Source organism: Lingula anatina, chromosome 8 (genome assembly GCF_051362555.1).
Source record: "Lingula anatina isolate TDL-2025a chromosome 8, LinAna3.0, whole genome shotgun sequence".
Classification (NCBI taxonomy): domain Eukaryota; kingdom Metazoa; phylum Brachiopoda; class Lingulata; order Lingulida; family Lingulidae; genus Lingula; species Lingula anatina.
In genome coordinates this window covers 20,223,846-20,512,203 of record NC_141774.1, presented here as the reverse complement: position 1 = coordinate 20,512,203, position 288,358 = coordinate 20,223,846, and the positions used below count along the sequence as shown (strand labels likewise).

Below are 288,358 nucleotides of genomic sequence, written 5' to 3'. Positions count from 1 at the left end.
AATTTAAGTAAACACAGTTTTATGGTTGTGAATGTTCATCGGCATGAGGTGTCGGCAGTTTTTACCAGAACGTGATTATACAACTATTCCTCGATGTTAAATGTATCTCAGATACTTTAATAAATACACAGTGAATACGCCAGCAACTACCATAAAAGAGAAACCGGGCGTTGGGGCGTCGTCTTTTGCTCCATGACTCGGCTTTGGATATTCACCATTGATCCGAGTTTCATTCGGACTAGTCTCTGGGTAAAAAAACGCGACTCTCGCCGTGAGCGGAACCCCACTAAATACAGAAATATGCGAGCTGCCAAAGAAGGTATTCAGATTGTTCTTCAGGGAAAAAAGCATTTGGACGCCCTCGTCGTAGATGGACAATTCTTTATGCAGGGAGAAATTGACCTCCATGTCAGTGCTTAATGTGGCGGGATCGGTCGCACAAGGGGCACCGGCTGCCGCATCTGAAAGAAAATACGCGAAGGCTTATTAATGCAATCAGTTTTACGTCATTGCCGTGAAAGCCTGTGGTACAGATTTTGAATGCTAGTTTAATTGATATGGCAATTGCTTGGGGGTCCTGAATCATTATGTATAAAACCAACAAAAATACTGTTCGAGATAATAAAAACAAAAACGAAAGAACGGATCACTTTTGCAACTAACCTTTCTGTTTCTGAAATGCATTAAATAAACCATAATACTAAAGGGACGCATACCTTTGGGTACATTTGTGAACGCTGCCATAGCCCCACAACCTCCGGAGCTCTCCCACTTACATTGATCTTCATACAGAACGAACGACCAACCCTGAACGCGGAGTCCCTCCAAGAAAGAGTGCTGCCTTCGAAACCAGATGGAAAACTGTCCACAAGTGGCATTGGCTGAAGCAATGTCTCCGTCGTTGGTGGCGCCTCCCCGCGGAATGGTAAGCCGAATTTGGATGAGGTACGTGGTACTGTAGAAAGCTTCGAAAGGTGCCCATCCCTCGCCAGTGGACCTCGTCTCGGCGTCCTGAAAAATATAGACTAGACAGCAAAACTGGCAAATATGCAGACACCATAAAACAATGCAAAAAAATATTGAAAATATATATGGCAATGCAAAATAAAACGGCCCGAATTCTGACGACACAAGATCTTTTACGCGAATAAATAAAAGTTGAAATTGTTAAAACGTATTAAAGGCGTCGATATTTTCCTTTACACTTTTTAAAATCTTTTATTTAGAATGCGCATTTGTGTTTAATTCTGTTATCTATTGTTCCATTTTATGAAGACTAAAATTATTGATATCAATATTGCATTTTTATGGGGTCAGTTCTTCAAAAGTAAAAAAAAAAAAGTTCACGATATTTGTTCTCTTTGCGTTTATAGGGTTTCCTTTTGTACTCGTTAAACGTTTGGAGATCGATAAAGGAAAATTCCAAGATGTCTTCTAGGAAAAACGGGTGGTAAAACTACAAAGACGAAAATGACGATTTATTTTAAAATGAATGAAAGTTCATGATACCTTTAAACCTTAGAGAACACATAAACTGTAGGCCTATGTTGAAATAAGTTCACCAGTTTGGTAATAATCACAAAATAGATGACGAAAGAAAATTTGCGATTTCACCCACAAAGAAGAAGAGCATAGGCCTAATCTAGTAACGACAACGACTGAAAATATTGTTGTACTTACACTTAACATCCGGGGACTTAAAAGGGCAGAAAACCCAGTTGGATTAAACGTTCGTCGATCTGGAAATGAATGACGTGTCCTAAATTTGCTAAATATTTTTAAGATTTATCTACACCAATGAGATGAGAGAGATTTCTTATGGTCTCCAGGTAAGATGATAAAACGGCGTTATTCTTTACTAAATAGCAGAAATAGGCCCTGTTAATTCTAGCAGCCCCACGGTTGCAATAGGACATGCAGCCGCTCTCAGTAGGCCTACAACATGGGCTAACTGTTTTACCAACTCAACAGCCTTCACAAAAGTGTAGACCTTTAATATCATTACCAGGATCATAATCCGAATCGCTATAGTGACTAGATCTTAGATTAGAAAAATGATATATCATTGGTCAATGTCTCTTAGCGTCATACATGCTGCGGTATAGGCCTATAGGCTACATCAGTTTAACACACGCTGGTAAGCCACACACACATACACACGCACGCACGCACACACACGCACACACACACACACACACACACACACAGCATATTGCTATTAGGCCTACCTTACGGAATACCTACTTAAGAAACTTATCGGTTGATAAAAGTCTGAAATAATGTATAACATGACATAAAATATGCGCACCTACGGCAATAGGAATTCCACTGTCACACCTGTCAATTATCAGGGGACCATTGCAGACGGCGCAAAAGATATTCTGCGCGTGCAGCGTTATGTCGCTATGTTTGTTGATGAAGCTCGCAATCGTGGAAGGAGTCGACAAACAAAGTTCATAAAGTTTCGGGAGTTTTTTATACCGGCAGTTTAACGTCCCATACCAGTCTCTTCCTCTGACTTGGTGGCCTCTGTTGCCAAGGTGACAGGGTCGGCCTCTAGTCTGCGGAGGCTGGAAAATGAAATAGCAGTCGCCATGAGTCTCCATACGTTGGAGGATTTCACGTGTACTGGACGCGTTCAAGAAGCCATCTTGGGCCGACTTTGAGCACACAATAACTACTTCCCAATTCAGAATGTCTGAGACATTGAAGCACGTAGCGCAGAAGCGGTTTTTGAACGTGACATTTGCAGAACGGAGCTCAACTGGTGGAAGAACGTTGTCTTCGAGAGTCACCACACCGGACTCGCACAAGGCACGAATCGCATCGTTTTTCCAGTTTGCTGGGCACTTTGTGACCATCCAGTAATACCGCGAATCTGTAACATACGAAGAGCTTTGTATGTGGCATTGATATATTTCTGAATCTGTTAACTTGGAGTCTTTCCCTGTTCTGTTTGCAGTCTCCGCATAGTTCAGACAGTAATAACAACAGTCGTTTAACAGTTCACAATATTCATCGCAATAGCAATGGATCCGAAGCCAATAGGCGTCCCCTAGAGTAGTTGACACACAAAGCCATTGGTTTGTTCTGAAATTGCTATTAATTTGATCTGCAATTTCAGTGACAGTAAGATTGTCATACCCAATGTCATTTGTATTAAAAGATTCAACAGAACTGTTTTCTGTGGCAAAAACTCGTGGGACGGGGCCATTTCTTCTATTGAATATACTTCTTTTAAGTCTTTGGCAATTTGCAAGTGACGGCTTTTCTCTTTTAGCTTCACTTTCGCGTAAATTCATACATTTCTGGTCACTGATATTGTGAACTGAGAAAGTGTTTTTGAACAAATACTGGTTCTTAGACGGACCGAATTTTGGTCTTCGTATTTTTTGACCGGTGCGATGCGCAGTGACATGTTTTTCACTTAAATGTTCATCTAGGGTCCTTTTCTGCTCTCCTGCGACTCTTCTTCGCCTGTAGGGCCAACAACCTTTGTCACCCAAATAAATATCACCATAACCCCTGGAGACAAAGTCAACACAATCTGCTCCACCATTGTGAAGATTTGACTCGAAGGCCTTTACACTCTCCGCCCTGCCTCTATATCGGTTCTTTTTCTTTGTTCCGATATGATTCCTGTTATCATATCTACCATCATGGGCCGCTTGAACATCGCCAAAAGCCACGGACGTGGATTGTTCAGCCGTGTCTTTACTGGCGCGTATTGTTTGCAAAACGAAGATTACAAAACAGCCAAAACGAAAAAAGAGCTTCAGTAACGACTGTTTGCTCGAGCACCTGGTGTTCTTACTTCTTTCATGCCTGAGTTTCATGTCAGCGTTTTCCTTGTTTATCACACCGCCGTAGCCAAAGGGTATTGTCCAAGGAGCGTACTTTGTGTACACTTTATATGTAAATGAAGCTTCCGCAGAAAGTGGGTGAGGAAAGGAACATGTGTGGCCTTATATATATATATATATATATATATATATATATATATACAGCCCAGTGAATTGCCACCTGACACCTGTCCATTAGTACTGCTCAGATGTATAAAGTTACAATTTGGTTCTTTCATGCATCGTGGCAGAACGATTTTAATGATATGTTAAAGATATGTGGCCGTTTCTTTCAATTAATACATTTAAATTTGCACATAGGCAGATTCATATACTACTTTATATAAATTCATTGAACACATTTATACATGGCATTCTTTCGTCCATATTTATAAAACAGTGCTCGTGCAAGTAAAGAAACGTACGTTCAAGGGTTAAAAAATATGTACATTGAAAAAGGGATGATTGACAGGTGCCAATAGATCGACACAAGCACTGATTGGCCAACTGTGTGGCTACAGCATTGACTTGTTTTAGACTGCCTCTCGGGTCTGCTTCTGAATCTTATAAATGGCCTATAATCTGTCTATATGTAAATATTTGGGGAAATACGAACACATTTCCAAGTGCTTCAAAGAGATTATTCTAAAACAGTGTATTTTCTATCCTTGAGGGATTGCCCGGGGTCGAATTGTCTTATAACCATGGGGTTAAAATAGAGGCAGTATACTTCAATTTGCAATTTTACACTATTTTACGATTGAATGTTGGGAATGGAGGATGGGTGATTGGTCAAATCTCACTAATAAGTGGCATTTAGAAGGAAGGGTGTCAAACCGTGTAAGGGAGAGGTTAAAACAAACGAGGGATTATTGTAATACAAGTGTTTTTTATTACATTCAGATGATAAATATTAACAATTATTTTGTAAATATAATGTAATATAAAAAGTGCATATGAGAATCAATAAATATTAAAATGCATCAAAATGGTGTACGCATTTAAAATAATTGAAGTTTTAAAAAATCACCGATATTTCTAAAAAGCGAGGCAATATAGATAAAAAACGTTCCATTTTCGTTGCGCTCAGAAAAAAATCTTACTGTTGTTGTTGTCTCAAACAGCTCCGTGTATTTGTATTAGAGTTGACGATCAATTTCGTCAGAGACTACTTATGCCGTCGGGTAAATTGAAATGGTAGAAGGTTGAAAAATACGTAGCCGGATTCGGTGCGGGTTGTGGTATGCCTGTTATGTAGAAAAAGTATTCGGACATGAAAGTAAATTTGTTCGTTTGCAGATAATTAACCTTACTAATTTTACAATCACGATTCTTTGGGTTTTTTGTCTAAATTAGTCGCCTTAATGGTTTTTCTGATCAGTTTACAGAATAAACTAAATCGCTTCAATAACTTACTGCATCATCTGAAACGACAATCACGAGAGAAAGCCAATCCGTTTGATCGTCGACCTCACGCCAAAGATCGTGACATCGAAACTTAGTCATGACTTTACAGCAAAACTTTGTTATTCCCTTTGAGTCAAAAGAGTTTTAGGGCAGTCCACACAAAAGGAATGTTGCACTTGAATCTTTATAGAAAAATAGCTTAAAGACTTAAAGTTGTTTTATAACAGAAAATCGTCTACAGGTTTTCTTTTAATGTTACGTAAACAATGAAACATTACGTAAAAGAGAGGAGAAAAAAACAAGGTTGGGTTAGATAAAGATTCTCATTAAATGACAGACTTAAAGGGTAAATTCAATAGCACGTAATAATGCCGACATGGCCTTTACTTTGGTTTACAAAGAAATATCATGCTAAAACATGATAAAAACGTGCGATTAAGTCACGGCGACTGTGTGCAAGTCAACATAAAACCCTGCAAAGCGGTTCCAAGCCGCAGATTAAGACTTGGAGAGATTTTGAAACTGCAATGTCTCTCCCGTACAATAAACCTGGCGCAAAGGTACGGAAGCACGTTTGCGTCGTGTTTCTTACTCTTTATGCTTTGAACATTTTCCCCATTCACATTATTAAGGCTACTCAGTCTGATTTTATTGTGAAGAGACGTCAACCAAATGACAGCATCAAGATAGCAAAATATGGTGAAAAGACGTTCAGCATTTCGGAATGTCCGCAAAAAGCTCGTGGTGGTATGGAAAATGCAACCTTAAAACAGGAAGGATGCAAGCAGGCCAGTCACTACGGCAGTCATTTGTCTGCACCGGAAGAGCGTCGCGATGCTAAATCTGACCACCATGTTAAATTGAGGAGAAAGCTGTCTGGAAGGGGAGCGGTTTTGCTTGTGAACACAAAGACAGGAACACACGGTCAAACAGGATGGGCATCTAAGGAATCGGTGAGTCAAAGCAAACGTCAGTCACAGCCGGTCAGTTCAGTGGTTAAAAGTGCCAAGAGAAAAGACATGCCAAGTTCATTTTCAAGGGGTCAGGCGTTCATGGGTAGCATTTATGCTAATGAAAGTGCGAGGAGTACATTTTTATTGGTTGTGGGGCAGACACTCAAAAAGATTGACGAAAATCAGACTTTGGTGAAATGTCCAAACCAGAACTCTGTTAGTTCTCATTGTAAACCGAAAAAGACTAACCGACAGAAGAAGACTGGTTCAAGATTTATAAGATCCATTTCGACAGATAGCCAACATTTTCCGAATTCATCAGATTATGAAAGTGTCATTGTTACTGGTGACAGACACGTGACTGAAAGAACCGTTCGCACTAGCACATTGCTCACCCAACCTTACAATGACACAAACTCGAATTTTTTATACAATTTTAACAGCACAGTTTCAGACATTACAGATCAAATAAACACTAAATTTCAGTCAAACAGGTGGCTCTGTGTGTCTCGTCCGGATAAGACTGGCGAATTAATCATGATTCGATGCTTTTGTGACGAATTCTGCACACTGTTTAATGACTGCTGTTATGACTGTTTGAAAAGTGAACTTATCGCCAATGGTTCCAAACACACAAACGAAAACAACTTTACCACTTCGGACAGTGAAGCTCCGGTTGACTGTCAACTCCCAAAGAGCAGCTGCGCAAAAGACATGAACTCAAACACGACCTCCCAGGGTCACAGCTTGTCCATTATGGAGACTGATATCCAGTGTGTAATTCAAAGCACACGGCCCAACGTAGGAGATCGTCGTTTCTGGATGGTTACTAAGTGCCCTTCACATTGGCCTGACGACAATACGCGAGTGTCTTGCGAGTCTGGTAAGATGACTGATAGTAACGACATTCTACCCCCGGTCGAACTCCTCTCTGCAAATGTAACGCTTAAGAATCGGTTCTGCGCGCTTTGCCATGGCGTCAAAGATTATCAACCCTGGGACGTCATCCTTGCCTGCTTCTACACTAATCAAGATGGTTTTTTGGACGCTTTTACTTCGCGGGACGTCATCGCTCTCATGGCGCGTCGTCCTGACTGCTCTTTCATATTCCAGCCTCCTTTCAGTAGAGGTCGACCCTGTCACCTTGGCAACAGAGGCCACCAATTTAAGAGTGGGGTGTGGCATGGAACCTTGGCTTGCCGTAATAGAGAAACAAACCTTCTAGACCTGTGTTCCTCCTCACCTTCAACGATCGTAGAGTTAAGGCGCCAGGGTTCCACCGTCGGCTATGCGCAGAACATATATTGTGCGATTTGCCTTGCTGCCTATACAGTAGACGGCAACTGCCCAAAGAACCCCAGAACACGCATTTTCACATCGAGAGGTATGGTTAAGTGCTTCGTTCTGTACCATTACACTTTTCAGTAATTACACAGCTCCAACATGTGTTTAAATCTTTTTCATTCTTTTCCCCAAGTGCATTTCCTTACGTTAATTAATTGACAGGACCAAGCAAAGTTTAGCTGATGCTCTTAAAAAGTGACCAGGCTGTAAAGTTATAAATCTCTTAAGCCTTTCGTGTATTCATAAGTGATGACAATGCATGGAAAAATAACATGACAGAACACGAGTGAATGAACGGTTTTATTTGCCCACTTGTCTTTTCTAGAATATGCAAGAGTATACGTTCAAGTACGTTCTGGATTTGTAGCTCTCCTGAACCCTTCGATAGGAAATGTGAGTATTAAAATCTTTCATATATCTAAGAAAACATCACACGTCATATCGTCATCATAGATCAAGGATATTTGCACATCTTTATTACTATATTGAGGTTAGGCTTATTCGAATCAACAGTTACCTCCAATGTCTTTTTTTTTCTATTCCAAGAGTACCATAGTATCTTTTACCAACTCCACAGCAGACAACTATCAGTCGAAAATTAGAAAAAAATTAAGTACTGTTTGTGGTGAAATCAAACAACTGACACTATTGGATTTAATTCCAGACAAATACATTTCTTTTTCCGCAGTTTGTCTGTTGCTTGAAAGGAATTATAATCTCCTGTTTTGAAGAAAATATTATAAATATCTGGGTATAAAATACGGCTGACGAACTCTTTTATTGAAGGCTACGTTAATATATTTTAATGAATTATTCCAGACAAACGAAGACTCCACGAGCGGGAACGTTACACACACACCATTTCAGATGCTTTACAGCACTCGCCATGTCATAAATGTAAGCCTGGAGATCGGACGATCACTGATAACTATCGAAGAGAGCGCACCGATAGCCCCAATTGTATGCACAGCGTTCAAACGTTGGTTTTTAAAGCAACGTGAGTTATTGGCAAACGTAACAGCTGCAGGGTGGACGTATATGCCGAAGCCATTGCAACAGTGCACGCCAGCCTCTGAAGACAACTGCCAGCAAGGTGACAAGGTCAGCCAGGTCACCAATGACTTCTGTGGTAGGTGAAATAGTTTATTTTTACAGAAATTTATAACAAATTCCTCAAACCCCTCAATCAAGAGTGGCAAACCAAGGTTAATACCACTTTTGTGAGAAAAATGCTTTTATCGTATTTTGATCGCATAACAAGGTATGAAATTATATGCCGTACGTTCTATATATTTGACGAGAACTCATTCACGCATTTCTGCAATAGTGTTAACAGACGTTTTCCTTTCAGTTTATCTTTTTATTTTATTTTTTTATATCTGACAGGTACCAAGATTGTTAAAAAAATTTCACCTCTATAACTATTCTAAAACAAATATTCCACATTGTCTAAAACTGATTAGCGTAAGGACATTGAACAGGTTGTAATAAATTACGGTTAAACAATCAACCTGAAGTATGTTGTTGCACGAAACCAGGATAATTTTCAAGCTGCAGTTTTATCATTTTAAGATACCACACCGGCTGTTCACTGCGAGAAAAATTCATTAATGATGAGCATGGACTTCCGCTTGAGTAAAGAATCCACCACCTACGCCGATGCATTGAAACAGTTTATTTCCCTGCGGATGGATCTGTGCACGTACTTTGCCAGGTCTTATTTCATGATCCCAGGTCAGATCAGCATTAGACCAACAGTTTTAGCTAAGGGAGAGAGAGAAATTGTTCCGATGACAACTAGGGAAAATGAAGTCGAAGATGTCGATGGCTCGGTTTTTACTCCAAAGGGGATTCCAATGAATAATATGGCTGTAATGGAGTCTCTTTCGCTTCCTGATACCGTTTTCCTAATGGTGTCTTTAAAACTTGTAGGTTGCAGTATGTTGTGAAGACCTTGGGTGCAGACTAGATAAATTCAGAACTCCAAAGTTATTTTGTCAGAGATATCAAGATAGTTCATTGGACCCATTTGACCCTAAATCAAGAAACAATTTCATTGAAAAGGTTGTCTAAAGGTGTTTAAAAATTAAAAGGATACTTATATGTTAGGTAAAGTTAGAACAATTGTAATGGTGGCTTAATAAATAAAGATATCTAAATATTTAGTTGTGCTCTGAGAGGATAATAGATAGATATTTGCAGACATTGACTATTGTCATTTGACGAATAAAGGCGACGTATAAAGCAAATATTATTTTGTGGTACTTTTCTATAACTGAAAAAAGGGAGCGCCAGGCACATTAGCGCGCTTTTTTAAAATTATTCTGTCAGTTGAAGATTTGACAAAACAGTAATTCAGCGCAAATACGCAAGCTTCTTTAAACCCTTTCTCTGACTTTTTATATTTGCAAAACAAATTACAAGCGGTAATGCAATTGTGCGTATCATTGTCTTTCGACGCTTAACTCTGTGTCTCCGATAGGAACATACGTTGCTTTTAATCGAGTAAACACAATCAAATGACGCCATGTGAAAGACCCTGGTAGGTGTCAACAATGCACCTGCTAAATAGAACCAAGTCGCATGTTTTTGGAAATTTTATAAAATGTTAACAGTTATGGCATAAGCAAAGAGTGACAGGTTCTTAACGTAAGTGCCATAAATACTTCGAAACCATCTTTTTGCTTTCGACAATTCTTTATTGTGAAATATTATTTGGTTTATCCATACATGTAACTAGGGATTTTTAGGAAAAAGAAGGCGTGCTGCACTACTGTTGATCCTTTCAGGATGCTGCCTCGATACTAAATAAAATAACGGTATCCAAGAAATAATTTTTACTCCAAATACAAATTCATTTATACCCGAAGTCAAATAAAGATAACAAATTTAACAATATTCCTTGTATGTCTCGACCTTGAAGATAGATTTGGTGACGGTATCCCAAGGAATGAGACTCCCCTCGTCAGTATTGGCACATATTGCCAGGCCGGGGAGGTCGACTTTATTATGGTCCCAGACGTTGACGCCCCCGACGAATCCCACGAATGATGGATGCTTAGGAGAACAATCAGGTGTCGCCTCGTAATGGGTGTGTCCAACAACCCACTTACCACCTGGAATGATTTACAATTTTAACTAGATATGAAAAGAAACACATTTGATATGTTAAACGAATCAGACGATTGTTTAGGGGTTGGATTTACATAATATTAAGTTACACAAATTCACAGAGGATTAATAACTGCATTTGCCAGAGCTATGATCCTGTTTGACGGGTACAGTAGGTCAGGTTTAAGAATACATTAGATTAATGTGGTATATCTGTGCCCTATACACTATTATAACTTGTGAAGTAAAATCAACAACGCAATTTGATAATATCCCTTGTCGAAAGTATATTTGTTTGACCATAAATTTCGAACACCTTGGTGCATAATTAAATATGCTGCTTCAAAATGAAGTTGTGAACAACACTGTGTTCTGACAGCTTATATGGATACACCTGAAAACAAAATAATCGTATTTTATTTTCGTAACGTACAAACGTCGTGTCCTTACCTCCAGGTATACGTGGAATTATAACAGGGCGTTTCAGCGCGTGGAGACCATCCCTATAGATATTAATCTCTCTCTTGATACCACTCCACACCACACACCAGTGGTGCCAGTTTCCATCGGCCGGTAGGGGCGCTTCGACACGAGATGACTCATCCAGAACGCTGTCGCCCTTCAAGACAACGGATTAGCCGTGACCAACGGGGTTGTTTTCAAGTTCAATACACCTATGACATCTCTCTGAGCCGTAGGATAGAATGGGGCCGCTTGTGATGGTTTTGATCCATACGCAGGCTGTGAAGGCATTCAGATCGGGGTGGTCGCCTGTAGATGTGACCAAGAGATGGTGTTATCTGGTTCAGGGAAATGCAGAACCTAAAAGCCTTCTAAAAGTGAAAATGAGCATTGGCATAAGGTCAATAACAGAACAAAGTATATATATATATATATATATATATATATATATATATATATATATATATATATATATATATATATATATTTGCAAATTAACACCGTCATAGATATCAAGATCGCTGTGAACGGGACGAAGGTCCCCCGTAATGCATGTCCGCAGGAAAAACATGTCCCCCGTTACTTTCACACTGGCCTGAAAATTTGAATGATCGCTGTTGAATCGGTGACACCAGGCCAATCGTTTCTTAAATGCATGCTTTTCGTTACTGTGTCGCATGAACCACGTATAAAACTTTTTAGAGCTTCACTTTAAATAGTTATTTAGTTTCAGATATCAGTACTTTTATGCTCAGTCATGAGTTAATTATAGCTGTTCCTTCAAAGGCTTTGTCAATGTGGATATATGTACATTTATGATGCATATTGTCTTTGCGTGCACGTATAAATACAATACCAGTATAGTCTTAGACGCTACATCTAACAGAGCAAATAAATGCGGGTTACGACTTGGGGGACACAGTATCAGTGATTACCCTGAAAATGAAGATACACTACCAATACAGCCAGCCACAATAAACTCTGTAACCATTTTAAGCTTCAAAGCTGATAGGGTTTTTCAAGACGAAAAGGGAAATATTGCAGCCAGTGTCTCTTAATTTTTTTCGTGGCGAAACTTAATGTGCATTCTGTTTTATGATGATTATTATTCACTATGCACTATGAATATATGATACATCTGTCCGGAACCTTGAAAATAATAGTTCTATAAGTCATTCTAAATACCTGTCTCTGGGATTGCTGATCTGCTGCCAATACAATAAGACAAGGTCAACGCTGTCAACAGGAAATGTCCAAACATGGTGTCTCTCTCGATAAAGAGGGAGGGCCTACTAAAGGCTGACTCTAAACATATGCTTGTTCCTCCCATGATCTGAGGTCAAACTATGCGGGTCTCCCAGTTTGATGTTTCAAAACGAGACGTGGGTAAAAAGCACATATTGCCTTTGTTATGCACGCGTCTTTTTGTAATTTTAAAGATACCTATGAAGCGAGTGCAGCTTCCTATTGATGCATATAAACTACTTCTACTAGTCTTTATAAAGACTCCATGGCAGGGTATAAACCGATTAGCCATAAAAGATCTTAAAAAGTTAAAAACATCATAGTAGATCCCTTTAACAGTACAGTTACCAATGCACGTAAAAAGTTAAAATTATAACCAAAGGGAAAACTAAGAATGTGTTAGTTGTGAAAGTACATTCAGTTGAAAGTACATGACCCTGATTTCTTTGTGCTGATTGTAAAATTTCAAGGTCGTGGTTTGTTCTGGAGACCATGTATATTTGCCAAGGTTACCGTATAGATGAAATTCACAGAGCTCTTGCTTCATTTCTTCGAAAACAGTCTGAGGTCTACTGCGCTTTAACTGGATTGAATTTTCTGCTGTGTAAAGTGTTTAAGATTTGATATGAAGTGGCGTACCAAGGCAAAGCATGTAAGAATGTCAAAATGGTGATCAAGCACGCGCTGATATTGATGCTTAGCAAAAATCCCACATGGACAAAAAAAGCTTTGACATGTGTTAAAACACAGGAAAACATTTGTTTTGATGGGATTAAAAAAACGATTCTGTTTTGTCCTGAGAGGCCATAATAATGAACCAACATTTGCAGTAATTAACTGATGCAATCTGATGAATAAAAGACCATTGATGCGAATTATGAAGAAAGGTTCGCGGCAACTTTCATTAACTGATGACGGCAGAAAATTTTGTTACGTACACGTTCTCTTTGATTTTTAAATTTTTCAGTGGAAGCATCGAAAAACGGCAAAATCTATAGAATAGACAAGTCTTGTGTCCTTTAAAACTAATTGGTCCACAGTCCACAATATAGAAGTATGATGAATTACAACATGCCGCGAACGGCTCAGGACCTGGGTTGCATTTAAACCTATGGCACACTTTCATTATGTTTTTCTTCCTAATCCTGATTCTGTGATATTCTTGTTTGAAATCAATGGCAAGCGGAAATGATGATATGGGTATCATTACCTCAAGGCTTCAACGCGACTTTCCGATTTTTTTCTGTCTCATGGGGCGAACTTGCCGCCTGAACAGGTGGACTCAATCATAACGTCATGTGCAAAACAACTGTAGGTGTTAAAAGCTTCATATTAGTTTAGAAACAAACAAGACGTTTACGGAATTTTTATAAAATTCTGGTAGTTATGAGATTGCCATAAACACCTCTAATCTATATTGTCGCTTTCAACATTTCTTTATTGCTAACATGATAATTATAAGCCTTGATTGATTTCTAAATTCCATTTTCAAAACAATTTTAGTAAGACGTGTTAATGGTTAAATGGTGATCCATAAAGGATTCTGCCTCGATATTGTATAAATTACTGTATCCAAGACTCAATTTAAATCAAATATTAATTAATTTTAAATGGACATTGAAATACTCGATGTCACATTAGAGAAAACTCATTGAAAACAGTAACATTTTAGCAATGTTGCTCATATGTTGCGACCTTGAAGTTAGTCTTGGTGACAGTATCCCAGGAAATGAGACTCCCCTCGTTAGTATTGGCACATATTGCCAGGCCGGGGATGTCGATGTTATCATGGTCCCAGACGTTGACGCCTCCGACGAATCCCACAAATGATGGATGTTTAGGAAGAGTATCAGGACTTGCCTCACATTGAGTGTGTCCAACAACCCATTTACCACCTGGAATTGTGTAATAGAGTGAAACACAATTTAAATCAAGACTTTATTATTCACACCATTAAGTTTAAACAATTATGTTATGTAAAAATAACATATTCACAAAAGTGTAAAATGCTGCATTCGTCAGCTCTAAGAACTCCGTTAAATACGGAATATTATTATTTTCACACCAGATTAGGTCATGTCAAATGATTGATATAGAATTTTTGAAAAAATTCTGGTCGACATTTTACAAATAAGAACTAGAACTTGGACAGTTAAAGCAACTCCTTAAATTGCTTAGGCATTTCAATGAAGAAATGTATACGCCGTTAACAGTTTTAAAAGTTTTTAACATGCTGTACCCTGGTTGCTCATATTGATATGCTGGAAAGATAAGATACTACAGCAAATAGAAATATATATTTCCATACTATCCAAATTATCATGCCATTTTACCTCCAGGTATACGTGAAACCTTAACACGTTGACTCAGCGCATGGAGACCATCCCTGTAGATATTAACCTCTCTCTTGGCACCACTCCACACCACACACCAGTGGTGCCAGTTCCCATCGGCCGGTAGGGGCGCTTTAGCACGAGAGGACCCATTCAGTACGTCACTGCCTTTCAAAACAACCGAGTAGCCGTGACCAACGGGGTTGTATCCAAGTTCAATACACTGGCAACAATTCTCTGAGCCATAGGATAGAATGGGGCCACTTGTGGTGCGGATGGTTTTGATCCATACGCAGGCTGTGAAGGCATTTAAATCCGGGGTATTTGTGTGCAGTAGTGACCATGATAGGGTGTTATCTGGCTCAGGGAAATGCAGAACGCGATTACCACCTGAAATTTAAAAAGGAACACTGGTCTGTAGGGCAAGATCACTGCAACAACAGCAGAACGAAGATAGTAAAGCCTAGGTCACACTGCACTAGCAACACCATAATCTGGCGGTCGGTTGCCATTACATTTTGAGATGAATGAGAAGCTTCAAAATATTTTGATAGGCAAACAGTCACAAACCAGTTGCAACAAGGTTGCATTATAATACATGCAACATCTTTAATACCACATTCAAGTTACAGGTTACCAGTCGTACACCATTTGCCGAGTGCCAAACAACCTGTCAGCAACCACTTGATAATTGAAAACCGACTAAAATGTCGCAAAGATTATATATGTGTCAAACATGTAACGGTTGCAGCTTTCACATTAACTCCCCCTCAGAAGACAAGCAATACATTCTAGTAAAATACCAGTAGCACCTTCATGGGACGTTTTTAACCGATCTGTTAGGGACCATTACCAAACCCTATCGTACTAACTGTGAATCGATCTATCTCCAAAGGGATTCTTGCTAAATTGCAATCAACTTTACAGGATGGCTGCTTAAGGAAGACTAAAAGTTACTTCAGACCAACCTTACATTTTAAGGACTTCTCAGGCGAAAAGAAAGGGAATCTTTAAGCAAAGGCAGATTCTAGAAATGATCGATTCGTTTGCTAAGGATGATTGTTTTAACAACTTAAAAGTGATTCCTTTCAAGTGAGATAAAGAAAGGTCTTGGCATAAAAATTTCGCACAAGGTCGACTTTAAGTCTCCCTTAACGTTAAAGGGAGATTCTGGAATACGGGCCTAAAATGACAAAGTTCTGGTTTTAAGTGCATTTATGTTTTCATCTTTTTTATGACAGCCCTTCCGATATGGCCGACCACGCAATATCAGATGTTCCATCGTGTCTCCTCCCATATTCTCTCAATTCAAAATATATTTCACACACACAATTTACTCAACTTATTGCTCAGTACGTAGTCCTGTACATGGTGTACGTACTACTTGTACCTGTATATGGGGGACCTTAATTGTCATTTTTGGTATGGTCAGTAAGAAGCGTGGATATTCACTCACGTGCACACACAACTGCATACACAGACACGCAAACAACAAGAGGAACCAAAATAATGATAACAGTCTGCGACACTCCTCCTACCCTTTTGTGCATTTTGTAATATGATATCTAAGAACGATGTCTATAATACAAAATATATTTTTTCTCCCTCATATATTTCTACAATACCAGCAAGATGTTAAACAATATATCCAATAAAGCAAATGCATGCGGGTTTATGTCGTAATTTTGTTGGGGAAGTTACTTTCATTTATTTTTGCATTGTTTACAAAGAAGCATTTCAATGCACACGAAAATCGGCCTAATCGGGTAATAAATAAGCTCAGCACTGTGCTATATTTCATGGGCTTATTTGGGTCGAAGAAAGACAAGATATGTACACAGTCATTCGGTTCACATATTATTTTATAATAATAATAATAATAATAATAATAATAATAATAATAATAATAATAATAATAATATATTCTCAATGCTGTTTACAAATAAAAATAACAGAATTACATGTAATTATTCAAGAACCTTAACACTATCTATTGTCCGAATGCATGAGGGTAGTTCATTCCATAAAATGGGTGCTGCAATTGAAAATGCCCTGTGGCCGTAGGTTTTGTATTTCTTTGTCAATCCTGGTAAAACAAAGAGTAGAGGTGGATCTGGTGGACCTGGTAGGATTGGCTGAGCTTGGATGTAGCAGAATATTAAAATATGAAGGGCATTCTGGTGAATTTAAAAACAAACAGCAGTATTTTAAAAACAATTCTCTCGTACTGGAAGCCAATGTAGTTGAAATAAGATAGGTGAAATGTTTGATCTGAGAGGGGATTTGGTCAGTAGTCAGTAGTAATACATGAACGGGAGACTTACTAAAAAGAAGCGGCCCTGAGCTGCCCTCTAAATATATAGGGATTTTTCCCAGAAAATAAAGTAAATTTATGTTTTTCATTTATTTTATGTGTTTTAGCTTATTTTAAAGGGAGATGATTATACTGGTTAGAATAACAGGTGTATACATAATATTTGAATTCCAATGTAGCTGAATGTACAGTGGTCAGCATTAAATGAATGACACTATGAGCGGGTAGTATTATAGTAGTGCTTCCTCCTTCTCCACCTATTTCCTCCTCCCTCTCCTCCTCCTTTAATGTGTTTAATCCATTTTATGGTCATACCAGTAAGCACCAAACATTTTCTGTTCAGCCAAATTCTTTCTACATCAGTTGTTTCACGAGCTAACACTATAGCACTACTATAATACTACCCGCTCATAGTGTCATTCATTTAATGCTGGCCACTGTACATTCAGCTATATTGAAATTCAAATATTATGTATACACCTGTTATTCTAACCAATATGAACATCTCCCTTTAAAATCAGCTAAAACACATGAAATAATTGAAAAACATAAATTTACTTATTTTTTTTGGAAAAAAATACCTACATATTATGGGGCCGCTCAGGGCAGCTCCTTTTAATATCTTAGTATTTGGAACTTGGAACAGAGAAAGACCATAATGTAGACTGTTTCCGTAGTCAAGATATTGATGTTATGAAGGTATGGGCAAGCCTCTCTATTTGACAATTGTCTAGGGTATGGGATAGTTTGGAAATTTTTAAAGACCATAGGAAACGGCTCTGGATATTTTACTGATGTCGACGGCCATATCGCACCTGTTATAAAAATACTCTTAGGTTTTTAACCTTATCTTTTACCGTGACCATGCTGTTTCCGACTTTTAATAGTTCGGCATCTTGAGAAAAACGAGAGAAAAAGTGAACTGACTTCTGTTTTGCCATCATTAAAAAAATAGTGAATTGGCGTTAAGCCATAGACTCAACTGACTTATACATTTCTGGATAGATGTTATCACATCTGGTGGCCTGACGTAAATCTCAGAGCCTTGTGGTACGCCAAAGGCCAGTGTTGTTGATGGTGATATTAAAATATGTGCCTAGCGAGACTGATTGTTCATGCTCAGACACGTATCATTTGAACAATACCGATGTAATACCATCTATTTATATATCTATATATCTATATTGAGGAAACTTGTGTGAAAAAGACAAAAATTCAGGGTTATCAATGCACTCAACGTACAATGGAGTTCAACCCCCTTGTAATAACGTACCCTAATGGGAAAGCAGCAATTACACTTATACCATACATATTGCATTCACATATTTACCTTCAGTTAAGACTCCATTGTCAATACAAGAAATCCAGACTAACGCTGCAAGCAGTGGATATCCAAACATGATAGTGTCCCTAACAGAAACAGAGACAGTATACCAATATGCTGCAGTGTTAACAAATGCTTGTTTCTCTGATGATCTGAGGCGAATTTAATTTATTTCCATTTGGTTCATTTTGTGTCTTTCAAAACGAGGCTTGGGATAAAAAGCACACTGCGTTTTGTATGCGGGCGGCGCTTTACTTCTTTATGTAAAGCTATCTAACAAAATATATCTGAGTTACTACAACTGATTACAATGCTATGCAACGCAAAAAGCCGTGAGTTGTAAAGGGCTTAAATATAAATTCATTTTTATGATAGATAGATTTGTTAAAAAACCTAATTGCCAAAATAAATTGGCCATAAAGCTTTTTTCTCCTCTCTTTTATGTCAATTACTTAGTTACGTATTAGTGCTATGAAATCAAACACTTTTAGAGCAAAAGTGCGCTTATCGTTTTTTATTCACTACCCCTTGTTCTGCTATTTATATCCTACTAACTGTTTTCTAAAAACTCGAAATGTTTATTTTTTACTATATAAATATTATAAATCAACGACAAAAAATTGATATTTTTAATAGTGAGAAAGAGGGAAGTTAAACGAGAACATTCTGATTGGTCAGTGTACAGGGACGATATTCAAACAGACACTTGGATAGTTGATTAAAAACCGAGGGATGCCGCAATCTAGTGAGGCACCTGGGTGCCATAATATCAGAAATAGGGGAAGAAGAGGAAATACAATACAACAGGACAAAACCCTTAATTAACAGTGAACCCTTAATTAACAGTCAAGGTGATATGAATCAGATTTAAGGATGCATTCAGATATAATAGTATGTTAATTTAGAATTTATCTAGCATTAAACTTTAACATATTCAGACCTATGTATTTGTATTTACATGGCAATCTGTAATGAATGAAGATAATTATTATTTTTTATTTATTAAGATGTGATGTGGGAAGTTGCACATCAGCCATGGGAGTTAGATAAAAAAAAAGCAAATGAAAAAAGGCTCCGTTTACATGAAAAATCTATTTTCTCAAAATCTATTTTCTATTCGCGGTATCTTGTGATCACTCCAAGCGCAGCCGAGAATTAATTACAGCTTTGGAAGTAACTGGCTCCCGCTGCCAGTAATTACGCTGCGGGGTATTCAGGGCACAGACCGTGATCACAAGATACCGTGAATAGAAAATAGATTTTTAGAAAATAAACTTGTCATGTGAACGGAGCCAAAGTGTTTCCGACCGACCACCTAGCTTTTTTGTGCGTTTTGCATTATGATACCTAAGAACGATGCCTAAAGATACAAAATATCTTTTCTCGCTATATAATTCTACAATACCAGCAATATGTTAAACGCTACATCCAATAAACCAATAAAGCAAATACTTGCGGGTTCATATCATAATCTTGCTGGGAAAGTTACTTTTATTTAATTTCTTGTAAACAAAAATCGACTACCAATACAATAGGTCAGCATTAACGCTTCAAGAACAAATGTTCCATGTTGCAACACCAATATCAACCAAGATAAACATGTAGAGTAGAACAAAATACTGCCGTCTGTGGCTCTAAACAAATATCTTTTCTCCAATGATCCGAGACCTAATTCCTTGTGAATCGTTTTATAAGGTGTTATTTACAAAGGCCTAAATTGGCCAAAATGTTTTTACTCGTTGTGTGTATGTCAATTACTTATCTACCGGGTACATATAAGTGCAAGGAAGTTACCTACTCTAAAGGCAAAATTTTCCTTTTCGTTATATTATTCATCACCCCATGAGGTTCTGTTACTAAAACCTTACTGTTTTCTAAAAACACGAAATATTTCTTAAATTTTTTTTACAATATCAATAATTTAAATCAACAACAAAAATTAACAATTTTTAATAGTGAGAAAGGGAAAGATTTAATAAGAAAATTTTGATCAGTCAATTTTTGGTGACGATATTCAAATAGATCTACGGACGGTTGCTCGTTATGATAACAATTGGGCAGTTGAATAAAAACGCGCTGCTATTTTGTAAGGCACTTGGATGCCGTAATATCAGATATAGGGGAAGAAGGGTAAATACAATAAAACAGGACAAAACGATATTTGAATCAGACCGGCTCAGCTTCACAGGCACAGCAGAGTTAAACATTTGTGGTGAATCCTTAATTCATAATCATGGTGACTTGAATATGATTTAAGGGATATATAATTAAACTGGTGGAAAGAAGTATGTTAATTTAGACTTTATGTAGCATTTACCTTTGACATATTCAGATCTATGTATCTCTATATAATGCTGGTTGCATGTCAGCCATTAAAATTTCTTAACATTGCATTCTGTAATTGATGGCAGGAGCTAAGTTTTATGGATTAAGATGTGATGTGGCGAGTTGCATTTTGTTTCTTTCTCAGCTCTTATTCCGTGATTTTCATGTCGAAATGAGGTCATGTGGAAACCAACTGTAGGTGTGAATAGCTCACGTATTAGTTAGAAACATGCTGGATGGTTTTTTAAATAAAATTCCAGTAATTATAAAATTGACAAAGGATCACATATACATATGGTCGCTTTCAGCAAATTTTTATTAACTTGGTATGTCGATTCTTAAAAATGTAGTTCATTCCAATCTAGAAGTACAATCCCAAAGCAAAAGGAAGAAGAGTTAATGCTTTAATGGTGATCCATAAAGATCCATATACTGACCAATTTCATATTACAGAAGACTAATTGAAGTGGTAACATTTTAACAATGTTCCTCATATTTTGCGACCTTGAAGTTAGTCTTGGTGACAGTATCCCAGGATATGAGACTCCCCTCGTTAGTGTTGGCACATATTGCCAGGCCGGGGATGTCAACTTTATCATGGTCCCAGACGTTGACACCGCCGATGAATCCAACGAATGATGGATGCTTAGGAAGAGTATCAGGACTTGCCTCACATTGAGTGTGTCCAACAACCCATTTACCACCTGGAATTGTGTATTAGAATGAAACAAATTTAAAATCAAGACTTAAGTAATCATAACAAGTTTAAACAATAATGTTATGTAAAAATTACATATTCACAGAAGTTATATATACTGCATTCGTCAGATCGAAGGACTCGATCCGTTGATGGGTCCTAAATTAGAGTAAGGAATATCAAAGCATTTTGACACTATGCCAGATCATGGGTCATATCAACTGATATAAAAAATTTGAAAAGAATAATAGTCGTTATTATACTATGACATGATCACCAAAAGCAACCCCGTGAATTGTTTAGACATTTCAGTGTTTACAGTGAAGTTTTTTTAACATGCTGTCCTGGTTTCTCATATTGATGTGATGGAAAGATAAGAGACTACAGCAAGTAGAAATTATATTTCCATACTATCCAAATTATCATGCCATTTTACCTCCAGGTATACGTGAAACCTTAACACGTTGACTCAGCGCGTGGAGACCATCCCTGTAGATGTTAACCTCTCTCTTGGCACCACTCCACACCACACACCAGAGGTGCCAGTTCCCATCGGCCGGTAGGGGCGCCTTAGCACGAGAGGACCCATTCAGTACGTCACCGCCTTTCAAAACAACCGAGTAGCCGTGACCAACAGGGCTGTATCCAAGTTCAATACACTGGCGACAACTCTCTGAGCCGTAGGATAGAATGGGGCCGCTTGTGGTGCGGATGGTTTTGATCCATACGCAGGCTGTGAATGCCTTTAAATCCGGGGTATTTGTGTGCAGTAGTGACCATGATAGGGTGTTATCTGGCTCAGGGAAATGCAGAACCCGAACACCATCTGAAATTAAAAAAGGAATACTGACATGTAGGACAGATATTAAATCCTAGATTACACTGTGTACACACACACAAATAATAGTAATAATAAATGTTGCTAGCAATGATGTTTCCCGTAGCTAGCTATGGAGCAGAATGCTGGGTCTTCAGGAAAACTGATCAGAAATGAATCACCTCATTTGAACTATGGTGCTACCGCAGATTACTACGCGCGATTTGGGTGGACAGACGAATAACTGACTAGGTCCTTGAACACACTGGAGCATGCAACAGACTCTTAGACACCATCAACGAAAGGAAGTTTAGGTACCTCAGCCATGTAGCTAAAAGTGACGGTTTAGCGAAATATGTCTTGATTGGAACTGTTCCGGAAAAAAGAAGACATGGACAACACAAGACTAGAATCTCTTTCAATGACGAGTGACAATGTTAACGAAACAGCAAACCAGTTGGAACACGGTTGCACTATATATATAGCATCTGTAGCATCTTAAATACCACCTTCAAGTTACAGGTTACCAGTTGCATACCGTTTGCCGAGTGCCAAACAACCTGTCAGCAATCCTTGATAATTGAAAACCGACTGCAGGCCTGTAACCACACGGTTGCAAAGATCATTAGTCGTAAACCTATAAATATGAACACATACGAAAATGTGAACATGTTAACTCCGCATTAAACTGCGTCTCAGTTCATATTTTAAGGTATACTGGATTATCCTCTCTCTCTCTTAAGGTCCAGCCGATGTTTAAACGCCATTTGCATTTCCCTGTGCATTCGTGACCATGGTTATTAAATTTTATCCTAGTGACGTAATCAGAGAGAAAAAAGTCTTTACATTTTCTTTAGCATTTGGATGACTATACACCGTTTGTAATCCTGTGAAAGAAAGAAAGAAAGAGAAAGGCAGACTGAACCAAAATATTGTAGTATGTGCCCTTAAAGAAAGGCAGAGTTAACGTAAATATTCTAGTCTGTGCACTTAAAGAAAGGCAGAATTAACCTAAATATTCTAGTCTGTGCCCTTAAAAGAAAGGCAGAGTTAACGTAAATATTCTAGTCTGTGCCCTTAAAGAAAGGCATAATTAACCTAAATATTCTAGTCTGTGCCCTTAAAGAAAGGCATAATTAACCTAAATATTCTAGTCTGTACCCTTAAAGAAAGACAGTGTTAACCTAAATATTCTAGGCTGTGTCCTTAAAGAAAGACAGTGTTAACCTAAATATTCTAGTCTGTACCCTTAAAGAAAGGCATAATTAACCTAAATATTCTAGTCTATACCCTTAAAGAAAGACAGTGTTAACCTAAATATTCTAGGCTGTGTCCTTAAAGAAAGGCATAATTAACCTAAATATTCTAGTCTGTGCCCTTAAAGAAAGGCATAATTAACCTAAATATTCTAGGCTGTGTCCTTAACGAAAGACAGTGTTAACCAAAATATTCTAATCTGTGCCCTTAAAGATATTATCTGTCTGTGGTTGTCTAAGATCAAGGTTAATGCACATTCTATTTTTAATGCGCATTGCACAACGTTGTATGACTATAAAGCACATCTTCTTGGTCAAATGTTTCTACATTCTCCACTTTATTTGACAACCATAATTTCCAACAAAGATAACCAGCTTGCATTTATAATGAAAAGATAAAAAATAACAATTATAAAGTTCTGATTTCTCAACTTTTTATGACAACACTTCCGTTATAGCCGACCGCGCAATATCAGCTATTCCATCGTGGTTTCTCCCATATTCTCTCAATGTAAATATATTTCACAGACACAATTATCTCAACTTATTGCTCAGTATCTAGTCCTTAACATGGTGTACCACTTATATATATGAGGGACCTTAATTAGTATTTTTGGGTATGGTGGACATTCAGGAAGGGTGGACTTTCACTCACGTGCGCACACACCTGCATACAGAGGCACATACACACAAACAACAACAGGAACCAAAATAATGATAACAGTCTGCGACACTCCTTCTACCTTTTTGTGCATTTTTCATTATGATATCTATGAACGATGCCTAAAAATACAAAACATATTTTTCTCCCTCATATATATCTACAATACCAGCAAGATGTTAAACGCTACATCCAATAAAAGAATAAAGCAAATACATGCAAGTTCATATCATAATCTTGCTGGGAAAGTTACTTTCATTTAATAGCTTGCAAAAACAAATCAACTACCAATACAAGAAGTCAACATTAACACTCCAAGAACAGACGTTCCATGTTGCAACACCAATAAATACCTTTCAAGATAAACATGTCGAGTAGACCAAAATACTGCAGTCTGTGGCACTTAACAAATATACCTTTTAACTAATGGTCTGAGATATAATTCATCGTGAATCGTTTTATAAAGTGTTATTTACAAAGAAGCAATTTCATGCACATGGAAATTTGGTAATCGTATAATAAATAAGCTCAGTACCTGTTCTATATTTCATGGGCAAATTTGGGTCGAAATAAACCAATGTATGCACGCAGTTATTCGGTTCATTCGGTTATCAATGAACTGAACATACTTTCGTCTAGGGAGTTCAACCCCACTTGTAATGATGTATCCTGATGGGAAAGCAGCAATTACATTCATACATTTACCTGAAAATGAGATACCACTGTCAATACAAGAAATCCAAACTAACGCTGCAAGCAGTGGACGTCCATACATGATAGTGTCCCTAATGCCCCTATTTCACACAGACCACGAATCCCACGAATCGCCAGGAATAGACAAATTCCAGGATTCGTGAGATTTTGCAAATTTTCTGGCTAATCCGACACGCTCTACGGTTCAGTTACGATACAGGTGCGATAGTGTTACGAATATTCTAGGGATTAGGCTGGAACAGCTCAAAATTTTTGCCACGAATTCCCGATTGATCAAGAATTGCAAGAACTGACTACGATTATATACGAATCTGTTAAGAACTTCATGAACTGATTACGATTCAACCACGAATCCTGAAATTTGTCAATTCCTGGCGATTCGTGGGATTTGTGGTCTGTGTGAAATAGGGGCATTATGCGAATCCCACGAATGGCCAGGAATTGACAAATTGCACGATTCGTGGTTGACTCGTAATCAGCTCGTGAAGTTCTTAACAGATTCGTATATAATCGTAGTCAGTTCTTGCACTTCGTGACCAACAGGCATTGGTGGCAAAAACTTTGATGCCCCTATTTCATACAGACCACGAATCCCACGAATCGCCAGGAATTGAAAATTTCAGGATTCGTGGTTGAATCGTAATCAGTTCGTGAAGTTCTTAACAGATTCGTATATAATCGTAGTCAGTTCTTGCAATTCTTGATCAATCGGGAATTCGTGGCAAAAATTTTAAGCTGTTCAAAGTTTTGGCCGCGAACTCCCGATTCCAAAAAATCGTAGTGAATTTCTGGACAATATTCGTGCGATTCCAGCCGAATACCACGAATATTCGTAACACTATCGTACCTGTATCGTAACTGAACCGTGAGCGTGTCGAATTAGACCAGAAAATTGGCAAAATCTCACGAATCCTCTCGAATCCTGAAATTTCTCAATTCCTGGCGATTGGTGGGATTCGTGGTCTGTGTGAAATAGGGGCCTTACAGAAACAAAGAAAGTACACCAATGTACTGCAGCATTTCCATTCGGTTTATTTTATGTTTCAAAACGAGGCATCGGATATAAATCTCATTGCTTTTTGTATGCGGGCATCGCTTACTTCTGTATGTAAAGTTACTTAACAAAATAAATCTGAGTCACTGCAACTGATTACAATGCTAAGCAACGCTGAAGGATGTAGTCAGATATAATAGTATGTTAATTAATAATGTATCTCGCATTAAGCTTGAACAAATTCAGGTCTACAGTATGTATTTGTAGCAGGTGTCATGTGAGCTAAAAGTTAATTTACATTGCAATCTGTAATTGATGGAAATAGTTATATTCTTATTTATTAAGATGTGATGTGGCAACTTGCACGTCAGTCACGGGAGTTAATTTAAAAAGCAAATGAAGTGAATGAATAAAAGGTTTGACGGAGAGATCATACATTTAAACTTTACATACACTCTTATGCTTCTTTTTTAGCTTTTATTCTGTGATATTCATATTCGAAATCAGGTCAAGTGGAGACAATTGTAGGTGCGAATAGATTCAGTATTAGTTAGAAACAGGCTGGATGGTTTTAATAAAATTCCAATTATTACAAAATTAACAAGGGTACCACATTCACATCAAATCCATATGGTTGCTTTCGGTAAATTTTTATTAACTTGGTATTTTGATTCTGGAAAATATAGTTCATTCCAATGTAAAAGTTCAATTTCAAAGCAAAATGAAGAGGTACTGATGCTTTAATGGCGATCCATATAGGATACAGGCCATGTCATATTACAGAAAAGTAAATGTAGTGGTAACATTTTAACAATGTTCCTCATATGTCCCGACCTTGTAGTTGGTCTTGGTGACAGTATCCCAAGAAATGAGACTTCCCTCGTTAGTATTGGCACATATTGCCAGGCCGGGGATGTCGACGTTATCATGGTTCCAGACGTTGACGCCGCCGACGAACCCTACGAATGATGGATGCTTAGGAAGAGTATCAGGACTTGCCTCACACTGAGTGTGTCCAACAACCCATTTACCACCTGAAATTGTGTATTAGAATGAAATGAATTTAAAATCAAGACTTAATTATTCATAACAAGTTGAAACAATAATGTTATGTAAACAATACATATTTACAGAAGTTATAAGGACTCGTTCCGACTCGTTCTAAATTAGAGTAAGGGATATTAAAACATTTTGCCACTATGCCAGATCATGGGTCATATCAACTGATTGATCTGGTCGTTATTTTACAAGTGAATACTATGACATGATCACCAAAAGCAACCCCGTGGAAAGTTTAGACATTTCAATGAAAAAATGTATACGATGTTTACAGTAAAATTTTTTAACATGCTGTGCCTTGTTTGCTCATATTAATATGCTGGGAAGATAAGAGACTACAGCAAGTTTATAAAAATTATAAATTTCCATATTATTCAAATTATCATGACATATTACCTCCGGGTATACGTGAAACTTTAACATGTTGACTCAGCGCGTGGAGACCATCCCTGTAGATATTAATCTCTCTCCTGGCACCACTCCACACCACACACCAGTGGTGCCAGTTCCCATCGGCCGGTAGGGGCGGTTCGGCACGAGATGACCCATTCAGTACATTATCACCTTTCAAAACAACGGAGTAGCCGTGACCAAAGGGGCTGTATCCAAGTTCAATACACTGGCGACAACTCTCTGAGCCGTAGGATAGAATGGGGCCGCTTGTGGTGCGGATGGTTTTGATCCATACACAGGCTGTGAAGGCATTTAAATCAGGTGTACTTGTGTGCAGTAGTGACCATGATAGGGTGCTATCTGGCTCAGGGAAGTGGAGAACCCGAGTGCCAGCTAGAAGTAAAAATTGTTGAAATCGGTTGTACAACGTTTGTTTGAAATATATGCACTCGCATTCAAACTCTACAAAGCCGTACTATATCATTCATGATCTGGAATTGCTGATTAAGCGTACTGGTGTATATTCCATGTCTATAAGTTAAACTGGAAAACAGTCACTTTAATTTGTGACTTACAACTAAAAATACATATTTGCAAATTCATGAAAATGACAGTTGGCTGTTATTTTGTTGGCTTGTTAAAGAAATCAGAAAATATTTTTTTCTATTTTTTTCGTAATTAATTACACGTATTTTTGGCAATAAAGATATAGATGAAATTTATATTGAAGTGCCATGCTTTTTATTAAAAAAACAATTACCCTTGTAATTGATTTCTCATACACCTGGAGTGTGTGGGTTGCCTTTCATGCTATTTAGATTGGATTAAAAGTACAAGTAACTAATAAACAGTTGTTATCAAGCAAAGTTGATTTATAGTTGTTTATCCCAGATAATTTATATACATGTATAAACCGACAGCTGTAGTGCCTCTGAATAACAAAACTGCTATGTCTGATTATTGAACATCAGTTACACACCCCTTTGGAGAAAATGTATACTTCTCAAAAGAAGTTGATTAACGCTTGCCAATGAAGATACAAAAAAAAAAAAAAAAAAAAAAGAACCATGCCTACTGTCATAAAAATTAAGCAATTCCAAGACAAAGTCATCAACCCACATTAACTACAATCTTATTTAAAATGACTTTCAATTTAAAAAAAATTGCACTGGTTAAAAGTAATAATAATGATTTTATTGGGGTGAAATGGGTAAATATTTGGGTAAATGTATATGATGTCACAACTTCCTGGGGCTTATGCTTGGGAAAAGAGAGGCTCTGCTGGATTGATAGCGTACTTGCAATGCCCATGTGAATGGCTATCGTGAGATTCACACTGTAAGAGCATTGACTGACACATTTTTCCGTGCCCCAGCGACATAATTTGTCATTGTAGGCAACAGTCCCAGGTTAATCGATGTCGTGTCACATCCCCACTTAAGGACAATTTTCTTTATTTGACTGTCATACGGAACCTTACTGACCCTACCAGAAAGCTAAAAATATCCCCCAGAAGGACCACTCACACTTCCATTAATGGTCAAATTGTAATAAGTCGTTTAATTGAGCCAAACCTTTGTTGAAGACTTTAGGCAGTGCGACCAGGACCCACTGGCAAGATAAAGAACCTCTCTTGCGTTGGCAACCTTTCAGAAACGCTGGGCAAAGTAAGAATGATTACTGGTTGCATTGCCTTTACTGAGTTCAGATTTACAACCCAGATAAGCAATGACATAACTCACGTATACAGGCGAGTCCAGATAGATGTGACTCAAACAAATGTAGTGGTGACAGTGCAATGGTATGGCGTGGGTGTTCAAGTACAGTAACATACTTCCCTTTACATTACTGCTGGCAAACTCATCGGATTCTATTCAGAAATAAAATCCTGGTACAGTTGGTAATGCCATTTTTCAGTAGGACAGGCCATGGAACCATTCTACAGGTTGCCAACGCACGTCCTCACCGTGAGAGTTGCCAATCATTTCCTTCTGCAGAGAAACGTCCTACAAAAGGAGTGGTCTGTCTATTTGCCCGATATGCACCTTTATTTGACCACTTAACGGTACAATTTCAGTAACATCATCCCCACCAGTATACATTATTTTAATTAGCTCGCCATTGCATGCACGGGTTAATTACCAGCACAATGTTTTAACTAATACATCCAATAAAGCAAATAAACGCAGGTTGAGTGGTAATCTTGCTGGCAGGCAACATTCACTTATTTACCTGCAAGTGCAGATTAACTGCAAATGATTATTCACCTCAAACCTGTTGTTATTTCTCCAGTCATTTCAGGTGGAAAGTTATCTATATATATGTGTGTGTGGCATCCAGAGAGCTCAACTATGCGGAGCATTTATACACTATCCAAAAAAAAAAAAAAAAAAAACTGGGTTTCATGGGCATACCCATAGAGTACATGTATGTTAATTTTTTAATAAACACTTCCTGACGATCGGACATACCCTATGGGTATACCCATATATATATATATATATATATATATATATATATATATATAAAATGTGTACTCGATCCAATAATGCAGTCATGGAGAGAAATAAATACATGTGAACAAAGACATAATAAAGGTCTGATATTCATAGACTTACCGCCCATGGCTTCTCCACTGTCAATACATTGAATCAGAACCAACGCTGCAAGCAGTGAATGCCCAAACATAGTGTCTCTCGCAAAAACAAGAACAATATACCAATAACCTACAGTTTAACTCCAGACGAATGCCACTCCTCAGATGTTTTGAGACAAAAAATATCGTGACTTCTGATTTGTTGTGATTCAATACGAGGCTTGATATGAAACACACATTACCTTATTTGTTGCACGTATTTCTGCAATTTTTTAATGACTCCTTAAATTGGCAATGTAATAAAGAATGCGGGTCTCAAACGTTTGCTTAATATGCATTATTTTAATGAGAACCTTTCTCATGATTAGCTTCTACACATAGCATGAATGAATCAATACAACAAAAATATTTGTGAAATGCTGAAAGTTATGAATACATGTATAATACAGCGGAACATAAATAACCTATTCCCTATTAGATCATATTTAGAAAATTATGGACACATCAAGCACGTGTGCTAGCCGAATTTAAGATGGAATGGCTTTTGAAATACTTGTAATTACCGCAAAGTGTTATGGGGTACTTTATATTCTAAATCTCATTACAATTGCAAGCCTAGAAAAAAAAACTTTACTAACATTTCAATCATTTTGCCCAACACCGTCCTAGTTTCCCTAAAACACATGAATAATTCATATAAACACTTAAATACACTGTGAGTGAATAAAAAAGCAAAATCAACATAGCAAAGCTAGCTTAGAAAGCAATATACAGAGATGGATCGAGCAATGATTCGTGAGTGGAGGAAATTGCTTTTGCCTCAAGGAAAAACACTTATGTACAGTAGTTTACACCACGAGCACCAGTAAAGTCTAAGGTTTGGTTAATTGTGATGTAAGGTTTTATGACATTTGTTTAAGGTAAGAGATTTTAAACTTACGAAGTTTACAGTTGTGTTAGGTGTGATATATATATAGAGGTGTAGTGTAATAGTGTATACAGGGGTACCCTGTAGGTAATCAAAACGATACCTTCCCGCTAAAACGACTTTTCCTCGGGGCAAAAACAACTTCCCCCACTCATGAATTATTGCTCCTGTATTTTGCTTTGATGTTTTATTCCATTTTTAATTTTAATGATAGAGAACAAATCCTGAAATACTGACATTAACAATACAATTTCGGATTCGACCTCATTTTCACTTTAAAACTCAAGAAAAAGACAAATAACCGTCACTAAAATGTCAAACCTGTTATCAACACACCTAAAAGACACAACTCAGGCATTAAGCTTTTTTTTTTATTATTTATTTATTGCGGTTCAAGTACATTTTTTACAATGACTATGACCTAACAGTATACATTATATAATCATATAACTAAAATTACAATAGTAAATTACAATATTGTTTATACAATAACTGTGATCAGATTTTACAATTGCAGTATACGCTCAGTTACTTTGGTTGACTAGGTGGTGGTTGGTTGAGAATATTCTTTCTTTCCTTATTACACATTGTGATATAGTGGGCCACATTCTTTATAACTTGTAAATCATTTGACTGCATTATGCATTTGAATTGACCCTCTGGGGTTTGTGTAGGATCTGGTTTTAGGATCTCCCTGTGTTTGGTGAGTAAGGGGCATTTTAAAAGAAAGTGTATTTCGTTTTCCACTTCCTCTGAGCATAACTTGCAGATCCATTCTTCAGGGGGTATTGATTTTGGTTTTCGGTATCTGCCTCTTTGGATTTCTAAGTCATGTGCCCCTGTTCTAAATTTTGCCAAATTTTGCATTTCATGTTTTGGTATAGGTGCTGTTGTGTACGCTTCCCTTTCATAATTTGTTTTAAATAATCGATATGTACGTAGTATGCTGTTTTCTCGCTCTATTTCTTTGAGAAACAAAAGGGTATAATGACTTTCCAGTGCGTTCTTTACTTCTGCTTTCGAGGGGGTATTAGTCTGTGTTTTCATTAGATTTTGAGTAATGTATTTGATTTCCCTTGACCAATTTTTTACCTGTGTATCATGTTTTGTTTCATATTCATACATTGTTTTTGCCAAGCGCTGCTTTGGCATTTCAGAAAATCTTTGCCAGTAGGATGTAGCATGACAAATTATGTCATGTGTAATTGGGAATCTACCTAGTTCTGCTTTAGCTGCTATATTACTGGCATTGCGCCTCACACCTAAAATGTATTTGCAATAGTTATTTTGTACTACTTCAAATGGCAAAGTATTCATGTATTTAAGAGATTTTATGCTTTTAGATGTGATTGATGGTCCCCAGATTTCGCATCCGTACATCAGTATGGGTTTTATAAGGACATCGAAGAGTTTTAAATGTGTCTGGGTCATATTGTGGGTGGTGGACTGTAAAGCCTGCTTAACTGCAAAAACCGCCTTCATGGCTTTACCTTTCAGATCATCAAGTGCGCTTTTGAATGATCCATTCGGTTTGAATTTTATCCCTAAATAATTATATTCATGTGTTATTTCTATTGTTTGATGGTCTATTGTGAAATTCAAGTTTGGTTTTTTGCCTGACTTACTAAATACCATTACTTTCGTTTTGTTGGTAATGACTGTGAGTTTCCATTTTTTGCAGTAGTCCCCCAGATTGTCCAGACTTTTTTGTAGGCCCTTTGCAGATTTAGATAGAATAACGAGGTCATCAGCATATAAAAGGTGACTGATTGTAGTGTTGGCATTAACTTTTACGGGATCACATGTGCTGTTGAATATATTTTTCATATCATCTATGTAAATATTAAAAAGCATTGGACTCAAGCTGTCACCTTGCCTTATTCCTATATCTGTCTTAAAGTAGTTTGTGCGTCTTTGGCCAATTTTGACACACAGCTCTGTAGTTTGATACATGTGTTTTATTGTTCTGTAAAAGTTTCCTCCTATTTTTTGTTTTAATACTTTGAGGAATAGACCTTCAATCCACACGCTATCAAAAGCTTTTTTAAGATCTATAAAAGATTCCGTATATCTTATTATTCTTATTGATGAATTGGTTAATAAGGCTGTTAAGAATGAACATATTGTCTGAGGTTCTATATGTAGGGCGGAACCCTGCTTGTTCTTTAGAAAGAGATTCACATTCTTCGATGTAAGAGAGAAGCCTGGTATTTAGAATTGAAGTGAAAAGTTTTCCTAAACAGCTGCTTATACAAATTCCTCGGTAGTTTTGTGGGTTTAAGGGATCTCCAGACTTCAGCAGTGGCTTTATCATACCTTTATTCCAAAGAGAGGGGAATTTACCACTACCTAGGATTAGATTGAATAGTTTAGCCAGTGATTTAGCTATGAATGCGGCAGACGTTTTTAGCATTTCATTAGATATTGTATCTTCTCCGCATGATTTTCTGATTTTCAGACCTCTGATAGCTGATTTAATTTCGTTGATGGTTATGGGGTAGTCCAACTTTTTGTATTGTTCTTGGTCTAAGTGTTTTTCTAGGTTGGCTAGACTTTCGTGTAAGTTCTGATCATTTTGAGAGTTCTGACTCTCACCTAATTTTTTAAAGTAGTTGTACCAAGTATTGGGCTCAATGTATTCCGATGAGTCACTTTTCATTTGCCCCTTCAGTTGCCCTATGATTTCCCAAAATTCTTTAGGGTTTTTATTTTCCATGTGTAATAGGTTGTTCAAAATATTGTTTTTCATTTGCTTCTTTTTATATTTCACTAGTTTTTTGTATTCTTTTGTTGCTCGATGATAACTAGTTTTCAGTGCCATATTAAATGGGTCTCTTCTCAGCTTTTTTCCTAGTCCTATACTTTCTTTTCTTAGTATGTTACAGTCCTGGTCGAACCACGGTTGTTTCATTTTGTGTTTGGATTTTTTGTTAACATGTGAACGCCTTCTTTTGAGTGCCCGGTTTGCTGCTGATTCCATTATGTTTGTGAACTCATTCACTGCATCATTTACTCCTAATTCGTTATTAGCAAAGGAGGTGCATTCGTAATCTATAATTTTTTGTGTTATTCCTGCACTTATGAAAACCTCTTCAAAGGCTACTTTGGAATCTTTATCCCATATAAATTTGCTTTTAATATTTGTAGTTTCATGTTGTTGTGTTTTTTCACCTTGTTTTAATTTCATTTCAAGAATGCATTCCAGTAAACAATGGTCTGAGATATAGGCAATGGGGTTTACACAGAGATTTTTGATTGATTTCAATAGATCTGAACCAATCACCATGTAGTCTACCACACTATTCCCATTATTACTGTGACATGTATAGTATCCGAGAGTATCTCCCTGCTTTCTACCATTTAGAGTCTATTATTTAAATTTGATTGCTATATTGCAAACAAAGAATATTTTTAAAAGGTGGTAAAGCATCATAGCTACTTGTAAACATCAAGGTAATACATACACGTGCATTTAAGGTTAGGATCTTTACCGCCGGCAAAGTACAACATTGTATTATTTAAAATGGCTTCCTCAGGGAAGGGCTTCAATATGATCTCTCTTTTTAAGGAAGACAGATGCGTTTAAAAGGCTTAAATTTGCCAAGTTGCTTTTTTCCTCGTTTCACGTATGCCAATTACTTATATACATATACGTGCAATGAAATTAAATACCGTAAGAGCAACATTTTCCTTTTCATTGTATTATTCACCATGGCACCCCATGCGGTTCTGTTACTTAAACCCTACAGTTTTCTAAAAACAAAATATTTTTAAAAAAATTTTTACGATATCAATACTTTAAATCAATAAAAAATAACAATTTTTAATAGTGAGAAAGGAAAAACTTTAATGAGAAAATTGGTCAACTTTTGATGACGGTATTCAAATAGATGAAAGGACCGCTTTGTCATTTTGAAAACAATTGGACAGTTGACTAAAAACAGAAGTGAAAAAAGCATGCCGCAATTTTTAGGCACCTGGGTGACATAACATCAGAAATAGGGAAAGAAGGGGAAAAACAATACAAAAGGGAAAATGATATTTGAATCATACCGGCTCACCTTCAGAGACACGGCTGAGTTTTCACTGCAACATATGTAGTCAAACCCTTATTTATAAACATATATGAAGCTGGTTGCATATCAGCTTTTAACATTTCTTTACACTGCAATCAGTTATTGATGGAAAGATATATGTTTTAAATGATTAAAGGGATAACTTCTTCTTCTTCTTCATGTGCCAGGTCTGTTGCAGACATCGGCGATCATGGCCTTCCATTCCTCTCTGTTGTCAGTTCTCCTGATGAGTTCATTGTTGGGGGATTCTTTCCTCATTGCGTAGCTATTCAGACTGTCTGTGTATTTTGTGCGTTGTCTTCCTCTGCTTTTGGTACCACAAATCTTTCCACACAGTATTTGCTTTTCTATTCCATCAGCTCTGATTATGTGCCCAAAAAATTGTAGTTGTCTTTTTCTGATGGTTCTGAGTAGGGATCTTTTGTACCCGGCCATTTCCATTACTTCTTCGTTTGACTTCTTTTCAGTCCATGATATTCTCATAATTCTTCTGATATACCACATTTCTGCTGCTTCAAGTCTTCTTTCGAGGTTTTTTGTTAGCGTCCAGCATTCGCATCCGTACAGAAGGATGGACCATATGTAGGCTTTCAGAGTGTTGATTTTGGTGCTGAGTCTTATATTTCTGTTATAACAAAGGGATAACAACTGTTCGTTTTGGCCAAAAAATAAATTGTCTGAGTAAACGACAATTTTCCTATACTAACCAATGATTAACGAATCCATTTCTACATTCAAAGTTAGTCCCTGATTTTTTTCTAAAAATTTTGGTTTAAAGTTATAATCACTTAAGAGATTATAACAGAGTATAGCCATCTATTCAGATATCTGCATAATAGCTATAACTGCTGTTTTTGTAGTAAAACAGAATATATTATATTTCTATGAGTTGTTTACAGTGTTTTTATTGTGAAATATAGATCTCATACGAAGAGTTATTATCCCTTTAAGATGTGACTTGACGAGTTGCAAGTCAGTCATAGAACTTAATTCAAACGAATAAAAGAGGTGACTGAGAGACGTATATTTTAACTTCACATACACTCTCATTATGTTTCTTTATTAGCCCTTATTTTGTGATATTCATGTTCCAAATCATATCACGTAAGGACAACTGTAGGTGTGAATAGATCACGTATAAGTAAGAATCAGGCCGGATGTTTTCCATAAAATTCTAGTAGTAACAAAATAAACAAAGGATCCCATACACACGTCAAATACATATATTACCTTGAGCAATTCTTTATTAACTTGGTATGTCTATACTGAAAGATATAGTTCTCTCCAATCTAAAAGTAAAATTTCAAAGCAAAAGGAAGTTGTGTTTATGCTTTAATGGCGATCAATATAAGATGCTGACCAATTTCAAATTACAGAAAATAATTGAAGTGGTAACATTTTAACAGCTCTCTTTATATGTCGCAACCTTGAAGTTATTCTTGGTGACAGTATTCCAGGATATGAGACTTCCCTCGTTAGTATTTCCACAAATTGCTAGGCCGGGGATGTCGACTTTATCATTGTCCCAGACGTTGACGCCGCCGACGAATCCGGCAAATGAAGGATGCCTAGGATATGCATAAGGCGTTGCCTCGTAATGGGTGTGTCCAACCACCCAATTGCCACCTGGAATTTTGTCATTATAAATATAAAGCTTATTTGAATTATTTGACCAATTATTTATATTTTTATAATAAAAACAACAGTGCTTTGTTAAAGTTACATATTAACAAAGGATTATACTCTGAATTCTTTAGAGCTAAGAACTCCCGTCTAGATGCGTCCTTAATTAGAGAAAGGGAAATTACACATATTAACACCAGTTTATGGATTATATAAGATAACTTGATATAACAAACATTTTGAAACGGAATTAACCTGTTTAACATGAATATCAATAGCAACTCATTTAATCATTTGTACATTTTACTGTAGAAATCAGTAAATTGTCTGGATTGAAGCTGTTTACATACTTTGTTCTGGTTGTTCATATTGATATGCTCGGAAGCCAAATAACTATAGCAAATATTTATCTTTCCGTGTTGTCCATACACCATTTACTTATTACCTCCGGGTATGCGTGAAACTTTAACAAGTTGACTCAGCGTGTGGAGACCATCCCTGTAGATATTAACCTCTCTCTTGGCACCACTCCACACCACACACCAGTGGTGCCAGTTCCCATCGGCCGGTAGGGGTGCTTCAGCACGAGGGGACCCACCCAATACATTATCGCCTTTCAAAACAACCGAGTAGCCGTGACCAACGGGGCTGTATCCAAGTTCAATACACTGGCGACAACTCTCTGAGCCGTAGGATAGAATGGGGCCGCTTGTGGTGCGGGTGCTTTTGATCCATGCGCAGGCTGTAAAAGCATCCAGATCGGGGGTACTCGCCTGTAGATGTGACCAAGAGATGGTGTTATCTGGTTCAGGAAAGTGCAGAACCCGACCGCCTTGTAAAAGTAAATATGAATACAGGCATAAACAAAGGTCATCAACAGAACAAAGACGCTTATTCTGATCAAATGGTAATAATTTCTTAGTATATTTTTGAGACAATTTATGTCATATTGGAACAAAACTTGCATATTACTGTGAATTCTATGGACATCATTCAGATCGCAAAATCGTCTTAAACGTAGAATTTCTTTATCTCTTACACAGTTTACCATTTTCCAAAATGAAAAATATCAAATAAACACTGACATGGAAAACATAACAGACATGAAATTTGTATTCACGCTTTTGAATTGATGACACCAGACCATTCGCTTCTTAGTGCTTTTTCTTTAAGGTGTCTCATGTACCACGCATAGCACGCTTTACAACATTGGTCAAAAAGGTTGTCAAAAGCAATATTATTTACAAATTATCACATCAAGTGTAGATTATTATGAAGAGTGTTTTTGTTTCAGATATCATTACTAACAGAGGTGAAGATATCCCTATTTAATAGCCTTTATTCACATTTATAACACTGTACCCCTTAAATCAAATGTTTCACTGTGATTTCCAAAGAAGTAAATAAATGTTGATTAAATTGAAAATACACCACCAAATGTACACACAAAAAGCATTAGGAATTACTTGTTGAAGGTTTTTTTGTCTAATAGCGTGCGTGTCTTCCGTGTACTGCAATTATCTCCTGTAGGCGGCTTGCTTTTACCAAGGGTAACAGTTCTGTTTTTGTGGGGTATTGTCCCATTCTTCCGACAGAGCTTGGCAGAGTGGCAGAGTTGGTCCAGATTATTAGAAGGTTGGTTCAACGCTGCGTTGCACACTCCAATTCATGCCACAGTTGCTCTATCCTCAGAACATTGAGTTTCTGCAACAAATCACTCCCCAGACGAGAACTGTGAGCAAGTGTTCTGTTTTGATGAAACTTGGAGCTACCCCCGAATGTTGAATATGACACAGACCAGATTGAAATCCAGGCAGATTTTAAATCTGATTTCAAGTTCAACTGCTTTCGTGGGATAACAAAACAATTATTTTGTTTTGACTCACTTAAAAGTTTTGGCTGTATATCTGTCCTGTATGTACTTTGACAAATGATTTGATGAATCTATGCTTCTTGCATAAAACAGTTCAGAAAAAAAGGTATACAACATAATAGATCAGTTAGTTGTAGAAAACTCAGGAACTAGAGGTAGGGGGAAATACATTGTGAACTAAGGTTTTTAAAATGCTCGATCAGTTCGGTGTTGAAATTCCCAGGTAGGAATTTTGAGCTTAAAATAGGACCCTTCACGCGAAAAGGGAGATCTGACTAAACATACAGGGTAACTACTTAATAAGGAATATTATTTTTTGGCTAGTAAATTTCTACAAAATATTTATTTTCTCTCTAACTACTTTACATCCAAATCTGAGGTGTCACTCCATGTGTAGCCAGGGGTGTTACCTAATTACCACACAACTCTCGAAACAATTGATGCGTGCAGTTGCATGTTCTGTGGTCAGAAACGTGAGGGGTGGTCTTTTCGGCAATTTCTGCCCTTGTATAAAAACTCATGGGTTTGGCCAATCTTTGGAGTGTATTTAGAGAAGCAATAAAGGGATCTCTGAAACTTGACAGGTACCTTAGAGAAGATATGGTTCGAAAGCTAAGCAACGCAGCTTGCTATGGGATTCTTGCTCTCAGAGAAGAAGGCCAGAAACGGACAACCATTGCCAGGCAATGCAACATTTATCAGGAACCGTTAGTAAAGTCCTACAAAGAAATGCTACAACAGGGGCACCTACTCCAATACCTCGACCAGGGTGTCCGCGTATCACACCAAGAAGACAGGATCGCCTTCTACTTAGAGTGCGCTGTGCTGGTCGTACAACGACAACCAGTGTCCTTAGAAAAGAGTGGCAGAATGTCATTTAAACGCCCGTTACAAGGTCCCTCGTGAACAAGAGATTATTGCAAGCCGGTTATTTTGCACAAAGACCAGTACTGAAACCACTGTTAACAGCAGGCCATATACAGCGACGTCTGCAGTGGGCTGGGGACCACGTGCGTTTGCAGCCAAACCACTGGCATCACGTTTTTTTCGGAGATGAGGCCAGATAGGGAGTTTTTAGGGTTGACGGTCGAATCCGTGTCCGCCGACGTGTACGAGAGGCATAAAACGATGAGTGTGTACTGTCTAAGGTGCAAGCAGGGGGTGGTAACGTCTCTGTTTGGGGAGCATATCATGTCGGTGCCTAGAACCAGTTGGTTTTTCTAGGAGGCAACCTCAACTAGGGTTCCTACAGAGACATTCTACAGCAAACAATGCTTCGATTTGTAAGAGTCATCTTCAGGAACAACTTTGTGTTCCATGACGACTGCGCAACCCCACATCGAGCTCGCAGAATCACTGTTTTTCTTCGAAACCAATGGGTTCAGCAACTGCCCTGGCCTGCAAACTCCCCAGATATGAACCCAATTGAAAATCTGTGGGCGGAAGTAACTCACAGAATTAATAGCTATGGTCATCGGCTGGTAAATATTGATGAACTGCGACAGGCAAATATCACTGCGTGGAATGATATCCAAACTCTAAAAAACTTGTCACAGGGTATGCCATGTAGGATGAGGGCGCTGCGACTGCTGGAGCGGCTGCTGGAGGTCATACCTGCTATTGATGACTTTTCATGATTTACTTTAATGAGTTCTTTAACTGTGTAACATATCACTGTCCGGAGGCTATCATTTTCTTTAATAGCTTAAAATTAATACTGACATCAAACTGTTGATATGGTTTTCTAGGGGTGTTCTTTTCTTTTGAATGACATCTTATGTCACATTTTAAATTATTGACCAAAATATCTCACAATAGTGGATGTTTTTATAACTCAATGACATACTTTTTTGATGAATCAAGCCAAAAAAAAACTTTTATCAGCACTCAAAAAATAACAATGATGAAAAATATTCCATATTAAGTAGTAACCCTGTATTATATATAAAGATGTTATGTAGCTCAATCTAAATACTTGGCACTGGTTTTGCTGATTTGCTCCCAATACAATGAGACAAAGCCAAAGCCGGAAGCAGGAAATGCCCAAACATGGTGGCTCTCGCGAAAGAAATGATGGTATAGGGCCTACTGCAGACTGACTGTAAACATATGCTTGCTTCTAGGGGTATCCGAGGTTAATCTATGTGGGCGTGCACTTTCAAAACGAGACATGGGTCTAAAATACATTGTCCTTATTATGCTCACGTCTTTTTGTAGTTTGCCTGCTTGCATGTTACATGATATATTTAAACTTTAATACTAATGCAATGCGTTTTAAGAGCACATTTAACACATTATACACCTCTAATAGCAGCATTTAAGTCACTTGGGGACATTTTTGGCGTACTTACATATCGTTATTGGGATCTTCTTTTTTAAGTAGAATTAACTACGAAGCACGACCATAAGTGCCTTTAACAAGTCAACCTTTCATCAATACGAAAGTTATAAAATACCCACCCATGCACACAAACACACAAATCATTTTAATTAGCATCAGGAGTCGAGTATCTGAAATTGTCTTACCATATTTCTAGCAACAGATAGGTAAATATTAGAGAATGACATCATAGTGAGTTTCGTAAACAGTGCAATACACATAAGTAGTTAAAATAATAACCGCAGGCAAAGTCTAAGATTGTCTTAGTTATGAAAGCATATGGTGTTTAAATGTTATAAATGACATAAGTAAGCAAATTGACTATATATATATTCTGTATATTTATTCTGTATTTATGTAATAAATAAATATATTATGTAGCTCAAGCTAAATACCTGGCACTGGGAGTATTGCTTCGCTGCTAATACAATAAGACAAAGCCAACGCTACAAGCAGGAAATGTCCACACATGGCGGCTCTCATGAAAATGGGATGGTATGGGACCTACTGCAGAATGACTCTAAACATATGCTTGCTTCTCGGATGACAAGATACGTGGCTAATCTATGCAGGTTTGTCGTTTCAAAACGAGAAACGAGTCTAAATCACATTGTCTTTATTATACTCACGTCTTTTTGTAGTTTGTCTGCATGTTGAATAAAACATTTAAACTGAAAAGCTAATGCAACAAGTTTTTTTTTGCATATAAGAGACATTATACACTTCTAATAGCAGCATTTAAGTCATTTGAAGGGTGTTTTGGCGTACTAACATACGTTGCTGTGATCCTTTTCTACATACCATTACAAACCACGGTCAGGTCCATACACACAAACAACAGGAACCAAAATAATGGTAACAGTCTGCGACACTCCTCGTGCTTTTTTGAGCATTTTGTATTATGATATCTAAGAACAATGTCTAAAAATACAAAATATATCTCTCTCCCTCATATATTTCTACAATACCAGCAAGATGTTAAACGCTTTATCCAATAAAGCAAATGCATGCGGGTTTAAATCGTCATCTTGTTGGGGAAGTTTATATCATTTAATTGCTTGCAAACAAAATCAACTACCAATACACAATCGCTCCAAGAACAGACGTTCCATGTTGCAACACCAATAAATATCTTTCAAGATAAACATGTAGAGAAGACTTACATACTGCAGTCTATAGTTCTAAATAAATATCTTTTCTCTAATGATATGAGATTTAATTCCATGTAAAATGTTTTATAATGCATTATTTGCAAAGAAGCATCCTTTTATTTTATAATGCGTCGTTTACAAACAAGCATTTCGATGCACATGGAAAACGGGTGAATCGTGTAATAAGTAAGCTCACCACCTGTGTTATATTTCATGGGCATATTTGGGTTGAAGAAAACCAAGGTGTGAACGCAGTTAATCGGTTCACATAATATTTAAATGTACTCGTGTGAAAAAATGTCAGGCTTTTCAATGAACCTAAAGTGCCTCGTCTTGGGAGTTGAACCCCCGCCAAATGATGAACCCTAATGGGAAAGCAGCTTAAACATTCACGTATTTGCCTGGACATAAGACTCCACTGTCAATACAAGAATTCAACGCTGCAAGCAGTGGATGTCCAAACATGATAGTGGCCATCATTGGCGGATTAAGAGGTGGGGGAACATGGGGGTCCTGAACCCCCTCCCTTTCGATTTCTGAAAAAATACACCAATGGTCCCCTCTTTAACTTAGAATTTGACTAGCTGGGTAGCCTATAGTTCTAAACCATACCATATGGCACCGTTCGCCCTCTAAAATACCCAAATTTTCCAACGTAACGGCGGGCGGGCTGGGGGGGGGGGGGGGGGGGGGGGGGCTCCCTTCAAATAATCCTGGATCCGGCCCTGGCCATTACAGCTTATATGTTAACAAATGCTTGTTTCTCTGATGATCCGAGGCGAATTTAATTTATTTACATTAGGTTTAATTTGTCTGTTTTAAAACGAGGCATGGGATATAAAGCTCATTGTTTTTTCTGTGTGGGCGTCGCTCTACTTTTTTATGTTAAGATACTTAACAAAATATATCTGAGTCACTGCAACTGTTTACAATGGTATGCAACGCTGAAAGCCGTGAAGGGTATGTTGCGGGTGTCAATCGAATTTATTGAACTCTCAACGATATATAACATAAAGTAACATCAACTGGTAACAAATGGTACAGTGTATCGTCTTACATCAACTTACATCAACTTTCATCAGCTTACATCAACGTGAAACTCGTTGCGAGAATCTGACGACTTGTCTAAGAAAGTTTAACATGTCACGTGCAAATTCCTGTGCCTGGAAAAACAAAACACAATCAACACCGATAGTACATTACGCTCAAGACACTACTAAAAATAGCTAATCGTCAGTTACAGGGTATATGTTAAATATGATCACTCTTTTTAAGGAAGATAGATGAATTTAAAAGGCTGAAATTGGCCAAAATGGCTTTTTTTCGTTCCACGTATGTCAATTACTTATCTACATATACGTGCAGTGATAAAGGCAAAATTTTCCTTTTCGTTATATTATTCATCACCCCATGCTTTCAGTTACTTAAACCCTACCATTTTCTTAAAACACGGAACATTTTTTAATTTTTTACAATTTCAAAACTTTAAATCAACAACAAAAATAACAATTTTTTAATAATGAGAAAGGAAAAATACATTAGGAAAGATATTCAAATAGATCTAAAGGCTGCTTTTTCGTTATGATAACAATTGGACAGTTGACTAAAAACCGAGGTGAAAAAAACATGCCGCATTTTTAGGCACAACATCAGAAATTGGGAAATAAGGGGAAATATAATACAATACAATAGGGCAAATGATATTTGAAACAGACGGGCTCATCTTCAAAGACACAGCAGAGTTTTCACTGCAACATATGTAGTTAACCCTTATTTAATACTCATTGTGTCTTATGATCTAAGGATATATTCTGATATAATTAAACTGGCGGAAAATACTTAATAATTTAGAATTTATCTGGCATTAACCTTTAACATATTGAGATCTTTGTATATGTATTTGAAGCTGGTTGCATGTCAGCTTTTAAAATTTCTTTACATTGCAGTTGATGGAAATATTTAAGTTGTAATTGATTAAAGGATTTGTTTCATACTGTCAGAATGGCCTGAACGGAACATATTCTTCAGAAAACATGCCCAACTAACGATATCTTTATCCAAATACACAAATTAAAAGCTCATTTTGTAAATTTTTGGCTTTAAAAAACGTCCTATTTGCTCGGCCTGAGAGTTAATGAGCTACGTGGTCACGTGGTCTGATGACGACAATCGAGCCACTGGAGAACAGAGCGTGCTTAGCTGTTAAACTGAGCTGCATTGTCTACCTGTAAGATGACTTCTCTGGCTTCTGATAAAAGTTTATACTCATTCAAATCTCTTACCCGAGGGGTCTAAATCCTCGTGAAGCTGTGTAAAACCATTTCCCGTCTAGTCAATTCTTTAACAAGCATTTAATCATGGTTATCCCAAGTTGTATAAAACACTGCATTTGAATGAGTTAAGGGAAATGTTGATTATTGCATATGAGGTCCATGTTATTTGTGAAATTCAATTTATTTTATTAAACCGCTGACACTCCGTCTTGCATACTTTTATTAAACTGAGGTAAACAATGCCCGTTACTTTTACAAGTCCTATCTTAATCATCCATCTAACTGGAACTTCCTTTACCTCTTAATTAGAGGGTTAAATGGCATTCAATTTGTCTTGCTTGTATCGAACGCACTCTCTATCTAAGCTTTACTCCAGTTATCTCAGGTAAAAATCTACCTGTGCGTTAGTTACAAAGAGCAGCTCCCGTAGGCCTGGGGGTACTAGATAAAATCTGAACACCAGGTTTATCGAGGAGCTAGAGAAAGAAAGGAAGAAATTTTCCTGCACAACTTCATAGGAATTTTAACACGGACTTGATCCAGCTTAGACCTCCGAACTAACAGGGTGACATGGGCAATTTTCACACACAAATCATAAAACTATATTTCAGTTAACCGCCTTTAAAATAAATATACCGTTCTGGGTAAATTAGAATAGTTATTAAATCGCGAGAATATTTTTGACTTAAATGATGATTTTATTATTAATGTAAATTAAGCTACTATATGAGGTACATTTGCTGTGATTACGCTGTCCTTCATGTTTTGCGTAAGTCTACATTTTGCTGTATGTGCTTGTAATTTTTTAAAATATGTGCGTACAATTTTTGCAGGTCTAGTTACCCCCCTGTTATGTGATGAGAGTATAAATTTGGCAATTACTTCCTTAGCTTATTTAAATAGAATTGCAGTGTTAAATGTTCAACAAGATGTTGGCGAAATAGCCCATTACTCTTTGTAGGTATTTCCTCCGTCAAAGTTTGTCTAAAATTATCTTTCAATCTTTACTCTTTCAAAGACAGTATAAAGTTACCTGACATATTTTCGTGTAAACTTAATGACAAGCCAAGTGTCTCCAGTTCATTCCGTACTCAATTTTACCCAAGCAAATTTTTTTCTTGAGTAGATCTTTATAGCACGGTGTTATAAGCTTACAAATTTGCAAAAAAAAAAAAAAAAAAAAAAAAAAAAAAAAAAAAAAAAAATTGCGTACTGACGCAGAATTTGCGTTTCAAGTTATTAAATGATCAATCTTTTAAATTATTTAATATTTCAGATGAAATAATCTTCAGAAACAAATCCTCAATGCATAAACGAATTAGGATAACGTACCATTTTATTACAGCAGTTCCCATTTTTTCTTTAATATAACGCTCTTTTTCCTGTTTTTCCTCAACACGTTTTCTTCCACGGAAGCTTCAAGATACCCTGAGAGCAATTTCTTTTATTAATGTTCGCGACCGTGTTAGAACTTAATTATTTAATTCAAATTCTTGTTTTTCTTTTTATCAAGAGCTTGTAAAATATGTGGGTATTACCTCCAATATTTGAGGTAATACCCACATATTTTACAAGCTCTTGATAAAAAGAAAAACAAGAATTTGAATATATACATACAGAGCTAATGAAACTGTTCTCTCTTAATTGTTTAAGTATTGCTATTTAATGTCATTTACAAATACCAATAAAATAACCCCATGAAATAAATGAGATATATTGAAAAATATGAAAGCCCACCAAGACGAGTTTCATACCTGTTATTACCTGGCTTGGGAATTGCAGCGGTGCATAATTAACAGGTTTTATTGTTAACGAGCTCTTGGTCAACTACAATGAATTTAAAAATGCATCAGCAATTAGTAAGCTTGTATCTAAAAGACTATCAGCTTTTGATATGATCTAAAACACCTGAGGTGACCGAGATCGCGAGGATCGCAACTATTGTCACCAAAGTTAGCAAGTTAGTCACGGAAGACCGTCACAGATAAAGAAAGATAGTCAAGGAGTGCTGCAATTTTGGTGAATCCCACGGCAACACACTGAGGCATAAAGAAAATTGCTCAACTCCGTTCAACACAACTTTCCAAAACCATTCTGTCTGTTTGCACATGCAGCTCAGTTGAGTCTCATAGACCTTTATCCCAATTGTCGTCACAGTACCACGTGACCCAGATCTGTTGCTTCATTTATGCATATTGAGGTGAGGTTTACTAAAACGCTTTTTTACTATTAATAGATTGTTTTTATAATTTTTAAATGGCGGGGATCGATTAAAACATACCTCTAGTGTATAGATTGAGTGCTGAATCTTCAAAATTCGAGAAATGGATTTTTACATGAACATTGTCCTTTAATATGTGACTTGGCGAGTTGCAAGTCAGTCATAGAAGTTAATTCAAAGGAACAGAACAGGTGACTGAGAGATATACATTTTAACTTCACATACACTCTCATTATGTTTCTTTCTTAGCCCTTCCATGATATTCATGTTTGAAATCAGGTCATATGGAAATCAACTGCAGGTGTGAATAGCTCGCGTATAATTTAGAAACAGCCCAGATATTTTCTGTAAAAATATAGTAGTTAAAAATCAACAAAGGGTCCCATGCACAGTCGAAAACATATTGTCGTTTTCGGCAATTATTTATTAACTTGGTAGGTCGATTCTATAAAATGTAGTTCATTTCAATCTCAAAGGCCAATTTCAAAGGAAAAGGAAGAAGTGTTAATGCTTTAATGTCGATCCATATTGCCCAAACTCACATTACAGTAATCTAATAGTAGTGGTAACATTTTAACAATACTCCTTATATGTTGCGACCTTGAAGTTAGTCTTGGTGACAGTATCCCAGGATATGAGACTCCCCTCGTTAGTATTGGCACATATTGCCAGGCCGGGGATGTCGACGTTATCGCGGTCCCAGACGTTGACGCCGCCGACGAATCCGACAAATGATGGATACCTAGGATGTGCATAAGGCGTTGCCTCGTGATGGGTGTGTCCAACCACCCAATTGCCACCTGGAATCAAGTTGTTATGAAAAGGATATAGACAAATATGAAATTTAAGATGGCGGCCAATTTTTGAGTAATTTTAATTATTTTTTACTTCTTGAGATTTTCTTTAATTATTCTTAAATAATATTTTTTGGTGCACCAAAACATCACACAGTCTCTTCTTTATACCTACAGTGTTTGTTTAAGATGCAAACTTTTAATCTTGTAATTTGATGTAAAATCCTGAAATCCAAGATGAAGGCCAAAATACAAGTCTTTTAAATTCTGCTGTCCCAACTTGAAAGATGCCAGATTTATCATCAAAGTTTCTTTCTTTATTACTTTTAATAAACTGCATTTGAACTAAGGATTTTTAAAAATAATTTGCATTAATTCTGATTAAATTAGGACTTTTAAAATTGCCGCCAACATGCTAATATACATTTGCTGAAATTGATAAAATATATTCTTCCAACATACTATTCATTTTAATTATCTCCAACTTAGTCCCATAAGTGATTTTTGTTTACTATGATTTTCTGGTAGACAAGGCCCTTAGCTTTTATTGTCTGCTTGTTTGCCATTAAACTGGTGGTGGGTGTAAGTATCAGAGCTGTTGCCATGGTAATGACTGGGTTGAAAATCAATATGTGACAAAAAATTAAATATTTCAAATGCATTTAAATTCCTGGAACTTAAAATTATACCTAATGTGTAAATTAAGAAGAGTGGTTTACTTCACAATCATCAAAATGTTCCAAGATGGCAGCAAATTCAAGATGGCCACCAACTTGCATATTTGAATTATTTGGGAATTTTTTTGATATGAGATTTTTTTTATTTTATCATTAAGAAATTGCAATGCGGCATGTGTTTTGATGTTCCATAATGGCAAAATGGCCATGCCCTCTGCCTAAAGTGGTTGCTGAAGATGTAACTTTTATTTTTGACGTAAAATCCTGAAATCCAAAATGGCTGCCACAAAACATGTCTTTTACATACGGCTGTCCCAGCTGGAAAGATGCCACATTAATTATACCCGATTACATTTTTTATTACTTTTTGGTGTACTGAATATGAACCTTGGCCCTTAGCTTTTCAATAATTTGTGTCAATCCAGATGGTATTATGACTTTCAAAATACAAAATGTAAAATATAAATTTTGATAAACTCAAGCTAGCTCAGTTCCAAATGTAATGTACTATGATTTCTGATAGCTTAGTCCCTAAGTTCAAATACTCTGCTTGTTTGTGTGACAGATTTAGCGCTTTAAAATTATAATGTCTAAGACCTTTAAATTGCCATGTATTTCAAATATATGAACTCAATGTATTGTGGACTTAAAAAATAAGACTTGGACCTCAGTTAAATAAAATATTTGAAAAAATAATCATAGTTAATATCCATATTTTGAAAAAATCAATATATCCACTAACTTCAATTGAATATGTTATTTAATTTTTTGTAATACTTTACTTAAAATATTATTGTATAGAAATGCAAAATCACCATCAATATTTGCAAACTAGTTGTCTCTCACTCAAAATCAGACTATTTTCTGACATTCAACTTGTCCATGAATACATTGGTATATAAACTCAAAAGTATTATTTTCCATGTCAGATTTGAGTAATTAGCATGTACTTAATACTTTGTGTGATTTCTTAGCTCAAATGTGAGTGACTTGAATTTATTTTGGGGAATTATGTGACTTTTATCTAGTATTCAGTTATTGTTGACCATCTTTCTTTTTTAAAATAATTTTACATGGCCACACATCTAGTAGTGATGAGCACTATTAAAACATAAATATTCATCCAAACTTTAGATAAAATGAGGAATATTGCTGTCATATTTTAGTCTACTGATTGAAAAGATGTAAATTCATGGTTATTGGCGACCATTTTGAATTTTGAAAACCATTCCGCATTCCAAATTAACCCAAGTAATTTAAAATGGTTCTGTTTTCATATTCAATACACCATAAGAGATGAAGAATTTAATTTGGGATGATAAATCTGCCATATTTTTCAGACAGGACAGCTAGTAAAAGACATGTTCTGTGGCAGCCATGTTCGATTTCAGGATTTTTCACCACAATAAAAAGATTGCACCTTAAACAAACACTACAGGCAGAAAGTAGTGACTTTATACTACACTGGCACATCGAAACACTCCCATATTCCAATATACATTTGCTGAAATTGATATAATATATTCTTCCAACATACTATTCATTTTAATTATCTCCAACTTAGTCCCATAAGTGATTTTTGTTTACTATGATTTTCTTGTAGACAAGGCCCTTAGCTTTTATTGTCTGCTATGGAAACACTCCCATATTCCAATTCCTTGATAATTAAATAAAAATTGAAATAATAAAATTTATCAAAATTTCTTAAAAAAAAAAAAAAGAAAAAAAAAAAAAAAAAAAACAGCAAAAATTGCCCGCCATCCTGAATTTGCCCCCATCTTGCAAAATTTGGTAATCGTTCAGTGTAGTGCACTTCTTAGAATGCATGTCTGGAATGATTTTAAATTCTATTTGGTTACTGTATTTGAAATATTTAAGATTTTGTTGGTCTCAGAAATGTCAATTTTAACCCGTGTGTTACCATGGCAACGGCTGTAGCACACAAACCCACCACCAGTTTAATGACAAACAAGCAGAAAATAAATGCTAAGCACATAAGCTATCAGAAAAATAGAGTGAACGAAAATCACTAAGGGGGGGGGGGGGGGGGTCCGTATTTGGCCCACGGACTATGCTATACTATTTGGCCCACGGACTATACAGGGTATATTTGTTAACTGCAGTCCAATAACTATGGGTGCATTCAAAACAAGTTGGTCCGTAAACTAACTGATCTGCTTATCAATCATGGTTGACCGACTTGAAAACTTGCCGCATAACTCCCTGATATAAACTGAGTTTATTCCCTGCAAGGATGACATGGAAAGTATTTAAGTGGGTCGGCCATATTTGATCCTCAGATCTGTTAGTCTGCAGATCAACATTGTTTGTGAATGCGGCCTAAGAAATGGTTCCAGTATAGCTGTCCTCCTGCTGTGTTCTGGGACCTCATATTGATATAAGTCAATTTGGTACAGGAAAAGGATGAGCCGTGTACTTAAACACAGTTGAACAAAATTATTCTTAATATTTTTGGATAAATGGGCATGACTGAGAGTCCCAATATTATTGGATATAAACTTGAAATTTCAGACTGTTATCCTCAGTTAAAAAGTGTGTGTTAACTAACGTATGTGTTAGGTTAACCAACCGAATATTTCTATAATATGTAAAAGCTACATGTCAAAATATATTCTGTTGATAAAAATCTTTATGAAAAACCTCAAATGCATGTGGCAAGTTTAGAAATCATTGCATGTGGTGGTCACGACTTAACCAAAAGTAGTTTTATTTTCATTTTCGACGGCCAATTCAGGATCTGGTGCAACTGTTTTTAATAATTAATTCATACATGGGGATTTTCTAACCATTAAAGAATATATAAAGTAATCATGATGCATGTAGATAAGTTGACTTTGAAATAGTTCTTTTGGTGATCATACTGTATTTGACTACCACATTGGAATTTTCAGATATGTCTATATAACGTAAAATGCTAAAAAAAGTCATTCTATACAACTGTGCCAATAGTTAAAGTGAAGTATACCTTTTTTACTTTTGGAGGCCATTTGGCTTAAGAAACAGTTGTTGATACTACATGCACGCTGTTTTTTTTTCTGTAGTCATTATATAAAATCTTAAGCCATTAATAGGCTATAAACTAAAAGCTTCATTTTGAAAAGATACGTTTGGCGGCCAATTTGGCGTTTTCGTAAGTGCCCCTATATTTCAATTCTCCACAATTGTGCCAAATGTAGGTAAAATGCACGAATTTTCATCAATTGCTGAACTAATACAGGAATTCTTTATATAGCATTCAAACAACCATGCTCTTACCTCCAGGTATACGTGAAACATTAACACGTTGACTCAGCGCGTGGAGACCATCCCTGTAGATATTAATCTCTCTCTTGGCACCACTCCACACCACACACCAGTGATGCCAGTTCCCATCGGCCGGTAGGGGTGCTTCAGCGCGAGATGACGTATCCAGTACGCTAACGTCCTTCAAGACAACCGAGTAGCCGTGACCAACGGGGCTGTATCCAAGTTCAATACACCTATGACAACTCTCTGAGCCGTAGGATAGAATGGGGCCGCTTGTGGTGCGGATGGTTTTGATCCATGCGCAGGCTGTGAAGGCGTTCAGATCCGGAGTAGTCGCGTGTAGTAGTGACCATGATAGGGTGCTATCCGGCTCAGGGAAATGCAGAACCCGTGAGCCTCCTAAAAGTAAATATGAATACTGGCTTAAGGAAAGGCCTGCAGCAGAACAAAGACAGTTACAAGGCTTACAGTGATCAAATGATAAGAATATATTACTATTTTAATTTTAAGATAATTATAGTCAGGTTTGATTTACTTTGGTATGAATGTGCGATAATGTTACAATGGCTCAACATGTAAAACATCATTGTGAATTCTGTGGGCATCATCCAGACCGCAAAAGCCCGTCGAACGTAGACATTTTTAATCCCTCACCAGTTTTGCCACTTGCCAAAAAGAAAAAAAATCACTTCAAGTAAACAATGAAATGGAAAACATGACCGGTCTGCAAATCTGGATGCACATTGCTGAATCAATAACTATGCAGACAAACCGTTTCTTAAGGATGTTGTCACTCTTCGCTTATAAATCCTTATTAAATGCCTCTCATACACTATTTTGGATAATAGATAAATCTTGGGTGTTCAGTGACTAAATTAATTTACATGTACACTTATGTCATCTCACTGGTGACGTTATAATTGCGATTTAGTTTAGAGTTGACCAAAATGCTATAAGCCAGTGACTTAACTTTTTTCTGATATATGATGCCAAACTTTATGTGGATTCTGCTTTATCATGTCTTGTTCCCAACCGTAAATATATAATACATTTTTCCCGTTCCCGTACATACATTTTAAATCAATCTAAATACCTGGCCATGGTCTTCCTGATCCGCAGCCAATACAAGTTAACGTCAACGCCACAAGCAGAAAATGTCCAAACATGGTGTCTCTCACGAAAACAGAGGAGGAATGCTGCAAGCGGACTCTAAACATATGCTAGTTTCTCGGATGATCTAATGCCAAACTATGCGGGTCTCCCAGTTCAATGTTTCAAAACGAGGCATGGGTATAAACAACCTTTTGTATTTGTTATGCACGTCTTTTTGTAGTTCGCCTCCTTGCATGTTCAATTATATTTAAACTGGAATAGCAATGCAATGAATATTTTAGTACACACTGGTCACGTAAAACACCTCTAAAACCAACATTTAAGTCATTTCGGGGGCATTTTGGGCGTTCTTATATAACGTCATCGGGAAACGTTTTTACATACAATTTCAATTCACGACAGGAAGTGCTTAAATAAGTGTATTTTTGTAAGGTAATACTAACCCACCAACCAATGCACACAAACATACACATCGTTTTAATTAGCATTAAGAGTCGAGTATCTGAAACTGTATTACTACGTTTCGAGCAATAAATAGGTAAATATAGAGAGAAAAGACATCATAGTGAATTTTCTTAATTGTATAGTAACCAATAAGTTTATTTTAAACAGTACAGTTACATGGACCATATGGTAAAAATAATTACCGTAGGCAAAAGCTAAGATTGTGTTAGTTGTGAAAGCATATGAAGTTTAAATGTTATAAATGAACTTAGTAAGCAGTGCGTTTAAAATGGACTAGATATTCTATATCGGCTAATATATTTTCATAGCATTGATAAATGTCTGAGACTAGAGTACCGGATTTAAAGTATAAAACTTTAACAGTTAGCACTGTGGGTTCAACAATTTTGTTTTCTTTGTTCCCTGACGATGTTTTCCAAGTGCTGCTTGAGGGCTTTTTTCTGAATACCATAAATGGTGGTCAATGTAATTGTACAGTAGAAATTCTTTATAAAAAAATTCTTTCTACAAGTGCTTAAAGCAAAAATTGTATTGAAGTCACCAAATTAATAGAAAAGTTCATGGAAGCCAATTTCTGGGGTCATGTTTAGAAAATCGTGAAGTTATCATCATTTTGATAAAAAAATTCTTATATATATAAGGACCAAGGTGCCTCGAGTCTCTTGGTATCATCTGCACCATAGCTGCTATGAAATGTGTACTTGTAATTCCCATGTCAAATTCCTGCTTTGTAAGACTGGAATGTACCTTTATTTGTGCTAATTGTTTATGTTACAGTTTGAGGTCTCCCTGTCATCCATGATTTTGAGTGCTTGCTTTCCTGCTTAGTATACCTAAAAACAAAACATTGACTATTGGAAAGACTTCAATGCATTTTTGTGAAATTAATAGCACCCACTATCTGTAATGTCTACGCCAGACATAAGAGCACTGAATAGAGCATGGTTATCAAAATTATTTGTTTCAAATTATTATATAACGTTCCTCAAAATAAGTACCGATATCCTGTGCTCGTCACAATTCTGGGACAAAACTGTCATGGAAGGTATTAAACTTTATAATAAAATGGCATTGTTCCAAGTACTAACATGCATTAATTAGACTTTTATTGATGGCAAGGTGTACTGAACATGGTAAAATGAACAGCTAGTGTGTGTTTGGATTCTGGGTGTCAAGTACTTACTTTGGCTCTGGCTCTAAGTTGCACGGTTAAAACAAGACTGTGGCCTTGAACCTGATGTAGGGGTAGATGTTTGCCACATGCATATTACCTGGATTTAAAAAAATTATACCAGTGTATTAGCCTCATTCCCCAGAGATTCCCCATGAAGTCAACTTTAAACAACGTAAACAGAAAATAAACATTTACTACCATCAGATGCCACAATTAATATGCTCGCTTTAAATCTTTTGATTTAAATTAAATTCGAATAAGTTTAATCGTGAAAGTTTTTTTTTTAACTTGAGTATATTACGACGTTAAGTAAGCCGACAAAAACCAGTCTTTAATAGAAGACGATTTAGCTCAATCCTTGTTTGTACTGACTGCTCTAAAGAATAATAAACTTTTCTGCGTACGGCAGGGATACCAGGGGCGGATCCAGAGATATTTTCTGACAGTCTTCCGAATATATTGATCCATCCTCCATTTTTGACCGCCTTACGACAGAAATATTACATAGACCCGTCAATGAAAACTTGAAAATTTAACCGTCTTCCGGAATAACCAGAAGACGGCCTAAATCCGCCCCCTGAATATGTTCTCAATAAAAGAGTCGGGCGTGATAAGATATCGAATTAACCTACCCGTATCTGGCAGAATTTTTGTCAGTTTCTCGCGTGTCAGTTTTAGTTCCTACTTCTGCTTTGTCTACCTCTCTGGCCTGCCAATGAAAATAACATCCTCTGCTTCTGCATTTCCCGTTTTATTACCTTTTTCATTGTCCCGTGGAGTTATTCCTCTCTCTTTCAACCCACGTGTGCTCGGACTACCCTCCATCTTGGTTTGCAGTGACATCCGGGTCTTCTCCAGAGCGTAGTAAACAGTAGTATTCAGTCATATGCAAATTGAGGCAAGTCCCAGAATTCCACGCGAAGGGTAGTAATGGCGAGAAGTTTAGACGAAAAAAAAAAAAAATGCTGCGCTTTTTTTTTCTTTAAGTGATCTTAAAAACCTATATGTTGACCTTTATTTTCTCAACGGTTTAGTGTGAGATATGCTTTGGGGTTCAGGATGAAATAGGCAAAGTTTCAGAAAAAGGCCTATTTAAGCGTCTACATCGGAAAGACACACTTTAAGATCTGATATCTGATAACATCCCAAGTGGTTTCATCTCAGCGTACACTATAGGAGCCGCGTGATCGGACTAATGACCTCTATGACAACGTGGTAAGTACCATTGCTTGTTTACACTGTAGAACAAAGTGGGTGTTTTCAACATTTTATTTAATCCTGGCATTTATGGTTTGAGCAAAGGGTAAATAATAGTTTTTTAAAGTGCTTACCATAAAAATGGATCTATATTCTTTACTGTTAACTAGACATATCGACACGAGTACAGTTTGGTGTATCCAAAGTAAAATTTCACAACAAATGAAGAAGAGCTGCTAAAATTAGATCCATGAAGGATGCCGTAGAGATTGTTTGTGGACAAATGACTATGACCATTTATACCTGATGCCTGCTGAGAAAACAAATGAAGATCAGTGACCTTTTAACAGTATTACCAATATGACGCGATACCTGATGCCTGCAGAGAAAACAAATGAAGAGCAGTGGCCTTTTAACAATATTCCCAATATGACGCAATCTTGAAGTTAGTCTTGGTGACAGTATCCCAAGAAATAATACTCCCCTCGTTAGTATTGGCACATATTGCTAGGCCGGGGATGTCAACTTTATCATGGTCCCAGACGTTGACGCCGGCGACGAATCCCAGGCAGTCGCTTGCGATCACATTGCAAGTGGAATAAGAAGCTTTGGCATATATTGCTCGACAAACAGTCGCAAACCAATTGCAACAAGGTTGCATTATATTACCTGCAACATCTGAAATACCACATTCGAGTTACAGGTTACCAGTCGTACACCATTTACCGATTGGTATATCACCTTAGATGTCTGTCACGCCTGCTGAAGCTGCTAGGGCGTAATTAATTATGGTTTAGCAGCTACCGTAGGCGGCCCAGATATCTAAGCCGCTTAAACTGAAAACAATTTAGCGAGAAGCCCCTTGGAGATGGATCGTTTCTGTTACATCGATATAGGTATGGGAACCTAGTCTTTGACATCCCAACTTCCTTCAACAAAGATTAGGCCTCACTGTCATAACACGAAGTTAGACCGACAGGAGTAAATTAGCATACACGGTGGGTCTGTCTCACGCAAGGAAGGCAGAGTTAACCAAAATATTCTAGTCTCCACCTTTAAAGATATTAGCTGTCTGTGGTTATCTCAGATCAAGGTTAATGCACATTTTGTTTTTTAATGCACACTGCACAACGTTGTTTGACTATAAAGCACATCTACTCGCGCGATTTTTTCTACATTCTCCACTAAAATTGCCAACCCTAATTTTCAACAAAGACAACCAGCTTTCATCTGCACTGACGAAAAGATTTAAATGACAAATTTCTTGTTTTAAAAGAATTTTTGTTTTCAGCATTTTATGACAATACTTCTGTAATGGCCGACCACGCAATATCATATGTTCCTTCGTGGCTCTTCCCCTCTTTTGTAAGGCAGCTGGATGCCGTGATATCAAAAATAGGGGAAGAAGGGTAAATACCGGTACATATCGAACCTGTATGGTCGCTTTCAGCAAATTTTCATTAACTTGTTATGTCGATTCTGAAAAATGTAGTTCATTCCAATCTAGAAGTACAATCCCAAAGCAAAAGGAAGAAGTGTTAATGCTTTAATGGTGATCCATATAGGATACTGACCAATTTCATATTACAGAAGACTAATTGTAGTGATAACATTTTAACAATGTTCCTCATATGTTGCAGTTGGTCTTGGTGACAGTGTCCCAGGATATGAGACTTCCCTCGTTAGTATTGGCACATATTGCCAGGCCGGGGATGTCGACGTTATCGTGGTTCCAGACGTTGACGCCGCCGACGAATCCCACGAATGATGGATGCTTAGGAAGAGTATCAGGACTTGCCTCACACTGAGTGTGTCCAACAACCCATTTACCGCCTGGAATTGTGTATTAGAATGACACAAATTTAAAATCAAGACTTAATTATTCATAACAAGTTGAAACAATAATGTTTTGTAAAAATTGCATATTCACAGAAGTTATATATACTGCATTCGTCCGATCAAAGGACTCGATCCGTTGATGGGGCCTAAATTAGAGTAAGGGATATTAAAACATTTTGACACTATGCCAGATCATGGGTCATATCAACTGATTGATCTGGTCGTTATTTTACAAGTGAATCCTATGACATGATCACCAAAAGCAACCCCGTGAATCGTTTGACAGTTCATTGAAGAAATGTATACGATGTTTACAGTGAAGTTTTTTAACATGCTATGCCCTGCTTGCTCATGTTGATATTAATCTCTCTCTTGGCACCACTCCACACCACACACCAGTGGTGCCAGTTCCCATCGGCCGGTAGGGGCGCTTTAGCATGAGAGGACCCACTCAGTACGTTATCGCCTTTCAAAACAATGGAGTAGCCGTGACCAACGGGGCTGTATCCAAGTTCAACTCTCTGAGCCGTAGGATAGAATGGGGCCGCTTGTGGTGCGGATGGTTTTGATCCATACGCAGGCTGTGAAGGCGTTTAAATCCGGGGTAATGGCGTGCAGTAGTGACCATGATAGGGTGTTATCTGGCTCAGGGAAATGCAGAACGCGATTACCACCTGAAATTTAAAAATGAACGCCGACATGAAGGACAAGATCACTGCCACAACACTAAAACGACGAAAGATAGTAAAGCCTAGAGCAAACTTTCAGCATCATCATAATCTGGCGGTTGCTTGCGATCACATTGCAAGCTGAATAAGAAGCTTTGGTATATTTTGCTCGGAAAACAGTCGCAAACAAGTTGCAACAAGGTTGCTTTACAGTTGTTGCAACGTCTTAAATACCACATTCGAACTACAGGTTACCAGTCGCACGCCGTTTGCCGAGTGGTAAACAATCTGTCAGCAACCACTTGATAATTAAAAACCGGTTGCAGGATTGTAGAGATCGATTGCCGACTGGTAACCACATGGTCGCAAAGATCATATGTGCCAAAAACTTAAATCGGTTGCAGCTTTCACGTCAACTCCCCCTCAGAAGACAAGCAATACATTCTAATAAAATACCAGAAGCACCTTCATGGAACCTTTTTAACCGATCTGTTAATGACCATTCCCAGACCTTATAGTACTTACTGTGGAACTATCTTTCTCCAAGGGGATTCTCGCTAAATTGCAATCAAATTCAGGGTTTAGATGTCTCTCACGCCTACTGAAGCTGCTAGGAGGTAATTAAATGTCGTTTAGCAGCTTCAGTAGGCTTGCCAGACATCTAAGCCTCTTACGCTTTTATCAATTTAGCGAGAAATCCCTTGGAGATGGATCGAACCTGTTATATCGATCTAAGTAAGGGAACCCAATCTATGACAGCCCAATTTCCTTCGGAGAAGATTAGGCCTCACTGTCATAACACGTAGTTAGACCGACAGCAGTATATAAACATACACGGTGGATGTCTCACGCAAAAAAGGCAAAGTTAACCAAAATATGCTAGTCTGCGCCTTTTAACATATAATCTTTCTGTGGTTATCTCAGATCAAGGTTAATGCACATTCTGATTTTAATGCATATTGCACACCGTTGTTTGATTATAAAGTGTATCTTCTCGCACGATTTTTTCTACATTCTCAACTTAAATTGCCAACCCTAATTTTCAACAAAGATAACCAACTTTCATCAGCATTGACGAAAAGATTAAAATGACAAAGTTCTTGTTTTAAAAGCATTTTTGTTTTCAACCTTTTTATGACAACACTTCTGTTATGGCCTACCACGCAATATCAGTTGTTCTTTAATGACTCTTCCCATATTCTCTCAATTTAAAATATTTATCTCAAAGCCACAATTTACTCAACTTATTGCTAAGTGTCTAGTCCTTTACATGGTGTACGTACTACTTGTATATGACGGACCTTAATTGTCATTTTTGGTATGGTCAGTAGGTAGGGTGGATATTCACCCAAGTGTACACAAACCTTCATACACAGACACATACATATTAGTTGCAAGTCAGTCATGGAGGTTAAATCAGAGGAATAAAAGAGGTGACTGAGAAATATGCATTTGAACGTCACATGTGCTCTCATTATGTTTCTTAGCCCTTATTCCCAGATATTCATGTTCGAAATGAGGTCATGTGGAAAACAACTGTAGGTGTGGATAGATCACGTATTAGTTAGAAACATGTTGTTTTTTTTAATTCCGATAATTACAAAATTAACAAAGGGTCATATATACACATCGAACCCATATGGTCGCTTTCAGCAATTTTTTATTAACTTGGTATGTCGATTCTGAAAAATGTAGTTCATTTCAATCCAAAAGTACAATTTCAAAGCAAAAGAATGTCATATTACAGAAAAGAATGTTGTGGTAACATTTTAACAATGTTCCTCATATGTTGCGACCTTGAAGTTGGTCTTGGTGACAGTATCCCAGGATATGAGACTCCCTTCGTTAGTATTGGCACATATTGCCAGGCCGGGCATGTCGCCGTTATCGTGGTTCCAGACGTTGACCCCGCCAACGAATCCCACGAATGATGGATGCTTAGGAAGAGTATCAGGACTTGCCTCACATTGAGTGTGTCCAACGACCCATTTACCACCTAAAATTGTGAAATAAAATGAAACATTTTAAAATAAGACTTCATTATTCCTACATGTACAAGTAAGTTTAAACAACTATTTTATATAAAAATAACATATTCACAAAAGTGGTAAATAAGGCATTCGGCAGATATAAGAACTCCGAGTAAGGAATATTAAAACATTTAGACACCAGATTATGACTCATATTGACTCATATTGATATAAAAACTTTGAAAAAATTCTGGTCGTTATTTTACAAATAAGAATTATAAAATGAACACTGAAAGCAACCCCGTGAATTGTTTGACATTTCAGTAAAGAATTGTATACGATATTTACAGATAAGCGACTACAGCAAGTAGGAATATGTATCTCCATATCATCCAAATTATCATGCCATTTTACCTCCAGGTATAAGTGAAACTTTAACACGTTGGCTCAGTGCGTGGAGACCATCCCTGTAGATATTAACCTCTCTCTTGGCACCACTCCACACCACACACCAGTGGTGCCAGTTCCCATCGGCCGGTAGGGGCGCTTTAGCATGAGAGGACCCACTCAGTACGTTATCGCCTTTCAAAACAATGGAGTAACCGTGACCAACGGGGCTGTATCCAAGTTCAATACACTGGCGACAACTCTCTGAGCCGTAGGAGAGAATGGGGCCACTTGTGGTGAGGATGGTTTTGATCCATACGCAGGCTGTGAATGCGTTTAAATCAGGGGTATTTGTGTGCAGTAGTGACCATGATAGGGTGTTATCTGGCTCAGGGAAATGCAGAACGCGATTACCACCTGAAATTTAAAAATGAACGCCGACATGAAGGAAAAGATCACTGCCACAACACTAAAACTAAGAAAGATAGTAAAGCCTAGAGCAAACTTTCAGCAACATCATAATCTGGCGGTTGCTTGCGATCACATTGCAAGCTGAATAAGAAGCTTTGGTATATTTTGCTCGGAAAACAGTCGCAAACAAGTTGCAACAAGGTTGCTTTACAGTTGTTGCAACGTCTTAAATACCACATTCGAATTACAGGTTACCAGTCGCACGCCGTTTGCCGAGTGGTAAACAATCTGTCAGCAACCACTTGATAATTAAAAACCGGTTGCAGGATTGTAGAGATCGATTGCCGACTGGTAACCACATGGTCGCAAAGATCATATGTGCCACAAACTAAAATCGGTTGCAGCTTTCACATCAACTCCCCCTCAGAAGACAAGCAAAACATTCTAATAAAATACCAGAAGCACCTTCATGGAACCTTTTTAACCGATCTCTTAATGACCATTCCCAGACCTTACAGTACTTACTGTGGAACTATCTTTCTCCAAGGGGATTCTCGCTAAATTGCAATCAAATTCAGGGTTTAGATGTCTCTTACGCCTACTGAAGCTGCTAGGAGGTAATTAAATATCGTTTAGCAGCTTCAGTAGGCTTGCCAGACATCTAAGCCTCTTACGCTTTTATCAATTTAGCCTGTTATATCGATCTAATAAAGGGAACCCAATCTATGACAGCCCAATTTCCTTCGGAGAAGATTAGGCCTCACTGTCATAACAAGAAGTTAGACCGACAGCAGTACATCAGCATACACGGTGGATGTCTCACGCAAAAAAGGCAAAGTTAACCAAAATATGCTAGTCTGCGCCTTTTAACAAATTATCTTTCTGTGGTTATCTCAGATCAAGGTTAATGCACATTCTGATTTTAATGCATATTGCACACCGTTGTTTGATTATAAAGTGTATCTTCTCGCACGATTTTTTCTACATTCTCCACTTTTTAAAATTAAAATTGCCAACCCTAATTTTCAACAAAGATAACCAGCTTTCATCTGCATTGACGAAAAGATTAAAATGACAAAGTTCTTGTTTTAAAAGCATTTTTTTCAACCTTTTTATGACAACACTTCCGTTATGGCCAACCACACAATATCAGTTGTTCCTTCGTGGCTCCTCCCATATTCTCTCAATGTCAAATATATTTCACACACACAATTTACTCAACTTATTGCTAAGTGTCTAGTCCTTTACATGGTGTACGTACTACTTGTATATGAGGGACCTTAATTGTCATTTTTGGTATGGTCAGTAGGAAGGGTGGATATTCACCCACGTGCGCACACACTTACATACGGAGGCACATGCACACAAAAAACAACAGGAACTAGAATAATGATAACAGTCTGCGACACTCCTATCTTTTTATGCATTTTGCATAATGATATCTAAGAACGATGTCTATAATACAAAATATATTTTTTCCCTCATATATGTCTACAATACCAGCAAGATGTTAAACAATATATCCAATAAAGCAAATGCATGAGGGTTTATGTCGTAATTTTGTTGGGGAAGTTACTTTCATTTTTTTTTTTTTTGCATTGTTTACAAAGAAGTATTTCGATGCACACGAAAATCGGCCTAATCGGGTCCTAATTAAGCTGAGCACTGTGCTATATTTCATGGGCATATTTGGGTAGAAGAAAGACAAAATATGTACGCAGTTATTCGGTTTACATACTATTTTATAATAATTAATATTATTTCGTAAAAACTGCACTGCACTTTTGTGTCAATGCTGTTTACAAATAAAAATATCAGAATTATATGTTATTTTTTAAAAACCTCAACACTATATCTTGTCCGAATGCGTGAGGGTAGTTCTTTCCGTAAAATGGGTGCTGCAATTGAAAATGCCCTGTGGCCGTAGGTTTTGTATTTCTTTGTCAATTCTGGTAAAACAAAGAGTAGAGGTGGATGTGGTGGACCTGGTGAGACTGGCTGAGCTTGGATGTAGCAGAGAATAAAATATGAAGGGCATTCTGATGAATTTAAAAACAAACAGAAGTATTTTAAAAACAATTCTCTTTCGCACTGGAATTCAATGTAGTTCAAATACGAATAGGTTCAAATAGGTGAAATGCTTGATCTGAGAGGGGATTTGGTCAGTAGTCGTGCTGCAGCATTTTGGACAGATTGTAGTTTTTCAATTTGGAACAGAAAAATACCATACTGTAGCCTGTTTCCGTCGTCAAGATGTATATTTATGAAGACATGGGCAAGCCTCTCCATTTAAACTTTGTCAAGGGTAATGGGATAGTTTGGAGATTTTTAAAGACCATAGAAAACGGCTCTGGATACTGATGTCGACGATCATATCGCACCTGTTATAAAAAATACTCCTAGGTTTTTAACCTCATCTTTTACCGTGACCATGCTGTTTCCGATCTTTGATTGTTCGGCATCTTGAGAAAATCGAGAGAAAAAGTGAACTAACTTCTGTTTTTTTTTTACCCTCATTAAAAATAGTGAATTGGCCTTAAGTCATTGACTCAACTGACTTATATGTGTCTGGATAGATGGTATCACATCTGATGGCCTGTCGTAAAAAAATATAAATCTGTGAGTGAACAGGATGGGGCCGAGTATACAGAGCTTTGTGGTACGCCAAAAGCTAATTGTGTTAATGGTGATTAGTATGTGCCTAGCGAGACTGATTGTTCACGCTCAAACAGGTATGATTTAAACAATGCCCATGGAACACCATCTATCTATATTTATATATATTAAGGGCACTTGTGTGAAAAGACAAAAGTTCAAGGTTATCAATGCACTCAACGTACTTTCGTTTTGGGAGTTCAACCCCCTTGTAATAATGTACCCTGATGGGAAAGCAGTAATTACATTCATACCATACATATTACATTCACATATTTACCTGGAGTTGAGACTCCACTGTCAATACAAGAAATCCAAACTAATGCTGCTAGCAGTGGATGCCCAAACATGGTAGTGTTCCTCACAGAACCAAATAGAGTATACCAATTTGCTGCAGTATGACTGCTAACAAATGCTCGTTTCTCTGATAATCTGAGGCGAATTTAATTTATTTCCATTCGGTTTGTTTTGTGTGTTCAAAGCGAGGCTTGGGATATAAAGCACATTGCTTTTTGTATCCTGGCGTCACTTTACTTCTTTTTGTAATGCTACTTAACAAAATATATCTGAGCCGATGCAACTGATTACAATGCCATGCAGCGTTGAAAGCCGTGCGTGGTGAAGGGTTTCAGTATGATTCGCTCTTTTTAATGAAGAAAGATGCGTTAAAAAGGCCTAAATTGACCAAATTGGCTTTTCGTATCATGTATGCCAGTTTCTGATCTACATATAAGTGCAATGAAATTAAACATTTTAAGATGAAAAAAACTGTAAAAAAAGTTGTATTATTCATCACCCCATGCAGTTCTGTTACTAAAACCCTTATGTTTTCTAAAAACACGAATACAATATTTTAAATCAACATCAAAAATTAGCAATTTTATAGTGAGAAAGGGAAAACTTTTATGAAAAAATTCCGATGGGTCAGTTTCTGATGACTATATTCAAATAGATCTACGGACTGCCTTGTCGTTATGATGACAGTTGGACAGTTGACTAAAAACCACGGTGAAAAAACGCGCCGCCATTTTGTAAGGCATATGGATGCCGTTTTATCAGATATAATTCAACTTACGGAAAATATTATGCTGATTTAGAATGTATCTAGAATTAAGCTTTTACATATTCAGATCTATGTATTTGTATATATATAGCAAGTCAGCCATCAGCTATTAAAATTAATTTACATTGTAATCTGTTGTTGATGAAAGAGTAAACATGTAATTGATCGAGAGAGTTAAGTTTTAATTGATAAAGACGTGATGTAGCAAGTCCCAAGTCAGTCATGGAGGTTAATTCAAAGGAATAAATGAGGTGACTGAGATATACATTTTAATTTCACATACACTCTCATTATGTTTCTTTCTTAGTCCTTATTCTGTGATATTCATGTTTGAAATGAAGTCATGTGGAAAACAACTGTAGGTGTGAATAGATCACGTATTAGTTAGAAACAGTCCGGATGGTTTTTATAAAATTCCAATAATTACAAAATTAACAAAGCGTCACATAGACACATCGAACCCACATGGTCGCTTTAAGCAAATCTTTATTAACTTGGTTTGTCAATTCTGAAGTATGTAGTTCATTCCAATCTAAAAGTATAATCCCAAAGCAAAAGGAAGAGGTGTTGATACTTTAATGGCGATCCATATAGTATACAGACCAATGTCATATTACAGAAAAGTAAATGTAGTGGTAACATTTTAACAATGTTCCTCATATGTTGCGACCTTGAAGTTTGTGTTGGTGACAGTATCCCAGGAAATGAGACTCCCTTCGTTACTATTGGCACATATTGCCAGGCCGGGGATGTCGACTTTATCATGGTTCCAGACGTTGACGCCGCCAACGAATCCCACGAATGATGGATGCTTAGGAAGAGTATCTGGACTTGCCTCACATTGAGTGTGCCCAACGACCCATTTACCACCTGAAATTGTGAAATAAAATGAAACTAGTTAAATCAAGGCTTCATTATTCCTACAACTAAGTTTAAACAACTATGTTATATTAAAAAAAAGCATATTCACAAAAGTGGTAAGTAAGGCATTCGGCAGATATAAGAACTCCGAGTAAGGAATATTAAAACATTTAGACACCAGATTATGACTCATATTGACTCATATTGATATAGAAATACAGGTCGTTATTTTACAAATAAGAATTAAAAAATGAACACTGAAAGCAACCCCGTGAATTGTTTTACATTTCAGTAAAGAAATGTATACGATATTTACAGTAATTTTTTTAAACATGCTGTGCCCTGGTTGCTCATATAAATATGCTGGAAAGAAAAGAGACTACAGCAAGAAGAAATATATCATCCAAATTATCATGCCATTTTACCTCCAGGTATACGTGAAACTTTAACATGTTGACTCAGCGCGTGGAGACCATCCCTGTAGATATTAATCTCTCTCTTGGCACCACTCCACACCACACACCAGTGGTGCCAGTTCCCATCGGCCGGTAGGGGCGCTTCAGCACGAGAGGACCCACTCAATACATTATCGCCTTTCAAAACAACGGAGTAGCCGTGACCAACGGGGCTGTATCCAAGTTCAATACACTGGCGACAACTCTCTGAGCCGTAGGAGAGAATGGGGCCGCTTGTGGTGCGGATGGTTTTGATCCATACGCAGGCTGTGAAGGCATCCAGATCGGGGGTGGTCGCCTGTAGATGTGACCAAGAGATGGTGTTATCTGGTTCAGGAAAGTGCAGAACCCGACCGCCTTGTGAAAGTAAATATAAATACAGGCATAAACAAAGGACATCAACAGAACTAAGACGCTTTTTCTGATCAAATGGTACGAATTTCTTAGTATATTATTAAGACAATTAATGTCACACTGTAACAAAACTTGCATATTACTTTGAATTCTATGAACATCATTCGGATCGCAAAAGCGTCTTAAACGTAGAATTTCTTTATCTCTTACACAGTTTACAATTTGCCAAAATGAAATATATCAATATTAACAGTGAAATGGAAAACACGACAGACATGAAGAATTCTATACACGCTGTTGAATCGATGACACCAGTCCATTTGTTTCTTAGTGCTTTTTCTTTAAGGTGTCACATGTACCACGTATAGCACGTTTTAGAACTCCATTTTAAATATCTATTTGTTTTAATAATATCAGTGGTTTTATGCCCATTCATAATCAAATTTGAATGTTTCTTTCAAAGGCTTTGTTTAAGTTGGTGTACAACATTGGTCAAAAAGGTTTTCTCACCTCTAGTTTCAAACAATTTTATTTACAAATGATCAAATCAAGTGTAGATTGTTAAGAAGAGTGTCTTTCATTTCAGGTATCATTACAAACATGATTAATGGCACAGAAAGTACAAAATAGAAGTGAGGATATCCCTATTCAATACCCTTCATTCACATTTATAACACTGTAACCCTTAAATCAGATGTTTCACTGTGATTTCCAAAGAAGTAAAGAAATGTTGATTAAATTGAAATACACCACCACGTCACCAAATTTACACACAAAAAACATTAGGAAGTGCTTGTTAATGTCTAAAAGCGTGCGTGCGTCTTTCGCGTACTGCAATTATCTCCTGTAGGCGGCTTGCTTTCACCAATGGTTACAGTTCTGTTTGAGAGGTATTGTCCCATTCTTCTGAAAGAGCTAGGTAGAGTTGGTCCAAATTCTTAGGAGGTTGGATCGCCGCAGCGTTGCACACTCCTATGCATGCAACAGGTGATCAGTAGGGCTAGTATTAGAGCTCAAATATGGTTGCTCGATCTTCAGAACATTGGGTTTCTGCAACAAATCACTCTCCAGAGGAGAACTGTGAGCAACTGTTCTGTCTTGATGAAACCTGGAGCCACCCCCTAATGTTGTACATGACACAGGCCATATTGAAGTCCAGACAGATTTTAAATCTGATTTCAAGGTGAACTGCTTTCGTGTGATAACAAAACAATTATTTTTATTTTTGCCTGACCTAGGAGTTTTGGGTGTATATCACTCCTGTGTGTACTTTGACAAATGATTTGATGATTTTATGCTTCTTGCATAAAAAAGTTCAGAAAAAAGGTATCGATCCTAGGTATTCAACATAACAGATCAGTTTGACGTAGTAAACTCAGGAACTAGATGTAGAGAGATATGCTCTGATATCTAAGGTATTAAAAATACTTGATCAGTTCGGCGTGGAAAAGTCGGCCAAAACAGAGAAGAAAGTGGTTGTGATCATAAACACCAATAAGATTAATGTCGTGTTTGATAGCTATGAAACAAAAAACTCTGGTAAAACAGTGAAGGAAAATGCTTCTGATCTTATTTCCTATTTCTTTCTTTCTTTCTGTCTTTCCTTCTTTCTTTCTTTTATGGGCTCCGCCGGGAAATGTAAGTAAGGAGGTCTTAAGGACATGAATAAGACTGTGGGGGATTTTCAGACGGGTGGAGAGAACTCCTAAAAATTATTTTTCGTGGGAAATCCCAGGTTACATCCCTTTAAACCTAATAAGATCATTCACGCGAAAAGGGAGATCTGACTCTACACTTTTTATGGGGCCAAAGTTTATGTGCATGTTCAACTGTTTAATAGTTTCTTATTTGCAATGTTCCAGAAACACAAAATACATTTTATAAATGTAATATATAGAAACATTTTATGTAGCTCAATCTAAATACCTGGCACTGGGGTCATTGATTCGCTGCCAATACAATAAGACAAAGCCAACGCCGGAAGCAGGAAATCCCCAAACATGGCGGCTCTCATGAAGAAAGCATGGATAGGGCCTACAGCACACCAACTCTAAACATATGCTTGCTTCTAGTGTGATCCGAGGTTTATGTATGCGAGCGTGTTCTTTCAAAACGAGACATGAATCTAAAACACATTGTCTTTATTATACTTACGTCTTTGTTTGTCTGCTTGCATGTTCAGTGATATATTTAAACTGAATTATCAATGCAATGAGTTTTAGAGCACATTGGACACATAATGTACCTCTAATGGCAGCATTTAAGTTACGTGGGGGCATTTTTGGCATACTTACATATCGTTATTAGGATCTTCTTTTTTAAGTACCATTATCTACTAAAAAGGGCCATAAGTGCCTTAACAAGCGAACCTTTCATCAATCTAAAAGGAATACAATACCCACCCACAGACCCATGCACACAAACACATTCATAAGCATTAGGAATCGAGTATCTGAAATTGTATTATTATGTTTTAAGCAATAAATTGGTAAATATTAGAGAACGACATCATAGTGAGTTTCCTAAAAGGTGCAATACACATAAGAAGTTAAAATAATAATCGCAGGCAAAGTCTAAGATTGTGTGAGTTGTGAAAGCATATGGTGTTTTTTTTAATGTTATAAATAAAATAAGTAAGCAATGCGTTTAAAATGGACTAGATGTTCTGTATATATGTTATATATGAACATTTTATGTACCCCAATTTATACTGGGCTTGTTTATTCGCTTCCAATGCATAAGGCAAAGCCAAAGCTGCAAGCAGTTGCACACGTACATGACGGCTCTCACGAAAAGTGGGATGGTACAGGACGTACTGCAGAATGACTCTAAACATATGCTTGCTTCTCGGATGACAGGATACGTGACTAATCTATGCCGGACACAGGAAATGTCCAAACATGGCGGCTCTCATGAAGAAAGCACGGATAGGGCCTACTGCAGACTGAATGTAAACATATGTTTTCTTCTAGGGTGATCCGAGGTTAATCTGTGTGGGCGTGTTCTTTCCAAACGAGACATGAGTCTAAAATACATTGTCTTTATTATACTCACCTTTTTTTGTAGTTTGCCTGCTTGCATTTTCAATGATATATTCAAACTTAGATACCAATGCAATGAGATTTTAGAGCACATTGGAGACATTATACACCTCTAATAGCAGCATTTTAGTCACTTTGGGGCATAAATGTCGTACCTACATATCGTTATTGGGATCTTCTTTTTTTTAGTAGAATTATCTACGAAGCACGGCCATAAGTCCTTCAACAAGTGAACCTTTCATCAATACGACAGTTATATATACCCACCCACCGACCCATGCACACAAACACACAAATCGTTTTAATTAGCATCAGGAGTTGAGTATCTGAAATTGTTTTACTATGCTTCGAGCAATATAGTAAATATATGAGAACGACATTATATTGAGTTTTGTAAATAGTACAATACACGAAATAATAACCGCAGGCAAAGTCTAATACCCCCGTCACACTAGAGGCGGAATGAGCAAGAATGCCGTCGGAAATACAATTCTTTGTGCTTTCCTGGATATTCGAAGAGCATTATAAAAATCCCGAATGCATTCCAAATATTTTTACCCATTCTTGTGGCATCCCGAATGTTTTTCTCGTGTTAAAAACTTTCGAAGTGCATTCCAAGTGGAAAATTATCGAATGGCATTTGAACAGTATTCTAACTGCACTATGACTGCATTCTAAATGTTCTCACGGTGTTCCGACAGCATTATAAACATTCTGATAGCATTAGAGGAATATTCGAAATGGCAAGTGATTTAAGTCCCCGTCACACTTATTCAGTAGGAATGAAGCAGAACCAGCCGGAATTACTAAATTTAAAAATTCGTGCCATATTCGGGAGGGAAATTAAAATTAATTAAAATTGTCATAAAATATTACGGCTTTATAAGAATTCCTCTGGAATACTAAGAATGCACATCGAACCCGCCTGGAATTATTCTTGCACATTCCAGGTATATTACCTCTCAAATGCAGCTCGAATGTAGTTGGAATACTGTAGGGATATTGCGAATGTTGGAATGCACTTCGAAAGTTTTTGGACATGACAAAAACATTTGAGCCGGCCACAAGAATGGGTAAAAATATTTGGAATGCACTCAGAATTTTTAGAATGCTCTTCTAACTTTACTTTTATTTAATCGCTTGCAAACAAAAATCAACTACCAATACAAGAGGTCAGCATTAACGCTCCAAGAACAAATGTTCCATGTTGCAACACCGATATCATCCAAGATAAACACGTAGAGTAGAACAAAATACTGCCGTCTGTGGCTCTAAATAAATATCTTTTCTCTAATAATCCGAGACCTAATTCCTTGTGAATCGTTTTATGAGGTGTTATTTACAAAGGTCTAAATTGGCCAAAATGGCTTTTTCTCGTTTCATGTATGTCAATTACTTATCTACCGGGTACATATAAGTGCAAGGAAGTTAACTACTTTAAAGGCAAAATTTTCCATTTCGATGTATTATTCACCACCCCATGCGGATCTGTTACTAAAACCTTACTGTTTTCTAAAAACACGAAATATTTCTTAATTTCTTTTACAATATCAATAATTAAATCAACAACAAAAATTAACAATTTTTAATTGTGAGTAAGGGAAAATTTTAATAAGAAAATTGTGATCGGTCAATTTTTGGTGACGATATTCAAATAGATCTACGGACTGCTGCTCGTTATGATAACAATTGGGCAGTTGAATAAAAACGCGCTGCTATTTTGTAAGGCAGCTGGATGCCGTGATATCAAAAATAGGGGAAGAAGGGTAAATACCGGTACATATCGAACCTGTATGGTCGCTTTCAGCAAATTTTCATTAACTTGGTATGTCGATTCTGAAAAATGTAGTTCATTCCAATCTAGAAGTACAATCCCAAAGCAAAAGGAAGAAGTGTTAATGCTTTAATGGTGATCCATATAGGATACTGACCAATTTCATATTACAGAAGACTAATTGTAGTGATAACATTTTAACAATGTTCCTCATATGTTGCAGTTGGTCTTGGTGACAGTGTCCCAGGATATGAGACTTCCCTCGTTAGTATTGGCACATATTGCCAGGCCGGGGATGTCGACGTTATCGTGGTTCCAGACGTTGACGCCGCCGACGAATCCCACGAATGATGGATGCTTAGGAAGAGTATCAGGACTTGCCTCACACTGAGTGTGTCCAACAACCCATTTACCGCCTGGAATTGTGTATTAGAATGACACAAATTTAAAATCAAGACTTAATTATTCATAACAAGTTGAAACAATAATGTTTTGTAAAAATTGCATATTCACAGAAGTTATATATACTGCATTCGTCCGATCAAAGGACTCGATCCGTTGATGGGGCCTAAATTAGAGTAAGGGATATTAAAACATTTTGACACTATGCCAGATCATGGATCATATCAACTGATTGATCTGGTCGTTATTTTACAAGTGAATCCTATGACATGATCACCAAAAGCAACCCCGTGAATCGTTTGACAGTTCATTGAAGAAATGTATACGATGTTTACAGTGAAGTTTTTTAACATGCTATGCCCTGCTTGCTCATGTTGATATTAATCTCTCTCTTGGCACCACTCCACACCACACACCAGTGGTGCCAGTTCCCATCGGCCGGTAGGGGCGCTTTAGCATGAGAGGACCCACTCAGTACGTTATCGCCTTTCAAAACAATGGAGTAGCCGTGACCAACGGGGCTGTATCCAAGTTCAACTCTCTGAGCCGTAGGATAGAATGGGGCCGCTTGTGGTGCGGATGGTTTTGATCCATACGCAGGCTGTGAAGGCGTTTAAATCCGGGGTAATGGCGTGCAGTAGTGACCATGATAGGGTGTTATCTGGCTCAGGGAAATGCAGAACGCGATTACCACCTGAAATTTAAAAATGAACGCCGACATGAAGGACAAGATCACTGCCACAACACTAAAACGACGAAAGATAGTAAAGCCTAGAGCAAACTTTCAGCATCATCATAATCTGGCGGTTGCTTGCGATCACATTGCAAGCTGAATAAGAAGCTTTGGTATATTTTGCTCGGAAAACAGTCGCAAACAAGTTGCAACAAGGTTGCTTTACAGTTGTTGCAACGTCTTAAATACCACATTCGAACTACAGGTTACCAGTCGCACGCCGTTTGCCGAGTGGTAAACAATCTGTCAGCAACCACTTGATAATTAAAAACCGGTTGCAGGATTGTAGAGATCGATTGCCGACTGGTAACCACATGGTCGCAAAGATCATATGTGCCAAAAACTTAAATCGGTTGCAGCTTTCACGTCAACTCCCCCTCAAAAGACAAGCAATACATTCTAATAAAATACCAGAAGCACCTTCATGGAACCTTTTTAACCGATCTGTTAATGACCATTCCCAGACCTTATAGTACTTACTGTGGAACTATCTTTCTCCAAGGGGATTCTCGCTAAATTGCAATCAAATTCAGGGTTTAGATGTCTCTCACGCCTACTGAAGCTGCTAGGAGGTAATTAAATGTCGTTTAGCAGCTTCAGTAGGCTTGCCAGACATCTAAGCCTCTTACGCTTTTATCAATTTAGCGAGAAATCCCTTGGAGATGGATCGAACCTGTTATATCGATCTAAGTAAGGGAACCCAATCTATGACAGCCCAATTTCCTTCGGAGAAGATTAGGCCTCACTGTCATAACACGAAGTTAGACCGACAGCAGTATATCAACATACACGGTGGATGTCTCACGCAAAAAAGGCAAAGTTAACCAAAATATGCTAGTCTGCGCCTTTTAACATATAATCTTTCTGTGGTTATCTCAGATCAAGGTTAATGCACATTCTGATTTTAATGCATATTGCACACCGTTGTTTGATTATAAAGTGTATCTTCTCGCACGATTTTTTCTACATTCTCAACTTAAATTGCCAACCCTAATTTTCAACAAAGATAACCAACTTTCATCAGCATTGACGAAAAGATTAAAATGACAAAGTTCTTGTTTTAAAAGAATTTTTGTTTTCAGCATTTTATGACAATACTTCTGTAATGGCCGACCACGCAATATCATATGTTCCTTCGTGGCTCTTCCCATATTCTCTCAATTCAAAATATATTTCACACTTACAATTTACTCAACTTATTGCTAAGTGTCTAGTCCTTAACATGGTGTACGTACTACTTGAAAATGAGGGAACTTAATTGTCATTTTTGGTATGGTCAGTAGGAAGGGTGGATATTCACCAACGTGCGCACACACTTACATACGGAGGCACATGCACACAAAAAACAACAGGAACTAGAATAATGATAACAGTCTGCGACACTCCTCCTACCTTTTTGTGCATTTTGCAATATGATATCTAAGAACGATGTCTATAATACAAAAGATATTTTTCTCCCTCATATATGTCTACAATACCAGCACGTTGTTAAACGCTACATCCAATAAAGCAAATGCATGCGGGTTTATGTCGTAATTTTGATGGGGAAGTTACTTTCATTTATTTTTGCATTGTTTTCAAAGAAGCATTTCGATGCAGACGAAAATCGGCCTAATCGGGTCATAAATAAGCTGAGCACTGTGGTATATTTCATGGGCTTATTTGGGTCGAAGAAAGACAAGATATGTACACAGTCATTCGGTTCACATATTATTTTATAATAATAATAATAATAATAATTTTTTTTTTAACTGCACTGCACTTCCGTCTCAAAGCAGTTTACAAATAAAAGTATCAGTACTATATGTATTTTTCTAAAAACCTTAACACTTTCTATTGTCCAAATGCGTGAGGGTAGTTCTTTCCATAAAATGGTTGCTGCAATTGAAAATGGCCTGTGGTCGTAGGTTTTATATTTCTTTGTCTATCCTGGTAAAGCAAAGAGTAGAGGTGGATCTGGCGGATCTGGTGAGATTGGCTGATCTTGGATGTAGTAAAGAAAATTAAAAATTGAAAGGCATTCGCATCTGGTGAATTTAAAAACAAACAGCAGTATTTTAAAAACAATTCTCTTTCGTACTGGAAGCCATCTTAATTTGAATAAAATAGGTGAAATATTTGATCTGTGAGGGGTTTTGGTCAGTAGTCGTGCTGCAGCATTTTGGACAGATTGTAGTTTTTCAATTTGGAACAGACAGTAGACTGTTATGAAGTTATGAAGGCCTATCCATTTGACATTTGCCAATGGTATGGAATAGTTTGGAAAATTTTAAAGACCGTAGGAAACGGCTCTGCATCTTTTACTGATGTCGACGGCCATATCGCACCTGTTATCAAAATTACTCCTAGGTTTTTAACCTCATTTTACCGTGACCAAGCGGTCTCCGATTTTAAAAGTTCTAATTTTACTGCATCTTTAGAAAAACAGAGAAAGGGTGAACTTACTTCCGTTTTGCCATCAATGAAAAAAGTGAACTCAACGTACCTTCCTCTCGGGAGTTCAACCCCTTTGTAATAATGTACCCTGATGGGAAAGCAGCAATTACATTCATACCATACATATTACATTCATATATTTACCTGGAGTTGAGACTCCACTGTTAATGCAAGAAATCAAAACTAACGCTGCAAGCAGAGGATGTCCAAACATGATAGTGTTCCTTACAGAAACGAAAAGTAAGACAATATACTGCAGTATGACTGTTAACAAATGCTCGTTTCTCTGATGATCTGAGGCAAATTTGATTTATTTTCATTCGGTTTGTTTGTGCATTTGTGGTGGTGAAGGGCTTCGAAATAAGCACTCTTTTTATGGAAGATAAAAAGGCTTTAATTGGCCAAAATGTATCATGTTTGCCAATTACTTATCTACATATACGTGCAATATGAAATTAAACATTTTCAGAGTAAAAAAATTGTAAAAATAGTTGTATAACTCACCACCCCATGCGGTTCTGTTACTTAAACCTTACTGTTTTCTAAAAACACGAAATGTTTATTGATTTTTTTTACAATATTATTACTTTAAATCAGCAACAAAAATTAACAATTTTATACTGAGAGAGGGAAAACTTTCATGAGAAAATGCTAATTGGTCAATTTCTGCAAATCTGGTGACGATATTCAAATAGATCAACGGACTGCCTTGTCGTTATGATAACCCTTTGACAGCTGACTAAAAAACGCGGTGAAAAAACGCGCCGCTATTTTGTAAGGTACTGTACATGGATGCCGTATTATCAGACATGGGAGAAGAACTGGAAATATAATACAACAGGATAGAGCGATATTTGAATCATACCGGCTCATCTTCACAGACATGGCAGAGTTTTCATTGCAACATATGTAACGAACCCTTAATTAATAGTCATTGTGACTTACGTATGATTTAAAGATATATAGTCAGATATGATTAAACTTACGGAAAATAGTATGCTGATTTAAAATGTATCTAGAATTAAGCTTTAAAATACTCAGATCTATGTATTTGTATATATAGCAGGATGCAAGTCAGCCATCAGCCATTAGAATTAATTTACATTGCAATCTGTTATTGATGAATTAGTAAAGATGTAATTGATCGAGAGAGTTATATTTTAATTGATAAAGACGTGATGTGGCGAGTTGCAAGTCAGTCATAGAAGTTAATGCAAAGGACTAAAAGAAGTGACTGAGAGATAAACATTTTATCTTCACATACACTCTCATTATGTTTCTTTCTTAGCCCTTATTCTGTGATATTCATGTTTGAAATGAGGTCATGTGGAAAACAACTGTAGGTGTGAATAGATAACGTATTAGTTAGAAACAGGCTGGATGGTTTTTATAAAATTCCAATAATTACAAAATTAAAAAAGGGTCACATATACATGTCGAATCCATATTGTCACTTTCAGCAATTCTTTATTAACTTGTTATGTCGATTCTAAAAAATGCAGTTAATTTCAATCTCAAAGGTTAAATTCAAAGGAAAGGGAAGAAGTGTTAATGCTTTTTAATAGTGATCCATACTACTGCCCAATCTCACATTGCAGTAATCTAATAGTAGTGGTAACATTTTAACAATACTCCTTGTATGTTGCGACCTTGAAGTTGGTTTTGGTGACAGTATCCCAGGATATGAGACTCCCTTCGTTAGTATTGGCACATATTCCCAGGCCGGGGATGTCGACGTTATCGCGGTCCCAGACGTTGACGCCACCGACGAATCCGACAAAAGATGGATGCCTAGGATGTGCATAAGGCGTTGCCTCGTTATATGTGTGTCCAACCACCCACTTGCCACCTGAAATCAAGTAGTTATGGAGAGGATATAGACAAATATGAAATCTTGGACGATCAATCATACTATATATTTGTTAACTGTAGTCCAAGTTTCTATGGGAGCATTCAGAACAAATTGGTCCGCCGACTAACTGATCTGCTTATCAATCATGGTCGATCGACTTGAAAACTTGCCGCATAACTCCCTGATATAAACTGAATAGATTCCCTGCAAGGATTACGCAGTAAGCATTCAAGTGGGTCAACCATATTTGATCCGTGGATCTGTTAGTCCACGGATCAACTTTAGTTGTGAATGCGGCCTAAGGAATGGTTCCAGTATGCAACTGCTTTTAATTATACATTCATACAGGGGTATTATCTAACCATTAAAGAATATAAAAAATGATGCATGTAGATAAGTTAACTTTGAAAAAGTTTTTTGGGTGGACATATTGTATTTGACGACCACATTGGAATTTTCAGATATGCCCATATAACTAAAAATGCTAAAAAAAGTCCTCTACAACTGTGGCAAATTTCGCGCTTATAGTTAAAGTGAATCTATGTTGCTGGATATCTTTAGCGGGTGGACTGCTTCTTTACTTTTGGAGGCCATTTTGCCCAAGAAGCAGTTGTTGATACTACATGCACGCTGTTTTTATGTAGTCATTAAATGACATCTTTAGCCATTAATATTGGCCTTTTCCTTTCCCCTATATTTCCATTCTTCACAACTGTGCCAAATTAGGTGAAATGCACGATTTTTCATCAAATTGCTGGATAAACAGAGGTATTCTTTATGTAGCATTCAAACAACCATGCTCTTACCTCCAGGTATAAGTGAAACGTTCACAGGACGACTCAGTGTGTGAAGACCATCCCTGTACATATTAATCTCTCTCTTGGCACCACTCCACACCACACACCAGTGGTGCCAGTTCCCATCGGCTGGTACGGGTCCTTCAGCACGAGGGGACCTATTCAGTACGTCATCGCCTTTCAAAACAACCGAGTAGCCGTGACCAACGGGGCTGTATCCAAGTTCAATACACTGGCGACAACTCTTTGAGCCGTAGGATAGAATGGGGCCGCTTGTGGTGCGGATGGTTTTGATCCATGCGCAGGCTGTGAAGGCGTTCAGATCCGGAGTAGTCGCGTGTAGTTGTGACCATGACAGGGTGCTATCCGGTTCAGGGAAATGCAGAAATATGAATACTGGCTTCGGACCTCGGTTACTGGTAATGGTTGTCCGTAAGACTAACATTACTTGGGAATAGTAGTCCTACAAGGACTTAGGTTCCTGGCTTATAATTAGAGTAGGTTAGATTTGTATTACTGTCGGACTTTTATTCCTGTTACACATATGACAGTAATAAAAGTCCGGCCATTTGAAAGTCCTATCTTTAGGCAATAATACTGTTAAATGATAAAACTATAAATGTATATGAAATCCTTCTGGTGAGCCATATATCAGACAAAAATGATATGTTTGCAACTTCAGCTCGTCTGTGTAGTGGTTAGCCTGCAAGACCACAAGGTAAGATATCATCAATCGTTCTGTTGCATCTATGGGTTCGAGACCTATCTTTGGCTTGACCATAACCCCCTCTTACCCCTATTTATCACTAGTAGCAAAATGTTTAATGTTTTTTTTTAATGTCTAATATGTGTTCGAAATACCGTGCTCATTACTTTTTTGTTTTGTGTTTTAAGTGTCAGAGCACCAAAATAGCAAAGGGTTATTACAGAACATTATATACATATATTGCAATTTTCTATTTCCAAACTGTCATGATTTGGCTTAAATCTCAGCCTATACTTTCCAAGAGCAAATTTCCATCGAGTTTGAGGTTATTTTTCAATTTCAGCGAGTGTAATCCGAAATATAAATCTAAGAACGGAGATCCCGCGTTTTGTGTAAAGTGATTTTTCTCTTAGGAATAAGCTTTTGAAAAAGGGGGGAGGGAGAGAAAATAAGAATTTCGACACAAAACACAAAAGATATACACCCCAGTAGAAAAGGACATAAAATAATATACACTGTACATACTGTACATATACTTCACAGGGTAAAAGTAAGGGATGCCTTTGGATGGTGAATTATTTTGTTAAGAAAATATCGGCCAAACCAGGCTCATACATATTGTGCACTGAGGGAGGAGTACGCCAAAAATATGCGTTAACACGTCAAAATTTGCGTTTACTAGATGAAGAATACACATAAAAATTAATTGTTTTTGTTTTTTCATTAAGATGCATATAAACTGCCTATCGGAAAAAATTGTAAAATATAAAGATAAAATGTCATATAAATAGAATAAAACAAACGTTTATTATATCTTTAAAACTAGTATGTCTCTATATCTATTTATTCATGTCATTTCTTGGAGTAAACTATATAGGACATGCGTTACTAAAATGTCAGGAACGCACGTCCCATTAGGGCGTGCATTACTACAAGTAGGACTTACATTACTTGGGAGCCTTTGTCCTACGGACATTGAATCCTAGTAACGTATGTCCTAGGACTTCCATTCCTAGCAATGCATGCCCTAGGACTTGCATTCCCAGGTCTTAGTGTCCGGGCGGACTTGCGTTACTAGGACGTGCACTCCTGCCACACCGGTCTGCAAATTTGGATGCATATTGCTGAATCAAAGACACTATGGAGACCAACCGTTTCTTAAGGATATTGTCACTCTTCGCCCATAACTCCTTATTAAATGCATCCCATACATTATTTTCGATAATAGATAAATCTTCGGTGTTCAGTGACTAAATCAATTTACATGTACACATATGTAATCTTACTGATGACATAATAATTGCGATTTATGGGCAAAATCTGAAAAAATCGGTTTCTCAAACTTCTCCTTTACCTGAGCACCCACGATCACCGTTTTAACACCGATATAATGACATCATTTAGAACTCCAAACTCCTGCCAGCATCTTTTTTAGAAGTCTTAGTTAAGATTTATGGTTAATAAAGCAAAATATTACATTTGTTTAATCAAAATCTGTAATAAGGGGCTCATTATACCATATCAAAATCATATAAATCAACATGACGGCAAAGGATTGTAGCCCAAACACTCGTGGTCAACTCTGCCAATGTTAAAATTTTGTTCAGGGATGAAGTTATGCCCCACACCTATTGCTATCTCACCTCAAAATAGAAAAGGTTTTTTACTGACAATTAAAGCTCTGAGTTGCCTATGCTTATACATTGCAACGAGTAATATGCACGCCGACAGTTTGTATTTCCGACGTTTTTTATTGTATTTAATCAGCACAAAGATAGATGCATTACTGAATAATTAGATGCAGGAAAAACTTAATTTCTGGATGATAATGAAGGGCTACAATATCCTTAATACCTAACAGAATCCTTCAAGCGAAAAAGGAGAGTTTACCAAAATGCTTAAGCCAGTGACTAAACTTTTTATGATGCGTATATGTACGTGCATTCTGCTTTATCATGTATTGTTGACAATGTACCGTAAACATATTATACAGTTGGCCGGTCCCGTACATATATTTTAAATCTAGCTAAATACCTGACCCTGGGGCTGCTGATCCGCTACCAATACGACAGGTCAAAGCCAACGCTGCAACCAGAAAATGTCCAAACATGGTGTCTCTCACGAAAACAGAGTAGGAATGCTGCAGGCAGACTATAAACATATGCTAGTTTCTCTGATGATCTGATGTCAAACTATGCGGGCCTACCAGTTAAATGTTTTAAAACGAGACATGGGTATAAAATCTTTTTGAATTTGTTATGCACGTCTCATTGTAGTTCGCCTGCTTCCATGTTCAATAATATTTAAACTGGAATGGCAATGCAATGGACATTTTAGTACACATTGATCACGTAATACACCTCTAAAACAACATTTAAATCATTTTGGGGGCATTTTGGACGTTCTTAAATAACGTCATCGGGACTGTTTTTACATCTCATTTCAATTCACGACAGGAAGTGCTTAAACAAGTGAAATTGTCTTATTTTGTAAGGTCATACTAACCTACCAACCAATGCACACAAACATACACATCGTTTTTATTAGCATTGAGTCGAGTATCTGAAACTGTATTACTACGTTTCGAGCAATAAATAGGTAAATAGAGAGAGAAAAGATATCATAGTGAATTTTGTAAATTGTATAGTAACCAATAAGGTTATTTTAAACAGTCCAGCTGTATGTAACATATGGTTAAAATAACAACCGTGGACAAAGACAAATATTGTGTTAGTTGTGAAAGCATATAAAGTTGAAATACTACACTCTTGCCCAAAATGGTTGGTACACGGAAATTTTGGGAGGCGTATCGCCCTGTTTCTTTCATTATTATTGATATTATCAAATTAATACTGTTTATATTGTTAAATATGTGAAGCTGGAGGATTGGTAAAGTCAAGGAGAAACAAACAATGCAAATGTGAAAAAAACGTAAATTTATTTAGGGTATTTTTTCTCATGCCCCCAAAAAGAGTACTTTTTTTGCATAACAGTACCAAGTGAAAAATTAAACATAAATTTATACTGAGATTGACAATTAATATGAAATTAGGAGGGATTGTCAAGAATCGTCTTTAGAGTTCATTATTAATCTAAATAGCGGGCATGCCCACCCCGAGCTTGGATTATGGCCCCCAGACGGCGTGGCATACTGTGAACTAGAGTTACAGCTCTTTGGAGAGGAATTCTGGTCCATTCATCTTGAAGGGCAACTCGCAGTTCATCTTGATTTGCAGGGGAAAGGTTTCTCCTCTGAATAGCACGACCAAGTTCGTCCCACATGTGCTCAATTGAGTTTGCATCTGGGCTTCTTGCTGGCTGTGGCATCAGCTGAATGTTGTTTTGTAGGATAAAGTCTGCAATTAAGCGGACTGTTTGAGGAGTTGGATTGTCGTGTTGCAATCTTAACTTGTCTCTGTATATCCGTCTTGCGAACGGCTCCAGGTTCTGCTGGAGAATGTCTCTGTATCTGGCAGCGTTAAGGTTTTCATCCAGAGGAAGCAATGGGCATATACCGAATGGCACCCCATACATGTACAGAACCACCTCCTCCAGCTATTGTTTCCTGGATATTTTCATTTAACAGCCTCTCCCCAGGGAGCCTACGTACTCTCATAGCTGGAGGAGGTGGTTCTGTATATGTTTGGGGTGCCATTTGCAGCAACGGTATTTGCCCATTGCTTCCTCTGGATGAAAACCTTAACGCTGCCAGATACAGAGACATTCCCCAGCAGTACCTGGAGCCGTTCGCAAGAGGAATATACAGAGACAAGTTTAGATTGTAACATGACAATCCAACTCCCCAAACAGACCGCTCAATTGCTGACTATATTCGAAAAAACAACATTCAGCCGATGCCACAGCCAGCAAGAAGCCCAGGTGCAAACCCAATTGAGCACATGTGGGACGAACTTGGTCGTGCCATTCAGAGGAGAAACGTGCCCCCTGCAAATCTAGATGAACTGCGAGATGCCCTGCAAGATGAATGGACCAGAATTCCTCTTCAAAGAGCTGTAACTCTAGTTCACAGTATGCCACGCCGTCTGGCGGCCATAATCCAAGCTCGGGGTGGGCATGCCCGCTATTTAGATTAATAATGAACTCTGAAGATGTTTCTTGACAATTTCCCCTAATTTCATGTTAATTGTCAATCACAGTATACATTAATGTTTAATTTTTCACTTGGTACTGTTATGCAAAAAAAGTACTCTTTTTGAGGGCATGAGAAAAAATACCCTAAATAAATTTACGCTTTTTTCACATTTGCATTGTTTGTTTCTCCTTGACTTTACCAATCCTCCAGCTTCACATATTTAACAATATAAACAGTATTAATTTGATAATAACAATAATAATGAAAGAAACAGGGCAATATGCCTCCCAAAATTTCCGTGTACCAACCATTTTGGGCAAGAGTGTATAAATGAACTTAGTAAGCACCGCTTTTAAAATGGACTAGATATTCTTTATCGGCTAATATCTCTTTATAGTACTGGTAAATTTATGGTTCGCTTTAACGGTTAGCACTGTGGGTTCAACAATTTTAATTTTGTTTTCTTTGTTCCCTGACGATGTTTTCCAAGAGCTGCTTGAAGACTTTTTTTCTGAAGACCATACATGCTGGTCAAGGTAATTGTACCTCTATAGTAGAAATTCTCAAAACCTTCTTTCAACAAGTGTGCAAAGCAAAAGTTGATTTAAAGTCACCAAAGAGATAGAAAAGTTAATGGAAGCCAATTTCTGGGTTCATGCTTTGAGGTAAAGTTTAAAAGTACATACAGGGGTAGGTAATCGACACGATACCTTCCCGCTAAAACGAATTTTTCCACAACAACTTCCCCTATTCATGAATTATTGCTCCTGTATTTGGCTTTAATGTTTTATTCCATTTTTTAAATTTAATAATTGAAAACAAATCCTGAAATAATGACATTAACAATGCAATTACCGGACTCGACCTCATTTTCACTTTTAAAACCAAGAAAAAGACAAATAACCTTCACTAAAATGTCAAACCTGTTATCAACACACCTAAAAGACACAACTCAAGCATTAAGAGTCTATAATTAAAATTTGATTGCTATATTGCAAACAAAGAATATTTTTAAAAGGTTTTAAAGCATCATAGCTACTGGTAAACATCAAGGTAATACGTGCACGTACATGTAATGTACCGCCGGCAAAGTACAACTTTGTATTATGTGAAATGGCCAGGGAAGGGCTTCAACATGATCTCTCTTATTAAGGAAGACAGATGCGTTTAAAAGGCTTAAATTTGCCAAGTTGCTTTTTTCCTCGTTTCACGTATGTCAATTACTTATATACATATACGTGCAATGAAATTAAATACCGTAAGAGCAACATTTTCCTTTTCGTTGTATTATTCACCATGGCACCCCATGCGGCTCTGTTACTTAAACCCTACAGTTTTCCAAAAACAAAATATTTTAAAAAAAAATTTTTACGATATCAATACTTTAAATCAATAAAAAAAATTAACAATTTTTAATAGTGAGAAAGGAAAAACTTTAATGAGAAAATTGGTCAACTTTTGATGACGGTATTCAAATAGATGTAAGGACCGCTTTGTCATTTTGAAAACAATTGGACAGTTGACTAAAAACAGAAGTGAAAAAAGCATGCCGCAATTTTTAGGCACCTGGATGACATAACATCAGAAATAGGGAGAGAAGGGGAAATACAATACAATAGGGAAAATAATATTTGAATCATACCGGCTCACCTTCAGAGACACGGCTGAGTTTTCACTGCAACATATGTAGTCAAACCTTTATTTATAAACATATATGAAGCTGGTTGCATATCAGCTTTTAACATTTCTTTACACTGCAATCTGTTATTGATGGAAAGATATAAGTTTTAAATGATTAAAGGGATAACAACTGTTCGTTTTGGCCAAAAAATAAATTGTCGGAGTAAACGACAATTTTCCTATACTTACCAATGATTAACGAATCCATTTCTACATTCAAAGTTAGTTCCTGATTTTTTTCTAAAAATTTTTGTTTAAAGTTATAATCACTTAAGAGATTATAACAGAGTATAGCCATCTATTCAGATATCTGCATAATAGCTATAACTGCTGCTTTTGTAGTAAAACAGTGTTTTTATTGTGAAATATAGATCTCATACGAAGAGTTATTATCCCTTTAAGATGTGACTTGACGAGTTGCAAGTCAGTCATAGAACTTAATTCAAACGAATAAAAGAGGTGACTGAGAGACGTATATTTTAACTTCACATACACTCTCATTATGTTTCTTTATTAGCCCTTATTTTGTGATATTCATGTTCCAAATCATATCACGTAAGGACAACTGTAGGTGTGAATAGATCACGTATAAGTAAGAATCAGGCCGGATGTTTTCCATAAAATTCTAGTAGTAACAAAATAAACAAAGGATCCCATACACACGTCGAATACATATATTACCTTTGAGCAATTCTTTATTAACTTGGTATGTCTATACTGAAAGATATAGTTCTCTCCAATCTAAAAGTAAAATTTCAAAGCAAAAGGAAGTTGTGTTTATGCTTTAATGGCGATCAATATAAGATGCTGACCAATTTCAAATTACAGAAAATAATTGAAGTGGTAGCATTTTAACAGCTCTCTTTATATGTCGCAACCTTGAAGTTATTCTTGGTGACAGTATTCCAGGATATGAGACTGCCCTCGTTAGTATTTCCACAAATTGCTAGGCCGGGGATGTCGACTTTATCATGGTCCCAGACGTTGACGCCGCCGACGAATCCAACAAATGAGGGATGCCTAGGATTTGCATAAGGCGTTGCCTCGTAATGGGTGTGTCCAACCACCCAATTGCCACCTGGAATTTTGTCATTATAAATATAAAGCTTATTTGAATTATTTGACCAATTATTTATATTATTATAATAATAACAACAGTGCTTTGTTAAAGTTACATATTAACAAAGGATTATACTCTGAATTCGTTAAAGTTAAGAACTCCCGTCTAGATGCGTCCTAAATTAGAGAAAGGAAAATTACACATATTAACACCAGTTTATGGATTATATAAGATAACTTGATATAACAAAAATTTTGAAATGGAATTAACCTGTTTAACATGAATATCAATAGCAAATCATTTGAATATTTTTACTGTAGAAATTAGTAAATTGTCTGGATTGAAGCTGTTTACATACTTTGTTCTGGTTGTTCATATTGATATGCTCGGAAGCCAAATAACTATAGCAAATATTTATCTTTCCGTGCTGTCCATACACCATTTTCTTATTACCTCCGGGTATGTGTGAAACTTTAACAAGTTGGCTCAGCGTGTGGAGACCATCCCTGTAGATATTAACCTCTCTCTTGGCACCACTCCACACCACACACCAGTGGTGCCAGTTCCCATCGGCCGGTAGGGGTGCTTCAGCACGAGGGGACCCACCCAATACATTATCGCCTTTCAAAACAACCGAGTAGCCGTGACCAACGGGGCTGTATCCAAGTTCAATACACTGGCGACAACTCTCTGAGCCGTAGGATAGAATGGGGCCGCTTGTTGTGCGGGTGCTTTTGATCCATGTGCAGGCTGTAAAAGCATCCAGATCGGGGGTACTCGCTTGTAGATGTGACCAAGAGATGGTGTTATCTGGTTCAGGGAAATGCAGAACCCGACCGCCTTGTAAAAGTAAATATGAATACTGGCTTAAACAAAGGACATCAACAGAACAAAGACGCTTATTCTGATCAAATGGTAAGAATTTTTAAGTTTTTAATTTTTAGTATATTTTTAAGACAATTTATGTCATATTGAAACAAAACTCTTACACATTTTACCATTTTCCAAAATGAAACATATATAAACACTGAAATGGAAAACACAACAGACATGAAATTTGTATTCAAGCTGTTGAAGTGATGACTCCAGACCATTAACTTCTCAGTACTTTTTCTTTAAGGTGTCTCATGTACCACGTATAGCACGCTTTACAACATTGGTTAAAAAGGTTGTCAAAAGCAATTTTATTTACAAATTATCACATCAAGTGTAGATTGTTATGAATAGTGTTTTTGTTTCAGATATCATTACTAACAGAGGTGAAGATATCCCTATTTAATAGCCTTTATTCACATTCATAACACTGTACCCCTTAAATCAAATGTTTCACTGTGATTTCCAAAGAAGTAAAGAAATGTTGATTAAATTGAAAATACACCACCAAATGTCACCAAATTTACACACAAAAAGCATTAGGAATTGCTTGTTGAAGGTTTTTTGTCTAATAGCGTGCGTGTCTTCCGTGTACTGCAATTATCTCCTGTAGGCGGCTTGCTTTCACCAAGGGTAACAGTTCTGTTTTGTGGGGTATTGTCCCATTCTTCCGACAGAGCTTGGCAGAGTTGGTCCAGATTATTAGGAGGTTGGTTCAACGCTGAATTGCACACTCCAATTCATGCCACAGGTGCTCAGTAGGGTTAATATAAGGGTTTAAAGATGGTTGCTCCCTCCTCAGAACATTGGGTTTCTGCAACAAATCACTCCCCAGACGAGAACTGTGAGCAAGTGTTCTGTTTTGATGAAACATGAAGCCATCCCCTAATGTTGTACATGACACAGGCCAGATTGAAATTCAGGCAGATTGATCTTAAGTTGAACTGCTTTCGTGAGATAAAAAAAAAATATATTTTTTTTTTTTTGGGGGGGGGGGCTCTCTTAGGAGTTTTGGCTGTATATTAGTCCTTTGTGTACATTATCAAATGATTTGGTGAATCTATGCTTCTTGCATAAAACAGTTCAGTTCGATCCTAGGTTTACAACATAATAGATCAGTTAGTTGTAGAAAATCAGGAACTAGAGGTAGGGAGAAATACAGACTTGACATATGATATGGAATATTTCAGTTTCGAGGATATGCCTAGGTAGGAATGCGTTCTTTAAAAAAAAAAATCTCATATAAGATATGTGAATGGAGAAGTGTGTCGCTTCCAATTAACTGAATACGAGGTACCAGGTATTCAGTGACAGACAGTTAACTGCGCCAAGCCAAACGGTCCGCACAGTTTTAGTTTTATAGAGTAATGCCCAGACTGATATACCTACATACAGGCCATATCCAATGTATGAAAATCTTACCACCAGGGTACAGGACCAATTGTCTTTCTGGATATGCTGTTGCAACTAAACAAAAACCACCCAGTCCGTTCAGAAGGAGGGGTAAATTACCACCAAAACGCATTTTCAAGGCCCTTAGCGAACATCAAACTGGTTTTAGCAGGTTAGAATACCAGACAACCTCCGAGGAACCCACTGTAAACAGCACAACATCGTTGTATGTTTGTCTAATTAACTGGGGACCTTGATCGTTTCTGGGTTGAACACTGAAACCTCGTGGCTTTCTTTATTGAGGTCAGATTTCACCTGTACCGCTCAACTAGTCGAAACAGAGTTTACAGACATCCAGAAGAGGCCAACGACGAAGTGTGTGCCGCGTCTAAAGTGAATTAGGTCATAAACAGCGTAAGTATTTGAAGTGGATACCACATTGGTGCCAAAACACCAATGGCAGTCATCTACGAAAACCTGAATCAGATTAAATAAAGGAATAATCTGGGAACCACTTGACTATTATTTGATTGGGGGCGCCTTAGGAACAATTTAAGGTTGTACGGTGAGATTGCCGGTTCACACAGAGCACTTTTAATAACAGATTACTTAGAGAACCAAGGGAATGAACAGCTACCTTGGTCATCAAAACATCCATATTTGAACCACGTAGACAATATGTGGATAGGCCATTACTCGCCAAATGAATGGCCTACATGTCCGACAACAAAACTGGACCAAATTGGAGTTTTTGTCCGATACCTGGAATGTTATTCCAGATTGAACTCTAAAAACCTATCCCAAGGAATGCCTTGCCACTTGACAGCGCTGGTAGCAGCCGGAAGAGGTCAAGCGTAAAAGCGACTGTTACTGTGACTAGACACTGACATGAGGGTCCTTTGTGAGGCGTGTGACTCTTTTTGGAAAATATGGAGATCCAAAATATCTCTTTTAATGGTTGTCGTATGAAGTAGAAAAGGCAATGTGTTTTGTTTGCTTCTCTTAGGAATTCCATTAACGAACTGATGTCACAATGACATCAAAGAGATAATTAAAAGTTATTAGAACAAATTTTTAATCCTTATTTTCATTTATCAGTCAAAAATTGTGGGAAATTCCCAGGTAGGGATTTTGAGCTTAAAACCTAATAGGATCCTTCACGCGAAAAGGGAGATCTGACTATAAACTTTTCGTTTGGCCAAACTTTATGTTAATCTGTTTACTGATTCCTTATTCACAATGTTCCATAAACATATCATACATTATATAAAAAAACATATTATATAAAAAAAATTATGTAGCTCAATCTAAATACTTGGCAATGGTTTTGCTGATTTGCTGCCAATTCAATAAGCCCAAGCCAAAGCCGGAAGCAGGAAATGCCCAAACATGGTGGCTTTCGCAATAGAAATGATGGTATATGGCCTACTGCAGACTGACTGTAAACATATGCTTGCTTCTAGTGTGATCCGAGGTTTATCTATGTGGGCGTGCACTTTCGAAACGAGACATGAGTCTAAAATGCATTGTCTTTATTATACTCACGTCTTTTTGCAGTTTTCCTGCTTGCATGGTTAATGATATATTTAAACTTAAATACCAATGCCATGAGTTTTTTAGAGCACATTGGACCCATTATACACCTCTAATAGCAGCATTTTAGTCACTTGGGGGCATTAATGGCGTACTTACATATCGATATTGGATGATCTCCTTTTTTAAGTAGACTTATCTACGAAGCACGGCCATAAGTGCCTTTAAAAAGTAACTTTTCAGCAATACAAAAGTTATAAAATACCCACCCACCGACCCATGCACAAAAACACACAAATCCTTTTAATAAGCATCAGGAGTCGAGTATCTGAAATTGTCTTACCATATTTCGAGCAATAAATAGGTAAATATTAGAGAACGACATCATAGTGGGTTTCGTTAACAGTGCAATACACGTAAGTAGTTAAAAGTAATAACCGCAGGCAAAATCTAAGATTGTCTTAGTTATGAAACCATATGGTGTTTAAATGTTATGAATGAAATAAGTAAGCAAATGGACTAATATTATATAATTCCTTATTCACAATGTTCCATAAACATATAATACATTTTAAAAACATTATATATAAAGATTTTATGTAGCTCAATCTAAATAATTAGCACTGGTTTTGCTGATTTGCTGCCAATTCAATAACACAAAGCCAAAGCCGGAATATATATATATATATATATATATATATATATATATATATATATATATATATATATATATATATATATATATATTATGTAGCTCAAGCTAAATACCTGGCACTGGGAGTATTGCTTCGCTGCCAATACAACAAGACAAAGCCAACGCTGCAAGCAGGAAATGTCCACACATTGCGGCTCTCACGAAAAATAGGATGGCACAGGACCTACTGCAGAATGACTCTAAACATATGCTTGCTTCTCGGATGACAAGATACGTGGCTAATCTATACAGGTTTGTCGTTTCAAATCGAGACACGAGTCTAAATCACATTTTCTTTATTATACTCACGTCTTTTTGTAGTTTGTCTGCATGTTCAATGAAACATTTAAACTGAAAAACTAATGCAACAAGTTTTTTTTTTGCATTAAAGAGACATTATACACTTCTAATAGCAGTATTTAAGTCATTCATTTGGAGGGTGTTTTGGCGTACTTACATATCGTTATTGGAATCCTTTTCTACATACCATTACAAACCACAGCCAGGTCCATACACACAAACAACAGGAACCAAAATAATTATAACAGTCTACGACACTCCTCATAACTTTTTGTGCATTTTGCATTATGATATCTAAGAACGATGCCTAAAAATACAAAATATATATTTTCTCCCTTATATATTTCTACAATACCAGCAAGATGTTAAACGCTACATCCAATACAGCAAATACATGCGGGTTCATATCATAATCTTGCTGGGAAAGTTGCTTTTATTTAATCGCTTGTAAACAGCTTGAGACCTAATTCCTTGTGAATCGTTTTATAAGTTGTTATTTACAAAGGCCTAAATTGGCCAAAATGGCTTTTTCTCGTTGTGTGTATGTCAATTACTTATCTACCGGATACATATAAGTGCAAGGAAATTAACTACTTTAAAGGCAACATTTTCCTTTTTGTTGTATTATTCATCACCCCATGCGGTTCTGTTACTAAAACCCTACTGTTTTCTACAAACACGAAATATTTCTTAATTTTTTTTACAATATCAATAATTTAAATCAACAACAAAAATTAACAATTTTTAATTGTGAGTAAGGGAAAATTTTAATAAGAAAATTGTGATCGGTCAATTTTTGGTGACGATATTCAAATAGATCTTCGGACTGCTGTCTCGTTATGATAACAATTGGGCAGCTGAATAAAAACGCGCTGCTATTTTGTAAGGCAGCTGGATGCCGTGATATCAAAAATAGGGGAAGAAGGGTAAATTCAATAAAACAGGACAAAACGATATTTGAATCAGACTGGCTCAGCTTCACAGGCACAGAAGAATTAAACATATGTGGTGAATCCTTAATTCATAACCATGGTGACTTGAATGTAATTTAAGGATATATTCTGATATAATTAAACTGATGGAAAATAGTATGCTAATTAAGGTTTTATCAAGCATTTACCTTTAACATATTCAGATCTAAGTATATGTATATGATGCTGGTTGCGTGTCGGCCATTAAAAGTTAATTTACATTGCATTTTGTAATTGATGGAAAGAGTTTTAATTGATTAAGATGTGATGTGGCGAGTTGCAAGTCAGTCATGGAGGTTAATTCAAAGGAATAAAATAGCTGACCGAGAGATATGCATTTTAAATTCACATACGCTCTCATTATGTTTTTTTCTAAGTCTTTTTGTAATGAGGTCATGTGGAAAACAACTGTAGGTGTGAATAGATCACGTATTCGTTAGAAACAGCCCGGATGGTTTTTATAAAATTCCAATAATTACAAAATTAACTAGGGTATCACATTCACATCGAATCCATATGGTTGCTTTCGGCAAATCTTTATTAACTTGGTATTTTGTTTCTGAAACATATTGTTCATTCCAATCTAAAAGTACAATCCCAAAGCAAAAGGAAGAGGTGTTGATACTTTAATGGCGATCCATATAGGATATAGACCAATGGCATATAACAGAAAAGTAAATGTAGTGGTAACATTTTAACAATGTTCCTCATATGTTGCGACCTTGAAGTTAGTCTTGGTGACAGTATCCCAGGATATGAGACTTCCCTCGTTAGTATTGGCACATATTGCCAGGCCGGGGATGTCGACTTTATCATGGTTCCAGACGTTGACGCCGCCGACGAATCCCACAAATGATGGATGTTTAGGAAGAGTATCAGGACTTGCCTCACACTGAGTGTGTCCAACAACCCATTTACCACCTGAAATCGTGTAATAGAATGAAACATAATTTAAACCCAAGACTTATTTATTCATAACAAGTTGAAACAATAATGTTATGTAAAAATTACATATTCACAGAAGTTATACATACTGCATTCGTCAGATCGAAGGACTCGATCCGTTGATGGGTCCTAAATTAAAGTAAAAAATATTAAAACATTTTGCCACTATGCCAGATCATGGGTCATATCAATTGATTGATATAAAAATCTTGAAGAAAAAAAACTATGGTCGTTATGTTACAAGTGAATACTATGATATGATCACCATAAGCAACCCCGTGAATCGTTTGACAGTTCAGTGAAGAAGTGTATACGATGTTTACAGTAAAGTTTTTTAAACATGCTGTGCCCTGTTTGCTCATATTGATATGATGGAAAGATAAGAGACTACAGCAAGGAGAAATAAATGTCCATATTATCCAAATTAGTATGTCATTTTACCTCCAGGTATACGTGAAACTTTAACATGTTGACTCAGCGCGTGGAGACCATCCCTGTAGACATTAACCTCTTTCTTGGCACCACTCCACACCACACACCAGTGGTGCCAGTTCCCATCGGCCGGTAGGGGCGCTTCGGCACGAGAGGATCTATTCAGTACATTATCGCCTTTCAAAACAACCGAGTAGCCGTGACCAACGGGGCTGTATCCAAGTTCAATACACTGGCGACAACTCTCTGAGCCGTAGGATAGAATGGGGCCGCTTGTGGTGCGGATGGTTTTGACCCATGCGCAGGCTGTGAAGGCGTTTAAATCAGGGGTACTTGTGTGAAATAGTGACCATGATAGGGTGCTACCTGGCTCGGGAAAGTGCAGAACTCGATCATCAACTGAAATTTAAAAATGAACGCTGACATGAAGGACAAGATCACTGCCACAACACCAAAACGAAGATAGTAAAGACTAGGACAAACTTCTAGCAACATCATAATATGGCGGTAGCTTGCAATCACATTGCGAGCTGAATAAGAAGCTTTGACACATTTTGCTCGGCAAACAGTCGCAAACCAGTTGCAACAAGGTTACAGTATCTGCAACATCTTAAATACCACTTTTAAGTTTCAAGTCACATCGTTTGCCGAGTGGTAAACAACCTGTCAGTAACCACTTGATAATTAAAAAAAAAAAAAAAAAAAAAAAAAAAAAAAAAAAAAAAAAAAAAAACGGTCGCAGGATTGTAGCAATCGATTGCCGACTGGTAACCACATGGTCACAAACATCATATGTGCCACAAACTTAAAACGGTTGCAGCTTTCACATCAACTCCCCCTCAGAAGACAAGCAATACATTCTAGTAAAATACAAGTAGCGCCTTCATGGAACCTTTTTAAACAATCTGTTCATGACTATTCCCAGACCTTATTGTACTTACTGTGGATCTATCTATCTCCAAGGGGATTCTCGCTAAATTGCTATCAACGTAAGGGGCTTGGCTGTCTGTCACGCCTGTGAAGCTTCTAGCATATAATTAAATATCGTTTAGCAGCTTCAGTAGGCTTTCCAGACATCTAAACCTCTTAAGCTGAAATCAATTTAGCGAGAAACCTCTTAGAGATGGATCGAACCTGGTATATCGATCTAAGTACGGGAACGCAGTCTATGACACCCCAATTTCCTTCAGTGAAGATGAGGCCTCACTGTCATAACAAGAAGTCAGAACGACTGCAGTAAATCAGCATACACTGTGGATGTCTCAGGCAAAAAAGGCAGAGTTAACCAAAATATTCTAGTCTGCGCCTTTAAAGATATTATCTGTCTGTGGTTATCTCAGATCAAGGTTAATGCACATTTTGTTTTTTAATGCACACTGCACAACGTTGTATGACAATAAAACACATCTGCTCGCGTGATTTTTTCTACATTCTCCACTTTTTAAAATTAAAATTGCCAACCCTAATTTTCAACAAAGATAACAAGATTTCATCTGCATTGACGAAAAGATTAAAATGTCAAAGTTCTTGTTTTAAAAGTATTTTTTTCAACCTTTTTATGACAACACTTCTGTTATGGCCTACCACGCAATATCAGTTGTTCCTTCGTGACACTTCCCATATTCTCTCAATTTCAAATATATCTCAAAGCCACAATTTACTCAACTTATTGCTCAGTGTCTAGTCCTTTACATGGTGTACGTACCACTTGTATATGAGGGACCTTAATTGTCATATTTGGTCAGTAGGTAGGGTGGATATTCACCCACGTGTACATAAACCTTCATACACAGGCACATACAAACAAACAGCAACAGGAACCAAAATAATGATAACAGTCTGCGACACTCCTACCTTTTTGTGTATTTTTCATTATGATATCTAAGAACGAGGTCTAAAAATACAAAAGATATTCTGTCCCTCATATATTTCTACAATACCAGCAAGATGTTAAACGCTATATCCAATAAAGCAAATGCATGGGGTTAATTTCGTAATCTTGTTGGAGAAGTTTGTTTCATTTATTTTTGCATTGTTTTCAAAGAAGCATTTCGATGCACACGAAAATCGGCTTAATCGGGTCATAAATAAGCTCAGCACTGTGCTATATTTCATGGGTACATTTGGGTCGAAGAAAGACAAGATATATAGGCAGATATTAGGTTCACATATTATTTTATAATAATAATAATAATAACATTTATTTATTTCTTAAAAACTGCACTGCACTTCCGTCTCAATGCTGTTTACAAAAAAAAAATATCAGAATTACATGTAATTTTTTAAAACCTTAACACTATCTATTGTCCGAATGCGTGAGGGTAGTTCTTTCCAAAAAATGGGTGCTGCAATTGAAAATGGCCTGTGGCCGTAGGTTTTGTATTTCTTTGTCAATTCTGGTAAAACAAAGAGTAAAGGTGGACTGGCTGAGCTTGGATGTAGCAGAGAATAAAATATGAAGGGCATTCTGGTGAATTTAAAAACAAACAGTAGTATTTCTTAAAAGAACAATTCTCTTTCGTACTGGAAGCCAATGTAGTTCAAATAAGAATAGGTTCGAATAGGTGAAATGCTTGATCTGAGAGGGGATTTGGTCAGTAGTCGTGCTGCAGCATTTTGGACAGATTGTAGTTTTTCAATTTGGAACAAAAAAAAAAAAAAAAGACCATTCTGCAGACTGTTTCCGTCCTCAAGATGTAAAGTTATGAAGTCATGGGCAAGCCTCTCCATTTGACATTTGTCAATGGTAATGGGATAGTTTGGAGATTTTTAAAGACCATAGAAAACGGCTCTGGATACTGATGTCCACGGCCATATCGCACCTGTTATAAAAATGACTCCTAGGTTTTTAACCTCATCTGTTACCGTGACCATGCTGTTTCCGATCTTTGATTGTTCGGCATCTTGAGAAAATCGAGAGAAAAAGTGAACTAACTTCTGTTTTTTACCCTCATTAATAAATAGTGAATTGGCCTTAAGTCATTGACTCAACTGACTTATATGTGTCTGGATAGATGGTATCAAAATTGATGGCCTGCCGTAAAAATATAAATCTGTGTGTGAACAGGATGGGCCGAACACAGAGCTTTGTGGTACGCCAAAAGCTAGTGGTGTTGATGGTGATTAGCATGAGACGCGATAGGCAATACTGATTGTTCACGCTCAGACAGGCATGATTTAAACAATGCCCATGGAACACCATCTATCTATATTTATATATATTAAGGCCACTTGTGTGAAAAGACAAAATTTCAGGGTTATCAATGCACTCAACGTACTTTCGTCTTGGGAGTTCAACCCCCTTTTCATAATGTACCCTGATGGGAAAGCAGTAATTACATTCATACCATACATATTACATTCACATATTTACCTGGAGCTGAGAATCCACTGTCAATACAAGAAATCCAAACTAACGCTGCAAGCAGTGGATATCCAATCATGATAGTGTTCCTTACAGAACCAAAGACAGTATACCAATATGCTGCAGTATGACTGTTAAAAAATGCTCGTCTCTCTGATAATCTGAGGCGAATTTAATTTATTTCCATTCGGTTTGTTTTGTGTGTTTCAAAGCGAGGCTTGGGATATAAAGCACATTGCTTTTTGTATGCTGGCGTCGCTTTACTTCTTTATGTAATGCTACTTAACAAAATATATCTGAGTCACTGCAACTGATTACAATGCCATGCAGCGTTGAAAGCCGTGAGTGGTGAAGGGTTTCAGTATGATTCGCTCTTTTTAAAGAAGACAGATGCGTTTAAAAGGTCTAAATTGGCCAAAATGGCTTTCCGTATCATGTATGCTATAACGGAGGCTCATATTGCAATTGTATATCTTTATTCTTCCTTAAATACAAGTCATGATTCTCCATTATATTAACAGTGAAAACGTTGATGTCTTCACCCTCTACTGTAATCCTGCAATAAACAAATAAAAGTACTTAGACTGAGTTCGTTATTATTTTACCTTTCGTTGCGTTATGATCTAAGTATACTCATTAACTTGTGTTACAGGTTCTCTAATGAGGGCTTTCGCTTACACACTTAAGTTATAAGACCTACTTCTAGTTTGCCCATTATTGTTTTACCTTTGCAATTCAAACTATTAGCCTTTAACTATTGTTATATAATAAAAAAGAGAGAGTAATTTACCTTGACATTAAAGAAATATCTGTTAAACGTGAAGCGCTCTTATTCATGAAACCACATGGTTTCGGACATCTTACAACAAAAAATAGTACCGGAAGAACAAAAATGACTGCGTTTTAACAATGTAAAAAATATATATATGTTTAACTGCAAAATGTAACATATGAACACCAAAAAACAACAATAATTTAATGAAACACAATCACAAAGCATAAAAAGGTAAGTAAAATAAGCTACCTGTGCGCAGGACTTATTTCCCGCGTAGTAAAGCAAACGCAAACAAAAAATGCATACTTCCGTCGCAATCTTGTGAGAGCATCCAGCATCGCAATCACTAACTAACATTACTGGCTGCAGTTACATATGCCAATTTCTGATCTACATATAAGTGCAATGAAATTAAACATTTTAAGATAAAAAATAAAATTGTAAAAAAAGTTGTATTATTCATCACCCCATGCGGTTCTGTTACTAAAACCGTTATGTTTTCTAAAAACACGAAATATTTCATAAGTTTTGTTACAATATCTTAAATCAACAACAAAAATTAACAATTTAATAGTGAGAAAGGGAAAACTTTTATGAAAAAATTCCGATGGATCAGTTTCTGATGACGATATTCAAATAGATCTACGGACTGCCTTGTCGTTATGATAACACTTGGATAGTTGACTAAAAACCGCGGTGAAAAAACGCGCCGCTATTTTGTAAGGCATACGGATGTTGTATTATCAGATAGAATTTAACTTACGGAAAATATTATGCTGATTTAGAATGTACCTAGAATTAAGCTTTTACATATTCAGATCTATGTATTTATATATATATATATATATAGCAGGATGCAAGTCAGCCATCAGCCATTAAAATTGATTTAATGTTGTTGATGAAAGAGTAAACATGTAATTGATCGAGAGAGTTAAGTTTTAATTGATAAAGACGTGATGTGGCAAGTTCCAAGTCAGTCATGGAGGTTAATTCAAAGGAATAAAAGAGGTAAATGAGATATACATTTTAACTTCACATACATTATCTCATCATCATTTCATTATGTTTCTTTCTTAGTCCTTATTCTGTGATATTCATATTTGTAATGAGGTCATGTGGAAAACAACTGTAGGTGTGAATAGATCACGTATTAGTTAGAAACAGGCTGGATGGTTTTTATAAAATTCCAATAATTACAAAATTAAAAAAGGGGTCAAATATACACGTCGAATCCATATTGTCGCTTTCAGCAATTCTTTATTACCTTGTTATGTCGATTCTAAAAAATGCAGTTAATTTCAATCTCAAAGGTTAATTTCAAAGGAAAGGGAAGAAATGTTAATGCTTTTTAATGGCGATACATACTGCCCAATCTCACATTGCAGTAATCTAATAGTAATGGTAACATTTTAACAATACTCCTTGTACGTTGCCACCTTGAAGTTAGTCTTGGTAACAGTATCCCAGGATATGAGACTCCCTTCGTTAGTATTGGCACATATTGCCAGGCCGGGGATGTCGACGTTATCGCGGTTCCAGACGTTGACACCACCGACGAATCCCACGAATGATGGATGCCTAGGATATGCATAAGGCGTTGCCTCGTAATGGGTGTGTCCAACCACCCATTTACCACCTGAAATCAAATTGTTATGAAAATTTTAAATATTGGACAATTATTCATACTATATATTATTGATAATTGCAGTTCAAGTATCTATGAGCGAATTCAGAACAAGCTGATCCACCGACTAACGGATATGCTGATGAAAAATAGTCAACCGACTTGAAATGTGTCGCATAATTCCCTGGTATACACTGAGTAGTTTCCCTACCAGGATTACGCAGTAAGCATTCAAGTGGGTCGGCCATATTTGAACCACGGATCTGTTAGTCCGCGGATCAACTTTGGTTGTGAATGCGGCCTAAGAAATGGTTCCAGAATAGCTGCCCACGTTCTGTGTTCTGGTAACTGATATTGATATATAGTCAATTTGGTGCAGGAAAAGGATGAACTGTGCACATTTACACAGTTGTAAAAAATTATTCTGAATATGTTTGGATATAGGAAGTCCTAATATGGCAGGATATAAACTTGAAGTTTCAGTCTCTTATCCTCAGTGTGTATTTACTAATGTATGTGTTAGGTCAACCATCCATATATTTCTATAGTATGCAAAACCTACATGTCAAAATATCTCCTGTTAATAAAAAAAACCTTTATGAAAAAACTTAACTTCGTGTGGCAAGTTTAAAAAATCACTGCATGGGGTGGTCACGACTTAACCAAAGGTAGTTTTTTTTCCATTTTGACGGTCATTTTTGATTTTGATGCAGCTATTAATAATAAATTATATATAGTGAGTTTTCTATCCATCAAAAAATATAAGAAGTCATCATAATGCAAGTAGATAGTTTGACTTTGAAAGATTTTTGTCGTCATATTGGAATTTTCAGATATGCTCATATAATCAAAAATGCTAAAAAAAAGCCCTCCTCTACAACTGTGCCAAATTTCGTGCTTCTAGTTAAAGTGAAAGATAAAAACACCATGTTGCTGGATATCTTAAGCAAGTGGACTGTTTCTTTGCTTTTGGAGGCCATTTTGCTTAAGAAGCCATTGTCGATGCTTTATGCACACGTTTTTTTTAACCATTAAATGACATCTTAAGCGTTTAATACGCTATATACTACTAGGCGGGTATGTTGGCATTTTCGTGAATGCCCTAATATTTAAAATTGCTAAGACTTCCAGTGTAGGTGAAATGCACGAATTTTCATCTAATACTAATACAGCAATTCTTTATGAAGCATTCAAACAACTATGCTCTTACCTCCAGGTATAATTGAAACGTTCACAGGGCGACTCAGTGTGTGGAGACCATCCCTATAGATATTAACCTCTCTGTTGGCACCACTCCACACCACACACCAGTGGTGCCAGTTCCCATCGGCCGGTAGGGGCGCTTCAGCACGAGAGTTTCTATCCAGCACGCTAACGTCCTTCAAAACAACCGAGTAGCCGTGACCAACGGGACTGTATCCAAGTTCAATACACTGGCGACAACTGTCTGAGCCGTAGGATAGAATGGGGCCGCTTGTGGTGCGGATGGTTTTGATCCATACGCAGGCTGTGAAGGCGTTTAAATCAGGGGTACTAGCGTGTAGTAATGACCATGATAGGGTGCTATCCGGCTCAGGGAAATGCAGAACTCGAGAGCCTCCTAAAAGTAAATATGATACTTACATAAGGGAAGGTCTGCAACAGAACAAAGACAGTTACGACGCTTACAGTGATCGAATGATAAGTATATGGTATTATAATTTGAAGACAATGGATGTCAGGCTTGATTTGCTTTCGTAATGAATGTACAATGTTGTAACGTTGGCTCAACATTACTGTGAATTCTGTGGGTATCATCCATACCGCAAAAGCATATCGAACGTAGAAAGTCTTCACCCCTCACTAATTTTACCATTTGCCAAAAAGAAAAAGAAAAACTTTAAATAAACACTTGAATGGAAAACACGACTGGTCTACAAATTTTGATGCACATTGCTGAATCAATGACGCTATGTAGACCAATCGTTTCTTATGGATATTGTCACCCTTCACCCAAAACTCCTTATTAAATGCCTCCCATATATTCTTTTGGATAATAGATAAATCTTCGGTGTTCAATGACTAAATCAATTTACATGTACACATATGTCAACTTACTGGTGACGTAATAATTGCGATTTACGGGCAAAATCTGAAATATCGGTTTCTTAAATGTCTCCTTTACTTGAGTACCCACTATCACCGTTTTAACGACAGTATAATGACAACATTTAGAACTCCAAAACCCCTGCCAGCAACATTTTTTAGAAGTCTTAGTTCAGGTTTTATCGTTGATAAAGCAAAATAATACCTTTGTTTAATGAAAATCTGTAAGTAGGGGCTCATTATAGTGTACCAAAATCATATTAACCGACATGACGGCAAGGAATTGTAGCTCAAGCACTCGTGGTTAAGTCTCTTAATTCCCTTAAGATAAAATCTTATTGAGGGATGAAGTAATGTCCCATACCGATTGTTAGCTCACCTCAAAATAGAAATGGTTTTTTATTGACAATTTAAGCTTTGGGTTGCCTATGCTTATACATTGCAACGAGTAATATGCACGCCGACAGTTTGTATTTTCGACGGTTTTTATTATATTTAATCAGCACAAAGATAGATGCATTACTGAATAATTAGATGCAGGAAAATCTCATTTTCAGTATCTGGATGATAATGAAGGGTTACAATATCCTTAAAACCCAACAGGATCCTTCAAGCGAAAAAGGAGAGTTAACCAAAATGCTTAAGCCAGTAATTAAACTTTTTATGATGCTTATCTGTATGTGCATTCTACTTTATCATGTATTGTTTACAATGTACCATAAATATATAATACAGTTGACCGTTCCCGTACATATATTTTAAATCTAGCTAAATACCTGACCCTGGGCTTGCTGATCCGCTGCCAATACGACAGGTCAAAGCCAACGCTGCAAGCAGAAAATGTCCAAACATGGTGTCTCTCACGAAAACAGAGTAGGAATGCTGCAGGCGGACTCTTACCATATGCTAGTTTCTCTGATGATCTGATGTCAAACTATGCGGGCCTACCAGTTAAATGTTTCAAAACGAGACATGGGTATAAAATCTTTTTTAATTTGTTATGCACGTCTCATTGTAGTTCGCCTGCTTCCATGTTCAATGATATTTAAACTGGAATAGCAATGCAATTGGCATTTTAGTACACATTGATCACGTAAAACACCTCTAAAAACAACATTTAAATCATTTTTGGGGCATTTTGGACGTTCTTAAATAACGTCATCGGGATCGTTTTTACATATCATTTCAATTCACGACAGGAAGTGCTTAAACAAGTGAAATTGTCGTATTTTTGTAAGGTCATACTAACCTACCAACCAATGCACACAAACATACACATCGTTTTTATTAGCATTGAGTCGAGTATCTGAAACTGTATTACTACGTTTCGAGCAATAAATAGGTAAATAGAGAGAGAAAAGACATCATAGTGAATTTTGTAAATTGTATAGTAACCAATAATGTTATTTTAAACAGTCCAGTTATATGTAACATATGGTTAAAATAACAACCGTGGACAAAGACAAATATTGTGTTAGTTGTGAAAGCATATAAAGTTGAAATACATGTACTATAAATGAACTTAGTAAGCACCGCTTTTAAAATGGACTAGATATTCTTTATCGGCTAATATCTCTTTATAGTACTGGTAAATTTATGGTTGGCTTTAACGGTTAGCACTGTGGGTTCAACAATTTTAATTTTGTTTTCTTTGTTCCCTGACGATGTTTTCCAAGAGCTGCTTGAAGACTTTTTTTTCTGAAGACCATACATGCTGGTCAAGGTAATTGTACCTCTATAGTAGAAATTCTCAAAACTTTCTTTCAACAAGTGTGCAAAGCAAAAGTTGATTTTAAGTCATCAAAGAAATAGAAAAGTTAATGGAAGCCAATTTCTGGGTTCATGCTTTGAGGTAAAGTTTAAAAGTACATACAGGGGTAGGTAATCGACACGATACCTTCCCGCTAAAACGAATTTTTCCACAACAACTTCCCCCATTCATGAATTATTGCTCCCATATTTGGCTTTAATGTTTTATTCCATTTTTTTAATTTAATAATTGAGAACAAATCCTGAAATAATGACATTAACAACACAATTACCGGACTCGACCTCATTTTCACTTTAAAAACCAAGAAAAAGACAAATAACCTTCACTAAAATGTCGAACTTGTTATCAACACACCTAAAAGACACAGCTCAAATAAGCATTAAGAGTCTATTATTTAAATTTGATTGCTATATTGCAAACAAAGAATATTTTTAAAAGGTGGTAAAGCATCATAGCTACTTGTAAACATCAAGGTAATACATACAAGTGCATTTAAGGTTAGGATCCTTACCGCCGGCAAAGTACAACTTTGTATTACGTGAAATGGCTTCCTCACGTTGATTGCGAAAAGCAAACGAAAACAGTGATCGTCTGGCTGATTATCAGTCCAAACAGACCTTGCGTTACTGTAGTTTTAAAAATATGTTTCTTCCTTATTATTTGTTTTGTTTTCTGGCCATTTTCTCAGTTGGGTGTCCAGGTAAGAATTGATGAAAAAATATCAAAGATTCAGAATAAAGAATTTCAGTGCACATGTCGCCACGTCCAGGGGTTTTATTGTAGTTATTCCGTCAACATCTGTGGATCGCTACGGGTGGTAATGCCACATTTCTCTGTATGTATAACATGTAAACCATTTATTTTTAAGAGAATATTAACGATGTGTAGGTAAATCTATAAATATGTAGCACAACACTTCCCGTTTCATATAATTTATTCGTTATGCTTTTTTAAAGCTGTTTATTTTGCGTTATATATGTAATTTTCTTACATTATATTTATGTAGCCAAATGTTCACAAGCACAGCGAAGCTATGTTTTTGCTCCAAATTAAGTAAGATAAGTCCATATGACTGAAAATTGTCATTTATTAATGACGAAAACTACAAAGTTACAAAACTGGGGATATAATCAAACATCCCCCAAACTATATAAGTGCCATAATATAAATAATAATGAAGTTTGTTAATGAGTGTAACTAGGATTAATTAAGAAAAATATGAGAAATCACAACAGCTATAGGAGCAAAAAGTTGGCGCAAATGAAAATAAAGGCGGAGATGGAGGGAAAAAAGGGGCCACAAATGGCAGTGATTATTTTTTTAAGAAGTTACACATTCTAAAGCCAGCCTAGGCTGAGAGCTAGCTACGCAACCCCTACCTTTTTAGGACGGGGACGTAGGTTTCCTCATTTCTCTGACAGCCCAATCATAGAGTTGTCTCTCTTGGCCTCAGTGCTCATGTCACCAGGTCTGTGGATCGCTACGGGCAGATAATGCCACGTTTCTCTATATGTATAATATGTAGACCATTTATTTGTAAGAGAATATTAACGATGTGTAGTTAAATCTATAAATATGTAGCACAAAACTTCCCGTTTCATATAATTTATTCGTTATGCTTTTTTATAGCTGTTTTTTTTTTTTTTTTTTTGCGTTATATATGTAATTTTTTAATATAATATTTGTGTATTTCATATTATCAGTTTGGTGTTTATATTTCATGTTTTTGTTATTTTGTATTCCAAGTTTCACCACTTCTAAATTTTGCTCGTAAATAAACGCGTGGCCACTCCCCGACGTTGTTTGTATTTGTCTGGCGTGGAATCTGCAAATATTAACATTGGTTAATGTATGATTTATCTTAGGACTGGAATACTGAGATAACTGTGACCGCCACTATATGGCATCCGGTCCTGATAATATACCGAACTGGATTCTCAAAGACTTTGCTGGAGTTCTCGGTGTACCAGTATGTGCAATCTGGAACAATACCATACGTCAAGGAAAGCTACCAACAATCTGGAAATGTGCCAATGTAGTGCCACTGCCTAAAATTAAACCAGCACTGAGCGTGGAAAATGATTTAAGACCTGTTTCCCTAACACCTATCCTCAGCAAGGAATTGGAAGCATTCATTTTTACATGGCTGTGGGAGATACTAGGACCACATATTAAGAAAGATCAGTTTGGCAATGTTAAAGGTTCCTCCACCACAATGGCCTTAATCGAGCTATTTGACACCTGGGCCAAGGCCAGTGACACTCATGGGGCACAGTCTCGGGTTTTATTACTTGATTTTAGAAAAGCGTTTGATTTAATAGACCACAATATTTTGCTAGGCAAGCTTTGCAGCTATATGGAGTACCTCCAGTATTACTCAGATGGGTCCATGCCTTTTTACTAAATAGACAGCAACGGATCAAGTGTGGATCAGTAATGTCACAATGGTGCCATATTCATGGGGGCGTGCCCCAGGGTACAAAATTAGGACCTCTCCTTTTCATTACAATGATAAATGACATGGAATGTTTTTTACCAGCAGTAAAATATGTGGATGACACTACAGTTTATGAGACAGTTCACCAACCATCTCCAAGGGAAATAGAACAAGGTGCCAAACCTACACAATCTAAACTTCCCATAGCAGCCTCAAACCTATATGAATGGACAAAACAAAATAACATGCTAATCAATCCTAAAAAAACTGTTGAACTGTTTATCTGTTTCAGTAAAAACCCTACTGTACCTGATAACCTAATAATTGATGGTATAAAAATCGAACAAGTTTCACATGCCAAACTGCTGGGAGTTCATATCAGTTCTAATTTGAAATGGGACTTACATATAGAAAAAATTCTCTCAAAAGCTGCATCCAGACTGTATTTCTTATGCATGGTCAAACACGCTGGGGTGCCGAGACATGACCTCTTATAAATTTATAAAAGCAATCTCAGACCAACACTTGAGTACGCTTGTCAGCTATGACATGCTGGAATTACCGCACAGCAATCTAAAGCCTTAGAGAACATCCAAAAAAGGGCTCTTCATATTATATACCCTGAACTCACTTACAACGAAGCAATGGACATCACTGAATTACCTACCTTGAAATCTCGGCGTACTGACTTATGCAAAAAATTATTTAATGAGATAAAACTGTGTACACATAGATTGAACCATCTTTTACCTAACACTCGTGTCATAGAAAAGGACCTAAGGAATGTTTATAGATATGTTTTACCAAAATGTCGGACAAAAAGATATAGAAACACTTTTATCCCATACTGTTTATATACGTGTCAATGATCTAGGTCTATCCATTAACTTTTAGCTTTTGAAAATAACAACGAATCACCATTTTTAACCTCATTATTGGTTTTATAACTTAGAATTTATCTTAAAGCTCTATTTTAGTACTACATCTTTATACTTTTATACATATACATTCAATATATGTCTTATATATTGCAAAGAACACAATAAACCTTTATTATTATTATTATGATACACAAACTAATTTCAACCCTTAGGGAACGTCGTATGTATGGGACCTTTGCTAATATCTTCACTTCTAGAATTTTATTGGGAATATTGTTGAAAGGTCACCGCACTCCAATTTCCTTCAGTGTAGATTATGCCTCACTGTCATAACAAGAAGTCAGAACGACTGCAGTAAATCAGCATACACGGTGGTTCTGTCTCACGCAAAAAGGCAGAGTTAATCAAAATATTCTAGTCTGCGCCTTTAAATATATTATCTGTCTGTGGTTATCTCAGATCAAGGTTAATGCACATTTTGTTTTTTAATGCACACTGCACAACATTGTATGAATTTAAAACATCTTGCGCGCAAATGTTTCTACATTCTCCACTTGAATTGACAACCTATATTTTCAACAAAGATAACTAGCTTGCATCTACAATGATGTTAAAATGATGAAAATATTAAAAAGATAAACTTCTCCTTTTAAAAGTATTTTTGTTTTCAACTTTTAAATGACAACACTTCTGATGACCTACAGTGCCGCCGGAATGTCTCCTTACCAAATGGCCGTATGGTTTCCCAATCCTGCCCCATATGGTCGAACAATAGGGGCCGTATGATAATTACAGGGTAGTGGAATCCCCAAGCAATCCTTATCGGACACCCAAATTAGTCGGTTCAACGAACACGGTCTGCCCCTTCTTAATTGCCTCACTTAAGGTTTCTATTATAGCTGATGCAAAGAGATTGCTATCGACACGAGCAAACAATACCGGGTTATGTATCAACTGCAACAGAAGACTCGAGTAAAGGCAAGTCGAATATTAGAACAAAACTCTGAAGAACAAATCAGGCTTAGTTTTAAAACACGTATAACAATTTTATTTGATGATTTGACGTTTTCAATAGGGTTAAGGTCGGGGCTTTCTGAAGGGGTGCGAAACCAATTAATACCATGTTGCTCAATAAATGCAGCAGCAACTCGGCTGGTATGTTTGCTGTCGTTGTCCTGCTGAAACCTGTGGCCGTCTGGGAACATATCACGTATCGCTGGGATCAGGGCCTCATCTAATACATCTGTGTAAAAGTCCGCGTTCATTATACGACTAAACACTACAATGTTCGTCGGACCTCTCCTGCTAATCCCGGTCCAAACATGGACCTTATAGGGATGCTTGGGGTTTGGGGTCATTCTGCGGGACTCACTTATGTCTCTGCCATACTCGTCACGACGCACGTAATCGCTAAGAGGCATCTTGGAATTGTGATGATTTGGGAAATCTGAGTGTCGATTAATACCGTTCACTTGGCAGGTGACACGATGGCACAGAAATCAGTGACATAAACATGTCATATTATACAAAATACTTATTGGCCATTTAGGAAGTCCAGATACACAAACAATCCTGTTGACACGTGTCAGTTGATTTAGAATTATGTGCAATTGATTAGTTTGGATTGAAGAGCGTCATTGCAATGTTAACATTAATTTTAGACGACGCGTGTCACACAGTAGTGATTATGTAATAGTCAGGGCTTAATCACTGTGTTTACCCAGCATGAATAAAGCTAACCTGAACTGATTGTTAATAAATGTGAGATGACACGTGCCAACCAGTGAAGTTAGCCCGAGAGATTGTAATCCAGCTTTTTAAATTAATTTCTTTTGATGCTTTTAAGTATGAAAAAGGCTTTGGTTAAGTTTGGGCTTTAGATCGTAAAGATGAACTATTCCTATCGTTTTGAATTGCATATCAAACAATGATAGAGAAACAGTTGCCTTCTGACAGCATTGTAGATATTCCTAGTTTTCCAAATACATTCGAACTACTTTGAGAGCTAAAACAGACGAAAGTGCACTTATCATTCCAGGCGAATTCAAGCGCATTCTGAGTATTCCAACGGTACTCTTACAATAATTAAAGTCAATTTAAACTTTAGGCTAATTTTAAAAGCAAGTAATTTGGACGCATGTGTGGCACCACCGCCGCCTCCTCCTTTCCCAAGCCTCTGTGCGACACCCTTACCGTTGAGGTCTACATGTACAACTTTACCGCTACCGTTCACGTACACAATTCCTACTTTGTGTCCTACAGAATCAAGGAATCAGTCTTTCGGCCGGCCACCCGGCGTGTACAATGTACACGAAAATTGCTGTCATCACCGAATCTTTTTGGTAAAGCGACTTTTGAAAATCACTGTTGGCAAGTTCTTATACTTAAAATCTCCGTACCAGAGTAGAGTCATCAAAGTAGAGTGAAGCCACCGCGCATTAAAGGTCAATTAACGCTTGGAAGAAAACACTTAATTGCGACCACGCTCACCTTCGATCTTTATCTCAGTGAGCTAGGGTTAGGCTCTTTTGTAAGCAGAAAGTTTGTCACGATGATTGCCCGACGGGCAGGGTATGGAACTATTGTTAACAGAAACCAAACAGCGTATTTATGACAATGTTGTTTCCATAGTTACCGAGCCAGGCCGTCCGTACAACCCGCAGCAACCCGGAGGGTAAGTAAGGGGACATTCCGGCGGCACTGTACCACGCAATATCAGTTGTTCCTTTGTGGCACTTCCCATATTCTCTCAATTTAAAATATATTTCAAAGTCACAGTTTACTCAACTTATTGCTCAGTGTCTAGCCCTTTACTTAGGAGCCTTAGTAAACAAGTGGAGGAATGAGGAATGTTTAGATTTTACAGTTTTAATGTGCGTTTTAATATGACGTTGTAGAAAAACGAAGAGCTTCATTCTTTACACGCTTTTTAATTATACCATTAAAGGTTGAAACGGTAGGTGTATACACAATATTTCAAAGGTAGGTGTTTATTTTAGTATTTCATTGAATTTGGATGAACAAAAAGACGCGCGAAGTGCTCCAGCACGATAGAACAAACAACCCGTTAAGGGACGGTATGCAGGCTTAACAAGCGCTTCGCGCGTTGAAAATCAAAGGATGTACATCAAAGTAACACGCGTGAGAAGGGTTTCATCTGTTACAAAAATATATGTGATCTACCTAGCTGCATTCATCATTCTTTACACGTTTTTTAATTATACCATTAAAGTTTGAAACACGTATTTCCTCTATTTTCATTTGCTTGATGGCATTTTTAAACTTTTACATGTACAATAAACCTCCGTTCTCATTATGGTGCTTTTGATTCTTTTGCACTTGTAGAAATACTACATCAAAACTTTAAAGTTATTTTTCACAAATGTCCCTTCCCGACCCCATGGAAATCCTTACCTTCACTCGGTCTCTCTGATTATCTTGTTCAGTACCATTACGTACCCGATAACATTGTAAGCGGTAGTGACACCGACTGTTCTGAAAGCCATTTCCAACAGCGCCACGCGTCAGATTTCTGCTTTTAATTCAAATAAAATATTCTCGAATTATTTTTATTTTGTAAAAATGTGAGTTACCACGTTAATACGAAATATGTATCTTCTAACATGATCTTGAAATAATTTGATCTGTACACTATGTCTGTCCTATCGTTTAAACTAGGGCCCACCAAACATCGTTGTTTTACGGTTCCTAGGTTGAAATCAAGTCCTCATGTACCACTTAACATGTACTGTGTGTTAGGCTTGCTATTTGAAAGAAAATAAATTGAAAAGAAAATGTACGGTTACTTAACATTCAAATAAGAAGCTAGTCGCAAATATTGCGATGCATGCAGCCCCAAGGGCAAAGATAAAGAGAGAGGGTCATATTTAGTTTGTGATTCTACTTATTAGCCAAAGATCATGGAGGAAAAGTGGGCTTTTCAGATAACATACATATTCTTGTTTGTAATTACATATATTCAACGTAGCGGGAATTCACTTTTAGAGCACAGGGTTTGTCTTGCTACATGTACCATAGAACGGACACTGTGTTTGTACAGAGGTATGGCGCATAGGTAGATGTCTGACATCCAATCTTTTAAATGGTCTATGGCATGGATGTGAACACGAACATTTCATGCCCCTTAATTAGACACATGGCTGTTTAGTGTAGATACTCGCGAGGTGGACCACGCAAAGTGTGAATATTAAAGGTTGTTCAAATATTTGGTAGCAGTATTCGAATGTGAGTTTTGATACTTCTGTTTACTTATTGATTGCAAAATTGATGAATTTAGAATTCGGTACTTTTTTCTTACAAACATCACGCAAGTTCTTTGAAGACCCCTGTTCTTGTACGAGGTCTTCATCATTCTACGTTTTATCTTTAAAGTTATATTTTCTTTTGTGTAGATTCCACGAACCACACCGCAATGTTTAAGAAGATCTATAGCAAAGGAAATTACAGAACATTATATATATAATACCATTATATATTGGCTTGATTTGTCTTTAATCCTCAGTCCATACTATCCAAGAGAAAATTTCCTTAGAGTTTGAGGTTGTTTTTCAATTTCTGTGAGTGTAAACCAACAAATTAATCTAAGAACGGAGATCCCGTGTTTTGTGGAAAGTGATTTTCCCTGATCTGAAAGGTTGAAAGAGAAGGCCAATGACCATTAATTCCCACGGAAATGTAACCGCTAAAAGAATCTCTAAGATGAACTATCATAACTGAACATTTGAATACATCACTGGCTCCCTAAACATGGCATGTTGTTTTAATGGCCTGGATGTATGCTTGTATTATGATTTTGCAATGTTATCGATGGTATTGTATTATTTTGTTCTCATTAGTAATTGCAAGTTGATTTACAGAGAGCCTGTTTGCACTGACATAAACGAGGATGATGTTCAGCAACACCGTGATCCAGCAGAACATGTGAGGAGGAAATTACTGGGAGGGTCACCAGAATGAAAATAATTGACGGGAATAAGGTTTTAAAAAACATCCAGGATGCACAAAAAAAATAAAATATGAATAACGACGCATAACACAAAAAGGTACGCCCCGAATAGAACAGAATATGAAATAATATTCATACATCGCAAACGAAGAAAAGAAGAGATGTCTTGGATGGTACCTTATATTGTTAAAAAATATCGGGCAAAACAGGCTCATACATACTGTGCGCTGAGGGGGGGAGTACGGCAAAAGATCGTGTAAACACAGGTAAACATTTGCGTTGACTAGAAAAAAATACACAAAAAGTAAATGGAGAAAAACTGTGGAAGCCGTGTTGCTTTTGTTACTTTATTTTAATAATTAAATATGCATATTAAAATATGCATATAAACTACCTATCGTAAGCTTGAACATTTGCGACCAGTCAGAAAATTGCGGTATACAGATACAGTTGTAAGTGGGCACCTCTACTGCACGATGTGAGAAAAACTTTAGAACTGAAAAAAATTGCAGATAATACTAATAATCGCTACAGCTGCAATACACAATCGAAATGACAGTGACATTAATTTATACTATACTTTTTCTAGCTAAAAATGTGAAAAGGAAATTTCCCACTGAAAACCCATTTGATCAATAGATGAGTTAATTTAGCCAAATTGCTGTTGATGAAAAATGCACGCGACCTCCGAGAGGTGTATTTATAAACTGCTCCCGGCTACGGCTGGTAGGAAGCAAGCGAACCGAAGTATGACTGTTCCTGGTCGGGAAAGATGAGTTCCATCGCAGACAACACCCGGAAGGGATATCAATATTACGAAAATTGCGACATGTATGACAGACACATTTGTTAAGAACAGTGCCGTTAGTTGAAATGAAGATGGAAGTTTGGAATGAAACAAATATATCAGCTGACTTCGGGAGCGAGGTCGAAAGTGACGAACGTAATACGCTTCTTACATTTTTGAATGGAACGTTTAGATCTGTCAGCGGCAACGAGACCGAAACACCAAACAAAAACTTTAATTCTCCAGGCTGTGATGTCCTTGATAGTAACGCATTTCGTATAGTTCATACAGTTTTGCCTGTCTGTGGAGTGGTCGGGAATATGTCGGCACTTCTGGCATTGTCACGTATGCCGAAGCCTGTGACAGCATTCCACATTATGCTTATAAACGTTGCAGTATCGGATTTTGTGTCAATGGTCTTCTATTTTCTATCAGGAATCATGATGCTCATCGAACGTCCGACCTGTTATACAGTGAGACCCATGTCCATCTGGTATATTATGAATGAGATCTCTTTTTTATCGTTGGTTTGCACGATTTGGGCAACGTTTGGACTCGTTGTCTGCCAATATGTGTCTACAAAAGCACCATTTTACTATTTGACATCAACCTCAGTGGCGCATGCTAAAATATATATCTCAACTACTTGGACTGCTTCAATTATTTTCATCTGTTTAACGACTATAGGGCCTCGTGTTACTGAAAATGAAAGAACGTTCATTTTCATTACTGATTGTGTGTTCCTGATATCATTTGTAATCACCACACTGGCGGTAGTGTATACATACTGGGAAATGTTGAAGTATGTGCGTCGCGGGCCGCCTACTATTGGAAGTAACATTGAAAACAATGTTGAACGCTCGACTTTGAAGGCCAGGAAAACTGTTGCCATTTTGGCAGTGGTCATGCTGCTATTTTGGGCTCCGGGCGTTACACACATGTGTTTGAGTATTGTAGACCAGTTTAGAGGATGTGTACATAAAACATGTCAGTATTTGACACGTCTTATTGCGCTGATTGGGAATTTTCTTATTGTCTTAAATAGCGTCGTCAATCCTTTAATTTATGGCTTGAGATTGACCATTGTCAGGAAAGGCTATGCCAAGCTATTTGGCTGTGTCAGATGCAATGGACTGTAATTATATGTCATAACGATCAAGCACACTTTCATAAACTGCATGAAAGGAATCGTACGACCTTACGTTTTCCGACAAAAAATTATAGTGAGTGACTACATGTGTGGCTTAGGGCGCAGTTTATCGATTATAGTTCTTTAAATTTACCGATTGTCCTTCAATCGTTATTATAACCGAACACGTCAAGTAAACATATTAACACATAAATGCCCAGTGACAAGTCGACAATGAAGATTCTGCCTGCACATTTGGCTTCATTTTATTGTACACCAATTGTACAGGACAGCAGTTTTTTTCTTTCAGTAGGAAGCAATATACATATGTAATTTTTATCATGCACGCATTATCGTTTTTAACGCGAATTTTCAAACTTGCAGTTCTAAACAGTGCCGTGATAAACATAAAGATAGTGCTTGGCATTGACTTTTGATACATGGGACCTTTGACGTACATTTCATTTTACAAACCACGTCATGATTGATTTAAGGATGCGGAGAGGGGAGCGACTATTGTGATGAAGTAAAGATGTGAAGTGAAAAACTGTTGAAATGAGCTTTTTGTCGATATGCAACATGTTAGTATACCTTGGATGGTACCTCTTCCTCTCCACGCCGTTAAACGATAATGAAGTCTCACTTAGCTACACTCAACAATTCCCAATAATTGGTACTTCAAGTAGTCATGCTATAGAATTTTAAAATGTAAAATACGTCATTTCAGATTGTACATGTATGCTTAAGAATCTAAAACTGTTTTTATTATTTTCATGTTGTACTAGTACATACCTGTACATACAAGTGTCTTGCTGAACCGAGCGTGGGATGCTTTATTTAATTAAGAACACAATTATCCTTTGTTCAGTAAAATGATGTTTTTACTACCGCAAAGCTTATTGACTCAGCCAAAAAATTAGTAGATGCGGCACTAGAACCGTCTCCTAAAAGGGCGTATGATAAGAGCATACCTCCCCCTCTCTTAAAATTTGGGAGTAAGGGTTGGGTAACACGCCACAGCCTTTCTGCCATCCACCATTTTCTTTTCTAACTAATTTCTAAATAATCCAAACTAATTCACTGGCTTAGTCCGGCACATTTATTTGTTTTAATTTATTAAGATAGTTGTATTTCAGTCATAGAAGTTAATTAAAAGGAATAAAACAGATGACGGAGAGCTATAGATTTAAAATTCACATACGCCCTCATTAGGTCTCTTTCTTAACCCTTATTCTGTGATATTCATGTTCGAAATCAGGTCATGTGGAAAATAACTGTAGGTGTAGCTCACTGTTGGTGTAGCTCAACTGTAGCTCACGTATTAGTTAGAAACATGCTGGATGTTTATTATTATTATTTTTTTTAATATAAAATTCCAATAATTACAAAATTAACAAAGGGTCACATATATACATCGAATCCATATGGTCGCTTTCAGCAAATCTTTATTAACTTGGTATGTCGATTCTGAAAAATGTAGTTCATTCCAATCTAAAAGTACAACTTCAAAGCAAAAGGAAGAAGCGTTAATGTTTTAAAGGCGATTTTCATATCTATGTATATGTATATGCAATTTCATATTACAGTAATTGGAGTAGTAATATTTTAACAATACTCCTTATATGTTGCGACCTTGAAGTTAGTCTTGGTGACAGTATCCCAGGATATGAGACTACCCTCGTTAGTATTGGCACATATTGCCAGGCCGGGGATGTCGATGTTATCATGGTCCCAGCGTTGACGCCGCCGCCGAATCACAGGCAGTTGCTTGCGATCACATTGCAAGTTGAATAAGAAGTTTTGGCATATATTGTTCGACAAACACTGGCAAACCAATTGCAACAAGGTTGCATTATAATATCTGCAACATCTCAAATACCACATTCAAGTTACCAGTCGTACACCATTTACCGATTGGTATATCACCTCAGAATAGAAAGTTTTTCTATTTGACGATAAAAAATTTGAGTTGCCTATGCTTATACATTACAAGGAAAACTAGATGCACTTTTGTAAAAATAAGATGTCGGAAAAACACATTTTCGATATCTGGATGATAATACAAGGTTACAATACCCTTAAGTGGCTTAGATGTCTGTCACGCCTGCTGAAGCTGCTAGGGCGTAATTAATTATGGTTTAGCAGCTTCCGTAGGCGTCCCAGATATCTAAGCCGCTTAAACTGAAAACAATTTAGCGAGAAGCCCCTTGGAGATGGATCGATTCTATTATATCGATATAGGTATGGGAACCTAGTCTTTGACACCCAAACTTCCTTCAGTGAAGATGAGCCCTCACTGTCATTACAAAAAGTCAGAACGACAGCAGTAAATCAGCATACACGGGGGTTTTGTCTCACGCAAAAAAGACATAGTTAACCAAAACATTCTAGTCTGTGACTGTAAAGATATCTTTCTTTCTGTTGTTATGTCTGATCAAGGTTAATGCACATCCTGTTTTTAATGCAAACTGCACAACGTTGTATGAATATAAAACACATATTGCGCGGTTGTTTTTACATTCTCCTCTTGAATTGACAACCATTATATCCACCAAAGATAACCAGCGTGCATCGGCAATGATGAAAAGATAAAAATGACAAAGTTCTGGTTTTAAATGCATTTGTTTTCATCTTTTTTATGACAATACTTCTGTTATGGCCTATCACGTAATATCATATGTTCCATCGTGTCTCTTCCCATATTCTCTCAATTCAAAATATATTTCACACACACAATTTAGTCAACTTATTGCTAAGTGTCTAGTCCTTTACATGGTGTACGTACCACTATATAAGAGGAACCTTAATTGTCATTTTTGGTAAGGTCAGTAAGAAGGGTGGATATTCACCCACGCGGACACAACTGCATATACAGGCACATACGCACAAACAACAACAGGAACCAAAATAATGATCACAGTCTGCGACACTCCTCCTACCTTTTCGTGCATTTTGTATTATGATATCTACGAACGATGCCTAAAAATACAAAATATATTTTTTTCTCGCTATATATTCCTACAATACCAGCACGTTGTTAAATGCTTTATCCAATAAAGCAAATGCATGCGGGTTTATGTCGTAATCTTGCTGGGAAAGTTGCTTTCATTTTATTGCGTGCAAACACAGATCAAAAACCAATACAAGAGGTCAACATTAACGCTTCCAGAACAGACACTCTATGTTGCAACACCGGCAAATGTCTTTCAAGATAAACATGTAGGGTAGAACAAAAATCTGCTGTCTGTGGCTATAAACAAATACTCTTTCTCTAAGATCTGTGGATTGTTTTATAATGCGTTATTTACAAAGAAGCTTTTTGATGCACACGAAAATCGACCGAATCGGACCATAAGTAAGCTTAGTACCTGTTCTTTATTTTGGGTCGAAGAAAGACAAGGTACATGTACATAGGCAGTTATTCGGTTCACATATCATTTTAAGTGTTCTTGTGTGAAAAAGACAAATGTCAGGGTTATCAATGAACCCAACGTAATTTCGTCTTGGGATTTCAACCCCCTTTGTAATAATGTACCCTGATGGGAAAGCAGCAATTATATTCATACCATACATATTGCATTCACACTTTTACCTGGAACATGAGACTCCACTGTCAGTACAAGAAATACAGACTAACACTGCAAGCAGTGGATGTCCAAACATGATAGTGTCCTTTACAAAAACAATTAATTAACAGTCATGGTGACTTAGATATGAATTAAAGATATATTCAGATATACATGTAATTGAGTAATGGAAAATAGTATGTCAATTTAGAATGTATCTGGCATTAAGCTTTACCATATGTATGTCTATGTATATGTAGCAGCTTGCATGCCAGCCGTTAAAATTAATTTGCATTGTAATCTGTAATTGATAGAAAGAGTAAATTTTTCATTGATTAATACGTGACTTGGCGAGTTGCAAGTCAGTCATAGAAGTTAATTTAAAGAAATAAAAGAGGTGACTGAGAGATATACATTTTAACTTAAAATACACTCTCCTAATGATGTTTGAAACTAGGTCGAGTGGAAAACAACTGTAGGAGTGAATAGCTCACGTATTATTTAAAAACACTCGGATATTTTCTATATAATTCCAGTTGTTGAAAATCGGCAAAGGGTCCCTTACACACGTGTAATCCATATTGTCGCTTTCAGCAATTCTTTATTAACTTGGTATGTGGATTTCAAAACATTTAGTTCATTCCAATCTCAAAGTAAAATTTCGAAGGAAAAGGAAGAGGTTCTGATGCTTTAATTGCGATCCATATAGGATACAGACCAAAGTCATATTACAGAAATGTAAATGTAGTGGTAACATTTTAACAATGCTCCTCATACGTGGCCACTTTGAAGTTAGTCTTGGTGACAGTATCCCAGGATATGAGACTACCCTCGTTAGTATTGGCACATATTGCCAGGCCGGTGATGTCGACGCGGTCATGGTCCCAGACGTTGACGCCGCCAACTAATCCAACGAATGATGGGTGCTTCGGAACACAATCAGGTGTTGCCTCGTAATGGGTGTGTCCAACGAACCACTTACCACCTGAAAATATGTATTCAAAAAGAAACAATATTGAAGGCTTGCGCGATTATTCATAATTCAAAATAATTAAATAAAAAACAATGGCAAGGCTCTTTTTTAATCCCTTGATTGTCCCTAGATCAGAGAACACTGGAAGGGAAATTGAGGATGGGTCATTCAAAACTGAGTTGGAATATGTGCGCACAGGATCACAATTATAACTTGTGAAAACAAGAAATATATCTGACCGTAATTCTTAAAATTCAACACCATCATCTTCATGTATTTAAATAATAAATCACCTGAACATTTAAGTGTCGAAATATATATATAATAATTCTGGCGAAGTTGTTTACAAGATGTGTTCTTGTGGCTTCTGACAGCCAATAACCTAAAGTACGCGTTTTTGTACTAGGTAGCATCCAAACATCGTGATCTTACCTCCAGGTATATGTGAAACATTAACAGATTGGCTCAACGTGTGGATACCATCCCTATACATATCTATCTTTCTGTTGGCACCACTCCACACCACACACCAGTGGTGCCAGTTCCCATCAGCCGGTAGGGGCGCTTCGGCACGAGAGGATCTATCCAGTACGCTAACGCCCTTCAAAACAACCGAGTAGCCGTGACCAACGGGGCTGTATCCAAGTTCAATACTCCGACGAGACCTCTTTGAACCGTAGGACAGAATGGGACCGCTTGTGGTGCGGATGGTTTTGATCCATACGCAGGCTGTAAAAGCTTCCAAATCGGGGGTATTGGTGTGTAGAAGTGACCAGGAAAGGTCGTTATCTGGCTCAGGGAAGTACATAACCCGAAAGCCTGGAAATAAAAATCAGCAATGACGTAGTGCGATATCATTGTGACATCAACAGAACTAACAGAGATTATTTAACAAGTGAATACACTATAGCATTTTTTTTTTTTTTTTTTTTTTTTTTTGCATATTAAGCAGAGCAATTTATTATATTCTGTCCAGAATGATCTCAATTTGATACACGTAAAAAGGAAGTAGAATTGCTCTCCTACGTCAGCAGAAGCGCTGAGACTATTGGTCCGTTAAAAAGTTGTCCGGTGCTCACCCCGACGGTCCGCCTATTGCAGTTTCGTATTAAATCATCGTAGTCTATTTTTTAAAATTGTCATTTTGGGTATTTCATAATTGAAAATAGATTTTGTGTTAAATCCAAATACTTAACATTTGTTATATTTTTCCGTGGGTAAACATAAGCTTTGTTACATCATAATGTTGGGGATGAGACAAAAGAGAGATAAGACCAGAAGTTTACAGCCTTTAAACACAAGTTGAAAAAAGAAAATGCCAAATCTGCTTCTCTGGAGTTATATAGAATATAGAAAAGTACTCTTTCAAATAGTACAAAGCGCCCATACATGCTTTACACATTTAAACAACAAAGATAAATTATCCTTCATAATGAACAACCCAAATAAGACAGTGATAATATATTTGGCCAAATTCCTTAACCTCGCTTTTAACAAAAGAAACTGTGCTACATCTTCCAGTTTGTGATGTATAAATAATTACTATACATATGAAGGTTTGTTTCACATAGTAGAAAACAGGCACGTGCATAATTAATATCTAAATCTTTGTCATGTATACAATACTTGAAGTGTGATGCTAGCGTATGATCAGTGCTGTGAGCAGTTGACTCGGCATTAAGACCGCACCTAGCTTATGATTATGAAATACTGAATGTATAATAATGGTACATTTCAACAATGTAACTTTGGTGATATTTATCTATGTATTTTATTATTATTATCATCATCATTATTATTGTTACTATTACTTAATCTCTGTACATTTTTACCAGCTCGGTCTGGTGCAGAAAGTATGAATAAAGCATATATTAAATTAAATACCCGAGAACATAATTATTTGATTTCACCTTAGTAGTCTATCATGATAAGTCGGAAGGACGAACAATAACACGTGTTTTCACACACACACACATACACACATACACATACACACACACACACATACACATACACACACACACATACACACACACACACACACACACACACATACACACACACATCTGTATCCATACACTGCAGTGAAGGAAAAATGCCAGCCCCTAAAAACAGTGAAGCATATAACATAAAAAGGAGCCAAGAGGGCAGTGATGCTGGGGGAGTAACATGAAAAAATGTACTCTACCTGGCATCGCGGTTCCAATGCTAATACAAGACGTCAGAACCAACGCTGCAAACAGTGAATCTCCAAACATGATGGTGTCAATCAAGACCAAAATATAGAGTATGCCTGTGCTTTGGGGCACCTACGCTCTTTGTCTGGTATTCCGAGATCAAACTTCAAATGCTCACGTTTTATATAAGTAAAGGTCGACTATATTATAAATCCGTGCACTCTGATTGGCTAAATCACATATGTCACATGTCATATGTCATGCAGATCGTCCGTGTTCTCCGTTTTTTTACTTAACACGGAATACCAGTATAGAGGAACAGACCAATATTCTCTCTGTGAAACAAATAAAAAAGGCAACCCACCAAATGAATCACAATATCATAATTTTAGAAAAAAGGAGTTATGGAATTGTATGATAGTACATATTTAATGAAATGATATTCTCACGTAGATGAACTGTTGGTGGTTGTAGATGGTTTCCTTGCATATGACGTCATTGTAACGAGACGGTCAATGTAGATTCACTATTTATTATGCTTTATCAGACACAACCTGTCTTTGCTATTTTTCAGAGTTAATTTTGTATACTATAGCAAATGTTGGCCAGTTAAGATGCAAATATTGTCAGTTGCAGACCCGAGATGACAAAGTAATGTAGTTATGAGACATTACTTGTATAAAATCTTTCATGTATATGAAAAAATATTCCGAGCTACGATTTCTGCATTTTTAAGGCAACTAAAGAACGTTATTCACAACTTAAGCAGATGACCTGTGGTTCCAGTTACCAATCTCCTTTAAGGTGACAGCCAAATACAATTTGCTGATGTAAGAGCATTTCGTGCATCAATGCAACTGAAAATGTTGCCAAGCGTTGACAATTTACTAAACCAGACACATTAAACAAGTGCACCAGCAACATTTAAAGGTAGCAATACGACTACTTGGACAAATATTGCAATGCTGAAAGCCATGACTGCCAATGAAAAGGTCAGTGAACTGGACACATTATACGTGTACTTGGAACAATAAAAGTATAAATGGTGTACTCGTTGTCTTCTTTAAACAATTATTGGGTACTTTACAGTCTTAACACTTTAACATATATCAGCAAAAATTGGAATACTAAGTGAACTTTACTGAAATGTAAAACGTCTGGACAACCCACCGACCCGATTTAGCCAAAAGAAAAGAAACTTAGGAAAATATTAAGAGTCCAACAGATAAAATTCTTATTACTATACAGAGGGGTGGTACCAATGCTGGATCATTTGTTTGAAGTGATGTATTAGACACGGGACCCTTAAAAAGTGATTCGCAGTTTATTGCTCGCGTAACCAGTGATGGTATTCCATCCATGAAAAAAAATGGAGGCTTTGAAGGTTTTACGCTCTTTTGACTGTCAAGTTGCTACCATGGTGCTGGTACGGGAGCCCACAAATGACAAAAAAATGAACATTTTCTCTGATGAGTACATTTTCACCTTGACAACCGTGAGTACACTGGTAAGAGTATGGAGAACATCATCCAGACAATACCTGTATTTGCATTTCCTAATTAAACAGTCAGCTTCAATAATGGCTTGGGCTGCAGTGATATCTACGAAATTGGTGAAGTAGTGTCGATAAATTGAAAACTGAACCGTGCGTTTTACATTAAAACAAAGGGTCTCCCCTTAACCAGACATTCTCTTAACCAAAGTGTCTTTAGAGCCAAAGGACAACTGAACCTTTAGCAGTTTATGTCCAAAAAGGGGGTGGTCAAATTGAGAACACGTGGCGGACCTACAAAAAGTTAATACTGACATATCATTTGTTTCCTAAAGGTAAGGCACTGGTCTGTAAACCTGTAGTTATAATATCAGCTTGACACAACCACTTTTCAATAAAGTACCAATAGAAAAACTAAGAATCCAGCTGTGATTCACCTTCAATAATTTCACCGTGCAATTATTATGACACCCCACTGTGTATGGCGAACATAGATAAATATATAAAATATATAACAGAAAAAGCAAAACAATGAATACCAAAAATTTGATCGAGCTAGGTGTAATAGAAAATTCCTGTTGTTTTTGATAAAAAACGAACAAGGGTTAAAACAATTTACTCGATGTGGAATTTTGCATCATTTGCACTTGAATGACACTAAAATAACCTTAATGGTTCATGGACAAATTGAGGAGAAAATGATAGTAGTTCCGATTTTCTTCGAGCGTTAAAACAAAACAGCATATTTCTAAAAAATTCTTATACTGCGTTTTATTTGACAGTTTTTTTTTTTTTTTTTTTTTTTTTTTTTTTTTTTTTTTTTTTTGCAGTGTTCTGGCAACTGGTTCGGCAATTGGAAGATGTTTCAATACATGTACATTGTACGTCAGCGCAAATCATATCCACCTGGTGCCCCGTCTTGAACGATCTGTGTATCTTCAATCTACGTGCTGTTTCCAAGGCATTTCGTCTTTATCGTCTGTTTCAGCTTTGGTATCTAAAGGAAATAGTCCATTGGCAAAACACATATAACAGCGATTGAAGCACAATTTTTAAAACTAAAGGGAATCCCAGAGCATAAAAACACAATGTGCTTATTGTGGACATGTAATAATAATAATAACATAATAATCTTTATTGGAATATTGCAACCCGTAGGTTGAAGTTATACATATAAATATACTTTATTTATTTGCTATTTTTTTTATCAAATTTTCATTTTTAAGTAGGTTGTGTTTCGTTCTGCTGGTGGTCACAATAATGGACCTGTAAAATCAAACAAAAGTTCGAAATTGCGTTTTTTTCTGGCAAGTAGGCAATAATTGTTGTCCAAGCCCCATATAGTAAAATGTCTAGGGAAACAATGTTCAAAGTTCATTTCTTTGGTACATTGCGGTTGCTGTTAGGCTATAAATTGATAAAAGTTGCTGTAGATGTAATTTATAGCAACTCCATCCACATTCGTTAGAAAAGAAACATATTTGCTCATTAATGTCAATTCTGTGATCTTTTGTGTTTGAATGACAAGTGATAGTGCTGGTAGGTGGTCCACTCTTCTTTGTGGTTTCAACTCGGTGCCGCCCCCTATAGGAACATATTGCGTGATCATGCATGTTTATGCATGTAGGTGCAGAATGGGCAATTGTTTGTGTACGTTGTAAAAAAAACTGATTGTTTTCAACATTTTATTTAATCCTGAAAGTAATGGTTTGAACAAAGAGTAATATATATAATTATTTTCTAAAAGCGATTACCATAAAAATGGATCCATATTGTTGCTTTCTGCTATTCTTTATTTTTAACTTGACAAATCGACACGAGGACAGTTTGGTTTGTCCAAAGTAAAATTTCCTAGCGCAAGGAAGAAGTATTCTGTAAATTTTAATTAATAAAAGATGACATACCAAATATGTAACAAATATTACACCATTTATATGCAACACCAAATTAAAGAAAACTCATTGACATCGATGGTCCTTTAACAATATTCCCAATATGTCGCAACCCTGAAGTTAGACTTGGTGACGGTATCCCACGAAATAATACTCCCCTCATTAGTATTGGCACATATTGCCAGACCGGGGATGTCGACTTTATCATGGTCCCAGACGTTGACGCCGCCGACGAACCCCACAAAAGATGGATGTTTAGGAGGACAATCAGGTGTTGCCTCGTAATGGGTGTGTCCAACGACCCATTTTCCACCTGAAATTATATAATTATGTAAAGAAACGCAGTAAAATCTTGAACCGTTACTGTAGTACTTACACTTACACTCGGACTAACAGATCCGCAGACTAAATATGGCCGATTCACTTAAAAGCAATGCCGGTAATTCCCCAATGGTCTCCCTGCCTCAACACGAGCCGACACTGCAGAGGTCTAGAATTTAAAACTTGGAGCCGAGATTTAATCCGTTTAATGGTGCGTGTGGAGATGGGGAGAGCATTAATGGAATCAGCGGCTTGATTTTTAGTGGGGTCGGTCATATTCTGTCGGTGGATCAGTTAGTCCGCGGTCAGGCCCGTAGCCAGGGGGGGGGGGGGTTGGGGGGTTCGAAAGAACCACCCTTTTTGCTGGGAAAAGGTCCAATCTGGGTAAAATTGACCTATGTACTTGAGGATTTTATGGTAGAAGGTCCACTTTTTCAGAACCCCCCCTCCCTGAAATTGCTGGCTACGTATACGGGCCTGGCGGTTCATCTGATCTGAATGCATCTAACAGAGTCTTAGATATATCTTCACTCTGTATGACATGCTGAATCCAGGTCACCCTTTGATGAGTCCTAGGTCATAGTTAGAAATAATGAGAAATTGTAAGACCTGCGTATAAATCATATAAAACCAAGTTGGTATATCTATGTCTGAAATCACAGTACTGCCTGGTGGAAGTAACAAAAATCTTGTCGGATTCCTACAAATTATACATGAAAGTTAAACATCAATTTTTAAATCATACGTGCACATTTCTATAGGAATATCTTCATGATGTTGCTCACACGACAGGTAATGGTACATGGACAGTGATGTAACTCACGTTATAATGAGGAATAGCCGTATAATCCAGATATCATCCTCTTACCTCCAGGTATATGTGAAACATTAACATGTTGACTCAGCGCGTGGATACCATCCCTGTATATATTAACCTCTCTCTTGGCACCACTCCACACCACACACCAGTGGTGCCAGTTCCCATCAGCCGGTAGGGGCGCTTCAGCACGAGAGGACCTACCCAGTATGCTAACGTCCTTCAAAACAACTGAGTAACCGTGACCAAAGGGGCTGTATCCAAGTTCTATGATCCGACGACAACTCTCTGAGCCGTATGACAGAATCGGGCCGCTTGTGGTGCGGATAGTTTTGATGTATGCGCAGGCTGTGAAGGCAGTTAAATCCGGGGTACTGGCGTGCAGTAGTGACCATGATAGGGTGTTATCTGGCTCAGCGAAGTGCAGAACTCGAGAACCTCCTATAATGGAATAGCGAAGGTGACATAGGGCGAGATCACTGAAGCAGCAACACAAACTACTCTTATTTAAACTATTTGGACACCGAATCGGACGTTTAGCACGGTTTTGAATGTATTTCTTTTGAAACAGATTATGTTATCAAAAAAGCTAAGAATCTGATTGCCAAGCATTTGGGACGTGGATGTTTTAATGACTAGACTACAACAATATGTCATTGTTATCCAGAAGGTGATTGAACATTGGATTAATGGTAAGGAATATACGGCAGGAAAAAAATCAGGTAATCTTATTCATTATTTACATAATGTGTCTCATTATACACGTAAATCACATTTTGTACTTGTATACGCAATTTAAACTTTAAATGGCTCATCTGATTAACAAATAAGTGCCTGTGTGATTAATTGTTATGGCAATACAATTCAAATTTCTCCTTTTTACGATTATTCCTTTAAACTTTGCTGTTCAAAATCCTACCTCCATGTATACACAATAATTACCTCACCATCCAAATCCTGTTATATATATATATATATATATATATATATATATATATATATATATATATATATATATCAAGGAACATCTAAATCAATAAATACAGGTTATAACGTTACCTTGCCGAGGAGGCAACATTCACCTATTTGCATTTGAATGCATATCAACTGCCATGACAAAACTTTAAAAGGAACGCTGAAAACACTAAATGTGTAACGCCATAGTATCTCTTAAGAAAAAAAGGAAGAGTAGGGAAAACTACTGCAGTTTGTCGCCCTAAAAATTCACCCTTTCTTAGATGGCATGAGGTCATCAAGCTTAATGTACATTCTCTTTTATAATAGGTCATTCTCAACGAACCTTCACATATTGCCCTCTCCTTGCAAACACTTCTATAAAAAAGGCCCAGCAACAACAAATAGAAGCAAATAGAAATAAAACAAATAGAAAAGATCAATGTGAATAACGTCGTTACCCTGTTTAATGAAGCAACATTAGGATATGATATACACTGTACCTTTCCCTGGTAATGCAGCTCCACCGTCAATAGAATAAGCAAGGATGAACAATACAAGCAGTGGACTTCCACACATGGCGGTCGCTAAAAAAGTAAACAAAAATACATCAGCATGCCATTCTTAACATTACGCCTGAGGTCAGATTTTATGTACATTTTAGTGGGTAATGTGTTTCAAAACGAAGCATGGCTATAAAAATATATTAGACTTTTCTTGAATATGCAATTTACGCATACTTTGCTCATGGGCAGACTTAAATAATCAATTCAAAGCCTAAAAACTAAAGTTCAACCTTGCTGAAATTTCTAAAGACTGGGTTCCCATACAGGATCGATCCATGTCCAAGGGGTTTCTTGCTAAATTGCTTTAAGCTTAAGTGGTTTAGATGTCTGCCACGCCTACTGAAGCTGCTAAACAATAGTTTAGTTGCAGCTTCATTACGCGTGACAGACATCTAAGCCGCTCGAGTATAGATTGCAATTTAGCGAGAATCTCCTTCGAGTTACACATGTAGATCGACCCAAATTTAGTAAGATATGGTATGTGAATGGTCCCAAAGACTGAAAGCAGTCAGTGATTAAATGCCCTGTCTATGATGTTCCGAGACCAAGTTTTATTTGCATTCTGTTTCATAATGTGTTATTCACAACGTGTCACGAAGTCAGAACTAACCGTGCAAGTAGCTGATGGTCCGGAAAAACAAAAAGTGTCGCTAAACATCTTTTTGTTTCTTGGTGACCTGAGTTGAGACCTTTGGAACATTCATGGTTGGTCTATGTGTTTTAAACCCGGGTACGAATACAGACATAAGTATTGCGTTTTGTATGTGCAAGTCCTTTTGCAATAATAATTTCACCCTTCAAAAAATCGACGAAAAGGGGTTTATTTACAAATGTAATCGGGCATTGTAGAAATAAAATGATAGCAAAAGCTCTCAAATTTTTACACATTGGTGCACTATTACATATATAATTTATGTACCAAATTTTAATACAAACAGATTAGTTGATTTTGAAATAGAACGCTTCTAATATGGTGAAAATCGTAACACAAAGGCTTCAATATCTCGACGAAAACCGGTATTGGATCATAATGTCACTCAATTGTAATTTGGAAAGCTGCTGGATGCTTTTACGATGAGAAAGACTTCGTAGCTGAAAACGTTTAGAATATAACCATACAGATTATAGAAGATTCAATAATCAAGACCTAGACCCCATTCCCACAGATTTTAGATCGATCTATCCCCGTGGGGAGTCTCTCTAGATTACTGTCAGCTTAGCCGGCTTAAATGTCTGTCCCGCCTCCTAAAAGCTGTAAGGGGGTAATTAACTTCCGTGCGCGGTCGGCTGACAGCAATTTAGCGTGAACCCCAAGGGAGTTAGGTCGATCTAGTTGGATCGATCTAAATCTCTGGGAATGCACTCTTAAACTGCGTAAATAGACAGCTGAAATATTGTATTTCTGGCCACGATTTGTTAGTATGAACAAAGTGTAGTGTACGCACGACATCGTACACAAACAATGCCACATTTCATGTTTTATATCAGATGCTTAAAGGGATAATAACTCTTGAGATCTATATTTCACAATAAAAACATTGTGAAAAACTCACAGAAATTTAATTTATTCTGGTATTTAAAAAAATAACGACAGTTATAGATATTATTCTAATATCTGAGCTTGTCTTTAGACCACGTGACCTCCATTGATGGCTATACTCTGTTATAATCTCTTAAGAGATTATAACAAAAAAAAAGAAACTTTTTAGAAAAAAAACAGGGATTAACCATTGGTAAGTATGGGAAAATTGTTGTTTACTCCAGGAAACACGAAGAGTTATTATCCCTTTAATTTTACTTGACAAATGGGTGTTTGCGTTAAGCATGCCGGGAAAAACACGTACTTCAGGTTGTCGTTGATTTCTTGTAGCGTGAGTCTAGCTCTTAATTAAACATTCTTCCGCCTATTTGTATGTAAATGGTGTTCAGGCTGATATGATTATCCCATGACAGTTGCTGGGCTTAGTTTGTTCGCTGTTACTGATAAGAAATATTACCCTTAACAAAACAACAAAATGTCATAACTGACACATTACAACTGATTTAAAAAATTAAACACAAAGACAGTGTGTAGAATATGCAAACATAAAACGGTGCTTAGCAACAAAACGTATAACAAAATGCCAGTGAGACCATGGATAAAAATATAAAAGTACATGTACATCTCTCGTCAGTATGAAATTCGATGGACTAAAGACACATTAGACAGGTGTAGCAACAGCATTAAATAAATGAATAACATTTACATCTTTAGTTGTTCATTTCGTAAACCAATTACTGGGCACTTTATGGTCTAAATATCTTCAAATGTACATAGTCAAGAAGACAGCAAGTGCTACAACGTATAAAATAAACTTTTTGATAATGTTAAAATTTTCGACCTCGTTGCCAGAAACGGTTGACCTGAAACACACAAATGGCCTGATTTAGCATTTAGATGTTGAAACAACCTCACAAAATATGTAGATTATACAAAATCATGTTGATTTTCTCCGGTCTTACACATTTAGTCCTCTTCGTGAATTAGATAAAATGTAGAAGAGGATAGAGTTAGGGCAATTCCAAAGACATTAATATTTATAGAGGTACTAGCATCTTTAAAAAAATGACGGTTGCTCAAGCGTTTTTGGGTTAGCACACATACATATACCGGTACGGTTGTGAATCAATAAAAATAATTTCATCAAAATGTTTATTAGCTTGACATTTTGTTCATACAAATACAGTTATTGAACGCAAGCTTTCTTATTATACCGTTGTTAGCTTACATGGTCGGATACCTTCATTGGACTGATGTGATAACATTTTACTTGTCACTAAGACTGGGTTCCCATACATAGATCGATCCATCTGGATCGACCTTACTCCCTGGGGAGTCTCACTAAATTGTTATAAACTAACCGGCTTAAATGTCTGTCACGCCTACCAAAACAGATAGGGGTAAAGATAATTACCCCCTAACAGCTTTACTAGGCGTGACAGACATTTAAGCCGGTCAAGTTGACAGCAATTTAGGGAGACTCCCCAGGGAAATAGATCGATCCAAATTTCTGTGGGAATGGTCCCTAAATGTCTGCTTCGTAGCGCATCGACCACATTGGATTTAATCTTGACAATTTCATTAATGCTTTATGGTTACAAAGGCAAGCCGACACGAAAACTTAAGTAACAGAAAAAAATTCAAAGGCAAAGGAAGTAGTCTTGCTCATATTTTGATGAATAGGGGACGCTACCTCGAGAGAGCATTGGCAGAAACAACAGTGTCCAAGAAAACTGTTTTGCACCAAATACTAATTTACAACAATCCAGTCTTTAGTTAAGGAAAGGATTGAAAGTTGTAACATTTTAACAATACTCCTTATATGTTGCAACTTTGAAGTTAGTTTTGGTGACAGTATCCCAAGAAATGAGACTCCCCTCGTTAGTATTGGCACATATCGCCAGGCCGGGGATGTCGACTTTATCGTGGTCCCAGACGTTGACGCCGCCGACGAACCCCACAAAAGATGGATGCTTAGGAGGACAATCAGGTGTTGTCTCGTAATGGGTGTGCCCAACCACCCATTTTCCACCTAAAATCAAGTTATAATGAAAAAGGTATAGATAAATATGAAATCTTGGGCGATCATTCATACTATAAAATAAAAACAACAATGTACATGTATATTCAGTGCAGTATAAAGCTGTCCACCTCCTGTGCTCTGATTCACAATATGATGTATAATACAGCAATTCTTTATGTACCATTCAAACACCATGGTCTTACCTCCAGGTATAAGTGTAACGTTCACAGGGCGACTCAGTGTGTGGAGACCATCCCTGTACATATTAATCTCTCTCTTGGCACCACTCCACACCACACACCAGTGGTGCCAGTTCCCGTCGGCTGGTAGGGGCGCTTCAGCACGAGAGTTTCTATCCAGCACGCTAACGTCCTTCAAAACAACGGAGTAGCCGTGACCAACGGGGCTGTATCCAAGTTCAATACTCCGACGACAACTTTCTGAGCCGTAGGATAGAATGGGGCCGCTTGTGGTGCGGATAGTTTTGATCCATATACAAGCTGTGAATGCATTTAAATCCGGGGTACTGGTGTGTAGTAGTGACCATGATAGGGTGCTATCTGGCTCAGGGAAGTGCAGAACTCGAGCACCACCTTAAAGTAAAACATGAATACCCACACAAGGGAAGGTCATCAACAGAACAGAGATAGTTATGACGCTTACTGAGATCAAATGATAAGTATATAATTAAAATTTTAAAACAATTAATGTCAAGACCACAGCTATTGTGGGATAAATTGCCTCACTAAGCAGTTATTTTTTCTGTATATCAGTCTTGTATGTACTTTGACAAATGATACTCTGAGTGAAGTAATTCAGAGAATATGGTTGTGATCCTAGGTTATAACAACATAACAGAACAGTTAGATGTGGAAAACTCGGGAACAAAAGGCAGGGAGAAATACCTGGAATCTTAGGTATTTAAAATACTTGATCGGTTAGGTTATGAAAATTCACAAAAAAAACAGATAACAGAAAGTGGTTGTGATCTTAAACGCTAATAAGATAATTGTGGCAATTTGTCTGCTGTGAAAAAAAACTCGGGAAAGACTGTTTAGGAAAAATGATTGTGATAACATCTGCTATTTTAGCTATTTCTGCTACAGGTATTTCCTTCCCTCCCTTCGTTCTTTAATTATGTATTTCTTTTGTGACATCCACCTGGAAATGTAAGAAGCTTTACAGGGCATGAATGTGTCTGTGGGGATTTTCAAACCGGTGGAGAGAACTTCTAAAATTTCATTTTGGCGGGAAAATTTTATGCAATGATCTGATAGGGTCCTTCGAGACGAAAAGGGAGAGTTACACCGCAGCCAGTGTCTCCAAATATTTTTCTGAGACCTATATTTATATGCATTCTGCTTCATTGTGTCTTATTCACAAAGCACCAAAAATATATAACACATTTGGCCTTCCCCGTGCATATATTTTATGTAAATAGTTCTAAATACCTGGCGGTGGGTTTCCTGATCCACTGCCAAAACGATAAGACAACGCCAACGCGGCAAGCAGAAAATGTCCAAACATGGTGTCTCTAGGAAAACAGAGTAGGAATGCTGCAAGCGGACTCTAAACATATACGTGTTTCTCCGATGATCTGATGCCAAACTATGCGGGTCTCCCAGTTAAATGTTTCAAAACGTGGCATGGGTAAAAACTTTTTGCCTTTGTTATGCACACGTGTTTTTGTAGTTTGCTTGCTTGCATGTTCAATGATATTCAAACTGAAATAGCAATGTAATGAGTCTTTTAGTATATATTGGTCACATTTAACCCTTCTAATAGCAGCATTTAAGTCATTAGGGGGGGCAATTTTGGGCGTTCTTACATAACGTTATGGGGATCTTTTTTTACATATCATTACAATTCATGACAAGAAGAGCTTTAACAAACGAAATTTTCTTATTTTTGAAAGGTAATACCAACCCACCGTCCAGTGCACACAAAAACACACATCGTTTTCATTAGCTTTTTAAACGAGTCGAGTATCTGAAACTGTACTACTACGTTTCGAGACATAAATAGGTAAATAGAAAGAGAACAACTTCAGAATGAATTTTGTAAATTGTAATTCTAAATAATAAGATTATTTTAAACAGTACAGTTACATGGACCATATAGTTAAAATAATTATCGTAGGAAAGGCTTAGATTATGTTAGTTGCGAAAGCATATAAAGTTTTAATGATATAAATGAACTTAGTAAGTAACGTGTTTAAAAATGGACTAGATATTCTATATCGGGTAATATATTTTCATAGCACTGGTAAATGTATGGTTCGCTTTCGGACTAGAGTGCCGAATTTGAAGTATAAAACTTTAACAGTTAGCACTGTGGGTTCAACAATTTTAATTTGTTTTCTTTGTTCCCGGACGATGTTTTCCTAGTGCTGCTTGAAGACTTTTTCTGAATACCATACATGCTGGTCAAGGTAATTGTACCTCTACAGTAGAAATTCTCAAAACTTTCTTTCAACAAGTGTGCAAAGCAAAAGTTGATTTTAAGTCACCAAAGAGATAGAAAAGTTCATGGAAGCCAATTTCTTGGTTCATGCTTTGGAAACATCGTGGTGTCTACTGCGCTATAAGTTGGAAGAATTTTTTTTTTTTTTTTTTTTTTTTGCTGTATTCGTGGTTTAGGTCTTATATTCGAAATTTGAAATAAATGACACGCGGTAATGGTGGCAGAAGCATCAGCACTTCATGGTCTCATCACGGTGTCTCCGATATGAACGTGTCATTTTTGCCAGGGATTCAATCTAATGACGTCATGTGAAAAAAGTGTGAATAATGAAAGTATTTTGATATAAAAACAAATGTGTTGTTTTCAAAATTGTTTTAATCTCTTAAAATTATGAAATAAACACAGACTTTTGTGAGAGGTGGTCATAAAAAATGAACCCATCCGGAACATTTACCAATTCTCTTCTTGTTAAATTGTCATGTCGACATTTATACAATATGATTAATCCATAAGATATAAAATCAAGGAACAGGAATGTTGCTGTTTTAGTTTAAAATGACAGTATCCAAGAAAATAGTTTTACGTATGTTAATCTTTAATTACAAGAGGGCATATGTTAAATACTAATTGTGTTCTAAAAAATACAAAATGTTAACTGATTCATAAACAATACTATGAACCAATTACAACAAATATAGATATGAGGAAATTTTGATTGACCAGTTTTTAATGACTTCATGTGCGTTAGAACTTCGGACTCCACTGAGCGTGTGTTGCAGTGATAACACATGGACAGTAGACGGAAAATCGACGTGTCATAAAAACAACATGCCGCAAACATGCGTTGTACCCGGGTGCCATAATCAACGATACAATAAAAAGACGTCCGCTGTTTTGTTTTACCTTCGGAGACAGCTAGAAAAACGTCCAATCAGGATCAATGCTTAGAATTTTAAAATCCTAGAGTAGTGGTATAACAGTAGTGTCGAACCACAATGTCCGTTTTTTTTTTTTTTTTTTTTTGTTTTGTTTTTTTTCTAAGGATCAAGGATCCCCCCACCCTACACTGTACAAGGTGATGTCCAGTAGGATAAACCTTTAACTCAAGGGCAAAGTCCTTATGATGAGGACCACTGTAACTACAGAGGCTGTTGTTGTTTTAAAAGCAAAAAAAAAACATAAAAAATGTTAACAATTTAAAGTTTATTCATAATTTATCACTAGAAGGTACCCCATCGTATAAAATATCACCCATTATACTTTAACTTGAGGGTAGAATAAGGAATTATACTAATTAAGACACTAATGAATGGTTATAAGCAACATTCTGTCTTATTTTGAACCTATTGAAAGCGTAGATGTAATACTCCTTTGGAATTTACCATCATTCGGAATATTCCATCAAGTGTGTGCAATGTATGCCAGACCTATGCCAGACCTATCAACGCAAACACATGCATAGTAATAAGCAACTGTGAATGAAACCATTACCACATTGGACAAGCATCTTTGGGCCACATATCTGATACCGGTCCCACAGCTCCAGTGCCAATACAAAATACAAATTGAATGGCCAAACATGGCAGTGTTTAACAAGACAGAACGTAGAATATACGAAAGCATGCTTCTCTTTGATGACCTTAAGCTCCATTTATATGCTTTCTGTTTGTGTCTCAATAGGAAACATGGATGCAAATATCATTATACATTTTTATGTCCACTTCTCACTGAATTTTTTACTTTTAATGACTATTATTGTGTAAATAGCCATAGCAATATTATGAAAGCTAAGGGTCTCACTGGCATTTTGTTATACATTTTGTTGCTAAGCACCATTTTATGTTTGCTGACTCTACGCTTTTGATTACTATACAAAGAACATGAAGGGATTTTGATTACTGCATTTCAATTAATACCTTTATTTTAAAAAAATCATCGTAAAGTTTGTCGGCAATACGGCAACCCAAGCAATTAATCTTATTTAAAACGTCATTCCTGAGGGCACAGTCGAAGATTGTGGTAGGTGTGATAGAGCATTCCCGTGGATTGTGACCAAGTAACTTAGCAAAGGGTCCGAAAACGTTCCCCTCAAGAAATTCTTCACTAGCTTTCCACATATCGGACTAGAGTAATACTAAAATGACTGACATGTTTTCTGGACGTCTATATATATATATTAATTGAGCTAAAACTGATGGTAGAGCACCTTTTCTGAGACCATTTGACACTATAAAATGACATATTTTAAATAATTCTAATTTCATGTTTTACTTATATTTGCATTTGACAGATTTTGCTGCCGCAGTATTCTGAAAGCGGGTTCGTACATTGGAAGAAGTTTCAATACGTCAGCACAAATCGCATCCACCTGAAGCGCCATCTTGAGCGGCATATCTGTCTTCCATCTGTGCGCCGTTTCTAGGGCATTTCGCCTTTTTGTCCCCCACGTTCCATTGTCTGTTTCAGCCCCGGTGGCCCTTTTAAGCCACGATTCGATATTGCCAGGCATTGTACGACCTAGAAAACTGTAAATTCTATGACTCCAAAGGACGGGATCCTCCACCACGTCTTCGTAAATCACCTGCAATATTCTCCCTGGGTAGCGTTTTTCTAGCGTTCTCCTGCTTATTAAGTCTGGTAACATATGCTCATTACAGTGTCGATGTACTGCGCATTCAAGCCCACAATACTCGTAGAGCCAGCGTTGCGAATTGATCGATCCCCGTGGATCTCGGATGAGATGAATGACCTTGGCATTTGGATATTGACCCAGAATGGGGTCAAGGTCGTTCAAGGGCAGGCGTATCACCTTAAATGCCTTAAAGCTGAATCTCGTGCATGCTTCCTTGAGAATATCTGTACACTTGTCGCTTGTATCTCCGTCTTCTTTGAAACAATTTTCCATATCTTTTAAGTTCTTTTGCTCGGGATTGCAGAAAGGCCAAATTCGCATATTCATATTTAAGAAATATACAGACTTCGGCAGATGCTCTATATCGCAATGGATAAGTTTTTTGAGGACGTCCACCATGAATGCGGCCTGTTTGTCAGCAGCCATTGTGCCCATGGGTCCCATCCTGTAAAGACAAAAAAGATAAAAATGTTTTTTTATGCTGCACCGCAGACAAACACACAGACAAACGCCCAAACAAACAATTGCATGAATATAACAGGCAGATCGGTTACCCTGCAGGAAAGGACTGGAAGACACAAAGAAGAATTAGGAACTAAAATTGAACCCTAGACAAACAGTTCGCAGTTTTTTTCTCCAGAATTTTTAATAATAACACACACACACACACACACACACACACACACACACACACACACACACATATATTGCCCCAAACAACATAATACTTAATTTAAGGAGTCTCTGTTATATTAGCTTTTTTGGCAATCTGCGCAGACTGTGCACATGAGTATTTTTTTTACAACATCGGCTAATGATTAAAATATCACATGCAATGCAATATGTAATTCATCTTTTTATGACAGTTTTGTAATTATTTTGATTGAAGCGTTAGGTGTTTCTGAATATAAGAGAAGCCTCTCAAACAGCAAAGAATTTACATGGTATAAAAAGAAAAGTGTTCCTTCCGTTGCTATTACATTGGGCTGTTAAAGCACACTAGGGACAGGAAAATGAGAATAAAAAGAGATAAAAAGAAAAGAAGAGAGAGCACAAATTACCTTCGTGTATTGCCAGGGTAGATATAAAACGTCTCATTGAAGAATGATTCTCTAAACCATCGCAGAGGCTCAAAGAAGTACACAGCTTCTGCATTCTGGTTAAATATCTCCGCTAAGAACGTTGATCCACTCCTGTAATAGGCGAGGACTATGACGATGTCAGTTTGGGACTCGTCCTGCCTTGGATATGTGTCTCCTGTGGCATTGGTTGAAGCTGGTTCTAAACAGAGAAGAAAGTTCTTAGGTACAGTACTATTTAAAACAGTGCAATGTTTTGGAAATTTGAACAACATACGCTTAGCGAACAACTACGAGAGGTGGGGGGGGGGGGCAAGGAATAAAAAATTCACGAAATATGTTCGACCAAATATAAACACTGTAGTATATTAGTTTTATGTCAATATAATAATAATTCAAGTTTAATATGAAGGTTAACCATTTTAGGAAGGAGAGGGGGTACTCCGAAAGTTAAAGTAGGGGTACAGCAGGGCTTACATTGTATTCGATGTAACCCCCCCCCCCTCCGATCTGCCTTTGGTATACGTATAGTGAAGAGGAGTTAATATAAAATGAAGGGATAAACATTTTCCTGCAAATGGGTCTGCCACTTACAATACAAGGGGTCCCAAGAGAATGGTTTTAACAATAAATAAATAAATAAATAAATAAATAAATAAATAAACAAAAAATAAATAAATAAATAAATAAATAAATAAATAAATAAATAAATAAACACTATAGTTTGATAATTCAAGTTTTCTTTCAAGCCTCCCTGATGGGTTTTAAAACAAGCACAACATATCTGAAATCAACGCTATTCGTAAACAATTATTTTCGAATTATCTACTGCAGTCGTCAACTGAAAGAGCTAGCATGCATATGATTTTAGATTTACCATAAAAATATCTAGGCCATGCCACTGCTGTTGGTTTTTATACTACCTTGATCGTTTTCAAGGTTTACGAAGCGTACGAGATGATATGGTTGTATATTTCTATATCACCATGCAGAAACAACACTAACGAAGCCTACAGCTACTGGTATCCATAAACGTCAATTTGCATGCAAGCTCTTAATTAGAACATTTATGATACTTTAATTCTTCTGTATACATTTAACTTAGAACGATTCTCCAGAAAGTTAATGAAAAATACCAGTTTACTACAAACAAACAAATAAATAAATCAAAGGAGATAAATCAGGTGTTCAACGTTTATTGTAGCCACTTTACATGTGTGAAAGGAATGGTAGTCATAAGAATGGGCAGATTGGGCTCCAATATGATTAGTACAGGTTAGGGTTAGTTAAAGAAATGGGGTTAGTATATGGGACGAAAGTAATGGGGAACGGTCTACGGTTCCTAGCCGACTTCCATTCCCGTCTTACTGATGCCTGTAACAACACGTCTACTGCGCCACGTAATGTGGCGTGAATACAATAGAACTATACATATATGTGTTATAGTAAAATCAGATTAGGACTTGCTTCTATACATAGTGTTGGCTAAGGGTGGCGTGCACGTCCAGTGAAACTCATACTAGGTAGATCGATCCAACTCCGTGGGGACTCTTGCTGAATGCAATCAGATTAACTGAATGACACACCTCGTCGACCAGCTAGGGGAGAATTCGAAGTAACAGCGTGTGCGTTGTTTCGCACTCAAAATGAAGTGAAAAAGCTTCCCAAAGCCAACCGCACGCTAATATAATGTTTATCGCCACTTACCTGCTCAAAGAGGCGTATGTGCCATTCAGTTAATCTGACAACATTCAGCAAGAGTCCCCGTGGAGTCGGTTTGATCTACGTAGAACGTTAGTTTCATGGGGAACGCACCATAAGATGTACCTTCAGGCTTGGGGGCCATCATTGTATATGTGGGGCGCGCGCAGGCACGAACACACACACACACACACACACACACACACACACACTGCTCTGTGGAGGCTCGAAAGGTAACACCCAGTGGTCGTGATAGGGGGGTAGACCAAAAGGGTGGCTATACATGTCTGCTTGCAGTTTCGGTTTCACAAGCATAGCTTACCTGTGGTGTTTTCAGTTTAAGTGGCCTTTTCGTATTTTGTGGTTTTCAAACAAGTTTTAAATCATTTCAAATCACAAAGACGCAGGCCTACCTTTCGTATCTGCTAACAACAATCCACGCGTACTGGGCCGATTGTTCGATCCTCCCCAAGACAATCGTAGCAGGATGCCGGCGCTGACACATAACATCAAAAATACGGTGCGGGTGAACCAGGTATTTGTAGACATAATGCCTCTGACGCCTTAACGCTTAAAATAACAAGAATGAATGGCCGATCAGCTTCTCGCTACTCTACCGTCCTCGTGTAGTTAAATTCGCTCATGTTGGCATTTTCTCATGCAGTTATGAACATTCCCGAAGTCCCCGAAGTCAGGGTAGAACAACACATACGAGTCAGCCTAGTGACATGGCGCATTCCAATACCCGCATTGTTAGATCTATATATAGTGATATTTGCTCATGTGATCACAAGAAAGCCTCAGACTGTGACCACACCTGCTATTAAGTGAGCCTTTATGGGGAGTGGATGTCCTACAGAATTGGTCCAATGTTTGTTTTTCTTCTTAAAATCATATGATTCTTGGCTCCAGTGTTAGCACAGTGCTTTCAAATATATATTCTACAGTACCATGCAGCACCGTCCCGCCCTAGGCGTATTAACAGCTTTAATTGCCTTTATATTTTAATTGTTTTTCACGGAGGTACCGATAATGGGGTTTTTTGAACTCATAAACCTTTTTTTCGTGTGAAAAAATGATATTATACTTAACACCTGTAATGGTAGATACAACTGTGCAGCATGGCTTCTCTATTGTCTTGAAATCAGGACAAGATTGTTCTCAACTTTAACTAAGTGCTAAGCGCACATTTTTCTGGTATTCAGTTTTGGTCAGCTTTGTTAACGTTTCCACGTATACTCGTATAATCACCAGCTTTTCTGCATTCTACTCAACGCCAGGAGGAAGGGTGTTAATCAGTTAATCTGATTGCATTCAGCGAGAGTTCCCGCGTGGTTGTGATCTACGTAGGGCTATAGTTTCATTAAGAATGAGCCCTTACTCGAATTCTACCCAGATTAGATCAGCACTACAGCTATATCAAACTAAACATTGTGGTTGTTTTATAACGAGGAAGATATTGCGGAAGATACAAGCCAATACCCACTTCATTCCAGTGAACTACGTATGTATTGACCTTAAATACGGTAGACCTAGTTCCAGGACGAAGCTCTTTTGTGAAAAATGCTGCAGGCGACTTTACAGCCCAGTTATTGTTTGAAATCGCCCCCCTACTTCATTGTTTGTGACCTCATTCCTCGGGGTCAAATGCTCAATAACAAGGGTGCTGAGCTCTCAAGAATGAGGTACACTGAATTCATTGATTACTCAGACATTTTGTCTCTTTCACACGCAGTGCACTTAAAAGGATGTCTGCACCAGCCGGGTGATTGTAACTGCATATCTTGGATTTCTTTGCCCAAAGTGTGCCTACGAACCATAACACAGGCGCTGAGCTTACTTCTGCACCGATTTGGTGAGCCTTAGACCCCGTTCCCATACCTAGATCGATCTAGCAGCATCGACCCATCTCCGAGGGGTCTCTCGCTAGATTGCATTCAGCTTAAGCGACTCTGATGTCTGTCACACCTATTAAAGCTGTTAGAGGGTAATTAAGTGATAGACACAATAAGAGTGGGAACAGGGTCTTTGATGTACTAGAGACGTCAGTGACCTATGACACTCAGAATCTGCTCACTTTGATGTCTTTGAATTCTATTCATGTTAATAAATGGGACTTAGGGTGCATCCCAGAGATTTAGATCGATCCAGAGATTAAGGGTGCTTTCCCAGAGATTTAGATCGATCTAAAGATTAAGATTTAGATCGACCTAACTCCCTGGGGGTTCACGCTAAATTGCAGTCAGCCGAGCGGGCACCATAGTTAATTACCCCCTTACAGCTTTTAGTAGGCGGGACAGACGCTTAAGCCGGCCAAGCTGACAGTAATCTAGTGAGACTCCCCACAGGGATAGATCAATCTAAAAATCTATGGAAATGGGTTGTAAGATTTAGATCGACCTAACTGCCTGGGGTTTCACGCTAAATTGCAGTCAGACGAGCGTGCACCATAGTTAATTACCCCCTTACTGCTTTTAGTAGGCGGGACAGACGCTTAAGCCGGCTAAGCTGACAGTAATGTAGTGAGACTCCCCACAGGGATAGATCGATCTAAAATCTATGGGAATGGGGTCTTAGTCATCCACAGGATAATACTTCAAGGCACAACGCGTTAGGCTTTTTTGTATTGTAAATGGATTTTTCTTGGTAATTACAGACATTTTCCCCTTAATCGCCAAATTATGCCCCATAAAAAACCGTGGATAAATCTATTATCTACAAACACTTTCTCACGGCGTCCTTCCTATGCAACGATCTGCGCATCACAACGTACGAAGCATTTAATATACCAAAAATACCATACAAAACTTGGCCGAAGAATAATCATAGATGAAAAAATGTTATTATACTTATATGCAAAGAGAGCAAACTCCAGATTAAATATTAGCTTCAGTACTTTACTAATACCCTTCTTATCGGAATTTTCGAAGACAGTACCGCATCTACTGGCAATTGAGTCGTAAGAGTCATTCAGGCTCAGTAGTTAATATCTTCATTATTTGAGTGGTTATAGTAAATCACTGTATAACTGTATATTTATAAGGGTATCTCTATTGCACATTTTCATTGTACTCATTGCATCCTACATTAAATAAACCAACATGTAAAGGCCTATTATTTAACTCAGGTCTTATAAGTCATATCACACCTTTTCAGGTGGGTGTGCACTGAATACCGGACAAATCGTGTCTGTGAGACACTTTGAAAGGAAAGGGAGGGCACGTGAGCAGGCTTAAGTTTTGAGGAACAGAAGGACTCGATAGAGGACAATCCTTCTCCACCAAAACAAAAAGTAGTTTTATGCTATAACTATATAAAAGCAGAAGATTAGGTCAAGGGTTTGGCGAGTTTCGTCCTCGCTGTCAGACTGTCAGTGAAGAACACCACCACCTGTAATATCACTGACGTTCCACGAAAAAGTGAACACTTGAGTCACGCCAGTGACGCACACACATTGTGTAATGTTTCTATAATACTGACTCACACAATTAATTTTGATATTTTATATTATTATACCCTCCAATCTGAAATAAATCAACTGTAAATGATATGAAAGTGGTATGAAACAGCTATGAAAATGTTACTCATTAATGTATGCGTCGCTGATGTGACTAAGATTTACATTTTTTTTTTTTTTTTTTTTTTTTTTTTGCGGAATGACCCTGATAAGGTTTATCGTGTTTTATCCATTTAGGGAGGAAAGAGATGGGTGATTTGATTTTTAAAATAAATGAACTGAGAGTGAGTGGAAAATTCATTTTAATTATGTGCAAATAGCTTTATTTTCGCCCCTGTTAAATTTCCATTGCAGTGGTTAAATACACGTATAATGTGATCATAAAAGTGACCTAGCTGACAGGAAAACTATGTGACAACTAAAACGACAAAAATAATATACCATCAATTTCTGATAAGCAAAGGAGTCAATCTTATGAACAAGGACGAGTCTAGGGGACGAAGCGGGCACGCCCCCCCCCCCCACACACACACACATACAAATACCCACACAGCGTCCCCCCCCTCAACATATAAAATAATATGCTATATGCGACATGCATTTTGGTGCAGTTCTTTCTCGGCTCTACAGCAAAATGTTTTTCATTCTGCCACTGGTCCTCTACCAAGCAAAGCCCTGGGTCCTCCAGTGCGCGCGTGTATATCATGTGACCCATAGCGCCACGTGACAGTAAGTGTCCACAACCTGTAACCCTATGTTATACGTATGAATACAAAAGAGAAGAGATCACCAAGTTTATCAAGTATGATCGATAATTAACGCACCGGTATATTGTTAGGGCAATTCAATTACTGATAGCCGATGTATACGCCGATACCCCCTTTAACCCATGTAGTGTATATATACAGTGTATGAAGGTACATTTACTACCCTGTACATATCAACATTAGCTATCGTATTGGCATATCTCTTGATTATGAGAGCGTGCAGTGAATAATGAAATATCATCTATAAAAGGTACACGTAGTCTCAGGGAATGTAGAAAGGCCTGTGATTTTGTATATAATACATACACGTGTGTAACTAACCGAAAACTGTACCGCATGGACAATCTTCAAAGTGACTGCCTGAACACCTACCGCAATGGGATCTGGGTTTTCTTCTTCCGGAGGCGACAAGAAAAGAAACCTTTTATTGCGGGTTAGTTACACGCCAGCGTCTGCCAGCCATAATATAAGCTTCACTGCTGCTGGCCCTGACTTAAGCAGGACTCAACCCAAATGCACGTCGACTCCAGGAAATAATGCAAATATAAGTTTGAGCCAGAATGAAAAGAAGGACGAGAAAAAAGAGGCGACGGGTGTAAGATCTTTTTTCAAACTAATTCTCAAACCTAATGCTCTTGCCACGAACCCGAAGCCGAGACCCGCTCAAAACAATCTCATCAAAACACAAGAAAAAGCAACTCATCCAGAAAACGTCATCACCACCAAGAACAAACCAGGAACGACAACAACGAGAGTGACAGCAACTTCTAGGCGTTCTCAAAGACGGAGTGGTTTCGTACGGGTCTCTTACACGCCTTCGTTGACAGAACATGAAATCACTTTTACCAATGTCTACAGAAGATTGAAACCAAAGGAATCAGATACTACACGTAATAGGTAGGATTAAGATACTCGGGAATAATATTGAGTTCGAAAGCATTTTAGGTGAAAAAAGGCCAACTTAAGTTATACACTGTATTTTTCGAGGTACTCTGAGACGTTTCTTTCCCTTTATTAATACTTCTGCGACACCACGCTATTCTGTCTACCTCTACAAATTAAGATAACTATAGATACTTTGCTTACATGTATTTTTTTTGTCTTATTTATCAGGATATAAAAAGATTTTTAAAAAATTGGTCGGATGACAAAGACTGTACATGTATGTGAAAGTGAAAGTATACTTTGGAATAACCCCTATCAATTTTAATTTTTAAAATTGCTTACATGGATTTTCTCCTCTTTTTTCTAGTGATCCGATCACGCGGACAGTGACAGGCCAACAAATGCGAGTCCATGCTGCAAAGGAGGAATACTTAAGTCTAAAGAACATACAATGGAAAGAGGCTCGTCTTGAGCTGAATAACCTCCGTGGTGACCTTGACATGGACCGTATTCTATTTGATATACTCATGGTAAAGTCAGTCAATCATGTATTATAACTGCCGAGATAAGGTCAACACAGACAATACAGTTGCCTTCATTGCAGTCTTTTAGTTTTTAACTAATTAAAATTATGGACCTGCCAAAATAACCTATATCTAAACTTGAATGTTAAACACACATATTACTACTATAGACTATATGCTGAGTGCAATCTATATGCTCTGAATATGCTACTGTGCTGTAAATAACATATTTTCTTAAGAAACACCCATATCTAGGTTTCAATCGGCGGCAGTTCATGATTCTGAAATGAAGTCAAACATTTCTATTAGAACTAATTTTGTTTATAACTTCTGTGTAATACCACTTATGTTTTCTTCCTTTTTATATGTTTATTTTATCATTTTTTAAATTTATTTATCAATTAAATTGTTTGTTTGCTCACGGCTACCAATTAGGCCTCTTATGCTGCTGTGATCCAACACAGGGAGGAACATTTCATCAAACCACTGTTACAACCGTTTGGTGGGAATGGAGGTAAAAAACAGGTGAGTCGTGAAAAAGTAAATTTACAGGTATTGCATATGGTAGCTTTATATTAAAATACTTCAGCTCAGAGCGACAAAACTAGTTAACATAGTTTATAATTATATGTGACACCGTGACATGGCATTTTTGCGTCATTTGAATGTATGACGTCACGCAAACAATGCTAAATATGTGACGTCACAAACAAAATAAAATCACATGGTGTCCAATACATGACGTCACTTCATTGGAAATGGCAATTTATTTTTTTTTTTTTTTTTGTTTTTATCAGGAGAAGAAAAGAACTTTACCACCTTGGCTTGAGGAGTCGCTTTTCATCTTTTGGGCAGACCTAGCTGATACCGATACGGCAAGTTTTGCCGATTTGTGCGAGGTAATAGGGCATGTTATGAATAAAGGTGACAGTGAGCACCGGTATATAGCAGGCGCTATGAATACAAAAAAAAATTAAATAGCTAAAATGTCTGTAGCTCGTAAGCTCTCACTACCACCACCCTTAATGTATGACAGACACACTGATAGTCTATTTTCTGCATCTGTAGTACTAAAGGTTTTTATTTTACAGTACCGAAAGCGCCAGTCTTACTGTGAAGTCTTACAAGACCAATGCATACACTTATATCATGCTAAGCTTGATGTGTCCATAGCACTATGTGTAATCCAACTATTTGTTCTTACATTTCAAGTATAACACTTACGTTGCTTGCATTTCAAATTTACATTCCCGTCTTTGTGTTGCTTTTCAGCAAATACTTGAAAAAACCACGCTGTCATCTGAAAAGGATATTTCACAATTTACGCAGACTCTGGCATACATTGACTCATGTCTAAAAACAACCTGGCGTATAATTAACAACCATTTGATCCTCGATGCAGAGGATACTGTATACAGCGGAATCAAACACGCAGTGGAAAATGATGTCTGTGGCTCTCACGCCACCGCCATAATAGAGAGATACATCTGGCCTACACTCTTGGACAGGTTCGGGGATGTGGTCTGTAGAGGCTGTGTGCGGATGTGTCTTCATCAAGTTTAGTTTAAAATTTTAAGACTAAAAATTTAAAACAATAATAGGAAAAGGGGTATAAGATATATGGTATAATCTTTTAGACTAATATTTGATAAAACTTTGATACAAGAGAAATAGGAAGTTGTCCAAAATGAAGTCAGAAATGAAGCTCTAGAGACGTGACTGATGCTTCAGACCAAAACTTTCGTGGGAAATCTCTTTCTCTCCCCCTCTCTCTCTCTCATGAAATACATGTACATGCATTTGAAAGCTGTAGTCTCCCTCCCTCTCTCCCTCTCTCTCTCTCTCTCTCCCTCTCTCTCTCGTATCCCATGTTTAATCAGTATTCATTTCAAGCAAAGCAGTGACAATAAATATATGACAAAAATAACACGCTGCATTTACAAAATAGGTGCTGAAAATAAGAGAGAAATTCAACAACAGTCTAACATTCAAGATTTTTTAAAACACCGGGAATTTAAAAATACAACAGCAACTTGCTTATCATGTGAACATTGAGTGAGGAATAAAAAAAAATTACCAACACAACACAAAGGTATATATGAAAATACAGACATTGAATAATCAAGTATGAAAAACAGCTGCTGTGTGTGAAACTGCCATCATAGTCACAGTTGTGTTACATAATGCTTTGTTCAATATATATAATAGCACGTCTGGTCTGTTGTTCAATCACTATCAGACGCAAAGGACGATGAAACTGACTGGAGAATAACAACAGCTCTATCCCAGAGTGTTATTTGCTGTACTACTGGATAGGTATACAGACGGTTTTGCTTTTGTTATTTTAATGTTAGTGTCCCATTTCTGAGAATGATAATGGTCTAATTATGAATAAATAAATAAAGGAAGCAAAGTACACGAAAAAATAAAATAAAAGTTATTGAGATGAATGGAAAAAAACAGATAAACCAAAATCAGGAGTCAATATGTAAATGCATAAATATTTCAATCAATTTGTATTCAAATGAATGAATGAAGCAAGTAATTAATCAATCGCCAATTTGAAATAATATTGCACCTGATAATCTGCGTGAAGCGATTATTTTACAAAGCCCGCATGGCAGTTGTTTTCGTTGTATGCAAATTGAAAGGGTTTCGGCAAATAATTCAAACCCAACAGACTGTGCGTGACTGGCAGAATTGCACACTTTGGCTTTGGGAGAGCGACGCGAAAGGATGAAGACGCAATTTCTCTGGAGTCTTCTCTTACCACTCATGGCTGTGGTCATCCACAATGTCAAGAGCCAGGACGCTGAGGCGTCACCTACATTGTCAGAGATAAGTTCTATGGTTCAAGATTTAAAGGTAAAGATAATTAATTAAGTGGGAATACTATGCCAACGTAAGTAATTGTCTGGTTTTGTAAACTGTTTTATTTTCGGTTATTTAACGATATTGCCTTGCCAACTTCCATCTCTTTAAAACGATGTCGAATTTGGTAGCATTTTTAAATCATTATTAAAATATCGGTTGAAGTTATTTTTACGAGAGAAAATGTTGCTTATATCATTGTTCTTTTCACAATTTTTTCTGCTTAAATAAATAATAAGGATAGGTTACAAATAAAGTTTACCTCACAATTTTCTTATCTCATTCAACTTTTTGTTCCGACGCTAAATCATTTCATTGATAATGATTAGTTGTAAATCATGTTTGACTGAAAATTACCTCTAAATTTACTTCTTTCATATTTTTTTATAAATATTATGAGAATAAATTTCAAACCACGTTGGATATAAAATTTCCTCTTAACTCCGTTCAAATCCCCGTTTAAATGTTCTGAATATTTCCTGATAACTATATATTGCACATCATATTTGACAAATAGCAACCCCCTTCAGGGCGGATCCAGGATTATTTGAAGGGGGGGGTGTCCGGTTTTTATAAAGACAGGCCTCAGAAGCGAAGCTGGTCCTGGACCCCCCCCCCCCCACCCCCACCCCCACCCCCTCCTACTGGCCCTGGACCTACATGTATGGTTCAGCTAGTGAAAATTCTACAGGGGACCTAATTCCAAGAGGGCACTATTGGTGTGATTTATTTAGAAATCCGCCACTGCCTTTCATCTTTCCAGAACGTGGTGGATCTCCTAGCAAACCAGCTGATGATGCAGCAGTTGATAGTAGAGGAGAAAGCGAGGTTCGACGGGGCGTCTGGAATCAAGCAGATTCGAATGGATATTGCCGGTAAGAAATCACTCTTAAAATCAGTGTCCGTTTATGTGTAGGCTATCGAGTGTTTGCTTAAGGTTATATTTTTGTGACTACTTTAAAAAAAGATCACCTTGAGATCAGATGATCAATTTTAACATGAAAATGTTTTGGGGGATATTAGGTTGGTTTCAGTTTGATTCACCAAACACCATTGGTTATTTTTTATCCTGCCTCAGGTTTCCCTGTGTGTATGTGCGTGTGTTCCGGTTTGTTTGTGCGCGTACGTGCGTGTGTATGTGATCTTGCCTGAATGTATGCTTGTGTATGTGTGCATTTGTTTACGGTAACAGCATGTGTGAGTACATTCGTGCATAACGTTTACGTGTGAGTTTTGCGTGTATATATTTTTTACTGGGTGCGCCCATCCAACTTCCACCTTCAAATTCGGCCCTCGTTTTCACGAAAATAAGAAAATTTAAAAAGATCTTTATTTTCAGGCACGCGCCCGTATCACACGCCCTCCCACGTGCGAGACAGCGTAGCAGCCTACCACGATCATGCTAATTACGATAGAACCGTGGGCATGGGGGAGATCTCCGCCGTCTTGAATGGGGTCGAATTTAAGACCAGGCACAACGACTTCAAGCTGGTCATGCCGTGTACAAGCGATGAGTCTTATCACTGTATAGAGAACATCCCCTTCCCGCCCGTCCCGCCAGAGGTCAGTATAATTGACGCATGCGTATTCTCTCGAAATTTTAAAGGATATCTTTTTAGAGGTCTGTCGAGAAGTTCACAAAAAATTTAATTTGTACAAGTTTTTGGTGCTCTTTTTTTAGGACTTTTTAAACGTCGAGTTAGCAAATAAATTGAAGTACTTCACCAAACAAGTGTTAAGAGAGGTGATTTCGTGGTCAAAAGCATGCCCTGGTCTTTGGAGGACGTGATCATGAGTGTGTGTGTGTGTGTGTGTGTGTGTGTGTGTGAGAGAGAGAGAGAGAGAGATGTGTTAGAAAATATTTCTGTTTTCAATCAGCTGACAAAATATTCCACACTGAAATTAAAACGTTATATATTACGGCGATTTTTTTTTTTTTTTTTTCATCAGGAAGGGCATGTCTTTTAAAGAAATTATTTTAAAACTAGCGTGTTTTTTTTTTTTTTTTTTTTTTTTTTTTTTAGTAAAGAGGAGCCACAGTTTCACAATTATGCACCAAGACACATCCTCCCGTTTTTCATATCTATAACTGAATAAATGAAAAACACCCTGAGTTTCAGAGTTGTGATAGAAATTCTACAATGCCCGGTATACATATAGGCCTACTCCCTACATACACGAATATTTTCTGGTCGTTGAGAAGAGTTCGCAATAGCCCCCAATCCTAGCATATAAACTAGCTTTGCAGCTTGAGGAATTTGTTGCAATAATAAATAATGAATATTACTCTACAACTCATACAGAAAAGAAAAAGACTGGCTTTCCAACACCTCCATAGAACCTTGCTGATCATCAGGGTTGTTCTGGGATTGTAAACAGCATAGGGGCATAAAGGCTTTAGAAATTTGTTTCCTTTTCAAAACGATCACATTCATAAAGACAGCTGTTTGAATAGTGGAGTCCCACATGAAATTAGCTGCTATAATGAGGCGCCGTTTGACTCATTTTTTAACAATAAAATTATCCAGAACATCATTGACAAAAAACATATCAAAATAAAAATGATGATGAAGGAATAAATCTTGATATGGAGAATGAAGGTTATAGGCTATGTTATATTTTATGTATTCGTCGGTTCTGAAAACGAAAACCAACCAAAACTTTCACACTTATTAGATATTTTCTGTTTTGTTGAAATAATAATAATAAGTAAAACACATTTTGATAATGGCCGCAAGTATAGAAAAGTTAATGTGAATCTACTAACATTTATTATTGCCATCATTATTGTTTTTGTTAAAAATATCATTAATATTGCAGTTATTACAATTAATTCATTGATTAATAATGAGAATTGCACTTTCTTGGTGGAGTAATGTACCCATGAGTACTTAACTAATGATACTATATTTTTATTAACAGGTAACAAGTAAGACGACGGTAGAGGAACAGATAGCAGAAATGAAGGAGTGGTTCAAAGCATTCCGTGATCAAAACAGTTATGTGCGGGACTACAGGAAGTACTTCAAGCCTGTCATGTGTTATTTGGAGGGCACGTGGACCAAGATAAGCCCAGACGGTAAAGAAAATATATCCAAAATTAATAAGTACAATACTTAATTAATTAATCTCTTAATATTTACTTTATTTATTTTATTTTATTTATTTATCAGCTTCGGTAGGCGTGACAGACATCTCAGCCGCTTAAGTTATTTGCAATTACGCGAGAATCCCCTTGAAGATAATTCAAGCTAAAGTTAGTACGATAGAATCTGAGAATGGTCTCTTCACCGTAACCCTTCCTCGCCACCAATAGGTAAACTGGAGGAGTCCTTCCAAAGCGACCGTCACGCTCTTGACGCGACCGACTGGGCTGACCTTCACCAGAAGACCCGTTTCACCTCCTACTCGGGCCGAAAGAGCCAGCTGGAGAATTTCGCCTTTCTTCCTGTGGCCGTGATGAACATCACAGACGGCATTCCCAAGATGGCGCAGTGGAACTACCGGATACTGTGTCACCCGATCAGCAAAGACATCAGCACCTCGATCTTCAGGGTGCGTGATGACCTCGGCTCCAGGCTGGCCTACCAGAGCGATTTTGAGACGCATTCGAAGACGCGCAGGGCAAGGTTGGTTGACTGGAGAGATTGGGGGTTGAAAGAAAGTGAAGATGAGTGATTGTGGGTGGGTGAATGAGAGTTTTTAGGTGGCTGAGACTAAGGTGAAAATACAGTATAAAGTACATGCAAGATGGACATGGATGTTACATGGCTGAAAAGTAGAAAACAACGGTGAGGAAAAGTGGGTAGATGAGTGAATTTGATGACTGAAAATAATTACAGGATGAATTATACTCAAAGGCTGCAGTCAGAACAGTGGACTAGCTAGTCCGCGGGGTAAGTATGGCGACCCACTAAAAAGCTTGCCGTCTAATGCCTTAATAGATACTGAATAGATTCCCTGTGGGGAAGTATTTAAATGGGTCTGCCATGCTCTGAATGCGGCCATAGTTTTCATGTCATGATTCGCCTTGGTATTCAGAGTAAAAAAATCATTTCAACTGTTGATGGAACCGAAACTAGATACGGGGCTATTCTTCTTTTCTATTTATATTGGGCCTATGTACCACATAGCAGACGACTATGTACAGAAGCTGCTGTTATTTACACACTGCGTATTTCATATAAATATCCATTGTGTCAATTAGGCCACAATTAAACATGGACAATTAATATTTCCATACAAATATCCATTGTGTTAGGTTCCAATTAAACCCGGACAACTCCAAATTCTGGCCGGATGAGCACCTGTTCGTCCGCGGGTTGACCGGCCTCTTGGACCAGATCATGGAAGAGATCCCCGGCAAGAATAACTACCCTGCTTATCTGGAAGATAACATATTTGACGAGCCATTTTACCAGTTGGAGCCTCTGGAGAACGGCACGGAAGTGATGCTCAACGCCGCCAGGTATCATCGGTGGTATCAGGTTATTAAAGCGGTAAGGGCGTATTGTTTATATGCTATATTGTGCCCGCCCCAACTCTGCTGTAAATAAACTATTCCCAAAGAAACTATCGGTCTATGTACCTCGATCCAACTTCACGGTGACTCTCGCGGAATGCAAACAGGTTAACGGATTAACACGCTTCCTCATGGAGTTGAACAGTAAAGCTGGTGATTTTACGAGTACGTTAAACTGCTTAGACCGATAGTTTCATTAGGATTGAGCCATTACTAAGTGAATTTATCGAATACGTTATTTTAGGATTCAACTCAGGGGGAGACCACAAAGTCGGTTCGTCATTGAAATTTACCAAGTACATTCCAGAATGTAATTTACGTTTATTATTGTTTCTGGAACAATTCTTCAATAATATTCTGCCAGGGTGCCAGCGGCCGGAAAACTCGTCATCGCAGCTATTCAGATGCCAATGTATTCATGGCCATGACAGATAAAGACGAGGTCGTCGGTATGACGTTTAAGAAGTGTAACCAGAACGGCAGAGGTAGGTGGTTCACGTGAGAAGTATTGCAGCAATGGCCGGTGTAAATGGTTTAGGTGAATTTTAATCTTAAAAGATTAAAATTCACCTAATTAATTAAAATTAATTAACCCGTTTCGCACCTGCGGCAATGGCAGATTGGGCGCATGACTTGGCACCTGTTTTACAATCTTTTCCCTAAAAATTGTCTCAATGAACAGACCAAAAACTTGCTCTACTTCAGTTCACGATATATTTCCTGCGTGGTGGGTGATGGATATGGGCCTGTGGCATAACTTTGGAGATCATAGCTAATATTTTTATCATATTCAACGGTAAACGTACTGACTCGATCCTTCCGGTTTTCTTCTTTTTTTCAGATTGTAAATGGGCTGATCAAAAATGGTCGTATGCCATACCTTTGGAAATCATTTATTTGACACCGCTGAGCTTGTGGAACCCCTATAACCTTAAAAACTGGGGAAAAGACCCGGATAAAATGGTGGTCAGGGCGGAAGACGGTGGGTGGCAATAGTGTTATAAAATAATTGCATTATTGGTGGTGCAGGTTTCTCATTGCCTCTTTGTAAATGATGGCAAAAAAGTAAATCATTCCAGAGGAAACTAAATGTGCTTCTTGTCTGTGAGGCATGCTTTACCCAAGATTAAGCTTGTCTTGATCACGTGACTGACTAGTCGCTATCGATGGCACTCAACTTCCTGAGCTTTCTTTGACAACTCAGTCTTTTAGCATTATATATATACGTAGCTTGATCATGCCCTAATGCGTTGTTTCGTATTTAAATCGTATTTAAATCTAGCTTCAAAATGCCGATTATCAATAGCAAAATATGAAACATCACATATGTTATGGAAGAAAGGGTCTCATACTGCGAAATTAAGATCGGTTTGGAAGTTTTATTACATAATGTAAACGTTTGACAAAATGCATTTCCTGTTTGGAGCTTATAATACATACAGTTGTATGAGATTATGATGAGCATTTTAAGTCAATCGCTGTTGTTCCTTCGTCACAATGCCATTTATCAGAATGTAAACTCTATTAAGATACAGTTTCAATTGATAACTGAACATGGTAAGCCTGAAATTTATATTATATTATATTATATTATATTATATTATATTATATTATATTATATTACTTAATGCACTTATATGGCAGTATACAGCAGGGCACAAAGGACATCATACAAGTAAGCGACTTTATAAAATGTAATGTGTGGCTAAACTCTCTGAGCAGGAACGCTTAGGACGGGCGCTCAGACAGTGGAGAAGGCATACAATGGCGTCAACGAATACACGTACTATCTGACGCCGAATGAGTTCTTCGCCTCCCAGGAAGCCGGAGCAGCGGACACCACTAGGAAAGGGGTGGGAGTCCTCGACCAAAACGGTACGAGAAATCTTTTTTGTTTTTAATTCTCCGTTTTTGTGACTGAAAAAAGGTCCTTGTCATTGTTATATACATATTAGCATATTAATGCAGAGCTTTGAAAAAATACGTACAGTAGATGGCGTAAGTTTCTGTTCTACCCTCTTTTACTTAATTTATCAGTCATCGCCATTGCTTGAAGCAACCTGCAACCTGTAGAAATTGTCAGACCCGCAGCACCATTAATGCGGTTATTATTTCATTAATTAATTATTTCTTAGCGGCATTGATATTCATAGTATTGATGCTCATTAATGTGTACCAGCAACAACACGCCTTGTACATATTTCAAGTGTTACCTAAATCATACTGTCCAGTTTTATCGCTCAGTCGCTATTCACATGAATAAATTGCATTAAAACTATGTTTACTAAACTTACATATATATACTGTATATATGTATTATACCAGGTACTAAGTTGATGACGTTGCGCCGTTCTCCATCTGCATTATTAGCAGACCGTGCAATGTATTTTTATCCAATAGGGAGATGCAACGTCATCAATTGTAGTGATGTGTAATTCCATTAAGAAATTTCAAATTGTTTCTTCATATTACACAAAAATGTTCTTTTTGCCATTTTAGGTGAGGTAAAAATCACCAGTTCCTCTGGTATTCGTGTATTTATTAATATTCCCGATGTGGGACTGATACGCCAACGGTACCCCATCTATCCTTTGACAACCGACGGAAGTAATATACAAAAGGAAATGGAGGCAATGAAGGTAAGAATTCATGTTTACCTGTGACAATACCAAGCATGTCTTTATGTGTACGCTTTAGTTTTGTTCTTCTTCTAACATTTTGCGAACCGAGGTCATTTCTACAGCGGGCTGTATTAGGTGGTTAACTAAACCTTTCTCTTTTCTTTAAAATGTTCTTGCAAATTCTTCTGTCGTATTCTCAAAACAATTTATTTAAATAAAAGAAAAAAATTGGTTATGCATTTTCTTAATGTCTTTTTTTTCTACAAAACACTAGAAATACATTACATAAAATTGTTTAAAATCAGCAATTCTTTAAAACGTCTACAAATCTTGCATCGCAGTGTGCGAGTTATGACGTCATCAACATATACTTATGTGTCGATAAAAGTAGCGATATTTACTAATATGTCAGGGTTGAAAGCTGCATCACGTGAACAATATTGACCTACATTCCAGGACCTGCTGATGGAGCAAAGCCGTTACATCAAAATGTACCGAGATCCGCCGCAAGGGGGCGGCACGACTACCGTGCCAGTGGAAGGAACAGACCTGTTGCTGACGACTTCTACAACTACCCAGAATCCTCCAGGGGAACATTTCCACGAGTAAATAATAATAATAATAATAATAATAATAATAATAATAATAATAATAATAATAATAATCCGATGCCTTGGATCTAAATGGAAAGCAAATCAACAAACTTATTGATTGTAATGAACCAGGAATTAATGCTTTTCCACCCTAAAGCTTAGTTATGTATTTTAGCTGCAATTTCATGTCAACTCCACGTGACTATTTGTTGCAGATAGTTCTGAAAATTTATTTCTTTCTAAACGTTTTGAATCGTTGATTGTTGCAGTTGATCAAATAATGTTGATAAAGCTAATATTTCCTTTCTTTACTCTTTTATTTCTTTCTAACCAATCCATCTTTTATATTAAATAGTTTATCTAATTTCATAGTACTTATTTGTCCATTTCCAATTCCACTCACAAACCCCACCCTTCCGTCTATTCAGAGTTGTGCTGAGCCCAGAGGAACAGACGAGGTTCGAGGCTGGGGAGATGTTTACTGTGACAACAAGTGAGGCTCTGGGCCACTCCCACTCCCTGAGACTGCGCTATGATAAATACTGCGGCTGCTACGAGATAATGAGGTAGATATACAGTGTCAGTTTTTTTATGAGGCGAGTAGGAAGCAAAATTCAAGAATTTTTCTGGAATTTGGTGGTGGTGGCGGTGGTCTACGTATGTGTGAGATCTAGAGTGTGTGTGTGGGGTTAACCATTCAGAAAAAAAGCGATAGGATATGTTGTCCCCCTCCACCCCCCTCTACCCCCCCCCCCCCTACACACACACACACATTAAAACCCCGCTTTCTGTGGTAATATGAATTACATGAATGAAAAAAGTAGAAGCTGAGAAAGCCAACTGGAAATATGTGTGCTGAGTAGGACCTACGTAATAATGTATTTATTTGTTTTATACTATACGGCCAAAAAATAACGCTGTAAGATTAATTAGTCCTCAATGAATATGTAACCATTGTTATATGAGTTTATAAAAAGAAACTTCGTTCCAGGTGTGACCAGCAACCTGAATGCTGGGATGGTCACATGATGGAGCTGTTCCAAGAAGTATGACGTGACGCTCGTGACACGCGACTGCTGGCAGCGACAACTACAGATGTGCAAGGTGTTTTTGATGGAAGCTGAAGTGGGGATGAGGTCCCTCTACGAGTACATCCGATATATAAAGTTTATATATTCAGAACTGTCTTTTTGAAATTTGATTTTGAATTTTCATCATTTTGTGAACTGAAAGATACCTGGAGCTGCATCACTAAATGTGATACAGCAAATTAAATCAAGGGGAACTGTATTGGCAAAACAATATTTTCTTGAATAAAACATTCATTTGAATGACAGGTGATTTTTGTTAGTCATTCGTCACGCGGCTGACACAATCAACCTTTGTCATTTTCATCACTACCCTGGAAAAAGGAGGAATCCAGTTATAAAAATTCTACTAAAATTTGCAAATAATGTAATATTCTCCACACACTGAATGTCTTTATGGATTTCATTCTAACTCTTTGCACCTTTACTTTTGCATTTATATTATTTTCAATCATATTTAATGCTAACACAACTGATTGTAAGGAAACGTTCTGTTCGCACAATAAAACCACAATAAAATGGAAGACAGACTTTCTGTTACACCGACCCTCAGTTTCATTACACCGGATCACGATCCGCAGAAAAAGACCCTTTATTACATTTTAACATTTTGTTTACTTGCCTAAGGATTTACAAGTCCAGTGCCTTAAATGCTGTGCACAGTAAAGAGTGAATAACGAAGGAATCCCATGCTGTAACTTAAATATTATGTGTTTACTATTCTAGATACAGACGCTATGGTGCAATGAATGTTCAGTCGACAACCCCCATAATTTTAAACGTTACTTTATCAATTCATGAAAACCATGAAACAATATCAACATCTAACTGGTTTCTTCTGGGGGTATGCGCGATGTGGCATAATGTTTTTCTTTTACTGGTTTCATAAACATGATTTAAGAACAAGAAAGTCCAAAGTTCTTACAAATAGAACGCAGGTAAACCAATTGATTGACAGTAAAATTGCGAGGCGACGGGTTCCAAAATAATAAGTGTTACACAGATAAGATAATTGTACAAAAGGACAAAGTATGGCAAACTTACTGCATATCATGTTCACCAGTTTGTGAGGGGATCGGGGATGTCTTCATGGTCGGGAACGCTCAGAAAGTTTCTGAAAATCTCTAAAATTTGTATGACAGAGGCACCATGTACAATTGCCGTTAGGCCTATTATACACGTGTCTTCGCTGACTATATGATAACTGAACGAATTTTTGGTTAGAAATACACGATCAGTTTGCCAGTGCGACAGACATGGTTTTTCGCTAGGGTTGTTCAGGCACCGTTGCTTTTCATCAAAAGTTACGTTGGTCGATTTTTACCGAGGAAGGCCCATGAAAAGAGTCAAGGCGTGCTCAACATAACTGTGTGCCTACCATCAGCTGCGAATTACGAGGAGAAAGTGAACAGGTAATCACGTATACGGGTATGTATAATTACTCACACGGGCGTGATTTGTGGGATATTAGCGTCTGAAACTGAACGGAAGAGAGAAAAAGAGAGAAAGAGGCTAAGAAAGAAGACGGAGACTGAGTCAGCGAACATGGTGGTAGGTCTACCGGTGATGGGACGAGACAGTTTTTGCATGGCAAAGGCGTTTGTGTCCATATTTTTAGTGGGGAGGGTCAATGCAATGAGCACTGTTCAACAAGCTAGCAATGTGTTCGAAAACAGTTAGGCTATCTCAAGCACTCAAACATCCTTTCAACTTTACCAAGTTGACGAATGTTTTCATGTAAAAACAGTTCCATCCTTTTGATATAAATACCAAATTGGCATTGTTCTGAAAAATACCAAACATTGTGTTCATGGAAGATAATTCCCATCTTTTTGGTCAGTGTAAATAAAAAGGGAAGTCTTTATAACTAAAGACACAATTTTCTTTTATACTCAGATTACTGCCTTATTTATACCTACATACAAGATGTAAGTCGGAAAACAAAGGCATACAGGGTACAAGGCGTAGGTCTGTTTTTTGTTTTTGTTTGTTTGTTTGTTTGTTTGTTTGTTTTTCTTTTCCGAACACTTTCACTGGACACAGCACAGAAAAGTGCAGGAAAAAAATCAGAGAAAATATGTGAATATGAAGGAGAAAAAGGAATTCCCTGTGGCCTTTGTAGAGGGAAATATTGGGTTTTGTCTAACGCAGCCTGAGGTCTTTTTACTGTCACGATTCTCCTTCCTTTTAGAATCATCATTTTTTATTACGACACTGTAACTTACATTCCTATAAGTCTTTGCTACAGGGTATATGATTTACGAATTTTTAACGTATGTTTGGGGCGTCTCATGCACCTATTTCTATGTGGGGGGAAAAATGGGCTCATTTTCAATGAAATTATATATTATCCAAATCCGCGGGGACTCCCGGATAACGATTTCAGGAGCATCATTTTGAGAAATGGGAGAAGTTAAACACGTTAATTTCCAAATGCAGATTTGATTCGCGCGACGTTGAAACAAGCCGTTGTTTAGATTTATAAAATGCAGCAGAACATTGGTTATTTCGAGTTTTTATCAATCTGTTCGTCAATTCTTTAGTCCTTCAGTTACTTAAATATGCGTCGGGATATTGGTTATAAATGTTATTTATTCACCAATATCTTCATTATTTCATTCTGGTACCCAACCTTGGTCATTTACACTTGCGGTCCTCGAAAAACTATAAGCCCGCATCAAAATTTAACTTGTTCAGAGATGTAATCTGCACTAAATGGCAAAATGTCCTAAGAAACCGCAGGTAAAATTTGCATTAATCTGATAGGACTACTGGTACATGTATCAACTTGCCGATGAATCAGATACCAAATCTGCTACGAAGTGGTAAATTGCATTGAACCGGCGATGATTTAAACACTGTACCTTGTGGATTACGTGTGCACACAGTTATTAACAAGCTGAAATTTCGATTCTGTTTACATTTCAGATATTTAAAAAGATGCATTCGGCTTTATATTTAATTCTCCTGGCTTCTTGGAACATCCTGGGTGTCGCCGTGGCCGACAAAGATTCAGAGACGATACGGCAACTCCAAGGCACAGTGGCAGCCTTGGGAAGGCAACTTATCATGCAGCAGCTGTTTGTTGAGGAAAGAATACGGTCTGAGGGGAGTTCGGGGATAAAACAGATCAGACTTCAGACGGACGGTGAGTTTTTATACACTTACCCCAACAATGGCGGATTTAGAGGGGGTGGGGGTCAGGGGGACCCTGACCCTCCCCCCCCCCCCCCCCACCTTCGATTTCTGTCTTGAAAATAGACTTTTGACTAGCTGAATCATAGTTCTAAACCGTACCAAATGGCACCGTTCGCCCTCTAAAATACCAAAATTTTAGAACCCCTCGGCAAGAGGAGGGGGGGAGTAGATCGGCTTCGCATGCACGGATCCCCACTTCAAATAATCCTGGATCCGCCCCTGGAATGTGACGTGACTCTCCCCTGTAAATAAACTTGTTCACTAGAGAAAATTTTTTTCGCAAGTTAATTGGTCTGATCGGTGGTTTGTTTGTTATTTCGGTGAGTTATGATGTGAAAAGGCAAAATACAGGAGAGTTTAAATCAGAGCCAGTAGAGAAATTTACGCAAAACGTTATCGATGCTGGGTGCCCTTATAAACGACTGAAGTCAGCTTTAATAGAATCATTGAACATATTATGTGGCGAATTAAGGTTTAATTAACCACTTTCTGTTTCCATAAAACCCGTATCAGCAAGAGAATCATTTGTACAATGTAGGGGCTGCGCAAAACTTAATTGTTAGTAAAGACAAACCAATGTCAAATTTACAATATCAAAAACCATTCCCCGTTGATTTCTCTAAGAGACCAGTAAACGGGCGGTTTAATTTTGGCTTGATAATTGGTTAAATGTATTGTTCGGTTCAATACCAAACGTTTAATGATGTGATTCATCTGTATTTCAGTGTCAAAAGTTTAACGACATGGCGTACATTTATATTTCTGTAGGCCCGTATACATTGTGAGTAGCGGTAATTGCGTAACCTTTCGGTCACCAATTCGGCATCGTATATTAGGACTCCTAGCAAAAAGCGATTCTTCTTTATATCAATAATGTTAAACCAAAAACATTATCCATAACATAAAATTGAATTACAGTGACTGAGATCTTTTTGCGTCTCGAGTATGGCATTAATTTTTTCTCCTTTTTTCACAAATTTTGGTATGGTCACCATGCTGTCGTGACCGTCTCTCTATATCTATCTCTCTTTCTCTCTCTCTCTCTCCCCTCCCTCTCCCTCTCTCTCTCTCTCTCCCCTCCCTCTCCCTCTCTCTCTCTCTCTCTCCCCTCCCTCTCCCTCTCTCTCTCTCTCGTCACTACCAGGAGTAGAATTATTACTCATAAGTGCCAATCCATGTTTAATTATTACAAAAAAAATCATCTGCAGCGCAGCCAAGCAGGTCTGTAAGTTGTAAATTCATTCTTCTTATTTCTCTTTTATTTCTCTTCTCTTTTTTCTTCTTCTGCCTTTTAACAAAGGGGCAATTTCCGACGCAGGCTCCGTTAGGTCCAAACTTTTCAAGCTTAAAAGTTTGTCTCTCCAGGCACGCGGCCGTACCACTCCACGACGTACACCGGTAACAGCGCCGTCAGTATTCATAACCATGCTAACTACGACCGCACCATAGGGATGGGAGAGTTCGTCGCCGTCTTGAACGGGGTGGAGTTCCGGACCAGACATAACGATTACAAGTTCGTCATGCCATGCCGGAGAAGCAAAGATTTTCACTGCACGGAGGATATCCCTTTCCCTGATGTGCCATCAGAGGTACTGTTGGCATCGTTTTCTGATAATATTTATTAATTTATTAATATTATCTACCAAGAATTTTAATGTCAGTTCAAATGTGCAAAATTATAATGGACGCAGTACAGAAGCCTTAGTCCTATCAATGTATTATTTTACCTTTATTTCTCTGTCACTTCATTTATTCTTTTGTGTGTCATTTTTTTTCATTCTTTGTGTATATATCTTTGTGTATATATCAATCTGTTTTAATTCAGGTAACGGATAAAGCCACGGTGCAGGAACAGATAGCGGAGATGAAGGAGTGGTTCAAAGCCTGGAAAAATCAAGACGAATCTCACAGAGATTACACTAAATACTTCAAACCCAACCTTTGTTACTTAGAAGGAGCCTGGATGAAAAGTTCAGGTAACAAAGATAATATTATTTTATAAAAAAAAGTTTTTGATTCTGTCATTTCATGAATTTCCATAAGGCATCGTTAAGTATTTGAATATGAATTAAATCCTTAAGCATTTAAAAAATTCTCTGGAAAATATTTCCATAGGTTATTGCATACTATATCCAATCAGTGGCGAAATTAGTTCACTAGGTTACATGTAGCATTTATTCAATTAGATCAATTTTAACTGGTTCCATAAACATCTGAAAGTGTTTTCATTTTCTGAAACATGCTCCTTTAGCATCTCTGGAAGAATCCTTCGACAGTGACCGCCACTTTTTGGACGCCACGGACTGGTTTGACCTGCACGAGAAGGCTCGCTTCAGCGCGTTTTCTGGTCGCAAGGACAACCTTGAGAACTTTGCCTATCTTCCCGTCATCATTTCCGGTCTCATCAACGGCACGATTCCTGAGCTTGCGCAGTGGAACTACCGGATATTATGTCATCCTCTGAAGCAGGACATACCGTTCAGCCACTTCCGGACCGTGGACGACCTTCATTCCAGAATGGCCTACAAATCCAACATGGCTGAACTAACCGAGTCACGAAGGGCAAGGTAGGCTTGGATACATTTTTCAATAACTCGATTTAACATTGAATTTTTAGAGCAATATTTTTTTAATGTCAAACTTATTTTTCTAGCTTTGTGATTGTTATAATGATTTTCCCATCATTTGAAAATTTGTTTGGATATCCGATTTGAGTGATAAGAAATTCTTGCTGTGAAGTGATGGCAGTGCTGCGACTTTCTCGTTTTGGAGAATCAAAGTTAAGGATAGGCTCAATTTTTATATTCGTACATCTTTTTTCAGATGACATTTCCTTAATATCTTCAGATTCCAGCTTAACCCAGAAAACAAAGAAAACTGGGGCGAAGAGCACGTGTATGCTCACAGCTTTCTAGATGACCTGATGGAACAGGTGCCCGGAAAAGACAATTACGTCGCAAACTTGACGGACAACATCTTTGGTGACACGGCCTTAATTTTAGACCAGGGCGAAAGAGACAACGACGTCTTGAATGCCGGTTACTATCATCGCTGGTTTAAAGTGGCGAAAAAGGTTTGTTACGTTATATTTGGGATTGACGATATTTATTTACGATCTTGTTTTTATTCTTCTCTACTAAAATGCATAAGCTACTCTTGAAGTGTACGTCTTGCTCTTTGGGTTTTGAACTTTCCTTAGAAAGGGTTGGAACGTTAGGCGAGACCAAGTTTGGTTGCGACATGACATCAAGGTCGATCAAGATGTATGCGTTCACCATTAAAAGCATTTAAAATGTGTCTCTCTGGTAGAATTATAGGGGTTTAAACCAAAATAAATAATAAAAAATACTAACAAACATTTTCTTCTCGCAGGGCGCAAACGGCCTCAAGAAGTTACATCGAGGTTTCTCGGATCAAAACATTTTCATGGCTATGACGTCACAGGAGAAGGTGGCCGGCCTAGGGATTGAAGAATGCCCTAAAAAGCGATCCAAGAAGCAAGGTTAGCTGTGAATTATATTTTTCGTACATTATGAGAAGGATTGTTAATAACTACGGCGATTTGTGCAACTTTGAAGTTGTTATTCAGATTAAGATTCTTTTGCTTTTATGCTTTTATTTGCTTTAACTAGCAAACGATACCACTATCTATATAATTATTGCATGAGAGAGTAAATTTGCGTTTATATTTTTCGAACACCCGGCAAATACACACACCTGTAGGTGTAAGACATTCGTCATATACAATGGCAGGTTTTTTTACACACCACCAATACCGTCACCACAAGTCTCAGATACCATGTAGTGTTATTATCAAACTTACAAGACCCCCCCCCCCCGAGCTCTGGCCACAAAAATCTGATTTCTGTTGCAGTATGCGAGAGAGTAGAACAGAAGTGGACCTATGCTATCCCCCTGGAGATCGTGTATTCAACGCCTCTGAGTTCCTGGAACCCTTACAACCTGCACTTCAAAGGAGACGCCAAGTCCGACCTTGGGAAGACTGTGAGAGAGGGGCCAAACGGTAAGAACCGTGGATTTAGAGAGGTGTCTGGTGGATTTTGGGCAGACCTTGTATTAAAAGCTGTGAACCAATTCATATCAAGTATACTGAAAGGCTGAAACTTCAGATATGACTCCATTTCAAATGACCGTTGCGCCGTGAAGACCGCAAGTTCCGCTTTTTCTTTGTGTATATAGACTACGCTTTTAAAGAACATATATGCACATTATTTTTATCAAAAGAGATATTTATGCCCCCCAAAGTTTGCAATAGTACATTTTAATACATGTAGCTACATCTGTACCACCAATTAACTATATTAATTTCATTTTCCCTCCTCCCCCTTCAAAAGGATCTGTCCGTAATGGAAAGAAGGAAGCCAACTTGGCATTTGATGGTACCAACGATGCCTTATACTACCATACACCGGTGGAAATGTTCTTTACCAACGGGGACAAGGACGCTGCAGACACCGTGAGATATGGAGGCGTTGGAGTCTTGGACAGACAAGGTACAGTGATGATAAAAGCTAAAGTTACGCGTAAAAGTCTTCTTTTTACGTACCAGTGTTTTTTTCTTGTAATATTTGAAGGTTAAATGTTACACCATGAGAAACATTCGCGTCGGAGTCCTGGACAGACAAGGTACAGTAATGATAAGAATTACAGTTACACTTTATTAATTGAGATGATTGAAACGCCGTGAGATATCTGGTCTGTAGGTCCTGGGCACACAATGTACTGTAGTATAAGTAGGCCTACATGTATTATTATAACCACAGTAGAGTTAATATTAAGGTGCTTTTTTTTTCATTAAAAAAAAGTACAGTCAAAACGCGCCATCGATATTATGTCATTAGGTACTGTTACCTATCTATCTATCTATCTATCTATCTATATTACGTGTTCTAGGGGAAGTGAGATCACTAGACGCATCTGGTTTCCGAATTGAACTTAACATAGATGGTGTTGGTGAAATTCGTCAACGATGGCCCATAATGCCCGTGTCGGTAGAGGGCAGCACCATCATGAAGGAAATTGAAGCTCTGAAGGTATGACAAAGGGTACTCTTTCTATCTTTGTCTTATTGAAACATTTAATTTTTTCGGAAGAATGATAAAAGTGAATACGCTGTATATATGTACCTTTTGTATGCATTTTTAAAATTTGGTTCTTTAATTAATACTGAATAATAACACTTGCATCCCACGTGTTGTAGCCCATTCAGAATAGTGGAAAAACAGATCCACTGGCACAGATCAAATATGGCCGACCCACTTGAATTCTTGTTCCGTAATCCCCGCGGGGAATCTATTCAGTGTCTAATCGGGAATTAAGAGCCAAGCCTTTTTAGTGGGTCGCCATATTTGATCCGCGGCTATGTTATTCCGCTGTTCTGAATGCATTCTTAGAGTTTAGTTATACGTGCACATGCGCACACACAGTTATCTCGAATATCACTCAAAACATTTCCACCCTCAGGACATGGTCATGGAGCAGCGGAAATACATCGACTTGTATCGCCAGAAGCCTCTAGCCGCCCTGGATGGCGACAATTCTACCTTTCAACGGGACATAGTGCTGGAGACGACGGCCGCCACGGAGGATCCGCCTGGATATCATTCCCACATGTTAATGACCTTTTATCATTCGTCCATTTAATTAATATGAATAACTCCTATACTGGAACTTACAATGTACATTTAGCAGCTGACAGACTTTGTGGTATGAACCTGAGAACTTTCACGAGGTAAATGCTGTCGGTCAGTTGCTAAATATACAAGTTCCACATAGCGGGGTTTTTCATATTTATTATTCTTATTCAAACAATATTCACTCATTTATTCGATCATTCATTTATCATTCATCACGTATTTGTTTATTAATTAATTAGATACTTTATTTGGAATCTATAACCTAAAAATTGGATTGATTTTATTTTCACTGATTTAATTATTCTACCGTGGAATCGTAGAGCCAATGTTACGCATACACAGTCACGTTCCATTCTATCCATGTTGATCCAACGCGCAGCCCTACCCGCTTATCTTTTTTAGTAAAACTGAGGTTTCTGCGATGCCATAGTAAGTAAAATGCACTACAGGAAAGTAATTGACGCTGTTGCTTTTCTTTTTCCAGTAGGATAGAAAATATAATTGATAAAATACAAAATTGATAATTTTTTTCAGAGTTCGACTGACACCAGACCAAGTCAAAGCATTGAAAGATGAGGGGCAAAAAGTCAAAGTCACGACGTCAACCGACATGGGACATTTTCACGAACTGTTGGTTAAATACGTCAACCGTTGTAACTGTTTTCTTATTGTTAAGTAAGTATCGGTAGTTGTAAAATGTGGAATGCTAGTATTTTTCATACAGAAACTCTTTTTGTCAGCTTACTGTCCTAACCAAGATATTATTTTGCTCATGCCTTGTACTAACTAATCTATAACTTCTTCCCGTGGCGGCAGTTGTTTTGTCGCTTATCTATCACTGGCTAGGTGTGACAGTATTTTTGAACTTGTATTTAGCCTGTTCTCCATGTGTCAGGTGAGAAAGTGTCATAAAATTGTTATAACTGTGTTAGTTATGACAGCTGTGTTAGAACTAATTAATATCTTGTTCTCATTGTGTTAGGGATGACAGTTGTGTTAGAACTAATTTATATCTTGTTCTCGTTGTGTTAGTTGTGACAGCTGTGTTAGAACTAATTAATATCGTGTTCTCGTTGTGTTAGGTGTGACAGCTGTGTTAGAACTTATTTATAATTGTTCTTATTGTGTTAGGTGTGACCAGACCAGGGGTCACTGTCGGGATGGACACACGGCAACCCTTACACCAACAACTAAATAACAGAGAGATTGGAGAGGTTTTCTTCCGGGAAAATAAACCTGTCAAAAATATTTCCAATATCTTGACCAAAGACCAAATATAATCAGTTATAGATGGCACAGGGAGGAATTATTGATATTTCCATTTGTTATTTGTCAAAATAGTAGTCGACTTAATCAGTTACTCAGTAACTGTAACTTATTAATTTTATGACGCTTAATTAGCTTTAGCTGCGTTTTTGACATCTTTTCACTAGCAAATGAAATTCCGTGACAGAAGAAGAATGTAATGTGAGGAAAATTCTACACGTGGACATGAAGGATTTAGAACTGCATTGCAGTTAGTTTAATACAGTTACCATAGTCATCTTGGACCAATTAGGTTGTTGTATTTTCTTCTTCAGGTTTGCAGTGTACGTGGAAAACAGATTTTTCATTATCTTGAATAAAATCTGCAAAAACTGTGTCAGGGTTTCTTTCATTTTTCATTTATCCTTTTTTTTTTCTTTTTTTGCTTCTTACAGCTTGTCCACGGGTTATGGCACACATTTTGTGAAATGTTATTTCTTTAACTGTTTTTTCCAATTACTGTTGATTTATTTCCTTATTGGTGAACACTATATAGTATAATACAGTACACATACTATAATAGGGCAAGTCTTGATTATATATATATATATATATATATATATATATATATATATATATATATATATATATATATATATATAGTGAATAAAATGTGTGCGTCACTCACGTGACTGGGTTGTTCTTTTTTAATGGAATGGCCCCATTTTGCTCTTGAATTTGTCATCGTCATTAGCTGAATATACACTTAAAAATTTGAAACTGAGCGCCCGAGTGGAGCCAACAAGAGCGTCCGCAGGTGGAGGTATAAATTGTCCTCATCTGTTTCACCTCCCACCTTCCATCGCCACCACCGTTTCTTCTGTACAGCTTTTCTGGTGTTTGCTGCTGGAGGACTCCAATTCTCTGGTTGTTCACTTTGCATCGGTAGAGTCGGGACCGGTTTCTTCCTCCACCATTTATTATAACGTCGACGAGGTTCTGGAGTCTTCAATCATTTATTCACCACTTAATTTTCATACAATTTTACCCATATTTATACTCTAATTTTCCGTACTGATCACGCGTGTAATTATGTTCTTTTTATTGTTTATGGCGTGATTTCCAGAAAATTTCCATTGTTATGTTTACTTTACCATAGAGCATTCCCTTATTAGGTAATGTCTAAGAACCTTGTTTTCAACTAAACTCATCCAAAATACTATTTGCATTACTCATACGTGAATCATGTCCAAAACTTAGTTATCATGTGATAAACAGTTGATCAAAATTAAAATCTGTTATGAAATTGACCAATCACATTAAATGTTATTGACTTGGACCTTTTCCATCTTCTTCTGACACTAAAAACATGTTCTACACTTGTTGACACTCGATGAAGCTTAATTTGCACTCAATATCACTCTAACTTTTCATCTATTTGATTTCCCTTTTATTACTAATTGTAATGAGTGTAAGGGTAAGTAATTAACTTTACAACAATACAAACCCAGGGGTCTTCGGAGTTAGAATGACACCCCTGGGCAAAGGGGGAGGGGGCGGAAAGGTTGAACCTTCTCCATTGTAAATGTCCCGATTTCGTGAGTTGAAATCCTCATTGTTTATTTTACAGATTTAATGAACTGGGGATTAAAAAAAGATAAATGCCGCGATGCGAACCGACTGAAGCTGGGCACGCTTCAATGGAAAAACAAGCTTTCAAGAAAAAATGGAGGAAATAGTGTCATTATATACACTCGATGATTCAAGGGTAACTAGAGGATTCAAATAGGGAAGGAACTAATGTCGGTGAAATTACAGTGCTGTTTCGGTTTTTAATGTCCGAATTAAAGATACCCTCGATAAACGTATTGGGCGTGAATTGCCGTATGACCACGAAATTATATGTATATTATCTCATTAGAAACGAATGAAAGCTTGAATTTTAAATGATGAAAGTTAGATATAACATCATTCGAATTAATGCTCAGCATTTTCCCGTTTTAACTGTTATTATATTCAATTGGATTCATCACTTTATGTCAATTGTAATTATGTTGTAGAGGGGCTCTCTATTAGTTTCTCCGTATGGCAAAATACTTTAAGAAAGAGGTCCCGGGTGCGTCGGTATTTCCTAGTCACTTCATTAGACTACTACATTTGGGGCTATTATACGCTTGATTGAGAGTAATATACCGGTATTCAGTGGCTTAAACGGGTAATCTCCAAATAATTTTATGCCTTGCCCCATTAAAGGAACACGTGTACAGTTTATATAGCGGGACATAGAATAGAGAGCCAGTTACATTGACAGCCGTCAGAAAGGAGACAAGTACCCACGTTGGTAGAATACCTGGTTGAACATGAAGTTCTTAGTTGTCGTCATTTGCGTGGTTGGTGCTGTGTGCGCAGGTATAGTAAGAGCATACTTGTACTACCGAAAATTAAAAAAAAGGAAAAAAATTTTTTTGAAGTTTTAGCCAAAAAAATTCACAATTGCGAAGAAATATTTTTGTTCTTCAAAGCAATATCTGTCCATGGCTTTATTAGTTTTTTGGTCGAATTTTCACACACTATAAACACCTGAAAACACAAGTTCCCATTCTGCAGTCACATCGACATCGGTACTTTTTTTATTTTTAGAATTTTGTGTATTTTAAATCGTTTGCAGGACAGTGCCCCAAAACGTGTAAGGAGAAAGAGGCAGAATTTGACGCTTCACCTAAAAAGCCTGGCATGGAACGGCCAATCTGTACCCCTGAGGGCACGTTTGACAAGAAGCAGTACCTTGGGGCTGGGTGAGTTGAGAGATTTTCACGCCTAATATTATTTATAGTTGTTAATATGGTAGGAGAGGCAGAAATTATTTGCTTGGTTCATTAATTGTTTGGTGTTGGTGGCGGAGAGACAGTCACCCCCAGTTGTTGGAGCATGAACACCTTGACGACCGAGCGGCGCAATAGATTGAGAAAATGCTGAGATAGAGACTTGAGCGCGGTTAGCAATTATTGAAGGTGGGGTAAATACATGCACAAGGGCTCGATTACAGGTAAAAACGGACACATATATACTGCGTATACAAACTCACAAATACCCATGCACGCAAACACACGCAAGTACACGCACTCACACACGTGCATGCACACACCCTGTTCTCTTAACACAGTTTAGTAAAATAATCTGACATCCTTGTCAAAAAAAGTACAGTAAAACAGTGGGCGGCAAAGTATGGCAAGTTCCCGGGCAGTGGTGTAATCTAGCTTTGTATCGTTCCAGGAGTTATTGTGTAGACGAATGTGGGGTTGAACTGGCGGACTATGAATCGAAAGATAGATGGCTCCCTCACGACTGCTGTGAGTATATGCGTTTATGTTTTATAACTGAACCGTTAATATTTTTAAATAAGATCGTAAAGTCGGTTGACGACATGTTCGTAATCTCGAGCGGGGCTTGTTGCTTTACGGGACCTGCATTCCTCTGTCTTGGCTTAAGGTTAAACTTTCACCAACGATTAGTTTCATTGCAATTACTATTCCTTGGTGGCTTCGCCCAGCCCTAAAATTTAGAGTAGGCCGATGTGCGACATTTCTTTTAGAAAATCTTTATTTCCCAAAGTATCGTAGGTTAATCTGTCCAAAAGAAACATGACGTCATTGTGACGTCATTCACCGCTTTGGCGTTGCTCAGACGTCAACTTAACGTCGTGTTGTTGCTTCATGTGACTGACCGCAGTTTTTATCTTCTGATTCCAGCGTGCGCTCGTGACAAAGCCGATGCTGGTGTGTACACAAAGCATCCAGACTGCGATAGATATGGTAAGTCCATGACCATCTGTTCAGGGATACTTCAAAGCCAAAGTTTTTGCTGTTTATTGTGTTATTGAAACAAAATTTGGTAGTGTAACATCTGTGTCCGGTGTGTGAAACCAAGGGTTGTTGAGAATGTTTGCGTGTGGTAAAAATCTGTAGGTGTTTTGAAAAAAAAGTACAATGTTGTTTTTCGCCTTGACTTTAAATAACCGTATTTTAAATCTCTCTCTCTCTCTCTCTCAAGCTAATTTTAACCACTTTTTTAATTTGTAGGGGCTTACGCTGCTCGTCCGAAGGTCTAAAATGAGATGGAACACGCCAAAAATTACTTCTGAATCAATAGAACTCAGTGGAAACGAATGAGATCCAATTCTTCAAAAACTGCTGCTTAGATTTAAGTTTTAATGAATCAAATATTTATCAAATAAATGACCTATGATGTGAAAAACTTCGTTGGAGAATAGCAATAATAAAATGAATCTCGAGTAAAATAGTTGTCCATTCACTTTCATACTCTTACATCGAATAGGCAACTCTGCTTGATCTAGAATTTAACTTCTTGAGACACGCGTTAAAAACGCATTGTGTTGATCGTCAAACAGAAATGTGTTCAAAGATTTTTCCATAGTAAACAAATTTTACTTATCCTAGTTGCCTAATTAAATGATGTTTAGGTCTATTGCCCCAATAAAGTATAGTGTTTGCCAAACATAAAATATACAAATGAACAAAACATTAACACAAAGTTTTGAATTCCTCGCAATACAATAAGCAAAGGTCTTCAAAAGAATAAAAATTTTTTCACATTATAAATTTATATTATAATTTATATATTTTAAATTTTCGTCCACTTACATTAACCTTTTTCAAATTCATCTCAATAAAATCGACGTCATCTCTCTCTGATCAGTACACATTGTATACTTTTTCTATAAAACATTGAAAGGACAAAAACTTTGACAAGAAGTGTCACCCCCTAAATGAGAGTAATCAAAGTTATAATGCCTGGTCTACTTATAATGTGACTAATGAGTATAAACCCGCTGTACCATGGAACCGTATTGTTGGTCTTTTTGTGAAATTTGATGTTTATAAAATGATACAAGGAGCATATCATTCCACAGTCATTTTTCTCCTCCAAAGTATTGGTTCAGTAGGGGTGACGCTTCTATTGTCCAATGTGTGTATCTTGATACCAGTTTTTTCTTCTAATTTTTTTTAATTGTCAGAGTTGGCAGTGAATCAGGATATTCTTAAAATTCACCAAATTCATTTTTATGAAAATAAAAAAATTCTACATAAGTTCCATTTCCATAACATACTATAAGTTCCTGGCAACATTAACAACTAAATCTAGCTAGATATTACTTGACCTGTAAAACTGTCAATTTATTTGGCAAAACAGAGAATATTCTATGTCCGAAATAATTTCTAGGAGTGAAATATCACCGGCAAAATAGGGACCTCTTGTTTGGAATGAAATCCATTTCAAACACAACAGGTGATGTTTTTCCAGCCCTGCAGAGAATTTCTAAACTGGTTCCACTGTGTTAGGTGTGACAGCTGTGTAAGAACTCATTTATATCTTGTTTCCATTGTATAAGGTGTTACAGCTGTGTTAGAACTCATTTATATCTTGTTTTCATTGTGTTAGGTGTGACAGCTGTGTTAGAACTTATTTACATAGTGTTATCATTGTGTTAGGTGTGACAGCTGTGTTAGACCTAATTTATATCTTGTTCTTATTGTGTTAGTTGTGACAGCTGTGTTAGAACTCATTTATAATTGTTCTTATTGCGTTAGGTGTGACCAGACCAGGGGTCACTGTTGGGATGGACACACGGCAACCCTTACACCAACAACTAAATAACAGAGATTGCAGAAGTTTTCCTGCGGGAAAGTAAACCTATAAAAAATATTTCCATTATCTTGACCAAATACCAAATATAATCAGTTATAGATGGCACAGGGAGGAATTATTGATATTTTCATTTGTTATTTGTCAAAATAGTAGTCGACTTAATCAGTTACTCAGTAACTGTAACTTATTAATTTTATGACGCTTAATTAGCTTTAGCTGCGTTTTTGACATCTTTTCACTAGCAAATGAAATTCCGTGACAAAAGAAAATTGTAATGTGAGGAAAATTCTACACGTGGGCAGGAAAGCTTTAGAGATGCATTGCAGTTAGTTTAATACAGTTACCATAGTCATCTTGGGCCAATTAGGTTGATATATTTTCTTCATACTGATATGTTTGCAGTGTACGTGGATACAGATTTTTCATTATCTTGAATAAAATCTGCAGAAACGGTGTCAGTATTTCTTTCCTTTTTTTTTTTTTTTTTTTTTTTTTTTTTTTTTTTTTTTTTTTTGCTTCTTACAGCTTGTCCACGGGTTATGGCACATGTTTTTTAACTGTTTTTTATCTCTTTTCAATTACTGTTGATTTATTTCCATGTTGGTGTACATTACAGTATAAAACAGAACATATCATAGGACAAGTCTAGATTTTGCATATATATTTTATAAATAAAATGTATGCTTCACTCACGTGACTGGGTTGTTCCTTTTTTTAATGGGATGGCACCTTTTTTTGCTCCTGAACTTTTCATCGAGCTTACCTTTATATAAACTTATGAATTTGTAACTGAGTCCCAGTATGGACCGGAATAGACAAGAGCATCCGCAGGTGGAGATAAAATTGTCCTCATCTGCTTTATATTTCACCACCGCCATGATACAAAAACAGGGGTCCGCGGATCTAGAATGACACCCCTGGGCAAAGGGGGATGGGGCAAAAAGGTTTAACCTTCTTATTGTAAATGTCCCGATTTCCTAATTGATTATTTTATTGATTGAAGGAACTGAGGTTTTAAAAAAAGATAAATGCCGCGATGCGAACCAGCTGAAGCTAGACGCTTTACGAGAAAAACAAGCTTTCAAAAAAAAAAAAAAAAAAAAAGGGAAATATTACCATAGATATAGATTCGATGATTCAAGGGCTACTAAAGAAATCAAATAGGGTTGGAACTAATGTCGATCAAATTACAGTACTGTTTCGGTTTTTAATGTCCGAATTAAAGATACCCTCGATAAACGTATTGGGCGTGAATTACCGTATGACCACGAAATTATATAGATATTATCTCATTAGAAACGAATGAAAGCTTGAATTTTAAATGATGAAAGTTAGATATAACATCATTCGAATTAATGCTCAGCATTTTCCCGTTTTATCTGTTATTATATTCAATTGGATTCATCACTTTATGTAAATTGTAATTATGTTGTAGAGGGGCTCTCTATTAATTTCTCCGTCTGGCAAAATACTTTAGGAGTGAAGTCCCGGGTGCGTCGGTATTTCCTAATCACTTCATTAGACTACTACATTAGGGGCTATTATACGCTTGATTGAGAGTAATATATCGGTTTTCAGTGGCTTAAACGGGTAATCTCCAAATAATTTTATGCCGTGCCCCATTAAAGGAACACGTGTACAGTTTATATAGCGGGACATAGAATAGAGAACCAGTTACATTGACAGCCGTCAGAAAGGAGACAAGTACCCACTTTGGTAGAATACCTGGTTGAAGATGAAGTTTTTAGTTGTCGCCATTTGTGTGGTTGGTGCTGTATATGCAGGTATAGCAAGAGCATACTTGTGCAACCAAAACTGTACAAAAATATATTTGAAGTTTCAGCAAAGAAATTCAAAATTGCGAAGAAATACTTTTGTTCTTCAAGGCAATATCTGTCCATGGCTTTATGGGTTTTAGGCGAATTTTCACACACTATAAACACGTGCAAACACGAGTTAGCCATGATGCCCGCATGCTGCAGCATTGACTTCGGCGCTTTTTGATAGTGAGTAATCGCTTTTTTAATTTTTGTGCATTTTTAAATCGTTTGCAGGACAGTGTCCCAAAACGTGCAAGGAGGAGGAAGCAGATTTTGACGCTTCACCTCCTTTGGCTGGCCGGGAAAGGCCAATCTGTACCCCCGAGGGCACGTTTGACAAGAAGCAGTACATTGGGGCTGGGTGAGTTGAGAGATTTTCACGCGTAATATTATTTATAGTTGTTAATATGGTAGGAGAGGCAGAAATTATTTGCTCGGTTCATTAATTGATTGGTGTTGGTGGCGGAGCGACAGTCACGCCGAGTTGCTGTAGTAGGAATACCATGACGACCGAGCGGCGCGATAGATTGAGAAAATGCTGAGATAGAGACTTGAGCGCGGTTAGCAATTATTGAAGGTGGGGTAAATACACGCACAAGGGCTCGAATACAGGTACAAACGGACACATACACTGTGTATACAAACTCACAAATACACATACACGCAAACACACACGCAAGTACACGCACTCACACACGTACATGCACACACCCTGCTCTCTTAACACAGTTTAGTAAAATAATCTGCTACCCTAGTCTAGAAAAGTACAGTGAAACAGAGGGCGGCAAATTATGGCCAGTCCTCGGGCAGTGGGGTAATCTAGTTTTGTATCGTTCCAGGAGTTATTGTGCAGACGAATGTGGGGTTGAACTGGAGGACTATGATACGAAAGATAGATGGGTCCCTCACGACTGCTGTGAGTATATGCATTAATGTTTTATAACTGAACCGTTAATATTTTGAGATAAGATCGTAAAGTCGGTTGACTACATGTTCGTAATCTCGAGCGAGGCTTGTTGCTTTACGAGACCTGCATTCCTCTGGCTTGGCTTAAGTATAAACTGTCACAAACAATTAGTTTCATTGCGATTACTTTTCCTTGGTGGCTTCGCCCAGCCCTAAAATTGAGAGTAGGCCGATGTGCGATATATCTTTTAGGTAACCTTTATTTCCTAAAGTATCGTAGGTTAATCTGTCCAAAAGGAATATGACGTCATTGTGCCGTCATTCACCGCTTTGACGTTGCTCAGACGTCAACATAACGTCGTGTTGTTGCTTCATGTGACTGACCGCAGTTTTTATCTTCTGATTCCAGCGTGCGCTCGTGACAAAGCTGATGCTGGTGTGTACACAAAGCATCCAGACTGCGATAGATATGGTAAGTCCATGGCCATCTGTTCAGGGATACTTCAAAGCCAAAGTTTTTGCTGTTTATTGTGTTATTGAAACAAAATTTGGTTGTGTAACATCTGTGTCCGGTGTGGGAAACCAAGGGTTGTTGAGAATGTTTGCGTGTGGTAAAGATTTGTAGGTGTTTTGAAAAAAGTACAATGTTTGTTTTTCGCCTTGACTTTAAATAACCGTATTTTAAACCTCTCTCTCTCTCTCTCTCTCTCTCTCTCTCTCAAGCTCATTTTAACCTAACCACTTTTTTAATTTGTAGGGGCTTACGCTGCTCGTCCGAAGGTCTAAGATGAGATGGAACACGCCAAAAATTACTTCTGAATCAACAGCACTGAGTGGATACGAATGAAATCCAACTCTTCAAAAACTGCAACGTAGATTTAAGTTTTAATGAATCAAATATTTATCAAATAAATGACCTATGATGTGAAAAACTTCGTTGGAGAATAGCAATAATAAAATAAATCTCGAGGAAAATAGTTGTCCATTCACTTCCATACTCATACACCGAATAGGCAACTCTGCTTGATCTAGAATTTAAATTCTTGAAACACACACGTTAAAAACGCGTTGTCTTGATCGTCAAACGGAAATGTGTTCAAAGAATTTTTTCCATAGTTAACAACTTTCACTTATCCTAGTTGCCTAATTAAATGATGTTTTGGTCTATTGCCCTAATAAAGTATAGTGTTTGCCAAACATAAAATATACAAATGAACAAAACATTAACACAAAGTTTTGAATTCCTCGCAATACAATAAGCAAAGGTCTTCAAAAGAATGAATTTATTTTCACATATTTAATTTTCGTCCACTTACACTAATCTTTTTCAAATTCATCTCAATAAAATCGACGTCATCTTTCTCTGCTCAGTACACATTGTATGCTTTTTCTATAAAACATTGAAAGGATTGACTGGACAAAAACTATTTACACACACTGGACAATAGAAGTGTCACCCCCTGAATCAGAGTAATCAAAGTTATAATGCCTGGTCTACTTATAATGTGACTAATGAGTATAAAACCGTATTGTTGGTCTTTTTGTGAAATTTGATGTTTATAAAATGATACCAGGAGCATATCATTCCACAGTCATTTATCTCCTCCAAAGTATTGGTTCAGTAGGGGTGACACCTCTATTGTCCAATGTGTGTATCTTGATACCAGTTTTTTCTCCTAAATTTTTTTAAATTGTCAGAGTTGGCAGTGAATCAGGATATTCTTAAAATTCACCAAATGCATTTTTATGAAAATAAAAAAATTCTACATAAGTTCCATTTCCATAACATACAATAAGTTCCTGGCAACATTAACAACTAAATCTAGCTAGTTAATACTTGACCTGTAAAAATGTCAAATTATTTGGCAAAACAGAGAATATGCTATGTCTGAGATAATTTCTAGGAGTGAAATATCACCGGCAAAATAGGGACCTCTTGTTTGGAATGAAATCCATCTCAAGCACAACAGGTGATGTTTTTCCAGCCCTGCAGAGAATTTAGAACTGGTTCCACTGTGTTAGGTGTGACAGCTGTGTAAGAACTCATTTATATCTTGTTTCCATTGTATTAGGTGTGACAGCTGTGTAAGAACTCATTTATATCTTGTTTCCATTGTATTAGGTGTGACAGCTGTGTTAGAACTCATTTATATCTTGTATTCATTGTGTTTAGTGTGACAGCTGTGTTAGAACTCATTTATGTAGTGTTAGCATTGTGTTAGGTGTAACAGTTGTGTTAGAACTAATTTATATCTTGTTCTTATTGTGTTAGTTGTGACAGCTGTGTTAGAACTAATTTATAATTGTTCTTATTGCGTTAGGTGTGACCAGACCGGGGGTCACTGTTGGGATGGACACACGGCAACCCTTACACCAACAACTAAATAACTGAGAGATTGGAGAGGTTTTCTTCCGGGAAAATAAACCTGTCAAAAATATTTCCATTATCTTGACCAAATACCAAATATAATCAGTTATAGATGTCACAGGAAGGACATATTTACATTTTCATTTTCTTTTTTTTTTTTTTTTTTTTTTTGGTCAAAATATTAGTCGACTTTATCAATTACTCGGTAACGGTAACTTATTAATTTAATGACGCTTAATCAGTTTTGGCTGCGTTTTTGAAATATGCTTTGGCAGCTTTTCATTGGCAAATGAAATTCCTTGACAGAAGAAAAATGTAATGTGAGGAAAATTCTACACGTGGACATTAAGGGTTTAAAACTGCATTGTAGTTAGTTTAAGACAATTACCATAGTCATCTTGGACCAATTAGGTTGATATATTTTCTTCATACTGATAAGTTTGCAATGTACGTGACTTGAGGTCAAGGTCGAGGTAACACCTGACATACAAAAGAAAAGAGTCTCTCACATTGGTGTCTAATATTGTGAGAAATGTAGATGCCTGAGTTTTAAGGTCTTGCAGACATGTTCATGAATGTTTCTGGAAAGTAGTGGTAGGCATCACTGGTATAGATCATGAAAGGCAAGTGACATTTTCTAAGAACTTTAAATCTGGAGGCTTGGACTTACGCAAGTATATGCATGAAAATAGGTGGTTGAGCAGTTCTCTAGTGTAGCTATATAAAAGAGTGCTACTCAGCAATAGTCATTGTCAAAGACATAATTGGCCCCCTGAAGCTGTAACAGTCATATAGGTAATGGGCCTTTCTATACACTGTGCACTATTGTGACATCTCACTAGCTCCTACTGATTACAAAGCTATCATGGCCCAGAAACCTACCAAGGCTGATGACAGGACCATGTCCAGGTTTCTCGCAAGCAGCAATACAAAGAGCAAAACACAAACAATAACTTCAGCACCTAAAAGACCTCATTCGGAGGTGGCAAACTCCAGTGCAGAAGAATTGCAAATGCTCATGCATGAGCTGTCTGAAATAAAAAATGAGATTAAAGAAACTATTAGAAAAGAGGATTTAGAAATTACAGTAACAAGGGTGGTTGAAAGACTTCTTAATAACATGGTATCAGAAATGGATGCAAAATTTATGCAGAAATTCGACTGTCTAAAAATGGAATCTGAGACCCGTGCTGCAAAACTGCAAGATCAGGTGGATAGTCTTCAGATGGAAAATGAGCAGTTGAAAGAAGTCATGAGAAAGAAAGACCAAGAAATGAAAAAAATGAATGAACTGCTAAAACAAAATGATTACTACAGTAAAGAAACCATGCGCTCTTGCAATCATAATGAACAGTACTCAAGGAAAACTAATATAAGGGCCTTGAACATAATAGAAAAAAAGGAGGAAAACCTGAGAGAAATCTTTATTGATATGCTGCAAAAAGAAGCCAAACTGAATATTGAGCCTACTGATATCCAGGCAATACATCGCATACCCGGTAAACAAGGATCCCCAAGACCAGTGATCATAAAACTTAGAAACACAGATATCAAGAGAACAATCATGCGGAAAAAGAGAGAACTGAAATCTGGTGCACGTCTGTATGATGACATAACATTAAAAAACTTAACTCTCTTGAACAAACTAAAACAACATGAGCACGTTGAAAGTGCATGGTTCTTTAACTGCAATGTATACTGCCAGTTAAAAAATGGAAACAGAATAAAGGTAGACATATGTGATAATTTGGAGGAGAAACTGAAACAAAAGAAAAGGTCCAATTAGGAGAAAAAATGACTAATGTTTTGTTTTCTAATATGTAAAGCCTAGAGTGCCTAGATATAATGCAATGTAATTGCTTGGTTATCTTTATCACTTTATGTTTATAAACTTTCTTCTTCCATATTTTCTAGGTACACATGTAGATCCCAATTGTTACTACTTCTCATGCTTTACGATTAATAGAGAAATAATCATAAGGTTCTTCTTATCTTCCAATAAACCTTGTTTTTGGGAAGGAGAATAACCCACATAATGCTTTCACTGGTATGTACAGAATATCCTTTACATAGACCAATAAAGATAAGGTGAGTGCTGATCCCTAACATTCAAATATTAATGTTGTAAAAATATTTTTTGAATTGGTGCTCATCCTTAACATTATGCAAAATATTATCAATGTTACAATTTGATATTCTGTGGGATCATTAGGTACCTCAATTTTCAGAACATGCTGCAAGTACTGATACTCGAAATGTGTGGGATGATTGTATTTATGTTATCTTACTTTGTTTTTTGTTTTACGAACAAAATTTTTGTCTATGTGAGTGTGTGTCATGTGTATGAATGTGTGATGTATGCAAACCTCATAGGTGAGAGCATCCTGATCAAGCAATGTTTAGGGTCAAATGACATGTGGGTTAATGTATGTATGGGGTTGTATGTTTGTGAAGTGATGCATAATTGGAGCACTACACCAGATATGAATGAATATATTATCATGATATCTGCATGTATAACTGTGATGTGGACTTGCTTACTCTACAAAATATTTTACACCGATATAATGAGCCATATATTCCATAGATATACACAATCTATGGATGTCATCTGCGTACTGGATTACTTGAAAGTATTATAATTCACAAAATTGTTATTTAATCTATGAGTTTGCATATCGTTAGTTTGAATTGTAGGGGTCTTGGAGGTACTCAAAAGAGAAGAGACGTCCTGAACTATTTGAAACAACAGAAATACTCAATATATTGTATCCAAGATACCCACTTTACAGAGAGGGACAAATCAAAAGTACATTCCTTGTGGGGATATAAAACCCTTCTGAGCCCTGGCAAATCAAATTCAAGAGGTACGGCAATCCTTTTCAACAATAACTTTGAATTTAAAATAATGAGAACGTTGTTCGGAAAAGATGGAAATTATTTGATTATCGAAATTGAAGTTGAAAATAATTACTCTGTTTTACTTATTAATTTATATGGACCAAACAAAGATGACCCGGAATTTTTTGTTCACCTCGGAAATATCATAGAAGATTTTGAGGGTCACTTTGTGATAATGATGGGGGACTTTAACCTAGTTCAAGATAGTGATTTAGATTATTATAATTACAGACGTGTTAATAATCCCCAAGCAAGAGATGCTCTCTTACGGCTGAAAACTAAATTCAATTTGATAGACCCATGGAGAGCTCAACATGAACAGAGGAAACAATTCACTTGGTCCTCTAATAACCCTGTAAAAAGAGCTAGGCTTGACTTTTTCCTTATTTCTAACGAACTCATGAATCTTGTTGATCAAACTGAGATAACTTATGGATACCGAACAGACCACGCAATGATACATCTGAAACTTACTCTCTCTGAGCAGAAAAAAGGGAAAGGTTTCTGGAAAATGAATAACAGCCTTCTAAAAGATTTTGAGTATATAAGAGGAGTAAAGAAAATAATAGAGGATCTAAAATATCAATATTGTGCCAGTCCATATAACAAAGCAGAGTTATGTAAAATTAGTGACAATGATCTGGACTTTCTTGTGGATGAGCAAGCATTTTTTGAACAGATATTATTACAGGTTAGAGGCTATACCATTGCCTATAGTTCAGCAAAGAAAAAGGAGAAAAATATAAGAATGAAGACCCTGGCTGAAAAAATTAAGAAATTATATTCCATGTATACAGATAACCCCACATCGAATTTAGAAAACCAGCTCCAGACTCTGAAACTAGAGGAAGAAGAAATGAGACATGAACATATTAGAGGGGTCTATATAAGAACCAAAGTAAAATGGTCAGAGGAAGGGGAAAAACCAACTAAATATTTTTTATCCCTGGAAAAAAGAAATTTTGTAAATAAAACTGTAAAGAAAATTATAAGGGAGACAGGTCGTATTATTACCGATCAAGCAGAAATTTTGAAAGAAATCAGAGATTTCTATAACCATCTTTACTCGAAACAAGATAACTACTCTGAAATTTTTGATTGGAATAATATAATCGATAAAGACAAAATAAACATATTAGATGACAATACGGCTAGGCAATTAGAGGGAACAATTACTTATCAGGAAGCTCTAATAGCCTTAAAAAGTATGAAGAACAACAAATCACCTGGCCCCGACGGTTTTTCTGTCGAATTTTTTAAATTTTTCTGGAATGATATAGGAACGTTTCTTGTGAGATCATATAATAAGGGGTTTGCTAAAGGTCACTTGTCCATTACCCAGAAACAAGGGGTTATTTCAATTTTACCCAAAGGGGATAAACCACGGGAATTTTTAGAAAATTGGAGGCCGATATCTCTCTTAAACATCTCATATAAAATCCTCTCTGCTTGTATTTCAAATAGATTAAAAAAAGTTTTACATTTGCTTATACATGAAAATCAAACGGGATTTTTGAAAGGACGGTTCATTGGTGAGAATACTAGAATTGTTTATGATGTTTTGCAAATTACAAAAGATAAAAAAATCCCAGGAATGATACTCTCAGTAGATTTCCTTAAAGCATTTGATAGCATATCTTGGGATTTTATGAAAAAAACTCTCTCGTTTTTTAATTTTGGTGATGACTTTAAAAAATGGATAAATGTTCTATATAATGATCCTGAATTATGTGTAATACAAAATGGTATTTTCTCTAATTTCTTTAAAATTGGCAGAGGCTGCAGACAGGGAGACCCTGTATCACCCTACATTTTTAATTTATGTGTTGAGATCCTAGCTATTCTTATAAGACAAAACAATAACATAACAGGAATAAACTTGGGGAGGGTGGAAGTAAAACTATCTCAGTACGCAGATGACACAGTGCTTTTTTTAGATGGCTCAGAGAAAAGTTTAAAGAGTGCACTCGACTTACTGTTTCAGTTTTCCAAGTACTCGGGGCTTAAGCCCAATATTAGTAAGACTAAAGCCATATGGATTGGTTCAAAGGCCAACAGTAGAGAAATTATCTGTAAAGATAACAATCTTAAATGGACTAACAACCCTTTTAATATATTAGGTATAGTTTTCACAGCTGATTTAGAACAAATGAATGAGTTGAATTATACCAGCAAGCTTCAGCAAATAGAATTAGAAATGTATCGGTGGGGAAAAAGAAATATTACTACTTTAGGTAAGATTACTGTAGTGAAGTCTTTAATTATTTCAAAAATAACACACCTACTGCTCTCTCTTCCGAGCCCTACCAAAGAGTGGCTGCAAAATTTACAAAATATGCTATTCAAATTTATTTGGCACGGTAAAACAGAAAAAGTTGCCCGTAAAACACTTATTCAGGACTATAAACAGGGAGGTTGCCGTATGATACATTTAGAATCCTTTGTGAGGGCGCTAAAAATTTCCTGGATTCGCAGATTGATAACCTCTGATAAAATAACAAATAAACTTTTTGCTGAAGCCACTGGATCGGATGTTCAGAGATTGACTCAGTTTGGACCAACTTATGCAAAGGAAATATCTAAAATTCGCAATTCTTTTTGGAGAGAAATCTTAATATACTTTTCAGAATATTCAGAAAAAATGGCAAGTAATAGTCTCGATGTCATTCTCAGAACTCCAATCTGGTATAATCCTGCTGTATTATCAGATGGCAGAAGAATTTTTTATAAGAATTTGTATGACAAAGGTTTCCATATTATCCAAGATTTATTTAACAGCGAAGGGAAATTCCTATCATTTGACTATTTTGTAGAAGAGTTTGAAATTCAGATTCCTTTTACTCTGTATTATGGATTAAGGCAAGCAACCTTTGGTGCCTACCCTGTGCTTAGACTTCTGAATGCTAACGTTATGTTGCCATTACCGCAGATCTCTAACCCAGTTAAAACATTATGTAACGATAAAAAAGGATGTAGAAGCATATATGACATTTGCATAAAAAGTCTCGGTCAGAGACCAAAATGTGAAGAAAAATGGGAACAAGAGTTAGGTATCAAAATAGACTGGCAACTAACGTATACCAATGCCCTGGTTAAAGTTAAAGAAATAAGATTGAAATGGTTTAATTTCAGAATAATCCACAGAATTTTGGGTACCAAAGAGTTGCTGTTTAAATACCATATGATCGAGAATCCTCTTTGTAGTTTGTGCAACAAACAGGCTGAAACGATAAAGCATCTATTTATGGACTGTGAATTAGTGAAGCTTTTCTGGACAGAGGTTGAACTATGGTTAAGTCAAATTACAGGAAATGTCTTCAAAATACTGCCATCTGATCTCATTTTTGGAAGTAGTGATAAAGTTAAAAACCTTGTAATTCTTCATTCTAAATTTTTTATTTTCAAAAGTACTAAATTAAATTCTAGATTGCTACTTAAACCGGAACTTAAATCTACTTTAATGAGTATAGCAAATCAGAACATATAGTTATTGTTTCAGTTTGTATTTTTTACTTTTTATTACTTATTAGTTTACTTCTAATTATACATGTATATAAATCTGTATATATTTGTTTGTATATAAATAGGGTGTGCGTGCTAGTGTGTGTGAGGTTGGGTATGTGTGAGTGTGTGCAGGAGCCTTTATTTAAATAAAAATTAAAAAATTGTGATAAAAATAGATAAGTCACTCTGGTACACTTCAAATGTTATCAATTCCTTATCAACCTGAATGTTTAACGTACCATAAAAAATTTAATTAATATAACATAGTATATTTTCTCTTAAGTGTGAGAGTGGGAGTGACTGTAGTTTTCTTTTTTGTACTACATATATGCTGTATTTGTGAAGTATTGTGTCAATAAAAAAAAAAAAAAAAAAAAAAAAAAAAAAAAAAAAAGTTTGCAATGTACGTGGAAAACAGATTTTTCATTATCTTGAATAAAATCTGCAGAAACGGTGTCAGTATTTCTTAAATTTTTTTTTTATTTATCTTTTTTTTTTTTTTTTTTTTTTTTGCTTCTTAAAGCTTGTCCACGGGTTATGGCACATATTTTTTTTAACTGTTTTTATCTCTTTTCAATTACTGTTGATTTATTTCCATATTGGTGTACAGTAAACAGTACATATAAAAGGACAAGTCTAGATTATACATATATATTTTATAAATAAAATGGGTGCGTCACTCACGTGTCTGGGTTGTCCCATTTATAACGGAATGGCCCCTATTTGGGTCTTGAATTTTCAGCTCAATATATACTTAAAAATGTGCAACTGAGCGTCCGAGTGGAGTCGAAAGGTGGAGGTGTAAATTGTCCACATCCATTCCACCTCCCACCGCCATGATACAAACCCAGGGGTCCGGGGATCTAGAATGACACCCCTGGGCAAAGGGGGAGGGGGCGGAAAGGTTGATCCTTCTTCATTTTCAATGTCCCGATTTCGTGAGTAGAAATTATCAACGATTTTTTACAGATTTAACGAACTGGGGATTTATAAAAAAGATAAGAGCCGCGACGCCAACCGACTGAAGCTGGACACGCTTCAAGGGATAAAACAAGCTTTAAAAAAAAAAAAAGGGAGGAAATAGTGGCCTTATATAGACTCGATGATTCAAGGGCTACTAGAGGATTGGAACTAGGGTTGGAACTAATGTCGATCAAATTGCAGTACTGTTTCGGTTTTTAATGTTCAAATTAAAGATACCCTCGATAAACGTACTGGGCGTGAATTACCGTATGACCACGAAATTATATAGATATTATCTCTTTCAAAACGAATGAAAGCCTGAATTTTAAATGATGAAGGTTAGATATAACATCATTCGAATTAATGCTCAGCATTTTCCCGTTTTAACTGTTATTATATCAATTGGATTCATCACTTTATGTCAATTGTAATTATGTTGTAGAGGGGCTCTCTATTAGTTCCTCCGTATGGCAAAATACTTTAGGAGTGAATTCCCGGGTGCGTCGGTATTTCCTAATCACTTCATTAGACTACTACGTTTGGGGCTATTATACGCTTGATTGAGAATAAAATACCGGTATTCAGTGGCTTAAACGGGTAATCTTCAAATAATTTTATGCCATGCCCCATTTAAGGAACACGCGTATGGCTTATATAGCGGGACATAGAAAAGAGAGCCAGTTACATTGACAGCCGTCAAAAACGAGACAAGTACCCACTTTGGTAGAATACCTGGTTGAAGATGAAGTTCTTAGTTGTCGCCATTTGTGTGGTTGGGGCTGTATATGCAGGTATAGTAAGAGCATACTTGTACCACCGAAAATTTAAAAAAAGAAAAAAAAACTTCTATGAAGTTTTGGCATAAAAATTCACAATTGCGAAGAAATACTTTTGTTCCTCAAAACAATTTCTGTCCATGGCTTTATTGGGTTTTTGGTCGAATTCTTCACACACTATAAACGCGTGCAAACACGAGTTAACCATGATGCCCGCATGCTGCAGCCACATCGACTTCGGCGCTTTTTGATTGTGAGTTATCGCTTTTTTAAATTTTGTGCATTTTTAAATCGTTTGCAGGACAGTGTCCCAAAACGTGCAAGGAGGAGGAGGCAGATTTTGACGCTTCACCTCCTTTGGCTGGCCGGGACAGGCCAATCTGTACCCCCGAGGGCACGTTTGACAAGAAGCAGTACCTTGGGTCTGAGTGAGTTGAGAGATTTTCACGCGTAATATTATCTATAGATGTTAATATGGTAGGAGAGGCAGAAATTATTTGCTCGGTTCATTAATTGGTTGGTGTTGGTGGCGGAGCGACAGTCACGCCGAGTTGCTGTAGTAGGAATACCGTGACGACCGAGCGGGGCGATAGATTGAGATAATGCTGAGATAGAGAATTATTGAAGGCGGGGTAAATACACGCACAAGGGCTCGAATACAGGTAAAAACGGACACATATACATATACAAACTCACAATTACACATGCAAGCAAACACACGCAAGTACACGCACTCACACACGTGCATGCACACACCCTGTTCTCTTAACACAGTTTAATAAAATAATCTGACATCCTTGTCTAAAAAAAGTACATTGAAACAGTGGGCGGCAAAGTATGGCCAGTTCCCGGGCAGTGGTGTAATCTAGCTTTGTATCGTTCCAGGAGTTATTGTGTAGACGAATGTGGGGTTGAACTGGGGGACTATGAAACGAAAGATAGATGGCTCCCTCACGACTGCTGTGAGTATATGCGTTTATGTTTTATAACTGAACCGTTAATATTTTGAGATAAGATCGTAAAGTCGGTTGACTACATGTTCGTAATCTCGAGCGAGGCTTGTTGCTTTACGAGACCTGCATTCCTCTTGCTTGGCTTAAGGTTAAACTGTCACCAACAATTAGTTTCATTGCGATTACTATTCCTTGGTGGCTTCGCCCAGCCCTAAAATTGAGAGTAGGCCGATGTGCGATATATCTTTTAGGTAACCTTTATTTCCTAAAGTATCGTAGGTTAATCTGTCCAAAAGGAATATGACGTCATCGTGACGTCATTCACCGCTTTGACGTTGCTCAGACGTCCACATAACGTCGTGTTGTTGCTTCATATGACTGACCGTTGTTTTTATCTTCTGATTCCAGCGTGCGCTCGTGACAAAGCCGATGCTGGTGTGTACACAAAGCATCCAGACTGCGATAGATATGGTAAGTCCATGACCCTCTGTTCAGGGATACTTCAAAGCCAAAGTTTTTGCTGTTTATTGTGTTATTGAAACAAAATTTGGTTGTGTAACATCTGTGTCCGGTGTGGGAAACCAAGGGTTGTTGAGAATGTTTGCGTGTGGTAAAGATCTGTAGGTGTTTTGAAAAAAGTAAAATGTTTGATTTTCGCCTTGACTTTAAATAACCGTATTTTAAACCTCTCTCTCTCTCTCAAGCTCATTTTAACCACTTTTTTAATTTGTAGGGGCTTACGCCGCTCGCCCGAAGGTCTAAGATGAGATGGAACACGCCAAAAATCACTTCTGAATCAACAGAACTGAGAAATCTCGAGTAAAATAGTTGTCCATTCACTTTCATACTCATACATCGAATAGGCAACTCTTCTTGATCTAGAATTTAAATTCTTGAAACACAAACGTTATAAAAGAAAATTGTTTTGATCGTCAAATGGAAATGTGTCCAAAAAAATGTTTTCCATAATTAACAACTTTCACTTGTCCTAGTTGTAAAATTCATGTTTTATCAAAATAAAATCAAAAGTAAAGATAATAAGAGAAAATCCTGACTCAGTTTACTGGTTTTTGTGCTAACCTTTAGATAGGTATTTCAATCGTATTGATAGGGCTTCTTGTTTAAGAGAAAATCTTGATTAAAAAATGACAATTTTAGCCCCAAAACGCTGATATTACGTCACTCGTGTTACACTGTGACTACAAAATTTTTTTGCTTGCTAGACCATATCCTTTAGTTATAGTCCGGTGGCTTAAGGAAAAATTCGTGACACGGCGGATAAAAGCATCAAATTTGGCATGTAGTTACCTTTTGACATTCTAAATCAAATCAGAGCCGTAGCCCTCTCAAACAATTAACCGTTTCTTCAAAAAATCCAAAATGGCTGCCAATTTATGGAATTCTATAGAAATATGTACATACCTATGTTGATTTTTATCAAATAAATTATTTTCTCAGAGTTTTCCACACCCTTATTACCCATTTAATTCATATATGTCAGAAAGCAAACAAATTCCCTTGGACTTTTTGAAAAAATTCAAGATGGCTGTCATATGCCATAGAAACAGTCATAAGAATACTGGTGCACAACTAATACCAGCTAGAAAGATACGTTTTCCACTATCAAATTAAGTCTGTTTCTCAGATTTTTGTTACCCACATAATATGTTTGTGGTAAGTAACCACGAAGTGCTCTTGGGCATTTTGGAAAATCCAAGATGGCTGTCATGTGCTACAGGAATTCTAGTAAACGGGGGATTCAACTAATGGCAACTGGAAAGATTAATTTTCCACCATCAAATTAAGTTTGTTTCTGAGTGTTTTCCACATCCTTTCCACCCACACAATATGTATGTGGTGAGTAACTAACATGTATTCTTGGGCAATTTGAGAAAATCCAAGATGGCCTCCATATGTCATAGGAATGCTTCTAGTATTACAAAGGGTTGGAATTAATGCCAGCTAGGAAAAACATAATTCACTATCAAATTCAGTTTATTTTTTCAGTGTTTTACACATTATTATTACACTGTGATACATATCTAGCAGGTAATAAATGTGCATGTTTTATCATTTTGAGAAAATGCAAGATGGCTGTCATTGGCCATAGGAATACTACTGGAATTACAACTGCACATCCATGACTTTTCATCTACTACCAGGGTGAAATTGTGTTTGCTTATCAAGTTTTGCCCATCCTTATTAGTCCTATGATATATATCTGGTGGGTAAATAGTGTGCATCCTTGGATATTCTGAGAAAATCCAAGATAGCTACAATTTGACATAGGAATACTAATGGTTGGCTTTCAATTGCTGCTAGAGAGGCATATGGTTTATTATACAATTACATTACCATGGGTTTGTTTTAAAAATAATTTACGTATTTCATTCCATTTATTATTACCCCTGTGGTGTATACCTGGTCTGTAGCATGTATGTATCTTTGGGTATTCTGAAAAAAGTTCAAGATGTCTGCCTTTTGTCATTAGAATATTACTACACATAATCAAATAATGCCAGAGATACACTTTAAAGTACAATTTAAATGTAATGTAATTTAAATGTAGTTAACTTTAGATCGTTTTTAAATGTATTTTATATCCTATTTATCCCGATGAAAGACTCTGTGTGTGTAGAAAGTGTATGTATCTTTGAGTACTATTCGGAGAAAACCCAAGATAGCTGCCAGTTACCGTAGGAATATATCATTCAAATGCACATAGGTGTCAATTAATGGAATAGTTCAGACATTGATTCCAACATGAAATAAAGCCGTTTGATGTTCAAACATGTTAACATCCTTATTAACCTTACTCTATATAAATCTGGTGTCTAGCAAGTGTGAATGTTGCGTATTTGATAAAATTCAAGATTGCTGCAATTCACAATAGGAATAGTACAGTCAACTACTGCCAGAGAGACATTGGGTTCAATATAAAATGAATTTTGTTTTTCGGTATCTCCCACATTCTTTTTGGACTTTGAGATATCTGTCTGGTGGGTAACAAGTGTGTACCCTTAAGTATTTTGACAAAATATCATGATTGCCCTCATTTGCCTTAGAAGTGCCTATAAAATCCAATGCACCAGTTTTCCTATGGGGAAAAGAAGGCCATCTTGGATTTCCCCAAAATGATCAAACATGGACATTAATTACCTAACAGATATGTATCATGGGATAATGATAATAATAAAAAAACAGAAAAATAACTGAATGTAGCTTCATTTTAAATGGAAGCCTATCTCTCGCAGGTATTAACTGAACCCCACCTTCTATGGCTAATGGCAGCCATTTTGTTTTGTTTTGTTTTCAAAAAGGATACACATAACATTCTCACCACATATATATTATGTGGATTAAAAAGATGTGGAGAATACTAAGCAACAAACCTAATTTATCAATTAATATTATATCTCCATGGCGGAAGAAGCCCTATGTGTATACAAGTATTCCTTTGATATGGCGGCCATCTTGGATTTTTCTCGAAATGCCTGAGAATAAAGGTTAGTTACTCACCACAAATATATTCTTTGTGTAATACGGCACTCAGAAACAAAAATAATTAGATAGTGGGCAATGCATCTTCCTAGTTGGCATTAGTTGAAAACCCTTGTACAAGTTCTAGTATTCCTATGCCATACGGCGGCCATCTTGGATTTTTCAAAAAGTACAAGGACACTCGTTTGTTATCTGACATATATGCATAATATGGGTAATAAGGATGTGGAAAACATTGAGAAAATACTTTATTTGATAAAAATCTACATAGGTATGTATATATTTCTACATAATTTCACAAATTGGCGGCCATTTTGGATTTTTTGGCCAAACGGTAAATTTTTTCCGTGGGCTACGGCTTTAATTAGATTAAGTATGTCAAAAGGTTCCCACATGCAAAATTTGGTGCTTTTATCCGCCGTGTCACAATTTGGCCGTTTTTTTTTTTTTTTTTTTTGGCCCTAAGCCACCGGACTATTAATAGGAAATTTAATTAGCTGCATTAGTTTTGGACTTTTTCATTAATATCCTAGATCCCTTAAGCAATGTTTCGGTCTATTGCCCAATAACGAATAGTGTTTGTCCCGACATAAAATATACAAAAAAAAAAAAAAAAAAAAAAAAAAAAAAAAAAAAAAAAAACACGAACTTTTGAATTCCTCGCAGTACAATAAGAAAAGGTCTTCATAAGAATAGATTTATTTTCACATATTTAATTTTCGTCCACTTACATTAATGTTTTTCAAATTCATCTCAATAAAATCGACGTCATCTTTTTCTGCTCAGTATATTTTGTATACTTTTTTTTTTACTTTTTCTTTAACCCACTGAAAGGATTGACTGGAAAAATACTTCAAATCTTGATGAGTTTTTTCTTACGATTTTTAAATTGGCAGTGAATCAGGAAATGTTCTTAAAATTCATCAAATTCATTTAATGACAATGAAAAAAGAATTAAACATACATGTAAGTCCCAGTTCTATGGCATACATGAAGTCTCTGACAACAGTAACAAAATAATCTAGCTAGTTAATGTTTGACCTGTAAAATGTCAACTTATTTCGAAAAACAGAGAGTATACTATGTCCGAAATAATTTCTAGGAGTGAAATATCATCGGCAAAATAGGGACGTCTTGTTTGGAATGAAATCCGTCTCAAACACAACAGGTGACGTTTTTGCAGCCTGGCTCCATTGTGTTAGGTGTGACAGTTGTGTTGGAACTAATTTATATCTTGTTTTCATTGTGTTAGGTGTGACAGCTGTGTTGGAACTAAATTATATCTTGTTTTCATTGTGTTAGGTGTGACCAGACCAGGGGTCACTGTTGGGATGGACACACGGCGACCCTTACACCACTCTAAGTAACTGTCAAAAATACTTCCATTATCTTGACCAAAGACCAAATATAATCAGTTCTAGATTTCGCAGGGAGGAATCATTGACATTTCCATTTTTTTTGTCAAAATATTGGTCGACTTTACTCGGTAACGGTAACTTATAAATTTAATGACGCTTAATCAGTTTTAGCTGCGTTTTTGAAATATGCTTTGGCAGCTTTTCATTAGGAAATGGAATTCCTTGACAGAAGAAAATGTTACGTGAGGAAAATAGGAAAATTCTACACGTAGGCAGGAAGGATTTAGAAATGCACTGCAGTTAGTTTAAGACAATTACCATAGTCATCTAGGACCAATTAGGTTGATATATTTTCTTCATATTGATAAGTTTGCAGTGTACGTGGAAAACAGATTTTTCATTATCTTGAATAAAATCTGCAGAAACGGTGTCAGTATTTCTTTCATTTTTTTATTTATCATCTTTTTTTTGCTTCTTACAGCTTGTCTACGGGTTATGGCACATATCTTTTAAACTGTTTTTTATCTCTTTTCAATTATTGTTGATTTATTTCCATATTGGTGTACACTACAGTTTAAAACAGTACATATAATAGGACATGTCTAGATTATACATATATATATATATATATATTTTATAAATGAAATGTATGCTTCACTCACGTGACTGGGTTGTTCCTTTTTTTAATGGGATGGCACCTTTTTTTGCTCCTGAACTTTTCATCGAGCTTACCTTTATATAAACTTATGAATTTGTAACTGAGTCCCAGTATGGACCGGAATAGACAAGAGCATCCGCAGGTGGAGATAAAATTGTCCTCATCTTCTTTATATTTCCCCACCGCCATGATACAAATACAGGGGTCCGCGGATCTAGAATGACACCACTGGGCAAAGGGGGAGGGGGCAAAAAGGTTGAACCTTCTCTATTGCAAATGTCCCGATTTAATGATTGAAAATCCTGATCGATTATGTTACTGATTTAATGCAACGGGTTTTAAAAAAAAAAGATAAATGCCGCGATGCGAACCGACTGAAGCTAGACGTTTTAAGGGAAAAACACGCTTTCAAACAAAACAAAAAAGGGGGGAGGAAATAGTGTCATAGATATAGATTTGATGATTCAAGGGCTACTAGATGATTCAAATAGGGTTGGAACTAATGTCGATCAAATTACAGTACTGTTTCGGTTTTTTAATGTCCGAATTAAAGATACCCTCGATAAACGTACTGGGAGTAAATTACCGTATGACCACGAAATTATATAGATATTATCTCATTTGAAACGAATGAAAGCCTGAATTTTAGATGATGAAGGTTATATAAAACATCATTCGAATTAATGCTTAGCATTTTTTCCGTTTTAACTGTTATTATATTCAATTGGATTCATCACTTTATGTCAATTGTAAATATGTTGTAGAGCGGTTCTCTGTTAGTTCCTCCGTATAGCAAAATACTTTAGGAAAGAGGTCCCGGGTGCGTCAATATTTCCTAATTACTTGATTAGACTACTACATTTGGGGCTATTATACGCTTGATTGAGAGTAATATACCGGTTTTCAGTAGCTCAAACCGGTAATATCCAGTTAATATTATGCCGTGCCCCATTAAGGGAAGATGCGTACAGTTTATATAACGGGACATAGAATAGAGAGCCAGATACATTGACAGCCGTCAGAAAGGAGACAAGTACCCACTTTGGTAGAATACCTGGTTGAAGATGAAGTTCTTAGTTGTCGTCATTTGTGTGGTTGGTGCTGTATACGCAGGTATAGAAAGAGCATATTTATACTACCGAAAACTTAAAAAAGAAAAAAAACTTCTTTGAAGTTTTAGCATAAAATTTCACAATTGCTAAGAAATGTTTTTTTTTTCGTCAAATTTAAAAATTTAAAAATTGTTTGATGAGTCGAATTCTACACACACTATAAACACGTGCAAACACGAGTTAACCATGATGCCCGCATGCTGCAGCCACATCGACTTCGGCGCTTTTTGATTGTGAGTTATCGCTTTTTTAAATTTTGTGCATTTTTAAATCGTTTGCAGGACAGTGTCCCAAAACGTGCAAGGAGAAGGAGGCAGAATTTGACGCTTTACCACCTGCGCTTGGCCGAGAACGGCCAATCTGTACCCCCGAGGGCACGTTTGCCATGAAGCAAAACAGAGGTTCTATGTGAGTTGAGAGATTTTCACGCGTGATGTTATTTATAATTTCTAATATGGAAGGAGAAGCAGAAATTATTTGCTCGGTTCATTAATTGGTGGAGGAGCGACAGTCACCCCGATTTGCTCGAGCAGGAAAACCTTTACGACCGAGTAGCGCGATAGATTGAGAAAATGCTGAGATAGATACTAGAGCGCGGTTAGCAATTATTGAAGGTGGGGTAAATACACTCACAGGGACTTGAATGCACAAATACAGTTGCAAACGGACACATATATACTGTGTTATGGGCGGTGGTTTATACAAAAATGCAAAACACGATTAGTCGTCATCGTTATCAGATCAGTCGAAATGAAAACACGATTAGTCGTCGTCGTTATCAGATCAGAAGGCAAAATACGACTAGTAGTCGTCAAAACGCAACTAGTCATCAAAACGCAACTAGTCGTCATCAAAACGCAACTTGTCATCATCAAAACGCAACTTGTCATCAAAACGCGATTTGACGCCAGATGGCGCCCATTGTACGAAAATCTAGGCCAAGTCACATGATCCACAGTGATCAAAATGGCGGACGTTATTGAAGCAGCATTATCATATTCCTCGCTCGAACTCGAGAATTATCTCGAGTTCGAGATATTATTATATATATAATATCATTATTAGATTGTACGCGTAGAGATAATTCTCGAAATAATAAATAATTAAATAATTTATTAAATAATTTGGACATGTTATAAATTAAAAAAAAAACAAAAACACACACTTGTGAAGCACTGCTTTATTGTTGTACTCATTTCACAAGTTCCAGATATTATTATATATATAATATCATTATTAGATTGTACGCGTAGAGATAATTCTCGAGTTCGAGCGAGGAATATGATAATGCTGCTTCAATAACGTCCGCCATTTTGATCACTGTGGATCATGTGACTTGGCCTAGATGTTCGTACAATGGGCGCCATCTGGCGTCAAATCGCGTTTTGATGACAAGTTGCGTTTTGATGATGACTAGTTGCGTTTTGATGATGACTAGTTGCGTTTTGATGACTAGTTGCGTTTTGATGATGACTAGTTGCGTTTTGATGATGACTAGTTGCGTTTTGATGACTAGTTGCGTTTTGACGACTACTAGTCGTATTTTGCCTTCTGATCTGATAACGACGACGACTAATCGTGTTTTCATTTCGACTGATCTGATAACGATGACGACTAATCGTGTTTTGCATTTTTGTATAAACCGCCGCCCATACTGTGTATACAACCTCACAAAAACGCACGCACGCAAGCACGTACATGTACGCACTCACACACGTGCATGCACACGCACGCTGCCCTGTCCTATTAACACAGATAAATAATATAATATAAAATCCTGCTATTAGTCTAAAAAAGTACACTGAAACAGTGGTCGGAATAGTTTGGCCAGTCCTCGGGAAGTGGCGTAATCTAGCTTTGTATCGTTTCAGGAGTTATTGTGTAGATGAATGTGGGGTCCGACTGGCGGACTATGTTATGAAACAAAGATGGGTCCGTCATGACTGCTGTGAGTATATGCGTTTATGTTTTATAACTGAGCTGTTACTATTGACTTTACGTTTGAAATCTCGCGCGAGATTTGTTGCTTTACGAGACCTGTCTTCCTCACGGCTTGGCTTGAGAGTTTAACGTTTCACAAATGATTAGTTTCATTGCAATTGCTATAACTTGGTGGCTTCGCCCAGCCCAAAAAAGGAGAGTAGACCCCTGTGCGACATTTCTTTTAGATAATCTTTATGTCCCAAAGTATCGTAGGTTAAGTGTCGAAAAGAAACATGACGTCATTGTGACGTCATTCATTGCTTTGATGTTGCTCAGGCGTCTACATAATATGTTGTTGCTTCATGATGTGACTTTGAATTGGCCGCAGCTTTTATCTTCTGATTCCAGCGTGCGCTCGTGACAAAGCCGATGCTGGAATTTACACAAAGCATCCAGACTGCGATAGATATGGTAAGTCCATGGCCATCTGTTCAGGGATACTTCAAAGCCAAAGTTTTTGCTGTTTATTGTGTTATTGAAACAAAATTTGGTAGTGTAACATCTGTGTCCGGTGTTGGAATCCAAGGGTTGGGGAGGATGTTTGGGCGTGGTAAAGATCTGTAGGTGTTTTGAAACAAGTACAATGTTTTTCGCGTTGACTTTAAATAACCGTATTTTAGAGCTCTCTTACAAGCTTATTTTAACCACTTTTTTTACTTTCAGGGGCTTACGCCGCTCGCCCGAAGGTCTAAGATGAGATGGAACACATCAACGGTTACTTCTGAATCAAAAGAACTGAGTGGATATGAATGAGATCCAACTCTTCAAAAACTGCTACGTAGATTTAAGTTTCTATGAATTATATATTTACCAAAAAAAAATGACCTATGCTGTGACAAACTTTGTTAGAGAACAGCAATAATAAAATGAATCTAGCTTAAAATATTTGTCCATTCACTATTAAGCTCTTACATCGGATAAGCAACTCTGCTTGATCTATAACTTAAATTCTTAAAACACACACGTTTTAAAAGTAAATTGTTTTGGTCTTCAAATGGAAATGTGTGCAAAGAAATGTTTTCCATAATTGACTTTTTTTGTTGCCTTATTAAATAATGTTTCGGTCTATTGCCCAATAACGTAGTGTTTGCCAGACATAAAATGTACAAATCAACAAAAAAGTGACAGGAAGTTTTGAATTCCTCGCAGTACAATAAGAAAAGGTCTTCAAAAGAATAAATTTATTTTCACATATTTGATTTTCGTCCACTTACATTAATGTTTTTCAAATTCATCTCAATAAAATCGACGTCGTCTTTTTCTGCTCAGTATACTTTGTATACTTTTTCTATAATCCACTGAAAGGATTGACTGGAAAAATACTTCATATCTGGATATGAGTTTTTTTCCTACCATTTTTAAATTGGCAGTGAATCAGGAAATGTTCTTAAAATTCACCAAATTCATTTTATGACAATGAAAAATTAAAAAAAAAAATTCCACATAAGTCCCAGTTCTATGGCATACAATAAGTTCCTGGCAACAGTAACAACTAAATCTAACTAGTTAATATTTGACCTGTAAAAATGTCAACTTAGTTGGCAAAAATAGAGCTATGCCCGAAATAACTCCTAGGAGTGAAATATCTATGTCAAAATAGGGACGTCTTGTTTGGAATGAAATCCATCTCATGCACAACATGTTGTGCTTTTGTAGCCCTGCAGTGAATTTTGAAACAATATGTACAAGTCTCCACAGTGTTTACATACTTATATCTTAGATGTTATAATTCATCTTTCTTCACATCATCTAAAGGTTCCAATTCTACATCACTGAGATCAATTTCTTCTTCAACTTCAAGCTGAAAGAAAAAAAAAAAAACATCACATAGACAACAAAATATGAACCAGACAACACTCAACATTATATAATAATAATAATAATAATAATAATAAAGAATTAAAAAATAAAGTAATGTTATAAGCTTAAACTTTTCCTTTCAACTCTAAATAAAAGCTAACGCCTTGCAGATATTTCCATCACTCCGTGTCTTTCTTCAGAATGTGAAAAATTACAGCTTGTATGATCATCAGCAGACTACACATCAGAAATTGAGAATTATACAGGAGATGCTGGTTCTCTCTTCAATATTAACTTTTTTAATAGCAGGCTGGATGCCAAGTTTTATTTTATTTTTACTTTCAAAAGCACCTAAAATTCTTCCTACATTAGATAAAATCCATGCTTGACATAAATGCCATTTTCCTAAGATATACAACCAGTAATTGTGCAATCATCATTTTCATAATGCCTCATATTAAAGGCTACTTGGCCCTATTGTGCCAGAACATGTATAATGTGTTCGTTCATTCATTATCTCAATACCTAGCTGTAATGGCTACTAGGCCCTACTGTGCCAGGAATGTGTAAAATATAAAAGTTGAATCAATATAATTTTTTGTCACACATCTTCAGTGAAACCACTGTGCCTCACTATGCCCTCAACATGTATTGTTTAAGTACAAACCTTTCCATCCTTGCCGTCCCAAGGGTCGACCTTTTTAATAGGTGGCAGCTGGGCATTTTTAACTGGAGACGTGGAACCTCGACCAACTGAGAGCTCCCTATAGGGAAAAATAATAATAATAATATTGGAACAAATAAGGCAAAATCAGCTACAATACAATAATGGTTCATTGTAAAATTTTCTTCACTTTCATTAAGATCTTTCTGATAATGAGATGCAATGCCGTGATAGCTACTGAGTGGGAAGACATGCCCGTGATAAAAAAAAAAAAAAAAAAAAAACTGCTGAACTCTACTTTCTACCAAATAACCTCGATTACTTTCTTCTAAACTGAAAACTGTTCCAGCTCGGATCTAGCTTCTTTATGAAAAAACCTACCTTAAGAAGAAATTAATGCCAAACTTTACTAAAGGCTCCTCTCAGAATGGCATACTTTATTTTTCTGGCATTCATGGCAGCCATTTTGATCTAGCCCTCTTTCTATTTGAGAATACCTACCTTAAGAAAGAATTAATGCCATCTTTGCTAAAGGCTCCTCTCAGAATGGCATACTTCATTTTTCTGGCATTCATTGCAGCCATGGCCTGGAAGTACAATTTGTGTAATTTCAGACAACTGTTTACTTATAAATTTGTTTGTGAGCTCATTATTCATTTATTTATTTATTTAGTTGTTCACTTATCAATTTAATTGGCAATGTTCACTATTTTATTCACCTATCAATTTATTTATTTATTTAGTAACTTGTCTCATTGTTATATTCATTTATCTTTCGGTTCTGTATCATTTATAAATCAATCACTTATTTACAAGTCAATAACCTTATGCATAGATTGATAAATTAATATCTTGTTAAGGCTACTTACAGGGTAACCAAAGCCCCCAATCCCCAGGGAGTCTTCCAGCTCAGGCTGCTGCATGGCCTCAGCCCACACCCAGCTGTACAAGATACAGGAAATTACCATAAAAATTCAATCTTTTCAATTGGAGATAATTGTGAATTTTACATAAATTGTATTTTTAAGTCATAATTTTTTTTTTAATTGAAACATTCCTATTGAGTTATACCAACAAAATTAAAAAGCTGACTATTCTGTAAGTAGACAGTTCTATTCTATGCAATAAATGAACCACAGGTGCTATACAGAACTATATTTTAATGATTACAGAATTATGTATCTAAAATTTTGATTTTTTTTTTTTGCCCATTGTAAAGATCAAGTAATAACTATTTCTTTTATATAATAAATGAAAAGACAATTTAAATTTGAAAGATCAATTTCATAAACTGATGCTTTCAATGACATCTGCTTTTGAAGTTAGACAATACAATTTAAAATAAATCTCTTTTCTTAAGATACCCAAACCATAATTAATACCAATCTAATCAACCCCTTTCCCATAATTTTTTTAACTGGCAAAATTGACCCTATTCCTAACTGAAGCACTGCAATTTATAATTAAAATTATAAGGAAAATATCTGAACTGACAAACAGACAAACAAACTCCACAATTTTAAAGGTTCAGTGTCCTCAGTACATACCCCCATTGCTTTCCCTTATACTTGTCTCCAAGTTCTTTCATCACATCCAGATATTTGTTCCTACATACAGACTGACAGTCCAGGATATGTGGAAGAACAGCTATGATACACAGAGGGTGATCCTCACAGGCATCTTTAAGGCTTTTCTCTTCTGTGATCTGGAAAATAAATATCACAAATATAGATACTGTTGTGATGTCTAAAGGTCTAAGCTGTTGTTAATATGGTGATGTCTATATAACAGACATGAGACTGGGTTCTAGAAAAAAAAAATCTGAACATTTATATTGGGACCAAACACCTAACCAGACAGAACCATCAGAATTGAATTAAAAAATGCAGAATTCAGTGATTCCCTAGAAAATGCTCAAGTCTGACATATCCTGCAAACCTTCTGATATTTCCTTTGAAAAGTTCTTTTTTTTTTCTGAGGAAAATTTGAAACGGTGTGAAAATCTCAGCTGGGACGCCCTACCTGTACTATCTCAGGGGGTGGCAGGTTCTCCACTATCCTGTCTGAGGCCCAGCGGACAATGTCAGACGCCGTTCTCCCGCCATCATACTCGATGGTGTCGCCATCTTTTTTACCAGCAGGGAAGGCCTTGATTGTCGGGTAGCCACGGACCTAAATAAAGAGAAAATTTGATGTTTTATACTTTCAGATGATTGATCCATCATGTCTATGCTTCAAGAATACTTTAAATTTTTTTTGAGATGTAGGAATCTTTAACAAAACCAACCAAGTTAAAAAATCTTCAAGAGGAAATTGGATCTTTTCAAAAAAGCATACCCTACATCTGCTTTGAATTACATATTGTCTAAAAAATAATAAAGTTTTTCATGTAAGGAATTTTGAGAAAAAACGTAAGAAAATATATTTTAAAAAAATTTTATTCCATGTGTACGCCATTAAATTTCCCTGAGCAAAATACAAATTTTGGTGAATTCTTTATCCAAACTGAAGAACTTCTAAGAAAATTACCCCATATCTGTTAGCCATCACAGTATGCACAGTGGCGTCCAAGGCGCCTAGTTTCACTTTCCCTTTCAGCTCAGAGGCGGCTTGCTCCCAGTGTGGTGCCAGGTTCTTACAGTGTCCACACCAGGGGGCGAAAAACTCAACCAACCAGAAGTCTTCACTGTTCAAGACAAGCTCCTCAAAGTTGCTGTCTGTGAGTTCTATCACTGCCTTGCCACCTCCCTGGAGATAGAGAATTTAATGTCATGTGTCACAGTATATGATATTTTGAAAATGGCCCACTCCTGTAAAGGGGAGGGTCCAAGAAAATAAAATAATAAAAAAATGACCATATGGAATCATTTAACACAAGCTGAAAATAATTTTGTATGGTAAATGAAATGATGTTGCCCCTCCTCCTCACAAAAGTTCTGTACTTATTTATTCTACAGCTAATTTAGAGGGAACATCAATTCATGTTTTTAAACTAAATTAAATTAAATTAAAATTGAAACAGTACATATTATGCAAAATGATGTTCTGTCAATATAGCTATTCATTGTCAACAAATAAGAATAGGGTAGAACTTGTCATGTAGATATTTAATGTATTTTTATTTCACTCCACCTGACTTCCTCCTCCACTGCTCCGCCCACCCCCAGAGCTGCCGCCTCTTCCGCTAAGTCTGGCCTGCACCATCTGCTTAAGATGTGACATAGCAGAATCTACTATGGCATTGGCACTTCTTGCTCCTAGAAATATGGAATGGAATTAAGTATATATAACACGATGTGATGGGATCAGTGCATGGGCAGAGACGATGAGGGAGACTGAAGACTAAGCTTGAAGACAATATTAAAGAAATATGGTGGAGAAAGAGAGAAAAGCACAGGACAAGAGGAAGTGGAAGCGGACTGTGCAAGGGGCCACGACAGTACGAAATAAAACTTTTCATAACTGATGATGAACACTATGTCTCTACAAATTAATATATAATACATACAAAGCAATATTTTGTAACGTAAGTTAACTTTGTAACTTTAACAAGGTCAAACTCACCATTATAATCTTCAGCTTTGTTCTTATTGGCTCCAAATATTTTGATGGTAGGGAATCCCCTGATGCCGTAAGGTCCCCCCACAGACTGGTGCTGGTCCATATCCACTGCGCCTACATTGACCACACCCTGGAAATAAATTAGGTCATTAAAGTTCAAGGTCGATTCAAAGTTCAAGGTCAGTTCATAGTTCAAAGTCACCGATTTCATCTTTCATAATCACCAACATTAACTGCACACGAGTTCAATCAGTTCATGGAATATCAATTTTAATGTTCAAGGTCAATTATTTTTTTCTTTTAATTTTTTAACAACCCATATCTACATGTATGTACCACACCCTAGAATTGGGACTCATTTAGTTCACTACTATTTCTTATATTTACCTTTAAAGCTGTAGCTGCCTTCTTCCATTCTGGGGCCAAAGACTGGCAATGACCACACCTTTATATTAAAATATAAATAAATGTATTTATCATTTTATAATTTCCAAACTGAGAGTACAGGAGCATCCGGGACTGCATAATTTAGGACAACTAAGGATTATAAAACAAGTTTATTTTTATTTATTATTTTTTAAAAGCTGGAATTGACTTTATACCAGATGATAATCAGCATATCCAGATGAGAGATTAATTGTTTGATATCTTCAGGCATATAAATTTAAAATGTTTCATAAATTTCTGCATAAATTATGGTTATTTTATGCAAAATGCAAGCTGCCACTATACTATTATAACACCATCAGTTTCCTTTTGTTAATAATTACATTTCTAATATTTACCACTTCAGGTTTTACATGTCCAAACAACACACTTGAATGATACGCAATACTCACCAAGGAGCGTAAAACTCAACAAGCCACAACTGATCACTTTGTATCACTTTTTGATTGAAATTAGCTGCCGTTAATTCTATCACATCATCAGAGCTGCTGTACAAAGCACTGGTCACTGAGATCAGACCGCAGATTAACAGTCCTAGGAAAGTAGAAGATCTAGAAGATAATCCCTGACCATGAAAACAAGAGTTTATTGTGCTCTATATGTATGTTTTTCAATTAGTCAATTAGCTCATTTTTTTTTTTTTTTAGCTTTACTCTGAATCAAATTAACTTACTCAGCAATTAATTTTCATTTTCAATTATCAGTCCTAGGATAGTAGAAGATAATCTTTGATCACAGTAAAATAGTTTAATTTACTGTGCACTAAATGTATTGTCAATATGTCACAGGCCAAACAACAAAGCTACTACTACTAGCCAGTTTTGTAGAGCTTTAAGAAGGCTGAACCCTCTTCTACAAGATAATAAGCTTACAGAGAACTAAATAATTAAGTCAAATTAATAACTTTTTTATGCATTCAATGACAAATTCACCACTGACACCAGTAAATGCATTAGCACTGTTAAACTGTGTGCCTGCTTAACCTTTGACTTAACTTCAAAAAACTAGATTTAGGTTAAGAGAGATTTTACTTTCTATCAGCCTTGTGATGCACATGTTGTTTACAGTCAAAACATTAAGGCCAATTCCTTGCTTACATCTTAATGAATCTTACCAATATAGAAATATTATCATTATAACTTTGAGAAATAAAAACAAATAATCAGTTTTTTTTTTCTATGATCTTTTGTTTGAAATTATTATTATTTATCATTTTCAGTTTTGCCAGACCTAAGCGTCAACACATTAGGGCGTCATATTCGAAGACGACATAATAAACAACCTACAAGGACGACAAAGAGAGCATCTTTTAAAATAAGAACACGAAAAGGGGGTAATCACGCTTACTCTTCCTTCTTCACGGCTGCAACTTGATCAAACCTTTGGGATAAGGTTAGGGATTCCCCATTGCAAACGACTCCCTTGGTTTTTCCCTTCACGTAAAAAAATGATAAAATGTGCCTCAAACTCACCTGCTATCGCTTGCATCTTGTAGAGGCGCTACCCAATCAAGACGTCAACCTGATTCAACTTCTTTTTGTGCTGAGTTGTTTTAAGAGGGATTCCCTATATTTTAGAACACGTTAGTTTGTTCGTGGCCCGATTCTATTGGTCGAGCGCATGCTTCTACGTCACTTCCGCTGTAACGACAACAAACTACCAGAAGTAGGTACGTCAATGTACCACGTGATTAAACATGGTGTCTTGATTTTTACGTGAAACGGGAAGGTTTTGTTTTTACATAATTTCAAACACACTTGACCGCTTTCATTGATGCATATTGGAGTCGATGGTTCTGCAGCCAAAAAGGAGTTAGCATACGCAAATAATTGGTGAGTAAATTTGAGATATTTGGAGATTTATAGCAATAAACCTGGGCCGGGGTCGTCCATCCTTTCTCAGCGTGTTCGGCACGATGTTTGATCAGAAACTAAGAACTTCTTGTCTTCGTTTTCTTAGAAATAGGACAGATCCAAGTTACAAAAATTCTGATTGAGTGCATTTCAAAGGGTACATACCATGATCAAGACATTATTTCAACAAACTATCGATGCGATTTCAAAATGATATCATTTACTTTACGTTGACTTATTTCAAAAATATACACATCCACTGATTCAGCAGATGAAAAATGATATGTCACATATGAATATGGTCAGCATGATCCTGTGTTTTTATTACATGATGACTATCATGAGGTGCTTTGAAAAGAACGGTGCTTTATGAACTGAAATTTTCTTTCAGAGGTATTCTGTAAAGCTTTGCAGTCTGCAAGTCTGTATGGGGGGGGGGGGGAGGTCCGTTAGTTCGCAGTGGGCCAAGACATGCTGGTTTTCACTAGTTCTTGTCAGTTTTGCCAATCCTGCACAGTTTTTGTTGTATTATAAACTGTCCAACTTGCAATATTGGGTATCCAGTTCTTTAAAGTTCTTCCTCTTTCTTGTTTCCCAGGTACCCTGTACAGTATGATATATATTATATGAGCAAAGCTCAGTTCAGCTCAGTAATTATGTATTCTTGTATATGGTTACAATATTCCAGGCAATTCCAATCCTGTTGATATGAGATGAGTGATACTAAATGTGACCAGGATGTAGAGACAGAGGTTGATGTTCCAGCCCCTAGTGTCACAACGTCACCACTAGATGTCTCTAGTAGTCCTCCTGTTTCTGTAACATCATCGCTACTCACGACCGACATCACTGCTGCTGCTGTCAAGGATGATGTGGTGACCGATGTCTCTGGCCCCAGCAATATTCTAGTCAGTGCTCCGGCCTGGAATGTTGATGAGGTATAGTTGTATAAGGCATTGTGTAGTATGGTAAATACCATTGTTTTATATGATATAGTGGTTTTTATATGGTTTGTTTCAGAATATGATATGTAGTATAGTCTTGCATTGTGTGGTTTTGTATTGTATGGTGTTGTTATATATGGTATGCGGTATGATGTGGTATGTTATGATGTAATATTATTGTATGGTGGTGTAAAATGGGACTAATAAATCCCATCAGTCCCTTATTTTGGTGAAGTGAATATTTTAAACATAACAGTCTTTATTGGGTTTGCACTTTCCTTTTAATTTTTAATATATATTGTTTTCATATTGATTTATATAACTGTGTCATTAATCCATGTTTGTAGAAAAACCCATTCAATGACGTGAGTGAGGAACACATGAGCCAACTGGACTTAGTGCTGCAATCTGAAGAAGTCCAACATATTCTCCAACACCTCCCCCAAGAAACCGGTGCTACAGGGAACAGTGCAAATATGGCCGACAGCCTGGCCCAGAGCTCACAGGGAGAGGACAAGGAAAAGGTTGTAATTGATGTGGGATCTGCTGACATTGATGATAGTTTTAGTGGTAAGTCCTATACTGATTTTAATTTGTTGGATACTTCACTTTTGATAGCATCTTCTTCAGTAGCTTTGGGTAATACAGAACTCTCAACTGGTAGGTTGAGAGTTCAATGTATCAATCATAGTCTAAATAAAGTCATTGGCAGTTGTATGTTTAAATTACCTGGTTGTTAGACATTTTTAGGGATGGGGGGGGGGAGGGGATAACTGAGCCAATAATGTAAAAATAAAGTTGTGCAGTCATAGTTTTCCAGACATGAAATTCTTCTGCAATTTTTGAAATTCATTGCAGTGCTTTGAAGGTTTTGCCTTGTTGTTTACAACACGACCTTTTATTTTTAATACTATCTGATTTATTAATTTTATTGTAGGCATGTTTTCTGACACCAGCCTGGTGGTGGACACGGGAGATGAGAGCAAGGCAGAGGACGCCATGGACACCTCCACCGAGGAACCTCTGAAAGTGGAGGAGGCCCAGGATTTTGAGCTGGACGATGCAACTGCTGAACACATTTTGAAGGTATATTTTAGATGGCAAATTTTTATCTCACCTAATACAATGTACATTGTCTCTGTTAACTCAATGGACTGTTTCACACCCAACACAGTGGGCACTGTAACACCTAACACAGTGGACACTGTCACACCTAACACAATGGACACTGTCACACCTAACACAATGGACACTGTCACACCTAACACAATGGACACTGTCACACCTAACACAATGGACACTGTCACACCTAACACAATGGACACTGTCACACCTAACACAATGGACACTGTCACACCAAACACAGTGGACACTGTCACACCTAACACAGTGGACACTGTCACACCTAACACAGTGGACACTGTCACACTTAACACAATGGACACTGTCACACCTAACACAATGGACACTGTCACACCTAACACAGTGGACACTGTCACACCTAACACAATGGACACTGTCACACCTAACACAGTGGACACTGTCACACCTAACACAGTGGACACTGTCACACCTAACACAGTGGGCACTGTCACACCTAACACAGTGGACACTGTCACACCTAACACAGTGGACACTGTCACACTTAACACAGTGGACACTGTCACACCTAACACAATGGACACTGTCACACCTAACACAGTGGACACTGTCACACCTAACACAGTGGACACTGTCACACCTAACACAGTGGACACTGTCACACCTAACACAGTGGACACTGTCACACCTAACACAGTGGACACTGTCACACCTAACACAGTGGACACTGTCACACTTAACACAGTGGACACTGTCACACTTAACACAGTGGACACTGTCACACCTAACACAGTGGACACTGTCACACTTAACACAGTGGGCACTGTCACACTTAACACAATGAATTATGTCATAGGGAGCACACTTGGCCATGTAGTTCTAAGCACTTTATTATCTGTATTTACTTTGCAGATATTACCACCTTTGTTTTTCTGTAAATTATTGTAATCTATCTTATCAAGTCTAATAATCCAGTGAAAAGGGAATGATATGAATTATAGCACTAAAATTTTCTTTGTTGTATTATTTAGAAAAAAAAATCTTTGTTATTCTATATAAGGGTGGACTGAAGATGGGAGAACTGGCTGATTTTGCTGCAGCATTCACTGACCATGCCTACTCAACAAACTCACAGAAGTTACGGAGGTCCCCACGCTCAGCGCGGCGTGTGGAGGATGCAGAGAAGGGTGGTGAGGAAGAGAAGAAAAAAGAAGAGTGTACGGAAGACGTCAGCGAAAAGAAATTGAAAGTGACCAAAGTGGATCACAAGTCACCTATTAGGTCAGCATTAAAAAAAAACAGGAATTTTTCAGTTATTTTAAATAGATGCATATTATAAGGAAGTGTCAATTTCATTAAAGCTGTTTATGTTGATTCATAATTTTATTTGGTCCTGTGCACTGTTATTTTTTCACTTTAGCTTTTCTCTTAAATACTTTTCTCATAATTTTCCTGTACATGGCTGATTGACAGTTTTGTAAGTTGGTGAGGATATTTATCCATTCATATTTTTAAATGGGATTTTTTTTTTTTTTTTTTTTTGAAAAAATATGTTCAGGAGATCTACGAGGATCAGTGAGCATGTCCAAAGGGAACAAGCAGAGAAAATTCGCCAGGAGAACTTACGGAAGGAGCGCGAGGCTCTGGAAGCCATGAAGCGAGAACAGGAGAAGGCTAAACTGATAGAGGAAGAGGGTGAGAAACAGGAGGATCAACAGGTGAGGTCTTGACACAGTTGATACTTAGCTTAGTCAACCTGTCTAGTTTAGTATAGTTTAATTTGGTTTAGTTTAGGGCTTCCATATTATATTTGGTTTTACTTTTTATGTTGAATACTTGTTAGTACTGTATAGGATCATTATAATTATAATAGGGAAATTAAAATTATGACTAGTTAAAGAATTATTATTAAGTAATCACTGAATATTTACTGTAGATCTAAATTTTTATAATTATTATGCTGTGAGAATCAGATTGGCATTTGGCATTATTGTTTTGTCCCATCAACAGTAAGTTTGACTGCAAGGAACATGGTTTTCTTATCATGAGCAGTGGCTACACATGTGGAAATGAAACAAATTAATAGTCTGGGTGACAAATTCAGTACAATTTTGTTTTTGTAGCAGGAGCAGCAGGCATCAAACAAACCTGATGGCAGAGGCAGCAAGAAAACAAGGGGTCAGAAATTGGAGAAAGATTCAGAAGATGATGTGCCATTGAAACAATTAAAGGGAGGAAAAAAGAAGGTAAAGAGTTTAAGAAATGACACTAACATGAACTGTCAAAGGAAAAAGTAGTTTAAAAAATGTAAATTTGACGGTAAATTATCATTTTGTTCAAATGTATAAAGCAACTATGATCAGTGGTATTATTTTTATTTCAGGGATTCAGGAGCAGCTCAGAGGATGAAGATGTCCCACTGAAAGTAGTGCAAAGAAGACTGAAGAAGGTAGGTTGCCCTCTGCAAGATTTGGAAGAATAATAGATTCTTAAAATGATGATCCAAATTGCTGTCAAAGGTTATTTTTAGCTTTTCACTTTGTTCTATCTGATTTAGGGAGGGGTTCTGAAAAAGTACTCTTTGTAGAGTTGTGAAAATGATGATAAAAATGGATGGCCATTAAGGTTTTCTGGTAGTGAGGCTAGTTAGACAAATTTTTGTATATGGGTCATTCTGCAAAAATGTGACTTCTGTGTCTTGTTAACAACACACATTTTGTACATAATATTTTGTATGATTTTAACTTGCCCTATAATTTATGCCCTTTTTGCTATGTGCAAAAAAAATAAACAGTTTTTATAAAGCAATATTAAACAGGTAATATGGAAATGTTACATGGCGGGTCACTGATGTGACTCAGAGTCAGTTTCTTGTGGAATGACTCGTAGGTAGGTTTTAAGGTAGAAATAAACCACTTAGAAGAGTGATATATATATATATATATATATATATATATATATATATAGAGAGAGAGAGAGAGAGAGAGAGAGAGAGAGAGAGAGGGTATTTTGGGAAGAAAGCAAACATTTAAGATTGTCCCTTTCCTCACCTCACTAAATTTTATATTTTAGACATCGGAAAGTTCTGAAGATGATGTACCGTTGAAGCAAGTGCAAATAGAAAAGGTAAAAAAGAATCTGTTGTGTTTTACCACAGCACTGATCACTATTGTTACCTTTCAAATAAAACCATATTTATCTTTTTTTCTGTGGGACATTTTTTATTTAACGTAAATGTATATGTATATATATATATATATATTCAGTTGTCCTACCAGTATGTGCTGCAATATTGATCTCCAGGTCATGCTGGTATGTCAGAGCAATGATATGTTCTCTTTTAAATGATTTACAGTGTTACGTTTCTGGTGTTCTTTAAATCAGATTGTCAGACATATGAATGTATATGTCTGCGAAATGCTGGTGCAATAAATAAAATATGTGTATTTGTTGGATGGATGGAGAGAGCAAGACACAGAGCAAGAGAGAGAGCAAGAGAGAGAGAGAGAGAGAGGGTAGAAGGAAGAAGTATTGCAACAGTTATTTTATGCTTTTACTGTCATGTGAATAATTGACTGCCCACATTTGTTTTGTATCCAGGCTGAACAAGTAGAGGCAACAGCCACAAGCAAACAAACATCAATGAAGGTAGCAAAAATCAATTTTTCAAAAGCCAAGGCATTGTTCTCTAGTTTAACTGTGAAAAGTGGTGGTGGAGCGAAAGAAGAAGCTAAAGCCAAACCACCAGAAGATTCCTCTTCAGAGACAGGCGATGCAGGGACAAAGACTGACAATAAAGAAGCTAATGAGACTAAATCGGACAAAAAGGGAGTAAAAAAGAAATCTGGAAAAGCGAAAAAGTCCGATGCTAAGGTTGAAAAAGAGACAGAGACAACAGAAGTCGATACGAGTGAAACAGAATCTGTGACGAAGGTGGAAAAAGAAAAGAATGTGCCTGTGGAAAGAAAGAGTATCATTCAAACTCGAAAACAATTGGCTGAAACAGAGAAGGAAAAAGAGTTAGATTCCAAAACACCTACAGAGAAGACCCCTAGTGCAGATTTGAAAAAGCCAGTAAAGAAACACCCTGCTGTGAAGAAATTACAAGAGGAGGAAGTAAAGATGGAGGGAGGAGAGGAGGGAGGAATGCTGTCAGAAAGTGACTACGACAGTGCCAAAGAAAGGGAAGATAAAAAGCACGAGACCAAGGAATTTAAGAAGAACTTGGAGTTAAAAGATGGTAAGAATGGCTGAGATTTAAGATTTGCTTTGGCCAAATGACGTATTATTCCAAGTAACTTTTTGACTGATGTCAACAACATACACGATGTTTAACCTGCTGTTTCTACATTCTTCAGCCAAAAAGCCTGAATAGATTTTTTTTGATTTCCTAAAACTTGGCATTTATCAAATGTGTCATCTTTCTTGAAAGTGAAACAAGCATTTTTATGCAATAAAATTAATTTAGTTGCAGTTATGCAATTTGCCCTTTTGCTTGTAAATAAGGAAAAATTCTTTAATGCAAAAAAAAAAAAAAAAAATGGGAATGTTAAATTTCACCTAGACTGCAAGGAACATATACTATTTGTTCCAACAATTTTAATTTTGAAATCAACAATAAAAATAGAAAACTTTCAATATTACCAGATTTGTTTGACGATGAGGAATCTGAGGGCGGCATGAGTTACGAAGACGATGAAAATGACTCGGATTGGGGTTCTGAAGATGACCCTGAAAGGCTCTGGTGCATCTGTCAAAAACAACACGATAACAGGTGAGAGCAGCTGCATTCACACCCTCACCAAGTTAAACTGTTAAAGAATAAGTGGTGCATTCATGAAAATTTGAATGACTTCATGAATGAATAAAATCGATGGATAAGTTATTTGTGTTCTCAGTTGCTTTGTATATTTTGTGCAAATTACCTTAGTAATTAAGATAAGAAATGAACATTTGTAGAAGACATTGACTCCAAAGTATTTTAGACTAGTTTTCATATGAGATAAAAAAAATACATAATTAATCTTTTGCAGTTAGATGAACTTGCTCTCTAGCATTCTTTTGTTTACTCGGGAGCAAGCTCATCAGTCAATAAAAGAAGTCAACATCATAGTCATCTAGCTAAAAATTTAAAAAGCCTACTAGTAGGGCAGTATAAGTCTAGTAATATATGAATATTAAAATAATGCTGTTCCAGGTTTATGATCTGCTGTGATCGCTGTGAAGACTGGTTTCATGGCAGCTGTGTTGGTATCACCAAGGCCAGAGGCAAGGTGATGGAAGAGAATGAGGAGGAATGGATCTGCCCAGTTTGTAAAGGTGTGTACAGACCAATACAATGTGTGATGTCACAGCTAAACCAATGAGTTATGTTGGGGTGATTGGGTCTCTTTCTCTCTCTCTCTCTCTCTCTCTCTCTCAGTTTAAGTAAATTATCAGATCCTGTAACTTTAACTGCAGTGTTCTAATTTAGTGTGTTTATATAACAGTAGTATAATTTTTTGGCATAATCTTTTGTATTGTTTATATCTGAAGTCTGATAAATTTTAGAAAATGCATTGCCACAGCTGATTTTATGAGGTGTTTTGATTTATCCCCCTTCTCTCTCCATCTCTTGTTCTGGGTGCAAAAAGCTTTCTTCCCACTGAATACTTGTGCATCTCCAAATCTCACCTTTGTTCTTACTATAACTTTTTTGCTTTTTATTCTGTTCTTCACAACAGATAAGGAAAAGAAAGAAGCAAAAGAAAACAAGAAGTCTGACAGGGAAACCAGTCCTGACAAAAAGAAGAGAGATGCAGAGGATAAAAAGAAAAGTACAAAAGAGTCAGACTCTGAGTCTGAAAAGGTGAGAGATAACTGACATTTTCAATCTCAACTTCATGAGATTCCAAAGCTGGTATACATTTCTATTATCTCACCACAATGTCTCTGTAGTAGGCTTTTCATCCTCTCAATGTGTAATGATGAAAAAAAGAAATTGTTTTTAAGGAAGTAAAGCCCATTTTCTGCCTGTGAGGTAAAATGTTTTCTGTGCATGATAAAAAGTAACTTAAAGTTATTTAAAAAAAAAAAAAAAATTATCCCATTTTCTGCCTTGGTGAGTAATGTCTAATAATCATCAAACTATAAAAGTATTGTCAACACCTGTATTTGTCCTGAATACTTACCTCTCTCTTATGAACCTGTTGCTGGCAGAAATGTCAATGTGGTTTGGGTTATTTTAGGCTAAATCTTCTGCATCTAAGAGTGCTAGCAGGGAGTCGTCTGTCTCCAGAGATACATCTGGAGAGGGAAAACCCAAGTTACTAGGGGAGATAAGAAAGAAGGAGAAAAGACCAGATCAAGATGATGGAAAAAAGAAGAGGAAAAGGTTCAAAGTGTTTAAGGTATAGAAATGAAAGTCTTCTGGATTTTTTTCTGGATATTTGGGAAGTGATATTAATATGTGTGTTGTATTTCTGCCCCATGGGCCCTAATGTAGACCTGTGAATTGTCTGTGCCTGTATTTTCAAGATTATATCAAAAGTCCACTTTTATCTCTTAAAGCAGAGCCTAGAAATAACATTTGATTGCAGTATGATTTACAAATTGATATAATACTGGGGGTGTTCCACAACTCCCTTTTGATTTTATTGAAACCCTTGCGAACACAGACAACAACCCTATCCATTCTTACACTCTGCTAATACATGCAAGGTAAAGGTAATTATTTTAAGGAAGTGTGTAAACACAAGTATCAGCAATTTAGATCCTTCTGATACATGTTAATTAAGATTTCACACAAAATACACATTACTATTGCTGTTACTCCCTCTCCTCTGATAAATACATTACCAATCTCCACTTCCAGAAGAGCCCCACCAAGGACAAAGACAAGCCCCCCAGACAGCACTGTATTAGTACAGGGTGTGAGGAGTGGGCTAGAGAGGGTTCTGTCTACTGTAAGCCAGGGTGTATTGTCAAACATGCCAAGGAGTCCCTGCAGCTGCTGGAGAAGGAGAAGGCTAAGATGGCTGGGTTTAAGTCGAAGGCAGAGGTAAGATCTTTTGTTTTTTTTTTTTTTTAAGAGGCTTCGGTGTTCAAAGATATTGTGACACAGCATATGAGAGAAGGGGGGAGGGGGCAAAATTTGCCAAATATCTTGTAATTCAAGTCTGAGTCAGAGAAGTAATTTTGGCTTTACAAAGACTAAAATAATGTTCAAGGTAACAAATGGTGTACTTTAATGGATTGAAATACTTTCAAGGAACACCAAGGTTAACATGAATTTAGCACAGGGTATAAGAGGAAGGCAAAACAGACCCAAGAAAAAAGTTTGTTTTATTTTGTCATGTAAAAATTCAAGGATTGTAACAGGATCATTTTTCAACACTTAAAAACTGGGTGATTGCAATTCAAGAATTAAGAAAAAATTGAGTGACAGATGAGAACTTAGAGCATTTATTTATTTATTTATTTATTTATTTATTTATTTATTTATTTATTTATTTATGTCATTCACAGAAGGGTAAACAGGCAGATAAAGTTGTCGTCTTGGAGAGGCACTCAGGTCGTCTTGTTACAGGACCAACAGCGCCAACTACAGAAAACCTGGAGAAATGGCTGCAGAGACATCCCACATTTGAAGTGCTGCGTCCTGGACAACAGGCTGGACACATGCACTCTGTGAATAGGTTCTACAGCCAGAGTAAGTGGAAATGATGGAATGCTTGATGGTGGCTAGGATGGTGGAAGATTTAAAAAATATATTTGTCTTAATGAAAAAAAAAAAAAAGAACAAACATACAGTGATGAACAAAAAAGTCACAATTCTTGTGGTTATCCTGTGAAGATTTTTAGTTTTTTTTTTTTTAATTGCCGTATTGATTTTTAAAATATGAATTTATAAATTATTTGATATTGTTTTTATACATTACTGTTTGATACATTTCAAGATTATTTTCCAAATTGTGTTAATAGTAGTACACATACCTTTTACTTCTAAAAGAAAAAAAAAACAACAATTTAACCTGTTTTTATTTACGCAGAAAAAGAACGCGACAAGGAGAGAGAAAAGCGTGAACAAGAACGAAAGGACAGAGAAAAGGAGAGGAATCAGAAGGAGCGACAGCGTGAAAGGAAAGAATCTCACAAAGATTCCGCACAGCCCAAGCAGGAGCCAACGTCCACTACGTCCACCACGGCCGCGGCTGACCCCATGCCAATAAGAATGAATGTCAGAAAAGCCCTCAAGGATACACTGAGCAAGAGGTTGGTATAGGCATATTTGTAACCAGATCAATACATATTAAAATTTAGGGTGCATTCTCAGACCTTGATAAAAAAGATAGTTACTGAAAGGGATAAAGTAAACAGGAACAATAAGAATGAAAGGATACTCTGAGCAAGAGGTTGGTATGGATGGACATGATTCTTGTATCCAGACCAACGCAGATGAAAAACTAGAGTGCATTTCTGGATCTCAGAAAATAGAAAGATAATTACTAAAAGGGACAAAGTAATCAGAAACAATAATTCTTCAAAAGACTGTAATTTAACTAAATTAGTTGAGAAAATATATTTAAATCACTTTATTTTATATGAAGTATATATGTACTCTCAGGTGCTTGATACATTTGTTTAGTGTACATGAACAAACAAGGGGGGTGGGGGTGGTGAGGAGGGGGTTTGTTTTCACTATCAGGACATTACAGCATAGGTTGTGTCAGGTGTCACATGACACCTGTGTCAGGTAAGCCCTCAGGTACAACATATGATCAGCCAATGCCATCATGAAAATAATGCAACATCATCATAGTCATACTAAACCCACTCATTAGCTCTACCTGGGCTACTAAAAATTGTTTATTCAGTTTCCATGCAATGTTCCTCAGTTGTTATCCATGTTCCAGGGCCCATGACTCAGATGACATGGTGATGACCAATCACGAGATCAAGAAGTTGACCCTCACCATAGAAACGGAGTTGTTTAGATTGTATGGGGATGTCAGTAGTAAATACAAGGCCAAGTTCAGGAGCCTCCTTTTCAACATCAAGGACCCAAAGAATGAGGTAATAAAGATCTTGATTATTGGGTACTAATAACTATTTCTTAAACTAAATCTCATTTGACAGAGGAATTTAATGCTTTGTCATTTATTTTGAAAAAAAATTCTATTTTTTAAGGTAACTGTTATGGAAATATCATGGAGTAATCTTAAACTGTTTAATATCAGAAACATAATGATTGCATTCTACAAAATGTATTATTATTCTTTCCAGGGATTTTTCCGGAAGATTTTAACCAATCACATTAAGCCTTACAAACTTGTTAGGATGTCTCCTGAAGAAATGGCCAGTAAAGAGTTAGCAACATGGAGAGAAAGAGAAAATAAACACGTAAGAAAATTGATTATCAAATTTATTGAGTTATATCATCTTTATTTTCAGTTTGAAAAACGTAATAAGTTTTGTTCCATAAATTTGCATTATTTATGATACATGTGCATTTTTGACATGAACAATGATGACCTGAAAATATTTTTGAAAATTTTTATTCGCTGTGTATTTTAAAATCGCCTAATAATTTACGGATTTTGAAAAATGCCTCAGTCTTTTACAAAAGTATTATATTATAAGTTAATTTTCATTTCTTGCATTCATAGATCTTGTATTTTTTGAAGCCAAAATACTTTAACAAAAATTATGCCTAAGATTCTAGAAGTGATTGGGATGTAAGAGTTAATAGTCAAAACTCTTTTCTTGAATAATAGTCAAAACTCTTTTCTTGAATCCCTCAGATTCTAGAGATGATAGAGTTGTCAGAAAAGGAGGCAGCCAGCAGTGGCAGCCATGTTGTCAAGAAAACTCACAAGGGGGAGGAGATCATCGATGAGGGCGAGGACTTGACTATACTTGCCGATGAGGTAGGATGCCTTGTATTATTTTACTCTCTTTCCTCTGTTTTGTCGGTAAAACACGTAGAAGAGGACTGAATATCAAGATGTTATAGTGAAATATTTTAGTGATAAACAGAGTTTTTTGTTTGTAAATTGCAAGGAATAAAATTGATAGATAAGTACAGATTGACAGGGTTACAGTAAGTACAGATTGACAGGGTTACAGTAAGTACAGATTGACAGGGTTACAGTAAGTACAGATTGACAGGGTTACAGTAAGTACAGATTGACAGGGTTACAGTAAGTACAGATTGACAGGGTTACAGTAAGTACAGATTGACAGGGTTACAGTAAGTACAGATTGACAGGGTTACAGTAAGTACAGATTGACAGGGTTACAGACCAGCTGTAACTACAATTGAAGTTTTGATGATTAACATGACAACAGACTGAACTTCTTATGTTCTTGATGTTCTGTTTCACCTCAAGAAGCCAGTCTCTCTCTCTCTCTCTCTCTCTCTCTCTCTCTCTCTCTCTCAAATCTTTGATTAAATATTAAATCGTCTCATGTCTTAAACACATATTACATACTTCTGTTCCCCAGGTCAAGCCAGAGAAGCACACACCCTCCTGGCCTGCCTCTGATCTCCTGGGATCTCTGATCACAGACACCACTGACAAACACAAGACCCATCTGTTTGACTTGAACTGCAAGATCTGTACTGGAAAGATCAAACCCCCCAGTGAAGAGACTCCGCCCCCTGCCAAGAAGCCCAAGATTGCCAAAATGGTACGGATTGAAGGAGTGAAGGAAAAAGAGGAAAAGGTCAGTATTTAAAGGATGGGGTGATTGTATTATATGTAAATATATTTTCAATAATATAAATAGTAATAAATATAAATATATTATATGTAAAAATGTAAATCATGGGTATTTGAGGTAAGTCTGAATTTGCTCAATTTTGCAAACATAGTTTTTGGCATATTTTTTTCCTAATCCAGAAATTAAGTTATGGAACAAATTTTTTAAAATTAAAACTATCAGGTGGAGTTTTGCACAGTAATTTTTTGCTAATGATAAGAAAAAAGTTTCAGTGAAGAAGCAACACTTTGAATTTTTATTTTCAAGTTGAAAAACAAAATTAAAAGGCTTAGCATCTATGAGGAGTACTAATATTGAGTTTAAATTAAAAAAATGATAAATACAAATAATAATGTTTTATTTACAGGTGGAAAAAGAGGACCAGCCTTACTTACCAAGAAGTGAGGTAGCCATGGCATCCACTGACGTTACTACAGAAGTCTTAGAGCCTCCTCCTGTTCCTAAACCAGAGGAGAAGCCACCTGTGTCTGTGGCGAAGGAAGAAGTGAAGTCTCCCCCAGCTGATTCTAGTTCAAGCTCGATACAGTACGTATTTTGGTGATGACAAGGGTGAGAGTGAATGCTTGAATGAAGGATTACATGAATGAAATAGTGCATGCGAGAGCATATGTGTGTTGTGTGATTTGATGGTGATGCATTTGCCAGTGAGTGTGTAAGTGATGAAATTAATGAATGAGCATGTTTATCTCTCTCTCTCTCTCTCTCTCTCTCTCTCTCTCTCTCTCTCTCTCTCTCTCTCTCTCTCTCTCTCTCTCTCTCTCTCTGCCTCTTTGTGTGTGTGTGTTTGTGTGTGTGTGTGTGAGAGATAGAGATAGCTTGTGTGGGAGGGTGTGTAGATTTTCCCATTAAAATCACATATGTATAACATTACCATTGTGTTTCAGATCCCCAGACTCGGCGTTACAGGCAGGCCTGGACAAGCCAGCCAGCAGACAGAAAGAGAACTCTGTCTGGAAGGGGTTTGTCTTCCATCCTGATCTACCCAAGTTCTTCACTGTGGCGTACAAAGTGTCTGGCCCTACTGACTTTCTCAATAATGTAAGTGTTCATTTATTGATACATTTGTTCATCAATATATGCATTCATTCTTTCATTCATTTATCAATAAATTAATTTGATTTTTTTTTTCATTTATTTGTTTGCATAAGATATCTGAAAGTCATGTTTCTTTGTAGGATATGAAGATAGAAAAGATCACTTTGTTAATCTGGCGTTTTAATCTTTTAAATAAATGTGATTGCATTCAGGCAGAGCCCACATGAAGTTCGATCAATACCCTGATGTAAAATAATCTTTGTATTTCCCAGGATCTCCCAGACACCATCCATGTGATGGGCAGAATTGTCCCAGAGTAATATAATCTTTGTATTTCTCAGGATCTCCCAGACACCATCCATGTGGTGGGCAGAATTGTCCCAGAGTAATATAATCTTTGTATTTCCTAGGATCTCCCAGACACCATCCATGTGGTGGGCAGAATTGTCCCAGAGCAGATCTTTGACTACCTGGACAAGCTGAGGAACTCCTCATCACGGGTAGGCTGTTTGTTTGTTTGTTTGTTTATCTTCATCAAGGAAGTTTGTTTTTGCCTTTAATGGTTTGTAAGTTCACAGCATAACTCAGAAAATATTCAACAAATACTGACAAAACTCTTGAAAAGGGCAGAAATTGGCTAACTCAGAATCAGTTACATTTCGTTGGTGATCCATGAATTGATAATAAAATTAATAATAATAATATCAATTTGCTGCCTTGGTGGAGATCCGCTGTCTCAGAGTGCTTTTGTAGTTGAATCATTCCCACATTTGTTTTTTCATTTAATTTTTCACTCGTACCTTTTCCCTCCATTAGTATGTACATTTTTTTCATGCATTCAGAATATATTTATTCATATGTATATTTATTATTTGCTTTCCAGGAATTGAATTATAATTACTTGAATGTTTCCAGTATATTTTTGGTTAAATAATTTCCGTCAGCAGATTTTTGACCCTTGCAACTATTGTGCGCATGTATATGCACATGCACACACGGATTATACTAATACTAAGAAAGTTCTACCTAACTTCAGTATAAACACATCTTAACACCTGTCACTATGATTACTGTCTCCTCTTCATGCTCTTTGCCAGCTGATCCCCAAAACAGGTCAGTGATGTCTTGGCCACTATTTTACTTGCTGTCATTGCATAAACCAAGAAGAGTCGACCTATCTTCAATGTAAACATGACTTAGTTTCATTCCCCTTCTCACCACTGTCTGTCTTCGTGCACTCTGCCAACTGATTGTCTGATTCTTCCATGTGAGGTCAGCTCGTATCAGTCCGGGGCTTGGGCTATGATCCCAGGCACTGTCATCGACTTGGGTCGTCTTCTCAGAAATCTATCTGCTCATCTGGTGATTAACAGGTGTCAGGCCAACTTGGGTGAAATCTGGCATAAGGGACTGATAAAGAAAGTCAGACAAAAGCATTCTGCCCTTTTTTTTTTGGAAGCATTTCTCCAGCATAAATTTAGACTGCAGCCATTCAATTGCCAATTTTAAATATGTTAAGAGTTTTGACTTTTTGTGTTATGTCAGCTAAGGATTTTAATTTTTTAAGTGTGGCCAGATGTCAGTTCAATTTGTGTGGAATTGAGCATAAAGTGACTGATAAAGAAGGCAGACTGAGTCTTAAAGATTCTACTTTCTCTCACCAAGATGAATGATTTAGTGTATATTATATGATTGATTGGTGTATGAAATGTTATGGCAATAGGAGTCATTTCAGTATGTCTGGTACTGGCTTGATGTGTCTGGTACAGTGGAGACGACATCTTTAGTTTCACAGAACCCTGGAAAATCATCTCGTCTCACCTCTGTCAGCTAGTGCACCTTTGCCATTTCTTTTCACACCCTGAAATTTACATATCATTAGAACCTCATCTCTCTACTGTCAGCATGCCTGTAATATTTCCAGTAACGCCCTGAATTTCGAGGGGTATTTGAAACTCTCTATTATCAGCATGCTTTTGCCATTTCCAGTAATGCCCAGAGTTTCACAGGACAAGGGAATTTCATCTCGCCTCATCTCTGTCAGTGCGCCTTTGCTATTTCCAGTAATACCCTGAATTTGAAAGGTTATTTGAAACTCCTTTCTACTATCTATGATGTTTTCAGTAGCACCCTGAGTATTCAGAGGTTTCTGAAAACTCTCCTCTTTACTCTCAGCATATAACTGGAAATGGCAGACTGAAGGTACAGAGGGCCAGTGATACTCAGGGTGGGCAGAGGCAAATGAGACCTGCACATCATTTACAATATGGACAGAAGCTGACATATTTAACTGATCTGGCTGCCCCCAAGGGATGCAATTCAAAAGAAGACAAATTAGAGATGGTTTACCTCAGATTTTTTTCAAAGGACAAGTCCCAAATCTCCACTCCAGTCAAAAATAAGCACTTAACAATAAAATAATTAGAAAAATAAATGAATTAATAAAAGAAGAAAAGAATGTGGATGAAAGTCAATGGATTTGTCTAAAAATCAGGGTATTTGGGTGTAAAGAGAAATGTGCACCTTAACCATCCATTGGTACTTTAAGAATTCTCCCAAGACCTATGATATTTTCATTTCTGAAAAAGATGGTAGACCTCGAGTTATAAATACAGTGGCTTCGTGCCTGGCTGATACAGCATCATATGTTAGTGTTGTACAGCCTTTGCATCCTTTGACACACTAGCTGAGGTAAATGACTTCTCGCTGTGTGAAACAATCTAATAACAGTAAAAGCCTTTTTGGAATAGCGCATCAAGTTATTTTTCATGGTTTGTTGTTTGATTGTATCACAGACAGTACTTTTTTTTTGTCTCATTTTTGATTGATGTTGTCAGTCTACTTATTTAATTTCTTCAATAATATCAACACGTTACTGTTAATTTTTACAGATGATAGTCTTCCAGATTCAGCTGGAAAAATACAATTATTTAGGTTTTATTATGTCATCTGGACCCCCCCCCCCCCTTTATAGAGCTACAAATCTTCTGCACTTGCATTGACCAGATATTTTTAAAGGTTTACTTTCATCTCTGTAATTTCTTTGACATGGGTTACCATAGAGATAAGGTGATGTCTCTAAAATTTTCAGGTGTTGGTAGAAGAAAATGAGCTTTTTCAAAAGGTCCAATCCTGTAGATTAACAAATTATAAATGAATCTTCAGTTTTCTTAGCATAAGTATTTCTGATAAAATCTGATCAGTAACAATATCATGATTATGTGTATGTTAGGAAATTCAATGCATCTTTGGCAAATGTAGCAGTGCGGTTTTTTCTACTATCCAGTCTGCAAGATTGATTATGAATTAACCTGGTTGTTATGTGGGAGAATCACCTAATCAGAGCTCCTTTGGTTAGTTTATGGGATCAATTTTGATAGGTAAACTGGAACTTGTGAAAGAGAGTAGCCCCCAGCTACCATAGCATTATTCTTTGTTAGAACCATTCAAATTAAATGGATTGCTTCTCACCTCTTGATTCTAGCTTACTACTGATTAAAAAAATGGTACAAGTAAGCAAAAGAGTGTGACTTAAAAAATGAAAAAAAAATGCAAGCAGGCGCCAGCGCGCGCACACACACACATACACAACTCAAAAATCATTCATAAAATGTGAATTTGCCTGCATGGAGGGAAGAAATCAAAGTGAGCTGATCAATCTTCTTGTCAGTTAACATGCTGTATGTGAAGAAAAAGGATTTGCATAGTATTAAGAAAATGTTAATCGCTTTTGCTGCATCCGTGCAGGCTACGCAAAAGGAAAAAATGAAAGGTTAAAGACGGACAAAATCTCGTGTAATGGCCCTTAATATCTCTTGTTAATGTAGTGTCTTTTGGGAGATCTCAGAGTTTTGACACAACAGATGTTTCTGCGAAAACTGATTAAAAGTTGACGCTTTCTAATTTCCTACTTAGTCATATACTGATTGGCATCAGACGAGACGCGACAGGTGATTCGGGGACCTGGGAACATCTTCTATACGTTTAACTATCAACTCGTAAAATACTGTCAATAGAAAGGTCATTTTTATAATGATACAAACATGTATGAAAGATGATTTAGACCAGGAAAAAACTTATGTACACTTAAATATCAACTCGTAAAATACTGTCAATAAAAATGACATTTTTTGAGATACAAGCATATGTGACAAGATATAAGACTTGATTTTGCTTATCTGTAACATCGTTAAAATTTTTTAGTAGAAATGAAATTTTTTTGTGATACAAGCGTGTGTGATAGGAGATAATAGACTCTGTTGAATAAATATAAATAAGTATTTGTATAGTATAAATAAGTTCTTGCAGTAGAATTTGAAATCCTTTTTTGTGATACAAGCATACCGTACGACAAATGATAAATAGAGATAAATGAGATATGTCTGTGATATCTAAAACATTGTCAAACAGAAATGACTTTTTTTGAGATACAAAAATATGTGGCAATATTCTACGTGTTAATCATGTGTAATTGTCCACTGAAGTGATGTTAACTTAATTCAATCTTCTTGTAGTAACATATGTTCTAGATAATTGAGACTTAATCATGTGTAACTATCAAGTCATAAAACATAGTCAATACAAATCGCATTATTTTCTAATACAAGCACATGCGACAGTATTGGAGACTTTGTCACAACATGGGCGTATCACTATCAGATCGAAAAACACTGTCAGCAGTGACAGATATTTTGTCACACAAAATAGTTTTGTTTTAAATGTAGCTCACTCTATTATATTTCTGTCTTATCACAAGGTCTTATTCAGGTGTGCTAAAGTTTGGCTTTCACTGATGTCAAATGAAAAAGAGTGCCTTCAGAACAGATGATCGGCAGACTAACTGATCTGCCAACTAAATATGGCCAATCCCACTAAAAAGCAAGCGGCCTTAATCCCCTGATGGTCTGCATATGCATCATTAAATGGATTGAATTTCAGCTCAGAGTTTTAATTGCTAGACCCCTGCAGCGACGGTATTTGTGGAGGAGGGAAGACCATCAGAGGATTAGAGACATCACTTTTAAGTGGATCAGCCATATGTAGCCCACAGATCAACTCATTTAGAACTCTTTCATTAGATTTTTATGGAATGAACCCCGGTTGAGGATCATGGGTACAGGCTCTGTTCTATTCTTGCCCCCCCCCCCCCCATAGTCAATACAACCCCCCACCCCCCACCCCCCCACCCCTCATTTTGGATCCAATTTTACCTGGTACACCTGCACTTCCACAAGGTTGGCAAGTGTTTGGTCCCAACTAGCAGTATATGTCTGTTGTTTTACTGATACAGAGCTATGTTAAGGTAGCTGTTAAGTTCTATCTCCTAGCCAGGCTATAAAGTTGTCAGTCTCTCAAACTAGAGTGATAACAGGAGGTCTAGTCAGTGTGTTAAAGGCCATAGATGGCTAAATCCATGGATAATTTCTGTTTTTATTTTTTTTTTTAATTATTTATGTATTTTTTGTTTGTTTTCTTTTTTTTACTGCTGTCACTTGAAAGCTGACTTTTTTCCTCTTTCCAGTAAGACCCTGTTCTAAGAAAAAAGCATTAAGTGTCTTTGTTATGACAAATTACCATTGAAAATAAAATTAAAGCTCATAATTGAAAAAAATGTCCCTGGTTGAATGACATAATCAAAAAATCCCTTGATAATCTCGTTCGTTTTTGTCATCTCAAAATATAAAAGGAAAAAAGAAAAAGAATTAACTCGGTTTGAGATAACATCATGGATATTTAAGAACTAAGAGGAAATTGGAATTGATTGTAGCCATTCCCAGGGGTGTTAGATAGCATCATGCAATAATTTTTGTCTTGATTTTGTCAGTACTGCAGGGAAGATATAGTGTAGGCTGCCCATGACAGACATGTTGACGAGGAAAAAAAGTTTGTGCACTTTCGGGTGCATTTTGTATTTTTGTGGCCATGTAGAAGATCAGTGTGTGTGTTTGTGTTTGATTTAAAGTGCTTCACTCTCTCTCTTTTTTTATGTTTTGTGTATATGCGTGCTTAGAAGATTTTTGGTCCAATATTGAATATGATATTATCACAATGACACAATCTTTTCAGTGGTGAAAATTTGCAGTTTTACTGAAACTTTTTTCAGTCATTAATTCTTACGTTAAAAAGCAGGCTACCCTTTACTTATATTAAATACAGTGATGCCTAATTAATGCTTAAAAGAAATATGTCCAATGATTCCAGAATTATGTATCTGAAAGGTTGATAATTTACTCAGCCATTACTGTAATGATGATGATAATAATAATTCCAATAATATCATTAAAATGATGATGATGATTGAATTTTTCTCCATTTAATAAAAAAAAAAAAGCACTGAAGAGATGTTTTCTGCAATTCCACATGGCTAATTTTTCCATGTCTGTGGGCCACAGTATATCACCTGGAACATCACTTCTTGATTAAATCCTGTGGAGAGTAGTGAATGATGTACAAACATGAAAAGAAAACCTCCGATACAGATAGTTTTCTTTTAACATGGTTCCTTTTAATGGGTTATGGAAGGAATATTTCAGATAAGGGATCTTAGTGTCAGGGGTTAAAATAAAAATAGAATTGCGTACATCCATATCTAGTGATGTAGGTGTTGCTGAGAAAATTTATTTATTTCCGGGTTGAGTGGCGTCCATCTGTTTATGAAGAGAAACAGTAAATGATTATATGGATAAATGAATAAATAAACATGAAAAATAGGTGAAATGATAGATATATAATAGATAAATTATAAATTAATTTATGACTAAGTAAATTGTGATTTGTTAATATTCATCAGTAATTAGATATTATTAAATGAAAATTCCATTCTTTCCTCATCTTAATGGTCTTGATTCTAAGCTAAATTGGAATATAACTAAATAGAAATCCTCTACAGTTACTAATGAGGAAATCATAGAAGAGCACAAATAGCCCGTAGTGTAAAGGACTTCTAGGAGCATGAGGAAATTGCTACCTTTGTAATGTGTATCGCCTCCAGAGAGCAGTTAGCTTGGCAATAACCAAAATTAGTGGCTATTAACTTGGTAATTAGGACTCGCTTTTTATCACCAGTTTTTTAACGTGGATTTGAAAGTACTACCTATGTGCCCAGATATAACAGAGATTTACAGCGATTTTGTGCAGGTCGTAATTTTTATTTTACTATCAGACATGACGTCAAGCACCGTTGAGTACAGATTAAAGGAAATAGGGTCGTGGTATGACTACCATACTTCAAAGCTTGGAACTCTCAGCCTTTTGGTGAATTGCTACTATGTATTTATAAATTCATTGTAAATTTGTGTATTCAGAATTAAGAATTTCCTGATATTTGTTCAAAGACGTTGTTTATGTTTAAATTTTTTTTGTTTAATTTTTTGAGGGGGAGGGGGTGTTTTGTACTTTTCTCTATTTACATCCCAGAATTTACTTTATCTAACCCAAGTTAGACAGTATTCAGAACCAGTTGATCTGCGGACTAACACATCCATGGATCAAATATGGCCGACCCACGTTAAAGCAGAACCGACTAATCTGCTGATGGTCTCTCCGCCTCCACATACAGCGTCCTTGCAGGGGTCTGGCAATTTAACCCCAGAGCTGTGATTTAATCCGTTTAATGGCACATGGGAGGAGACCATAAGCAGATTAGTCGTTTCGGTTTTTATGTGGGTTGGCCATATTCGATCTGCAGATCTGTTTGTCCACAGATTAACTTGTTCTGAATAAGTGCTGATATTAAGCCACTTCTGCTTCATTATACTACTGTTTTTAAAGTATTGTGACTTTTAGACAGGGTTCCCACAGATTTAGATCGATCCATCTGGATCGACGTAACTCCCTGGGGTTCACGCTAAATTGCTATCAGCTTCCGGGAGCCGTGCTCGCACAAAAGTTAATTACCCCCTCACAGCTTTTAGTAGGCAGGGCAGACATTTAAGCTGGTTAAGCTGACAGCAGTCTAGTGAGATTCCCAGGAGGATAGATCGATCTAAATATCTGTGGGAATGGTCTTTTAAAGAAAAACCTCCCTTGTCAGAGGCATTGAATATCACACAGTGAAGAGAAACATGGTGTGAATAAGTATTAAGTACATTATTTTGCAATTATTGTTAATGTCTTTGGTTTTAATAGAATAAGTCGAGAAGAATGAATAGATAATTGGGTTAATACAGAAAAGAGAGAAAGAGAAGACTGCTACAGGTATTTTTATACCCAAATTAGTTGAAGAATTAGTCTAGGAATCCATATAAAATCGGAGCAATAACCTACATTGGCCTACCTTGAACTTCTGGGTACTTAATTTAAAAAAAGAAAAAATGAGGTAAAAGCCCAGCCAAAGGTGACGTCAATCAGGATTGCCCAACTCAACGATGTCCAAATGGTAATTTCTCTGGTATTTGACAGGATATTGATGGACCTGGGTAATTAGCAGCTTTCCAATTACCAAGTAGGGAAAATTGGGGTAATGTTACTTGGCTGCTTGGCAAGTTTTTGTATCATCTTTGGGACATTTGTGTGAGTGTATATTCCAGGGGGAGGGGGGGGGGGGGGTCATGGACTTAATAAGATTGCACTCACAGTATGCTTTGATCAGAATTAGAAAATTGCTTATCAGTCAGTGTGTTGCTGCTATATGGAATATGGAAAAAAGAGATACAGTGCTGAACAAAAATTTTTATTACTACAAAAGAATAGTTTTGGGTGCAGTAAAACTGACACAGAGATATCAAGTGTAAAAAATGAGTTAATCTCTTTTTTTTAGCTTGCATGACATGTAATAACATTATACTTCTTTTAATTGTTAAAGAACTACTATTGTATGTTCTGTCCGTATTACACTGCACTACATAGAGAGAGAGAGGCATAATTCCCTCTTAAAACTTAAATGTTTGGATGAAAAATTGGTTAGCATTAGATACTAATACATAAAGCTAGACTTCAGTCACTGATATCTATTTTCAGACATTCAGCAAACAAATCAAATGGCTTTCTACTGTACATATCTGTTTCATTTATAATTTTTGGTCACAAGTTATTGTCCAATGCAAGAGAGAGATTCGTCCATCTCTCCCAGTAGAGAGAAAGTTTCTGTATTTCAGTGATTTTTTTTTTTTTTTTTGAGCAATACTGTTCTAATGACATAGTGAGGTATTACAGCTTAACAGTTACAGCTTAACAGTTTAAGACTGGTTCAGACTGATTTTAGATGTTCTAGCTTCCCTGGGGAGGATATATTGCATTTAACAAGCGATGCATGCATTACGAGTGTCCTGATTTAAGGTCCTCCTGGCTACATTTTATGGCAGTAATTTATCAATATACAGATGTAGAGACGTGCTCTCCTCTGCCATGTACGGAATGACGTGATCTTTTCAGTCTTGAAAAAAGGAAATTTTACAGATACTGTATCTTTTCAGGTCATATATTGAATTTCTTTAAAACTGCAACATTTCCATTGAGTGATAGAAACAAAACTGAAAAGCTGGTATCTAATCTTTACTGTAAAAACACTACAAATGTGACAAAGAAATATTTTTTAATGATTCTAAATGTATGTATCTGAAAGATTAATAATTTTCCTAATTGAGAAGATTTAGTCATTACAGCATATTTCAATGATTAAAGCAGTACCCCTGTGAGATGTACCTTCTAGCGAGGAGTCAGAAACTTGGCTGTAAGCTTCAATACTTTAATACATTTTTATCGATTGTAACTGTGTTACACCAGAATTTTATATGTGACAGTGGTATAAAAAAATCTATTTGTGGAGAAATGGTACATTCTTCTGCCTTTAACTAAATTAACTGAATTGGGAGAAGTCAAAAGCACTGCTGTGAGTTTCTAAGCTTGGTGCATTTTCGCCAAATATTACATCATACTTTAAATGCTTTTGGCTGTGATAAAAAATTATTTATGATACTATTTCAATAAGAAGGCTGTTTTTATAACATCTTTACCAAGTGTTATCAGGTACTCAATCTGGCCTTTTCACATCAACATTGGTTGGGATTTAAAAATAAGTGTGTTACTAAGAAAGTTGCTGAGCTATTGATTAGGGTGCAGTAATCTATGAAGTGTGACCAGAAATTAAGTGCACTAAGAATCATTGAGTATATAACTATGTGACACAGTAATGCAATTTCTCTGGTAGCTGATGCTGAAAAAAAAAAAAACATAATACCATTTCATTTGTCTGACTACTTACTGAACAGACTCTTCAGACAAACAGTTAGTACCAACTTTTGGCCTAATTTTTTTTAATAGTCCCACAGCTTAAAGTGGTGAGTCATTCAAAATAAAAATTAAAGTCACGTCCATGACACACACATTTTGCTTATGCAATATTGGCAAAACAGCTGGAAATCACTTTTTAATTTCTGTTGATTTCTTTCCAAATTGGAGAAGAGGGGAGCATAGTGTTTAAGAGAGAACATAGTACACATTTTTCACTAAATTTGTGTGTCAGTGACAAGACTCATTTGTTCACTTTCCTGTGGAATGACCCTAGTCTAATAACTAACAATTACCTCAATTCTGAATGCTTGACCAAGTTTTGTGAGCATGAGTAAACATTTTTTTGCCTCGCTATGAGGTTGCAATATCAGATAAATATGTTCATATTGATAAATACATACATATATTGTTTATATATCAACTTTGGAAAGAGATGCAGGCGACATCTATCATGCTGGTCTCAGGGCCACAGAGGCGGGCATTTTGTGCATTGAAGTTCGAGTCGGGAGAGTCGCTATTCCTTTGATGCTTGGCACATTTACAGAGCCATTTTGGGCACAGAATTCTCATGAATGTTCTCCGAAATTTGGGATGCGCCACGGCGTACACAAAGGGGTTGGCTGTCGAGTTCAGGTACCCCAGCCAGAGTGCTGTCAGGTCAAGGTCATTGTCAAGGTGAGGGATGAAAGGTTTTATGATGAAGGTCACCATGTAAAGTATCCAACACAGTAGGAATGTTGCTATGACCGCCGATAGCATTATTGTGGCCCGTAACTCTTTCGTGTTCAGCGTTGGCAACTCTGGTCCGTTTGCGTGACTGTTGAAAGCGATCCGGGGCGTTTGAATCAATTGCGCTTGACGCCTCGCTATCACCAGAACTTGAACGTAGGTGAACAAAAGCAGGATCAAAGGAATGATAAAATCTGTGAGAGATAGTGTCACGCTGTATGCTAAATTTTCAACCGCCAGATGGCAGGAAGGTGCCTCTGCCTGACCTAGATTCTGAACCAATCCATCTGCTGTATTCCAGCCCATGTAGATGGGTACAAAAGCAGTAATGGCTGCCACAAACCAAATTGCCAGTAACACAGCAAAAACTTTTTTGTGACTGATGTGTTGACGATACCTTAAAGGCCATGTGACTGCAATGTAGCGGTCGACACTTATGGCGGTGACATTCCAGATTGAGGCTTTACAGAGCATGACATCGAAAGAGATGTAGATATTACACCATATTGCACCAAATGGAAAATGTTGTGTGGCTGTGAGCAGTGCACTGAAGGGTAACACTAGAAGTCCAAGAAGTAGGTCGCCAAGCGCCAGTGATATTATGGGATAGTTCACCAAAATTCGAAGTCGTTTTTCCAACACAAATGAGGCTAACACCATAACATTTCCAAGGATCGTCAGCACTATTAGAACTCCCAGAAGAATTCCGTAGATGACGGTTTCAGGGAGTGACCTGTTGGTCACCAGACCCCCACTAGATGGCAGCAATGTGGGCGAGCTGGTTGTCATTATTTCCAAACTTGAATTGTTCATTTTGTTTTTGATTCTGATTTGAGCCTTGTCCCACCTTGGCAGCTTGAGATGTTGGAGTTGACTGATCACTGTATTGAGTAATCTTATTGAGACTAAGTTAATGTAATAACAGTTTTCTCATAAGTGGTCGAATTTTGTATATTAAGTTATTTTTTGAGCGTAGGCCCAAGTTTACTTAGTTTTTCTACTCCATAAATGAATCAGAAACCTCCCCCTGAAGTTACATTTTTGAAGATCCAGTAATGGTTGGCTTCCACTTTATTTCTTCTGTATGTAATATGCCTGTGATCCAACACACTTAATAAGTACAGTATATCATTTTCTGCCTTGTATGAGGTTTGGTGTCAAACTGATCTGTGTCCAAATCACGAAGACATATGCTGGATTTACATAAGAATAACCTCCGCATACAGAGAGGTGAATTCGGCAGTGTAATCTCCAGAGTTTTCATATATCATTTTGATGAGTTAACACATCTATTTGTTCAGTCCTCACCAATTTTATCCTAATGCTGAAATTAATGAAGTAAAATATTGGATGATAACATTTGTCCACGGTTCATGTATTTCACACTTTCCGTGGATAAACACAATTAAGTCTTTTGCTGTATGTGCTGTGCTGTATCCACTGCCTTTGCCTGGTGTCCGTCTATCAGTTAAATTACTTTACACTAACATAATCCTAATGCTGCAATTAATGTAGTGGCATATGGAACATTAACAGTTCATGTATTTCACCAATTTTCACAGATTAACACATCTCTCTTTGCCTCTTGTCTGTGTTCACTCTGCCTTTTCCTATCAATGGTATTATTTAATTTAATATTTCATAGTAATACCTAGAACATCTCTTAAGTTTGCATGTTTCATGCTTTTCCTTGATTAGCTCTCATTGCTGTGGTTCCATCTCTGTTTTTTTTTTTTTATCAGTTGTCATATATCACTTTGCCCATTTAACACATCACTTTGCTCAGTTCACGCTGATACCTCCCTAACACTGAAATGAATGAAGTTTAAGGATGGAAGTTTTTCGTGGTTCATGTGTTTCACACTTCCTGGATTTAACTTCCTTTCTCTGTGCCTTGGTGTACTCTGATGTGCTCTTTCTTGCTTTTCACAGTTTCATATCCAACTTTTCTCAGTTCATTTTGATGTTTCCCTTTCACTGAAATTAATGACAGTTACAGTAATAAAGTAAAGAACGTCTTAAAGTTTATAGTTCACACATGCTTTTTCGAGATAAAACCTATCTTCCATGCCCTTGGTGAATTTTAGATGAATTCAATGCAGACTTATCAAGCCTCTAGAGTACATGTGTGTGTGTTTGTGTGTGTTTTTGGCACTGTTTTTATTAATAAGACGAGAATCATCCTGTAATGAGATTAATTCAGGTGACTGAGGTCACCCAGTTCACATATATGACACCTATGGTGGACGCCTCGCCTCACTTGAGCCAAAGCAGGTTCCTTCTCAGGAGCATTGATATGTATGATGATGTATATTTACATGGATATGTATACATATTAACATGTGCTTCCAGGATTATCTGAGCTCAAATCTTGTTCATGTTTCCTGGTAATTGTGTCTGTGATATATCCTTTCTGGGAAAACTGGCCCCAGAGGGAGGGAGGGGGGGAGGGGGGGCGGCATGTGAACTGGTGTGTACAGTGTTAATCAGCTATAAGTATATTACTAGGAATGACCCTGGTGATGTTGTAGTGATTACCAGGTCATAGTATTTCTTTATAGCATCCTAATTTTTTTCTGTGTTCTGGCACTGTAATAAGAAGATTCTGTTGGGAATGTTTTCTGTAATTGATTGGTTGTGGAAAAATCCTAGTTGGAATTGTTAAAACTGAGTACGTATGATCAGAATTTTTTTTTTTTTACGTGAACCTTAAGTGCAACCTTTTCTGAAAGCATCTGATGAATTCTGGTAATTGTGAATTCCTGTTTAGTCAGTAGTACACACACACTGAGAATTTACAGGTAAACATTTTCTTTGGAATCTAATTTGAATGTCTGTATGTGCCTGATGTCTGTGGCTTTGGCTTTCCAAAAGTTGATTGGATTGTCTGTTAACATTGACCTGGTGATTCCTAGTTATGGATCCTGAAATATTAATAAGATTTATGAAATAACTTTCCTTTTAACCTTAACCCACAGGGGACTTTATTGCATCAGATGTGGCTTTGATGTCTCTTTTTCTAGGTACATATGAATCAGTATGCTTAAAAACGGAGTGATAAAATCACTTGATTTTAGACTGACAAAAAAGATGCCATTGTGTTAGAATGACCCTTCAGATAGACCTGTAACTGAGCTGGACATTAGGTCTCTATCTTCTAAATTGAAAACTCTTGTTGTTTAAAAAGGTGAGATAAGACAGACCAGTAGTCCACAGCCCAATACATGGATGCTCGGTACATAGCCGTGAATACAGATTAGTCTCATTTTTTGGTGAAATTCGATATTCCTGCGTCCTCTGGGATAGTGAATGAGTACATACTGCACTGGAAATTCATGCCAACTGTAATGGATGGTTGTCATTCTGGGTGAAAGTTGGCAGTGACCGCAGGCAGTGCTGGCATCTAAGTTTGCTAAGCTTTAGTGCTCATCCCTGAATTGATGCTAATGGAATTAGACTTAAATTTTTGTCGTTTTTCCTTTTTTTTTTTTTTTTTTTTTTTGTCATCAAAATATTCAGTAAATACAGAAGTTATAGCAAAATAATATCTTAGGCTGCATTTAAGTAAGGGCTTTTTTTTGGGGGGGGGTTGCATTTGGCTGTGATGGTTAATCTTGGAAACATTAAGTATATGAGCCTTTGAAGTGATTAAAATTTATTAGAAATTACCGTACTCCTGCCTACGCTTTGCTTGATCTGTTTGCAGTCTTGAAATATAATTCTCATCCTAGGTATTGAATAACTTTTCCCCTTTTCTTTCTATATTTTTATCCTCCAATCAGATGTTTCTTTACCTGTTTTTTATATCCCTCTTGTCAGAGAAAAAGTCACTGAGTTATAGTTTATTACCAATTCTATTCCTCTGAGTAAAGATTTACAGCAATTATTGAAACCATTTTTTTTTTCTTAAAGTGAATAGTTCTGTGATATTTAGCGTCCTTTTCTCTTATTGATGTACAGCACTGTTTCCTTCTCTTTTAATTCCCAAAGGAAATGTGGGGAACAATTCTTGGCAAAATTTTTCTCATTATTGAATAAAGAATTGACTGCCATTGCACTCCATTTTCTCTCTTTTTTTTATCTGCTTACATATCTGACTGAATTTGACTTCCTCTTAGTTTTACTTGGACCCTTTTTACACCAAGTGGTACTGTTTTCTGTACTGCATTTGTTTGGCTGTACCTAATATTTAATTATGTGTGGTGGTAACTTTCATAAGCCCCAATGAACCAGTCAAAATTAATCCAGTTTACTGTCCATGTTGAGCACAAGTTAAAGCAATACTTACTCTCTAACATAATAGAAATGTTAAGGTTGTCAGTCTTTCAAACTGCAGCAACACAGAAAGCGGTACGATTAGACATGATAAGGATCTTATGCAAAAATATACTTATCTTCTTGAGCAAAGAAATATCTGCACTCTGTTCACTTGTTTAGAGGCTCCTGTTTATTTTTAAGATGAAAGAACAAACTTGGCGCCTACCTTACTCAAAGCTAAACCACTCAGTTCTCTGTGACCCTCTATTTATGCCAAAAGTTCTTCTCTCCTTTTGTTAACAAGAATGATGGATTACAGTTCTTGACACCTTTTTTCTTTGAACATAAAAAAAATCACAATATCCTTAAATGTACCCCTCATCTTTTAACCTGACTAAATTATGTTTTTCCTTTCTCTCTCTTTTTCTTCCTACCTAATATATATATATATTACATGTAATTTTCACTCTAATTTGTGACGTACAATGATTATTACGATGACTTCAACAATGTTGTATCCTCGTAATGAGTGCCTCACCTGGTCAGGGATGGTTGACCTAATTACTCACCTGAGTTTTGACGTCATTGCCATACTAACCCTCTTCTGGCAAATACGACGAGTCCAGGAATTGATAATTTTGAAATATTTGTCTGAATGTATTACCTCAATAGATAATCTCCATGATCTTCTCATTAAATATATTGAAAAATGAGATGTGTTAATGTAACACTCTGTTGCGTTTTCTGTCGTACAAATGATCGATAATATAGGTATTACATATGCATTATATAGGCATCTCCAATAATCTACTGCTGTATCCTCTGTGTCAGATATATACAATTGATGAGTTTAATCTTGCATTAAACTTAAAACTTGAAAGATAAAATGTAGGCATCTCCAAAATTTACCTTATAGTCCCGTCTAACAGAAAGCTGTGTGCTCTCTCCCTTTTCTCTCTGCCTTCAGTATAGGTATTTTTACCATGTTAACTGAAATGGAACAGAAGTCCGTCAAATTCTCATTGCCTTAAAAGTACAATGCATACATCGCCTAAGGTGTGTTTCCAGACAATTAGAGATGACCCATCTTAGGGTTTGATTATATTGCCAGTGTAAGAGCCTACAACACCTTATTTACAAAGCTAATAGCTGCAGTAACAATTTTTTATTCCTTATATCCTAAGAGTAAAATGCCTAGTTCAATCTAGGCCCGTTTCTAAACAATTTGGCTGGACTGATCTTAGGGGGCTTTCAGAAAAAGTTGAACCATGGACTAACAGATCCACGGATCAAATATGGCCAACCCATTAAAAAACAATTCTGCCTAATCCCCTTATATACGCTGAATAGATCCCCCATGGGGATTATGCAACAAGCAATCAAGTGGAGCGGCCATATTTGATCCGCGGACTAGTTAGTCCAGTGTTGTGAATGCGGCCTTAGGACCAATTCAGAATAGGGGACTAACTAGTCTGCCCCCTTGCAGCTTTAGTAGACGTGACAGACATTTAGGCCGCTTAATCTATATGCAATTTAGCAAGAATCCCCTCAGAGTTAGAACAATGCTGCTAGTATGATAGGTTTATGGGAACCCGGCCATGGATAATACCAAGACCACCTGCTAAGATGAGTAGTATAGAGATAGGTATGCTCAGCATGACTGTAAATGCGACTTAAAATTCCTTATCGACTGGAGGTTTGATTGTCATTGGATGAATGGATGGATATTAACATTGTACTTAGGTTCTTGCAGTCCAGTGAAATGATGGAGCTCTAGAGACAGTAATGTGATAGAGATCATCGTTGAACTATGTTTGCACTAACATGTTAATAGATCCACTGAAAGTCTACATCATCACCTTACTAAAATCTATTATATGCTTCACCAGTCTGCTGTCATTCGTTTTATTAAGCTTAATCATGATTAGTTGTCTCATGTTTTTGTTTTTTTTCAGCTGCGCACATTAAAAACTTTAGAGTTCTCCATTAATTTGTATCAGCAAGGAGAAAATTTTGTTTAAATTCCTTTTAGCTACTTTTGAATTCGTTGAAAATCACTTAAGAGAGTGAATCTGATCAGGCTAAATTCTCGAGTGGTTTAAGTCAATTTTGTCACAGTTGTGAAACTTGTAGTATTGAATCATGTTTAGTTCTTACATATATGGAGGTTTGAAAACTTGCTGTCATTATCTCTCATTGTCTGTTGCTTAATATATGTATTGATTTAAAAGAAAAAAAAAACAGTTTTTAAAGATAGTCTTCCAAAAGTGTGCATTTTTAATCCCCCCAAATAAATTAAATAAATACGTACAAAGATTAATTAATTGTATTCCACTTTGCTTAATTGAAGGGAAAATATTTTTAAAGTGAGAATCTTTGGAGTATTATCAAGAAATGGTTGGAAAGGACTCTTAAAATTGTTGATAAAAGAAACCAGACCAATCCAGTTGCATTTTTGTATTACGGCAAAAGACTGCATACAGTCTTACTATCAAAGTGATTTTTTTCTCTTGGGATCATTCATACTCATTAGTCCTTATTGTCATGGGTTGATCAGAATCTAGCTGCAAGGGATGTCCAATTTCACCCCAGTCCATTACTGACATATATTTATACTACAAGTCCACCCATATACACGGAGATAATTACAGTTCTCCCAAGTTTTATTGCCAATTATTTAGACTTTGTTAACAGTGATTAAATTGCCTTTCCAAGGTAGTTTATTTTGTAATGTAAAACAAGCATTTAATTTTTTTTTTAAAGTAATCCGTTCTGAAAAGATTAAATGTAAATTAAAACACTCAAACTTATATATTTTAGACAGTTAAAACATATATTACCTTAATTGGTCTAAAGTAATGGTTTATAATTTTCACCCCTTCTTACTGTTTTTTTGCATGTACCTGCATCTTCATATTTATTTTCTTCTATAAGGAATGATGCTTTCTACTCCAAACTCCTTTAGCTTGTATGCTGTGAACTCCTTTAGCTTGTAGCATTCAGTGCACCCATCAGTTCTTATAAACAGCCAGAGATTGAATTGACCTGCTGAGGTTTTTCTGTTCTCTCCTCAGACGCTGCTGCCGTGTGTATTGTCCGCCTTTTTTCGCAGAAAAAAAAGACTGCTTGTGACGTGAATGCCAAAAAAGCATGCAATTAGTCGACCATGCCAGCATGCTACTTGATCTCAAGGGAAGACTTGTAATCATTAGTTCTTATTGTCATTGCTTGGACTGAACCGCCAAGGTCTTTCTGTTATCTCAATGGCGTGCAGGTAAATCATGTTATAGGAGTCCTGCCTTTCATAGGGGAAAAAAATAAGGTTGTCTGTATTGAAATACAGAGGAAGTGATGGAGTTGATACTAACAGTGAGAATGCTGCTTTTTTTTCAAGAGTTGAAATCATTTTTCTGAATCAAAATTTATGCTTCTTTAGTTGCCCTGTCTATAATTTATGATTTTGTTATAATGTGTGCTCAGTAAATATTTATTGGGAAGAATTGATGCTATCTAAATAGCAAGTTTTAGTTTTTACACAGCACTAGAAAGAATCAAAATTATACTAGCTTTTTTTCATGAGCTTGAAATCATCAACCGTAATGGGCCGCTTTTGAATTTTCTTGCCACTGTCATATAGTTTCCTTGAAGGATAAAGTCGGCAATTATTTATTGCCTTTAAAGAAACCAAGGCTATTTTAATTAAAATTGATCCATGTGCCTTTTTTATCAGTGGTTCATGCTAATGTTATCCAGTAGTTTCTGTCTCTGTTATTTCATTCACTTACAACATGGTCACCGTACACTGCTTTTACCAATTTCCCTTGAACAAAAAAAGAGTTTTATTTCTGATGGAATTGTTCACTATGTCAGTGATGGTACCTTTCTCTAGAGACGCTCTTTAATTATCTTAGCACTCTTCAATGTTGGAAAGTTCCTGACTTGAATTTTCCTGCCTGTGTTTTTCTCTTGTACTCACAGCAAGGTCAGTGTAATTTTACTTTAAAGGGAAAAAATAGACTGATTTTATAATTGAATTGCGCACTATATCAGCCGCGATTCACATGGTATCTTTCTCTAGGGATGCCCGATGATAATCTTAGCACCCGTTGCCATTGTTAGAAAGTACCTGTCTTGAATTTTCCTTTCTGTCTTTTTCTTGTACTCACAGCAAGATCAGCATAACTTTTTTTTTCTTTTTTTCTTTTTCTTTTTTTTTTTAGGCGGAGGGGAAGAGGGGAACCAGATACTGTTTGCATTGAAATTGCTCACTTTATCAGTCACCATCCACATATGATATCTTTCTCAAGGGATGCTCCTTGATTATCTTAGCACTCATTGTCACCATTAGAAAGTTCTTGTCAAAGTGTCAGAGGGTGCACGGGACATGTAGGATGAAGGGTGGAGATGCAGGGGAGAACCAGGTGCTGTTTGTATTGAAATTGCTCACTATCTCAGTCACCATTCACATATATGACATCTTTCTTGAGGGATTATCCCGTGATTATCATAGTTCTCACTTGATGTTAAGAAAGTTTCTGACAGTCATTTTCTGACAATGATTGTCCGAGGTGTCAAGGGACACGTAGGGTGAAGGGTGGAGATGCAGCAGACCAAGCTGACAACTTGCCCAGCTGTTTTTATTAAAGGGATAATAACTCTTAGTATGAGATCTGTATTTCACAATAAAAAGATTGTGAACCACTCATAGAAATATAATGTCATTCTGTTTAACCACAAAAATGGAAGTTATAGCTATTATTCTGATATCTGAGCTTGTCTTTAGACCACATTACCTCCATTGAGGGCTATACTCTGTTATAATCTCTTTAAGAGATTATAACAAAAAAACAAAATTTTTAGAAAAAAAAAAGGGACTAACTTTGAATGTAAAAATGGATTCATTAACCATCGGTAAGTATGGGAAAATTGTTGTTTACTCCAGGAAAAATCATTTTTTGGCCACAACGAAGAGTTATTATCCCTTTAATCACTGGGATTTTAAAAACCTGTGATGGCATGTTGAGTCATGGTGGTCTGAACTATGTGTGCAGTGTAGATATGATTTGGTATCTTTTATAACATTATATTTTATTTGAAAGTGCTTCATTTGTAGAAATAACTGAACATTAATCTAATGGTCACTTTGGTTCCAGACAAACATCCAAATAGGTTTTTTGACACTTACATACATTTTTTTTTATATAGAATAGTGAGTTCCTATGAAAGAAACTGACAAATGTTTTTTGTAATTATAGGGGAGGTGTTTTATTACCTTACATGACCCTCAAGTACTTACTACAAATGTCTATCATGTCACTAACATTATCATTATTGTTCTTATGAAGAAAATTATGATTGATTTTGGTTATTATTATCATCATGGTGTATTTTGACAGACAGTTATGATAATTGCTGTGAGGGGAAAAAAATTCTCATCCTATTTGTGTATTTACATGATGTTTACAGTTCTTTTCTTGTCATGGAGTTTTGATTTCTCCTTTTTTGTTCTTATTTACAATAAAAAAGGTCTATCTGTTCATCTGTCTGTCATTCTATTCCATTCCATTTCGTCTCTTCTCATCCTGTCCTGTCCTGTCTCATCTTATCCTATCCCATCCCATCCCATGGCATCACATTCAATCCTATTCCATCCCATCACATTTTATCCTATCCCATCCCATCCCATGGCATCACATTCAATCCTATTCCATTCTATCACATCCCATTTCATCTTCATTCCATTCCATCCCATCACATTTTATCCTATCCCATCCCATCCCATGACATCACATTTAATCCTGTTCCATTCCATCACATCCCACCTCATCTTTATTCCATTCCATCCCATCTCATCCCATCCTATCCCATCCCATTCCATGGCAATCCTATTCCATTCCATCCCATCCCATTCCATTTCATCCCATCCTATCCAGTCCCATGGCATCACATTTTATCCCATATCGTTCCTTTCATTGTCACCTACTTCAGTGATTCACTCTCAGATCTTCTACCTGGTCAAACTCTCCTCCTAGGACTGGCAAAGTGATGTCACATTCATTTCTTCCATGCTTCATTTCCCTCAGACCTCTACTCAGTTCACAAATGTGTCCACAGGAGATAATGTCACTGAGCATTGAGGAACAAATACCAAATAATTGGGCTTGTTGCAGGATACCTGTAAAACTGATACGAAGTCTGATAAATAGAGAATGTTGTATTCAGTGGAATTTATCGCAGGGAAATTAATTTATCACAGTACAAAGGCAGTATTAGGTCAGAAATGGGACATCCTGTCTGCTTTCTTCGGCTGTCACGGTAACTCATCGGGAATTAAGTAGAATTCATAACTTAAGTTAGATCTCAAGCCTTAATGAGAGAAGAATTATTGTGTTCTGCTTATCGTGTTATGGTGTGGTTTTTGAAATTAGCTGAAGCGTAGAGAGGAGATATTCTATTACATGTTGTAGAAATCCAAGGTGTCTGTGGCACTGTTGGAAGCCCTTAGTATGCTATTCTGAAATAAGCACCCTACCATGTGAGATTAATACTGATACTGAGGTAGAATATAGTTATGTCAGTTTAGGTTATAATGAGTAAGAGTTGTTCCTCTTAGGGCTCATTCTCAATGACTCTATCCTTCTATGTAGATTGATCCATCTCTGTGGGGACTCTTGCTGAATGCAATTAGATTAAGAGATAAATTAACAGGCTTCTTCCCAGCACTGAGTAGTCAGCTCTTCTTTCATGTGGGGTCCGCAATATTGGATCCATGGATCAGATCTTTGGATCTTCTATTCTGGATGGGCTTAAAGGGTATATCCTGGACACAATGGTCTGTGAACCATTTGTAACCATTTTCCCACTTTTCCCTGTATGCTTCTCTCATTTTCCCTATCAGAACATACAGCAGGTAATGGAGCATGCCTTATGGCCCCTCCAGGGACAGCCGTTATCCTGCCGCCTCAAGGCTTAGTGGCTTGGAGCCATGGTGTAGTATTTTAACAGATGTAACTTTAATTTGGGGAGATTCCAGCTTTGTTTCTCTGGGGGTGTTACGTACCAGAAAGTACACGTGTACTTAGGAATGTTTAACACCATGGGTGCCTTTGCGGTAGCCTTTGGTTTGGTTTGAAAGGTGACTTGAGATTGGTTTATTTGAGATAGTCCATGGAGGTCCTTGTAAAAGCAATTAATACATGCCTTAATGTTGGTATACATTAGTCCTTGTTTGTGGTGCAAAATTCCAGGTACACGGGTACATTTTTTTTTTTTTGGTTTTACATCTTTTTGGTTTCTTTCTTTTTTTTATCTTTTTATTTAATCACTTTCCTCTGGCATTGGTGGTATCTCTGAAACATTACAAAGTGTTCAGATAGGTGTACTCCATAGGGGCTCTCAGTAAGAAATGATTCAGATTACCATTTTTGACGTTTTGACCCAAATGTCCAAGTTGGTCTGGCTGGTGAACTCTGGTTGCTGTGTAGCATTACCTTATAGTGTCCCCTAGGGATACTTCATTTGGATTCCCTTAAGACGGTTACCTAACAGTTTATTAGACCAAAGTGCCTTAATGACTCGTAATTTAATCAGAAGGACTAATTAAGGTGACCTCGTATCTATCTGTATGGAGGGGGGGGGGGGATTCTGAGTGTGGTCCAAATACATACTCACATGATAGATTGTCAGTTCACTGGTACATGAAGAAAGGGACTAATCTTGTGTTTTTAATTTTCTTGAGCTTTCTGTCTTTGACCGGTGCACTTGTTTGAAAAGTATATTACATGCTTTAAACAATTGAGTTACCATTCTGGCTCAAATATTGATTTTTTTTCAGTGGTAGTGATAACATACTCTTTTAATTTTTGGGAGCACATATGACTCTTTGTTTAAAACTAGGTTTTCTTTTCAGCATTGTTACCTCTATTTTTAAATTTTGCCCTAAAAGTCTGCCTAAAGTCTTTTCATCTTGGTACATTTGAATTAATGTTTTTATTTGGACATCTTCTGATTAGCAATTGAAATAAAAGAAAGGTGCCCTTTAAAAATATGTAAGTAAAAATACTTCATAAATGCCATGATGTGAAAAAGAAATTATTGATTGTTCATATCAGGGCAAGAAATTACATCACAGTTAAAGAAAGATGCATCAAATGTCTCTTCACCTCTGTAAACATGGCCGAGACCTGATAAAGAATAATGACACGTAATGGCAGGCAGAGTTGAATGTACTCATTAATGATTCGCTCGACCAGAGAAAAGTGTGGTGAATTGCCTTTGTAATTGGGCTGTCAGCTCAAAGGATCATCTTCCTACAAGATGTAAATGGCGGAGGAAATAATCACCAGTGTTGAATGCCTTGAAGAGGATGCCATAATTGTCGCAGGGTTATTAACAGTGGTGTATCAAACACAGTGACTGCAGAGTGAGTTTTTTTATGCCCTTTTTTGATGTCTTTTCTCATTGCCCTTTTCAATTTGAGAGGCAGGGGTGATTACTTTTTTCTTTTGATTATTGAAAATGTATCAGTCATTTTTATTGCTTGACATCTTCTATGGGAGATGGATTAAAATAACAGTGCAACTCTTTTGTATATGGAGAGCTTTAATTTCTGACGAAATTGCTGGCCATTTCTCAATTTGAACATGAATAGTACAGAACTAATGATTCAGACATTTCCTTTATAAGACTACACACTTCATCAGATTCTTTTTTATCCAAACAGTTTTGGAGATAAAAACATCTTAATAAAGGAAGTGCTTTATTTTCTTAAGAGTAGGCAAACGGAATTGCTCTTAAAGGAAGTGCTTCATTTAATCAAGGTAGCTTCATCTTTTTTATTTTTTGTAAAAACCTTTAGTTGTTAGGTACTTAGAAATAATGGATTAGTCAATCATTATAGAAATATGATGATTTTTTTGGGTTACCTATTTATTTGATGTTGGTTGAATCAATAAACCATCAGGTGAAAGATAAGGTAGGTATCCCAAATGATCATCTTTGGAAACCTACTGCATAAGGTTGTTTTTGGGTAAAGATTTTTTTTCTTTGATAATACCCGACTTTAAAAAGGCCAAAAGTGAAAAAATATTTAAATGGCACTCAAAGTATTGAGGGGAGAAAAAGATATTAAAAAATGTTTTAACTCGTTAACTGACAACTTGAATATTGCTGTAATATTATGTCGTCATGTAACCAAAACAAAGCAGTCATTGCTTTTACCTTCTGAAAATATCATGGGTAAAATGTGTTTAACTTAAATTTTTAACCATCGTCTACTAGAGCTTTTTTTTAAATTGTGACAAATACATTATATTGTGCCCACAGATTAAAAAAACTAATAAAGAAATCCTGCATAACTCATTAGCCTTTTGATACTTACAAATACCAAAACATTTGAGTAACCATGCTTCTAAAAAGGAATGATTTGCTGTTCAACTGTTTTAAAAGTTAATTTATTTACTTAATTATTGGAGAGTGAAGGATATATTAATTTTTAGTTTTAATTAATTTGAATGATTATTTTCTGAAGTGCATATTGGTGGACAAAAATGGCAAAAAAAGTGTGGTTTAAAAGTCCTAAGGAATTCCGTTGTCGTCATCTGTGAAGCTAGCTGCTTCATCCAGGTAATGCCTCGTTGCTGATAGATGGCTCCCTGCGTAATTGTGAAACAGAATGTGGCAAGCATCCCTAGAGAGATCGAGATACAGACAATCAAATCACCATTTGGGCGTTGAGCTTTGGATTAGGTGCGGTGATTGGCAAAGTGTTCTCCAGACTGGCCTCAATATGAATATGGCTCTATGAAATTGTTTAAAAAGTTCATTAGTCTGGTAGATGTACATGGATTGTTGAATTAATATTTCTATAGACGTTTTTATTTTTATCTATAACTACTTTCATACCGTCTAATTTTTGGCAAATCCATGGTTTTATAAAAGTCTAGACATTTCACTTGCAATGAGAGAGAGAGAGAGTGTGTGTGTGTGTGTGTGTGTGTGTGTGTGTGTGTGAGAGAGAGAGAGAGAGAGAGAGAGAGAGAGAGAGAGAGGAATGGAGAGAGTGTACAAATTGTACAGTAGTGAAATTGGTATTGGAGAAGTAAATGAAGCCCTTGTTAACCTTATCTGGATAGTACCTTTTATAAAAGGATTTGAATAAAACACAGCCTTATTCCTGTTAAATGTGATTCCTTGGAATTGACACAAAATGGAAATATGTTTTTTTTTTTTGATGAAGCATGACAAAAACAGCCATCTTGTCTCATAAAATTGCTATCAAGTATTACCACATTGACACCAACCCTGTTCAGAATAATAGATCACTATAATAATAAGTGCGTAAGTTCCTTTATGATAGCTTTTCGTTGATACATTTTAGCTTTAAACATGACAGCCAGACACATGAATCCATTAACCAGTGATTTAAAAGTCTAAACCCCAACATTGCAAATGTGTCTGAAGCTTTTCTGTTCGGTAATTTGGAAGCAGATTATTTGATATATTTTTTGTGGATTTTTTTCGGGGTAATTTCAAACCTGTAGTCAGCAATATTGGAACAGGTTTTCTTTTTCTGAAAAACAGGACCTTTTTACCCTCTTATTGAAAAAATGTTGTAGAACCTTGATTGTATTTTTATTCATAGTGGACCCTCTCCAGCCAAAAGGTCAGTTCATTTAAACCCCTCCTCCCCCACCCCCTCTCCCCACACCTCCCCCTCCCCTCTCCCCACCCATCCCCCACCCCCTCTCCCCACACCTCCCCCACCCCCTCTCCCCACCCATCCCCCACCCCCTCTCCCCACACCTCCCCCACCCCCTCTCCCCACCCATCCCCCACCCCCTCTCCCCACACCTCCCCATTCTTTTGAAAGTTTCATGAGTAATGGACATCAATAGTGCTTTTGTCACAAACAGAAAATTTATATCTTGGGTAAAATATTTCAACATGCCATCGCCATCTTCATCAGTCTCTTTATATATTGTGACACAGTGAGTGACAAAAAATTATATATTGACATAGTTAGTGACAAAAGAATATATTGTGACATAGTGACAAAAGAATATATTGTGACACAGTGAAAAAGGAATATGTTGTGACACATTTAGTGACAAAATATATTGTGACACAGTTAGTGACAAAAGAATATAATGTGACACAGTTAGTGACAAAAGAATATAATGTGACACAGTTAGTGACAAAAGAATATAATGTGACACAGTTAGTGACAAAAGAATATAATGTGACACAGTTAGTGACAAAAGAATATAATGTGACACAGTTAGTGACAAAAGAATATAATGTGACACAGTTAGTGACAAAAGAATATAATGTGACACAGTCAGCGACAGAACAGCTTTTTATCTCTGTTCTACCTGGCATGTACTCTCTTGATCACAATAGAACAGTATCACTTTATAAGTACCAATTAAAATTAATTAGGCTCTTAGGCAGCCTCTAGTGCATGAACCCCCTGTAGCCCTTATATAATTACCACACTGTCAAGATGCTTTTTTTGCGAAGTTTACACCAGTACAGCTGTATTGTTTTGTGAAAAAATTTTAAGGCTAACCTGATGTGAACTGTACCTTTGCAGCATCATTAGCTGATGGGGGCCCTGGATAATTGTGTGGTCTTCCGTGGTCTTTTGGTCAATTAGTCGTAATTGATGGGTGGGCTGAACATTCTATTTCAACGCCTTCTTAGATATTAGAAGTCACTTATTAGTTTCACAAGCAGGTTGGTTTAAGATGATCATTTTTTTTTCTTTTTTTTTTGGTTCATTTGTGTTGACCAAAACTAGAAGCAACTATTTTAAAGCTATGTTCTCAGTAGAGTTGGGTTCATTGAATTTAGTAGCTTCATTTGAGAAGGTTTTGTGATGAGGATGAGGAGTAATTACATGATATCACATTTTCACACAGTTCAAATAATATTGTTTTATTTTATGGGCTTAAAGAAAACAGATTAGCTACACCGTGGAGTCTCACAAGTTAAAGAGAATTTTGACAAGAAAGTCTCAGTGGTGATTATTCGACTCATTAAACAAATCTCATGTCAGATCCACTTTGAAGAAATTGGCTGCTATAAATAGAAAAGTCAATAAATCTCAAGTACTAATGGAATATTTTCCTTGTTGTCCAAAAATGGAATGCAGTTAATAAAATCTTGTTTCATTTGCACAAAATTATATTGTAAGACTACTGCTCTTTGAACATCCTTTTTATGAATATGAAGAATTCAAATATGGTAGAATTAAGTAATATATGTTTTTTTTTTATTATTTCATTCCATTTTACTCTTTGTTGGATGAGTATCACCATGAATGCAACTGTGACAGCTAACATCTCCATTTCTCCTCTCCATTTTGTAAAAACTAATGATTATTTTAGTAAAAGAAGGAAATGGAGTAGTTGGCTTCAGTCTCATATTTTTGCAGCTCTCAAACTTTGTCTTGGTTGGTCTGACTTCCAACAAGCACAATGGTTTCACAACATTGCTTTTCCTAGCTCAACTATCACATTTCATATCAACAACATGCCATGACATTTACAATATTTTCCCTTATGGACTCCATCATCATACACTTAATTCTGGATCTACCATTAGTGGACTAGCTTTCAGCATTACATCTCTGTCTCAGAGACCTCAGCCAGTTTACATTGTCAGTTGGACAGATCTCTTTTCCAGTATTAGATTGAAGAACTTGATTAACATTGTTTAACTAAGCTCAACTGTCACATTTCATATCAACACCCAACATGACATTCACAATGTTTTTTTCTTCGTTACAGGACATTATCATTATACGCCTAGAGCCACCAAATGAAGAGGAAAAGAACAGTTACGTCCAGTTTTACTCATACCTGAACAGTCGCAGCCGCTGCGGTGTGGTAGCCAATCATAACCCTCATATTAAGGACATGTATCTCATTCCTTTGGCGTCTCACAGTCGTGTGCCATCAGTTTTGCTGCCCTTTGATGGACCAGGTAAGAATAGACATTAATTTTTTTTAAATTTAAATAAGAAATCCAACTAAGTTGTAAATAATAATTATGTAAAATTAGCCCTTAAGCCCTCCATCATAAGGTCCCTAAGCCATTTGTTCTTCTATTTTTTTTTACTTACAACCTAAACTCATGTCTGTAATAACATTGTGAATATCCTCTGTTCACAATGTGTGTAGAAGACACCAAAGATGCCAGTCTTTTACGGTAAAAACTTGAAAATTTTGTCACTTAAGAAGTAATTAATATCTTAAAATGACTGAATCCTAACATTGCCATATTAGGTGACAAACTTTTTCGAAATTATTGAGAGGCCCATTTTTAAGTTTGGTGAAATTTTCAAAGTGAAAAAAATTACCTTGGGGAGTATCGTCTTCTGACAAAATTTTCAAGACAGACTAAATTTTCAGGTTTTTACTGTAGATGCCAGCAGATAGTGATAGCACAATCTCATCCATGTCCACATGCATGCAATATTTGCTATGTAGTCAAGTGCATTCAGAGACACATGCACATGCATGCAGACCCAGACATGCTCAAAGACACACACACACACACACACCTTTCTTTTAATGGATAATTTTGACCAACATGGGTTAGTTGTGTCTTTCGATTCTTAAAACAATTATTCAGTATTGCCCAGTCAAGTTTTAAGACAATCTTTTTTATTTAGGACTGGAGAAAACCCGCCCTCACATGATATTGGCAGTGATTGTCAGGTCGAAGGCGGTGCTAAAGAGGCCACACCCCCAGAAGGCAGCAAGCAATGAGAGTCATGCTGATAGTCCAAAGAGAGGCAGTGAGAAACATAGCAGAGAAGAAAGCAGTCCTAAAAGACACAAGTAATCATAAATTTTGCATTTTTAAAGGGACACTTTATGCATATGAAAATGTCCTCTAAAGTCATATTTTCTTTTTCTGTATATTCCTTAAAACTGCCTTTTTCTAATTTTGCCTAAAACTGTAAATAAAAGTGCATGGTGGCCATATTAATGATTTTGCTTCTGAAATGTCATGAAGATAGCATTCTAAAAGTCTGACCAAAAATGAAGATCTGAATTATTTGATCAGAAGTGCTGTGAAACATCTATCAAGCAGTGAGTTGGGGGAAAAAAATTCTGCAAAAATTCTCAGATTAGAACCTTTAATATATTTTATACTACTGTTTTCTATCTCCATTTTCCTTTTTTTATTTCTCTAAAGGCATGACACCACTCCTGAACAGCACCATCATCACCACAAGCACCATCACCGCCATCATCCTCATCCTCATCCTCATCCCTCCAAGCAGAAATCACAGGAGAAAATGGAGGAGTCCCACTCACCGCCACCAGCAGAGGAAGTTCACAAACCCAAAACTGGATTTTATACCCTGCATACTGTGGATAAAAGCAGCTCGGAGTCAACTGCCACAAGTACCCCTGCCACAGTGGATGTGTATAAGCCTCAGTAAGTGAAGTTTGGACAGGCTTTTTTTTTCCAGTCCAACTTGCATTTTTTTCCTGACAGTGCCAGTCGTGTTTCCAGTCTATCTGGGTTAACTTAATTGAGAGGCGCCACCATGGGTGATTGTGTAATGCAACAAGGTGTCAATTAGTGAGCCAGTGTACAATAAAACAAAGGTTTTTTTTTCCAAATTAATTTCCAAATTTTAATCAGCAGTTTTGTCAAATGTGTCAGCTTGTGTTAGAAGTGAAGACAGGGCTTCCAGTGTAGTGTTCGCTAAAGGTGTAATTTATTTTTCCGTAAATACATCCATGGTTGGGACTGAGAATGGTGAGAGAAGTATCCCATAGATATTAAAAATTCCCTTCTCTCTTTTCACAGTATGACCAAGAGCAATGCATGGAACACTGAGGGCCAAGAAGAAGAAGAGGAGGAATATGAACCTTTACCTTACTCTGCCAAGCAGGTGGCTGCCTCAGCAACTAAAGAAGAAACCACCGTCACTGGAGACCCCATTGTGAAACAGTTTGGAAAAGGTTTGGATTTATTGTTTTTAATGAATGTTCTAATGTTTTCATAAAATGGAGCTATTGAATTACAGAATTTTAGAGTGCATCAGAGGGCTCACAAAATGCACTTAGAAATTGGTTCATTCAATAGCTCAGTACCTTGGACCATTTTCGGTGGTCTCATTTGGGGCAAGGGAAACCAAGTCTTTGGTCTTTGCAGATAATACTTTGAATGTTGCTCATGCCTTAACATGAAGAAAGAGACCTAATGTCAGGCCTTACCTACTCAGTCAACATGTTTTCAGTTTGGGAGTTCAACCCACCCCTGCCCCTCATGAAAATGATAAAATATTACTTCAGTCAAACAAGCAGTATGCACAGTAGAGCTCTCTATTTCCTTTTGACAATATTTTTTTTATTTCTGTCCATTTTCATATTCCAGGCACTAGTAGTTACTCCCCCAGCCAGGGTACTCCTGGGGAAAATGATGAGGACGCCCCCTATGAACCAGCAGATGATGATGCTCCTGTCTTGCCAGTTGCTCAGCAACAGCCTGTAGTGGCTCCATCTAGCCAGCAGACAGTCACACCAGCAGCACCTCCGGCTGGGCAGAGCCAGGTTAGTTTAGATCTACGGGAGGGTAGAAAAAAGGGGCCAAGTTAGAAAGTTGTTCTAAGTTTAAGGGCAAAACTTAAGTCTTGTTCAGCTCATGTTAAAATCTATTAAAAGATTTTGGACTAAAACTTAAGCCCCTTTATACATATAACTTAGTATTGTTGTGTTTTGTAGGGGACTAGTGACAAACCAACAGGCTTCAATCTTGGCAGTGTAGATGTCAGCAAGATGATAGATGAGATCTCCAAGGCCAAAAACCCAGCAGAGATGACTGCAGCTCTTCTTGCTACCATGGCGGTGAACACAGACCTGGGGGCCCAGAGGAAACTTCTTATTGAACTCACTAGGAAGGTAAGCCACATTCTTTCTGTGAACTGGATATTGCTGGCATTTGGCTTAACCCCATGATATTCTCCATGCTAATTGTTAAGTTCTGACTGACCATGAAAATGCATCCACAGTTTCCTAAATCCTGCAAACTTGCAACTGCTGTGGAACTTAAGCAGATACGTTTCGCAGGTAACTAAAGGCACATCCGTATCTCCCTTCTTTTTAGTGACATATATATATAGATATATTTTACAACAGTGTGAAATATTTTGATTGTTTCTGCAGGTTGAGCAACAAAAAAAGCAACTGGAGCTAAAGAAACTGTCACAACAAGTGGAGGAACAAAAGAGACAGGTGGAAATGAAAATGCAGACTTTACAAGGATTTCAAGGTAGACATATATCATTAATCATAATTATGAAAAAGCATTAATATAATTCTCATACTTGCACTCACATTTTCAAATTATTGCATGCACTTAAGACCAATTGACAATTGCAGTAACTGAATATTATAATATAATGTGTCTGTTTCTTTTCTAGCTGGACCCCCAGGCGCAGAGAAAACAGGTACCAAACCACCAGTCTCAGTGGGCAGCATACCCCTTCCTCCAGCACCAAAACTGTCTGCAACAGAGGCGACTCCAGGTGGCAGAAATACAGCACCAGGGGGAGCCTCTTCACAAATGACTTCACAAAAAGGCTCGACAGGGGGAGAAGTCAGTGCATCAAAGTCATCTGTGGAACCCCAAGGAGCCTCCAGAGTGCAGCATGGTGAAGAAGGACCAAGCTCAGGAGGACAGCCAGGAAAGACAAAAGCATTGCCACCGAGTTTGATGGCCAATCTGGCAAAATTTCTGCCACATCTCAACCTGCAAGCTCCGTCTGTCAGCTCCACAGCAGACCCAAAGAAAAGTGACATAGGGGGCGCCACAACAAGAGGAGACCTCTTCCCCAAGGCTGATATCCAAGGTGTTCCACCACCAGGTCAAGGACAACCATCTGTGTCCATCTCTGTCTCTGCTAGTCCCTCAGCAGTTACCGCTTTACAAGCAGGTGTCAGCACTAAAGGGAAAGGGGCAACGTCCACTGGAGGCAGCTCTGACTTATCTGGGTTCTCACTGCTGCCCCCTGGTATTCAAGCATTACTGACTGGAAAGGAGGCTGGAAATATCCAGAGCTCTGAATTGCAGGCTGTTCTCTCCATAGCTCAAGCTGGGACTAGCAAAGAGCCAGCTGATCCTAGTCAACCCACTTCCTCTTCTTCAATAGGTGGCGCTACATCAAGACAGCATCAAAGCCAAGCTGGGACATCTTCAGCACAGAGAAACTATTTAGATTTGAGTCAGAAGGGTGTTGACATTGGACAAACACACTTCCTGACACCATATGAACAAAAATTTATGAGTCCAAATAGAGTGGACAGTACAGAAGACACTTTAAAAAGTCCGACTACTCCCTTTGGCGGGAGGGGTAAAACTCCTCTTGGTGATGCGTTATCACCCCCTATTGAGCATTCATCACAGTATTCAGGCAGAGAGAGACACAAAGGTGGCCTGGGCAGTTTGCTGACCAGTGACCCAACTGGACTGTCCATCTTCTCCCTGGCCAGTAAGCAGAGTGGGGGTGGGGCATATGGTGGACGGGAGGAGAAATCGGTGATTCCAGGATTCGGATTCGACAGTTCCCATCAGGCTTTTGATTATGAGGAACCTTCACCTGTCAGGGGCAAAGCTGTTGATTCTACAAGGCATTTTGGACATACAAAGTCCACTGAACCTTTACTGCCAGGCTTTGGCGGACCTGAGGAGCACCTGGCTGCAAAAGCACTGAGGCAGCAGGATGAACGGACTGAGAACCTCTTTGGTCATGATAACCATAGCAAAGAGACTGGACAGACTCATAATATGGATGACCTAATCTCACAACAGTCACATTTCTATCAACATGAGGAGGGTGCGGGTGATGACGACGCCCACACCCAGCCTGCCTTTATTTCTATTTCGGAATGGCAGAGGAGGGAGACGCAGAGGCAAGAACTGGCTTCCAGAAAGATGGAAGAAGGCAAAGCTGCAGCAGAACAGGCTGAGAAGTTCACTGTGCCACCACCTGTTTTGACTGGAAATGCTACTCCCATGGGTGAGCTGTTAATATGAACTTTTAATTTGTTAATCCTTATGTAATGAATTTAAAGCCATTAGATGTCAGCATATAAGGTAACAATGCAATGATGTTGAAAAGTATTTAAAAGTTCTTAATTTTTTTTCTGAAATTCTGTTGTTTTTGTTGGAAAAGGAAATTGTTGGTTAATCAGTTGCATAAGCAATATCCTAAATTAAAATATATCATGTGGTGGAGAACGGTGTCCTTATCTTACTGATTTCATTTGGTCAGAAAGAGTTAATATTTTCAATCCAAGTGACTTGCACATATGGACAGCTTGATCAGAGATGTGTATGTATTCATTTTAGGTGGTCAAAAAGGATCAGACAGCCAGTCAAGCCAACAGGTACCACAGCAGCAGAGAGGTGATTTCTCCAGAAATCCCCCAACAGGCAGTGATAAGTCCAAAGAAAGTGCTGCACATGGTCTCCATCCACCTTTAAATCAGCCTAAAGAGAGCAAGAGCAATGAAAAAGATGCCAGGCCACAATCCGGAATTGGTGGTAAAATAGCAACTAGAACGCCTGATATACAGCCAGGTGCTAGTAGCAGTTCCAGTGATGCGGCGCGGAGAGAAAGTGTGGAACAAGACCAAAGAACTGGAAAGAGATCTGCTCAAGGGGAAAGTGGCCGTTCCTCAAGAGATCGGCAGTCATCTCGAGACAGGCAGTCACCCCACAGAAGACAGAGTTCAAGTAACAGGCGAGAAAGTCCAGATAGAGGTCATGGGAGACGGAGGGACAGGAGATCTGGTTCTAGGGACAATAGGAATAGGAGATCTCCAGACAGAAGGCGAAGAAGCAGATCACCGAGAAGAGACCGTGATCGAGGCAGGGATCGCTCAGATAGGGACAGACAAAGAAGGGACACAGGTGATAGGTCTTCACCAAGAGGTAGAAGGCCAAGTTCAAGGGAAGGTTCTGTGAAGTCCAATGATAGTAGTAGTGAAACTAAACAAGCAGGGAAGGTACAGCAATCTGCCAACACAGGGAAGTCCAGTCCAGCTGGAGAAGATAAGGACAAAGCACTGAAAGAGGCAGGAAAGCAAGCAGAGGCAACCAGTGTGAAGGAAAGAAGTAGCCAACAGGGGGCTCAGCAGGTGGGAAAGACGCAGCCCCCGGGAAATGTTAAATGGAAACCTCTTGGTGCTTCTGCAAATGCATCCCAGCCAAAAGCACATGATTCAAATACTGTTTCTGGAAATAAAAGTGAGACAGGTCAGTCTTCTGCTCAAACAGGTGCTCCCATTAGGCAATCACCCATGTCAGCCCAGCAGGACCCAAAACAGGTTCCCATGGTAAAACAGCACCCACCAGCATCATCCTCATCACAGGGGAGTAAGAATATGTCATCCATGCCCCAGTTTCAGCAAAAGCAGAATCAGCCTCCTTCTACGTTACAACAGAGCCAAAATAAGCCAACCTCTTTAATGCAGCAGAAGCCAAATCAGACTGGTCCATCATCACAAAGTAATAATCAATTATCAGGCCCACCACAACAACAGCAGCAAAATCAACTTTCAGCAGCTGCGAAACAACATCCAAATCAGCCACCAGGCTGGAAGCAGCAGAGGCTTACTCAGCCCTCCAAACTGAACCAAACTCAAGCCCTGGGACCTGCTCAGCAGAGGCCAAACCAGATGCCCCAACAGAACCAGAACCAAACAGGACCTACCAGCCAACATAATAGGCCTCAAATGCCACAGGTGCTACAACAGAGGTCACTTCCACAGAGTACTACACAAGCCCAACGTCCATTTCCACTTAAAGGTGGGGTCGGGATATTAGGAGATGCACCAGCAATGCAGCACCCCTTAAATAAACCTGGGGATCAGCCCCAGGGGAATAGACGGCCATCCCAGGGGCCAACAGAGCAGACAGTTGGGCCATCACCCCAGGGCCAGGTGAAACAGCCTTCTTCCCAAGGCCCACCCCAAAGTCAGTTAAATAGACAGTCTGGCTTTGGTTCAGGAGGGCCAATGAGTGGGCCAAGACCACCCGCACCCTTTGATCAGAGGCACCAAGCCCGTGCCCCATTTAATCAACAAGGCAGACCACAAGAATCTCAAGACCAATGGAAATTTGAGCACCAGCAGCAGAGAGAACAGCAAAGTCAGCCTTCAAGAGGTTTATTATCTACCCCAGCTAGAGCTGCCGACTCTCAGCAGAAAAATGAACCTCCTCGGAGTCGTGAAGGCTCTCCTCGAATAAGAGAACAAATCCATGAAAGAATGCAACAGCAGCAGCATCAACATCTCAGAACAGATGGTCTACCAGGAAGAAGATCGCCACTCACACAACCCCCTGCAGATGGTGGACCCCAGTCCAGGCTTCATGGTCGCCCAGACAAGAGAGGTCTGCTTGGTGATAGACCACAGGGTGAACAGCCTCACCATTCAGATGGCCAAAAACAAGGACCAGGTGCAGAACTAGGATGGCAAGAGGAAAGTGGTTCTCATGGCCCTGACCATAGAGATACAGGAGTGATCCCTGGCTTTGAGGAAAACCAAGGAAATCCTGATCATGATTTTTTGCGACCTCTGCATCCACATTCAAGGGAAAGACTGTTTAGAATGGGTCCACCAGGTCAAGACTTAAGAGAAAACTTGGAATATGAATCTGGGAGAAAATCTCCACATTTTCATGAAGAAATGGATGCCAGGAAATTGAATCCCAGGAGCCGAGGGAGAGGATATCCCCGTGGAATGCGGGGCCGACCTCCTCCACCAGAACACGGGAACTTTGATAGACCCTCTGAGGAAGAACTTCTGGCGCATAATTGGGAGAACTTTGAACAAGGTGACCAAGAATTTTCAGGATATGAATCCATAGAACCACAACAGAGGGATTTTAGAGAAAGACTGGCTTCAAGAGATGTGGAGTTAAGAGGGAGAGGCAGAAGAAGACCTGGACCTCACTACCCTGGCCATGAAATGATAGAAAACAGAAGGCCAGGAAACTGGGGAGCAGAAGATGAAGAAGAAATGATCCACCAAGGTCACATGTTTCCTGGTCGGGGCGGACCTCATCCAGCTGAGTTAGGAAGAAGAGGTCGTGGGGGACCAGGATTTAGAGGAAGATTACGTGGCTTCCCTCCTCAGCACCCCAGAGGAGCACCCCAGTTTAGAGAAGATACTTGGGAGGAGGGTGACCCAGATCATATACACCAGGATCTACACCATGAGGGTGAGGAGAGAATGGAACATTTTGGTCCTGAAGAACATTGGGACCCTAACAGGCCAGATGCACAACAGAGGAGAGGACCAGTAGATCCAAGAGAGGAAGCAGATCACCCATTGGACCAACAAATGAGAGGACCTGAAGGGGAAAGAATGAGTCTGCGTGAGGGTGGTTTAAGGGGAAGACCTGTGAGGGGTCTAGGTCCAAGAGGAAGGCCCATGAGGGATCCAGATGTAGAGAGAAGGGTCCCCCCAGGGATTGACCCTTGGGAAAGGCCAGGGAGAGGACATCCTTTGAGAGCTCCAGATGGTGAAAGAATGAGGCCACCGGGTCCAGCATTTAGAGGTCAACTTCAACATGTGGCTGAGGGCAGGGGATCACCATTAGTTGAGTTTCAAGAAGAAGGTGACGTGCATCGATTAAGACCCCCTCAGGGTGAAAAAGAGTCCAAGGGTCTTATTGGTGACAGGCCACCACAGGGCATGGGGTCCAGTGTGGGGCTGTTGGGAGATAGGCCTGCAAGAGTTCCTGAACATTTTAGAGATGAATTCCATCCAGAAAATGCAGGTGAAGAGTGGGGTGAAGAAGGGCATAGTGCTTCCACAGAGAGGCCACCATTTAAAAGAAGACCCCCTCCACCTGAATGGCAACTGCAACACACGGAGGAAGATTACCCTATAGAACCATCATTTCCAGGTGATGATGGCATGAGAAGTGTACATCAACACATGTCTGAGAGGCCACCAAGAGGTAGAGGGCTGCCAAGAGGTAGAGGACTGCCTCCAAGAGGAGCCGGCCAGATGAGACCACCAGGGGAGAAGAAAGTTGTATCTTTACTAGATCTACCTCTCCCAGCAGATGAACAGCATGGTGAAGGGGAAGAATTTGATCACCAAAGAGAAATAAATGAGACAGAGTTTAGGGACCCAACACAAAATAGAAGAATAGCAGGACTATTTGACCATCCAGTTCCTGAAGAGGGCCACGGTCCAGGACGCATGGAACCAATGCACCAGAGGGCAGCGCCAGCTGGAGAAGGTGACAGGCCACCAAGACGACCCCACCCTGAGTTTGAAAGGCGAGGCCCACCACATGGTGACAGACCCTGGGGACCCAACAGGAGACCTCCACCCCCAGGGCTCAGACCCCCGGGCCCAGGTAGAGAAGACCAAGGGAGAGAAGCCCCATGGTCATAATGGACAGTTTATCCATACACTGCAGCTGAAAATATTTGTTGGACCCCAGGATTGATGTACTTAAAAAAAATTGCTGGAATATTGAAGATCTTCACCATTTTGAACACTAGATTTTGTATTAATTTAAACTATTGATTAGTTAATTAATTGATTTTTTGGTGGCAGAACATTGGGAATTCTCTTCACAAACAGGTGAACTTTGCTTGATTTGGTATTATGTGCAAAAACCAAAGGAATTTTGTTAACATATGCTAAGAACGGTTTATCTTTTTGGTAGTTAAGGATATGAAATCCTTTCAGCAGTCAACAACCTGTCTGACTTTTTTCTCTTTTTAGTAGACAGGATTTAGTAGACAAGATGACAGCATGGCAATAGTTCAGGTATTTCAAATTAACTGTGGGGACATTGTGTTACTTAATGCGGTGAATATATTTTCAATTTTTTTAATTTTCAAATTCCTCACTTTCTCTAATATTTTACTTTCAGTATTCATTATTTTCATATTCTTGCACAAACTATCTGATGTGAAGATATGTCACTTTTCAAAACTTTTGAATTACCATTTTTAAGTATTACCAACAAAATACCGTTTTTAATGTGTTGGATAACTTGTCAAATTCTTTGAATTAATAGATGAACAGCTGTAGTACTCTTCTTTCTTAAACAATAAGTATATACACAAACATATATGAAGATGAAGCAGCATTTGCTTTAGATAGCCAGTCGCCCAGTATGTACATGTAATGTCTGTACAGTCATTTCTTTGCATATTTGTGTATACTTGAGAGCACATGAATATAGTGTATAGTGAGAAAACATAATGATCTCCAAGTTGGAAAATCAGACCCAAATGTTTGCACAGTTCTTTATCTTTTCACCCAAGCTCAGATTTTATTTATGTGAAAAGGTAATGGCTTCTCTATCAAGGATTTTAGAGTTTACAGACCGCGTAATATATCCTGTTCATTGAAAATGGTTTAAGTTTTGTGAAAGGAAACAATTTTCAAAGGCTAGTGTGTGTGAAATTTTACAGCAAATTTTTCCTTCCGATCTGTGGTAAAAAATTGATGTTTATACCTAAACCTGAGTGGACTCGATAAAATTTAACAGGGCTTGTTTTCAATAGGACTAACCTTAACTGAACTGACACAAGTTTGTCACCAAAACAGTCCGCTTACAAATCTTGTGGTGTAAGGCGGGGCAATGTTCTTCATTTATCTTTAGTCTACATACTGGCATATGACTTAGTTTTGTCTTTTTCCAGTATTTTTTAGTGAAAATTTAGTGAAATGTTAAGACCATTTTTAGTGAAAATGGTCTTAACATTATAAATCAATTCTTTATATATCTATATTCCGTGGTAGAATTTTAGTGGCATTTGTTAGTAGCATCTTTAGGTGAATACCCCAATAATATTTTTATGTAACATATGATACAGGTGTTTGAGATTAGGTTTGATAAAACACCTTGAATTTTCTTACCTAATGCAATATCAAAAAGTGATTAACATTAATCACGTACTTGAACTTTTTAAATGTTTATGTATATATCAGAACCGTAGAGAGGTTTACAATTCACAGAAAGATATTATCATGTCATATTGGGAGTGGTGTAGCAATATGTGAATTGAATGAAACCCTTATATTCTAACTTAAAATGAGCTTAGCTTGGCATTGTAAAAACTTGTGTCAAGTGGTTTTATTATATTCAGCTTGTTGTCTTGGCCTGTAAAGTATGTCTTGTGAAGTTGACAAGATGCAGTGGCTTCTGGATGCCATTCTTACTTAAATCGTTATGTAATCTGTGTATGTACATACCTGTATATATAAAAACATACAATGGCTTCTTATAATTGTTATGTTTTAATTGTAATAAAGGTATCAGCATTGGGTACATTAATTCATATTTTGCTGTTTGTTTTTATATTAATTTGATTTTCTTTTTTTTTTCCTCAGTCTATATTCATTGGCATTATTCACATATATGGAAAGCAATATGTGTAGAGTCGAAATTTTATTCAACATCATACAAATTAAGCTAAAAAAAAATAAAAAAAGGAGGGAAATGTTCAGAAATTGGGGAAAAACATTTTCTTTTTCTTTTCATTTTTTGTTAAATTAAAAAAGTTGATATTTTTTAATAAATTATTATTATTATTTGATAAAATTAACTTCCAAATGCTGTCCATTTTTTTTCATTCAGTTGCTTTGTGGTGCAGCAGAAAGAAAATAGCAAACGACAACTACGAAAAAAAGTAGAATTATATCAAATAATTTACTCTGGTCACGTATCTTGGGCAAGGGTTACTTAATGACGTCAATTTACCGCCCTTTGACCATTTCGCGCGAATGCTTTGTTTGTCTGTGCTATAGTAACACCTGTCCCCAACAAGTTCCGTGCTTAGACGCGCGTATAGGCTGATAAGCTGTGTCACGTGATGTAAACTATGAATTTGATTGGATGAAACCACGAAACCTGGATCTGTGTTTCTTAAAGTGCACTTTTTAAGCGAATTGAAGACAAAACTCACAAGTAAAGTGACATATTGGTTGGTATTGGTTTATTAAATACTCATAATAAGCTACATTGCTCAAGAATTAAAGGAAGAATGTATTTTTGCAAAAAAACTCTCCCAAGCTTTCTGTCATCCATGTTCCGCCGAAGGCCAAATGAGGCCATGTCGCGGGAAATACAATTTCGCGCCAAATATCCTTCGCTTTGTTGTCCTTTACAACCATCTTGGAGCTAGGAAACTTTACAGGGATGTCGCAAAATCCGGCCTCATCATAACAGAAATTGACCACTGATCGTCGTCAAACTCACCACAACAGTTATTGGGGTTCTAAGCCTGATCTTTAATCACTCAAACTGAAATTTGCAAGTTTGGAAGTAACTTTTATTGGAGCTTCAATCTAGGTCACCGGACCGAGTCCAGCTTGGCCATTTAAACCTGCGTAAACAACAAAGGACCCTCGCGTTGGAAGGAAGGCTGAGGCTAACAGCTGCGATGCCGCGGGGTGGAAGAGCGACAAGTTTACTACACAGTAAACCTGCAGACAGCTCTTGTGGATTTTTTGGCAATTCTCGCATTATTTACCCGTCGCAACAGAGCGGAACGCAAACAACTGTCGTACACATAAAACAAGAAGTGGACAATCAGTGGACTAGCCCCACACAGCAAGGGTTCACGCCCCACGGGCCAGGGTTTTTAGAGGACCCCCAGCTTGGTAGATTGCAGGCAAGTTTTTTTCACTATAATTCATCCTCTTTAAATCTTATTTTGAATATTTATAAATGCATTAAGACGGGATTTATTTACACCTGACTTCGAGTGAAAAAAACGCCCCCGGGGGAAGTATGTCACGTCTTCCTTTGTGATTAGGATGATGAAATTGTGTGCATGATGACAATTTTTAATTGCAAAACTTTCGGCCTAGTATGTCAAATGTTCAAAAGTATGCACGTAAAGACTGACTGTGATTAAAATTATTTTAGGCAGTTTTCAATCCGTCGACCTTGCAAAAGCGAAACTTGCGTGCAGCCAGGCATGTGAGGGTTCAACCTTGAAATTTTTAAACAGGTGCTTGAAAACTGCAATCGACACCTCAGAAACGATATTATTGTTATTTAAATGCACAGATATTGATGGTTTGTGAAAAACAAGTCTGGATGCAGATGTAGTACTCACTATTCCTCTACCCAGGGAGTGGAAGAATTACATAATGCATATAATACTCTGCAGTGTTTATTTATTCAAGTCAACAACACCCTGTATTATAAAAGGGGATCATAGGAAGTGTGAAAACACAGCGGTGTGGGGTTTAAGTTTGCCTTCAGGGGGGCAGCTGTTCTCTGTAAAAATATTAAATTCCGCACCTTTGCTAGGTAGTAGTAGCAGATCTGTGTGTGACAGAGTTTGTGTGACAGCGTATGATATAAAAAATTCAAAACTCTGATTAATTATCAAGGTAATTTCCAGAGGTCCACATTTTTTCTAATCCATTCATCACCTTGGCAAATCTGCCAAATAAAAAAGATAAGTCAAATTTTATGTGGGCAAATATAAAGAAAAAATACATCATTTGTATGTGTGCGTGCAAGTGCATGTGTGTGATGATTATGAATGTGGAGATATTCAAAGTCCAGGTATGAGCTCTCACAGGATTCAATTCCCCTGTTTCAGGATACAAGTGTTATATTATAATTATGACACGTCAGACCTCTCCTTCAAGTTAGGGAATTCCCCGTAGTTCAAGTTCATTGATTTTAAAAATAATTTATATGTAGCATGACTTGCAATGGTGGGACCAGTTAGGGACAGCAGGTGGTGTTCCACCCATCCACCCCTAACCTCCCTGACGTCACAGGGTCCTCCTCCCCCTCCCAACCCCCCCCCCCCAAAAAAAAAAAATAGTATATCAAGGAAAAAGTGACCAAGCCACACGCTTATCCCCAACCCCCCCCTCCCGCAAACCCCGTGTCTAATATGCCATAGTAAAGATATCACTGTACTGTTTTATATTTTCCTTAGAACTAATTGAGTCATTATTATTCTTTTAAATAAAATTAAGCTTGTGTTAAGTGTCATGTCTCAATGATTTCAGGTGAAAAGGAAGCTGGACCTGGATGCTGTGACAGATAATGACATCTTCAAAACCCCCAAATCAAAGAAATACTGCAGTCCTAAAGGTAAGTCCATATCAACATGTGCTTTTAATAAAGACCTTCTGTTATCCTTTGGTGTGTTAAAGGCTCCTCTTGTTTTCTAAATGGAAATTGACCAAAATGTTTGGTATTAAAGTTAGGATCACCTATTGTGAAATTGGGCCCCAGATTTTCAGGGATGAGATTTTTTTCCAACATCTGGCATATTTTTCGATTTTTGGGAGCCAAAAACATCATTTTTATGATGATCTGCTATAAAATGGGAGGGAGGGGGGCAGACCGATTTTTCAAATCTTTTTCAGTAAATGACAGTCTCTTCCCTGGATCTTTCATGGTGCGTAATTAGTCCTGGCATAGACAGGTGGTAATTGTAAGCAATCTCTCATAGCACCTGTCTCAGAGCTGTCAACCAGTCTGTCCAGATTATGGAACTTTGTGTAATAAAGCCTTTGTGCTATGGTGGGTTATCAGTTCATTTCTGATAGCTTGCCTTACTTACAGTCCGTGGCATTCACCACTGACACTATTTCCACACTTAGTCTCAATCAAATTGAAGACTGGCTCATAAAATTTTGTACATTAAGTTCAGTTATTGGCCATCGTTTCTCCTTCAGACCAGCATATTCTTAGATCCTGGCAGCCTGCAGGCAAGTTGGCTGTTTCAGTGTCAAGTGTTCACTATACTTGAAGTACCACATGGTTGTTCTGGGGGGCGAGTCTTCAGAGAAAAGGGGTGTGATCTATTATATAATTAAATTTTCAGGCTCATACGACTTTAAGAGGTGTGGGAGGTTACAGTGTTAAAGGTGTTGAAGGGGTCCATTGTGTACCTGCTGTGTGGGAGGGAGGGGGGGCGGGGGTGAAGCTGTACTCAGAAACCAGTTCAGTATTAAGTACTGTATGAAGAGACTTGATTGCAGTCCTCAAGTTTTAGGGCTGTGATTACATGGTCATCCCCTTCTAGTCTGAGGTGCCTGAATCAATAATCCCCTGTAGACAAATGGGTGCAAGATTTTTCCCAGGATTTGGAGCACAAGGAGTCTAAAATATGAATCAGTTATTTCATTACCAGATTACATGGAGTCCAACCCAATCAAGTTAAGTCCCCTACCTAGCATTCTCCAAAAAATTTGTAAGCCCTTCAGTCGTCTTTGATATTATAGGCTGTCTTTTAAGGCCATTGGCTGTCCAAATGAGGCTGGATGACTCCCTGGGGAAAGCCTCGATTGAGTAAAAAAAAATCCACAACAGATAAGAAAAGTAAAAAGACAGAAATATCATTATATTTTTGCCAACTGCGACTTACTGTACTCTTATATCTTCTCAGTTATTTCATCACACTAAATTTGTTATCTGTTTATGTAGCCAAATCCCCCCTAGAGAAGACGAGATATGACACATCGCTGGGTCTCCTCACCAAGAAGTTTGTAGGCCTGTTGAAGGCAGCTCCAGACGGGGTAAGTTGACCACAGTCCAATAATGAAAGTGAAAATTAGTTTTAGTCAGAATTTCCTACTGCAGATAATACAAGAGTAGTTTGCTCTGCATAATCCCCAGACCATTTTATTATTATTATTATTATTATTATTATTATTATTATTATTATTATTCTTTGCATATAATTTTAAATGAGCATAACATAATAAAAACAATATTAAGGATTTTCTATGGTCCAAACATAAATTTCTTCCACTTAATCAATATCCCATGTATTTTTAGCCTTTTTGAAAAAGATTTTGTGAACAAAATTTTCAAAATTGGGGCTTGATAAGCAACTTATCAATTTATTATTATTTTTTACTCTAGTCATTAGTGTGGAAGAAATTATTTAAGTTTTTTCAGTTGATGTTTATGTTACATTTGTTTTCTCCTAGATTCTTGACCTGAACAAGGCCGCAGAAAGATTAGATGTACAGAAAAGAAGGATTTATGACATTACAAATGTTTTGGAAGGAATCAACCTCATCAATAAAAAGTCTAAAAATAATATTCAGTGGAAGTAAGTTGTGTGCATGTGTGTGAATATGACTAAATTGTCCTTTGATGTTGGAAAGGTAAAAGTAAATGGTGATTGAAAACAAAAGTTATGCAGTACTTAGTTACGAAGTCACAAATTTTTTTTTTAATATCCTTACTCATATATTTTATCAAAGTATTACAATGCAGCCCAAATTTTATTTTTCATTCCTTAATTTTCTAACCCTGCAGTATTTTGCTTCCAATTATAACTTCTACAAATAAGCATCAAGTTGTTATTTTTATCAGATTTTTGAGGACACTGTATGTGCATCAAATTAAAAGTTTTCTGTACATTATTTTCCCCAGGGGATCATTAGAAACCGTCAGTGACAGAAGCGATTGTTTGTCGGCAGAACATATTGACCTACATTCAGGTATGGAATACATCCCCAACGAGGAAGTTGAATTTGTGCATTGAGTTTTGAAAGATATGTGACATGTAGTTTTGATAAAAGCTTTTCAGTTTACTTGATCATATTTACCTATTTATTTGTGCGCTGTTATAGTTACTTGTGCTGTCATTGATTGTATCTTGTATGTGAAGGTGTTGCTCTTGAGGTAATCGGTCTTAGAGTGGGCTACTTATATATAGAATAGAAACATGTTTTACTAGCCTGGTGCCACTTAAGGTGGACAGATTGCCTTGGGCTAGTGCTTAACGACACATACTGTACTAATGTGCCCCAACGCACCCTGGGGGCAAGTTCTGAATTTATTTTAACACCCTGGGGAACATGGTATGAATAAACATATGTAATTATCCTACATAGCACACTTGAAACATGCTCCTTATTGTATTTACAACACCTTGAAGATCATGTCATGAATTTCATAAATACGAGAATGCTGCACAGCACCCTGAGGAACAAGTCTTGAATAGTGTAGATGACATACTAGGCAGCACCCTGTAAAACATGTTTTAGATTTTAGTATTGATATGCAGAGCAGCAATGGAGAATTGTGCAGATTATGCAATGCAAGCCTTCACAGATAACAAATCTTAATATTATATAGTTAATAAGCTACAATATTACATAACACCCTAGGTAAACAGGGGCGGATCCAGAGAGAATTTTCTTACGGTCTTCTAAATCATGTTTGTTGATCCATCTTCCATTTTTGACTGTCTCCATAAAAAAATCATATACCCATTCAATGTAAACTTGAAAATCTGACTGTCTTCCGTAAGACACAGAATACGACCTCAATTCACCTCTGGAAAATCTCTCGGATTTTATAGATAATGTGCTATTCAGCTCCCTGGGCAGCTTGAGTTTGCACAGACAATATGATCCTGATCAAGTTGGTATGGTACAAAAATTAGGAACCTTAAAATATTTTAACCCCGAAAATGTGGTTTATGTGTATTGTGAATCAGTTTGTTTTCACTTCAGATGTGGCAGATCTGGAAGCCAAGGAGAACCTGCTTGATGAGCTGATCAAGGCAAGCACCTTGCAGTTGAAACACCTGACGGAAGACAGAGAGATCTCTAGATATCCTTGGAGGATTTTGTTTTTATTACTCTGTTTGGGGTTTACACAAGTTTTTTAGAATTTATGGATTTTATAATGAATTCTATGTGATGTCAGACAAATTTTTCTCTTCTTTTTTGTTATTTTTACAATCACATAAGTAAACCAGTATTAAGATAGTTTACCTTGCAAAAAAAACAGAAAAAAGGATGGGAAAAAAAAGATTGTGAGATTCTGCTTAAATTATTTTTAAAGGAGGAATTCTTGCCTTTTACAAAAAAGCACATTCCTACTTCAGTTGTATTGACATAACTGAGTAGGTAAATGTACTAAATTAACTTCCTGGGACTTGAATTGTATGCGATCCATTATTATATGGTGTTCGTACTTGTTAGAACTTGTTTCCCTCCTTAACTGCGCACGTTAGCGTATGTCACATATCAGGACATCCGAGGCGTGGAATCCTTCAAGGATCAGACAGTCGTAGCTATCAAGGCTCCACCACAGACACGGTTAGAGGTACCTGACCCAGCACAAGTAAGGGTTATTTTATTTTATTTTACTTTTTTTAATCTTTTAAGTTTTATTATTAATTTTTCTTTATTTATTTATTTATTTTTTTTTTTTTATTTCTATTTATGGTAGGGTGAAATGTTGTAGGGTACATATAATTTTTACTTCAGATAGCTTTTTTTAAAAAAATTTATTCATTTTTACTATTATTTTTTATTATTTTTTTTTTTCATGATAAACTGGCACACACTTAAGCTTCAAGCATTTTGCATGCTAACAATTAAATCCTACAGATGTTGGGAAAAGCTCAAGACATTTAAATTTATTTATTTATTTATTTACAAGTATATACAATCAAGAATTGTTATACTTATTGTTTTTATAATTTTGAAATATTACTTAACTAATGAAGTATACAAACGGACCAAGACCTAGCTACAGGTACGTAAGGATAATAATCTGAAATGTCATGAAGTACCTTTCATGTATTTCAGAACATTCAGATTTGGCTAAAGAGTTCCAAAGGTCCCATAGAGGTGTATCTCTGTCCCGAAGAGACGTCGGCCAAGGATGAGAAAAAATCTAAAAATCTCACTCATAAGCAGAGCAGTACGACCAGTGCCAGTAACATTACTGGAAATATGAACAATAATGCTACTGTCACCAGCAACAGTAGAAGGGTTGTCAGCAGGACTGATACACCCTCTTCAGTTTCGTCTTCGTCCTCGTCATCAGTTTTCTCGTCAGAGGAGTCTAATTCCAGGGACAGTTTTCAAGGTGATTTTTTCTTTCAAGGCTTGTAGTACCTTCTCCTTTTGATTTATTTGTTTAGTTGTCTTCATTTTAAAAGAAATTAAATTTAATTTTTTGTACAGGTCACTCAATTTGCATATGTGCTCTTTCCAATATATAGCTAATATTTACTTATTTTTGTAGTTGTTGAGTTATTTTCATTGATAGAAAAAGTTAAATATTTTATCCCTATTTACAGGGGACCCAACTCTCAAACACGCACTTCTTGATGACCAAGACATCTCCCCAGATGCTGAGGGACAGAGCTTACTTCAGCAGACGGAGGACCAGCACTTTGATGTCCCTTTTGTGTGTTTAGAACCTCCTCTCTCAGAAGAGGACTACATGTTCAGTTTAGAAGACAGCGAGGGCATCTCGGACTTATTTGATGTGTATGATCTGCAGTTTTAATCCTCGTTTTCCAACTTCTTTTCCCTGAAGAAGTCTCTGTGCTCAATATTGAGGGCAACCAGACAATTTGCCTCTTATCTGTGACGATTTGTTAGAAGTAATGATAAGGTTTGTTTCTTTATTTTTGTTTTTGAGAAAATTGTCCCTTTGGCTTGGTTAAATTTTTTAATTTTTTAGCTAAGTACTTTGAGACATAAAATTTTTATTTTTTATTTTTTTTTTGTACCCAGGGCTAATTATGGGGTATAGTAGTTTAAATCAGCCTGTGCCAGAATTGTCACATAATAAACAAGTCGATATCAATTTGAAGATTTGACATTTGTATTTTTGTATATATTTGTTGTGTATTTATAATTGAAGGCTGTGTACTCAACCTTGGTGTCATGTCTTAGTTTGTTTTGTGTAGATTTTCACAAATCTTTGGTTATGTTCTTGTGTTGAGTTTTTGTTGCAACGTGATTAAGTGTCTTTTGCCCTCCTTTCAAATTCTTTTGATATAACTGATATGTTCTTTCAAATTTTAATTTTGTTGGAAGTACTATTGTATATGAGCACTAAAAATGGATGCCTAGCATTTTTTTTTTCATTTCATAAGGATAATGAAAACATGTCATAAACTGTTTTAAAGAAATAATTGCTAACAAGGTTAGTATACTGACAACATATAAACGGCATTATCAGCACTTTGCCCCAATCTTAGCTTTACGCTTGCATTCAGTCAAGAAAAGTAACTAATAAGCATTGGGTTTTTATCTATTTATTTGTTTGTTTGTAATTAGTATTTTCCTCGGATAAGTTTAGTCCAAATGAATTTCTTTGTCATTTTTTCTTTTAATAGTCAAATTTTGGCTCTAACCATACAGAGATCAAATCTTTGTTCCTTGGCAGCATATAAAACTTAAGTAACTATGTTATTATATAAATATTTATCTTAACGATATATTGGTTTGCAATTTAAAAAAAATGTATAGTTGAAACTTCTTCATTTAAGAAGGCAAAAGGAGATCATAATTTCCAACTAAATTGTGAATTATTTCAAAGGCATCTCGTTGCTTTCAATTAAGATGCATCAAAATGAAAGAAATTGGAAATCTGAACATTTATATATTCTTGATTTCATGGTGTACATATGTAATGTGTATAATTTGATGTCATGTTATTTTTTTCTTCATTTTGTCAATTATCAATTGAGCTCTTCCGCCAATTAGTATTATGGCTTTTAGTGATTGCTTGTTTTAAAATTTTGCCAATAAAAGAGCAATTGGTTATAAATTCAGTCTAAAATATTGGGTGGAAGGCGGTCTACCATCATTTAATTTATTAGCCATTTTGTAAATGATGACTGTTGTCAATGTGTGTATATTGGGATAATTGTGTGTCTCAGCTGGCTTGAATCAGTAAAATTAATTGTAATATATATTTGACATGGAAACTAAGTTGAGAAATTGCAGGAGGTTTGAATTCCGTTATTTGGAATGCATTGCTTGGCTTTACGAGAGCTGTTTAAGAGTTGGATTGTTTTTCAGCCGAACTTGCTGAACCCGGTCAGTGGTCTTCATAGACTGTATCTTCGTGCAAGCTGACGTCATCTGTGACGTCACTGCCTTTTAAACGTGGTTGTATTAAGTGCAGTGATTGCATGTATACGAGAAATAAAGTCAGTTTTCCTAATATCGAATTCTATTTTATTAATGGACATTGGATGTGTTTTTAGCACCACCATCGTGTTGATACAGTACGCACGCTTGTTCTACATGTACTACCGTGAAAGTTAACTGGCTGTCGGTACTCATGCACCCCATTTCCATAGATTAGATCGACCTAACTCCCTGGGGGTTCACGCTAAATAGCTGTCAGCCGGGCGGACACGAAAGTTAATTACCCCCTTACAGCTTGTAGTAGGCGGGACGGACATTTAAGGCAGATTATCTGAAAGTAATCTAGTGAGACTCCCCGCGGGGATAGATCGATCTAAAATCTATGGGAATAGAGCCATGGTTTTAGTCCTGACCCGTTGTACAGCTCTGCCGGCTCCGCAGGATAGTGTGTCACCGTTACCGCTTCTCCTAGACCGCAAGGACCTGTGTCTTCATCTCTTAGATTTAGGTCACACATGATCTCAACTTGAACCCCCTGGTATTTTTGTCTCAGTTGGTGCATTGGCCTGGGCGTGACATTCGTTGAAACGCACCCTTGTCAAAAAATTTGAAAATTCAATGCTAAATATCCCAAACCGAAGAAATTATGGAATAAGGAAGTGTCGGACGTCAACTGGGTCAGCCAGTCTCCAGACTCATATTTTGGACACCACCTGGGGGAAAAGCTAATACAGGCAGACCAAATGTAACTTACTTTGGAACTATCATGAATTATACTGGTCTGCAAAAAAATGAGATCCTTTCAATAATGAGAGAGAAACGACTCTGGTCTAAACGTGTTGTTGTTGCCGCTCCCATTGCGCTCAAGGGCGAAGGATGATAATGAAGATGATGACGAACAAGTTATTTTACGCGGAAATTCCTGTATTCCAGTCTCAATTTTTGAATATCTAAAAAAACTCAATTATGTAAAAAGCATAAAAACTTAATATGCTTACAGTATAACCAAAATAAGGTTTTGATTGAAATGTGTGTCCTTGCATCTAAAGCACGACTACAATTTCTTTAATTTGTAACGTTCCACTTGCACGAACTCTGGCCCGTGCTTCTATTTTGGTATGTCGCTTTTTTTCTTCATGAGCCCACTTCTACCCAAGCCATCTTTTAGGATATTGTAACCCTTAATTATCATCCAGATTCTGAAAATGAGTATTTTCCTGCATCTCATTATTCAATAATGCATCTATCTTTGTGCTGATTTAAAATAACGAAAAAACATTCGAAAATATAAAATAGCAGCGTTTATATTTTTGTTGCAACGTAAAAGCATTGGCAACTCGAACCTTTAACCGTAAATTAAACAACTTTCCATTTTGAGGTGAAAAAGCAATTGGATTGGTGCGTAACATCGTCCCTGAACAAGATTGTCATCACAAAAATTGGCAGAGTTGACATGAGTGTATAAGATACAATCCTGTGCCGTAATTTTGTTTAAATGTTATTGTAATGAAGTTATGAGCCCTTAATTACAGATTTCATGAAGCAAAGACATTATTTGCTCTATCAACGGTAAAATCTGAACCAAGAATTGTAAGGAAAATCGTTGGCAGGGTTTTGTAATACTAAATGTTGTCATTTAATCGGCGTTAAAACGGTGATCGTGGGTGCTTAGGTAAAAGAGAAATTTGAGAAACCAATTTTCATTTTTTTTACCCTAAAATCGAAATTATGACGTCAACCTTAAGACGACACGTGTAAATGTTAATTAATTTAGTCACTGAACACTGAAGATTTATTTCTTACCTAAAATAATGTATGTGAGGAAGTAAATAAGGAGTTTTGGGCGAAGTGTGACAATATCCTTAACAGCATTGACACTTTACATACAACTTGATACAGTACGCACGCTTGTTCTACATGTGCTACCGTGAAAGTTAACTGGCTGTGACTTCGTTTTTGTCAATCCAGGCGTCGCGGCACGTCCTCCCTTTGTTTGCAAAACGCGCGTTTTATTTCGTTTCTGAAAACACGCGCAGAGGCTACAAAGAGGTAAAAGTTAATACAATGGTTTACTTTACTCAACAAAAATAACGCATGTCTGATAACGCTATAAAACGTCGGTATGTCTTCATGAAACCCCTGATTCTCCATCGTCACCAACCAGATGTCAAAACCATATTTGGGCCACGTCAAAATTGTGAAAGAAATGGGCGTGGTCAGAAGCAAGACGTGGGTTTTCTGGGCGAATGACTCCCTTGTTGACCGTGAACCTGCGCTCGCTGCTGGTGTGGCCGTCGACATCTGCCGGCGTCTGGCACTGGAGCGCGACAGTTGGAAGATGATGATGGCCGTTAAAACGGCGATCGTCAAACACAAGATGACGTGGATGCTGATGAAAACGTATTTGCCGGTTAACACGACAGAGCGTCTCGTTTCAAACCCGACGTAGCACATCGACAGTAGGTAGCCGTTGAAGGCCGCAACGGCAAACGCGGTCACGACGCACGCTACGATGGCCGTCCGTCTTCGGCACAGATATGCAGCTTTCAGCGGCCATTTCACAATGATCAGTCTCTCAACCGTCACTGCCGTCACGTAAATCACGGACAGATACACGAGCGTGTTATTCAAGAAGTACATCACAGAATAGTTCGCGCAGGCATGATCAGTTGACAGGGGTTTCAGGTGAAAGAACAGGCACTGCCCTGAGAGATTCAATAGCACGAACTCGTCAACCGCCGCCAAGAACAATAGGTAGACGAACGTGGATTTTGAGCGCAGATTCTCACTGCGGAGGACAACAATAAAGGTTAAGAGGCTCCCCACGAATCCAGTGATGACCAGGACGTAGATCGTGGCACACCAGCATTTTCCTTGGAACACCCAGCAGAGCTCCTGTGGGGACAGGCCTGGGTGTTTCCTGATGAATTCGAAGCCCACAGAAGCAGTTGTGGTATTCATGATGAAACTTGTGCCTAAGGGTCGATCTTTTGAATTCCCAGGTTGACCTTTTTTGAGACTTCAGTGTCGATTTCCGAAGTGATCCGGAAACGGTTTGCTTATGCTGGATAGTCTTTTTTTTTAAGCAAACGTGTTCTTACGAGGTTCTACTATTTTTGTGCAGATTGTCGTTGATTCACTTTTCTCTCGATGAAGCAACAGCGATGTGGTTTCTGGGATGCTGCGTCTGTCGTTTGACTGTATCTTTCCTGCAATGAGAAGATGAAGTAGGAGGCTTATTTCACAGCAACAATGTGAGGTGTGTGTGTGTGTGTGTGTGTGTGTGCGAGCGTGCGTGCGTGTGCGACAGCTATTCCATCTACAAACTTGTTAACCGTCTTCGGAATGGATTTTAAAGCGCACAGTATTTCTTGCCAATTTACAAAGAAAAAATAAAATAAAAATCGAATTAATTAATAAATGAATATATATCACAAAAAATAATAACATCACTTTTTCACGTCGCTGTGTATAATTGTATCCGATTAAATTTCCAATTATTGCAATTTTTAAAATAATGTTCGCATATACATATATGTAAAGGAATGCATCAAGAGATAAAGATTTGGTAATTATTATTTCCATGCATGATTATAAGAAGCAACACCCAGACTACATCGGATAATAGATTTCGTTTTTTTGTTTTGTTATATTACATCATTTTGACAAACTAACAGCGGACAATGGGGATGTTTGAAAATAAACAAGTCTTTTGTTGAGTGAAAAAACAGGTAAACAAACTAGACTCCCTATTTTTGTTTACGTTTACACCATGGTTACTGAATGATGTCACTGTACAGGAATGGGCATGATATTAAAGCACTGAAGAAAAGTGGTAGGCCTACAGTGTAATGACAGACACATATATTTTCGAACAAAACATGTTTTTATTAAACATGAAAATACATCATAGCAGTGCGAAATAATTGTGGTGTATAGTGAATATAGCAGTCGTTATGTACACATTGAAATAACAGGACAATTTATGTACAAAAGTTATGCATCTATTAAAAGTAAAACTACCCTGTAAATGTAAAATATATAATGATTATCGGTATTGCAGAAAATCAATAAATATCGTGCACAGAGGGTATTGCTTCAGCTTGAGAATTCCTCTATAAATTACCTCCTCCTTTCATTATCCGTGTCCTGAAAACTATTTTATTGTGGGTGACACAAAGTATGATGGGTTCATTACTAATTTGTGGGAAGACGAGTGATTTTTGATTAGGGCGACTTAGTGAATGCGGAGCTTGAGAGCGTTGATGATTTATGGGATGGTTCGAATGTAACTGATGAACATTTGGCGAATATCGTAGAGAAAGTCGAAAGTGAGCCAGGGATGGGAATCATGGGATGGAATATAGAAGATTTCATAATCCGCGTCGAGTAAACGGATGAAAAAATTTCGACAGTAAACACGGACTGTCAGCTCACATTCTCACATTTAGAAAATCGTAGTCTTGATTCTATTATTATTATTATTATTTATTTATTTTTTTTTTTTGTGAACTTTTATTCAAAGTTTTATTAATGACATGGTTCAAGGTGTGCTTCGTCATGGTTTGGTCAGTTTGACAATTTTTTAACAATTTGACACATTAGACTATCCCATATCAGATATCGTTCACGAAGGTATCTGAATTTACTGCTCTTTCTGAACGAATTGATGAGAGTTCTACAATCTCAAGAGTTAATTCTTTATGCCTCTATGATTTTGACTGTTTGTCACGTCAGTATGCCCCGAGGAGCTACATTAAAACGAGGCTCAGTGGGGATGCAGAGTTTTCTCCATGCGATGTGCTTGATCATTCAATGGGCTAGGGGATCAAATATGTTTAGCTCGAGCACTTGTTGTTGCTTTGGCTTAAGTAAATAACGATCTTGAATAAAAAACACTCATCGATCACCGTTGTCTCGAACAATTAGGACGCGCTCGAGACCTGCATAGAAGTGCTGGTGTGTCGTTAGGTCCCTGTGGTATCCCAGAAATTTAAAAAAAGTTTCAGTCAAACTTGAGTGATTATCAAATATTTGTGTTCTCAGGCGATTCCTTTATGGGTTAAATACCTAAAGGACGACTAGAATTGAAAGAATTGCTTTTATTTCATCATAAGGGGCATTATGACGTCATAACTTCTGAAGCAGCTTTCATGGGTAGAGCATACTACTGTACAAAATGTAATAAATGTTTTGATCACATCCGCGATCATTCTTTTGAAAAGTTTTGTGAAAGATATTAAAAAGATCCGATCATACTAAACTACTCTCTTAAAGAGAAGATAAAGTTTATCGTGTTGTGTACACTAAACGTGTCATTCAAATAGACTCATTTGGCACACTGCCATACGGCTAATGTTTTTATGTAATACTGATAATTATAATTATCTAATAGTTAGTTTTGCGTTTAATTGATGCATAACTTTTGTACATAAAATTGTCCTGTTATTTCAATGTGTACAAAACTACTACATTCTCTATTCACCATAATCATTGCGCACTGCTATGATATAAAAACATGTTTTATTTACAAATACATTTATTTGTCTTTACAATATGGCACTATTTTCGGTGTTTCCATTCCTGTCCAGTAACGTCATCCCGTTGCCTAAAACAAAAATGGGGAGTCTAGTTTGTTTGCCTATTTTTTCACTCAAAAATAGACTTGTTTATCATTTGTAAACATCCCCATTTCCTGCCATAGGTTTGTCAAAATGATGTAATATAACAAAATAAAAAACGAAATCTTTTGTCAGATGTGGTTTGGGCGTTACTTCTGGCATTTTACAGTCTTTTAACGGAAAAGACAAAGAGAGAGAGAGAGAGAGAGAGAAAACCGAAAATGGATACTGTACTTTTTTCTGTATATTGAGACATAATTTTTTACCTTTTACCTACCAGAAATACGCTTCACTGTCACGAATCTTCTTCGGAAGCTGCAGCGAATAATATATACGACTTTAATGGCTCTTCTAAGTTGCTGTCAATAATATTTTGGAAAAATATTTTGTGTTGAATCAAATTAGACAGCGCACACCAAATCCCTTCTGATATATGTAAGTTATCATAAAGTTACTTCTCTTTCAAATTTCTCCGTGAAATCGACTACTAGAATCAAATTGTCCAAAGTCGCTTTCGTGCACTCTCAACTCAATGAGTCCTTCTTCGTTCACTGTCGGAGTTGGAATAGGCGAGAGTTACTCTCACATACATTCGATGCAGTGCTATTCCTGACACTCATTTATCTGGAGGTAGTTTGAGCATGAATTTAGTACTAAATAATAAACTGCAACCTACAATTCTAGTAAGGTGAGGTTTCCCTTAGTATATACATAATGCATATAATGTTGCCGTTCAGAGTACCCCCTGACGCCAGTGAAAATCAATAACACAATTTAGAATTTAACAATTTATTAACTTAACAAAATCAACCAAACAAATATAATTTTACAAAGATAAACATATCTCAAATTGTCATTATCTTGTTACTTATATATATATATATATATATATATATATATATATATATATTCTTGCTAGAGCATCTGCTATGACATTGCCTTTGCCCCTAATGTGTTTAATAACAATATCATATTCTTGTAACAACAAACTCAATCTTTTCAGTCTGATTCTTTTTAGACATTTTGTGCTAAAAGATGAGAGAATTGTGGTCTGTATATAAGAATGGGGTGTAAAATGACATTCATTTACACTTGAGATAGCTTATACTTTAGACATGATAGGTGTATTTTAACCCTGACCTACTTTATGACCTAAATACTCTACAGTAGTATGACAAAAGTCAATTTTTGCAAGGTTCACTGTGAGGTTTACTTTTACCAAAATGTCGAAGAACGCATTATCCGCAGAGGATCCCTCCAAGTGTCACCGTAGATAATGACATCATCAATGTAGGCTTCTCGCGCTTTAAGATCACGAAGAAGCGAGTGAATCATTCGTTGGAAGGTGCCTGGTGATTTTTTCATCCAGAATGGCATCTTACGTTTTCGTATCCTACCAGAAGTACTCTCACTAGTTAACCGGCAGATACTTAACAAATTAAACAACTCGCGGTTTGGGTTCTAAAATATATTTCATTACATTACTCACGGAACTCAAAGCAACATCGATACTACAAGAATAACTCACAATACGTGACATTTGTACTGTTACAGTCCAACAGGAGACCCAAATGCTGAAATTACTTTAGCTCTGTCAATTAAGGTTACTAGTCAGTAACCCTTTAGCAAGTCAAATTTATTGACAAATTTAGCACTGCATCTGGCATTGGTACAAGAATGCATGGTGAACTCCAATCATTACTGCTTGGTTCCATAATGTCATTTTCAAGCACATACTGAACCTCTTTTCGCAAATACTGAAGCTTTATCGGTATGGATGCTGTCGGTATGGATGTTGTTTGATAGACAAAGCAAAGTCTACAATGATGTCAGCATTAGTCTTTTTAGGAACATCCGGGAAAATAGCAATATAGTTATTAATCAATCGTTGTACCGCTTTGGATTTGATGGATGGTCAAATGTTCGTGTTTTACATCAAGATCTCTCAGGTTTTCGGAGTACTCCAAATGGACACTTTGATTTAAATCCTTTTTACATGTGTCTACATCATTTTCATTTTCAGTACATGAATTAATATTTGCCACAATAGAAACTGATTCTACAAACTTTCGGTCACTTTTATCAAAATACTTTTTCAACATGTTCACATAACACACTCGTTTCCTTTTTGCCGACATGGTGTCTTAACTGCATAGTTAACATCACTCATCGTCCTTTTAATTTCCTAAAGACCAAAATACCTGTCTTGTAAAGGTTGACCATCGATAGGCAAAAATACAAGAACATTTTCACCTGGTTTGAATTCTCTGTTCCTAGTATCTTTATCATACCATATTTTCATTTTTGTTAGAGATTTCTAGAGATTTTCTTAAGCTGAATAATCTTTCATTGAAAGGAGAGACAGTCTAAAGGATTAACATCACTAGTCTCAGTCAGCCATTTCTTTTTCAATAATTGCAATGGTCCCCTGGCAGTATGACCAAACACTAGTTGAACAGGGTCTCCCGAACAGCTTCTCGTGCAGCAGACAGCACAAAGTGAATCCCTTCATTTCAGTTTTTTTCATTCTGGCAACATGATGTTTTTTTTAGTATTTTTTAGGGTCTGATTAAAGCGTTCAAGTGCATCAGGGTAGAAAGCAGAAGACTTATACTGCCTGATACCTAATTCATGCATGACCTCCTGAAACAACCCAGACATAAAGTTTGAAACCTAATCTGACTGAATAGCCTTGAGTGTGCCTACAAAACAGAAAGATTTAGTAAGGGTCTTGACTATGGCCTTTGCCTTAATAGTCCTTAGGGGTTTAGCTTCAGGGAATCGAGTGGAGGTACACATTATGGTAAGTAAATACTGGTTCTCTGACCTAGTTCTAGGAAAAAGTCCTACACGATCAACTAACACCCTACTAAAAGGCTCCTTAAGGGTTAAAACTAATTGTAATATATATTTGAAAAGGAAACTAAGTTGAGCATTTCCACGACTTTTACATCCCTACATGCTTGATCCGGTTAATGTTATTTATGGACTGTGTCTGCCTGCAAGCTGACATCATCACTAACGTCACTGCCTTTTTTATGCTGTTGTATTAAGTGCAACGATTACATGTATTTGAGAAGTAAAGTCTGTTTTTCTGATATCGAATTGTATTTCATCAACAGACACTGGATGTTTTTCATCACTTTTTTGTTTTATTTAAATTTGCATGTATTTTAGTGCCGTTCGTACCATAATTGTCAAAATTATTTATGGTATATACAGAAACTGTAAGTGTCTGATTATACTCTTATTGGTCTGTCTGTCGGAGCTGTCGCTGTCTGACACATGACGTTCTCAACATAACTTCCAAACCGTATTTTGTTATACATTTTTACTGAGTGGCTTTGTTTGGTAAAGAGGAGGCAGATTTTAAAAATCGGCAAGATCGGTTAACATTCACGGTAATTATTGCTTACCTGTGATTTTTTTTTCACATTTGCCAGCTTTGCTAGCTTGTTTCCTGTATGGTGTCTGTATATTTTCCGGCTTTGCTGTCTAGTTTTACTTTAAAATTGCTGAGTGGTTTTATTTAGTTAAAATGACTTATTTTACTTCTGATATTATTCTTTGTGAAATATTCAAAATAATACAAAAGTTGCGGGCATTTGGAAATTGCATAAATTTGCTAAAAGCGCTTTGTTTAATAATTTTATTTCGTCGAATAAGTATTAGATTTCTTAAACATGCATCTACTGTCATAGCTTTTAATCAGGCAGGGTCGTTGCACGCAGCAATTTCATAGCCCAATTCTGACAAAATGCTCAAATATTTAATATATACATAGTGAATATAAAATTTATTTTGTTTTTATTTAAATAAATATATGAGAATCCGTAGAAAAGGAATTTTATTGCTTGTTACGATTCCGTTTTCCAAAAACAAAAAAGGTCCATGCAAATGTGTTAGTGGTGACAGGTACTCTTAGAGCCCACTCAGAACAGATGATCATTGGATCTACTGATAGGCGGATCAAATATGGCAGACCATACATGAAAGCAAGACCGCTAAATCCCACAATGGTCTCCCTGCCTCCACAAGCGCCATTTAACGGATTTAAGCTCAGTTCCGAGAATGAATTGCAAGGCCCCTGCAGTGACGGCGCGTGTGGAGATGCAGAGACCATTACTGGATTTAGCGGTCTTCCTTTCATGTAGGGTCCGCCATATTTGATCCACGGATCAGAAGATCAGAGGATCAGCTGTTCTGAAATCTCCCTACTCAGAATGAACCAAACCATACAGTATGCATTCAGGACAGCGGACTAACTGATCCGCAGATCAAATATGGCGACCCGCTTTAAAAATAGCCGCGCAGTTTCTGCTTAGGTAATGAATAGATTCCCGCGGGTCCCTACACAACAAGCATTCAAATCTTCGGTATATCGGTTGATCCGCGGTTATGTGAGTCCGCTGTTCCAAATGTGCTTTACATCTCATTCGTCAGAATGCACCAAACCATACAAATAACATGCAGTAGACAGGTGAGCGAATAAAATCTGTCTAAACCGGAAAGCCCTTGAGTGATACGTGGATTTAGTATTACGTCTTGGCTTAATGAGGGATTTGACTCGCTTGTTATTAATGTATAAATGGTCGAATTATCTATATCAGTCAAGAAGGGGGGAGAGAGAGTAGCAGGAAATGGGACAAAGGAACAGTTGAAATGCTGCCAATTTTGGACTGAGAAAAATGGTAAAACAAGTTGTTTGAAGATTTGAAAACTTGTTTTTCAAAAACGATTCCATAAAATAATGAAAAATCACGCAATATGACGTTAAGTTTATATTTAGGAACAAAACACGATATTCAAACCAATGATTAAATCTATTCGGTTGTCCTGGATCGATTAATTAACCGCATTTTTTCGAGGGCGCCTTAAAAAACCTGAAGCTCGAGTTATGAAGGTGCTGCCGTCTATTGATCCGCCTCTGGTCGACTTCTCCTCGATTGTCAATCATGTCTTTACATGCCTCCATTGTACATTTGATATTGGATTGACTTCAACGTTTAAACAGGTGTCAAATTGTCTAGTTGACAGCAGCCTGTATCCAGGCCCCCGTATTCAATATCCTAATGACACTAATAACAGTACCGGGTTACGATGGTTACTCCTTAGGGCACATTCCCAATGATACTATCGTTCTGGCTAGATCCGTCCAACTCTGCAGGGACTCCTGCGCTGAATGCAGTCAGGAGCACTGATTAACACACCTCCTGACGTTGGGTAGATTGCAGAGACATCTGGTGGTTATACGATTACCTTAGAAAAAAGAGGAGACGTGTTAATCCGTTAATTTGATTGCAGTCCGAGAGAGTCCCCGCGGAGTTGGATCGATCTACGTAGAACGACATTTTCTTGGGAATGGGCCCTTCCTTAGTCACAACCAGAGGCCAGCTCGGTAATGACGTCATGACGTCTGTGCAAATTTTTGGTGCATCTCGCAGTGAAGAAATACATATCTGCAGGTTATCAACCGGTGAAATATTAGTGAATATCTAGTGAAAATATCTCTATGTGTCGCAATTTAGGTCTCATTTTAAGTTATTAGATTGATGTTTGCCCAATGGTTCTATTGAAACAGCAAGGTCCATGTCAGTGAACAGAGTTTGTTGGTACAGCTTTACGAGTGTGACAAAGTTGTATTTGTCTTTTGCTGTTACGTGAGGTAGTAAATACAACTCTGTTATAAGCTTTCATATTATTTATGAAAGACTTTACAGTTAGTTCCCGCGCCGCTTTCTCTCCATCTCTACCATTACCTCACACAATCTCTAGCGACCTTCTCTCCGTTTACATTATACACAGTTGTATAAGTATCACAAGAGCATGTCAATTAACTCAGTTACTCTACAAAACACTCCCGCTCCTTATTCACTTGTGGCTGTCAATTACTAACATTACACCTGCATTTCAGTTGACACTTATTCTGATGTAGTTCTCTCTCCCTTTTGAAAGAGAATATTTCATGTCTGTAGGCTAATTAAAATGACTGATGGAGGGGGGGCAGCTGTTGAAGACCCACAATTCGTGTAAGCAGTGTCTTTGTCAACTAAACGCTGACTGAAGGAAAAGCAACGCACTTTCGATGGAGTGGAAAAAGGAAAAGGCTACAGCTTTGTAGATTTAAAGATTAAAAATGCGGTGTTTTCCTAATAAAACTTGTGAGGAGGGAGGGAGGGGGGGGGGCAACAGCTCGTTATCTATGTCCCTTGATTTACACAAGGATGAGCAATTTTGCCGTCATTTCGATCGCATGCCATTATACCGCTTCAAATTAAACGTATATTTCACATAGTTGTGTAGAGACAAATGACTTCATTCAAATAATTGCTATTGCAGGTGCGAGTAAATTACTTGACAGTAAACCGCATTTAACTACAGGACGTAATATATTTGTCACAATTTTCTCGCATTTGTTCTGCACGTCAAAAGTTCAATAATCGCATTATTGAGAGTCATTTTGTTTAATACCAATAAAACACTTCAAAGCCAAATACATTTCGATTACTTGCAAACAAGAGCAAAAATCCACAAGACAATAAATAAAAAACAATATATATAGCATTTGTAATAAATCAATGCAAAAAGCGCGTATAACTAAAAAGGAACGGTTCACTAAAAACGTTCTTCTAACTTTCAACCAATTCCAGAATACTTAACATTCGTATACACTTAGGAAGTACAGGATAAAAAGATAAGAGTAGACCATAAAAATGTCCACAAAAAAATAAACAAAGACAAGAACCACAGATTATGTTCCTTATTACGTAGAAAGAAAACAGCATGCAATTATTCTTAATTTAAATGACCAAAAAGCTTTATTTGCACTTTGCTGTGTTGATCTGTGGGCATATATGACATTAAACAACAAGGAGATACTGGAATGTAACCAGCCTTTTACGCGGAAATTCACGTATCGGAACATGCAAAAAACAAAACATAAAAACTTAAAATGCTTACAGTATATTCATAATAAGGTTTTGATTGAAATGTGTGTCCTTGCATCTACAGCACGACTACACTTTCTTTAATTTAAAACGTTCCACTTGCACGAACTCTGGCCCCTGCCTCTATTTTGGTATTGTCGCGTTTATGTGTTCATGACCCACTTCTATCTAAATTATCTTTAACAGCATTGGCGATTCAGATACAACTTGATTCAGTACGCACGCTTGATCTACTACCGTGAAAGTTATTTGGATGTGGATTCGTTTTTGTCAATCCAGGCGTCGCCGCAGCACTGCCCTCCCGTTGTCTGCAAAACGCGCGTCTTATTTCGTTTCTGAAAACACGTGCAGAGGCGACATAGAGGTAAAAGTTAATACAATGGTTTACTTTACTCAACAAATATAAGGCTTCTCTGACAACGTTATAAATCATCGGTATATCTTCATCAAATGAATACCCCTGCATCTCCATCGTCGTCAACCAGATGTCAAAACCATATTTCGGCCACGTCAAAATGGTGAAAGAAATGGGCGTGGTCAGGAGCAAAACGTGGGTTTTCTGGGCGAATGATTCCCTTGTTGATCCTGAACTTGCACTCGCTGCTGGTGTCGTCGTCGACATCTGCCGACGTCTAGCGCTGGAGCGCGACAGTTGGAAGATGATGATGGCCGTTAAAACAGCGATCGTCAAACACAAGATGACGTGTATGATTATGAACATGTAATTGCCGGCTGTTATGACAGAGAGTTTCGTTTCTACCCCGACGTAGCACATAGATAAGTTGTAGCCGTTGAAGGCCAAGACGACAAAAGCGGTCACGATACACGCTACGATGGCCGTCCGTCTTCGGCACAGATATGCAGCCTTCAACGGCCATTTAACAATGATCAGTCTCTCAACCGTCACTGCCGTCACGTAAATCACGGACAGATACACGAGCGTGTCACTCACAACATGCCCTACAGAATCGATCGTGCAGACATGATCAGTTGAAGGGGGGCTCAGGTGAAAGTTCAGGCACTCCCCTGAGAGGTACAATAGCACGAACTCGTCAACTGCCGCCAAGAACAACAGGTAGACGAATGTGGACCTCGAGCGGAGACGCTCACTGCGGAGGACAACGATGAAGGTTAGGAGGCTCCCCACGAATCCAAAGATGGTCAGGACGTACATTGTGGCACACCAGCATTTTCCTTGATACACCCAGCAGAGCTCCTGTGGGGACAGGCCGGGATACAAGCTGGCGAGGTCGAAGCCCACAGAAGCAGTTGTGGTATTCATGATGAAACTTGTGTCGAACTTTTGAGTTCCCAGGTTGACCTTTTTTGAGACTTCAGTGTCGATTTCCGAAGTGATCCGGAAACGGTTTGCTTATGCTGGATAGTTTTCTTTTAAGCACGCGTGTTCTTACGAGGTTCTACTATTTTTGTGCAGATTGTCGTTGATTCACTCTTCTCTCGATGAAGCAACAGCGATGTGGTTTCTGGGATGCTGCGCCTGTCGTTTGACTGTATCTTTCCTGCAATGAGAAGATGAAGCAGGAGGCTTATTTCACAGCAACAATTTGAGGTGTGTGTGTTTGTGTGTGTGTGTGTGTGTGTGACAGCTATCCCATCTAAAATTGTTAACTGTCTTCAGAGTGGATTTTAAAGCGCGCAGTATTTCTTGCCAATTTACAATGAAAAAATAAAATAAAAATCGAATAAATTAATAAATGAATATATATCACAAAAAATAATAACATCACTTTTTCACGTCGCTGTGTATAATTGTATCCGATTAAATTTCCAATAATTGCAATTTTTAAAATAATGTTCGCATATGCGTTTATATAAAGGAATGCATCAAGAGATAAAGGTAATTATTATTTCCATGCATGATCATAAGAAGCAACACCCAGACTACATCGGATAAAAGATTTTTCTTTTGTTATATTACATCATTTTGACAAACTAACAGCGGATAATGGGGATGTCTGAAAATAAACAAGTCTTTTCTTGAGTGAAAAAATAGGTAAACAAACGAGACTCGATATTTTTGTTTAGGGGAACGGGATGACGTCGCACTGGACATAAATGGTCGTGATATTTTAATATCATATATTTAAAAATCACTGAAGAAAAGTGACGCAGTTTAATGACAGACAAATGTATTTGTAAACAAAACCTGTTTTTTTATTAAAGTACATCATAGTAGTGCGAAATGATTATGGTGAATAGCGAATGTAGTAGCAGTTATGTACACATTGAAATAACAGGACAATTCATGTACAAAAGCTATGCATCTATTATAAGTAAAACTAAATGTACAATAATAATTATTATCACTATTGCAGAAAACCAATAGATATCACGCACAGAGGGTATTGCTTCAGCTTGAGAATTCCCCTATAAATTACACCTTCCTTTCATCATCCGTGCCCTTAAAACTATTTTATTGTGGGTGACACAAAGTTTGATGGGTTCATTACTAATTTGTGGGAAGCCGCGAGTTATGAGGGCGAGTTAGTGGATGCGGAGCTTGACAGCGTTGATGATTTATGGGATGGTTCGAATGTAACTGATGAACAGTTGGCGAATAACGTAGAGAAAGTCGAAGGTGTGCTTGGGATGGGGTGGATTATAGAAGATTTTATAATCCGCGTCGAGTAAATGTACGACGGATGAAAAAATTTCAACAGTAAACACGGACTGTCAGCTCACATTCTCACATTTAGAAAAAACCTTCGTCTTAATTCTATTATGATTCCATTTTTTCGTGAACTTTTCAGTTTAAACAATAACATGGTTCAAGGTGTGCTTTCTCATGATTGGGTCAATTTTGTTTAACAATTTGACACATTAGACTATCCCATATCCGATATTGTTCACGTAGGATATCTGAATTTACTGACTTTACTGCTCATTCTGAACGAATTAATAAGAGTTCTACAATCTCAGGAGTTTAGGCTTGATGCCTCTATGATTTTGACTGTTTGTCACGTCAGTATGCCCCGCACATGGGCGTCAGCGGGGGGGGGGGGGGGGGGTCAATGGGGTCACTTGCCGCCCCCCCCCCCCCTGAAATTTTGGAACTGCATTTTTATTGCGGGTACCCAGCCAATCATTATCTGCCCCCTCATTGACTTTGACCCCCCCCCTGGAAAAATGGCCCCGCCCTGGAGGAGCCAGATTAAAACTAGGCTCGATGGGGATGCAGAGTTTTCTCCATGCAAAGCGCTCAATAATTCAAATTTGTAATGGGCCAAGAGATCAATTATGTTTAGCTCGAGCACTTGTTGTTGCTATGGCCTACGTAAATAACGATCTTGAATAAAAAACACTCATCGATCACCGTTGTCTCGAACAATTAGAACGCGCTCGAGACCTGCATAAAAGTGCTGGTGTATCATAAGGTCCCTGTGGTGTCCCAGAAATTAAAAAAAGTTTCGGTCATATTTGGGTGATTATCAAATATTTGTGTTTTCAGGCGATCCCTTTATGGGTTAGATACCTAAAGGACGGCCAGCATTGAAAGAATTGCTTTTATTTCATCATAAGGGGCAATATGACGTCATAACTTCTGTAGCAGCTTTCATGGGTAGAGCATACTCCTGTACAAAATGTAATTAATGTTTTGATCACATCCGCGATCATTCTTTTGAAAAGTTTTGTGAAAGGTTTTAAAAAGATCCGTTTTATTTACAAATACATTTATTTGTCTTTACATTATGGCACTATTTTCGGCGTTTCCATTCCTGTCCAGTAACGTCATCCCGTTGCCAAAAACAAAAATGGGGAGTCTAGTTTGTTTGCCTATTTTTTCACTCAACAATAGACTTGTTTATCATTTGTAACATCCCCATTTCCTGCCATTGGTTTGTCAAAATGATGTAATATAACAAAAGGAAAAAAACGAAATCTTTTGTCAGATGTGGTTTGGGTGTTACTTCTGGAATTTTACAGTCTTTTAACGGAAAAGACAAAGAGAGAGAGAGAGAGAGAGAGAGAGAGAGAGAGAGAGAAAACCGAAAATGTGTCGCAGGATACTGTACTTTTTTCTGTATATTGAGACATATTTTTTTTACCTTTTACATACCAGAAATACGCTTCACTGTCACGAATCTTCTTCGGAAGCTGCAGCGATAAATATATACGACTTGAATGGCTCTTCTAAGTTGCTGTCAAGAATATTTTGGAAAAATATTTTATGTTGAATCAAATTAGACAGCGCACACCAAATCCCTTCTGATATATGTAAGTTATCATAAAGTTACTTCTCTTTCAAATTTCTCCGTGAAGTCGACTACTAGAATCAAATTGTCCAAAGTCGCTTTCGTGCACTCTCAACTCAACCAGTCCTTCTACATTCACTGTCGGAGTTGAAATACGCGAGAGTTTCTCTCACATCCATTCGATGCAGTGCTATTCCTGCCACTCATTTATCTGGGATAGTTTGGGCATGAATTTAGCACTAGATAATAAACTGCAATCTACAATTCTCGTGAAGTGAGGTCACCATTAGTACATACATAATGCATATATTGTTTCGGTTCAGAGTACCCCCTGAATCTAGTAAACATCAATAACACAATTTATAATTTAACAATTTATTAACTTAACAAAATCAACCAAACAAGTATAATTTTACAAAGATAAACTTATCTCAAATTGTCATTATATTGTTACTTATATGTATATATACAACCACGACACTCTTGATAGGGCATCTACTATGACATTGTCTTTGCCCTTAATGTGTTTAATAAGAATATCATACTCTTGTATCAACAAATCCATCTTGTCAATCTGATTCTTTTTAGACATTTTGTGGAAAAAAGGTGAGAGGATTGTGGTCTGTATATAAGAATGGGATGTAAAGAAACATTCAAATACACTTGAGATAGCTTATACTTTAGACATGATAGGTGTATTTAAACCCTGACCTACTTTATGACCTAAATATTCTACAGTAGTATGACAAAGGTCAATTTTTGCAAGGTTCACTGTGAGGTTTACTTTCACTAAAATGTCGAAGAACGCATTATCCGCAGATGTTCCCTCCAAGTGTCACTGTAGATAATGACATCATCAATGTAGGCTTCTCACGCTTTAAGATCACGAAGAAGAGAGTGAATCATTCGTTGGAAGGTGGCTGGTGAATTTTTCATCCCGAATGGCATCTCACGTTTTCGTATCCTACCAGTAGTACTCTCACTAGTTAACCGGCATATACTTAACAAATTAAACAACTAGTGGTTTGCGTTCTAAAATCTATTTCATCTCATCAGAACATCATTGACGTCAATGCCTTTTTAATGCTGTGGTATTAAGTGCGACGATTGCATGTATTTGAGAAATAAAGTCTGTTTTTTCTAATATCGAATTGTATTTCATAAACAAACACTGGATGTTTTTCATCACTTTTTTGTTTTATTTAAATTTGCATGTATTTTAGTGCCGTTCGTACCATAATTGTCAAAATTATTTATGGTATATACAGAAACTGTAAGTGTCTGTATATATTCTGATTGGTCTGTCTGTCGGAGCTGTCGCTGTCGCTGTCTGACACATGACGTTCTCAACATAACTTCTAAACCGTATTTCTGTTATACATTTTTACTGAGTGACTTTGTTTGGTAAAGAGGCAGGCAGATTTTAAAAATCGGCAACATTGGTTTACATTCACGGTAATTATTGCTTACTTGTGATTTTTTTTTTTTTTTCTCATTTGCCAGCTTTGCTACCTTGTTTCCCGTATGGTGTCTGTTTATTTTCCGGCTTTGCTGTCTAGTTTTACTTCAAAATTGCTGAGTGGTTTTATTTAGTTAAAATGACTTATTTTATTTCTGATATTATTCTTTGTGAAATATTCAAAATAATACAAAAGGAGCGGGCATTTGGAAAATGCATAAATTTGCTAAAAGCGCTTTGTTTAATAATTTTATTTCGCTGAATAAGTATTAGATTTCTGAAACATGCATCTACTGTCATAGCTTTTAATCAGGCAGGGTCTTTGCACGCAGCAATTTCATAGCTCAATTCTGACAAAATGCTCAAATATTTTATATATACATAGTGAATATAAAATTTATTTTGTTTTTATTTAAATACATATATGAGAATCTGTACAAAAGGATATTTATTGCTTGGAAACAAGAGGAGACGTGTTAATCCGTTCATCTGATTGCAGTCGGAGAGAGTCCCCGTGGAGTTGAATTGATCTACGTAGAACGACATTTCCTTGGGAATGGGCCCTTCCTTAGTCTCAACCAGAGGCCAGCTCGGTAATGACGTCATCTCTGCAAAAATTCTGTGCAAATTTTTGGTGGATCTCGCAGTGAAGAAATACATATCTGCAGGTTATCAACCGGTGAAATATAAGTGAATATCTAGTGAAAATATCTCTGTGGCCCCAAGAATAGGGTGCATTAAGAAGGGTTTGAATGTGTCGCAATTTAGGTCTCATTTTAAGTTATTAGCTTGATGTTTGCCCAATGGTTCTATTGAAACAGCAAGGTCCATATCAGTGAACAGAGTTTGTTGTTGGTACAGCTTTACGAGTGTGACGAACTTGTTGTCTTTGTCTTATGCTGTTAAGCGAAGTTGTAAATACAACTCTGTTATAATCCTTTATATTTTTTATGAAAGACTTCACAGTTAGTTCCCGCACCGCTTTCTCTCCATCTCTATCGCTACCTAACACAATCTCTAGCGGCCTTCTCTCCGTTTACATTACACGCAGTTGTATAAGTATCACAAGAGCATGTTAATTAACTCAGTCACCCTACAGAACACTCCCTGCTCCTTATTCACTCGTGGCTGTCAGTTACTAACTTTACACTTGCATTTCAGTTGACACTTATTCTGATGTAGTTCTCTCTCTCCTGAAAGAGAACATTTCATGTCTGTAGGCTAAATATAATGACTGATGGAGGGGGAGCAGCTCTTGAAGACCCACAATACATGTAATCAGTGTCTTTGTCAACTAGACGCTGACTGACGGAAAACCAACGCACTTTCGATGGAGTGGAAAAAAGAAAAAAGTCTACAGCTTTGTAGATTTAAAGTTTAAAAATGCAGTGTTTTCCTAAAAAAACTTGTTTGTGTGTGTGTGTGGGGGGGGGGGGGGGGGGGAGGGGGGGAGATGAAGCAACAGCTTGTTATTTATGTCCCTTGGTTTACACAAGGATGAGCAATTTTGCCGTCATTTCGATCGCATGGCAATTACTCTGCTTCAAATTAAACGTATATTTCACACAGTTGTGTAGAGACAAATGACTTCATTCAAATAAATTGGTATTGCAGGTGCGAGCAAATTACTTGACAGTAACCCGCATTTAACTACAGGACGTAATATATTTGTCACAATTTTCTCGCATTTGTTCTGCACGTCAAAAGTTCAATAATCGCAATATATTAAGAGTCATTTCGTTTAATACCAATAAAACACTTCAAAGCCAAATACATTTCGATTACTTGCAAACAAGAGCAAAAATCCACAAGACAATAAATAAATTACAATATATTTATATATATATATATATATAGCATTTGTAATAAATCAATGCAAAAAGCACGTATAACTAAAAAGGAACGGTTCACTAAAAACGTTCTTCTAACTTTTAACCAATTCCAGAATGCTCAACATTCGTATACACTTAGGAAGTACAGGATAAATAGATAAGAGTAGACCATAAAAAATGTCCACAAAAAAATAAACAAAGACAAGAACCACAGATTATGTTCCTTATTACGTAGAAAGAAAGCAGCATGCAATTATACTTAATATAAATGATCAAAAAGCACGTACACCCTGCTTTATTTGCACAATGATGTGTTGATCTGTGGGCATATATGACATTAAACAACAAGGAGATACTGGAATGTAACCAGCCTTTTACGCGGAAATTCACGTATCGGAACATGCAAAAAACAAAATATAAAAACTTAAAATGCTTACAGTATATTCATAATAAGGTTTTGATTGAAATGTGTGTCCTTGCATCTAAAGCACGACTACATTTTCTTTAATTTAAAACGTTCCACTTGCACGAACTCTGGCCCGTGCTTCTATTTTGGTATGTCGCGTTTATGTCTTCATGAGGCCACTTCTACCTAAATTATCTTTAACAGCATTGGCGATTCAGATACAACTTGATTCAGTACGCACGCTTGATCTACTACCGTGAAAGTTATTTGGATGTGGATTCGTTTTTGTCAATCCAGGCGTCGCCGCAGCACTGCCCTCCCTTTGTCTGCAAAACGCGCGTCTTATTTCGTTTCTGAAAACACGTGCAGAGGCGACATAGAGGTAAAAGTTAATACAATGGTTTACTTTACTCAACAAATATAAGGCTTCTCTCACAACATTATAAATCATAGGTATATCTTCGCCAAATGAATACCCCTGCATTTCCATCGTCGCCAACCAGATGTCAAAACCATATTTCGGCCACGTCAAAATGGTGAAAGAAATGGGCGTGGTCAGGAGCAAAACGTGGGTTTTCTGGGCGAATGACTCCCTAGTTGATCCTGAACCTGCGTTCGCTGCTGGTGTCGCCGTCGACATCTGCCGGCGTCTGGCACTGGAGCGCGACAGTTGGAAGATGATGATGGCCGTTAAAACTGCGATCGCCAAACATAAGACGGAGTGAATGCTGATGAACATGTAACTGCCTGCTATCAGGATAGAGAGCCTTGTTTCAATCCCGACATAGCACATGGATAAATTATAGCTGTTGAAGACCACAACGGCAAACGCGGTCACAACGCACGCTACGATGGCCGTCCGTCTTCGGCACAGATATGCAGCTTTCAACGGCCATTTTACAATGATCAGTCTCTCAACCGTCACTGCCGTCACGTAGATCACGGACAGATACACGAAGGTGTCATTCATGAAGAACCCCACAGACTCGATCGCGCAGGCATGATCAGTTGAAGGGGGGCTCAGGTGAAAGTTCAGGCACTCCCCTGAGAGGTACAATAGCACGAACTCGTCAACTGCCGCCAAGAACAACAGGTAGATGAATGTGGACCTCGAGCGGAGACGCTCACTGCGGAGGACAACAATAAAGGTTAAGAGGCTCCCCACGAATCCAATGATGGTCAGGACGTAGATCGTGGCACACCAGCATTTTCCTTGATACACCCAGCAGAGCTCCTGTGGGGACAGGCCTGGGTACAAGCTGGCAAAGTCGAAGCTGAGATAAGCGGTGGTGTTGTACATGACGAAATTTGTATACTTGGTTTGATTCTTTGAATTCAGCGGTCGATGACTTCTTTTGGGACCTCAAAGCCGATTTCCTGTGTGTTCCAGGAACGGCTCACTCATGCTGCATAGTCTTATATTTAGTAGGCGTGTTCTTACGAGGTTCTACTATTTTTGTACAGATTGCCGTTGATTCACTTTTCTATCGATGAAGCAACAGCGATGTTGGGACTGGTTCTAAGTAATTGTGGTTTCTGGGATGCTGCGCCCGTCGTTTGACTGTATCTTTCCTGCAACAGAAAGATGGAGCAGTTCGCGTTTTTGCAACAACAATTTGAGGTGTGTGTGTGTATGTGTATGTGTGTGCACGCCCGCGTGCGCGACAGCTATGTCATGAATGAACTGTCTTCGGAACGGTTCTTAAAGCGTGGCGTTTTTCTTCCTATTTAAAACAGAAAAAACCAAATAATAAAGAATTAATTAATATATATCACCAAAAAATTACAGCATCATTTTTTCGTGTCACTTAGTATAATTTTACCAGATTAAATTTTACCATGAAACCTTCGTATACCTAGAAATACAATTTACCCAGAGGGGACCTTTTCTTGGCAAAAGGGTGGTTCTTTTGAACCCCCTGATTTTTTGTACCTTTTACATACCAGAAAAAGACACTTCACTGTCACAAATCTTCTTTTAAATACTGCTTTAATTGCTCTTCTAAGTTGCTGTCATGAATGATGACTTCTCGTCTGTTTTGGAAAAATATTTTGCTTGAATCAAATTAGACAGCTCGCACCAAATTCCTCCTTTTATATATATGTTATCATAAACCTAATTCTCTTTCAAATTTCTCCGTGAAGTCAACTACTAGAACCAAAACGTCCAAAGTCGTTTTCGTGCACTCTCAGCTCAATGAGTCCTTCTTCGTTCACTGTCGGAGTTGGAATGCGCGAGAGTTAATCTCACATACATTCGATGAAGTGCTATTCCTGCCACTCATTTATCTGCAGGTGGTTTGGCCATGATTTTAATATACCACCATCTAGTGAGGTTAGGCCTACATAAATACATACATAATGCTCATACATTAACGTGCGGGTTCGTTCATTGGTGTGCTTGGAAACGTCGGCTTACACGAACGCACTCCTCTTCAGTTTTATCTCAGTGCAAGTGCATTATGATACAGATGCACGTGTTCAATATGTACGTGAGAGTGTTTGTTTCGTCCGTTGGTATTTGAGATATAGTATTTAAACAGCTTGATTAAGTAGTATTCTGCAATGGCTTTTGAAAGTCAGCTGGCGAGCCCTGTGTGGACTTGTGTAAACGGTCTTGGGTCGATATGTACGTCGATCCCTGGCGTGACAGGAATGGTAGTCCTAGGAATGGAAGTCCGGGGTCCAATATGCCAGGTTAGGGTTAGTGTACTGTGTCAGTATATTGGGTCGGTATATGGGGCAAATATCACTTGTGCAATGTAATTGGGAACGCACTACGATCCCTCGCGGACTACCACTCTTGTGACACACCGTGCTTTCTAAAAGTTCCTGATAGGTCTTCTTGTGAGACGCGTTAATAAACTATTTCGGTTTGGGTCAATTTCTCTCCCTTTTCCTTTTCCAGCTGCAAAAATACATGCAACTGGGAAGAAATTGTTATTTATTTCATATCCCTTATAACGTAGTTGAAAATAACTATAGTTCACATCAAGCGTAATTATATGATTGAACTTCTCAAAATGGACGGCTCCAGTTAAGTCTACCGCTGGATGTGAAAAAACATCCTTCCAAATCACGGTATCATTTTCGGACAAGTAATATGGAAAATTATCATGAGCGAATCCTGAACCAATTTTGACGCCGGTGTAACATGACATAGAGTCCCCCATAAAAGAGAGAGCGGCTCCCATTCATTTGGACAGACTCTTTTAGGTCAGTCCAACCCTAACCATTATAATTAAATGGAGGGCAGAGTTTCCGTTATACGTCTCAGTTCGTTACACCTGCTATACAATGGTCTGTTTCATAAACGGAAAGCCTTCTACACTGGTGTTAGTCACGCCAAAGGGAATACAGCTTCTGTATTTTTTCTGCCAGGTTTTGTTTGAAAAAGAAACTCGTGGGATCTTAAAACATTGTTATATTTTCCCTGTCTCTCAATCAATCAGATCTATTCTCTTTCCTTTGCCTCGGCGACTACCAGTGAAAGTACAAATAACCTGTATGCATATTTGGTCGGCCTTAAACGGCTCACCCACCCCGAAGTATTTTTCTTAGTTCTAATGTCTAGAAACGTTTGATCCCTTAACGTATCCGAAGTATGGCTACTTCAAAGACAAAAGTCGGGAAATTGCAAATCTCTAAGACAGCGTTCGTCGAACACCTTGTATTAGAGCAGTTTATGAGCTTCAATAAACCAATTAGCTGACATCATACCAGTACAGCGTTGATTGAATAAACCCATCGTGCATTGTTTATCGTAAAAATATAATATCGTTTGTTAACATTCATAGGGATCAGACTATGAGATCTCTCAAACCAATACTGAAGACAGGATCCACGTGCTCATGATGTTGTCCACAACCTTCCAACCGAGCGTTCTATTCCGAGTTTCTTTCTCTCCTTTTGCCAGGTAGTCAGTACTATATAATTCAAGCTATGAACAACATTATACTCACTTGGTGAATGACATACCATCTGATATCAGGTGCCTCTGAAATAGTATACAAAATAAGAGTATAGGTCGTACAATAATTTTGTAACAAACTACTAACGCACCTTATGGTCAGACTTTAGGACACGTTTGTGACATTTCATTGTCCGTTGGATCGTAAAATGATCAGGGAGGTTTCACATGCAACGAAATGCTAAATGCAATAGAGGCTTGTACACTCTTCATATTTGAGAGCACGGTTTCGGTTAACTAACAAAGAGCGATGACTAAAAGATCAGAGGTCGCTGGTATGATACCTGTAGTTCTGCAGATGAAATAGTTCGTGAGAAAGCACATGGTGTTAAAACGCGCTCGGTTGACAAAATCATTTCCCGACTTTCACAAAAATAGAAAAAGGCAAAAAATATATATTATGCTTTACGTGAAGTCACTCAACATATCCCTTCATTTACTTAATAGTAATAATAATAATAATAATAATAATAATAATAATAATAATAGTGATGATGAACAACAAATAAAGATAAAGAACAAGTTGATTAAATACGAACTCGATCCATGCTTGATATTTAACGAACATTTTTTTGTAATTTGAAGAAATCGCCAATAGCGGCCATGGCAAACTGCATACATGTATGTACGCAAAACAAACTTCAGGTAATGACGTTTTTCGATGTGTGCTTCTTTCCTCAATTCGTACTTTGACGATAGAAAAACATCACTTTCCCGAGGTCTCCAAATTCCGTGAAACATTCTTGTTTTATTTGGTTCTGCATCCCGAAATGACTGAAACGAACTCAGCAACAGGCATGTTTCAGAAATTGGCCTCCGGAATGTTTCATTCCGGCTAAGCATTTGGGGTTTAGACCCATTTACGGGAAAAATGTTGGAAACTTTGTCGGAATTTTACTTATTTATTATTCATCTGTTGTGTACCTTCCCGTGCAAAGACTGATCCCTTGGTTTAAGTGCACATGCACACACAAAGGCAAACTATACAAAATGTTGACAGCAATAACTCACGTAAATTCCCTTGACTATAATAAATCAGATTTACTAATCATAAGTTCCTTATCATGAAACACCAGTGTCAGTGAGGATGAAACATAGAGGGCATTTCCAAACATCTTACTAGATCGACCTAACTCCCTGGGGGTTCACGCTAAATTGCAGTCAGCCGACCGTGCGCGGAAGTTAATAACCCCCTTACAGCTTGTAGTAGGCGGGACGGACATTTAAGCCGGATTATCTAACAGTGATCTAGTGAGACTCC

At 37.3% G+C, this 288,358-nt stretch overlaps 21 protein-coding genes and 3 long non-coding RNA genes across 26 annotated transcripts; 10 read left to right on the top strand and 14 right to left on the bottom strand.

Annotated features, from left to right (window-relative positions):
• The first annotated feature begins 3,993 nt into the window (after window positions 1–3,993).
• LOC147760556 (uncharacterized) lies at window positions 3,994–10,090 on the top strand. Its single transcript, XM_086994095.1, has 4 exons — window positions 3,994–7,586; window positions 7,872–7,939; window positions 8,366–8,675; window positions 9,119–10,090. Exons 1-4 carry the CDS (start codon window positions 5,777–5,779, stop codon window positions 9,493–9,495), a joined length of 2,565 nt encoding a protein of 854 aa, XP_086850221.1. The 5' UTR covers window positions 3,994–5,776; the 3' UTR covers window positions 9,496–10,090.
• Window positions 10,091–13,781: 3,691 nt separating this feature from the next.
• On the bottom strand, window positions 13,782–15,083 carry LOC147760555 (uncharacterized). The gene is made up of 2 exons (XR_015330918.1): window positions 14,698–15,083; window positions 13,782–14,259 (listed from the first exon to the last, which is right to left on the bottom strand). It is a non-coding gene; the product is annotated as an uncharacterized LOC147760555 (long non-coding RNA).
• A 4,789-nt stretch (window positions 15,084–19,872) lies between these two features.
• LOC147760554 (neuronal pentraxin receptor-like) lies at window positions 19,873–22,361 on the bottom strand. Its single transcript, XM_087018820.1, has 3 exons — window positions 22,357–22,361; window positions 21,794–22,203; window positions 19,873–21,364 (listed from the first exon to the last, which is right to left on the bottom strand). The coding sequence occupies exons 1-3, from the start codon at window positions 22,359–22,361 to the stop codon at window positions 21,138–21,140; spliced, it is 642 nt and encodes a 213-aa protein (XP_086874946.1). The 3' UTR covers window positions 19,873–21,137.
• A 3,495-nt stretch (window positions 22,362–25,856) lies between these two features.
• On the bottom strand, window positions 25,857–30,023 carry LOC147760553 (pentraxin-4-like). Its single transcript, XM_086994309.1, has 3 exons — window positions 29,870–30,023; window positions 27,255–27,644; window positions 25,857–26,833 (listed from the first exon to the last, which is right to left on the bottom strand). Exons 1-3 carry the CDS (start codon window positions 29,937–29,939, stop codon window positions 26,607–26,609), a joined length of 687 nt encoding a protein of 228 aa, XP_086850435.1. The 5' UTR covers window positions 29,940–30,023; the 3' UTR covers window positions 25,857–26,606.
• Window positions 30,024–75,564: 45,541 nt separating this feature from the next.
• Window positions 75,565–77,202, bottom strand: LOC147760552 (pentraxin-4-like). Its single transcript, XM_086994048.1, has 2 exons — window positions 76,767–77,202; window positions 75,565–75,957 (listed from the first exon to the last, which is right to left on the bottom strand). Exons 1-2 carry the CDS (start codon window positions 77,200–77,202, stop codon window positions 75,731–75,733), a joined length of 663 nt encoding a protein of 220 aa, XP_086850174.1. The 3' UTR covers window positions 75,565–75,730.
• Window positions 77,203–83,126: 5,924 nt separating this feature from the next.
• On the bottom strand, window positions 83,127–85,835 carry LOC147760551 (neuronal pentraxin receptor-like). The gene is made up of 3 exons (XM_087018819.1): window positions 85,798–85,835; window positions 84,750–85,162; window positions 83,127–84,314 (listed from the first exon to the last, which is right to left on the bottom strand). The coding sequence occupies exons 1-3, from the start codon at window positions 85,833–85,835 to the stop codon at window positions 84,088–84,090; spliced, it is 678 nt and encodes a 225-aa protein (XP_086874945.1). The 3' UTR covers window positions 83,127–84,087.
• A 4,720-nt stretch (window positions 85,836–90,555) lies between these two features.
• Window positions 90,556–92,690, bottom strand: LOC106166827 (uncharacterized). Its single transcript, XR_001238852.2, has 3 exons — window positions 92,571–92,690; window positions 91,446–91,835; window positions 90,556–90,980 (listed from the first exon to the last, which is right to left on the bottom strand). It is a non-coding gene; the product is annotated as an uncharacterized LOC106166827 (long non-coding RNA).
• Window positions 92,691–115,014: 22,324 nt separating this feature from the next.
• On the bottom strand, window positions 115,015–118,155 carry LOC106166826 (neuronal pentraxin receptor). The gene is made up of 3 exons (XM_086994388.1): window positions 117,983–118,155; window positions 116,227–116,613; window positions 115,015–115,806 (listed from the first exon to the last, which is right to left on the bottom strand). The coding sequence occupies exons 1-3, from the start codon at window positions 118,050–118,052 to the stop codon at window positions 115,580–115,582; spliced, it is 684 nt and encodes a 227-aa protein (XP_086850514.1). The 5' UTR covers window positions 118,053–118,155; the 3' UTR covers window positions 115,015–115,579.
• A 2,987-nt stretch (window positions 118,156–121,142) lies between these two features.
• LOC147760550 (neuronal pentraxin receptor-like) lies at window positions 121,143–124,093 on the bottom strand. The gene is made up of 3 exons (XM_087018845.1): window positions 123,951–124,093; window positions 122,545–122,934; window positions 121,143–121,668 (listed from the first exon to the last, which is right to left on the bottom strand). Exons 1-3 carry the CDS (start codon window positions 124,024–124,026, stop codon window positions 121,442–121,444), a joined length of 693 nt encoding a protein of 230 aa, XP_086874971.1. The 5' UTR covers window positions 124,027–124,093; the 3' UTR covers window positions 121,143–121,441.
• Window positions 124,094–126,437: 2,344 nt separating this feature from the next.
• LOC106164210 (neuronal pentraxin receptor-like) lies at window positions 126,438–131,076 on the bottom strand. The gene is made up of 3 exons (XM_013542039.2): window positions 129,028–131,076; window positions 127,780–128,169; window positions 126,438–127,585 (listed from the first exon to the last, which is right to left on the bottom strand). The coding sequence occupies exons 1-3, from the start codon at window positions 129,101–129,103 to the stop codon at window positions 127,359–127,361; spliced, it is 693 nt and encodes a 230-aa protein (XP_013397493.2). The 5' UTR covers window positions 129,104–131,076; the 3' UTR covers window positions 126,438–127,358.
• A 151-nt stretch (window positions 131,077–131,227) lies between these two features.
• On the bottom strand, window positions 131,228–136,408 carry LOC106166815 (carbohydrate sulfotransferase 3). Its single transcript, XM_013545471.3, has 3 exons — window positions 135,865–136,408; window positions 133,733–133,952; window positions 131,228–133,116 (listed from the first exon to the last, which is right to left on the bottom strand). The coding sequence occupies exons 1-3, from the start codon at window positions 135,998–136,000 to the stop codon at window positions 132,300–132,302; spliced, it is 1,173 nt and encodes a 390-aa protein (XP_013400925.2). The 5' UTR covers window positions 136,001–136,408; the 3' UTR covers window positions 131,228–132,299.
• Window positions 136,409–139,505: 3,097 nt separating this feature from the next.
• On the top strand, window positions 139,506–143,176 carry LOC147760549 (uncharacterized). The gene is made up of 5 exons (XM_086994287.1): window positions 139,506–140,572; window positions 140,928–141,090; window positions 141,520–141,609; window positions 141,882–141,983; window positions 142,357–143,176. The coding sequence occupies exons 1-5, from the start codon at window positions 140,052–140,054 to the stop codon at window positions 142,645–142,647; spliced, it is 1,167 nt and encodes a 388-aa protein (XP_086850413.1). The 5' UTR covers window positions 139,506–140,051; the 3' UTR covers window positions 142,648–143,176.
• A 602-nt stretch (window positions 143,177–143,778) lies between these two features.
• Window positions 143,779–153,025, top strand: LOC106175978 (uncharacterized). Its single transcript, XM_086994702.1, has 13 exons — window positions 143,779–143,949; window positions 144,719–144,830; window positions 145,295–145,518; window positions 146,878–147,034; window positions 147,272–147,584; window positions 148,217–148,454; window positions 148,842–148,962; window positions 149,319–149,459; window positions 150,200–150,352; window positions 150,977–151,116; window positions 151,555–151,703; window positions 152,120–152,257; window positions 152,683–153,025. Exons 1-13 carry the CDS (start codon window positions 143,821–143,823, stop codon window positions 152,741–152,743), a joined length of 2,076 nt encoding a protein of 691 aa, XP_086850828.1. The 5' UTR covers window positions 143,779–143,820; the 3' UTR covers window positions 152,744–153,025.
• Window positions 153,026–153,874: 849 nt separating this feature from the next.
• On the top strand, window positions 153,875–169,026 carry LOC106164198 (uncharacterized). Of its 2 annotated transcripts, none has more exons than XM_086994554.1 (13): window positions 153,875–154,191; window positions 155,708–155,927; window positions 157,343–157,566; window positions 157,803–157,953; window positions 158,229–158,544; window positions 158,825–159,050; window positions 159,350–159,479; window positions 159,852–160,001; window positions 160,333–160,491; window positions 160,892–161,031; window positions 161,462–161,610; window positions 162,169–162,309; window positions 168,489–169,026. In XM_086994554.1, the coding sequence occupies exons 2-13, from the start codon at window positions 155,720–155,722 to the stop codon at window positions 168,553–168,555; spliced, it is 2,061 nt and encodes a 686-aa protein (XP_086850680.1). In that variant the 5' UTR covers window positions 153,875–154,191; window positions 155,708–155,719; the 3' UTR covers window positions 168,556–169,026. The 2 variants fall into 2 exon arrangements, with proteins under 2 accessions (XP_086850680.1, XP_086850679.1); XM_086994553.1 differs by lacking the exon at window positions 168,489–169,026 and adding an exon at window positions 162,766–163,273 and having other exon boundaries at window positions 153,876–154,191.
• On the top strand, window positions 164,794–167,193 carry LOC106175985 (uncharacterized). Its single transcript, XM_013558186.2, has 5 exons — window positions 164,794–165,288; window positions 165,548–165,674; window positions 166,153–166,229; window positions 166,629–166,691; window positions 166,959–167,193. Exons 1-5 carry the CDS (start codon window positions 165,240–165,242, stop codon window positions 166,985–166,987), a joined length of 345 nt encoding a protein of 114 aa, XP_013413640.2. The 5' UTR covers window positions 164,794–165,239; the 3' UTR covers window positions 166,988–167,193.
• A 992-nt stretch (window positions 169,027–170,018) lies between the features above and the next one.
• On the top strand, window positions 170,019–172,249 carry LOC147760548 (uncharacterized). Its single transcript, XM_086994555.1, has 5 exons — window positions 170,019–170,330; window positions 170,601–170,727; window positions 171,206–171,282; window positions 171,682–171,744; window positions 172,030–172,249. Exons 1-5 carry the CDS (start codon window positions 170,282–170,284, stop codon window positions 172,056–172,058), a joined length of 345 nt encoding a protein of 114 aa, XP_086850681.1. The 5' UTR covers window positions 170,019–170,281; the 3' UTR covers window positions 172,059–172,249.
• Window positions 172,250–175,560: 3,311 nt separating this feature from the next.
• On the bottom strand, window positions 175,561–180,022 carry LOC147760547 (uncharacterized). The gene is made up of 2 exons (XR_015330795.1): window positions 179,720–180,022; window positions 175,561–178,611 (listed from the first exon to the last, which is right to left on the bottom strand). It is a non-coding gene; the product is annotated as an uncharacterized LOC147760547 (long non-coding RNA).
• A 1,649-nt stretch (window positions 180,023–181,671) lies between these two features.
• Window positions 181,672–183,707, top strand: LOC147760546 (uncharacterized). Its single transcript, XM_013558185.2, has 5 exons — window positions 181,672–181,799; window positions 182,086–182,212; window positions 182,670–182,746; window positions 183,146–183,208; window positions 183,471–183,707. Exons 1-5 carry the CDS (start codon window positions 181,751–181,753, stop codon window positions 183,497–183,499), a joined length of 345 nt encoding a protein of 114 aa, XP_013413639.2. The 5' UTR covers window positions 181,672–181,750; the 3' UTR covers window positions 183,500–183,707.
• Window positions 183,708–189,215: 5,508 nt separating this feature from the next.
• Window positions 189,216–192,232, top strand: LOC106175984 (uncharacterized). Its single transcript, XM_013558184.3, has 5 exons — window positions 189,216–189,367; window positions 189,648–189,774; window positions 191,238–191,314; window positions 191,698–191,760; window positions 192,013–192,232. The coding sequence occupies exons 1-5, from the start codon at window positions 189,319–189,321 to the stop codon at window positions 192,039–192,041; spliced, it is 345 nt and encodes a 114-aa protein (XP_013413638.1). The 5' UTR covers window positions 189,216–189,318; the 3' UTR covers window positions 192,042–192,232.
• A 283-nt stretch (window positions 192,233–192,515) lies between these two features.
• LOC106175982 (protein disulfide-isomerase A6 homolog) lies at window positions 192,516–199,467 on the bottom strand. The gene is made up of 12 exons (XM_013558182.3): window positions 199,294–199,467; window positions 198,214–198,355; window positions 197,762–197,819; window positions 197,378–197,504; window positions 196,946–197,070; window positions 196,343–196,561; window positions 195,836–195,985; window positions 195,361–195,518; window positions 194,683–194,755; window positions 194,315–194,400; window positions 193,817–193,913; window positions 192,516–193,150 (listed from the first exon to the last, which is right to left on the bottom strand). The coding sequence occupies exons 1-12, from the start codon at window positions 199,307–199,309 to the stop codon at window positions 193,073–193,075; spliced, it is 1,329 nt and encodes a 442-aa protein (XP_013413636.2). The 5' UTR covers window positions 199,310–199,467; the 3' UTR covers window positions 192,516–193,072.
• A 12-nt stretch (window positions 199,468–199,479) lies between these two features.
• On the top strand, window positions 199,480–253,082 carry LOC106175979 (uncharacterized). Of its 2 annotated transcripts, none has more exons than XM_086994715.1 (33): window positions 199,480–199,653; window positions 200,363–200,612; window positions 200,966–201,188; window positions 201,556–201,704; window positions 202,780–203,000; window positions 203,278–203,437; window positions 203,846–203,965; window positions 204,103–204,168; window positions 204,792–204,845; window positions 205,320–205,959; window positions 206,367–206,493; window positions 206,917–207,038; window positions 207,443–207,567; window positions 207,947–208,108; window positions 208,573–208,758; window positions 209,226–209,409; window positions 209,750–209,972; window positions 210,614–210,773; window positions 210,984–211,100; window positions 211,502–211,627; window positions 212,205–212,426; window positions 212,830–213,008; window positions 213,368–213,521; window positions 213,929–214,018; window positions 241,526–241,721; window positions 242,413–242,581; window positions 242,943–243,188; window positions 243,567–243,721; window positions 244,137–244,312; window positions 244,484–244,660; window positions 244,925–245,030; window positions 245,182–246,777; window positions 247,110–253,082. In XM_086994715.1, exons 2-33 carry the CDS (start codon window positions 200,388–200,390, stop codon window positions 251,174–251,176), a joined length of 10,923 nt encoding a protein of 3,640 aa, XP_086850841.1. In that variant the 5' UTR covers window positions 199,480–199,653; window positions 200,363–200,387; the 3' UTR covers window positions 251,177–253,082. The 2 variants fall into 2 exon arrangements, with proteins under 2 accessions (XP_086850841.1, XP_086850840.1); XM_086994714.1 differs by having other exon boundaries at window positions 203,843–203,965.
• Window positions 222,681–229,148, bottom strand: LOC106175981 (histamine H2 receptor-like). Its single transcript, XM_086994716.1, has one exon. The coding sequence runs from the start codon at window positions 225,288–225,290 to the stop codon at window positions 224,166–224,168; it is 1,125 nt and encodes a 374-aa protein (XP_086850842.1). The 5' UTR covers window positions 225,291–229,148; the 3' UTR covers window positions 222,681–224,165.
• A 756-nt stretch (window positions 253,083–253,838) lies between the features above and the next one.
• Window positions 253,839–262,721, top strand: LOC106175980 (transcription factor E2F6). Its single transcript, XM_013558178.3, has 9 exons — window positions 253,839–254,415; window positions 255,782–255,866; window positions 257,208–257,299; window positions 257,717–257,841; window positions 258,168–258,235; window positions 259,256–259,355; window positions 259,757–259,871; window positions 260,342–260,624; window positions 260,839–262,721. Exons 1-9 carry the CDS (start codon window positions 254,185–254,187, stop codon window positions 261,048–261,050), a joined length of 1,311 nt encoding a protein of 436 aa, XP_013413632.1. The 5' UTR covers window positions 253,839–254,184; the 3' UTR covers window positions 261,051–262,721.
• A 20,027-nt stretch (window positions 262,722–282,748) lies between these two features.
• Window positions 282,749–285,536, bottom strand: LOC106175975 (uncharacterized). The gene is made up of 2 exons (XM_086994284.1): window positions 285,072–285,536; window positions 282,749–284,699 (listed from the first exon to the last, which is right to left on the bottom strand). The coding sequence occupies exon 2, from the start codon at window positions 284,425–284,427 to the stop codon at window positions 283,342–283,344; it is 1,086 nt and encodes a 361-aa protein (XP_086850410.1). The 5' UTR covers window positions 284,428–284,699; window positions 285,072–285,536; the 3' UTR covers window positions 282,749–283,341.
• Between the last annotated feature and the right edge of the window lie 2,822 nt (window positions 285,537–288,358).

What these genes read in the sequence shown, in the direction of transcription:
- LOC106164210 (XM_013542039.2), bottom strand. Translation starts at nt 129,103, where the DNA reads ATGTTTGGACATTTTCTGCTTGCCGCGTTGGCGTTGTCTTATCGTTTT. An exon ending in ATCAGGAAACCCACCGCCAG is followed by an intron (nt 128,170 to 129,027) that starts GTATTTAGAACT and finishes TTTTACTTTAAG; the next exon opens with GTGGTGCTCGAGTTCTGCAC. An exon ending in CGTTACACTTATACCTGGAG is followed by an intron (nt 127,586 to 127,779) that starts GTAAGACCATGG and finishes ACTTGATTTTAG; the next exon opens with GTGGAAAATGGGTGGTTGGG.
- LOC147760556 (XM_086994095.1), top strand. Translation starts at nt 5,777, where the DNA reads ATGTCTCTCCCGTACAATAAACCTGGCGCAAAGGTACGGAAGCACGTT. An exon ending in TGAACCCTTCGATAGGAAAT is followed by an intron (nt 7,940 to 8,365) that starts GTGAGTATTAAA and finishes GAATTATTCCAG; the next exon opens with ACAAACGAAGACTCCACGAG. An exon ending in GGTCACCAATGACTTCTGTG is followed by an intron (nt 8,676 to 9,118) that starts GTAGGTGAAATA and finishes TATCATTTTAAG; the next exon opens with ATACCACACCGGCTGTTCAC.
- LOC106175978 (XM_086994702.1), top strand. Translation starts at nt 143,821, where the DNA reads ATGAAGACGCAATTTCTCTGGAGTCTTCTCTTACCACTCATGGCTGTG. An exon ending in GATTCGAATGGATATTGCCG is followed by an intron (nt 144,831 to 145,294) that starts GTAAGAAATCAC and finishes CTTTATTTTCAG; the next exon opens with GCACGCGCCCGTATCACACG. An exon ending in GGCTGCTACGAGATAATGAG is followed by an intron (nt 152,258 to 152,682) that starts GTAGATATACAG and finishes ACTTCGTTCCAG; the next exon opens with GTGTGACCAGCAACCTGAAT.
- LOC147760554 (XM_087018820.1), bottom strand. An exon ending in GGTTTCACGTATACCTGGAG is followed by an intron (nt 21,365 to 21,793) that starts GTAAAATGGCAT and finishes ACACAATTCCAG; the next exon opens with GTGGTAAATGGGTTGTTGGA.
- LOC106175985 (XM_013558186.2), top strand. Translation starts at nt 165,240, where the DNA reads ATGAAGTTCTTAGTTGTCGTCATTTGCGTGGTTGGTGCTGTGTGCGCA. An exon ending in GGTTGGTGCTGTGTGCGCAG is followed by an intron (nt 165,289 to 165,547) that starts GTATAGTAAGAG and finishes AATCGTTTGCAG; the next exon opens with GACAGTGCCCCAAAACGTGT. An exon ending in ATGGCTCCCTCACGACTGCT is followed by an intron (nt 166,230 to 166,628) that starts GTGAGTATATGC and finishes TTCTGATTCCAG; the next exon opens with CGTGCGCTCGTGACAAAGCC.
- LOC147760553 (XM_086994309.1), bottom strand. Translation starts at nt 29,939, where the DNA reads ATGTTTGGGCATTCACTGCTTGCAGCGTTGGTTCTGATTCAATGTATT. An exon ending in CAGTGGAGAAGCCATGGGCG is followed by an intron (nt 27,645 to 29,869) that starts GTAAGTCTATGA and finishes TTTTACTTCTAG; the next exon opens with CTGGCACTCGGGTTCTCCAC. An exon ending in AGTTTCACGTATACCCGGAG is followed by an intron (nt 26,834 to 27,254) that starts GTAATATGTCAT and finishes ACACAATTTCAG; the next exon opens with GTGGTAAATGGGTTGTTGGA.
- LOC147760549 (XM_086994287.1), top strand. Translation starts at nt 140,052, where the DNA reads ATGGGATCTGGGTTTTCTTCTTCCGGAGGCGACAAGAAAAGAAACCTT. An exon ending in GGAATGGAGGTAAAAAACAG is followed by an intron (nt 141,610 to 141,881) that starts GTGAGTCGTGAA and finishes TGTTTTTATCAG; the next exon opens with GAGAAGAAAAGAACTTTACC. An exon ending in GTTTTGCCGATTTGTGCGAG is followed by an intron (nt 141,984 to 142,356) that starts GTAATAGGGCAT and finishes GTTGCTTTTCAG; the next exon opens with CAAATACTTGAAAAAACCAC.
- LOC147760550 (XM_087018845.1), bottom strand. Translation starts at nt 124,026, where the DNA reads ATGTGTGGAAGTCCACTGCTTGTATTGTTCATCCTTGCTTATTCTATT. An exon ending in AGCTGCATTACCAGGGAAAG is followed by an intron (nt 122,935 to 123,950) that starts GTACAGTGTATA and finishes ATTCCATTATAG; the next exon opens with GAGGTTCTCGAGTTCTGCAC. An exon ending in TGTTTCACATATACCTGGAG is followed by an intron (nt 121,669 to 122,544) that starts GTAAGAGGATGA and finishes ATATAATTTCAG; the next exon opens with GTGGAAAATGGGTCGTTGGA.
- LOC106175981 (XM_086994716.1), bottom strand. Translation starts at nt 225,290, where the DNA reads ATGAACAATTCAAGTTTGGAAATAATGACAACCAGCTCGCCCACATTG.
- LOC106175982 (XM_013558182.3), bottom strand. An exon ending in TTGGGGGCTTTGGTTACCCT is followed by an intron (nt 194,401 to 194,682) that starts GTAAGTAGCCTT and finishes TTGTACTTCCAG; the next exon opens with GCCATGGCTGCAATGAATGC. An exon ending in GGGACGGCAAGGATGGAAAG is followed by an intron (nt 193,151 to 193,816) that starts GTTTGTACTTAA and finishes TTTTTCTTTCAG; the next exon opens with CTTGAAGTTGAAGAAGAAAT.
- LOC106175979 (XM_086994714.1), top strand. Translation starts at nt 200,388, where the DNA reads ATGAGTGATACTAAATGTGACCAGGATGTAGAGACAGAGGTTGATGTT. An exon ending in TGCAAAGAAGACTGAAGAAG is followed by an intron (nt 204,169 to 204,791) that starts GTAGGTTGCCCT and finishes TTTATATTTTAG; the next exon opens with ACATCGGAAAGTTCTGAAGA. An exon ending in CAGACTCTGAGTCTGAAAAG is followed by an intron (nt 207,568 to 207,946) that starts GTGAGAGATAAC and finishes GGGTTATTTTAG; the next exon opens with GCTAAATCTTCTGCATCTAA.
- LOC106166815 (XM_013545471.3), bottom strand. Translation starts at nt 136,000, where the DNA reads ATGTCTACAAATACCTGGTTCACCCGCACCGTATTTTTGATGTTATGT. An exon ending in GTTGTTAGCAGATACGAAAG is followed by an intron (nt 133,953 to 135,864) that starts GTAGGCCTGCGT and finishes TTCTCTGTTTAG; the next exon opens with AACCAGCTTCAACCAATGCC. An exon ending in TACCCTGGCAATACACGAAG is followed by an intron (nt 133,117 to 133,732) that starts GTAATTTGTGCT and finishes TTGTCTTTACAG; the next exon opens with GATGGGACCCATGGGCACAA.
- LOC106175980 (XM_013558178.3), top strand. Translation starts at nt 254,185, where the DNA reads ATGCCGCGGGGTGGAAGAGCGACAAGTTTACTACACAGTAAACCTGCA. An exon ending in GAAGACAGAGAGATCTCTAG is followed by an intron (nt 259,356 to 259,756) that starts ATATCCTTGGAG and finishes TTAACTGCGCAC; the next exon opens with GTTAGCGTATGTCACATATC. An exon ending in TTCCAGGGACAGTTTTCAAG is followed by an intron (nt 260,625 to 260,838) that starts GTGATTTTTTCT and finishes CCCTATTTACAG; the next exon opens with GGGACCCAACTCTCAAACAC.
- LOC147760552 (XM_086994048.1), bottom strand. Translation starts at nt 77,202, where the DNA reads ATGTTAGTCTTACGGACAACCATTACCAGTAACCGAGGTCCGAAGCCA. An exon ending in CGTTTCACTTATACCTGGAG is followed by an intron (nt 75,958 to 76,766) that starts GTAAGAGCATGG and finishes ACTTGATTTCAG; the next exon opens with GTGGCAAGTGGGTGGTTGGA.
- LOC106164198 (XM_086994554.1), top strand. Translation starts at nt 155,720, where the DNA reads ATGCATTCGGCTTTATATTTAATTCTCCTGGCTTCTTGGAACATCCTG. An exon ending in ACCGAGTCACGAAGGGCAAG is followed by an intron (nt 158,545 to 158,824) that starts GTAGGCTTGGAT and finishes TAATATCTTCAG; the next exon opens with ATTCCAGCTTAACCCAGAAA. An exon ending in TGTGAGAGAGGGGCCAAACG is followed by an intron (nt 160,002 to 160,332) that starts GTAAGAACCGTG and finishes CCCCTTCAAAAG; the next exon opens with GATCTGTCCGTAATGGAAAG.
- LOC147760551 (XM_087018819.1), bottom strand. Translation starts at nt 85,835, where the DNA reads ATGGGACAATACCCCACAAAACAGAACTGTTACCCTTG. An exon ending in AAACAGAACTGTTACCCTTG is followed by an intron (nt 85,163 to 85,797) that starts GTGAAAGCAAGC and finishes CCTTTGTTTAAG; the next exon opens with CCAGTATTCATATTTACTTT. An exon ending in AGTTTCACACATACCCGGAG is followed by an intron (nt 84,315 to 84,749) that starts GTAATAAGAAAA and finishes ACAAAATTCCAG; the next exon opens with GTGGCAATTGGGTGGTTGGA.
- LOC147760548 (XM_086994555.1), top strand. Translation starts at nt 170,282, where the DNA reads ATGAAGTTTTTAGTTGTCGCCATTTGTGTGGTTGGTGCTGTATATGCA. An exon ending in AAGCAGTACATTGGGGCTGG is followed by an intron (nt 170,728 to 171,205) that starts GTGAGTTGAGAG and finishes GTATCGTTCCAG; the next exon opens with GAGTTATTGTGCAGACGAAT. An exon ending in ATGGGTCCCTCACGACTGCT is followed by an intron (nt 171,283 to 171,681) that starts GTGAGTATATGC and finishes TTCTGATTCCAG; the next exon opens with CGTGCGCTCGTGACAAAGCT.
- LOC106175984 (XM_013558184.3), top strand. Translation starts at nt 189,319, where the DNA reads ATGAAGTTCTTAGTTGTCGTCATTTGTGTGGTTGGTGCTGTATACGCA. An exon ending in AAGCAAAACAGAGGTTCTAT is followed by an intron (nt 189,775 to 191,237) that starts GTGAGTTGAGAG and finishes GTATCGTTTCAG; the next exon opens with GAGTTATTGTGTAGATGAAT. An exon ending in TCCAGACTGCGATAGATATG is followed by an intron (nt 191,761 to 192,012) that starts GTAAGTCCATGG and finishes TTTTACTTTCAG; the next exon opens with GGGCTTACGCCGCTCGCCCG.
- LOC147760546 (XM_013558185.2), top strand. Translation starts at nt 181,751, where the DNA reads ATGAAGTTCTTAGTTGTCGCCATTTGTGTGGTTGGGGCTGTATATGCA. An exon ending in GGTTGGGGCTGTATATGCAG is followed by an intron (nt 181,800 to 182,085) that starts GTATAGTAAGAG and finishes AATCGTTTGCAG; the next exon opens with GACAGTGTCCCAAAACGTGC. An exon ending in ATGGCTCCCTCACGACTGCT is followed by an intron (nt 182,747 to 183,145) that starts GTGAGTATATGC and finishes TTCTGATTCCAG; the next exon opens with CGTGCGCTCGTGACAAAGCC.
- LOC106166826 (XM_086994388.1), bottom strand. Translation starts at nt 118,052, where the DNA reads ATGTTTGGAGATTCACTGTTTGCAGCGTTGGTTCTGACGTCTTGTATT. An exon ending in CATTGGAACCGCGATGCCAG is followed by an intron (nt 116,614 to 117,982) that starts GTAGAGTACATT and finishes TTTTATTTCCAG; the next exon opens with GCTTTCGGGTTATGTACTTC. An exon ending in TGTTTCACATATACCTGGAG is followed by an intron (nt 115,807 to 116,226) that starts GTAAGATCACGA and finishes ACATATTTTCAG; the next exon opens with GTGGTAAGTGGTTCGTTGGA.
- LOC106175975 (XM_086994284.1), bottom strand. Translation starts at nt 284,427, where the DNA reads ATGTACAACACCACCGCTTATCTCAGCTTCGACTTTGCCAGCTTGTAC.